Here is a 288,358-nt window from a genome sequence, read left to right on the forward strand (position 1 = left end):
GGGGAGCCCCCGCTTCCTCTTTCACAGGCACCTGCATCTGTCCCCAGGCGCCTCGCCAAGCGCAAAGCTGGTGAAGAGGTCGCAAATCCCCGCCGGGATTACAAGCTCATCAACATCTGCAAGCAAGCTGCGGCCAAACTCGCAATCGAATGGCCCAATGTCTCTCTGGACCAAGCGGGAGGCAGGGATTTGTATGATGGGAGAAGACTCCCACCACAAACGACCACGACCAAACCTAGCATTCCGGTGGTAGCGTCTTGCCCAATCGAGTAAAAATGTTCCTGGGAAAAGCCTTTTTCCCGTAGACTAACCCCCAGTGGTTTCCTTACCCTGAACATGCAAGGTATGGATGAGTCCGGTTTCCATAAGCCCCCTCCGGTGAAGCCCCCTTTGGCTAACTACCTTAACACTTTCCCGCTACCATTTGTCATAACCGCAGCCCATTCGGTCAGAGCACTTATTAACATGTCCACCTTACTTATGGCAAGCAGAGCTGCTGGAAAACATGGCAAGTCAATGCACAGCTGACCCTGCTATGTATATGGGAGGAGATCTGTGTCATCTGGAATGCCCCTATTACACACAGTGGGTTGTTTGGAAAACATGTCAGAAATGCGAAATCCTTAGGACGGAGGACAACGTCTGCATACCCCGCAGTCCCGGGCCCTGTGGCAGATCACAAATGCCCCATTGGGGTGTTTGGAAAGGGACAACGGATAAGCCTCAAGAGCCCTAAATCCTGGCCTCGCGGCAAAATATTAATACCCAGGCGAAGTCCCACACCCAGGGCCGACCCGGACAAACAGTCCTTCGCTGCAATCACTACGAAATTCTGACCTCTCAAGCAGGTTAGCGTTTTTCGTCATGAATCTTGTTCTGGGTGCAGCTCTCGTCATACAATCTGGTTTTAAATCAAACCCTAACCACACTGCTAATCCTAATGCGTAACCCTAACCTTAAATGTAGACTAAAAAGCACATTTTTACAACATAGCCCATTTTGACTTTGCAGCCGGCCTATCGAAAGGGAAATCGCTCACCCGTGTCATACTAATATGGCATGGTGGCTATAGGACCATCTGATATGTGTTTCCAAGGGTTATGCCTCTGTTACAGATCTTCAGCTCTGCTCCCTGGTACAGTGCCTTCAGAAAGTATTCACACCCTTTTACCTTTTTCCACATTTTGTTGCATTACAGCCTGAAATGTTGATTTTGTGTCATTGATCTACACACAACACACCTTAATGTCAAAGTGGAATTTTGTTTGTAGGACATTTTTTACATGAACTAATTAAAAGCTGAAATGTCAATAATTATTCAACCCCTTTGTTATCGGAAGCATAAACAATTATAAAATTGCGTAATAAGTTGCATGGACCCATTCTATGTTCATTAAGTTAATTAATTTCAGTGCAGGTATTTGTTTACACACAAGCACATATGTACACAAGCACATATATACGCACGCACGGCTGCACACACACGGACAGACACAAACATTTCTGTATGGTGCTTGTCAGAAGGTGGTAGCCTACTAGTATGAGTTCAGTAAACATACTACTTGATGGATTGTGCATGTGGTGCTCCCGGGTAAATATGGTTAGACAGCACTGTAACCGTTTCCTACAGCAACTTGTTTCCATGCCAACCACAGCCCCTGCTCTGCTGCAACTTTACAGCACGATAAACACAAAAGGCTGATAGATTTCATTTTGGTCCTCCTTCTGTTACTGATCTGGGAGGATGAGAATGTATAAGAACAAAGTGACAGGAGAGGAGGAGAAAAGGTGGCATTATTGCAATCTGTTATGAATTTTGCCTCAATGTCCTAGATTTAGTGGTTGATCTTTGATTCTAAATTCAAACCTTGTGAGTTGATTGTTGACTGCATAACATGTATGATTTCAGTCCATGATATTCGTGAAAAACTCATACCATATTTGTATATACCCCTTGTCTGTGTGGACTTTGTGTGTGTGCAAGCTTTGTGGAGACATGTCTTATCATGTTATGAGAACATGGCCAAGTCAGACCTCACGGCAGGTATTGAATTGATGTATTACGGGGCGGCACGGAAAAATAAAACCTTGGGCTTTTCCTCTGCCTGGCTGCCGTTATTGCATTTGACAGGACAGTGACCACATAACTCAATCCTGTCAACACTCAAATTGAGGCCCTTGAGAAAGTGTTCCACCATTGACCTGCAAATTCTTTCTGAGCCTTGTGGCCAAGACCATGTTTGCTCACTTCACAGTTGTGGGTTGTGTGCAGATTTGGGTTCAAATAGTATTCGTTCTCTTTTCAAATACTTTGATCGTTTGATTGAGCCTGCCTGAGAATGGCAGATTTCACTGACTTTGCACTGTTGTGACTATGTCAGTGCCTCAATCACACCAGGCAATCTCAATCAAGTGCAGCTGAAGTATTTCAAAGAACACAAATATAATTTGAAACCCCGGTCTGGTTGTGTGTGTGCCAGGAGGGTGGGATGTGGGCTCTAGCCCTTCTAGTGTGCTGCAGAATCAGGATGCTGAAAGAAAGTGACGAAGCCCTGGTGATGCTCGCTCAGTCTTCAGTTTTACTTTTTTTCCAATCATTGGAGTAGAGCAGAATTAATCACTCTTAGAGCTGTCTGTTCCCGTCAGCCAGAAGCAATCCATCTCTGAACCGGCATCTGTAATTTGGCAATAACTGTTATTTTGATTAATTCGCTGACTGAAACGGTTCCAGGACTTCCAGGAGAAGTCAATCGACAATGACAGATTGATGATGCGTACCCTTTAAAAGTCAATGCCCCCAAACTTCGCAATGATTGGGCTATATAAAAGATATTACAGATATATGTTGTAACCTCTTAAATGTGATGATGTAGGGATCACTGTGTTGGATGCTCCTTTGTAGCGTGGGGGCCTATACTTCAAATGCACTTTGTCAGCGGAAGGAAGCTTCAAGCTTGTTGCTTCTTCAACAGACACACGTTATCATTAGCCTCTAGCTGTGACTGAGGGCTGAGCTGCTGAGTGTTAGGGTGTGTCTCAAATCACACCCTATTCCCTAACCGCCCTAACCGCCCTAGGGTGCCATTTGGGACACACACTTAGTGCTACTGGAGATACTTTACAGCGTTGTGTTGCGTTTTCAGACTTTGCTTTCTTGTTGCTGCTGGAGAAGCACAATTGGTGACATTCCTCAAGCTAACCACGTCCCTCCTGTCTTCCCAAAAGTACGGAAAGGGAATATTTGAGCTATCCCACAGTGTTTATCAAAAGAAAAAGCAGATTCAGCATGTGTTGTTCACATATTTTCTCTTCACCTTGATTCTTCTTTTTTTTTATACAAAATTCATGTTCCCTTCAATCCCTCCCCCTCTCAAGAGATTGCAGGGATGGAAAACATTGCTGATGTATTTTGTCATTTCATTTGACCAGACAGAGAGAGAGAGAAAGAGCCACACCCCCCAACCTTGGGGATGTTTGTTTTAAACACCTGGCACAAATTTTTCACGGACAAGACCATTTACACTGTGAGAGGAATGTGAGATTGTCTCACTTCCACTATGAATGGGTAATAATAAGTGGTGTGGCAACATTAGGATTCATCAGCCACCAGGTGAATACAGGTGAAAAGGTATGACCCCTTATTGATGTCACTTATTAAATCTTCTTCACTCAGTGTAGATGAAGGGGAGGAGACAGGTTAAAGGAGGATTTTTAAGCATTGATACAATTGAGACATGGATTGTGTATGTGTGCCATATAGAGGGTGAATGGACAAGACAAAAGGTGATCTGCCTTTGAACGGGGTATGGTAGTAGGTCCCAGGCTCACCATTTTGTGTCAAGAACTGCAATGCTAATGGGATTTTCACACTCAACAGTTTCCCGTGTGTATCAAGGTTGGTCCACCACCCAAAGGACATGCAGCCAACTTGATACAATTGTGGGAAGCATTGGAGTCAACATGGTCCAGCATCTCTGTGGAACGCTTTTGACAACTTTTAGAGTCCATGCCCCGATGAACTGAGGCTGTTCTGAGGGCAAGCGGGGGGTTGCAACTCAATATTAGGAAGGTGTCCTTAATGTTTTGTACATCGGCTATGCATCCCCTTCATGTCTGGAATAAGCAGGAGGCATTTATGCATTCCCTTAGCCTAATTAGTCATCTTTGTTTATCTTCAAAGTATGTTAACCAAACTCATACACCTGCTAACAAGCACCTTAGACATTTTTGTGTCTGTCCGTGTGTGCGACCATGCATACATACGTGCGTGCATATGTGTATTGTATCCTGTCTTTGGCCATTTGATGGATATACATTTGATTTAATCAGGGGAGCACAATTGAGACCAGAGTCTCATTTTCAATGGTGCCCTGCATGAGGACATAAAATTAAATATAAAACTACAAGATACAATAACAAGTGCATTATATTAGATCACAGGCATCATAAGCAAATTATTAAAGTCAATCAAAGCAATTGCACACCTCTGAACTCATTTATCATCAGGGTTTTAAACTGTGGTTCCATACATGTGGAGCAGTAAAACTAAAATCAAATTTACCCAGTTCGGTGGAGACCCGAGGAATCTCAAGAGAGTTAACCAAACCTGTGGGTTGGTATATCATGTTTTTATACTTTAGAAAATAAATTAGGTAAACAAAAAGTGATCTATGGGACTTTAATGAGGGACCAGCCAACCTTTTGATACAGGATATTGTTATGCGTATCAAAACTATCACCTGTGATAAAGCGAAGGGCGGTATGGTAGACGGCATCCAAAGGTTTAAGAGTAGTAGCTGCTGCATTCCGATAAATGGTGTCACCATAGTCAAGAACTGTCAGGAAAGATGACTGTACTACTTGCCTCCTGCTGTTCAGGAAGAGACATGATCTATTTCTATAAAAGAAGCCTACTTTAAATCTCAGCTTCTTAGCTAGCTCCTCCGTATGTTTTTAAAATGTCAAATTATTAGCAATCCAAAATCCCAGATGTGTATAGGCAGGAACTTGCTTGATGAAAAAACCATCCAAGTGTGTAGGACATCTGAAATATTTCTGAGAATTAGAAAACAGCATACATTTAGTTTTCCCCATATTAAGTACCAATCAACAAGGTGTTTCTGCAAGGAAACAAAATCAGATTGCAGCTCCAACATAGCCTGATCAGCTGTAGGGGCAATAGCATACATAAGTGTCATCTGCATACAGATGAATGTAAGGTTTTTGCAGATAGACCAATATTATTTATATAAATAGTAAATAGGACAGGTCCCAAAATCAACCCCTGTAGGACACCTTTAGTATTGTCGAGGTAACTCAACACCAAACCACTTACAAGACACCTGGTTGAGGCCCCTTTCAGACATTTGAATGAGTAGGGGATGGTTGACAGTATCAAAAGTCTTGGATAGATCTACAAATATGGCAGCACAGTGATTCCTTTGATCTAAGCAATTTAATATATAATTTAAGACAAGGGTATCTGCTGAAACTGTGCCATGTCCAGGTCTAAAACCAGATTGGTACACATTAAAGGGATACATCTGTAACGGTCGTTGTATGAAGGAGAGGACCAAAGCACAGCATTGTAAGTGTTCATCTTGGCTTTTAATAAGAATAATGAACACTGAACAAAACAATAAGCGACAACGTGAAAAAACAAAACGGAAACAGTTCCGTGTGGAACAAAACACTGACACGGAAAATAAATCACCCACAACTCAAAAGTGAAACCAGGCAACCTAAGTATGGTTCTCATACCAGGTCAAACACAGAAATCCCAAAACATAGAAAAAGGAACATAGACAACCCACCCAATTCACACCCTGACCATACTAAAACAAAGACATACCAAAATAATTAAGATCAGAATGTGACAACGTCGGGATTTTGTCAATGAGGTTCTTTATCTAATTGCCCAGAGTCAGCATACTAGCAGATACCCATAGACTTCGTCATTGCACTAATTGCTAGTTAATATTGGCTCGCAAAGCTCCGTCTAACTTCCTTCATCCTTCATTCCTTCATGACATCCACAAGTTCATAAGACTCTGGGGAAGTAGATAAAGGGCCTCATTGCCAAAATCCTGAATTATCCCTTGAAGAACACAATGTGAAGTTTAAAAAAAAGTTATTAGCTGAGAGTTTGCCAGTGATTCTAATACTTTTGCATGGAAAGATAGTTTATAAATTGGGCAGTTTATAAATTGGGCAGTAGTTATCTAGGTCAGAAGGATCCCCACCTTTGTAAAGGAGGTGGACATGCACCGCCTTTCAGATCTTAGGGACAGCACCAGAAGCAATTTTTAAATAAAACATGTGGGTCAAAGGTTCTACAATGATGGGGGTAGAAATGGATCAAGCGAATCAGCTACTGTAGATTTCTTTACATCAATATTTTACAAGGCACTTATATCATTGACACAAAATGGTTCAAATGAAGAAGAAGAAAAAGACTAAGTGCATGGAAGTGCATCATTCTCTGCTACTTTTTAGAGGTGAATAAAGGACTCCCTCTAGTGGAACTTGATGTATTTCCAGAGACCAGTCTTTCAAAATAGATGGCCAGCTGAGGCAAAATGGTTATTAAAAGCACCACAAATGTATATTTTTGTCTGTTATGGGACCCGGAGCCTGTCATAACCTGCTGGGGCAATGAGGGGATTGAGGTTTTTTTTCTCCAAATATTTGTCCAGAATATAGATAGATTTACACCACTCTTAGATACAAAATTCAAGAAGTATGTTGATTTTGCTTTTCTAACCAGAGTAAGACACGTATTTCTCAAATGTCTGAAGAACTGCAAATCTAGCTTTAGCCCAAGCAAAGTTTCTTTCATGAAATCTTTCATACAATTCATGCGTAAACCATGGGTTAGACCTGTCCTTTACCCTTAATCTCTTATATGGGTCATGCTTATCTGCAACAGAGTCAAACGGAGAGGTAAAACATTTAAGGGCCTGATCCGAATCAGAGATAGATGACCTGGGAATCATGCATCCCCAGGTCATCCAAGAAATGTTGCTAAATGAAAGTTCAAAAATGTCTCTTTGAAATAATGCGCAGGTAAGATTTCGGGAGTTTAGGATCTCTAATGTAGACAATGGGACAATCGTCACAGCTCGTTAGCAAAGATTCCATTGGCTGTATACTTATGAGGGGTGTTTGTCAGAATGATATACAAAAGAGTAGATTTTTCAGGGTATTTCAAGTTGGTTTAGATATCAGTTGAGTTAAATTTAGCTCAAGACAAATATATTTCAGTCTATGATACTGGCATCAACCAATCCAGGTTAATATTAATAATTAAGATTTAACATAGTTAGATAGCAAGTCAAACAATTTGCTATGAACAACTAGGAGGGCCGGTGGATGGCGATAAATTCTCACTAACGTTAGTTGGGCATTATACAATATAAAACAAAATGTTAGTATACCCAATGAAGAACACAGCATCATGAAAAGAGAAGAGGTTCAAAAGGCTACATCAGAGCCACCGACTGACACCGCTGTGAGATACTGTGTAGGTAGAGGATGTCGGAAGGTAAAGGAGAGAAAAAGGAAATCTCTCTCCAGGGGCAAGAGATTACCACACCACTACACCAAAGGAATGGTTGGTGGTTGTTTTTATTGTTTTTTTTCACACACCTCAAAATCAAACAACTTCAAAAGAACCTGGGGGAAAAAAATTGTTCAAACAATATCTCAGAGGTTTCAATGGAACGTCGAAGTACTGTCAGATCCCTCTGAATTTTCCAGATGCACCAGAAGCCTGCTGCTCTGCCAATCTTTAATTCAAATCTGACCCGGAGGTCCCATATGGAATACACGCTCTTCAGAGGAAAGAGGTACTGTGATAGTCACCACTCCAGCTATTTGATACTTGTTATTGAATTTGCAGTGTTAGGGATCAATTTAGGTACAGCCCGAATTTCATCAGATCTTTCTATTGATTGGAATGCAACGCAAGGTCACCGACAGTCACCTTGTGATCATTTCTAATAGAGGGAGAGAGAGAACCAGGATGTCTTTCTAAACCAAACGTATCCTAGTATTTATGATGTGAAGATACAATGTCGCCCAGAAGGTGTTAGGTGCCTGCATGCCACTTTCCTTCCTACCACAGCATCAAAGGCCTTTAATTGGTGCTGTCTACATCAAGTAGTAATTCAATATGATTTCAGGAGGAACACATAGGAGATGTTGGAAGGGTAATTGCCTAACAACTGGTTTTTGGAGGGTGATTACACGTTCTGGGAAGGCAAGGGGATTTAGAAATGAAGTGACAGGGCCTGAGTCACAGAGCAAACACACACAGTGTATTCCAACTGGTACTCTGAAAGGAACCACCAGCCTGCTGCAGTGAGTTTCTCTCTCACTCTCCTCCCCCAGGAATGCACTACTCACAAAGACAGCCTGCAGTGTACAAAGGGGCCTGATTGTGCTGTATTTCGATTTGACAATATGAATTTGTTTTAAATGGGAAGAAATAACCCCTTGACAGCCTTCATATTTGTATTTATTATGGATCCCCATTATCCGCTGCCAAGGCAGCAGCTACTCTTACTGGGATCCAGCAAAATGAAAGTCAGCCATACAACTTTAAAAACATTACAATACATTCACAACACAATGTATGCCCTCAGGCCCCTACTTCACCACTACCACATATCTACAATACTATGTGTATGTGTGTGTATAGTGCGTATGTTATCAGGTGTGTATATGTTTGTGTTGCTTCACAGTCCCCGTTGTTCCATAAGGTGTATTGTTATTATTGTTGTATTGTTTTTGTATTGTTTTTAAAAATCTAATTTTACTGCTTGCATCAGTTACTTGATGTGGAATCAAGTTCCATGTAGTCATGGCTCTATGTAGTACTGTGCGCCTCCCTCAGTCTGTTCTGGACTTGAGGACTGTGAAGAGACCTCTTGTGGCCTGTCATGTGGGGTATGCATGGGCGTCCGAGCTGTGCGCCATTTGCTCAAACAGACAGCTCAGTGCATTCAACATGTCTATACCTCTCATAAATACATGTAGTGATGAATACAGTTTAGTGAATGATTTGCCCCAAATACAATGCTTTTAGTTAAAAATTATTTAGGACTCATTTATTCCTTGCCACCCACTCTGAAACTAACTGCAGCTCTTTGTTAAGTGTTTCAGTCGCTGTAGTCGCTGACATGTACAGTGGTTGCGCCACTAAAAGTTTTGCGATTATGCTGCGGGACTTGGAGGTCATTTGTGGTTTAGTACGGTACCCTGCTTCACCACTTCATTGCTCCAGATCAGCGCAAGGGGGAGTTAGAGCACTGATTATGCTTTTGGGTGTCTGACAATGACTGAGCGACATAAACCTAAATAGAAACTGATAATTGTGCACGACGTCAGTACTACCTACGAAAACTGTTGTTACACTAAGGTTTTATTATTTTATTTTGCTCTTACTGTAGGCCACTCCCAACCGTCACGTTATACAGCACCTGGGTGGCACAACGGTCTAAGACACTGCATAGCAGTGCAAGCTGTGTTGTTACAGATGCTGGTTCAATACACGTGCCGCCCTCGACTGGGAGACCCATGAGATGATTATAGGTTTTTGGTTTCTCTCCCTCTAAAAACTGAAATAAATTATTCTAAATAACAAACTGGCTTTATTTACAATTTAGTAACAATGTCTCACCTTTTTCTCACTCATTTTATATTATTTGATAACAAAATCTCAAATATTTTTTTAAACAAAGAAATTAATATTAATTTAGAATTATATAAAAGCCCGTTGGATATTCTCACAGATATATTATTAACCCTGTTATTAGCAGGACAATATATATTGGTCAAGGCTCCCGAGTGGCGCACAATGGGACTGACTTTCAGTTCTCCAGCTACAGTGCCTTGCGAAAGTATTCGCCCCCCTTCAACTTTGCAACCTTTTGCCACATTTCAGGCTTCAAACATAAAGATATAAAACTGTACTTTTTTGTGAAGAATCAACAACAAGTGGGACACAATCATGAAGTGGAACGACATTTATTGGATATTTAAAACTTTTTTAACAAATCAAAAACAGAAAAATTGGGCGTGCAAAATTATTCAGCCCCCTTAAGTTAATACTTTGTAGCGCCACCTTTTGCTGCGATTACAGCTGTAAGTCGCTTGGGGTATGTCTATCAGTTTTGCATATCGAGAGACTGCAAATTTTTCCCATTCCTCCTTGCAAAACAGCTCGAGCTCAGTGAGGTTGGATGGAGAGCATTTGTGAACAGCGGTTTTCAGTTCTTTCCACAGATTCTCGATTGGATTCAGGTCTGGACTTTGACTTGGCCATTCTAACACCTGGATATGTTTATTTTTTAACCATTCCATTGTAGATTTTGCTTTATGTTTTGGATCATTGTCTTGTTGGAAGACAAATCTCTGTCCCAGTCTCAGGTCTTTTGCAACCTGATGGAGTCTTTCTTCCAGAATGGTCCTGTATTTGACTCCATCCATCTTCCCATCAATTTTAACCATCTTCCCTGTCCCTGCTGAAGAAAAGCAGGCCCAAACTATGATGCTGCCACCACCATGTTTGACAGTGGGGATGGTGTGTTCAGGGTGATGAGCTGTGTTGCTTTTACGCCAAACATAACGTTTTGCATTGTTGCCAAAAAGTTCAATTTTGGTTTCATCTGACCAGAGCACCTTCTTCCACATGTTTGGTGTGTCTCCCAGGTGGCTTGTGGCAAACATTAAACAACACTTTTTATGGATATCTTTAAGAAATGGCTTTCTTCTTGCCACTCTTCCATAAAGGCCAGATTTGTGCAATATACGACTGATTGTTGTCCTATGGACAGAGTCTCCCACCTCAGCTGTAGATCTCTGCAGTTCATCCAGAGTGATCATGGGCCTCTTGGCTGCATCTCTGATCAGTCTTCTCCTTGTATGAACTGAAAGTTTAGAGGGACGGCCAGGTCTTGGTAGATTTGCAGTGGTCTGATACTCCTTCCATTTCAATATTATCGCTTGCACAGTGCTCCTTGGGATGTTTAAAGCTTGGGAAATCTTTTTGTATCCAAATCCAGCTTTAAACTTATTCACAACAGTATCTCGGACCTGCCTGGTGTGTTCCTTGTTCTTCATGATGCTCTCTGCGCTTTTAACGGACCTCTGAGACTATCACAGTGCAGGTGCATTTATACGGAGACTTGATTACACACAGTTGGACTGTATTTATCATCATTAGTCATTTAGGTCAACATTGGATCATTCAGAGATCCTCACTGAACTTCTGGAGAGAGTTTGCTGCACTGAAAGTAAAGGGGCTGAATAATTTTGCACGCCCAATTTTTCTGTTTTTGATTTGTTAAAAATGTTTGAAATATCCAATAAATGTCGTTCCACTTCATGATTGTGTCCCACTTGTTGTTGATTCTTCACAAAAAAATACAGTTTTATATCTTTATGTTTGAAGCCTGAAATGTGGCAAAAGGTCGCAAAGTTCAAGGGGGCCGAATACTTTCGCAAGGCACTGTATATCCACTGAAAGCATGCGAGGTTCAAGGTACGAGGGCAGGGGGCATGGGATGGGCCACAGACCCGCGCACAGAAGACCGACCTAGCCCATGGGCAACACTTTAAGGGGCATTGCACTAATAATGGTGCTGACGAGGGAAACGTTCCCGCTGTTCTGTTCTTAGTGCCAGTCTGCATGTTCAAAATATAACAACCTAACTAATAATGGCATCTTTATGCTTTCGTTAATAAAATAATGATAAAAATACTCTTTCAGAATGCAAATGCTTATTTAGTTATGGATCCATAACAAATTACTATGGGAATAAATATCACTGAATTACAGAAATATCCTCCAATCCTCTATATGTAATTATTGTCATGTCATATTTTTCGATATACTGTCGGCCTACCGTAGGCAACATGAGTCTCACTAGTGTTGAGTAATGTGCTGTTAAAAGTGGTGTAGGTCTTGTTTATTTAAAGAGCATATTGAAGTTAGAAGCAATAGGATTTGAAGCAATAGCCTACAACTATTTTAGCACCATTTCGCGCTGCTCTGAGACAAGCATGGGGACTGGTCTTGATAAGTCAATGAGATTTTTATTTTCACTGAATCTCCGTTTAGGTATTGGTTAGACTAGAATTAGAAAATGTGCAAATGTTATGCTCTTAGTGTAAACTTTATTTAAATAGGCAAGTCAATTAAGAACAAATTCTTATTTATAAGGACAGCCTACTCTTTCCTCCCCATCGGGGAATTGAACCCCGGTCTCCTGCGTGTCCGCACAACATGGGGATTCTTTAGCTAAATAACCCAGTACTTTACTCACGACTGTCATGTTGTACAGCTCCATATTTTATGTTCCATCTGAACGGAAACCCAAATTCTTATTTTCAAGGACAGCCTACTCCTTCCTCCCGGTTGAACCCTGGTCTCCCAGGTGCCTGCATTCTCTAGTACTGCCACTATTGAAGGCTATCAAATGCTTCTCAAAGATGCCCTCTGGTGGTCAAACTAGCACTAAATAGCATTAATAGTACAAGTGGTTCACACTTAAATAACGTGCCATAGAATTCTGCAGCACCATGCAAGCTGCGCTGCAGTACGCTGCAACTTTTAAAGGATGAACCACTGTATAGTGTTGAGTAATCTGCATACAGACACACTGGCTTTACACAAAGCAGTGGCATGTCGTTAGTAAAGATTGAAAAAAGTAAGGTGCCTAGACTGCTGCCCTGTGGAATTCCTGACATTACCTGGATTATGTGGGAGAAGCTTTCATTGGATGTGCAGCCAGACCTATTTGCCATTTCTTTTGCCTCATCCCTGTCAGCCATACAATGTTTTAAAAACTCATAAATCCACAGGGATTTAATCGTTTTTACAGTCATTTTCTTAATGGGTGCATGCATATTAGTAAATGGAATAAGCCATTTCATAAAAGTGCAGCGTCTGTTTGCTCCTCATTACATACCACAGACCAACAAATATTCTTTACATCAACAACATAGGAATCACTACAAACTTATTGTATGACCTCTTATACACTATATTAGGCCCAATCTTTGGAACTTTGGTTTTCCTAGATATGGCTACTATATTGTGATCACTACATCTGATGGAACTGGATACTGCTTTCAAGCTAATTTCTGCAGCATTAATAAAGATGTGATCAATACATGTTGATGATTTCATTCCTGTGCTGTTTGTAACTACCCTGGTAGGTTGACTGATAACCTGAGCCAGGTTTCAGGCACTGGTTACAGTTTTAAGCTTTTTCTTTAGTAGGCAGCTTGATGAAAGCCAGTCTATTGAAATCACCTAGAAAATATACCTCTGTTGATATCACATACATTATCAAGCATTGCACACATGCTATCCAGATACTGAATGTTAGCACTTGGTGGTCTATAATAGCTTCCCACAAGAACGGGCTTTAGGTGAGGTAGATGAACCTGTAGCCAGATTACTTCTACAGTATTTAACATGAGATCCTCTAAGCTTTATAGAAATGTGGTTCTGAATATAAACAGCAACACCTCCACTATTGGCTTTTCAGTCATTTAAAATATTGTATTACTACCACTGTATAAAAGCTATTATCTAAGTGAGTTTCAGAGATAGTCAGAATATGAATGGCATCTGTTATTAGCAAATTATTGATTAAGCTACATATGTTAACATGGGCTATTTTGAGCACTTTTCTTCTGGAATGCTTACTTGTTTTCATTGTTTTACTAGGAAGCTTATCAGAAGTAGATATCCTCATGTTATTTGTGTTAGTGCAGGGTGACCTGCACACAATGGACTTTCTTACTAGGGTACACTGCCTCAGTGCTAACAGCATAAATCTGGTTCATAGGCACATGACTACTGCATGCAATAGCTGTAGGATCAGCAGAGGGACATACAATTGGGTTACTTACATGTGTCTACCAAAGCCCCTGGTATCATGTACATTTGCTGAAGCATTAGGACAACTCAACGTCACAATGAGTTGGCTTCGGCTTCTCCGGCTCATGACATGCGACCAACATTGATTGCCTTGCTCCTCTTGCTGTGCTCCTTCGACTCCGCTATCAGATGGAGGAGCTCCGGGCAACACTGGCCAGATGGATAATGACAAGGCAGAGATGCATCCAACAAGTGCGCACGCTGTCCAGACACCGGCATTGAAAAGGTAAACATTCCACTCTGCCTTTTCCGGTTTCTTAAATAGGCTGGCAACCTGCGCGATCAAGGAAGCCACCTCAAGTCTATAATCCTCGGCAAGCAAACAATTGCCGTATTGGAACTCTGAGTGATCCAGGTTGTCCAGAAACAAAGCGTAGTAGATACAGCTTCTACAGTGCTGGAACCGTTCATTTATTTCTCCAGACAATGAGGGCTCCATTGCAAAACTCATCTGGGACTCATTTTGTCGGCTTGATGGCTATCAGTTTAGCGGCGCTGTCAAGCAGGCTTCAACCGGTCTTAAGCGGGATTCCGGGACAGGAAATACCAGTTCTAACTGTTAAAAGCTAACCGCGTCGTGGAATCCACATAAAAACAATTTTGGTATTTATAATTAACGAATATTGGTTATGTTTAGGTCAAAAATTTCAAACGGAGTGTTTCCAGTATAGTGTTCAGCTGCGCACCCTCGCAGACTTGAGATCCTCAGTCTACAAGATAATGGAACAGCAGGATAGGGGCAACGGCTGGAGTCACAACAAAATAAAATATAATGTTGCGGAAAAAGTTTGGAATGACATTTCATGTGTAGAACATCTAAATACCTGTATCACTACACTGAGAGCTTTCTAGTTTCTAACAGGACGTATTTGGGTCTTTTTGGAGCCTTGGTTCATGTTATTTCAGGACCCTCATACTAAACAACGATGAGGTGGTGATTTTTGTTTCTCAAAATCAATTGAAATCACTAAAACGGTGTCTGGACCCTTCTATAACATTTGATTTACATAAAAAATAAAGATTTGCTTGTAGAAAATAAAATTTCATTTAAGACCAAAATGCAAGTTTTTCTTTCATGACTTTTTACGATATATTTGACTTTGCAGCTGGCTCATCTAGCATAAAGATTCATTACAATAAACGTCAAGCTGTGAACCAGGTCCCCTTCACGTTGAAAACAGACCCGGACAGTGTTTTTTTATATTTTTTTTACACAACATAAAAACTGCAGCCAGATACAATAGAGAATGCAATAGAACCCCTGTGGTAATGTTTTTTTAATTATTCAATACTGTAATTGGAAAAACAACCCCACAACAAACAGTGAACACGAGTTGTATCTAAATGCGTTTGGCTCAGATTCAGATCGCCTATCATATCACTGCATGTCAATGTTTGCAAGCTTCCTATGCCTACAGGGCACCATTTTGATGGCACTGGTGGTACAAATTATGCACTGACAAACCACTTGTTAACCTTATGCAATGACCCTATCATCCCACTGCCATTAGTCACAACTTCCTATCTGTGTTTAATGTTCCACATTAGAGGGAAAGTGGCATAGAGTATAAATAGCTCAAAATATGTTCAGAATGTTGTTTGTAAACAACAACAAGGTTAGGGTCAACAGAACAGACGCACTACAGCTTGAGTGCAGTCTAGTGCTGGCAGGAGTTCACTTCTTTGGCCTAACACTGTGTTGGGGTCCAGGGCCTCATGGCTAGAGCCGGGATGGGTGGAATAACAAAGAGGACATATGTGCACTCAGTAAGAAGTAATGCCATATTCATGAGAAGAAAATAAGTGGGGGAGGCCATGTAATGCCATATTCAAGAAAATAACAACAGAAAGTGATAAGATAATAGGTTGGAGGCAACATGGAACCTTTAACAGTGGCAGATAATGTAAGGGATAAAGCCAACATTCTGTACATCACCTTAAAAACAATGGACAACGCAGTGGGATGAGGTGGAGCTGGGTCTCTTCCTTCCGATGTGGTGGAGCTGGGTCCCTTGCCCGAGTACACATTCACCTGTAGAAATGACATGTTTTTTTTTTATAAAAAATATTTTTTTAAGTAAATTCAAACTTTTCATTCCTCCCACCAAACCTGATTGATAGTCCATTGCCTAAGACGTGACCCAGTTGTTCATTCTTTCTGTTCTACATCTATGGGCGCAACCCAGTGGTTCGTTTTTTTTTATTTGGTTGCCATGCTGTCAGGCAACGTTCTAATCCATTGCTAGCTGGCTAGCCAACTACGGCTTACACAGTCAAGTCAACCTCTGCAACCTCCCCCCCTAAAAACTAAAAACATTTCTCATAAGAAACTAGCTCCCTGGTATACAGAAAATACCCGAGCTCTGAAGCAAGCTTCCAGAAAATTGGAACGGAAATGGCGCCACGCCAAACTGGAAGTCTTCCGACTAGCTTGGAAAGACAGTACCGTGCAGTATCGAAGTGCCCTTACTGCTGCTTGATCATCCTATTTTTCCAACTTAATTGAGGAAAATAAGAAAAATAAGATTTTTTTTTTGATACTGTCGCAAAGCTAACTAAAAAGCAGCATTCCCCAAGTGAGGATGGCTTTCACTTCAGCAGTAATAAATTCATGAACTTCTTTGAGGAAAAGATCATGATTATTAGAAAGCAAATTACGGACTCCTCTTTAAATCTGCGTATTCCTTCAAAGCTCAGTTGTCCTGAGCCTGCACAACTCTGCCAGGACCTAGGATCAAGAGAGACGCTCAAGTGTTTTAGTACTATATCTCTTGACACAATGATGAAAATAATCATGGCCTCTAAACCTTCAAGCAGCATACTGGACCCTATTCCAACTAAACTACTGAAAGAGCTGCTTCTTGTGCTTGGCCCTCCTATGTTGAACATAATAAACGGCTCTCTATCCACCGGATGAGTACCAGCAGCAACTTCAGTGCCTTCCTGAAGACAAACAATGTATACAAAATGCTTCAGTCTGGTTCTAGACCCCATCATAGCACTGAGACTGTACTTGTGAAGGTGGTAAATGACCTTTTAATGGCATCAGACCGAGGCTCTGCATCTGTCCTCGTGCTCCTAGACCTTAGTGCTCCTTTTGATACCATCGATCACAACATTATTTTGGAGAGATTGGAAACCCAAATTGGTCTACATGGACAAGTTCTGGTCTGGTTTAGATCTTATCTGTCGGAAAGATATCAGTTTGTCTCTGAGAATGGCTTGTCCTCTGACAAATCAACTGTACATTTCGGTGTTCCTCTAGGTTCCGCTTTAGGACCACTATTGTTTTCACTATATATTTTACCTCTTGGGGATGTCCTTCGAAAACATAATGTTAACTTTCACTGCTATGCGGATGACACACAGCTTTACATTTCAATGAAAAATGGTGAAGCCCCAAAATTGCCCTCGCTAGAAGCCTGTGTTTCAGACATAAGGAAGTGGATGGCTGCAAACTTTTTACTTTTAAACTCGGACAAAACAGAGATGCTCGTTCTAGGTCCCAAGAAACAAAGAGATCTTCTGTTGAATCTGACAATTCATCTTAATGGTTGTACAGTCGTTTCAAATAAAACTGTGAAGGACCTCGGCGTTACTCTGGACTCTGATCTCTCGTGATGAACATATCAAGACTGTTTCAAGGACAGCTTTTTTCCATCTACGTAACATTGCAAAAATCTGAAACTTTGTCCAAAAATGCAGAAAAATGTATCGATGCTTTTGTTACATCTAGGTTAGACTACTGCAATGCTCTACTTTCCGGCTACCTGGATAAAGCACTAAATAAACTTCAGTTAGAGCTAAATACGGCTGCTAGAATCCTGACTAGAAACAAAACATGTGATCATATTACTCCAGTGCTAGCCTCCCTACACCTGCTTCCTGTCAAGGCAAGGGCTGATTTCAAGGTTTTACTGCTAACCTACAAAGCATTACATGGGCTTGCTCCTACCTATCTCTCTGATTTGGTCCTGCCGTACATACCTACACATATGCTACGGTCACAAGACTCAGACCTCCTAATTGTCCCTAGAATTTCTAAGCAAACAGCTGGAGACAGGGCTTTCTCCTATAGAGCTCAATTTGTATGGCATGGTCTGCCTACCCATGTGTGAGACACAAACACGGTCTCAACCTTTAAGTCTTTGCTGAAGACTCATCTCTTCAGTGGGTCATATGATTGAGTGTAGTCTGGCACAGGTGTGAAGGTGAACGGAAAAGCTCTGGAGCAACGAACCGCCCTTGCTGTCTCTGCCTGGCCGGTTCCCCTCTTTCCACTGGAATTCTCTGCCTCTAACCCTATTACAGGGGCTGAGTCACTGGCTTACTGGTGCTCTTTCTCTTTTGTAGCTAGCAATCATGCCAATATGAAAACACACACAAAATAAAAAATAAAACACAAACATGCTGTGTAGCTAAGGTAACAGATAGCCCAGCTGTTAAATCAGAGACTGATGAAGATAGACTATTACCTGATAATAAGACTGGTGGTGTTCTGTGAGGAACCAACCACACAGTTATGAGTAAAAGGACCAAATTCATTCTCCATTGGTCCAGACCTCAATCATAGGGTTCTCTTGTACCTTCTGTACTCACCAAATATTTGTCCCCAAAAGGAGCAGCAGTGTCAGCTAGAGTTATATGAGTGAATATGATAATTTTACATTCCTTGTTCTGCCACCATTTCCAATATTAAACAGTGAGCCACACTGGCAGAATCTGTATTTTTGGGTCCAGGCTGATAATTGGCTGTTTCACCTTTGGTTTCTGTCATTTCTGTGAGAAACTTACAAGGACCATCATTTTTTTGTTATATCACTTTCAGTTATAACCCTCAGCTTGCCAGTAGCAGAACCAAGGAACCGACTAGAACCAAGGAACCGATTAGATAGACAGGCAAACAGTCCCCAAATGTTTTCCCTTTCCACTAAGTCCAGATGCCATGAAGCAGCAGGAAAACATTTGATATTTTTGCTCCATTTCCTTTCCCACTTACTGCCAATAGCTAAGCCTACCTTTCTTCAATCTAAAGCCACATGCACCTAGTTCATTCCACCATGCATTCCCATCCAAGTCAATTTTGCTTCACCCCTCCCCTCCATTTTCTTTCAAATTACATTTCAAAGAGTCCTTGGAGACAGCAGTGGCCTGAGAGTTGGTGGATCACATTTTCTCATTAATATAGTGGCACCGTAGATGCCTTCTGATTACAGCATGAATAATAAATAGGCCACTGCGGAGTCTCCCTTCAGTGGGTTAAGCCCTACTGTTTAATTCACGGTCAATCCAACAGTATTAGGGAAACTGCTTCTCCACAGTGGCAAATGGAACACGACATTGTTGTTCCAGGCTTAATAAACAACGAGTCAAGTCCTGTAACTGTAGGGAAGTATATTCTCAGAGAATCACAGTCAGGGCTCATGAGAATAGTCGTGTTGAGTTTGACATGCCGTTTCGATTTGAGAAAGTAAACTGTGTTCCTTAATAGCAGTTTCAGATTGTGTGTTGAATGTCATAACATTCACAAATTAATTGGTCGCTATATCTTTATGGTTCTGGTTCTAATAGTTGCTTGAGTGCCATTCTTAAACTAGTCCATTTTCCATTTAGTCTGACAAATCACATAACAAGATCTGTATTCACGTGGAGTTCCATAAAAGCATAAATAAACAAAAGGGAATACATTTAAGCTTGATTTTCCACACTTCAATCCACTGCAGATGAAAAAACAACAAATTCAAAACAAATGTCTGGGAGTGGTCCCTAAGCGACGGCTTCACTGGCTCAATATGCAGTTCATGAACTAACAACTACACGGCGATCTGAGGGCTCCTGAACATGCAGCTAATCTTTATTTATGTCTGAATAACATAATATACATTACCAGTCAAAAGTTTAGACACCTACTCATTCAAGGCTTTTTCTTTTTACTATTTTCTACATTGTAGAATAGTGAAGACATCAAAACTACAAAATAACATGGAACCAAAAAAAGTGTTAAACAAATCTAAATATATTTTAGATTATTCAAAGTAGCCACCCTTTGCCTTGATGACAGCTTTCTCTCAACCAGTGTCACCTGGAATGCTTTTCCAACCGTCTTGAAGGAGTTCACACATATGTTGAGCACTTGTTGGCTGCTTTTCCTTCACTCTGCGGTCCAACTCATCCCAAACCATCTCAACTGGGTTGAGGTTGGGTGATTGTGGAGGCCATGTCATCTGACGCAGCATTCCATCACTCTCCTTCTTGGTCATATAGCCCTTACACAGCCTGGAGGTGTGTTGATTCATTGTTCTGTTGTAAAACAAATGATAGCCCCACTAAGCGCAAAACCAGATGGGATGGCGTATCGCTGCAGGATTTTGTGGTAGCCATGCTGATTAAGTGTGCCTTGTCCTCCATGCTTGTGATGGGTCTGTTACTTGAACTCTGAAGCATTTATTTGGGTTGCAGTTTCTGAGGCTGGTAAATGCTAATGAATTTATCCTCTGCAGCAGAGGTAACTCTGGGGCATCCTTTCCTGTGGCGGCCCTCATGAAAGCCAGTTTCATCATAGCGCTTGTTGATTTTTGCCACTACACTTGAAGAAACATTAAAAGTTTTTTACATTTTCCGGAATGACTGACAGTTATGAGCTCCTTTGGCCCTGCAGTCTAGGGGGGGGATGTAAACGAGATCCGTAACATATCTCATGCAAATCATAACAGTGAAAAGGAACAGTGAGAACCTAAATCTCCCGTCAAACACTAAAGGTTTTATTGCTTAAACACACGGTAATGTGGGGGGGGGGGGGGCTGAGCTGGACCCAAGGAAAGAAAGATCTAGAAACCCCTAAGCTAGTCTTACCTGCTTCAAGCACAGCTAGCTAACTAACCAATAAAATACCGTGGGTGGTCCGCCCAGTTCTAACTAGGGTATTTAGACAATGTTTTCCTACGGGTAATGTATGCCCATGGGCGATTTGGCTTGGTATCCCCTTTTCCTACCAACAAACAAACAGTGATACACCACAGCAATACATACTCACAGGATAACGGACAAATGTGACATGTAGGTGCAAAAACAAAACAGAGATAGCTCAATCCAAAGAGAGAGAGAGTTTGGGAAAATAACTGACTGGGTTTTAAAACCAAGTGAAAGGGGATGTGATTGGGTAAGGGAAACGGAGCAGGTGTGTCTTCAGTGGCGACTGATGAGTGGCACCTGTGACTAGGGCAGAAGGAAATAAAACATTTACATTTACATTTACATTTAAGTCATTTAGCAGACGCTCTTATCCAGAGCGACTTACAAATTGGTGCATTCACCTTATGACATCCAGTGGAACAACCACTTTACAATAGTGCATCTAAATATTTTAAGGGGGGAGGGGGTGAGAAGGATTACTTTATCCTATCCTAGGTATTCCTTAAAGAGGTGGGGTTTCAGGTGTCTCCGGAAGGTGGTGATTGACTCCGCTGTCCTGGCGTCGTGAGGGAGTTTGTTCCACCATTGGGGAGCCAGAGCAGCGAACAGTTTTGACTGAGCTGAGCGGGAACTGTACTTCCTCAGTGGTAGGGAGGCGAGCAGGCCAGAGGTGGATGAACGCAGTGCCCTTATTTGGGTGTAGGGCCTGATCAGAGCCTGGAGGTACTGAGGTGCCATTCCCCTCACAGCTCCGTAGGCAAGCACCATGGTCTTGTAGCGGATGCGAGCTTCAACTGGAAGCCAGTGGAGAGAGCGGAGGAGCGGGGTGACGTGAGAGAACTTGGGAAGGTTGAACACTAGACGGGCTGCGGCGTTCTGGATGAGTTGTAGGGGTTTAATGGCACAGGCAGGGAGCCCAGCCAACAGCGAGTTGCAGTAATCCAGACGGGAGATGACAAGTGCCTGGATTAGGACCTGCGCCGCTTCCTGTGTGAGGCAGGGTCGTACTCTGCGGATGTTGTAGAGCATGAACCTACAGGAACGGGCCACCGCCTTGATGTTAGTTGAGAACGACAGTTTGTTGTCCAGGATCACGCCAAGGTTCTTAGCGCTCTGGGAGGAGGACACAATGGAGTTGTCAACCGTGATGGCGAGATCATGGAACAGGCAGTCCTTCCCGGGAGGAAGAGCAGCTCCGTCTTGCCGAAGTTCAGCTTGAGGTGGTGATCCGTCATCCACACTGATATGTCTGCCAGACATGCAGAGATGCGATTCGCCACCTGGTCATCAGAAGGGGGAAAGGAGAAGATTAATTGTGTGTCGTCTGCATAGCAATGATAGGAGAGACCATGTGAGGTTATGACAGAGCCAAGTGACTTGGTGTATAGCGAGAATAGGAGAGGGCCTAGAACAGAGCCCTGGGGGACACCAGTGGTGAGAGCGCGTGGTGAGGAGACAGATTCTCGCCACGCCACCTGGTAGGAGCGACCTGTCAGGTAGGACGCAATCCAAGCGTGGGCCGCGCCGGAGATGCCCAACTCGGAGAGGGTGGAGAGGAGGATCTGATGGTTCACTGTATCGAAGGCAGCCGATAGGTCTAGAAGGATGAGAGCAGAGGAGAGAGAGTTAGCTTTAGCGGTGCGGAGCGCCTCCGTGATACAGAGAAGAGCAGTCTCAGTTGAATGACTAGTCTTGAAACCTGACTGATTTGGATCAAGAAGGTCATTCTGAGAGAGATAGCGGGAGAGCTGACCAAGGACGGCACGTTCAAGAGTTTTGGAGAGAAAAGAAAGAAGGGATACTGGTCTGTAGTTGTTGACATCGGAGGGATCGAGTGTAGGTTTTTTCAGAAGGGGTGCAACTCTCGCTCTCTTGAAGACGGAAGGGACGTAGCCAGCGGTCAGGGATAAGTTGATGAGCGAGGTGAGGTAAGGGAGAAGGTCTCCGGAAATGGTCTGGAGAAGAGAGGAGGGGATAGGGTCGAGCGGGCAGGTTGTTGGGCGGCCGGCCGTCACAAGACGCGAGATTTCATCTGGAGAGAGAGGGGAGAAAGAGGTCAGAGCACAGGGTAGGGCAGTGTGAGCAGAACCAGCGGTGTTGTTTGACTTAGCAAACGAGGATCGGATGTCGTCGATCTTCTTTTCAAAATGGTTGACGAAGTCATCTGCAGAGAGGGAGGAGGGGGGGGGAGGGGGAGGAGGATTCAGGAGGGAGGAGAATGTGGCAAAGAGCTTCCTAGGGTTAGAAAACAAATAAATACAAATACACACACAGGATACTTGTATCAGTAACACTGACCTTAATGTTTAAAGTAATGATGGACTGTCATTTCCCTTTGCTAATTTGAGCTGTTCATGTCATAATATGGACTTGGTATTTTACCAAATAATCTTCTGTATACCACCCCTACCATTGCACAACACAACTGATTGACTCAAAAGCATTAATTCCACAAATTGACTTTTAACTAGGCACACCTGTTATTGAAATTATTATTGACTACCTCATGGAGCTGGTTGAGAGAATACCAAGATTGTGCAAAGCTGTCATCAAGACAAAGGGTGGCTACTTTGAGGAATCTCAAATATAAAATATATTTTATTTGTTTAACACCTTTTTGGTTACTACTTGATTCCATGTGTTATTTCATAATTTTGATGTCTTCACGATTATTCTACAATGTAGAAAATAGTCAAAATAAAGAAAACCCCTTGAATGAGAAGATGTGTCCAAACTTTTGACTGGTACTGTATATGTGGCATAAATAAATAATGCACAATCTTTCTAATTATGTGAAGGGCATCCTTTTGGTTCAGGCAGAGAAAGTTATGTGCTGCTATTCTTCCTCCAGTATTTTCAAGGAAGTATGTCTCCCGCTACAGATTACAAGGGGTATATTCTCAACCCGCATCACCCCGTGTGACTCAACAACAGGCCGTAATAACAAATGCTATACTGATAGGCAAGATAATCATATGTAAACTTTGTGACTGTGCAGTATTTAAATCACTGACAATAACATGTCTGTTTGTCACACGTCATTGCTCTTTCTCTCTCCCTCTCTGTTGTGTCCACTGAGCCGTTGGGCCCACCCTGCAACCTCATTGGATAACGCTGTGTAGGCCTCTTGCTAGCTGTCACTCAAAATGCGAGGGGCTGAAGCTCATTGGCTGAAATTCTAATTGCTAGGGGCTGGCCCACGTGGGGAGAAATGTAGGGAAAAAGGCACGGCACAGCTTTAAGAAAACAGTCGCTTCCCAAAGTGGGAGGTTTAAAAATACTTTCTTAGTCACCAAGTACCGGAGCATGTCTTTTACTACACCAGCTTAACCCTCCAATGTTGTTACGGTATTCTTTACGGACACATCTATTGCGCAGGAGATAGCTGAGTTAAAAGCTTTTCATATAATATAATATTTTTAATATACTCAATAATTGACTTTTGAATTGATCCATCACACAAAAATGATGGCAATGTGTAACCTATTAATATTTGACATTTATTAGTATACCTGAAACTTTAACAAATACTGTACATAATAAATAAATAAATACTAATTGTATTATTAGAATTATTAAAGACCTGTCAAAACAGCTTTAAAAAGACCCAAGAAGTATCCAAACAAAGTCAACAAAGTTTACATTAGCTCTAACAGTTTTTCCTTCACCTTGTCTTCAATGCTTGTCTTCAATGCTCGCAAAGTATTTCATTTGGGCGAGAAGTGCTTTGGCAGCTTGAAGCTCTCCTGTTGAAAAGAAAAAAAACTGTATGTTGTGCAAAAGCGAATAGAAAGTTGAACCATGTGACTCACAAGCACATCTGAAAGCATCTGAATTAACACCATAAGACTGAACAGTGAGTAGGAGGGAGAGAAACATAACACTTTAGTGTCTGAGGGCAACATACCTTTGTGCAGTGATGGATCTATTTGTTCAGTCAAGTCTTTCAATTTCTCTGCAAGTAAATGGGGAGAAAAAAGTTTAAATACATTTTGCATTGAAATGCAATATGGTAAAAGTTCCAAAAATCACATCCCGTAAGCTTATCAAAGCCATAACTGTAAAAAATAAACAATACACTGATTAATTTTGTTGAACTCCCTTCCTGCAGGTTCAAATCAACATATTCATGAAGAAGAATAAGTAGGCTGAGTAAAATTATTATTTTAACCCACACCTTTCATAGAGGCACCTATCTTGTCCGTTTCTTCTTTGCTCTATGCCTCATCCAGAGCTTCGTTATCTCCATCAACTCCATAAGAAACATAGGAGTGGCCCCATTATCCGTCCCCTCTTCTATGTGCATGATCTTCAGCTCCAGCTGAAATAGAAGCAGGAAGTCACTTACAATGACTGATTCAACCTTTTCGTTTTATGACATGGAATGGAAGACAACATTCCACCGGTTGTCACAGATAGCAGGCAGTCACATAAAAAGACAGGATTCAAACGGTTAATTTTCCGACATTGAAGGGAACACAACATTCCACATGTCTGGGATGCTACAAAAACAACCAATTAAAAGTCTAGATGGACTGACGGAGGCTTTGTGCTGCTGAATGCTATTTAGGGGGTCAAGGCTGGGTAAATGTAAAATACGTTGTGACAAATATTGCTGTTAAAATGATTAGGCTACATAAATACTATTTGATGAAATTGGTTTTAGAAAAGGGACTCAAGTGAAATGGTGCCATCGTTCATTCAAAATGGGTCTATTTTAGGGCTCTCCAACCCTGTTCCTGGAGAGCTACCGTTCTGCAGGTTTTCCATTCAAACCCAGTTATTAGAATCAGGTGCGCTAGATTAGGAGGGTTGGAGTGAAAATCTACAGGACAGTAACTTTCCAGGAACAGGGTTGGAGAGCCCAGGGGCCTCATTTATCAACCGTGCGTAGGCACAAATGTGTGCATAAACCATGCGTGGGATCATATCCATGCAAAGTGCACATATGAACGTTTGCTTGACAGTGTGCGTGAATTTATGCACAGCATGCGTAAGCACAGTGCCAAGTGGTAGAATAATCTACTAATTTGAAGGGGGATCCACACACTTTTGTATGTAGGTAGATAGGTAGGTAGATAAAGTTGAAGTTGGAGGTTTACATACACCTTAGCAAAATATATTTCAAATCAGTTTTTCACAATTCCTTACATTTAATCCTAGTAATCCTCTGCTTTTTTTAATCCTCTGCTTTTATTTCTTTCATCACATTCCCAGTCAGAAGTTTGCATACACTCAATTAGTATTTGGTAGCATTGCCTTTAAATTGTTTGTTTAACTTGGGTCAAACATTCCGGGTAACCTTCCACAAGCTTCCCACAATAAGTTGGATGAATTTTGTCCCATTCCTCCTGACAGAGTTGGTGTAACTGAGTCAGGTTTGTAGGCCTCCTTGCTCGCACACGCTTTTTCAGTTCTGCCTACAAAATGTTCTATAGGATTGAGGTCAGGGCTTTGTGATGGCCACTCCAATACCTTGACTTTGTTGTCCTTAAGCCATTTTGCCACAACTTTGGAAGTATGCTTGGGGTCATTGTCCACTTGGAAAACCCATTTGCGACCAAGCTTTTAACTTCCTGACTGAAGTCTTGAGATGTTGCTTCAATATATCCACATCATTTTCCATCCTCATGATGCCATCTATTTTGTGAAGTGCACCAGTCCTTCCTGCAGCAAAGCACCCCCACAACATGATGCTGCCACCCCCATGCTTCACGGTTGGGATGGTGTTCTTCAGCTTGCAAGCCTCCCCCTTTTTCCTCTAAACAAAACGATGGTCATTATAGCCTAACAGTTTCATCAGGCCAGAGGACATTTCTCCAAAAAGTACAATCTTTGTCCCCATGTGCAGTTCTAAACCGTAGTCTGGCTTTTTCTATGGCGGTTTTGGAGCAGTGGCTTCTTCCTTGCTGAGTGGTCTTTCAGGTTATGTTAATGTCATACTTGTTTTACTTTGTGCCCGTTTCCTCCAGCATCTTCACAAGGTCCTTTGCTGTTGTTCTGGGATTGATTTGCACTTTTCGCATGAAAGTACGTTTATCTCTAGGAGACAAAACGCATCTCCTTCCTGAGCAATATGACGGCTGAGTGGTACCATGGTGTTTATACTTGCGTACTACTGTTTGTACAGATGAACGTGGTACCTTCAGGCATTTGGAAATTGCTCCCAAGGATGAACCAGACTTGTGGAGGTCTATAATTTTTTTCTGAGGTCTTGGCTGATTTCTTTTGACTTTCCCATGATGTCAAGCAAAGAGTCACTGAGCTTGAAGGTAGGCCTTGAAATACATCCACAGGTACACTGCCAATTGACTCAAATTATGTCAATTAGCCTATCGGAAGCTTCTAAAGCCATGACGTCATTTTCTGGAATTTTCCAAGCTGTTTAAAGGCACAGTCAACTTAGTGTATGTAAACTTTTGTCCCACTGGAATTGTGATACAGTGAATTATAAGTGAAATAATCTGTCTGTAAACAATTGTTGAAAAAATTACTTGTGTCATGCACAAAGTAGATGTCCTATCCGACTTGCCAAAATTAGTTTGTTAACAATGCATTTTTGGAGTGGTTGAAAAACAAGTATTAATGACTCCAACCTAAGTGTATGTAAACTTCTGAAACTACTGTATGAATTGCACCCCCCACTCTTTAACATGTCTCCTCCACTTCATCTACACTGTTTTAAGTGGATTTAACAAGTGACATCAATAAGGGATAATAGCCCTCACCTGGATTCACCTGGTCAGTCTATGTCATGGAACGAGCAGGTGTTCATAATGTTTTCTACACTCAGTGTATATTCTTTCATTTTAATCGTCACACTCTTCATTACCAACAGGTGCAGAATACAGTGAAATGCTTACAACAATACAGAGAGAGAAAATAGAGATATTTGAAAAGTAATAACATGTAATAATAAATACACGAGTAATGCTAACTTGGCTAATATATTCACGGGGTACCAGTACTGAGCCATTGTGCAAGGGTATGAGGTAATTGAGGTAGATATGTACATATAACTAGAAATAAAGTGACTAGGATAGATAATAAAAACAGAAGCACAAGCTTATGTGAAGAGTCAAAACATTTTAGTGCGAAAGGTTCAATGCAGATAGTCCGAGAAGCTATTTAGTTAAATAGTTAATCAAATGGCTACCAGGACTAACTATTTAGCAGACTTAGGGCTTGGGGGTAGAAACTGTTCCGGGTTTTGTTGTTTCCAGACTTGGTGTATCGGTACTTCTTGTCGTGTGGTAGCAGAGAGAACAGTCTATGACTTGGGCAGCTGGAGTATTTTACAATTTCCTCGGACACTGCCTGGTTTATAAGTCCTGGATGGCAGGGAGCTCATTCCCAGTGATGTACTGCACCGTACGCACTACCCTCTGTCATGCCTTGCGGTCGGGTGCCAAGCAATTGCCGTACCAAGCGGTGATGCAGCCAGTCAAGATGCTCTCAATTGTGCAGCTGTAGAACTTTTTGAGGATCTGAGGGCCCATGCCAAATCTTTTCAGCCTCACTACAGCCCCGTCGGTGTGAATAGGGGCGTGCTTGGCCCTCCGTTTCCTGTCGTCCAAAATCAGCTCCTTGTTCTTTCTGACGTTGAGGGAAAAGTTGTTGTCCTGTCACCACATTGCCAGGTCTCTGACCACCTCCCTATAGGCTGTCTCATCATTATCGGTGATCAGGCCTGCCACCGTCATGTCGTCACGAAACTTAGCAATGGTTTTGGAGTCGTGCACGGCCATGCTGTTGTGGGTGAACATGGAGCACAGAAGGGGACTAAGCACACACACCTGAGGGTCCCCTGTGTTGAGGATCAGCGTGGCAGATATGTTGTTATTCAATCATTTCATCCAAACTGCTTTTTGGTGATTGAAAGATGAATGAGGGCCACACTCCAGTCCATCTGGTGGTGGTAATGCACTTTAAAGCTAGCTAAATGTTCATGAATGTTTCATGTGTGTTTCGACCTGTCCCCAAATTAATATAGCTGGTTCACTGTTGGTTTTGGTATTTTAACCTGCATGTCATGAACGCATCTGGTGTGGCTAGACAAAATCAATACGCAGAAGTACGGAGCCGGTTTGGTCAGCATGTAAAGGTGAGAACACAACAGTTCACCTGACAAGATTGAATCCAAACATTACACTGTTGAATTTATGTGCATTTTACATTGACTGTACTTTTCACAGCATTTGTTGAAAAAGAAAGCTGAAAATACTCTGGATACATTCAGTAACATAATAATAATACAAAATGTGGGGTAGGTGCAACATAAGACCAGGCAATTATAGAGGTTTGAGTAAGAGGACTAACTGTTGTCTCCAAGGCCACACACCTCTCCAAAGTGTGTATAGTTCCATAGCAATTTCAATGCACATTGATTACTCAAGAGAAGAACCTTCAGCTATTAGTTGCCTTTTTTTTAGCTCTTCGATATGTGCCATTAAGGAACTAAAGCAAGGACACGTTTTGTTTTGAAAACATTTTGGTTTGCATAGAATAACGTTTTTATGCAGCTAAATTTCTTCACAATACGACAAACAGGCCAATTCTGTTTAGGAAAACCCAAGGTTTGACGCCATGTCATCATTGAACCTGTACATCAAACATAGCTATAATAAATGTTGATAACGTACATAGCATGAGTTTTATCATATGGAAATGTTAAGTGCATATTTGGACTCACATGTGTGTGGTTTTCTTGTATGACATCAAAGCAGTATTTATTATAATCCTTTCAGAACATATCGAGTCCTCTTGATTTACACCATCTCCCTCACTCAGACAACAAAACATTTGCAAAAGTATCCCAATTAGCAGGATGGGGGCATCTTCCTTTTGAGGGTGGTCCTCACATGTGGGTCGTTCCATTTGAATTTGATTACTTTATGATTGCACCCCTTTTGATTTTAATGAAACCTATACATATTTGCCCATGGTAGAAGTGGTCAGAATGTGACTTTTTGGACCTGAATGCCTAAACATTCAGGAGATAGAGGTGCTCAATGGGCTGGGGTAGAGGGAGGACATGCCTATGAGGGACTTAAATTTGTACTAGTAAATAAATTGGTTAAATAAATAGGAACTAGTGGGTCTGGTGTCGTGTATGCCATGTTTTTCAACTGCCCTCGACAACATGTGAATGCAATGAGTGTGAGCAAACTAAAGGGATAGGAATAGGCAACCTGGTGTCAGAGCACTTCGTATTATGGACGTAAATCTGAGATGCTCCATTTAGTACGATACGTTACATTTTGTATAGTCAAATCAAATTTTATTTGTCACATACACATGGTTAGCAGATGTTAATGCGAGTGTAGCGAAATGCTTGTGCTTCTAGTTCCGACAATGCAGTAATAACCAACAAGTAATCTAGCTAACAATTCCAAAACTACTACCTTATAGAAACAAGTGTAAGGAGATAAAGAATATGTACATAAAGATATATGAATGAGTGATGGTACAGAGCGGCATAGGCAAGATACAGTAGATGGTATTGAGTACAGTATATACATATGAGATGAGTATGTAAACAAAGTGTCATAGTTAGTGGCTAGTGATACATGTATTACATAAAGATGCAGTAGATGATATAGAGTACAGTATATACGTATACATATGAGATGAATAATGTAGGGTATGTAAACATTATATTAGGAAGCATTGTTTAAAGTGGCTAGTGATATATTTTACATCAATTTCCATCAATTCCCATCCCAGTGGCTGGAGTTGAGTCAGTGTGTTGGCAGCAGCCACTCAATGTTAGTGGTGGCTGTTTAACAGTCTGATGGCCTTGAGATAGAAGCTGTTTTTCAGTCTCTCGGTCCCAGCTTTGATGCACCTGTACTGACCTCGCCTTCTGGATGATAACGGGGTGAACAGGCAGTGGCTCGGGTGGTTGATGTCCTTGATGATCTTTATGGCCTTCCTGTAACATCGGGTGGTGTAGGTGTCCTGGAGGGCAGGTAATTTGCCCCCGGTGATGCATTGTGCAGACCTCACTACCCTCTGGAGAGCCTTACGGTTGAGGGCGGAGCAGTTGCCGTACCATGCGGTGATACAGCCCGCCAGGATGCTCTCGATTGTGCATCTGTAGAAGTTTGTGAGTGCTTTTGGTGACAAGCCGAATTTCTTCAGCCTCCTGAGGTTGAAGAGGCGCTGCTGCGCCTTCTTCACGACGCTGTCAGTGTGAGTGGACCAATTCAGTTTGTCTGTGATGTGTATGCCGAGGAACTTAAAACTTGCTACCCTCTCCACTACTGTTCCATCAATGTGGATAGGGGGGTGTTCCCTCTGCTGTTTCCTGAAGTCCACAATCATCTCCTTTGTTTTGTTGACGTTGAGTGCAAGGTTATTTTCCTGACACCACACACCGAGGGCCCTCACCTCCTCCCTGTAGGCCGTCTCGTCGTTGTTGGTAATCAAGCCTACCACTGTTGTGTCGTCCGCAAACTTGATGATTGAGTTAGAGGCGTGCATGGCCACGCAGTCATGGGTGAACAGGGAGTACAGGAGAGGGCTCAGAACGCACCCTTGTGGGGCCCCCGTGTTGAGGATCAGCGGGGAGGAGATGTTATTGCCTACCCTCACCACCTGGGGGCGGCCCGTCAGGAAGTCCAGTACCCAGTTGCACAGGGCGGGGTCGAGACCCAGGGTCTCGAGCTTGATGATGAGCTTGGAGGGTACTATGGTGTTGAATGCCGAGCTGTAGTTGATGAACAGCATTCTCACATAGGTCACTCTTGTCCAGGTGGGTTAGGGCAGTGTGCAGTGTGGTTGAGATTGCATCGTCTGTGGACCTATTTGGGCGGTAAGCAAATTGGAGTGGGTCTAGGGTGTCAGGTAGGGTGGAGGTGATATGGTCCTTGACTAGTCTCTCAAAGCACTTCATGATGACGGAAGTGAGTACTACGGGGCGGTAGTCGTTTAGCTCAGTTACCTTAGCTTTCTTGGGAACAGGAACAATGGTGGCCCTCTTGAAGCATGTGGGAACAGCAGACTAGTATAGGGATTGATTGAATATGTCCGTAAACACACCGGCCAGCTGGTCTGCGCATGCTCTGAGGGCGCGGCTGGGGATGCCGTCTGGGCCTGCAGCCTTGCGAGGGTTAACATGTTTAAATGTCTTACTCACCTCGGCTGCAGTGAAGGGGAGACCGTATGTTTTCGTTGCAGGCCGTGTCAGTGGCACTGTATTGTCCTCAAAGCGGGCAAAAAAGTTATTTAGTCTGCCTGGGAGCAAGACATCCTGGTCCGTGACTGGGCTGGGTTTCTTCTTGTAGTCCGTGATTGACTGTAGACCCTGCCACATGCCTCTCGTGTCTGAGCCGTTGAATTGAGATTCTACTTTGTCTCTGTACTGACGCTTAGCTTGTTTAATAGCCTTGCGGAGGGAATAGCTGCATTTTTTTATATTCGGTCATGTTGCCAGACACCTTGCCCTGATTAGAAGCAGTGGTTCGCGCTTTCAGTTTCACCCGAATGCTGCCATCAATCCACGGTTTCTGGTTAGGGAATGTTTTTATCGTTGCTATGGGAACGACATCTTCAACGCACGTTCTAATGAACTCGCACACCGAATCAGCATATTCGTCAATATTTTTATCTGACGCAATACGAAACATGTCCCAGTCCACGTGATGGAAGCAGTCTTGGAGTGTGGAGTCCGCTTGGTCGGACCAGCATTGGACAGACCTCAGCGTGGGAGCCTCTTGTTTTAGTTTCTGCCTGTAGGCAGGGATCAACAAAATGGAGTCGTGGTCAGCTTTTCCGAAAGGGGGGCGGGGCAGGGCCTTATATGCGTCGCGGAAGTTAGAGTAACAATGATCCAAGGTTTTACCACCCCTGGTTGCGCAATCGATATGCTGATAAAATTTAGGGATTCTTGTTTTCAGATTAGCTTTGTTAAAATCCCCAGCTACAATGAATGCAGCCTCCGGATAAATGGTTTCCAGTTTGCAAAGAGTTAAATAAAGTTCGTTCAGAGCCATCGATGTGTCTGCTTGGGGGGGGGTGATATATACGGCTGTGATTATAATCGAAGAGAGTTCTCTTGGAAGATAATGCGGTCTACATTTGATTGTGAGGAATTCTAAATCAGGTGAACAGAAGGATTTGAGTTCCTGTATGTTTCTTTCATCACACCATGTCTCGTTAGTCATGAGGCATACGCCCCCGCCACTCTTCTTACCAGAAAGATGTTTGTTTCTGTCGGCGCGATGCGTGGAGAAACCCGTTGGCTGCACCGCATCGTATAGCGTCTTCCCAGTAAGCCATGTTTCCGTGAAGCAGAGAACGTTGCAGTCTCTGATGTCCTTCTGGAATGCTACCCTTGCTCGGATTTCATCAACCTTGTTGTCAAGAGACTGGACATTGGCAAGAAGAATGCTGGGGAGTGGTGCGCGATGTGCCAGACCAGAAGTCTGACCAGAAGACCGCTACGTTTCCCTCTTTTTCGGAGTCGTTTTTTTGGGTCGCTGCATGCGATCCATTCCGTTGTCCTGTTTGTAAGGCAGAACACAGGATCCGCGTCGCGGAAAACATATTCTTGGTCGTACTGATGGTGAGTTGACGCTGATCTTATATTCAGTAGTTCTTCTCGACTGTATGTAATGAAACCTCAGATGACCTGGGGTACTAATGTAAGAAATAACACGTAAAAAAAAAAAAAAACTGCATAGTTTCCTAGGAACGCGAAGCGAGGCGGCCATCTCTGTCGGCGCCGGAACCTTTGTTTGCTAGACATTGCCGTTATACACCCACCCATCGACCCTCCTTTCATTTTAGATTAAGTAACCTTTTTACGTAACTATACCAAACATAACATATCATACTGATGTGAGTGTCCCGGATTAAAATTTACTAAATTACGTCTAGTCAACGAGACCAGGCTGGGATAGGTTGTGTGTGTATGTGTGCACAAACAGTTTGTGCGTTAGAAATGCGATATGATCACTCACCAATCCATAATCTGGAAGGATACTCCCTCATCTGGAGGCTGGACAAAATTACAATATAAACAGAAGAAGGCTGGAGTTTGTTCAACAGACTGTCTACAGTTCAGCTTTACAGACGCTGTGCAGAAATTCTCTACAGTTCTAACAGTTCAGTTTTACAGACGCTGTGCAGAAAGTCCTTTCCAGTGAATTGACATGTTTCACCTTACTTTCATTCTGTGATCTGAAATCTATGCCGTTGTTGTGCCTAGTGTCCTTACTGCTTGTGATCGAGTTGTTGTATAGTTTTGCATAAAAAAAGAGGAAGCCTTAGATACGCATTGTCTGTTCGCCAATAATGTATGTGAATGCTGAAGAGCCTGTGGTGTGCACATAATCCGCAAATTGTTCAGTGACAGCATTGTTAGCAGCTAAAAACATGGATTAGCTCACTGGTTATGATCATCTAAAACCAAAACCATTGAGCATTTCCTGGAGAAGCATATGTTTCTTCTTCTATGGTCTGACAAGCGACAAAAAGCGTACTATTGCCACCTATTGGAAACTGGTATAGGTACAGGCTGCAGTGCTCTGATAAAGACAACAGATGAACAGAAGACAAGCTAGAAACACCAAAATGTATTTCTGCTAGCAGCTCGCCTGTGGGGAGCCAAACTGAGTAAGTTTTCTAATAACTAGACTCGAGTTAGCTAAAACGATATTCAACACAGGCCTTAATTCTCTGGAGTTGTTTGTACTTATGCTGGTCGATTGAACGTTCGCGTGCTGGCTATGTTAGCTAGCTAACAAACATGCTGACAAATGTCAGCTAGAAAGCTAAGTTAGCCAACTATATAGCTATCTAACCATCTTAGCTATTAGCTGCAGTAGTACACTAATGTGATGCTGCTATGATAACATCAAACACTGGCTAATTTACCAGTCGACTATAGCTAGCTAGTAGTTGAACTTCACAATCGTCTGCGTACCATAGACCCCACGGATAGAACAATGCGAGAGACCGGTTTTATCTGGCATGACTTGGCCAGCGAGCATAGTGATGTTAGCTAAGCTAGCTTTGTCACTCATTTAATGACAAGACGAAGGATGGCTATCTATTCACCGTAGAAATTGCATTTTGTCGTTAGAATTTTTATTAGACTATATGTAATATTACTTGTATCATTGTGTCTGATTTTGCTAACTTTATCTCACATCATCAGACTTCTGAATAAACTCTTGTTAGCTACGTCAACGTTATGGTGTCACCCTTCAAGTGCTTAACATGTTTTCGTAAGGAATGGGATAGATTTATGTAAGCTTAAGCTATTCGTGTTATACACAAATGTAATATTTGAAAGTCTGTTTGTCTGATAGGTATTAACGTACATACGGTAACTAACCCCAGGGCTACCAGACATCATGAAAGAGTTGCTTACTAGTCCTAATTATTCTTCACTTCTCTTTTTCTTTTGTTTTCAGATCAGCAAACCACCCAGTCTTATGAAAATAAAAGAAACCTGGGCTCATGAGGATTGCTGGGCACACACCGAGTGGGATATCCACCAAGCACTGGAGTACAGATAACACTGCACTACCACCACTGTGGTAAGAGCATCGGATGTCTTAATTCCTGCACAATTCACATAAATCAGGCTAATCTCACAGATATATTGTCTAGACATATATTTATTTACTCGGTTTTCTATTGTCTCTATAGTATTCTTATCAGAATGCTTGTGTACGTTGTATTACACAAGAATAGGAAGTTGAGTTATACATTTGGATGCAGTCCCTCGACGAGTGCTGATTTAACTGTGGTAATAATGGCCCTGTAGAAAGAATTCTTACCACTAAATGCTTTTTATCAGCACTCTAATGGGATGTCTGGTCTCATAATAGGGTGAATTGTGGTGACATTCTGTGTGGGAGTAGACTTATATGGGAGGTCTGACTGGGCTGTGGTGGGCCCAGGCAGGCGACAGACTTCTCATCTCCACGGGAAGTCTGTTCTGTCTGTCTTCCTTGCTGAACAGATGAGGGGCCGGGATGGTACCCTACATTCTCAGGAATTTGTTCTTTAGATGATGTTCCAAAACCTTTGCAAATAACAGAGTTGGCGATAAAGAAAGCACATGTGGATTCTTCAATCCTACCGCATTGTATGTACTTTATTCTTTATTGGCATAGTTGCAGCAGTGTTTTTGGAACTGGTTCTAAACAACTAAATAACATGTTCCTGAAAATATAACCTGGTCTAATGACCATCCCAAGAGGAGAAGGGCCATTTGGTGAGGGCCCGAGGCACAGCCAATGTTCCTCCCAGCAGGGAGACATCCAAGAGTAGGAGAAACTGGGTACAGTGTTAGAGGAGGAGGCAGCGCTGGCTGTCTCCAGCCCCTAAGGTAAACAGGATCTTGTCCTGAAGGTCGCTGGGCTGCTCCACAAGGCCACTGGAGACAATATCCTAGGTATTATTATCGGAAACGACTAAGAATAGAGAGAAAGGTGGTTGTCGTGCTTTTGGTTTGACGAGCCAAAACTGAAGATATTTCTATAGAAGTGTTACGTTTGTGAAGATAATGTTCTGGAAGGGAGTGGCACGTGAGGGGAGGGCACATGATATTTTGATTTGATTTTGATGGTAAAATGTCTGAGGTTTTTCAGCCTGTCTGTTATAGAACTTTTCAAGATTGAGTTGTAGGCCTAGCACCTAAATAGAGAAGACATGTTTTGTAAGCTTTTCACAAATGGAGACTTAATGTTCTACTGTATTTTATTCCAGATTTTGTTAGTGTTATTTATTTTAAAATATGTGATACTGGGCATATAGGATAGACTACCTATACTACAAAATAAATGTACTCATACGTGTTATTCGATCATTTCAACCAAACTGCTTGCACGCGGCAACAGGCGTCTCATAGCCAGCCTCTAAAATAGAACTTGGTTCTGATTTGATGCGCTGCAAGTCCCGCTTCTCCCATCTACTCATTGGTTTTCACAAGCATACTAACCCACGTGGGTGATTGGAATATGAACGAGGAGAGACTAATCAAAGAAAACGAACTAACTAGGTTTCTCAAATAGTCACCGAGAGAGGATCCACCTAAAAAAGGACCGACTGTGTTTCAGGTAAAATAACAACCCAATGTTTATCTCCCAGGACAAATTAGCTCGCTAAATGTCCATGAATATTTAATGTGTGCTTCGACCTCTCCCCAAATTAATATAGTTGGTTTTGGTGTTTTAACCTCTGTGTCATTCATGCGTCTCGTGGGGAAAGACAATCAACATACGCACAATGGCACACACGGGCCAGGTTTGATCAAGGTGTCAGTGTTTCTTTCTTTATAATTGAAGTGATTTAATAATAATAATAATATATGCCATTTAGCATACATTCTACGTATGGGTGGTCCCGGGGGATCGAACCCACTACCCTGGCGTTACAAGCGCCATGCTCTAACAACTGAGCTACAGAAGGACCACAAGGTGGACCACACTTAAATGACTAATCTAACCGCTTATAAATTAGATTACTGCTAAACTGACTTTGGTCTTCTGAGACAACGTGTGTGTTTGCCGGGGTAATAAAAATGCTGTCCAATACCTGCCCTATGGGAGTTAGATTAATTGGACCTGCTTGACAATGGTGAAATCAATAGCAAAGCAAACTCCAGTGTAATGCATCAGAGATTCAGGTGTTAGACCATGCACATGATTGTCAGTCTTTTTCATTTCATTGCTACACCTTTCAAATTAATCATTTGGTATTTTCTGATGGATGACCTATCATGATGCCATTGATTTATGTTGCTGCCAATACAGGCTATGTAGTACACCACATTCATTCAACGTAGAATGCTTGTCTTTTCTTTTTTTCTTATAATGCCAGAGGCAAGCTATGGTAGACTTCGTTGATTTTGAGTGTTAAATGGCTTAAAGAATGTAGCCTGTTATTAATTGCAGTAGCTAATCTGTGTTCTACGCCCATACCATCTTTTTAATGGCATAATGGGCTCTTTCCATATTTTTGTTATTGTATTTCAAATTGGAGGTAGAGCCCACCATTATAAATGGCAAGTATTTCAGAAAATGCTTTGCTATTCTGTAATTTGATCATAAGAACTTGAACAGATCATGAAACAGGTTGTTTCAAAATTCATACTTGTGTTCTATCTAGAACATTATGCGAGTACGGACGTCAACTGTCATTTTTCAAGTGCGACTCCAAACGTAAGTACGTGAAAAGGCAAGTATGTACTAAGTTTACCGGAAGTTCCATAAGCGTACTTGGGAGGTCTGGAAAATAAAGCACGCATGGGAGCGTACTTTTTCGGTCCTTTCGCGGGGAGGCTATCACATAACACCTTATGGCTCAGCAAATTTTTTTTTTTACTTCTTAATTAATGGCGGACTAAAGTCCCGTTGGGAGATCAATTTCCAGAGGATTAAGAAATACTTTTGTAAATTGTAAGTCTTGTGTTTTTATTCAACAAATTGTTAAAATGTTCAAATTACTTTCATATGAATTTTGAATTCAAATGTTGAGTCACTGATGTTTATCAGACTGATAGCCACTCTCGTCGGACGTCATAGGTAGCTAGCAGTGATCTTGTCCTGCTAATCATCTGTTTTAGAGATGAGCAACTAAACTAACTAATCGTGAAGAAGGCAATATGTCAATTGTGAAGATCCCGACAGTTTTATTTATTTATTTATTTTTAATCCAGAATTTGTATACTTGATAGCCAGCTAATGACAAATTCAAATTTGTTTTTTGTCCGTTTGTTTTCAGGGACAGATAGCAACTGATGCGTTAATTTTACTCCATGGCATTGGCTTGGCAGGACAAAAGTCATGCCCGATGGTTTGGAGGTAAGACATTTTAACAACAACTGATTAAAAACTTGGGAAATACAGCTAGATGTGTTCTGTTCAATCTAGGCTTGCTAGCCAATCAAGTTATTTTTGCTTTCTTCATGATTGTTCAATGTAGTGTCTTAACTTTCTTCTTGTTACTTTCCCCTCCCCTCTTGTGTTGCATCATTTGCATATTAAGAAAATGGGTTGAATAATCAACTAAAAGTAAATCGGTGACCACTTGATCAAGCCTATGAATATTCTAAACTTTTTACAAAACCATTGCACATTTGTAAAGGAAGTTGTTTCTCAGCATTTTGAACCAGGGGTGTGATCATGAGTCCAAACTAAAACGAGATTCTATTGTAAAAATTCAGGTAGGTTCCTTTCTGTTTAAGAAACGTTAACAATCAGCAGAACGAATTCACCCCAGCACAAAAATTTGAGCGGTGAGGTTAATTCCCCACCCCCCCCCCTCCTTATGTTGGGGTGGCAGGGTAGCCTAGTGGTTCGAGCATTGGACTAGTAACCGAAAGGTTGCAAGTTCAAATCCCCGAGCTGACAGGTACAAAATCTGTCGGTCTGCCCCTGAACAGGCAGTTAACCCTCTGTTCCTAGGCCATCATTGAAACTAAGAATTTGTTCTTAACTGACTTGCCTAGTAAAATAAACATTTTCAAAATGTTTCTGCTCTGTTCTCCTCAGGTTGAAGCACATCCCACCCTAACACCTAGACACATGTAAAGAACTTGGAAACCTGCCGTCCACCTGGAAAGTCACCCTATCCCAGGGGTTTAGTCAGTAGTTTATTAAGCAGTGTTCAACATCACTACAGTAGATCCATACATGTGTTTTCTATCATGCAACTTATGAAGCTCATTCTAAAATACAATGAGTTCTCTTCTAGGGGAACTTCACTGTGTGCAAGTTTTTATTCCTGCCCTGCACAAACACCTTGTTCAACTATTCGTGGTCTACAATTTACAGGAAAACAAATAAAAGTGACCATATTTATTAAAAATGACAAGTGTTGATGTCTCCCCACAGTTCTGGTTTTGAGGCTTGGCATCTGGGGGCTGCAGTTAATCTGTCAAATTCCCTACAAGGAGAGAGAAAGGCATTCATAATATTACAATGGTGTAATTATTTAATGTAATTCCTGTTTGATATGCATGCATATAATTAAAGTGGACATTGTCCTTTAATATGCCAGTGTTTGTTTTGTATCCAATGCATTTAGCTTACACTAGGATGAAGTGGCCTTCTAATCTAGTTGTAGTATTGCATCATATCGCCTATCATTTGTTTATCAGTGTATAAAGTGAATGTAAAACAAAGCTAGCTTGAACATCATATGCATGGGTGTTATAGTTCTGTGAATTTAGCACTGAAAGCCTGCTCATTTTAAATGTAATGTTAGATTCACAGTGACACAAATTGCCAGAATATTGATCATTCTTAAACCGTAAGCAAAATAGTTTATTTAGCTTTTATTTATTTTTTGCTTCAAGCGTACCTGTCATACGTCCACAACGATGTAGCAGCAGACCAAGTAATGTGTGAGAGGAGGACCCCACATAAAATATTGATTCTGGTCGGTGTCAGCTTAATTCACTAACACGTACTGAGGAGAACGATTCTCTGTAAACAAATGTAGCTAGCTGACTGCGTGGTGATGCTGTTTCCAGTTTGTCAGTCACATCAAAGTACGTTTCAAATTTAACGGATTTTAAGCACTGCGTTCTCCATTCTAGACAGTATGCTCTCTCAGGTGTTCTTGGAAGTTCAACCTTGAAAGAACTGGTGAACGCAGGTGTGCATTTTGAAACATGGCCATACTGTATGTCATACTACTCTCCTCTTCCCAGGTAAACCATGATCCCCATCACTGAGCTGCGTTACTTTGTAGACTGTCAGCCTGCCTACCGTATCCTGAAGCCATGGTGGGACGTCTTCACCGACTACATCTCTATCGTCATGCTCATGATCGCCGTGTTCGGCGGCACGCTGCAGGTCCGTGAGCGGATATTCCCTTTTTTTCCAATGCACTTGGTCTTGTTTTTGTCCAGCTCCTGTTACATTTCAAATTAAACTTAATTTGTTTTATGCACAGAAATGAAATGCTTATTTTGCTATTTTCGAGGTATCTCAAATCCTCTCGTTTCGTTCTGCAGGTCACTCAGGACAAGATGATCTGCCTGCCCTGCAAGTGGGTGGTCAACCAGACCTGCAGGAGGTATTTCAATGCCACCCTGTCGGCCCCGCTGATGTTGGAGCCCAAAGGGATCCAATACAACCTGGACCGCCACCAGTACAACTACGTAGACGCAGTCTGCTACGAGAACCGCCTGCACTGGTTCGCCAAGTACTTCCCCTACCTGGTGCTACTGCACACGCTTATCTTCCTGGCTTGCAGTAACTTCTGGTTCAAGTTCCCCCGGACTAGCTCCAAACTGGAGCACTTTGTGTCAATTCTCCTGAAGTGTTTTGACTCTCCCTGGACCACCAGGGCTCTGTCTGAGACTGTGGTGGAGGAGAGCGACCCCAAGCCGATGAAGATGAATGGCTCAATGGATAAGAAAGTGTCGTGTATCAGCGAGGATGTGGAGGCTAGCGTCCCCATGCTCCAAAGGACAAAGTCTCGCCTGGAGCAGGGTATTGTGGATCGCACAGAGACTGGCGTCCTGGATAAGAAAGAAGGTGAACAGGCAAAGGCCTTGTTCGAAAAAGTGAAGAAGTTCCGCATACATGTGGAAGAAGGAGACATTGTGTACAGGCTCTACATCCGACAGACTATTATCAAAGTCATTAAGTTCATTTTGATTATCTGCTATACAGGGTATTATGTGCACAATATTCAGTTCAGCGTGGACTGTAGTGTGGATCTAGAGGACCTCACGGGGTATAGCATGTATCGTTGTGCTCATCCTCTGGCCACACTGTTTAAGATCCTAGCTTGTGTCTACATCAGCTTAGTGGGGGTTTATGGATTCATTTGCATGTATACCCTCTGTTGGATGCTGCGGCGCTCGCTGAAGAAATACTCCTTTGAGTCGATACGAGAGGAGAGCAGCTACAGCGACATACCGGATGTAAAGAACGACTTTGCTTTCATGCTGCACATGATTGACCAGTACGATCCGCTGTACTCGAAACGCTTTGCCGTCTTCCTGTCTGAAGTGAGCGAGAACAAGCTGCGGCAGCTCAACCTGAACAATGAGTGGACTCTGGACAAACTGAGGCAGAGGATCACCAAGAACTCCCAGGAGAAGCTAGAGCTGCACCTGTTCATGCTGAGCGGCATCCCAGACACCGTGTTTGATCTTATAGAGCTGGAGGTAGTTTGTGTAGAATTACCAGTGTTCCTTGTTGGCTGTGCCTTGTTTTTGTCACACAAAAAAAATCTATGTCCACACTGTAGCAACTTTGATTTGTTGTACAGTTTAGGAAAGTACTCGCACATATGAGTCTGTATGGGAATAATTAGATGATAGAAACAGAAACTCGCACATTGCTCTTGCCTGTGTGGGTCATTTCAGTTTATTGGGCTTTCGGCCCAAATTTATTATTTGTATTATTATTGATGATATTCTAGGTGCTGAAGCTGGAGCTCATCCCAGACATCACCATCCCTCCCATCATCGCCCAGCTGGTCAACCTGAAGGAGATGTGGCTATACCACACCCCGGCTAAGATCGAGGCTCCGGCCCTGGCCTTCCTCAGGGAGAACCTCAAGTCCCTCCACATCAAATTCACAGACATCAAGGAGATCCCTCTGTGGATCTATAGTTTGAAAAACCTGAGCGAGCTGCACTTGACGGGGAACCTGAGCGCAGAGAACAATCGATATATTGTTATTGATGGGCTACGGGAGCTGAAGAGGCTCAAGGTAAAATGAACTTTTACAGACTAGCACACTCATCGATAGTCCTTATCAGTGAGGCATTTTTTAGCACCTATTGTTATTTTAACTGCCTTGTATTTTTTTCAGTCTACGTACATAGCGCTTTGAGTTTTCTCTAACACTATAAAAATGCTATATAAATTTAAATGCATTTATTATTAAGGTCCTGCGGCTAAAGAGCAACTTGACCAAGCTACCTCAGGTGGTGACGGATGTGGGGGTGCACCTCCAGAAGCTCTCAGTTAACAACGAGGGCACCAAGCTGATGGTTCTCAACAGCCTGAAGAAGATGGTGAACCTGACAGAACTGGAGCTGATACGTTGTGATCTGGAACGCATCCCACACTCCATCTTCAGCCTGCACAACCTGCAGGAGATTGACCTCAAGGTAAGTTTATCATTGCTGTTTGTTACGTTCCGTGTACTTTTGTGTGTTCTCGCAAATATTCTGTGATTTTTTTTTCTTGTTTTTAGTTCATCTTGCTGATTTAATTATGTAAAGTGACTTTGGTTTCCCGGACACATTAATTATAGTCCTGGACTTAACCATGCTCAGTGGAGATCCTCATTTGGAATCTTTTTTGTTGTTGTTCAGGGCTAAGCTTAATCTGTGTCTGGGAAACTGGCACGGGGTGTTTTGAAAAGTATGAATAAAATCTATTATTATTGTCATCTTTGAAGGACAACAATCTGAAGACTATCGAGGAGATCATCAGCTTCCAGCACCTGCACCGTCTGGTCTGCCTTAAACTCTGGTACAACCAGATTGCCTACATTCCCATCCAGATCGGCACCCTCAACAACATGGAGAGGCTCTATCTGAACAGGAACAAGATTGATAACATACCCAGTCAGCTTTTCTATTGTCGTAAGCTACGCTTCCTGGACCTGAGCCATAACAACCTCACCTACATCCCAGCAGACGTGGGGTACCTGCAGAACCTCCAGTACCTGGCAGTCACAGCCAACAGAGTTAGTGCTTTCATTTTCAGCTTTGGTTTGTTGTACTAGACATTTCTGATGGGTTTTAAATACAATTTATTCTGGAATCATTATTTATGAGGAATGTGTTGTCTGTACTGTAGTTGTGTTTACTTATCTGAGAACTGAATCAAATTGCTTTAACACAGTGATTTGTGTTTCATTTATTTGATTGGGTTTTCTTAGTCTGTTATAACTAGGTTTAACTCCAGATGTTTTGTCTGATAATTACAGTTTTACACATTGCAGTGTTTGTCACATATCCACCTGATATTATCTCTCTATCCGACTTCTCCCTTTTTTCTACTTCTACCGTGTTTAGATTGAGACCCTGCCCAATGAGCTGTTCCAGTGTAAGAAGCTCCGTACTCTGAACCTGGGGAATAACTGCCTGACGTCTCTGCCATCACGCTTCGGGGAGCTGACGGGGCTGATCCAGCTGGAGCTGAGGGGGAACAGGCTGGAATGTCTGCCCGTAGAGCTGGGGGAGTGCAAGCAGCTGAAGAGGACGGGCTTGGTGGTGGAGGAGGACCTCTTCAACACCCTGCCCACCGAGGTGAAGGAGCAACTGTGGAAGGTGGACAAGGAGACGGCCTGAACAGATGGGGGTTGGAGGTGGATGTTCACTCCGTTGAAACAGCCAGGGCCCCTGGAGGGCTGGGGAGGACTACACAGACCCAGACAGCACACTAACCGAGCAGGACCTGCTCACTTTGACTGTACTCTACTGCAGGGCTGCTTTTCAAGGGAATCTATGCTAATGTCCCACCGCCATGCTACTTTTTTCCTGCAGTAACAGTTGTGAAATGCCATTTTAAAAGGGACATTGGTAAGGAAAAGTGTTAAGTTTTACAAGATGTGTGTGGATTGAATGAGATCAGATGTGTTGCATATGAGATTGCAAAATGCAAATGCAATATTCCTGTAAGAGAAAGGACTTAAATTATTAGCCAGCAGATGCATTTTCTGGTGGGCAGTGTTATTGTCATTCAGACAGGGTATATTATCCTATCGTATCGTAACCCAATTATATAACACAGTGCAGTAGACTAACCTTGATCCAGATTCTCTAGGGTGCTATGGGATGTTTGGAGATTTACGGGAATGGGGCTATGGAGAAAAATGGGGGAAGGCCTCAGGGCCATGCTTTTCACATTTCAGGTGTGGGGAGGGTTTAGTAGTATTTATTTTTTATTGAGTCCTGTAATTGATCAAATGATGTTTTTCGGTTTTAGAATGAGTTGCTTACTATATAACGATGTGTGCCCGATGCCGCCCCAAAACCCTTATTCTCCTCTGGGCACCCAATTTCAAGTGACCTATAGTCTATTTGCTGTAATCCCAATCAAATGATCCATTGGTTATAGGCCTAGGCGATACGAAGTGCATGCTTGGAGAAGCACAAGGCAGTTATATTTGTAAGAAAATTAACTTCCTGAATGTTTTGTGCTCTAATGGTGTAAATTAAACTAGACTACACTGCAATGGATATTCCAGTCAAGAACCCTAACCTGCTCTTGCTGACCAAAACCTGTTTGTGCTATCTAACCAATGGCTGTGCAATGTGGCAGTTCAGGAGGTGACTCAGATATCTTCTGAAAATAATTTTTAATTCCGGCTAATTTGAGTAGGCCTAATTAATTTCAAGTCTTCATTTTAATTTGACTTTACTAACAAGAGGGCTTTGTGTTGGAGCCTATTTCTTCCTATTTAAGAAAAAGAGGTAGGCCTACCTGTTTGACAGATGAAATCATAGGATGTTATAAATAGATTTTTCTCGGCCAGTTCCTCCACCAACCATGCACTCTTTAAAAGCATCTTGTCAGTGAAGGGCTTGGTGTGTTAAGTGAAAACCATGGCTCGAATTGAGGGGGTATGTGAGAGTATGCCATACCTTTTGTTAAAGAAAATGGCAAAAAGCATAGACCTACCCTTTTTTATTTTTAAGAAAATAAAACGGACCCTATTATATAAAGCAATCTAATGGTGCTTTAGTCCGTGATGCTTTATCGAGCTGTAAAATACATGGGAAAGACGAGACTCCGATGCATATGGGGATGTATTTGGTTTGTCTCTGACATTGAGCCTGAGCTACAACCTTTTATAGCCGACGAGACAAAAAAAATGACTTTGCTTGGGAAGTAATCTAATATGTGTGATTCTGTCGCTATAAATTGAGCTATTAATTTTCTGTAACATGTTTAAACTCCAACAGCCTTTAGGGAGGTATGCAAGGTCAATGCATTCCTCTGACACAGCAAAACACATGAATAAGAGGAGCCTGCTTGTCATCAGAAACGTGGATTATAACACAGCTGCAATGAACATTACTATGGATGAAGACAAGATTAACAAAATATGGTCTTTTTACAAAAGTACAACAAATACATCACAGGAATGATAGCTGGCTATCGCTATGTAAACCTGGGATTGTATGTCAATCACTAACTGCTACAGTGTACTACCTTTGCTCCTTCTGCCTAAATAGGCAGTGCATGGACATTTTCACATGTCAGTTAATGGGAGGAGAGATGTGAATAAGAAGTCGAAGATTTAAAGGGATTTATTAAACATATATATATATTGCACTAGATGGATGAAATCATCTTATCTACAGTAAGAGGATAGTCTTGTATTACACCGTTGGACAAATGCACAAAAAGCACAGTGTGTAGGCTATTTATGTTATTGGAGGTTATGATGAAATGCAAATGTCCTCAGCAATGCTGGCGTAGACAATCGACTCTAATTTCATGGTGTATTTTCAGTGACATTATGCATGTTATAATGGAATTATGTACATATTAATGCTAGATTACATAGAAAGTGAGACAAGACTAACAGTAAAGACCAGATTAAGCCTAGTCCAGGACTAAAAAGCATTCTCCGTCTCAATGGAAATTCTAATTTGAAAGAGGTTTTTATTCCATGACGAGGCTGAATCTGTCTAGGAAACCGACCCTAGATGAGTCCTGCCCATCAAGCGTGGGGTGTCTTGAAGAAACTGTCCCCTTATGTCCTGTGCAATGCAGTTTTCAATATGGAAACTGCATTTGGTGCACAGGGTGTTTGTTGAAGTCTGTGAATCAATGTGTAATCCCAAGGAAACTAATTTGAATCTTTTTTGAATCTACTCTCACTCACTAGCCTAACTCACTAAATCAATCTTATTGAAGCCACTATTTTTAGGTAGGTTTATTGAGTGGTAAATGAAATGCAAGCAATACTTCATGATATTAATTTGAAGAACAGTCGCACTTAGACATTCCATTTTTCTTCAGTGTTGACAGCTATTAGTACAATACACCAAAACCTCAGGAAATTGCCATCCAATTTTATCCTCCTTTTGTTGACATTTTTGTTTATTCCACTCAGTATTTTGATGTTAATTTAACAGTTGTTATACTACACATTTTTATATTTCTATACTTTTTAAAATGTTTTCTGGTTTTTATTAGCATTTAATATAATATGAATTGCTGGTTCGAAATTGTCGAACTTTTAATAAAATAAATCTGAAATCATACATCACATGGGGCAATTCATTTCTATGTCTTCTGTTAGTTACATTCTGAAACAGATTTAACAATGTTAAAGGTTTCTTTTGGTTCTCACTTGAATTAAGAGTATGGAAGGAAAGTATGTTCTGTTTTTAATCTTATTTGTCATCCTTTCCAACATGTCATTTTGACACTATTGTTTTTAAATCTCATTACTTTGACTGACAACCCCAGTTTAACTTTTCAGACACAGTGACTAGCAGTCAGTAGTGTAGCACCAGTATTACATTTATTTAAATAAATAAAAATCAGCACTTTTGGACAATAACTTTGCTATTTTGCTTAAATGACATGTTGTGAACTGTGTCTCATGCTATTTATCCCCTTAAGCATTATCCCCATTCCCCTCCTTTACTCCTGTTATGAAATTATAGTATAATAAATGTAATTATGCACATACTGGTCTCATTTACCATTTGTTTCCTGAATCAATTTGTTTTGATAAATTAAGTGAGCAAAAATCAAGAGGCTTTCTATGGTTATGAAATTATTTTGAAAAAGATATTTCAGATTTTCTAATAGACGTTTGAACATTTTGTACTTTGTGTACAGAGAGAACCAAAGGTGTCACTCAGCACATGTAAGGAACTTGACAAAAACATGTTCGTGGTGTTTCATTACTTTAACAGAACGTTTCCTTTAATATTCCCTAAACCTTCGCCAAGTGGTTTGACATGTTTTCATATAGTTTGAGAACATTAAGAGACAAAGTTCTTCTGTGAGAATATCAGTACTTCAATGTTTTCTGCTGGTTTCGATATGGTTCTATTTGAAGTCATGTTTTAAAACTTTCGATAAAACCCACAACACAGTAACATTCAGAGAAAGTTCGAAGAATGTTATTTAAAAACATTTGCATTCGGTTCTCAGCGTCAACAACTATCCTTGATCTTGTTAAATGTGTTCAGGTGTGTTGGCTGCACCCACTAATTGGTCACACCTGACCTTAATGAGTGCTTGTTTCCTTTGAAATGGGGTCTGTTTGAATATACTGAAATGAACAGCTTTGCATGAGTAAAAAAGAACATAGCATGCTAGCTCCATACTGGTGGCACAGTGGACTAATTCCATGGCTAGAGAGCAAAATATCATAGGTTTGGAATCTCACTGACACCAATGCCACAATAAAAAAGGAATGTATTTGCATAATTAATACCTAAGCAAATTCCTTTCCATATGTCCTGTCTGTGCTTGGAGTTCAAAACAGTTAAGCTAGCAGTGTTATTAAAAGTCTAATTGTAACAGTTAGTGAAAGTTAAGGAAGTTATTTAAAAAACTCCAAATAACCTTTACATTTGGTTCCCAAAGATTCCCAGAATGTTATTTAATTACCTTCAAATAACCTATCATTTCCATTCTCAGAACATTAATAAAAACCACCCCAGAAATCATTTAGGGACCAGAGTAAAATGTTCTCAGAACCTTCCTGCAACCAAAAAAAGTGTCGTTCCCAGAACATTCAGATTTACCGGTCAGGAAAGTTATGGATTTTGTAATGAATTTCCTCCTCTTCTTCCGAAGAGGAGAGGCGAAACGGATCAGAGGACCAATACGCGGTATATGGTAAGTGTCCATGGTTCTTTTTAATATGTTAAGGTACACATGAACAACTGACTACAAAAAAAAACCAATAAATGTGAAACCTCAAAACAGTCCTATCTGGTGCAATCACAGAGATAGGAACAGTCACCCACAAACACACAGTGAAACCCAGGCTACCTAAGTATGATTCTCAATCAGAGACAACTAATGACACCTGCCTCTGATTGAGAACCATACTAGGCCGAAACATAGAAATTCCCAAAACCTAGAAAAACAAACATAGACTGCCCACCCAACTCACGCCCTGACCATACTAACTAAAAACAAAACACAGGAAATAAAGGTCAGAACGTGACAGATTTGTTACCAAAAGCAGTAGGAAACCAAAAATGTACACTCCCACAACCAAATGTGCTAGCTGCTAGAGCTTGAGATATACGTTCTAAATATGTATTTATATTCCTTTATCTGTGAATCAGTTTGAGTTGCGGCAGTAGTTGGCTTTGCATCATAGCACCATCAGTTCAGCTCTGAACTCCAAAACAGGGTGTAGTCCTGTTACTGTCACAGAGCTACTGGCAGTGCCAGGCTAAATATAACATGGTAAAACAAGGTATTGATTAAAACTGTTTACTTCAAAGATGTTTAGTAAATGCAGCAATGGTTCTCAGCAATAGAAAAACATTTGATCAACTATTAAAAGAAAAGAACACATGAGAGTTTGTGGTCTCGCGCCTATTCATTTGATTTAAAACTCAGACACTTTTGTAGGATTGTCAAACATTTGCCTGCTGACAGTACTTGGCACCTCTGAACAGTGTCAGCAGTCAATCTCATTGGTGTTCACACAGCAAAGACCCAATAATCTATATAAACCCTTGAATGCTAATGCTATGTATTGGCCATTGAGGTTTGAAGTCGCCGATCGGCCATAATGGTACACCCCAGTAGGAACAGTCATCCTGCTGCCAACACACTGCCATTGACACTGACCCAACTCCAGCCATTTTAATAATGGGAATTGATGGGAAATGATGTAAATATATCACTAGCCACTTTAAACAATGCTACCTTATATAATGTTACTTACCCTACATTATTCATCTCATATGCATATGTATATACTGTACTCTACATCATCGACTGCATCCTTATGTAACACATGTATCACTAGCCACTTTAACTATGCCACTTTGTTTACTTTGTCTACACACTCATCTCATCTCATCTCATATGTATATACTGTACTCGATACCATCTACTGTATGCTGCTCTGTACCATCACTCATTCATATATCCTTATGTACATGTTCCTTATCCCCTTACACTGTGTATAAGACAGTAGTTTTGGAATTGTTAGTTAGATTACTTGTTGGTTATCACTGCATTGTCGGAACTAGAAGCACAAGCATTTCGCTACACTCGCATTTAACATCTGCTAACAATGTGTATGTGACAAATACAATTTGATTTGATTTGATTTGATTTAGGAATCAAGGGTCGGAACCGGTTCAGGGAACAGAACCGGAAACTGGAAAATAACTAAATTATTTGAGTAACTGAAAATGAAAGTGATCTATACTGTTCTGGAACAGAACCATTATTGTAAAAGCATGGAAACTGGTTAATAACGTTCTTTTATACATTCCAGAATTGTTTTCCAGTCCCACAAAAATCACAAAAAAGCACCTATGCAAAGCCCTCACTGTCACTCAGAAACTTATTCCAGCATCTCCCTGCCAGCTAGAAATCTTTGCCTATGGGTGTGCGTGTGTGTAGGCTAACTGCCCCTCCCCTCTGAAGCATAAGTTACTGTAGCCTAAGTTACTGTAGCCTACTGATGATGTTACAAGCATAATTCAGAAATTAGGGAGAGATGTTTAATTAGAGAAGAATGGATTAACTTTTTCAATGCTAGTTAAGGATACTATAGTTATCACGTTTCACATTGGATTTATTAACTAAAAAAAGGTAAGACGTGTTTTTAATTCTAGTGCTACTCTGCACACACAAGCTTGTTAGCTGTCTTGCTAAATTTTGCTCTGGTCTAACGTTAAACCATCTCGGAAGTTCAAATATTCTGCAATCTAGTATTGGTAGGTTCCTTACTACTGGGTCAGTACCAACGATTTATTTTTACACACTAGGTCTCTGATAGGGGGTGTTGTGTTGAAGCCCTGGTGCCTCCATCTTGGCACTCCCACACCATTGTAAAAAATATACAAATGCATTTATTAAAGTCTACATTAGTTTTTACCACATTTATTATATTACAGACACCTTTATGCACACTTTGAAATGATATTATGTGACCTAAACATACCAATACAAAATTTAAAAAAGGTATTATAACATTTTCATTTTTAGATTACTACACTGTAATATTCATATGTGTAAACATACTGAATTGTAATTGGATGCATTTTACAGACATATCATACTGTGCTATGATTGGTAAAGACCACCCAAATGGTTAGGTCATGGGCAGTTTGATCCTGGTTGGCAATACGTGAACATCGCAGTTATAGCTAGCTAATAAAGAGCTACGTTAAGAAATATCCTGTAGTACTGCATTTTATTATTTTGTACAAAGTGTGCAAAACAAGACATACACCGGTACGATTTTATTTATTTTTTAAATACATGTAATTTTGTCCTTGAAACATTTAATGTAAATGCTGTAGAATTCCATTCTTTCCTATGGAGGACTGCTCCTACTGGTGAGTGCCAATATGGCCTAGTGGTGGCTTCAAAGCCTCTCAATGGCCAATACATAGCATTAGAATTCCAGGGTTTATATACATCATTGGTCGGCACCCAGCAGGTACCGCTTTTGTTTTAACAAGGGAAGGAACGGCTTGCCACTGAGATAAGTACCTGTTGGCAGTGAGATTCTCTGTGCTTTTCATGCTTTAAACTCCAAATTTGTTTGCGTGTCACGTTCGTCGTAATGATAAGACCAAAGCGCAGCGTGATAATAAATTCTTCTTTCAATGAAGAATAAACAATGAACAAACTCTACAAAACGAACGTGAAGCTATGCGACACAAGTACTGACATGCAACTACATAGACAATAACCCCCCCCCCTCCCCCGCTCCAAAGGTGCAGACTCCCAGCCGCAAACCTAAACCTATATGGGAGGGTCTGGGTGAGCATCTAACCTCGGTGGCGGCTCTGGGTCTGGACGCCGCCCCCCTTCTTTACCCTGAGTCTGCTCTTGTAGCACTGACCCGTGGCCCGTCGCCGGAGGCCACGGACTGTGGCCCGTCGCCGGTGGCCCCGGACTGTGGCCCGTCGCCGGTGGCCCCGGACTGTGGCCCGTCGCCGGTGGCCCCGGACTGGGTACTGTCGCCAGACGCTCTGTACTGCCGAGCCGCACTGTAGGCCTGGTGCTTGGTGCCGGCACTGGTGGTACCGGGCTGGGGACACACACCTCAGGGCGAGTGCGAGGAGCAGGAACAGGGCGTACTGGACTGCCGAGGCGCACTATAGGCCTAGTTCGTGGTGCCGACACTGGTGGGACCAGGCTGGGGACATGCACCTCAAGGGGAGTGCGAGGAGCAGGAACAGGGCGTACTGGATCCTGGAGGCGCACTGGGGGCCTGGTGCGTGGTGCCGGCACTGGTGGTACCGGTCTGGGGACATGCACCTCAGGGCGAGTGCGGGGAGGAGGAACAGGGCGTACTGGGCTCTGGATGCACACAGGAAGCCTGGTGCGTGGTGTTGGCACTGGTGGTACTGGGCTGGTGATACGCACCTCAGGGCGAGTGCTGGGAGGAGGCACAGGATACATTGGACCGTGGAGACGCATTGGAGATCCAGAACATAGAGCTGGCTCAATACGTCCTGGCTGGATGCCCATTCTAGCCCGGCAAATGGGATGAGCTGGAATAGAGCGCACCGGGCTAGAATAGCGCACTGGAGACACCTTGCACCAACCTAAATAGGATCCCCAATCAGAGACAACGATAAACAGCTGTCTCTGATTAGGAACCAATTCAGGCCACCATAGACCTATACCTAGTCATACCAAAACCCCATAGCTATACAAAAACACACATACCATCCTCGTCACACCCTGACCTAACCAAAATAATAAAGAAAACAAAGATAACTAAGGTCAGGGCATGATGGTTCCACTAGATACCCAGCTTGTCAGGACCCGGTTACGAACTCAGGTCTCTGGTGTGAGAAACAGTCACTTAGCAAACTGAGCCTCTAATAGTCGGCAGAACCCCAAAAGATGAGGCAGACACAGCCGTGCTTGAAAGCCTCAAAAGATAATCAAAAAGAAATAAACGAGAACAAAAACAGAGTACCACAAGAGAGTCCAATTGTAGTAACACATGTTCACACCATCGCTGGGGCTGGGTGCTAACATTCACACACAGAGCAAAGAACTGAGGAAAACTAAGGGTTTAAATACATTCAAGGGAAACGAGGCACAGGTGCAAATAATAACTGGAAACAAGGGAAAATAAAAGGGTCAAAAAAGCACAATGGGGGCATCTAGTGGCCAAAACCGGAACAATCCTGGCCAAATCCTGACACAGTTAGCACATTTGGTTCCTTGGAAGTTGTAGGAATGTACATGTTTGGTTTCCCATTGGTTCTGGGAATGAAGCCATACATTTCCTGACTAGTATAACTGCACATTTATTTTACGTTCTGAGAACATAAGTGAATTCTGGGAAGTACATTTTTAGGTTTCAGGGAGGTTCTGAGACAGTTTTACTATGGTTCCCTGAATGTTTTCCCGGGAGGTTTTATAAACGTTCTGAGAACAGAAATGATAGGTTATTTGAATTTGATAAAATGATGTTCTGAGAACGTTCTCTAAACGTTGTGAATGTTTTGAACAAAACGTAAAGGTTATAGGGAGGCTTTTTAATAACTTCCCTAAAATGTTCATTGAATGTTTCAATCATACTTTTAATAACACTGCTAGCTAAGGTTAACTGTTTTGAACTCCCAAGCACAGACAGGACACATGGAAATGAATTTGCTTAGGCATCCATCACGCAATACCTATAATATTCTGTTCTCTATCCATGGAATTAATTAGTCCACTGCCTCACAAGGATGGAGCTAGCATACCATGTTTTATTTTTACTAATACAAAGCTGTTCATTTTAGTCTATTCAAACAGATCCCATTTCAAAGGAAACAAGCACTCATTTAAGATCAGGTGTGCCAATTAGTGGGGCTGGCCAAGACACCTGATCCGACTTAACAAGATAGAAGATAAAGTTTTGTTGACACTGAGAACAGAATGTAATATGTTTTTTAAACAACATTGTCAGAACGTACTTTGAACGTCACTAGTGTTTTCTTGAGTTTTTTCTTGAAATTTTTATTAATGTTCAGAAAATATGACATTAAATAAAACCACAAGGAAACCTGTAGAAAACGTTATGCTGAAGTACTGAAATTCCCACAGGAGAATGTTGTTTCTTAACTATTTGAGAACATTCCTAATGTCAAACCAGTTGGAGAACATTCCTAGAAAATTAAATGTTATTCAATGTAGCCATGTTTGAACTTTTAGGAAACATCCTGTTGAAAGTAATGAAATACAAAGAAAATAAAGTTGTTGTTTCTTTCTTGGAAATGTTTATCATTATGAATCTGTTATTTTACAAATAAAAGCCCTCATCTCTAGCAGAAAAACTATACTATGCTTGTCTGCTTCCTCACTGGTCATCCACCGCGACGGAATACCTCACAGTGACACCAAGGTTCTTCGTAGTCCGGGAGGTGTACACAATAGAGTTATCAATGATGATGGAGAGGACTTGGTGCTGGCAGGCCTTCCCAAAGAATTAACAGCAGTGCTGTCTTGTAGAGCTGGAGGTTGAGGGGGTGGACCAACCTCCAATCGGGGATATCTGCCAGACACACAGAGAACAAAAGTCCACCACAGATGACTAGTGAAACTCACATCACAAATTGTCCACTGAGGGGTTATGGTGGAGGGAAGGAAAGGAGAGGAATTTGTTGCTCAGAAGACAAAACTGTTGACAGTCAAATTTTATGATCCCTTGCCTGTAACTTGTCTAGTATCATCATCTGCTGTAGAGGGCCTCTCACCATCACCATAAAACAGAACCAACCAGTGAGATAGATTAGATAAGCCATACATGCAGTCAGTATAAAGACTAACATACAATCAAATGTATTAATAAAGAAATGTTTACATTAGCAGGTGTCACAAGTACACTTCTACAATCTACATGCACACATACTTTATACTCCCATACTTGTGTCTCAGCAAAGATAATCATAAGAGAATAGATAAGGAGAGAAAGAGGATAGACAATCATGCCGTTACACAAACTGAGCATCCACCTACTCTAAGGTGACCCAGAAACCGATAAGTGGACTCTATTTGTTAATATGTGAGCATAGGAGTTTCATCCTCTCCTCGATTGCCTCCTTTGGCGGAGGATATTGAATTGCATCCTTTTTGTATTGTTTTGAAATCTGACACACCCACTTTGAATCAGCTGTTTACACTGAGGGAAAAAACATGCACACATTTAAAAACGGTATGCTACTTATCCTTTTATCTATAAAATGTCTAGCACAACTCGCTATATTTCTTTTGACCACTTTCAGTGGTTGAAAAAGTACCCAATTATCATACTTCAGAAAAAGTAACTTAATAGAAAAGGACTAAAATAGAAGTGAAAGTCACCCAGTAAAATACTAGTTGAGTAAATGTCTAAAAGTAATTGGTTTTAAATATGCTTAAGTATCAAAAGTAAAAACATTTTTTTAAATGTACTTAAATAAAAAGTAAATTTCAAATTCCTTATATTAAGCAAACCAGACTGCACCATTTTTGTCATGTTTGTCATTTATTATCATGTCTTGTCCCTGTGCTCCCCATTCTGTTCGTTTCCCTCTGCTGGTCTTATTGGGTTCTTTCCCTCTTTCTATCCCTCTCTCTCCCCCTCCCCCTCTCACTCTCTCGCTCTCTCTTCTCTCTATCGTTCCGTTCCTGCTCCCAGCTGTTCCTATTCCCCTAATCATCATTTAGTCTTCCCACACCTGTTCCCGATCCTTTCCCCTGATTAGAGTCCCTATTTATTCCTTTGTGTTCCGTTCCTGTCCCGTCGGTTCCTTGTTTAGTATTCACCATGCTGTGATTGCGTTTCGCCCTGTCCTGTCGTGTTTTTGCTGTGATTGTGTATCGCCCTGTCCTGTCGTGTTTTTTTGCCTTCATCAGATGCTGCGTGTGAGCAGGTGTCTCTGTCTACTACGGCCTGCGCCTACCCGAAGCGACCTGCAGTCTGTGGCCGCTTCTCCAGTTATTCCCCTCTACAGACTAGAGGATTTCTGTTATTCCCTGTTTGGACTTAAATAAACTCTGTTTCTGTTAAGTCGCTTTTGTCCTCTTTCACCCGCATGACAGAAGGAACCGACCAAGGAATGGACCCAGCGACTTCAGACGCTCGTTACACTGCCGTCGAGATCCAAGGAGCCATGCTCGGCAGACACGAGCAGGAATTGTCTGCTGCTCGCCATGCCGTGGAGAACCTGGCCGCTCAGGTTTCCGACCTCTCTGGACAGTTCCAGAGTCTACGTCTCGTGCCACCTGTTACTTCCTGGCCTGCCGAGCCTCCAGAACCTAGGGTTAATAACCCACCTTGCTACTCCGGGCAGCCCACTGAGTGCCGCTCCTTTCTCACGCAGTGTGAGATTGTGTTCTCTCTCCAACCCAACACATACTCTAGAGAGAGAGCTCGGGTTGCTTACGTCATTTCACTCCTTACTGGCCGGGCTCGAGAATGGGGCACAGCTATCTGGGAGGCAAGGGCTGATTGCTCTAACAGATTCCAGAACTTTAAAGAGGAGATGATTCGGGTTTTTGACCGTTCAGTTTTTGGTGGGGAGGCTTCTAGGGCCCTGGCTTCCTTATGCCAAGGTGAACGGTCCATAACGGATTATTCTATTGAGTTTCGCACTCTTGCTGCCTCTAGTGAGTGGAACGAGCCGGCGCTGCTCGCTCGTTTTCTGGAGGGACTCCACGCAGTGGTTAAGGATGAGATTCTCTCCCGGGAGGTTCCTTCAGATGTGGACTCTTTGATTGCTCTCGCCATCCGCATAGAACGACGGGTAGATCTTCGTCACCGGGCTCGTGGAAGAGAGCTCGCATCAACGGTGTTTCCCTGCTCCGCATCGCAACCATCTCCCTCCTCTGGCTTTGAGACTGAGCCCATGCAGCTGGGAGGGATTCGCATCTCGAATAAGGAGAGGGAACGGAGGATCACCAACCGCCTGTGCCTCTATTGCGGAGTTGCTGGACATTTTGTTAATTCATGTCCAGTAAAAGCCAGAGCTCATCTGTAAGCGGAGGGCTACAGGTGAGCGCAACTACTCAAGTCTCTCCATCAAAGTCCTGTACTACTTTGTCGGTCCACCTACGCTGGACCGGTTCGGGTGCTACATGTAGTGCCTTGATAGACTCTGGGGCTGAGGGTTGTTTCATGGACGAAGCATGGGTTCGGAAACATGACATTCCTTTCAGAGAGTTAGAGAAGCCTACGCCCATGTTCGCCTTAGATGGTAGTCATCTTCCCTGTATCAGATTTGAGACACTACCTTTAACCCTCACAGTATCTGGTAACCACAGTGAGACTATTTCTTTTTTGATTTTCCGTTCACCGTTTACACCTGTTGTTTTGGGTCATCCCTGGCTAGTATGTCATAATCCTTCTATTAATTGGTCTAGTAATTCTATCCTATCCTGGAACGTTTCTTGTCATGTGAAGTGTTTAATGTCTGCCATCCCTCCCGTTTCTTCTGTCCCTACTTCTCAGGAGGAACCTGGCGATTTGACAGGAGTGCCGGAGGAATATCATGATCTGCGCACGGTCTTCAGTCGGTCCCGAGCCAACTCCCTTCCTCCTCACCGGTCGTATGATTGTAGTATTGATCTCCTTCCGGGGACCACTCCTCCTCGAGGTAGACTATACTCTCTGTCGGCTCCCGAACGTAAGGCTCTCGAGGATTATTTGTCTGTGTCTCTTGACGCCGGTACCATAGTGCCTTCTTCTTCTCCGGCCGGGGCGGGGTTCTTTTTGTTAAGAAGAAGGACGGTACTCTGCGCCCCTGCGTGGATTATCGAGGGCTGAATGACATAACGGTTAAGAATCGTTATCCGCTTCCCCTTATGTCATCAGCCTTCGAGATTCTGCAGGGAGCCAGGTGCTTTACTAAGTTGGACCTTCGTAACGCTTACCATCTCGTGCGCATCAGAGAGGGGGACGAGTGGAAAACGGCGTTTAACACTCCGTTAGGGCATTTTGAGTACCGGGTTCTGCCGTTCGGTCTCGCCAATGCGCCAGCTGTTTTTCAGGCATTAGTTAATGATGTTCTGAGAGACATGCTGAACATTTTTGTTTTTGTCTATCTTGACGATATCCTGATTTTTTCTCCGTCACTCGAGATTCATGTTCAGCACGTTCGACGTGTTCTACAGCGCCTTTTAGAGAATTGTCTCTACGTAAAGGCTGAGAAGTGCTCTTTTCATGTCTCCTCCGTTACTTTTCTCGGTTCCGTTATTTCCGCTGAAGGCATTCAGATGGATTCCGCTAAGGTCCAAGCTGTCAGTGATTGGCCCGTTCCAAGGTCACGTGTCGAGTTGCAGCGCTTTTTAGGTTTCGCTAATTTCTATCGGCGTTTCATTCGTAATTTCGGTCAAGTTGCTGCCCCTCTCACAGCTCTTACTTCTGTCAAGACGTGTTTTAAGTGGTCCGGTTCCGCCCAGGGAGCTTTTGATCTTCTAAAAGAACGTTTTACGTCCGCTCCTATCCTCGTTACTCCTGACGTCACTAGACAATTCATTGTCGAGGTTGACGCTTCAGAGGTAGGCGTGGGAGCCATTCTATCCCAGCGCTTCCAGTCTGACGATAAGGTTCATCCTTGCGCTTATTTTTCTCATCGCCTGTCGCCATCTGAGCGCAACTATGATGTGGGTAACCGTGAACTGCTCGCCATCCGCTTAGCCCTAGGCGAATGGCGACAGTGGTTGGAGGGGGCGACCGTTCCTTTTGTCGTTTGGACAGACCATAAGAACCTTGAGTACATCCGTTCTGCCAAACGACTTAATGCCCGTCAAGCTCGTTGGGCGTTGTTTTTCGCTCGTTTCGAGTTTGTGATTTCTTACCGTCCGGGTAGCAAGAACACCAAGCCTGATGCCTTATCCCGTCTGTTTAGTTCTTCTGTGGCTTCTACTGATCCCGAGGGGATTCTTCCTTATGGGCGTGTTGTCGGGTTAACAGTCTGGGGAATTGAAAGACAGGTTAAGCAAGCACTCACGCACACTGCGTCGCCGCGCGCTTGTCCTAGTAACCTCCTTTTCGTTCCTGTTTCCACTCGTCTGGCTGTTCTTCAGTGGGCTCACTCTGCCAAGTTAGCTGGTCATCCCGGTGTTCGAGGCACTCTTGCGTCTATTCGCCAGCGCTTTTGGTGGCCGACTCAGGAGCGTGACACGCGCCGTTTCGTGGCTGCTTGTTCGGACTGCGCGCAGACTAAGTCGGGTAACTCTCCTCCTGCCGGTCGTCTCAGACCGCTCCCCATTCCTTCTCGACCATGGTCTCACATTGCCTTAGACTTCATTACCGGTCTGCCTTTGTCTGCGGGGAAGACTGTGATTCTGACGGTTGTCGATAGGTTCTCTAAGGCGGCACATTTCATTCCCCTCGCTAAACTTCCTTCCGCTAAGGAGACGGCACAAATCATTATTGAGAATGTATTCAGAATTCATGGCCTCCCGTTAGACGCCGTTTCAGACAGAGGCCCGCAATTCACGTCACAGTTTTGGAGGGAGTTCTGTCGTTTGATTGGTGCGGCCGTCAGTCTCTCTTCCGGGTTTCATCCCCAGTCTAACGGTCAAGCAGAGAGGGCCAATCAGACGATTGGTCGCATACTACGCAGCCTTTCTTTCAGAAACCCTGCGTCTTGGGCAGAACAGCTCCCCTGGGCAGAATACGCTCACAATTCGCTTCCTTCGTCTGCTACCGGGTTATCTCCGTTTCAGAGTAGTCTGGGTTACCAGCCTCCTCTGTTCTCATCCCAGCTTGCCGAGTCCAGCGTTCCCTCCGCTCAAGCGTTTGTCCAACGTTGTGAGCGCACCTGGAGGAGGGTGAGGTCTGCACTTTGCCGTTACAGGGCACAGACGGTGAGAGCCGCCAATAAACGCAGGATTAAGAGTCCAAGGTATTGTTGCGGCCAGAGAGTGTGGCTTTCCACTCGCAACCTTCCTCTTACGACAGCTTCTCGTAAGTTGACTCCGCGGTTCATTGGTCCGTTCCGTGTCTCCCAGGTCGTCAATCCTGTCGCTGTGCGACTGCTTCTTCCGCGACATCTTCGTCGCGTCCATCCTGTCTTCCATGTCTCCTGTGTTAAGCCCTTTCTTCGCACCCCCGTTCGTCTTCCCTCCCCCTCCCGTCCTTGTCGAGAGCGCACCTATTTACAAGGTACATAAGATCATGGACATGCGTTCTCGGGGACGGGGTCACCAATACTTAGTGGATTGGGAGGGTTACGGTCCTGAGGAGAGGAGTTGGGTTCCGTCTCGGGACGTGCTGGACCGTTCACTCATCGATGATTTCCTCCGTTGCCGCCAGGATTCCTCCTCGAGTGCGCCAGGAGGCGCTCGGTGAGTGGGGGGTACTGTCATGTTTGTCATTTATTATCATGTCTTGTCCCTGTGCTCCCCATTCTGTTCGTTTCCCTCTGCTGGTCTTATTGGGTTCTTTCCCTCTTTCTATCCCTCTCTCTCCCCCTCCCCTCTCACTCTCTCGCTCTCTCTTCTCTCTATCGTTCCGTTCCTGCTCCCAGCTGTTCCTATTCCCTAATCATCATTTAGTCTTCCCACACCTGTTCCCGATCCTTTCCCCTGATTAGAGTCCCTATTTATTCCTTTGTGTTCCGTTCCTGTCCCGTCGGTTCCTTGTTTAGTATTCACCATGCTGTGATTGCGTTTCGCCCTGTCCTGTCGTGTTTTTGCTGTGATTGTGTATCGCCCTGTCCTGTCGTGTTTTTTGCCTTCATCAGATGCTGCGTGTGAGCAGGTGTCTCTGTCTACTACGGCCTGCGCCTACCCGAAAAGCGACCTGCAGTCTGTGGCCGCTTCTCCAGTTATTCCCCTCTACAGACTAGAGGATTTCTGTTATTCCCTGTTTGGACTTAAATAAACTCTGTTTCTGTTAAGTCGCTTTTGGGTCCTCTTTCACCTGCATGACAATTTTCTTGTTTTATTTATTTATGGATAGCCGGGGGCACATTTCAACACTCAGACATAATTTACAAACAAAGCATGTGTTTTTGTGAGTCCGCCAGATCAGAGGCAGTAGCGGTGACCAGGGATGTTCTCTAAGTGTGTGAATTGAACAATCTTCCTGTCGTGCTAAGCATTCAAAATGTAACAAGTACTTGTGGATGTCAGGGAAAATGTATGGAGAAAACAAGACTACAAGCAAGTTGAAAGAGCGTGCTTCTACTTGGAGTAGCTGTATCAGCTAACACATTTGGTTCCTTGGAAGTTGTGGAGTTGGTTTCACACTGGTGGTGGGAACGAAGCCATATACTCCTGACTGGTAATAGAAGTGAACGTTTTGCCTGTTCTGAGAATGTTTATTTTTAAGTTGCAAGAAGGTTCTGAGAACATTTGACTCTGGTTCCTTGAAAGTTTTCCTGGGAGGCTTTATTAACGCTCTCAGAATGGAAATTACGCTGATTTGGCCTCAATCTTTTTAGCTTGCTCCTCATGAAATGCTGGCGGCTGTGACAGAAGCCAAACGTGAGTTAGCTTGGGGTGTGGTTTGATGTGGGTGTTTTTTGACACCACCAATGCACACCCATCTTCCCCTGCAGCAGTTTCCCCCCACTCAATCACAACAAACAAACCTCCTGCAGGTTAATAATTACAGGAAGATGTATGGTGAGATGCCGGGGGAAGATTTTTGTTATTTATTCATTCTTTATTTATTCAGGGGAAAAAAAACATTGAGATCAGGGTCTCATTCACAATGGTGCCCTGATCACAGCAACACAACAATCAAACACAAGATGACACAAAACAGCAATCAAATGACAGCAAATGACCTTTGAATAATTGATTTATAAAGCCCTTTTTACATGAGCAGATGTAGAAAACCCCAAACAGCAAGCAATGCAGATGTAGAAGCACAGAGTAATATGAGAATATGATAATTTATGTAGATATTCAAATGTAGTAACAGGTCCATGTAGAATTAACAAACCGTTACATAATACCATAGGCACAGTATCTGTATCGGCTGGTCCCTGGGACCAGGAAAGATGAAAGGTGCACATTGTTATATTAGCAGAACACTGCTTCTGTCTACATTTTGTCTGGTGGTAATGTGGCTACCTTGACAAACATGTCAGAGTGGCCATACCTTGCTGTGTGGTGTCCTTTATACAACAGGAGTTTCCTTATCATAGAATTACACAGGGTTTCTCCCTCCCCATATAGAATGATACCATTCAATTGAATCATAAAAAAGACAATACAAGTAAAGGTTGTGTCAAGTAAAATGTTAATGCAGAGTGCCAGGTCTCTCTCCATTCAGATACATCAGTATCGAGCCCTGTAACATCATCTTGCAAGTCTCCACGTGCTGTCTCCATATACACTACCGTTCAAAAGTTTGGGGTCACTTGGAAATGTCCTTGTTTTTGAAAGAAAAGCTATTTTTTTGGTCCATTAAAATAACATCAAATTGATGAGAAATATAGTGTAGACATTGTTAATGTTGTAAATTACTATTGTAGGTGGAAACTGCAGGTTTTTTATGGAATATCTACATAGGCGTACAGAGGCCCATTATCAACAACCATCACCCCTGTGTTCCAATGGCACGTTGTGTTAGCTAATCCAAGTTTATTGTTTTAAAATGCAAATTGATAAATAGAAAACCCTTTTGCAATTATGTTAGCACAGCTGAAAACTGTTGTCTGATTAAAGAAGCAATACAACTGGCATTCTTTAGACTAGTTGAGTGTCTGGAGCATCAGAATCTGTGGGTTCGATTACAGGCTCAAAATGGACAGAAACAAATAACTTTCCTCTGGAACTTATCAGTCTATTCTTGATCTCAGAAATTATAGCTTTTCCATGCAAGAAATTGCCAAGAAACTGAAGATATCGTACAGCGCTGTGTACTACACCCTTCACAGAACAGCACAAACTGGCGCTAACCAGAATAGAAAGAGGAGCGGGAGGCAGAGTTCCTCTGTCCAGTGTCTGTGTACTTTTGCCCATCTTAATCTTTTATTTTTATTGGCCAGTCTGAGATATAACAAGAATACCACAATGGAAAGAAGTTTAAAAATGTTTTTGTGTTATCCTCTATGATTTTTAAATGCATTGTATCCACATGAGGTTGTATTATGTTTTTTTATTTTGTCAAATAAATCAAATCGTACATATCCCGCGCCCGAAGCTACATCCATAATCAGCAGAACGTTCTGATTGGAGAATGAACAAGAAACTATGAAAATCAGTTTTTAGCTTCTATGTTTTGAGCTAGAGGTCTGCTATTGGGCCAACACACACGCTATGATTCTAAGCACATTCGTTAAATCAATGCTTGTAGCTCTGTTAGTCCAATAATATTATTTTGGTTTGAAATATTACTTGTGTTTTACATTTTGTACCAAATAAAGTATTTATAATAAAGTGTGTGTTTTAATTTTTCCATCATGATGATAAACTTGAATCGCCTTCGTTTGTGAAATCCATCAAGAAAACTACATTCTGCCATTTATTTCAGTCTCATTTTGATGACGTCAGAAAATCGCGTAAATAACTTGGGACGGAGTTGCTTAACACTGCCAGGAGTGAACTTGACCGATTTTACAGATTTAAACCTGGTTGTAGTCATTTAAAAGCCGTTATGGCTTCAGGGGAAGGATTTAAGGTGAGTCAGACTTTTTTGTGCATGCTCATGTTAAATTAGCACACTGTCAAACGCTGCCTATTGCCTTATCTGTTTGCTTAAATCTGTTGTAAACTCGCCGCAAGCAGTATATCGAAATGGAATCTTCACAGGACCTTACTGTTTTTGTTTACATTCTTTTTTTTTGTCTGTTTAGGTATCATCTTTGAAAGACAAAGTGACTTTGATCACAGGTGCCAGCTCGGGCATCGGGGCAGGGACAAGCATCATGTTCGCTAAACTTGGTGCCTTGCTCGCATTGAACGGGCGCGACGTGGAAAACCTCACCAACATAGCAAAACAGTGCACGGACCTGGGTGCTGCGGAGGTACAGTCCAGTGTGCAATTCATGTCATTGTCATGTTGATACAAAGTAACAGATCATTTACGCTGACATGGTGTAGTATTTGTTACAGAGTAGCTAACTATAACGTTCTACATTCAGTCTTTCTGCCCAGGTGGGTGAGTTGTCACTATAGTAGAATGGTCTAAATCAAAATGTGCAAAATCCGCACCAAGGTATAGACTCCGGTTGGATATTCGCCTGTAGCTTTCCTTACGTCCACGAACAGCAGTTAACATAGCCATTGCTCCTAAAACTTTAAAAACGGGTTCTAGCTAACACTTTTTTTTGGTGGATTTACATCTCGCACTATTTTAAATTATTTATTTAAATTTTTGAATTTCAATTGTCCTGACATCAAACAAGGTTCAGAATGTCCACTGACTACCCTTCTATATTGCACACCTTTTTCATCTCACACGATTTTAAATTAATTTTTCCAAATGTAACATTTCAATAGTTCCTTGGTCATGTGACCTACTGACTACAAACAAGGTTCAGAATGTACACTCAGTGGACGTACACATTGCACACCCTTTAGTTTGTCCATTTTCATCTCACATGATTTTACATGAACTTTGTAATTCAATAGCTCTTTGGTCATGTGACCTACTGGACTCAAACTACTTTCAGAATGTCAACAAACTGGTGGAAACGGGCGCCGCGAGGCATCCAGTGAGGTAACGCGACCGATCCCTGAGAAGCTGGCGGAGCCCCGGGGAGAGTTCTCTTTTGTTTGTGACGTGCAGGGTTCCCTGGAATAGGTTTGCCCCGAGAGAGGGGCCCAAGCCCTGGAAAGCGTTGTGGTTTCGGTGCCGTCCGGTGAGCTCTCCCTGGCCCTTGAAAATCCAGGGGAGAGTGTGTAAATCTTACGCCAGGCCGTACCCATATCCGTAGCAGGTCTCCAAGGTGAACAGCCTCTGGCAGGTGGGGAGTTTGACTGGGGAGGTGCACCTGTCAAACAGTAATGCAGGTGTCCTAAGGCGAGCTTAGTGAGGACATAAACTTCCCGTGGAGAAGAAGGGCTAAAGCTCGCTTCATCTTGACTTTCAGTATGAATACAGACCGTGAAATCGGGGCCTCACGATCCTTCTGAATTTTTGGCTTTTATGCAGGAGGGATCAAATGTTAACACAGTGATAACTGGCTTGTGGCGGCCTAGCTTTTATAGTGACCTGGCTTTTCGATCCTTCGATGTCGGCTCTTCCTATCATTGTGAATCAGAATTCACCAAGCGTTGATCACTCGTAGACGACCTGATTCTGGGTCATGGTTTAATACGTAGCAGAGCAGCTTACTCGCTGCGATCTATTGAAAGTCAGCCCTCGATCCAAGCATTTGTCGGGGACAGAAGGCATCTTCCTCCACCATCCTCCTCCTTTACTTAAGGTTTACCAGGTCCACGGAGAAGGGCCAGACACAGTGTGAGAGAGTGTGAGAGAGCCCAGGCAGGTGGGCAGAAGGCATAAGACATTGACATGGGGCTCTGGATAGGTTGGGGGCTAGGTGGTGGTCGTCGCCCGTCCTCTGGTGGGACTGTGAGTCAGGTTGGGACTCGCTGTGGAAGTCAAAAGGTTACCAGGTGCACGAGGAGGCCTCCCCCAAGGCGGGGGGCACTCAGTCTGAGCAGGAGCGGCCGGACTCGGACTGGGGGCAGCACTCAGGCTGTGGAGGTTGGGTTGGGGACTTTGTCTCTGAGTGGATAAAAGCGGGCAGCTCACCAGGTGCCCAGAGCTTATTTCAGGTTACCAGGTGCACAAGGAGGCCTCCATCAAGGCGGGGGGGGGCACTCAGATTCCAAGCAGGGGCGGCCGGACTCAGGCCATGGAGGTTGGAGTGGGGACTTGGGTGGGTTACCAGGAGCACAGAGCCTGTTTCAAATTACCAGGTGCCAAGAGCCTGTTTCAAATTACCAGGTGCCAAGAGCCTGTTTCGGGTTACCAGGTGCACGTGGTTCCTGACAGCGGGACAATAGACATCTTAGCAATTCCAGGGAGTAAGCTATATTCTAAGGCCAAGGGAGAGCGGTGTTGACCAGGTAGGGAGAGTAGGCCTGGAGGTCTGTAGTTCCAGGGAATAAGCTATACACTCTCAGGCCCAGGGAGAAGGTGGGCAGGGAGTGTAAGCCTAGAGGCCAGGAGTCACCAGGTCAATGGGGGTCTGCCTGGAGGTCAGGAAGGCACAAGTGAATAGGTGTGTAAGTGACACAGTCCTTCAGGGGGGCAGAGCAGGCACATTAATGTAAAATCATGTGAGATGAAAATGGACAAACAAAAGGGTGTGCAATGTTCAGGCCCACTGTTTTGACATTCTGGACCTTGTTTGAAGTCACTAGGTCACATGACCAAGGAGCTATTGAAATTCTGAAGTTTACAAAATTTATGTAAAAACATGTGAAATGACAATGGACAAACTAAAGGGTGTGCAATATAGGAGGGTAGTCAGTGGACATTCTAAACCTTGTTTGAGACATGTCCAAGGAGCTATTGAAATTCAAATGTAAAAAAAAAAAGTTTGTACTTTTTACGCTGCCTAACTAATTAAATTAGGAATACAAAATGCTGCTCACATTTCCACGTTAATGCTAATAAATGTCCAAATTGTGAAAATAAGACCTGTGCAATGTTGTGCGCAATTTTTACAACATCATGTCACTTATTTGGAGCCTGTGGCTCTAGTGGTTTGAAAGCTATTTTGCGGTTTGGAAGCGTGAATATCCGTCAAATATCCAACCTGAAACTGTCTTTACCTTGGTCAAATCCGCCCACTAGTTCTCTTGGCGAGCTATATCAACCCCCCCTAATTACAATATCTGTATTATGACAGTACCACACTAACAAAAGTGATGCATGAGTAACATGATCTATCCATTGCTGCCCACCAGCCCTTGCTTGTACCAGGGGACCTGACCAACGAGGACACCGTAAAGAAGACAGTGGAACTGACCATTGCCCACTTTGGCCGGCTGGATGTGCTGATCAATAGCGCTGGCATTTTGGCCATGGGCAGCATTGAGACAGGTGACCTGGCTCAGTATGACAAGGTCATGAACGTCAACGTCAGGTAGGATTTGCAGACCTATAATACCCTGAAGAATAGACTTCATGATAGACTGAAGATTATATGTAACATAGGGCCTTGAATGACGTATCTAGGGCACCACAAACTAAAAAAGAAGCTTTCATTAGATGAAGCCTGAAATCTATGTTCTGTGTTTTATTAATTGCAGTGCATTGTTATGCAAAATCATGTACGAGAAGACCATGTCAGTATTTTTCAGACACTACATCTCTACTTGGACTGCCCCCCCCTTTCTTTCTGAATGTTTTTGTTATTCCATAGATCAGTGTACCATCTGACTCAGCTGTGTGTGCCCCACCTCATCAGGACTAAGGGTTCTATTGTCAATGTGTCCAGTGTCAACGGGCAACGATCAGTGAGTATTACCAGACCATCGGGTGTTTGTGTGTGTTTCCTTGTCATTCTTTTGTAGCGGAGGTAAGTCAGGCTCATGCTCTCTTGATGAGGTAGCCCTGCCTCTGACAAAAAATAATAATAATCAGTGTCACCTGCCCGAAATGGAAATGTATTCCTAGCCTTATGGTTAAGATGTTGGATGCCCAAACAGGAGACTGAGCTTCAGATCCCACCTGTGACACTATTCCAGTATGATTTCTGATGCACACAATTGTACATTTGTTTCTAGTTCCCAGGTGTCCTTGCCTATTGTATGTCCAAGTCCGCTATTGACCAATTCACGCGATGCATAGCACTTGGTAAGAATGATTTTGTTTTTCTCCCATTCACTTTTCATTCTATTTTCTGTAATATTTATTATTATTAGTGGGTGAAAATAAAGGAGATACTCATACGACTCATATTTTTCCCAGAGCTAGCGCCGAAGCAGGTGCGAGTGAACTCTGTCTGGTATGTCAAGTCTGTTTTGATACTTAATTATTATTTGTTATGTAGTTATTACGACCATATTGATCTCTCTCTCTTTCTCTGTTGTCTTTCCCCTTCCAGTCCTGGTGTGATCATAACAGATGTCCACAGGAGAGCAGGCCTGGATGAGGAGCAGTATGCTCAGGTAACCTACTATGTTATACAGGGACCTAAACACATTGTTTTACAAGGTTGTGTTCACTGGATGGCGTTCTAAAATGTATGTACTGTATATTGTAAAATGTCAATGTTTAGAGAGCTCATGGCTTACTATATGACAGAGAATGTTGTCAGTCATCTAGTTATAATGCAATATCTTTCTGTCTCTCCGAACGCACTCACTTGCTCTCTCCTACCCCGTCTCTCTTTCTCTCCATTTTCCTTTCTCCTCCCCCTTCAGTTCCTTGAGAAGTGTAAGCAGACCCATGCCCTGGGGAGACCAGGTGAGGTGGAGGAGGTGGCCCATGCCATAGCCTTCCTGGCGTCAGATGCTGCCACCTTCATTACCGGGGTCAACCTACCTGTGGATGGGGGGCGCCACGCCATGTGTCCAAGATAATATCCTGTGACATGATCATTGACTGGCAGCCGATACAAACCTGAACTGTCTCCCTTGGTTTGTGTCATTTAAAAAATATATATTTTGAGTCTAGACAGAATATAATGAAATGTATGGTATGCCCTAGTATGCTATAAAAGTGAAATCATGTCAAGATCCTTTAATTCTTCTGTGTTCAATTAGATGACTGTACGCTTAGATGGGAGATTGGGTTTCAAACTGGAACATGAGTGCCCTTGTGGTGAAGATGTGAAGTGTAAGAAGTTTTACACTTTAAAAGGGAAAACTTTTCATATTTCAGTTGCAATAATACATTAGCTATTTTACAACAACAAAAATCCTCGGTGTATGCACTATGACAATAATGAATTCAATATTTTATTGACAACTTTTATTGAAAACTAACTCCGTTCAAGGTGTCTTTGTAGCTAACAATTTAAAATGTTAAAACACAATGGTCTTCTTGGGTTTCAAATATTTATTGAACACCTGAATGTTGAAGAAAAGGAAAGTGAAAACTAGAAGCTGCAATATTTTGAAGCAGACAGAGGATCTGCAAAGATGAATGAATGAGCATTATAACCACTAACATCTATCCCTTAACCTAAAACAAAAATCTGCTGTCTGACTCAGATGTGTTAAAGTAATGAAATAAATGCAAATGGAGGGCTCTGAGTTGTGTGATGAGAGGTATTCTGAGTTTATGGTTGGTGTGATGAGAGGTATTCTGAGTTCATGGTTGGTTGTCTGTAGAGTATCACAAACATGGTCAACAATAAGGTGTAAAACAGTAAGTGTAAAAGCATTAAACGGTCCAAATACAGTACAGTTTTGAAGAAGAAAAAATATAACAAGATCCATGAAGCCCCAAATGTATGCAAAATAACAAATGCTCTGATGATGGGAAGGGTAATAGATGACAAAGTCGCAAAACCCATGGACATTAAATAACATAAATTAGCATGTTGGGATCCACTGTATACAACAAAAAGCTTTGCATAATTATATACATTCAACAAGTAATAAAAACAAGACCTAAATCTTCAATAATAGCTTCAGACTCGGACAAAGGGATACAATGATGATGCAGGGGGAAAACGCTGTTTTGTTAGCTTGAAAAGTGAGTTTGATTTTTAAAAATGACTTGCATTCGTAATGTATAAAAAAATATTCCCTTCTGAAGTATAAAAGGCATGTAGATATATTCTGTGAAGATTAAACAAGACCCACCACGGGAGTCGGTTAATTATTTTAGCACCAGGTATCAGGTGTCATCTCTGTTTCTCAGTTGAAAGCACCATAGCTCGATGAGAGGTAGACAGACTGACACTCTTCTGGATCCACTCTCTCTTACAAGCTTCAATTCACTTGACTAGGGAAACGCACATCAGACATGTTTGTGTGTGTGAATGCAATAGTTTTTCATAGCCTGGTGGGCATTTCTTCTGCACCAAGTCACAAGTACAAGTAGATTCATACCTCATCTGCAGACTAGGCAGGAGAAGATGGCTGGAAAGCATACACCTGTGGATGTATGATAGGAACTATTCCTACACCTGAATGTTGTGATACTATTATATCCAATGTTTTGAGATCACTGTAAACCTGAATTGCTTTGAAAAGTTGCAGAACGAGATGTCTATTGCACTTTTATATTAAGATATACATGTAACATGTATAAATAATATGTATATGTGTGACATTTAACAAGATGTACTGCATAACATGCTAATACATGTATAATCGTTCCCTATTACTGTATACATCTTTCATTACATGTTGAGTGCAGACCATGAAAAGGAATAATTTAAAAACGTTGTCCAAGTGTGATGTCAGAAGAGAGATTGTCATATTATTTTCTCTCACTCTGGCATTCAGGGCTCATACTGTGCAACAGTAAAACGAGTCCCTGAAAGAAGCCAAAGCTTAATATCTTCTCCTCAGGCAGGCAGTAGGAACTATAGTGTGAGATGCCCCATTGTATCTCTGCAGTTTCTCCTGGTCAGTCCCTCAATGGTGCCCCCTTTCTGTTTCTGCAGTCCGAGCATATGCTGCAGGGTAAGGGACCTGACCTGCCCTGCATCTCCTGATGAGCCCCAGTATATGGGGACAGGGAGCCCCTCCTAACCTCCACCATCCCCCTTAAGTCACTCCTATGAGGAGGCTGTGTATGTAATGTATTTTGGGCTTCTATAACAACAGGCCTCTATAGGAAGCACACAGGGCCCACCTCTAGGTGGTAGTGTGAGCCAGGCTCTGTGGCTGGTAGGTTATACACGTTCAGGATGGGGAGTAAGTTGGGGTCCTGGGTCTGGAAGATGAAATGGGTCTGGTGCCAGCGGCCATCTTTGATCTGAAAGACAAGGAAGTTCTGCTGGTTAGTAAATCTTTGAGATAAGAGAACAAAACAATTTGAATATTGAAGCAATGAGTATAAAACAAAATGCAGAGGCTGAACAGTATTTGGTCATGCTTTGCACTATTTGCAGATTGATATGAAATAAAGTGCCTTCTGAGAGTATTCAGTCACATCCCTGGACTTTTTCAGAATTTTGTTACAGCCTTAATTTAAAATGGATTTAATTCAGATTTGTCACCATTTCAAAGTGGAATTATGTTTTTTTTTTAATGTTTTACCAATTAATAGAAAATGAAAAGATGAAATATCTTTAATCAATAAATATTCAACCCCTTTGTTATGGCAAGCCTAAATAAGTTCAGGAGTAAAAATGTGCTTAACAAGTCACAAGTTGCACAGACTCACTCTGTGTGAAATGGTGTTTAAAAAGATTTTTGAATGTCTACCTCATCTCTGTACCCCACACACACACGCACAATTATCTGTAAGGTCCCTCATTCAAGCAGTTAATTTCAAACACAGATTCAACCACAAAGACCATGGTTGTTTCCCCAATGCCTCAGAAAGAAGGGTACCTATTGGTAGATGGGTAAAAAAACAGTCATTGTCCATTCCTTTGAGCGTGGTGAGGTTATTATTAGTTACACTTTGGATGGTGTATCAATACATTCAGTTACAGAAATAATACAGGCGTCCTTCCTAACGCAGTTGCCGGAGAGGAGCGAAACCGCTCAAGGATTTCACTATGAGGCCAATGGTCACTTTAAAACAGTTACAGAGTTGAATGGCTGTGACAGGAGTAAACTGATGGATCAACAACATTATAGTTACTCCATTATACTAATGTAATTGACAGAGTGAAAAGAAGGAAGCTTGACAAAACAAATATTCCAAGGCATACATCTGTTTGCAACAAGGCGCTAAAGTAATACTGTAAAAAATATAGCAAATTCAACACATTACTGAGTACCACTCTCCATATTTTCAAGCATAGTGATGGCTGTATCATGTTACAGGTGTGCTTGTAATCATTAAGGACTGATGAGTTTTTCAGGATGAAAATTAAACAAAATACAGCTAAGCACAGGCAAAATCCTAGAGGAAAACCTGGTTCAGTCTGCTTTCCACCAGACACAGATTAATTCACCTTTCAGTGGGACAATAACCTAAATCACAAGGCCAAATATACACTGGAGTTGCTTACCAAGAAGACAATGTTCCTGAGTGGCTGAGTTACAGTTTTGACTAAAATCTACTTGGAAATCTGAAAGAAGACGTGAAAATTGGTGTCTAACAATGACCAACAACCAATTTGACAGAGCTTAACATTTTTTAAAATAATAATGGGCAAATGTTGCACAATCCAGGTGTGGAAAGCTTTTACAGATTTACCCAGAAACACTTAGGTCTAATCGGTGCCAAAGCTGCTTCTACAAAGTATTGACTCGGGAATGGAAATACTTCTATAAATTAGATATTTTCAAAACATTTTATAAAAATGGCAAAAAAAACATGATTTCACTTTGTCATTATGGGGTGTTGTGTGTAGATGGGTGAGACATTTTAATTTTATTTTATTCAGGCTGTAACACAACAAATTGTGAAATAAGTCAAAAGGTATGAATAATTTCTGAAGGCACTGTACAACTGGGTAATTACATTCTGGTTAGATAAGTAATAACAAAATGACACAGTAAGACCACCCTGGAACACTTACTTTCACGCCTCCTTATTACATGGTATACTGGCACATTTATGCAACGTGTTGCATAGCAATCTTTGACTGGTCAACATACCCAGCAGTCATCCCTCACAACGTGGGGCTCTAAGAGTCCTCCAGCCTGGATCATGTCTCCACTCCAAGCCTTGAAGCGCACAGCGGTGGGGGAGGGCTCCAGGGAGGAACTGTTGGCCCACACAGGGACGTTCAGGCAGTGGATGGTGACGTGTTGCACTGCCTCAGAGCTCAGGAGGTGGAGGAAGTTAATTTGGATGCGACCTACACCAATCTCCAGCTGCAGACAGAGACAAACGTCAACTACCGTTACAATTCCATCCGTAGTCTCTTGTGACAGACGAAACACCAGCAGGCATGCAAGATTTGGTTCTAGGTGCCGAGATGACTAAATCCCCCAAAATCCTATTTGAACTTAAAGGTTAGGGCTTGTCAAAAAGCCACAAAAGACAGGAAATTCAAATGAGCCAGATAGTGAGAGCAATAGAGGTTGATGCTGACCTTGGATACTGTGATGGGTTTCAGACAGGTCTGGCCGCCGCTGCTGAAGTTACACGTCACTTCGATTGTGTCAGCCGAGCAGCCGAGATTTGGGTCGACCCAGTAAGTGCCTTAAGGGAGGGAAAATAAACTGGGTGAAAAGGGATTTTGGATACAGGAGTAATGTAATTTCACCAGAGTGGACACATATTGACAGCTGAGTTCTGAGGGGCTATGGCAAGGATGTAGTGCTTTTGGAAGAGGTGTCACTAGCTTCGTCAGGTATATAGACGTATTGTTTATGCCGTAGTTATAGCACATATGAGCCCAGAGTCACGTGCAGGTTAAACTATTGGCCCTAGGACCTAGTAACTGAATAAATTAACCTTGTATTTTTCTGTGGAAATAATGTCACAGCTTTTCATGTCTTTCAGTTGACATTAGTTCCAACTTCCTTACCATCGTTCATCCTCTGTTCACAGTCCTTGAGGTCTCGGCAGATGCGTGCTGGGTTGTCGTGGGTGCCTAGCGGGTTCTTCAGGCTCTGGATCAGTGTGCTGAGGTAGTGGAGGGTCTTGAAGATCTCTGTACCCTGGTGGTCCAACATGGGCAGGTCCATGACATGGTAACTCTAGAATGGAATGAGGACAACGGTCACACAGCACCAATAGGAGATAAATTGCCTCTGTATAAGGCAGACACATGATAATGTGCTAAAATGTATGAAGACAAAGTCAACATATGGGGAGCCTACAGTAGCCCATAATCATTGTTTTGTAAGAGACTTACTTCAGTTTTGTACATCTAACTCCATATAACGGGCACCATGTTTGATGTGCACCACATTTTACACACCGACATTAACACACACAATTATCCTCTGGCCACATTGATGAATTCCCAAGGGATCATCTCACAGAGTACTCACCTCTGACCTCAGTGCAGCATGGGAATCAATAATGACTTGGAAAGCAGCTCCAATAGCCTCCTTTCTCTGGAAGAGATGACAAAATGACACAGTAAGACCACCCTGGAACACTTACTTTCACGCCTCTTCATCCTTCCTGACACAGTCAAGTTTTAACATAAGGGTAAAGCAGACTTACAAATGTCAGAGAACCAGGAAGACCCTAGAAACCAAAGGAAATAGAAAGTGGGTTTTAATGTATTGTGCAGTCATAGTACAGTATACAAAATAATTCATATTAAAATTAGGTTAACACTGCCACTGAGTAACATAAATAACACAAAGGACTTACTGGGGGCCCGGGTGGTCCACGTGGACCAGGAAGGCCCCTTGGTCCTTGCACCCCCCTGTTTATGAAAAGAAACAGAAACACAATTGGATTAATAAACCCCCAATACACTAGACAATAATACTCCAACTGGGGACTGGTCTTGACCAATCAATATCGTGGATTTCATCATTTAAACTCCTTTACCAGGAGAAGCAAAAGCAGCATCAAGCAGCAGCCCAGCAGTCATCTCTCACTGTCTGAAATTATTCCACAACAGAGGTGTCATGTTTGTCATTTATTGTCATGTCTTGTCCCTGTGCTCCCCATGCTATTCGTTTCCCTCTGCTGGTCTTGTTTGGTTCTATCCCTCTCTCTCCCCCTCCCTCTCTCACTCTCTCGCTCTCTCTTCTCTCTGTCGTTCCGTTCCTGCTCCCAGCTGTTCCTATTCCCCTAATCATCATTTAGTCTTCCCACACCTGTTCCCGATCCTTTCCCCTGATTAGACTCCCTATTTATTCCTTTGTGATCCGTTCCTGTTCCATCGGTTCCTTGTTTTGTATTCCATGCTGTGATTGCGTTTCGCCCTGTCCTGTCGTGTTTTTTTGCCGTGATTGTGTATCACCCTGTCCTGTCGTGTTTTGTGCCTTCTTCAGACGCTGCGTGTGAGCAGGTGTCTCAGTCAACTACGGCCTGCGCCTACCCGAAGCGACCTGCAGTCTGTGGCCGCTTCTCCAGTTGTTTTCCCCTCTACAAATCTAGAGGATTTCAGTTATTCCGTTTTGAACATTAATAAACTCTGTTTCTGTTAAGTCGCGTTTGGGTCCTCTTTCACCTGCATGACAGAAGGAACCGATCAAGGAATGGACCCAGCGACTTCAGACGCTCGTTACACTGCCGTCGAGATCCAAGGAGCCATGCTCGGCAGACACGAGCAGGAATTGTCCGCTGCTCGCCAGGCCGTGGAAAACCTGGCTGCTCAGGTTTCCGACCTCTCTGGACAGTTCCAGAGTCTACGTCTCGTGCCACCTGTTACTTCCTGGCCTGCCGAGCCTCCAGAACCTAGGGTTAATAACCCACCTTGCTACTCCGGGCAGCCCACTGAGTGCCGCTCCTTTCTCACGCAGTGTGAGATTGTGTTCTCTCTCCAACCCAACACATACTCTAGAGAGAGAGCTCGGGTTGCTTACGTCATTTCACTCCTCACTGGCCGGGCTCGAGAATGGGGCACAGCTATCTGGGAGGCAAGGGCTGTTTGCTCTAACGATTTCCAGAACTTTAAAGAGGAGATGATTCGGGTTTTTGACCGTTCAGTTTTTGGTGGGGAGGCTTCTAGGGCCCTGGCTTCCTTATGCCAAGGTGAACGGTCCATAACGGATTATTCCATTGAGTTTCGCACTCTTGCTGCCTCTAGTGAGTGGAACGAGCCGGCGCTGCTCGCTCGTTTTCTGGAGGGACTCCACGCTGTGGTTAAGGATGAGATTCTCTCCCGGGAGGTTCCTTCAGATGTGGACTCTTTGATTGCTCTCGCCATCCGCATAGAACGACGGGTAGATCTTCGTCACCGGGCTCGTGGAAGAGAGCTCGCATCAACGGTGTTTCCCTGCTCCGCATCGCAACCATCTCCCCCTCTGGCTTTGAGACTGAGCCCATGCAGCTGGGAGGGATTCGCATCTCGAATAAGGAGAGGGAACGGAGGATCACCAACCGCCTGTGCCTCTATTGTGGAGTTGCTGGACATTTCGTTAATTCATGTCCAGTAAAAGCCAGAGCTCATCTGTAAGCGGAGGGCTACAGGTGAGCGCAACTACTCAAGTCTCTCCATCAAAGTCCTGTACTACTTTGTCGGTCCACCTACGCTGGACCGGTTCGGGCGCTACATGTAGTGCCTTGATAGACTCTGGGGCTGAGGGTTGTTTCATGGACGAAGCATGGGTTCGGAAACATGACATTCCTTTCAGAGAGTTAGATAAGCCTACGCCCATGTTCGCCTTAGATGGTAGTCATCTTCCCAGTATCAGATTTGAGACACTACCTTTAACCCTCACAGTATCTGGTAACCACAGTGAGACTATTTCTTTTTTGATTTTCCGTTCACCGTTTACACCTGTTGTTTTGGGTCATCCCTGGCTAGTATGTCATAATCCTTCTATTAATTGGTCTAGTAATTCTATCCTATCCTGGAACGTTTCTTGTCATGTGAAGTGTTTAATGTCTGCCATCCCTCCCGTTTCTTCTGTCCCTACTTCTCAGGAGGAACCTGGCGATTTGACAGGAGTGCCGGAGGAATATCATGATCTGCGCACGGTCTTCAGTCGGTCCCGAGCCAACTCCCTTCCTCCTCACCGGTCGTATGATTGTAGTATTGATCTCCTTCCGGGGACCACTCCTCCTCGAGGTAGACTATACTCTCTGTCGGCTCCCGAACGTAAGGCTCTCGAGGATTATTTGTCTGTGTCTCTTGACGCCGGTACCATAGTGCCTTCTTCCTCTCCGGCCGGGGCGGGGTTCTTTTTGTTAAGAAGAAGGACGGTACTCTGCGCCCCTGCGTGGATTATCGAGGGCTGAATGACATAACGGTTAAGAATCGTTATCCGCTTCCCCTTATGTCATCAGCCTTCGAGATTCTGCAGGGAGCCAGGTGCTTTACTAAGTTGGACCTTCGTAACGCTTACCATCTCGTGCGCATCAGAGAGGGGGACGAGTGGAAAACGGCGTTTAATACTCCGTTAGGGCATTTTGAGTACCGGGTTCTGCCGTTCGGTCTCGCCAATGCGCCAGCTGTTTTTCAGGCATTAGTTAATGATGTTCTGAGAGACATGCTGAACATTTTTGTTTTTGTCTATCTTGACGATATCCTGATTTTTTTCTCCGTCACTCGAGATTCATGTTCAGCACGTTCGACGTGTTCTACAGCGCCTTTTAGAGAATTGTCTCTACGTAAAGGCTGAGAAGTGCTCTTTTCATGTCTCCTCCGTTACTTTTCTCGGTTCCGTTATTTCCGCTGAAGGCATTCAGATGGATTCCGCTAAGGTCCAAGCTGTCAGTGATTGGCCCGTTCCAAGGTCACGTGTCGAGTTGCAGCGCTTTTTAGGTTTCGCTAATTTCTATCGGCGTTTCATTCGTAATTTCGGTCAAGTTGCTGCCCCTCTCACAGCTCTTACTTCTGTCAAGACGTGTTTTAAGTGGTCCGGTTCCGCCCAGGGAGCTTTTGATCTTCTAAAAGAACGTTTTACGTCCGCTCCTATCCTCGTTACTCCTGACGTCACTAGACAATTCATTGTCGAGGTTGACGCTTCAGAGGTAGGCGTGGGAGCCATTCTATCCCAGCGCTTCCAGTCTGACGATAAGGTTCATCCTTGCGCTTATTTTTCTCATCGCCTGTCGCCATCTGAGCGCAACTATGATGTGGGTAACCGTGAACTGCTCGCCATCCGCTTAGCCCTAGGCGAATGGCGACAGTGGTTGGAGGGGGCGACCGTTCCTTTTGTCGTTTGGACAGACCATAAGAACCTTGAGTACATCCGTTCTGCCAAACGACTTAATGCCCGTCAAGCTCGTTGGGCGTTGTTTTTCGCTCGTTTCGAGTTTGTGATTTCTTACCGTCCGGGTAGCAAGAACACCAAGCCTGATGCCTTATCCCGTCTGTTTAGTTCTTCTGTGGCTTCTACTGATCCCGAGGGGATTCTTCCTTATGGGCGTGTTGTCGGGTTAACAGTCTGGGGAATTGAAAGACAGGTTAAGCAAGCACTCACGCACACTGCGTCGCCGCGCGCTTGTCCTAGTAACCTCCTTTTCGTTCCTGTTTCCACTCGTCTGGCTGTTCTTCAGTGGGCTCACTCTGCCAAGTTAGCGGGTCATCCCGGTGTTCGAGGCACTCTTGCGTCTATTCGCCAGCGCTTTTGGTGGCCGACTCAGGAGCGTGACACGCGCCGTTTCGTGGCTGCCTGTTCGGACTGCGCGCAGACTAAGTCGGGTAACTCTCCTCCTGCCGGTCGTCTCAGACCGCTCCCCATTCCTTCTCGACCTTGGTCTCACATTGCCTTAGACTTCATTACCGGTCTGCCTTTGTCTGCGGGGAAGACTGTGATTCTGACGGTTGTCGATAGGTTCTCTAAGGCGGCACATTTCATTCCCTCGCTAAACTTCCTTCCGCTAAGGAGACGGCACAAATCATTATTGAGAATGTATTCAGAATTCATGGCCTCCCGTTAGACGCCGTTTCAGACAGAGGTCCGCAATTCACGTCACAGTTTTGGAGGGAGTTCTGTCGTTTGATTGGTGCGTCCGTCAGTCTCTCTTCCGGGTTTCATCCCCAGTCTAACGGTCAAGCAGAGAGGGCCAATCAGACGATTGGTCGCATACTACGCAGCCTTTCTTTTAGGAACCCTGCGTCTTGGGCAGAACAGCTCCCCTGGGCAGAATACGCTCACAATTCGCTTCCTTCGTCTGCTACCGGGTTATCTCCGTTTCAGAGTAGTCTGGGTTACCAGCCTCCTCTGTTCTCATCCCAGCTTGCCGAGTCCAGCGTTCCCTCCGCTCAAGCGTTTGTCCAACGTTGTGAGCGCACCTGGAGGAGGGTGAGGTCTGCACTTTGCCGTTACAGGGCACAGACGGTGAGAGCCGCCAATAAACGCAGGATTAAGAGTCCAAGGTATTGTTGCGGCCAGAGAGTGTGGCTTTCCACTCGCAACCTTCCTCTTACGACAGCTTCTCGTAAGTTGACTCCGCGGTTCATTGGTCCGTTCCGTGTCTCCCAGGTCGTCAATCCTGTCGCTGTGCGACTGCTTCTTCCGCGACATCTTCGTCGCGTCCATCCTGTCTTCCATGTCTCCTGTGTTAAGCCCTTTCTTCGCACCCCGTTCGTCTTCCCTCCCCCTCCCGTCCTTGTCGAGAGCGCACCTATTTACAAGGTACATAAAATTATGGACATGCGTTCTCGGGGACGGGGTCACCAATACCTAGTGGATTGGGAGGGTTACGGTCCTGAGGAGAGGAGTTGGGTTCCGTCTCGGGACGTGCTGGACCGTTCGCTCATCGATGATTTCCTCCGTTGCCGCCAGGATTCCTCCTCGAGTGCGCCAGGAGGCGCTCGGTGAGTGGGGGGGGTACTGTCATGTTTGTCATTTATTGTCATGTCTTGTCCCTGTGCTCCCCATGCTATTCGTTTCCCTCTGCTGGTCTTGTTTGGTTCTATCCCTCTCTCTCCCCCTCCCTCTCTCACTCTCTCGCTCTCTCTTCTCTCTGTCGTTCCGTTCCTGCTCCCAGCTGTTCCTATTCCCCTAATCATCATTTAGTCTTCCCACACCTGTTCCCGATCCTTTCCCCTGATTAGACTCCCTATTTATTCCTTTGTGATCCGTTCCTGTTCCATCGGTTCCTTGTTTTGTATTCCATGCTGTGATTGCGTTTCGCCCTGTCCTGTCGTGTTTTTTGCCGTGATTGTGTATCACCCTGTCCTGTCGTGTTTTGTGCCTTCTTCAGACGCTGCGTGTGAGCAGGTGTCTCAGTCAACTACGGCCTGCGCCTACCCGAAGCGACCTGCAGTCTGTGGCCGCTTCTCCAGTTGTTTTCCCCTCTACAAATCTAGAGGATTTCAGTTATTCCGTTTTGAACATTAATAAACTCTGTTTCTGTTAAGTCGCGTTTGGGTCCTCTTTCACCTGCATGACAAGAGGAGGACTAAGGGAAAGGGAAAGGGCTTTAGGCGTCGAAGCTAAATGTACTTTAAGTAGTGTGCTCTCCACACTAAGCAATGGGTTGTGTCCGAAATGGTACCCACTATATAGGGAATAGAGTGCAATTTCAGACGCAACCTGGGTCTATAGGGGATCGGATTCATTAAAGATATGGACACGCACCGTCTCCCCTCGACTCCCTTTGTCACCATGGGGTCCCTGATGGGGAGAGAGAAAAGAAAGAGGGGAAATCCCTCCATTATTGCCAAATAAGAGAGAGGGTTAACATGTGTTGCATATCAGAAGGTATGAGATTTAATGATGTACATACTGGACTACCACTGGGTCCGATGATACCAACTGGGCCTATGGCACCAACATTGCCCTGGAGAGAGAGAAAAACCATGGTGATAAAGTAGAAGTATCGGTAGATATCTGACTAGGCAGAGAATCATTTTTACCTGGCCTAACCAGGGGGGGAAAAATGGCTCTGTAGTTACAGCTACAGCCCAGAGTTTTCCCTGTACAGGTAAAAACTCAGGATCATAATGTCCACATTTCTCTTTTCTCTTCTTACCATCAATCCATGTGGCCCTTTTGGTCCTTGTATCCCGGCTGGGCCGAGATCTCCTGGAGGTCCCTATGGAGATACAACAGCCAGGTCACTCGTTATACAAGTCAGTATTCAACGTCCATCCATGTCTGAGGATGTCAGGAGATGTGGAAACTGGCCACTAGAGGCAACAGTGAGCGCTTTTACCTTCAAGCATGTTTCGATTTTGCAAGGGTGTTGTGGACGGGGAAGCATCTGTCTCCCGATTCCAAAGGTTGCAAGTTCGAATCCAGCGATAAAAATATGTTTTTGATATTTTTGTTTTAAGCTTATCACAAACCTTAACTCTTACCTTAACATTCAGAGTTAATGCCTAAACTTAACCTTAAACACTTCACTTTGGAACAACTTTGAAAGTTGATGTTTGAGGAACATGGATTAACGTCTAATTCTGACATGAGACTGAGAACTTGTTGGATACAAATACATGTGTTGACAAACATCGATGTTGATAATGCACACTGAATGGGAAGTATGACGATATGGGCCAAATGAGTGGAAGGTTGCACCATATGGGTGTATCATCTGTTTAGCATCCTTTGTTGTGTGACTGTGCGTACACTGTATATCAAACTGAAACACTAGGAAAATCTCCAAGTGGAGCACTGGCAGTCATACAACACACTAAATTACTGCCTAAAAGTTCAGTAAAGCCTGCTAACGTCTCTGTTTTCTCAGCTGGCCAGCACCTGCAGAGCAACATCACTACAGAGTAGCAGTGTAACAAAAGTTATGGCATGTTAAGTGACGTTATGCGTGGGTGCGTTTAATTTATTGTGGACCGTTCTTCTGTCCAAATGCAGCAGTCTTTAATTCTGATTTATCCCTTTCAGGGCAAAAACAAAAAATGCTACCAAACCGTTTGAGGCTTTAAATTCCTCTCAAGCTCTCTAATAATCTCCAGCCAATCTCTGATTTACCACTGAAAATGGGTTATGCTTTTTGGCGTTGTTTTATCAGAACCATATTTTTGGCCAACTGAGAAGGAGAGGGTCCTTCACTAGAGACATTTAACTATTTGAAATGTTTATGCAAGTATTAATTCAAGAGCAAGATGTGTTTGCTGTGTTTCATTCATTCACCGTTGCAGGATTTTTTCTGGATCAAAAAAGGGCTTAGGTGGTGGGTGTGGCAGGGGGCGTGGTAGGAGACGTGGCAATGAGCGTGGTCGGCCGTTGCGTGGCTACATTTGAAAGAACATTTTCTTGGCGCTGCAGAGAAAACGACGAAATGTTATGCTAATTTCCTGCAATTCTACAAATTTCTCCCTGGAGCTGAGAATTTGTTTTGCAGTTTAAAAGCTAACTGCCTCCAACTCGACACATTTTGCCATGCAACTGAGAGAAAATGTTGCAGTTTTAAAGCTAATTTCTTGCGATTCAATATAATGTGCCATGGCGTTGAGATAACATTTTACAGTTTTAAAGCTAGTTTTCTGCAATTCTATGCATTTTGCCATGTTATCCAGTTTTGCTGTGTTCTTTTGCTCAAACATAAAACAATTAATACTGCTAAATTAATTGTTTTTGGAATTTTCAATTCTCCCTGACTGTCTCCTTTTATTTTGGTGATTGTTAGTTGTCACTAGATTATATTGTAAGAATATATATACGTCCATTATCTTCTCTACATACTGTATTTCTGGTTTTAGTTGTTTAAGTTTATACTTAAAACATTTTTCCATCCCGAAAATTAATATGAGAAAAAGAGAGAGAAAAAGAGAGAAAAAGAGAAAGAGAGAGAGCAGAAGAGAGAGAGAAAAATAGAGAGAAAGAGAGAGAGGGAAAGAGAACAACCACAATTAGTGAAAGAGAGAGAAGCTTCCATTAAAGAAAACCCTCTGAGTTCTATTAGATAGGTACCTCTGAATCCACAATATGGCTATGGTCAATAATATCAAAGGCTGGACTGAAATCTAAAAGTACAGTTCCCACACTCTTATTAGTATCCATTTATTTCAACCAATCACTTCTCTATAAATAAGCATGCTGAAAGTCTGTTTATAATTTGTTTACAGAGAAATAACATTGTATTTGATCAAACACATTTTTTTCCAACAATTTGCTAAGAACTGGCAGCAAGCTTATAGGTCTGCTGTTAGACCCAGTAAAGGCCGCTTTCCAACTCTTGGGTAGCGGAAATACTTTGGCTTCTCTCCAGGTCCGAAGACAAAGACTTTCCTCTAGGCTCAGATTAAAGATATGACAGATAGGAGTGGCTATAGAGTCGGCTACCATCCTAAGTAGCTTTCCATCTAAGTTGTCAATGCCAGGAGGTTTGTCAAGATTGATTGATAACAATCATTTTTCCACCTCTCCCACACTAACTTTACAAAATTCAAACTTGCAATGCTTTTCTTTCATTATTTCCTTTTGTGTGCGTGAATATGATGGCTCACTGTTCGTTGTTGGTATTTCCTGGCCAAGTTAGCCCAATTTGCCAATAAAGTAATCATTAAAATAATTGGCAACATCAAATGGTTTTGTGATGAATTAAGCCATCAGATTCGATGAAAGATGAGGTTGAATTTGTCTTTCTGCCCATAATTTCTTAGCCAAGAGAGAATGGCATGCATAGTATTTATATCAGCTCGCTTCTTGGTCACAGACACCTTCAAAAGAAAAGGTAGGGGTGTGGAGCAGAAAACCTATCAGTATCTGGTGTGACCACCATTTGACTCATGCACCACGACACATCTCCTTCGCATAGAGTTGATCAGGCTGTTGATTGTGGCCTGTGGAATGTTGTCCCTCTCCTCTTCAATGGCTGCGCAAAATTGCTGGATATTGGTGGGAACTGGAACACACTGTCGTACACGTCGATCCAGAGCGTCCTAAATGTGCTCAATGGGTGACATGTCTGGTGAGTAAGCAACCCATGGAAGAACTTGTTGTGTACAGACCCTTACAACATGGGGCTGTGCATTATCGTGCTGAAAAATGGGACGATGGGGGTGGATGAATGGCATGGCAATGGGCCTCAGGATCTCGTCACGGTATTTCTACTGTAAATACATTTGTACACAACATTTGAGAGAAATAAGCTTTATGTGCGTATGGAACATTTCTGGGATCTTTATTTTAGTTAATGAAACATGGGACCAACAGTTTACGTGTTACGTTTATATTTTTGTTGAGTATATAGAGAGAAAGAGAGAGGAAGAGAAAGAGAAAGAGAGAGAGAGAACAACCACAATTAGTGAAAGAGAGAAGCTTATATATATATATATATATTGCTTTCCACACCTGGATTGTGCAACATTTGCCCATTATTCTTTTCAAAATTCTACAAGCTACGTCAAATTGGTTGTTGATCATTGCTAGACAACCATTTTCAGGTCTTGCCATAGATTTTCAAGTAGATGTAAGTCAAAACTGTAACTCTGCCACTCAGGAACAGTGCAGTTGCGGTGACCGTATTACCGCATCAAATTCCACATGACCATTTAGTCTCAGTAATTAGGAATCCAAAGTTCTGATGCTGCTGTTGGTTCTTAGTAGCCTGCCAAACTTGCTAACTGCCTGGTACTCAGCACTCTGTTGTCCCTCTAATCCCTCTGACATCAATACAAATGTAATCGAAAATCTAATCAAAGACTTCATGAGAACCCATGAGCTCATGTATCGCAACATTTCTATAGGTTATGCAATTGTGTGAGAAAACAGAGTGATGGCCTCTATTATAAAGAGGTTCCCAACAGCTTTCTATAGGCTCGGCCTACTATATTTAGTTCTAAACTTTCCTAATATTAATCATATTGTTTATCTTTACAACAGGAGTATACCCTACCTGGCTGACATGAAAATGAACCGTGGGAAAAGTAATTTTTTTGTGACATTTTTTAATCACACCTCATGTAGTCTAGCCCATAGTCCTATACGTTTTGACAAGGTTTGTATCACAACTAAAGTGGCACAAATTAAGCACATTCATCTGCTTTACAAGGGCTGTAGAGCCTAACTGGCATACAGAAGCAGCACATGAGTTTATAGCCTACTGCTGTGTGCGCATTGCTGCGCTTATAATGTGAAGAAATACTGTAGAAATGTATTAACATTTTAAGCTAAACGTTCTGAACTGTTGCTTAAGCCTCACTGCGTAAAACCGTTTTTTTATGCCAATGTTTGTATTAACTGGGGATCTATCGCATTCCACAACTGTCCTAGACTTATGTTTGGAATATTTATTTTATCACACAGAATAAGTCAACTTTTGTACTATGAGAAGAGTAGATTGACATAGGCTAATGCTTTTGCTGTTCGTTAGGCCTACTCATCTTGTTGGCTAATTTGCCCAAAATATAATGCTTCAGGACAAAAATGGAATTCCTTTGCCACATTTTTTGCAGTATTACTTTAGTGCCTTGTTGCAAGCTGGTTGCATGTTTTGGAATATTTATATTCTGTACAGGCTTCCTTCTTTTTACTCTGTCAATTGGGTTAGTATTGTGGATCCATCCTCAATTTTCTCCTATCACAGCCATCAAAGTATGTAACTGTTTTAAAGTCACCATTGGCCTCTTAGTAAAATCCCTGAGCGGTTTCCTTCCTCTCTGGCAACTGAGTTTGTAGTGACTGGGTGTATTGATACACCATCCAAAGTGTAATTAATAACTTTACCATGCTCAAATGTATATTTATTTATTTATTTATTTTTACCCATCTAGAAGAAGGATGCCCTTTCTTTGCAAAGCATTTTGGGCTCCCGAGTGGCGCAGCCGTCTAAGGCACTGCATCTCAGTGCAAGAGGCGTCACTACAGTTCCTGGTTTGATTCCAGGTTGTATCACATCCGACCGTGATTGGGAGTCCCATAGGGCAGTGCATAATTGGCCCAGAGTAGTCCGGGTTTGGCCGGGGTAGGCCGCCATTGTAAATAAGAATTTGTTCTTAACTGACTTGCCTAGTTAAATAAAGGTTACATTTAAAAACAAATTATAATAATTGAAAACATCCCTGGTCTTTGTGGTTGACTCTGTGTTTGAAATTCACTGCTCGACTGAGGGACCTTACACATAATTGTATGTGTGGCGTACAGAGATGAAATGTTAAACACTATTTTTGCACACAAAGTGAGTCCATGAAACTTATTATGTGATTTATTAAGCACATTTTTACTCCTGAACTTATTTAGGCTTTTCATAACAAAGAGGTTGAATACTTATTGACTCAAGACATTTCAGCTTTTCATTTGTAATTAATTTGTCAATTTAATCCATTTTAAATTCAGGCTGTAACACAAAATGTGGAAAAAGTCAATGGGTGTGAATACTTTATGCTGGGACTCTAATTAGATTATTGCTCATGCCACAGCATAAAACAGGTGCTTTCAGAATGTTCTAGCGAGTCCATGTCTGAAAGGGAAGCTGTTGTTTTTAGCACCTGATAATGCCAAGCTGTTATTGTTTTATCTTGCACCCTTTGCACAATAAATCAAGTTGTATTCTCAGTGTACGTTTTAAGCTTTTAAGCGCACAAGGTGACAGCCAACCTTGTCACACCCACGTTTACGGATTAGGTCATTCTTGTGGGGGAAAATATATAGATGATTAATGAATTGTTTCATTTGATCATGTGACTCAGGTGGGAGATGAAAACGGAGGGAAGTGTAGCGTACCTTTGGTCCAAACATTCCGAGAACCCCTGGGTACCCTGATTCACCTGTGTCACCCTGAGGAGAGGAGAGAGACGGAAACATCTTCATCTTCATCACCAGCATCATCACATATTCTAGTCATTAGCATAAGTCTGTGGTCATTACTCATTACCAACCAAATAACCTTTGAGTTACAGATGCAAACGATGGCAAACCGGTTTGGTGACCAAGAATTTTCAGTCAAGTGAGACTGAACAGGGCTACATAATGAGCAACTTCTTCTCTGACTCCGCACTATTGCTATGTTACTCACAGGCTGTCCTTTGGGCCCCTGGTGACCCTGTTTCCCTGGCAACCCCATTCCACCAATGTGGCCTCTTTTCCCTAAAGGTCCAGTTTGGCCTGGGAGACCCCTCTCACCCTGTGACACACGCACACATGGACAGAAACCAGTTTTAATGGAATAACAAGCAAAGTGCATATTCCTTTTTCTTAACACCGTAAACAATGTCTAACATGATAAACATGATGGGTCTCTATAGTTCATTCTCGCATGTTCTCTTCTCTCTCACCTTCGATCCAAAGAGGCCCTGATCGCCTGGAAGCCCTGGCACGCCCGTTTTACCGTGGTTTCCAGCTTTGCCGATAATACCAAACTCTCCGTCGTCCCCTTGCTCACCCTGAGGAGTGAACACACAGAGCTGATGGTGACTGAAGCCTTACAGAAAACATAACTTGAGCATTAAGATGCATTGATATTTACGAGCACGTAGAGAGAACGTTCGCTAAGTCTTTTGTTAGACCATGCTTCGATATTGATAGGATCGAAAGAAAGGAGTGCTGGTCTCGGATCAGCTTTCTCCATTTAAATCTTACCGTAACATTATAACTATTCCACAATACTGACAACGAATCAGCTCCTAGAGAGATATTACCACCTATGGCTGCAAATAGGCTATTGAAGCAGCTTATTGTGGTTACCCAATAATAGTGCACTAAATCATTGCACACATGTTATGACACATCATGAAACACATTGAGGCAAGCCTTTTTTGTGAGTACATACCGTGCATAATAATACCAAAGAAAGGCTCTGGGAAACACCTTGGCTACTAAAGATACATTCTAAGAAGGTTCTAACGATGATCTTAATGCTAAAAAGGCTCTGGGAAATGAGGCCCTGGTCATTTCAGTCAGGGAGGAGTACACAGTTATTGTCTGTTCTTACCTTTACTCCTTTGTCTCCGTCTTTCCCAGGATGGCCGTCAATTCCAGGCTGGCCCTCAAGGCCTTCTCTGCCCACAACTCCCTTTGGGCCAGTATGACCCTCTGGACCCTAGGAAATACACAGAAATAAGCATATCTACTGTATCATAACCTGCATTCTAGTACATAAGAAATCCCGCTATGCCCTCCGGCGAACCATCAAACAGGCAAAGCGTTAATACAGGGCTAAGACTGAATCCTACTACAAAGGGAAACACAGCCATGAGCTGCCCAGTGACACAAGCCTACCAGACGAGCTAAATGACTTCTATGCGTGCTTTGAGGCAAGCAACACAGAAGCATGCTTGAGAGCACCAGTTGTTCCGGACAACTGTGTGATCACGCTCTCTGTAGCCGATGTGAGTAAGACCTTTAAACAGGTCAATATTCACAAGGCCGCAAGGTCAGATGGATTACCAGGACGTTTACTCAAAGCATGCACTGACCAACTGGCAAGTGTCTTCACTGACATTTTCAACCTGTACCAACACGTTTCAAGCAGACCACAATAGTCCCTGTGCCCAAGAACACCAAGGTAACCTGCCTAAATGACTACAGACACGTAGCACTCACATCTGTAGTCATGAAGTGCTTTGAAAGGCTGGTCATGGCTCATATCAACATCATTATCCCAGAAACCCTAGACCCACTCCAATTTTCATACCTCCCAGATCCACAGATGACGCAATCTCTATTGCACTCCACTCTGCCCTTTCACACCTGGACAAATATAACACTTATGTGAGAATGCTATTAATTGACTACAGCTCAGCATTCAACACCCTAGAGCCCTCAAAGCTCATCACTAAGTTAATGACCCTGACTAAACACCTCCCTGTGCAACTGGATCCCTTGACTTCCTAACGGCTGCCCCCAGGTGGTAAGGGTAGGTAAACAACACAACTGCCACACTGATCCTCAACACGGTGGACCCTCAGGGGTGTGTGCTCAGTCCCCTCTTGTACTCCCCGTTCACCTATGACTGCATGGCCAAGCATGACTCCAACACCATCATTAAGTTTGCCGACAACACAACAGTGTTAGGCCTGATCACCGACAACGATGAGACAGCCTATAGGGAGCCTATAGGGAGCAGTGTGGTGTCAGGATAACAACCTCTCCTTCAACGTGATCAAGACAAAGGAGATGATCGTGGACTATAGGAAAAGGAGGACCGAGAACGCCCCCTTCTCAATGACGGGACTGTAGTGGAGCAGGTTGAGAGCTTCAAGTTCCTTGAGGCAACTGCTTGGCCTCTGACCGCAAGGCACTACAGGGGGTAGTGCGTACGGCCCAGTGCATCACTGGAGCCAAGCTTCCAGCCAATCAGTACCTCTATACCAGGCGGTATCAGAGGAAGGCCCTAAAAATTGCCAAAGACTCCAGCCACCCTAGTCATAGACTGTTCTTTCTGCTACCGCACGGCAAGCGGTACCGGAGCGCCAAGTTTACTTCCAAAAGGCCTCTTAACAGCTTCTACCCCCAAGCCATAAGACTCTTGAACAGCTAACCAAATGGCTACCCAGACTATTTTTTTTATTTATTTATTGTTTACTTCAGTTTATTTAGTAAATACTTTCTTAACACTTATTTATTTTCTTAAAACTGCTTTGATGGTTAAGGACTTGTAAGTAAGCATTTTACTGCAAGGTTGTATTCGGCGCAGGTGACAATTACAATTTGATTTGATTTGATTCAATCAATGAAATTAGGTACACGTTGCATTGCTTTACAAACTAGGTGTCCCACTTACCAGTGGTCCTTTGGTCCCAGATTCACCTCGCTTCCCCCATTTGCCTTTCTGACCCTGGAGTAGATCAGAGTACACAACAGTCAACAACCAACTGTGACATGATGTCATCATACCATAGGTTAAAATCAATCACACTGTGTCTGGTTCAAACAGATGTCATGATGTGAAGTGAACAGGTGTTATGGTATTAAATGACACTGGATACTACAGATATGTTGTTACTTGTCAAGGTCTGTTGTCCTTACTTGATCACCTTTGGATCCTTTTGGCCCCTGTATTCCCCTTGATCCAGGATGTCCCTACAATAGGAATGCATACATGATGAATAGCTGGATACTGTATTTATGTGGATACTGTCAGTGTAAGTAATCACATATTAGCAGGTCATAAACATAACCATTGGCTCACAGGCAGTCCAGTTGCTCCAGCCTTGCCTCTTTCTCCATCCACTCCTTCCTGGCCCTGAGAAGTAGACGTGTGTTAACATTTCCACGCATGAAGCAAGTTTATTCAAGTAAAGTAACTTTCTTACTAGATTGGTTATTACCCCTATTTTATACAGTATATCCTGGCCAATGAAAGAATAACGTCAAACGATGTCCCACTCACTAAGTATCCGGGGTCACCTGGTTCTCCTCGGACTCCCCTGTCTCCAGTAGGACCCTTGTTTCAGATGAGAAACATACACAATGAAGCATATAGATAATTAGCTACAGCAGCACACCAACACCAAACACTGCTGTAGGCGGAGGGATACATGATGTGAGGAACTCACTCTGTCACCTTGTGGACCAGGAGGGCCTTCCAGCTTACTGTCTTCCCCCTGTTCCCCCTGGAAAAAAATCATACAGGAAAACATATGTAGTTTTTTATGCATTGTATGTTTGATCATAGCTGCAAAACCAATTTGCCTCCAGGATAATACATTTAAACTTCAAACTTGAACTTGAGACTGTGTAAAGTGAAATTATGTGAATTTTAATTGGATTCCTAAACAATGGAGTATTCAAATAAATCGAGGGCTTTTGTTGACAGTAAAACCGGCAGCTTCCAATTAAATGGAATCAAGATTGCATTAAACGTTCCAGTGGACTTTACATGGACTGAGGAATGATGTGGGACGCTTGTAGTATTATATACTGCATGTGTTGTGTATGTGCTTGGAGATATAGAAGAGGAAACAGGGGAGAAGGGATCCAAAACATAAAGATTTATGAGCAGTGGCACAATTTGGGTCTCATTAGAAAGTAAGCGAGGTTGTCAAATGTCATTATGAGTTTATCGTTATCGGAAAACAGGAAACTGCTTAATATCGAAGTCCTATTTATCACAACTGAACCATGATTGATCTCCTGAATAATGATGACAAGGAGTATTCCAAAGCAGTTTGTGGCCAATGTCCCCTGAGTTAATGAGATGTGCCTTGGTGCATGCCATCAAACAATTATATTTGATCACTTCTTTGCAGGATTATCAAACTATAACAGCAACACAGGCAGTGAGATCAACTCTCCCAGTGTATGCACTCATGCAGCTATTACCAATGGGTAGGGCTAGGAGTTTTCCTGATCACCTGGCCTGACCAGGAGAAACTCTGGAACCCTAAAGTTTTGTACCTACCTAGTCAGGATAGACTAGCCATACCAATTTGTTATAACAGGATATGTGGGACATAATGTGGATTGACCATAGAACAGACAAACAAAATAACAGTCAGTGTTGGGTCAGTCATCACTAAACCCAAACCGTCACAGGCCATGAGTCCAGGCCCACTTGGATAGTAGAATTTGAGAGAGCTATTACAAACAGACATGACTGTGGGAAGTGTACCTTTTCACCTTTTGGTCCAGGAGGTCCCAGTGTGCCCTGTCGTCCTGTGTGGCCCTAAAATAACAGATGGTGTAAGTCATCACGGAACACAACTCAATGCCTCTGACTTAGTTTGGGAAACCTATTGTGCAAAATATCACAGACGACAATGCTCTCTACTGATCAATCATCTTGAGTTTTTCTAGATTCTACAGAAATCTCAGTAATATTGAGTCAAAGACACCCAATTCAATGATATAAGGGTCATTCTTACCTCATATCCTGGCATGCCTGGTTCGCCTTGTTGGCCCATTCTACCCGGGGAACCCTGTGAACATCACATGATCCGTCTTAGTGACCTACGACACTAAGAAACCTCCACATCAGAGTCAGATATGTAGAAGAGCCTTACCACTGGTCCAATGGTTCCTCTCGATCCTTTTGGCCCGACACATCCTGCCTCTCCTTGTTCACCAATTGGCCCAGTCTCTCCCAGGTGACCCATATGACCCTTGCTGCCCTGGAGAAGGGTCGCCAAAGAGCAGGCATACAATATTAGCAAGGTCACCTTTCTGTCAATTAGGAAGTGGTGTGTGGATAGATGTACTATGTCAACTGTCCATTTTAAAACTGCCCATTGGCTGAGCACTTTAATCATAGTGTGGTGACTTGGAAGGCCATTGACCCTTATGTCTGTTGACCACAATTACAAGCAGTCATCAAACTTTCTTTACAAAACAAGACTATGGTAAAACGACTAACAGGTTTCAGGGAATTAAATGAGAGTGTCAGACGGAGGCCTATTAAAGAACTGCAGGCACTGAGCTGACATACAGTACATACCTTCTCCCCTGGTTTTCCTCTTACACCAAACTTGCCAGGTTTACCCTCCTGACCCTGGAAGACATGAGTCAATAGACCATTACTTGAATTGCAATAAACATATAATAACATATGACAAAGACGAGGCAATGGTTAGGACAGTGTCATAAGCAGTTTGCTTTCTACTCTTAAGAAAGTAAAACAATTGTTTGTTGGAGAGACCAAGAAGTGTTATGAACCCTACAGTATTTGGCACATAGTAGACTACATTGTTCATCCGACAACCAGTGGAGTTAAGTCTGACTTACGTGAACCTGAGAGTTAAGTACAGGAAATGCAAGGTTACATTTCGGAATGTAATAATCCTACGTTTGGACACTCACCCTCAAGCCCACTAAGCCAGGAGGTCCAGGAGACCCTTCCTTTCCTTTCAGTCCGATCTCACCCCTCTCTCCTTTACCCCCCTCCGGTCCCATGTCACCCTTCTCGCCCTGAGCACAGAACCATAGGGAAGATTCACTCAGACGTGACCAGATACAATACTTCACCGGTGTAGATCTTGGTGGTAGTAACAAATATTCAAATAACTTTGAAGGCCGCCGTGGAGAAGTGTTCCATGTGAACAGCAGTTGAATATGGTGCAGACGTGCATCTGTGAGTTTTAAGGCGTTAAGCCACTGCACTCCTAGTAGAGTTGTCCTGCATCGTTTGACTGACAATTGGTAATATGTCGATTGCTGGAGAGAGGATGATGATGCGCGCGTGTGCGAGCAAGCGCTTCTGTATGTGTGTGTGCGTGCGTGTGTTCACGCACAACACAACACTTACTATCCAGCAGCTTGGCTCAGATGGACATGGGAACCTCCTTGTGCTTCTCTGAATCACCACTGTATTTCTGTCAGAACTCCTGACAGACGGAAGAGCTCAAAATAGGCCAGCTGCCTATTATTTTCACTCAGTGTCAACAGCATACAGTACATATACAGTACTTGAGTCTGACTGAAAGTAACTGTCATTCCAGCTAAGTGTACAGTACAATTTATTATCTTCATATGAATATAGCTGTGATGATCAAAATAAAGGTTTGAATCGACCTTCTCTTGTGAATGGCTGATTGAAATAGTGAAAGTTATCATAAAAACACCCTCTTCTGATTTACAAATCATTGGCTATCACATGGCTGAATCCTATTTGGAGATACAAGGGTGCAACTCTAACTGGCAGGGCCTCCCGAGTAGCACAGTGGTCTAAAGCACTGCATCGCAGTGGTAGCTGTGCGCCTAGAGGTTCTGGGTTCGAGTCCAGGCTCTGTCGCAGCCGGCTGCGTCCGGAAGACCCATGGGGCGGCGACAATTGGCCCAGCGTCGTCTGGGTTAGGGGAGGGTTTTGCGGCCAGGAATGTCCTTGTCCCATTGTGCACTAGCGACTCCTGTGGTGGGCCTGGCGCAGTGCACGCTGACACGGTTGCCAGGTGCACAGTGTTTCCTCCGACGCATTGGTGCGGCTGGTTTCTGGGTTAAGTGGGCATTGTGTCAAGAAGCAGTGCGGCTTGGTTGGATTGTGTTTCGGAGGACGCACGGCTCTCGACCTTCTTCTTTCCCGGTCCGTACGGGAGTTGCAGCGATGAGACAAGACTGTAACTACCCATTGGGGAGAAAAAGGGGTGGCACCAAAATTGTCCACTGATGTCAAAGTTTATACAGGCAGCCCAATTCAGATCTTTTACCAATTATTTGTATATCTGATAACTATCTGATTTTTTCCAGAATGTGTAAACAAACAAAAAAACACATGGAATCTGGACTTTTGACTTCCGATTTATATCACCTTCTTAGGGTGGCTGTGAAAACACAGCCAAAGAGACAATGACTGTCAACTCTTGGCCGAGACTTTCAACTCAAGTTAGTCATTGTGATGGATCCGATTACCATAGTGTTATCTCTTACCTTAGGTCCATCTGGTCCACTCTGTCCAGCCTCCCCATCGATTCCCATCTCACCCTGAAGTAGAGGAGGGTTCAGTACAAGTTAATAAGGCCAATGTTACTACTAGAGGAATCACCAACATGGGTACAAGTGAACTTTGGGGTACCCACCCTCTGTCCGATGAGGCCCTGCTCTCCGAGGTTTCCCGCTGGTCCAAGGGCACCCTGTCACACAGATCAATAACACACTAAGCACATGGATTGTGTGGCCTATGGACATGCATACAGTAGATTGATATACAGACTGGTTGGGTAAGTCAGGGCATTGGAAGTGAGATGTTGAGTGACCCCTTGATAGAAGTGTTGTTGAATACATCAACTATTTGTCTGAGCAGTTGAGGGTATTATCGTACCTTCTCTCCGGGTTCTCCTGGCAATCCCCACTCCCCAACCTTTCCAGGGGGACCCTGTCATAGACAAATCCCCATTGACAATCAAATTAGACAGATAGTGTTCAGGCTCCAATGACCAATGCCTATGTGAATGGCACACTACACGGGCAATTACAATAACCTATAGAAGCCACAATACTACCGTTTGGCATGTTTATGGAGTGTGTGGTGAAACTTACCTTGAGGCCCATCTGTCCCAGGGGACCCATTGTTCCTGGTGGCCCAGTTGGTCCCTAGGATGATAAGACAGAGGCAGTGTAGTGATGATTGAACACACAAATACATAGGCCTATGCAGCCCTTATATCATAGTAACTACACTTGAATAACTAAGTACATTGCGGATAAAAAAAAAAGCTACACCGGAATAACTAAGAACATTGTAGATAATAAGCGAATGTAAGGGAACACAGCAAGGATAGAAATGTGAAACAGGCAGCAAGGATTATAACGCGAAAGAGGCATCGAGGATAGAAATGTGAAACAGACATTGAGGGTAAATCAGGGAGTGGTGGAGATAAATGAATCTAGACTTGAGATCCAGATCAGCTCCTACTGCTAGAGACTTAGAACACAGAGCCAAAGCTTTTGTAGGCTATGTGGTGGAGAAAAAAACCCCAATGTTCACATAAAGCTGCCTCTCTGCCTCTGCAGGAAGCTCTGAGTAAATCATCTTATCTTACAGTATCACTGTATCTCTCTCTCTCTCCATAATGCAGGATTAGGCTTCCCTGGGCTACTCAACCAGCAGATGCTGCACCATTTGAGGTATCGGAATGAAGACGTACTCTAGACGCACACCGAAGTTTACAACACATGGAGATGCAGATATTTTGGGACATTTCCCCTGGTCACTTCCTCTCTAAGATGTTAATTGGATCCAATAACCCCTGATTTCAAGTAGAGTAGTAGAAAGACACCCAAGGAAGGGTATTTGTATGGAGACAATACAGTAAACAAAGTTAGGGGAAGTAATGAAATCAAAGACAGCTTTCTGGCTTGAAGGTGAAATATAACGCTAACCTGATGTGGCATTAAGTGTTGAGCTCTATAGGAATTTAAACACAGGATATAACTCCCATATCCCTGGCTGGGCCAGAGACACTTAGGACTGACAAGGATTTGGCAGATAAACCCTACAAATATTTAGACATAAAAGGACTTACCAGCTCTCCTGCTATTCCTTTGGCACCTGGAGGTCCTGAGAGTCCTTGGCGACCCTGAAATAAAATAAACCCAGTTGTCATAAATGCAGATAGCATTTAACTAAGGTCACAGGAAGACAGACCATTTCCACGATACACATATCACCCCTTTTTATCCCCAATTTCATGATATCCAATTGGTAGTTACTGTCTTGTCTTGTCCCATCGCTGCAACTCCCGTATGGACTCGGGAGAGACAAAGGTCGAGAGCCATGCGTCCTCCAAAACACTACCCTGCCACGCCGCAATGCTTCTTGACACAATGCTCGCTTAACCCGGAAGCCAGCCACACCAATGTGTCAGAGGAAACACTGTTCAAATGGCAACCGTGTCCTGTGCATGCACCCGGCCCGCCACAGGAGAGCACCCATCACGCTTGAGCATGATGGGACAAGGACATCCCGGCCAGCCAAACCCTCCCCTAACCCAAGATGACGCTGGGTCAATTTTGCGCCACCTCATGGGTCTCCCGGTCGTGGCCGGCTGCGACACAGCCCAGGATTGAACCCGGATCTGTAGTGACAGATCTTAGACCGCTGCCCCACTTGGGAGGCCTATTCATACACAGCTTTAATGGACTAAGTGCTACTCACAAGCCTCTCTTTTCCCATAGCTAATGTTTGTCCACAGACCCATAGCAACTCTCAACTTCATATTCTTTCTATGTTTTTCCCCATATTCTTTATATATTTTACCCCATATTTTACCAGGTAAGTTGACTGAGAAAACATTTACAGCAACGACATGGAGAATAGTTACACAACTGCGTGCCCTCTTCACAAGCCTCTCTTTTTCCATTGCTAATGGTTGCCCCTCTAACTCGTGTCCAACCTAAAGGCATGATTAACCTAAAAGAGCACTCTGTTAGCCCCAATCACTTACTGGAAATCCTTTAGGCCCAGCTTCCCCAGGCTCCCCAATATTTCCCTGGTGCAAAATAACATGGAGAGAAATAAGGGTTGAAATTAATATCAAGCACATAATATGGTCATTAAGCGGAAACGTTATGGTTGTTGAGCAGACACATTTATTCCAAAGTGACGCACAGTTAACATTCAATTCATGTATTTAGTATGTGTGAATGTCCCATACAAGAATTAAACCCACAACCTTAGCGTTGTAACTTTAAAGCATCACACTCTAACTAAATTAGCCATTGGGCCATTGGAACCTCTAATGAATATGTGTTAACAAGTTGAACATGATATGAATGGGCACTCATAGTCCTACACTATTCATTACCAGCCAGGAAATGATGTGAACAGTAAATGAGGGGTAAAGCGTGCAAAGTCAACATGCAAAGTAAGGTAGGAAAGACTATACCCAAAAGCCCATGAGTTGGACATAGCCATGAGTAGGAGGGTATGAGAAAAAACTGTTATTAAAAACATAGGGATCTTGAAATTGCCTGTGCGTACCATCTCCCCTGGGAAGCCACATTTTCCTGGTGGACCATCAGGACCCTGTGAGAAAACACGTGTCAATCTCACTTACAGCTTCACACACTTTACACATAAGAGCTCTTGTCCTAGATTCCCCCCTTGAGTAAAAAGTGTCCTTCAGATGTTGAAAATAATCGAACTAATTAAAGACTTGTGAACAAAGCCAATTGAAAAACTCTTTGTGGACATATTTAAGTATCAATTTAACAACTAAACCAATGCCGCATTGCAGTCCATTGCCACGTGAAGTAGGGGTGCTGAGGGTACTGCAGCACTCCCTGACAAATTGAAATAATTTTGCCAATTATACTGTATAATTACTCCTGTCTGAACACTGACTGAATTTGGGCAGCATGCTGGCCAAATATCGAACAACTTGTTGCGTTACAGCCATAGAAATATAATCCATAGAAGGGTTTTGGCTCACGCTGGCAATTTGACTGGTAAACTCATGGATACATTGAAAATGGCTGCCAGTCCTGACTTGAATGGGTACTTTCGTTCTATGGATTCTCTCTATGCATTCTATTTCTCTTCGCACTTTCAGTGAATAGCAATAGGCCTTTCACAAATTTCTAAATACAATTTTGGTAGAGCAAATGCCTACTGCTGAAAAGAGAAGACTAATCTGTCAGTCGAAGCTACCATTTGTTTTCACAACTCACTGATTTTGATAGTAGCTCAGGCCCATCTTGAGACGATCACCAGTCAAAAGCCTAGGCTACACATATTCATGCTATCTTCATCATTGGGTGAGTCAGTGCCCCTGGAAAGTTGATTTAGTAGCCTATAATATACAGTATATTTTCTTATAATTTTGTACAATCTGCGTCTCCCTTTTTTTCATTAGCCTGGGCCAGGTCAAGACCAGTTCATTTGTATTGATCTGTTTGACAGTGTTAGAGTAGCCACTCATTTCAGTCATTTGTGTAGTATAAAAATATATTCTGATGTCTTTTGTCACGTAGGCCTAAACGACACAGAATTGCATGATATGCGTTTTTTAAGGCTCCCCCAACTCAAAACATCTTCCCGCGGCTGTGGCAGTATCCATGTTTTCCATTGGCTGTGGCTAGTGTGTTCCGTAAAGGTCGTAGCATTCAGTAACTGAGTCAAGTCAGATGAAGTGAAGCTATGGAGCAGAAATACTGTATTAATAGTGTAGACTTTGACATATGAGCTTTGAACTTCATCCTCACCTTTCCGCCAACTGACCCCTTCTCCCCAGCGGGACCATCAGGACCCCTCGGACCCTGTAGGAGAGAGCGAGAAACGAGAAAGAAAGAGAGACAGAAAGAGAGAGATTAATTGATGAAATATGAAGTATTCTCTTCACCATGAAGTGCACTTCAGTCAGAAAGGCAAAATGTTCACACTTAAATGTCCCCATCCTAATGACAGTGTTAATTTGGGAAATTGCTTAAAAACACAAATCCGTGGTTACGGAGAAGAAAGAGGTATTATTGGAGACAGAGGGAGATGTGACTGTGGTTAGTTCAGTAAACGCTCGTGGTTTTCCCTATACAATGCACACTGATGTCTATGTTCTTTTTCCCAAGACCAGCTATTGTATGACCATGGTATTCAACTGAACATTCGGGAACAGTGTCACACAGAGAACACATGACCTTTAGAGTCTAGAGTCTTACTGCTGACTAATCATGGCCTGTCATGACCTTTCCATCTGACTGCTGACTAATCCTGTCACGACCTTTCCATCTGACCCTACCAATTAGATGTGAATGCCTATACGGCTCCATACTAGGATCACTGTGGAGAAATGTAGTCATATAATTGAATGGTTTCACAAATTCCTATTCATTTTGATAAAGATTTTAAGAAATTCTATCCATGTGCTTCAGGCATCTAGCATGAGTACATAGGAGATTAGATACTATTCTGAAACTTGGAAAAGTTGATAGATGGATAGCCACAGGGGAAATAGGAGGTCTGGGAGCCATATCCACCAGTGAATTGGGCTCAGAGTAGATAGTACTGCTAGGACAGCCCTGATATCCCCAAAGACATTTCAGCAATCTTGGGAGTTTCAGCAGTCCAGTACATCTGCTGATGAGGTTACTGTACTGCATGGCACATGAACAGACAAGAATGTAAATACAGTCATACAGTTTGCTGAGTTCTCCCATCTGTCTCTCTCTCTCTCTCTCTCTCTCTTTCCTCTCCCAGAGGACCTGAGCACTAGGACCATGCCTCAGGACTACCTGGCCTGACAACTCCTGGCTGTCCCCGTCACCAATCCACCTTCGTGCTGCTGATCCAGTTTCTGTGGTTCTGCCTGCGGCTATGGAAACCTTTTCCCCGGTCGTGCTACCTTGTCGTGCTATCTTGTCGTGCTACCTTTTCCCGGACATGCTGTTTCGATCCCCTCAGCTCTCACTTTACCACACCTGCTGTCTTGACCTCTGAATGCTTGGCTATGAAAAGCAAACTGACGTTTACTTCTGATGTGCTGACCTGTTACACCCTCCATAACCACTGTGATTATTATTTGACCCTGCTGGTCATCCATGAATGTTTGCACATCTTGACGAACGATCTAGTCTTATTGGCCATGTACTCTTATAATCTTCAGCCAGCACAGCCGGAAGAGGACTCACCTCCCCTCAGAGCCTGGTTCCTCTTCAGGTTTCTTTCTAGGTTACATCCTTTCTAGGGAGTTTTTCCTAGCCACCGTGCTTCTACATCTGCATTGCTTTGCTCTCTGGGATTATAGGCTTGGTTTCTGTATAAGCACTTTGTGACAACTGCTAATATAAAAAGGGCTTTATAAATACATTTGATTGATGGGAAACGGCCGGTCCTGTTTCTTTTGGAGCAGAGATGATCATGACGCAGACGATTCTTCCCTCACGACACTGGTCCATTCTCTCCACTAACAGGGAATGACATGATTCGTTCTGCATCGTATCTAGTCAACCAGACCATGTGTTACTGCTGTGTCCCTCGTTCATTTTCATCTCTGTGAATGCTACGGCTCTTGGTCTTAGAGACTGGGTGTACGGTTGAGGTCAATGATTCAAGGTGGCCAACACGTGCTTGGTAATTGCACCCATAGGATTCAACGAAATGCATCCCTTGAGGATTGAAGAGTCATGAAGATAACTCACACCAGAGGGGGTTATAGAGTCCACGACAGAGCTGAATGTATAACCTCCTTGTTCCTCTCTTACCTAATTCAAAGCCTCACTGGCTTCGTCTGTCCAACCTCAACATACGCAGCAAACACACAATTAACAAAGGAGGACTTGGAATGATGCTATTGAGTAAACAGTGCTATCTGTTGTTGGAGAAGTGCTCTTACTATCCTTCTCTCAGACATAAACGGTATGTCTCATCTCTCTCCCCAGTGCCACTGTGGTATTATCTGGCAGGGTCCGAGTCAGGGCAGATCTTTGTTTGTGGTACTTCCTTTCCCTATATAAGATATGATTGTTTCACTTCGTTCTTTCTCAGACACATACGGAATCTATCATCTCTCTCCCCAGGCTGTTGTGGTACTGGCTTCTGGAGTCATTGCAGATCTTTGTTGGTGGTGCTTTGCTGATCTAAAGGATATCACTGTCTGGCAGGGTTTGGGTAAATCTGTATTGGAGGTACTTTATGAATACGGATTTGTGAATACTGATATACTGTAAGAAGATTGTTTCACCACTAAAGAATCTCTGCCCCTTTTCCATCGCTTAATGTGCCACATCTGTGTTTAGTTGCATTGGTCTTCTATGGTTCATTTTTATAGACCTTTTTTTTATCATTAACGGCTATTATAGGTTATTAAGTATTCAATCTGTGATTGCTTCGAATATTAAACAAGTTATGCAAAATGATTAAACAATATCCCCAAATAATACCACTTATGCATTTTAGAGCGATCAGTCATACAGTTGAGCAGTCCTACAGTGCAATAAAACCCTTGATCCAGGCAGTATGTTGTAGTATATTGTCCTTTGTTGTACTATATTGGTTCTCTCACACTAGCACATCTACAGTATAATGTTCAATGAATGTTGTGTCCAGCTTTCCATCTAAATCCGTGGTTGCTAACTGGCTGATCACAATTGTTGGTGGCAGGTACACTTGATTCAGAAGCCCTGCGCACCGGGTAAGCAAATTGTGACCCAATTTGAACAATCTAAATTTGTCTGAAAAGACAAACTCCGCCTACCTGGCGGACCGGGAGTTCTGTGGCTAAATCGTGGGTGCTTACTGCGCTGGTCAATTGGATAACTCACATCGCCGTGCCTACAGAGCTTCCAGGACCATGGCCACAGATACGTTTGATACTAGCCTACGTAAGATTTGATCACTTTTAAAACCATGACCACGGAGAGAGACTGTCAAACAATACAGCAAAGAGTTGCTGTTTTTATGAGTAAGTTCATGTTAAAGTTTTTAGTCAGTACTTTTAACACTGTTTTTATTCAACACTATTCCAAAACATAGACACGCATGCTGCAGCTGCAATTAATTAGTAGCCAAGTGTATCGATAAGCCTGCATTTGTATTATTATCAGCAGCTCATCGTGTCTATTTTAATATTGAGGAATATTTCACTTTCTCTGGTCATAGGAACAACATGAATTTGCGCATGAGGCAGATTCGGTGCAACTCGAGTTTCGCCATTAGGTGAAAGACGATGTCCCATCTCTCTGGTCACTATCACCAGAGGAAAGGAAGGAGAGAGCAGGGACCGTGAGAGGCAGACCCTCTGCTGCTCTCTCCCTCTGCTGAGACTAATGCCGTGTTCAAAACAACTGGGAACTCAGAACAATCCGACTTCAGTGCATTCAAGACAACTGAGTACTCAGAAATAACGAGATTAGACTGGGAAAAATCGTTTTGAACTCCAAGTCGGAATTCCAAGTCGGAAACTCTGGCATCTTTCTAGAATTCCAACTTTCCGACCTGAAGATTACGGACATCATGATTTGACCTTGTTATGTTCGGAGTTCCCAGTTGTCTTGAAAGCACCATCACCACTAGATGCAGATACCATCAGTCCAGTAAAATAAAAAAGCAAATTATTTCAATTTAAGCTCTGCAGTGCCTCGCAAGTTCTACATCAACTGATCTATTTTGTTATCAAAGCTCGAGCCTTTAACACAAACTCCTGGGATGGCCAGCTGAGTATAAGACTGTATCATCTGCATATAAATTGATGGGAGAGGTTCCTACTGCCTGAGCATTGTTATTGATGTAAATTCAGAAGAGCATAGGGCCAGGGATTGAGCCTTAAGGTACTCCCTTGGTGGCAAGCAGGGGCTGAGACAGCATAATTCTTTACTTTATACACTGCACTCTTTGAGAGAGGTAGTTAGCAAACCAAAGACCAAAGACCCCTCTGAGACACCACTACTCCTGAGCCAGCCCACAAGAACAGAATTGTCTACTGTATCAAAAGCCCTGGTCAAGTCAATAAAAATAGCAGCACAACATTGCTTAGAATCAAGGGCAATGGTGACATCATTGAGGATCTTTAAGGTTGCAGTGACACATCCATAACCTGATTGGAAACCAGATTGCATACCAGAGAGAATACTATAGACATCAAGAAAGCCAGTCAGTTGATTTACAACACATTTGATAAACAGGGAAAAATAGAAATAGGCCTATAACAGTTAGGATCAGCTTGATCTCCCCCTTTAATAAAGGATGACCTGTGGCTGCCTTCCAAGCAATGGGAACCTCCCCAGAAAGAAGAGACATGTTAAAGAGTTTGAAGATAGGCTTGGCGATGATAGGGGAAGTCACCTTGAAGAAAGGGTCTAAACCATCTGACCCAGATGTTTTTTGGGGGTCATGTTTCAGGAGCTCCTTTGGCACCTCAGACTCAGTGACTGCCTGCAGGGAGAAACTTTGTAGCGGGGCAAGGGAAGAAGAGGAAGAAGCATTGGGGATAGTCGCATTAGAAGGGGTGGGAGATGAGGAAATTATGGACAGGCAAGGAGGCATGGCTGAGTCAAATAGGAATCCTGGCTTGAGTTAAGTGGTGATTAAAGAGCTCAGCCATGTGCTTCTTGTCAGTAATGACCACATCAACTTTAAGGGACATGGGCAGCTGTGAGGAGGAGGGTTTATTCTCCAGGTCTTTAGCAGTTTTCCAGAAATTCTTGGGGTGAGACCCACAGAGAGAGAACTGCTCCTTAAAGTGACTAACTTTGGCCTTACGAATAACCTAAATGCACTTATTTCTCATTTGCCTGAACGAGAGCCAGAGTATGCGTGTGCTGAGCCTTTCGCCAAATGGAATTCTTAAAGTGGAGTAACTCGATTCACGGTCGAACCAGGGGCTGAACCTGTTTTTAATTATAATTTTCTTTATGGGGGCGTGTTTGTTAACAATACCACTGAAAATATAAAAAAGAAGGTTCAAGCGTCTTCGACAGAGGGGATCGAGCTGATTCTATACCATTTTACAGAGGCCAGTTCATGAAGGAAAGCTTGCTCATTAAAGATTTTTAGCAAGGGTCTATGACAAATCAGGACAGGTCGTTTCACTGAGCAGCCATTACGAACACAGGCTATAAAACAGTGATCACTAAGGTCATTACAGAAAACACCAATCAGGATTATTTGTAGGATAACATCAAGAAGATGAGCCTTTTCTGGGTGCTTGGAGTCATACCTTGTCGGATTGGTAATAATCTGAGAAAGATTTTGGGATTTCCATTGCTTTAGGACTAGGTCAGGTGGTTTAAGCATGTCGCAGTTTATGTCACCTAGCAGGACAAATTCAGACTTGGTGTAAGGGGCCAAGAGAAGTTAAGGCAGGTAGGGTACAGGCCGGTGCTGATGGAGGACGATGGCACCCAGCAACAGTCAACAAAGCTATTTGAAAGTTTAATACATAAAACCAGCAAATTCAATTGTTTTGGGAAAGACTTGGTGGAGACAACCGAGAACTGAAGGTGATCTTTGGAAGACCTGTCTTGCTGAAAAAGGTTATAACCAGAAACCAGTATTCAAAACACTCTTCCTTAACCATGTCTCAGTAATGACCAACACATCTAGATTGATCAATTTTAGGTAATAAGCTTCTATTGTTAAGGTGCAGAAAACCCAGGCTTTTACGGAAGCAGAAATCAGTGAAGCAGTTATCAGAGCACAAGTCAGAATTGGGGCAAGCAACTGTAGATGGGCCAGGGTGTACATGCACATTTCCAGATATCATCAACAGTAATACAATCAAGGCACGGCAAAGGACAGTGTTGATTTATGACATCTGAATGTGCATCAGACGGCAACAAGATCATATTGTACAGCAATTGTATCAGGTAACATGAATACAAAGACGGCGAGAAGTGGTTAGAATGGGATGGGAGGCCAAAAGTACGTGGAACCAATAGAGAGTCAGAGTCCCGAGTGTGGGAACAAACATAGTCTGTCACACGGTTGAGTAAAGAAAGTTCGTAGTCAAAGCATGCAGGAGTCATGAGACAAATAGCAAAATGCACAATAATAAAAAAATATATAACGACTTTGGGCTAGGCATTGTAAGTTCAGAGACACTCTGAACTTAACAATATTGACAGGCCAGGCATACTGCCAATATGCTGTGATAATGTACTTAGCCTACTGCCCAAACCTCATTCCTACAGAACTGTTTTATTCGGTTAATGTTCCAGTTTTTAAGTCATGTTAAAAACAATATCTGAGCGGTAGATTTCGGCTTGCTTTTTTGACTGCGAAAGTGATCTTGGCTCAGAAAAGGTTGGTGACCACTGATCCACGTCAATGCCACCTTGTGTTACACAGCAAGTTCATGACAACCATAGCAATTCATAGCAGAAAGTACCGATGCTTAAAGAGGAAACCTTATTCCTTACCCTCCTGCCTTTGATTCCTCTGATCCCACCGAGACCCCTTGATCCGGCTTGGCCCTGCAGGAGGAAGAACATTACAGCACAATTATATGACGGAAGGCAATAACGTTACAACACTCACTGAGACGAGTTGCAGGACTGACTAATGAGAGTTGGACTGGGTCTCCAGGATGCTAGTGAATGCCATTCATCCCTATCATGACCAAAGAGCTGAGATCATGCACTTGAAGGACATGTGTTTTAGTCATGCTTCTAATAGAGATTCTATTGATGTCCTTTTCAAAGAACACCTGGTCAGAAGTTGAAGAGTATGTTCCACCTTTTAGAGTAAAGTACTCGCCTGCTGTCTTCCGTGCAGTTTGCTAAAGCAGCTCTGAGACAGTCCGGCATGTCTTGCCACAACTTGTGTGATGTCAGTGCACGGCGTAAAGAGACTAGAGACATGTAGACATGCTATAAAGGCAAAAGGGTGGGAGCTGCATTAGCTTTAGCCAGAGGTACTAAAGAAACGTTTACAGCTGCCTGTTTGAGTGAATGACTGTCACTCTCACTCCCCATCAACAGAGGTATGTGCGAGGAGGAATTTCTCCCAACCGGCCCTTTGTGTGAAAAACTCTTGTCTTTGGTCTCCAAATGAGCGAGGAGTAAAAAGGACTTAGCGGTGTTACTATATGGGCCTCGTTACAGACCTTTATTGGCTATGTTTACGTAGCTGGATTCCAAACAAGAAAGGCAACAGACCTTTGAGGAGCCAGAATGGGTAGTAGACTTAGAGTTCTAGTCTGACCTTGAAAGACACTTTAATAAACTACACTCACTCCATGCTAAGATGATGTGCCAAATAGAACACAAGTTCTAACTTGAAGTCTCATTCAGTTTGTGATTCAGTTTCTGTTTACAGAAGTGATGTCTTGCTTCTGAGTTCATTCTGCCATGCTGTATTTTATTTTATTGAACCTTTATTTAACTAGGCAAGTCAACAAATTCTTATTTACAATGACGGCCTACTCCAGCCAAACCCGAACGACGCTGGGCCAATTGTGCACTCCCAATCACAGCCAGAGGTGATAGAGCCTGGAATCGAACCAGGTACCATAGTGACACCTCTTGCACTGAGATGCAGTGCCTTAGACCGCCAAATGCAAACGACAAAGGATGGTATTTTAGAGTAGTGTTGGTGTGATGGGGTTTGTTCTTGTAAATCTAGAGGGCACAGGACGTTTAAAAAGGTACCAAAACCTTATGGGCCGGTTTGAAAGACCCAATTTAAGACTACTCCATGGACAACAACAAAAATCTCCATTGAAAGTTGTTTTTAGTCCAGGATTAGGCTTAATCTGGGTCCGGAAATCTGGTCCCAGAAAGGTAAAGTGAGCAGGCTTTACTTACTGGTATCCCTAGAGGTCCAGAGGGGCCACACTCTCCAGGAGCTCCGGGATGACCCTGATAGACAGACAGAACACCACAACACCATGAAGACATCCATCATACTTCAAACCCATTTAACCCATTTTTTACATACTCTAAATAATACTGAAAGTGAACTGGTGACTATTGACAATATGTTGTCTGTTCAACAATTTTGATGTAATGTATCTATTCTTAGCCTGCATGATGTGGCTGACTGGACAGTTTGTTAGTTTAGGTACGGAGTTATACTGTATCTGGCCTACTCCAGTTTTCCTCAATAGCTGCATCATTATGTTTGTTTTTAATACAATAAACAGCTTGAGTAAAAACAACTGAGTTGACTGAGAACACATTCTCATTTACAGCAACGACCGCAGGAATAGTATAGGAGGGGGGGATGAATGATCCAATTGGAAGCTGGGGATCATTAGTTGGCCATGATGATATGTGGGCCAGATTGGGAATTTAACCAGGACACCGGGGTTAAAACCCCTACTCTTACAATAAGTGCCATGGAATCTTTAGTGACCACAGATAATTGCCAAATAAGGGAAACACCAACATAAAGTGTTGTAATTGGGCTTGGGCCACCACAAGCCAAAACAGCGTCAATGCGCCTTGGCATAGATTCTACTGGAGGGATGCGACACCATTCTTCCACCAGAAATTCCATTGCATTCCATTTGGTGTTTCGTTGATAGTGGTGGAAAACACTGTCTTAGGCACCACCCCAGAATTTCCCATAAGTGTTCAGTTGGTTTGAGATCTGGTGACTTATCAAACCATTCAGTGACCAACCGTGCCTTGTGCATTGTTATACTTTGGGGGCATAGCCATGGCAGTCAAAATAATGGCCAGCCCAAAATGTTTATACATGGCCCTAAGCATAATGGGATATTAATTGCTTTTAATTAACTCAGGAACCACACCTGTGTGGATGAACCTGCTTTCAATATACTTTGTATCACTCACTGTTTCCATTATTTTGGTTATTTTAGTTACCTGAAGATGCAAACAATATGGCACTTCCAGCCTTTCAGCTGTGTAAGCAAATGTTTCTGCTTTTACCATACTGGGTATTAAGTTGAAAAAATAACTTATTTGGAAACTTCTGCACACTTAGATCCAAAATAAATACTCTTCTCGCTACAGTTCATCTCAACATGAAGTCGGCCAGTATGACCTAACAAAAACGTCATTTCATACAAGATATACAAGCTCAATACATAACTATTTTTCAGTGATACCTATCTTAGTACCCCATTCCTTATCGCCAAGCCCCCACATGACACCCTGTCCTAACCTTAGACCCCCACATGGAACATTACCCGACCCATATAGAGTTGAATGCCCCTTGGAAGACAGACGGGGTCCAGACTTACTCCTTACCATCGCCCCCTTTTCCCCTGGCGGTCCAGGCAAGCCCATCTCCCCACGGTCCCCCTGGGAAAACAAACATAACTATAAGGACCCTCCCTGTATTACATATGTAAGGCCAGGATTTTTTCCTGACCACATGACCTGACTAGGAAAAACTCTGGGCCTGGAGTTAGTCCTAGTCAGGTCACAAGGTCAGGGGAAACCCAGGGTAATAGTTACATTGCCTTCAGAATGTATTCATAACCCTTGACTTATTCTACATCTTGTTGTGTTACAGTCTGAATTCAAAATGGATTAAATCTTTTTTTCCCCCTCACCCATCGACACACAATAGCCCAAAATGACAAAGTGAAAACATGCTTTCAGAATTATTTGCACATTTATTGAAAATTAAATACAGAAATATTCAATTTACATAAGTATTCACACCCCTGAGTCATGTTAGAATCACCTTTGCCAGTGATTACAGCTGTGAATCTTTCTGGGTAAGTCTAAGAGCTTTGCACACCTGAATTGTACAATATTTGCACATTGTTATTTTTAAAACCCTTCAAGCTCTGTCAAGTTGGTTGTTGATCATTGCTAGACAGCCATTTTCAAATCTTGACAGATTTTGAAGCCTATTTAAGTCAAAACTGTAACTATACCACAATGTCATCATGGTAAGCAACTCCAGTGTATATTTGGCCTTGAATTTTTGGTTATTGTCCAGCTGAAATGTTCATTTGTCTCCCAGTGTCTGTTGGAAAGCAGACTGAACCAGGTTTTCCGCTAAGACTTTGCCTGTGCTTAACTATATTCCATTTATTTTTACTCCCAAGTCCTTGCCGTGACAAGCATACCCATAACATGATGCTGCCACCACTATGCTTGAAAATATGAAGAGTGATACTCAAGGATGTGTTGTTAGATTTGCCCCAAACATAACGCTTCGTTATCAGGTTCAAGTTCTTTCTTTGCCACATTTATTGCAGTTTTACTTTAGTGCCTTATTGCAAACAGGATGCATGTTTTTGAATATTTTTTATTCTGTACAGGCTTCCTTCTTTTTACTCTGTCATTTAGGTTAGTAATTGTGCAGTCACTACAATGTTGTTGATCCATCCTCAGTGTTCTCCTTTCACTCTGTAACTGTTTTAAAGTCAACATTTGCCTAAAGGCAAAATCCCTGAGTGTTTTCCTTTGTATTGACTGGATGTATTGATACACCGAAGTGTAATTAATAACTTCACTATACTCAAAGGGATATTCAATGTCTGCTTTTTTCATTTTTTTATTTTTTTTTATTTTTAATCGCATAACACTATTATTGCACAGTGAGTTCCTGCAACGTATTACGTGACTAGTTAAGCACATTTGTACTTCTGAAGTTGTTTAATACTTTGACTCAAGACATTTCAGCTTGACATTTTTTAAAATACATTTCTAAACATTTTGAAAAACATAATTCCACTTTGACATTATGGAGTATTGTGTGTTGGACAGTAAACCCAAAAATCTCAATTTAACAAAATGTGAAAAAATTTAAGAGGCTTTCTGAAGGCACTGTAAATCTCAAGACATCAACAGGAAGCAATCCCAGCAGGCAAAACTGGTTGAAATTGCTTCATTAGAACCAGATTACAACTGTCTGTAATAGCATAATCTCAACCAGTTTAGCACACTGGGAAAGTAGAACAATAACATATATGAATCAGAATCTCTTTCAATATGGCAACATAAGATATATGACATGAGAAGTCTTCCTGTAATGTCTAACGTAAAGATGCACATCTAACCTTTTCTCCTGCTAGGCCTGTTTCCCCATTAGGCCCGATAAAACCCACAAGTCCCTACAGACAGCAACACAGGAAAAGACAGTCAAAGTCCTGTACTTACATCATTGCCTTTGGAGCAGTGGGGCAAAAGCAAAGCACAAACTCACACACACACAGTACACACACAGAGTACAGTAAACAAACAGAGAGAGAGAGAGAGAGAGAGAGAGAGAGAGAGAGAGAGAGAGAGAGAGAGAGAGAGAGAGAGAGAGAGAGAGAGAGAGAGAGAGAGAGAGAGAGAGAGAGAGAGAGAGAGAGAGAGAGAGAGAGAGAGACTCCGAGTACACAGTACACACACACAGTACACACAGAGAGTACAGTAAACAAACAGAGAGAGAGAGAGAGAGAGAGAGAGAGAGAGAGAGAGAGAGAGAGAGAGAGAGAGAGAGAGAGAGCGAGTACACAGTACACACACACAGATTAAAGTAAACAAACAGAGAGAGAGAGAGAGAGAGAGAGAGAAAGAGACTCCGAGTACACAGTACACACATACAGAGTAAAGTAAAGAAACAGTGAGAGACAGAGAGAGAGAAGCCTTTACCCTCTCTCCAAGCTTTCCGACCTCTCCAGTTATTCCCGTCTCACCCTATAGCAGAGGACATAATTAGCATTTCATCAACAGATTCAGACCTTTTTAAAGCTCAGATCAGCCAGAGAGAATGTGGTGAGAGGGCAGTTCACCTGGTAGTAGAAAATGTATGTCAAATTTACACAGTTAAGTAAGACTTTACAGGTTGGGATAAAGAGAGACAGAAAGAGAGAAACAGGCCAAGAGAGACAAAGAGAAACAGGCAGAGAGAGCATGGGAGACCATGTTTAACAACAGATGACAGTGATAGTGATAGAATCAGGTGGAGGGCGAGAGAGAGACACTCAGCCAGTTGAATGGTGCATCATTTCAATAGGATCTGACCTTCAATCCTTCGGTTCCTGTTTCCCCCGGGAATCCATGCCTTCCAGGTCTGCCCTGAACAGAAGACAAACATGAACCATAGTACAGTACTTCATCAGATTCAGAGTGATTAATAGTCACATGTACAGGGTTGCAGGTGTGATTGCAGGGTACAGTGAAAATCTTAGACTCCGAGTTCATGAAGCACTAATTTTAATAAAATAATGAAAATGGCAATAAGAAAAACAATCTAAATAGAAATAGCAGTATATACACATCTAACAACAGTTTCAGTGATGAATAAATACATGTCCATTGGGGGGAGGCAGAGTAGTGACTGTTAAGGGGGTGGGGGAGAAAATCCATATGGGGAGTAGTAGGGGGAGGGGCAAGCAGGTAGCTGACTAGTGGTGGCTATTCAGCAGCCTGATGGTCTAAGGGTATAAACTATTGGCCAGTCTTCCAGTTTTTTGCGATGATGCTCCTGTACTACCCGTGTCAGATTGATTGAAGTGGGGAGAACAGGGCATGGCTTGGGTAGCTGGGGTCCCTGATGATCTTCTTGGCCTTCCTGCAACACCTGGTGTTGTAGGTGTCCTGTAGGGCAGGCAGTGTGCACCCAATGGTGCGTTCGGCTGCAAGCATCACACTCTGAAGCGCATTGCGGTTCACAGTGGTGGAGTTGCCACCCTAGGCTGTGATGCAGCCTAACAGTATGCTCTCGATGGTGCTCCTGTGGAACACTGAGGGCCCTCAGGGACAGGCTGAATTTCTTCAGAATCCTGAGTTTGAGGAGTTGCTGTCGTGACTTCTTCACCACGGTGTCCATGTGGTTACATAATTAATTGTAACGATGTGCGCTGAGAGTCGGGAAGCAAGTTCAAGGAGTGAGTTTTAATAAAATAAAAAGAACATAATACAAACAAGAATCACTAACAGCACATGGACATGAATCTTAAACAAAAACAATGACACCTGGGGAAGGAACCAAAGAGAGTGACATATATAATGCAGGTAATCAAGGAGGTGATGCTGTCCAGGTGAGTCTGATGATTCGCAGGTGCGCATAACGATGTTGACAGGTGTGCGGCCGGTCACCTCTGCTTCTGCGACCGGTCGCCTCCACTTAGACAGACACCTAACAAACCAGCTGAGGCGTGAGGGCCTGATGAGCCAGCTGAGATCTCCCGGGTTGCTTCAGTCAAGGCACGGGAACCTGTTCACCAACTGAGGCATGGGAGCCTATCGAGCCAGCTGAGGCATGGGAGCCTATCGTGCCAGCTGAGGTATGGAAACCCGTCGAGCCAGTTGAGGCAGGGGAACCCAACAAACCAGCCGAGGCCTCCCAGGTAGCTCCGGTTCGGACACCCGGTTCGGACACCCAGAATGATGTGTCATTCTGTAACGATGTGCACGGAGAGTCGGGAAGCAAGTTCAGGGAGTGAGCGTTTTAATAAAATAAACAGTACCAAAGGGAGTGACATACAGTTGAAGTCGAAAGTTTACATACACTTAGGTTGGAGTCATTAAAACTGGTTTTTCAACCACTTCAAACATGTATTGTTAACTAACTATCGTTTTGGCAAGTCAGTTAGGACATCTACTTAGTGCATTAACACAAGTAATTTTTCCAACAATTGTTTAGACCTTCACAAGTCTGGTTCATCCTTCGGAGCAATTTCCAAACACCTGAAGGTACCATGTTCATCTGTACAAACAATAGTACGAAAGTATAAACGCCATGGGACCATGCAGCCATCAAACCGCTCAGGAAGGAGACGCGTCTCTTTGATTTGAATTTACTTTGGTGCGAAAAGTGCAAACCAATCCCAGAACAACAGCAAAGGACATTGTGAAGATGCTGGAGGAAACAAGTACAAAATTAGCTATATTCACAGTCAAACGAGTCCTATATTGACAGAACCTGAAAGGCCGCTCAGCAAGGAAGAAGCCACTGCTCCAAAACCACCATTAAAAAAAGCCAGACTACGGTTTGCAACTACACACGGGGACAAAGATTATACTTTTTGGAGAAATGTCCTCTGGTCTGATGAAACAAAAATTGAACTGTCTTGCCATAATGACCATCATTATGTTTGCAGGAAAAAGGGGGAGGCTTCCAAGCCGAAGAACACCATCCCAACCGTGAAGCAAGGGGGTGGCAGCATCATGTTGTGGGGGTGTTTTGCTGCAGGAGGGACTGGTGCACTTCACAAAATAGATGGCATCATGAGGCAGGACAATTATGTGGATATATTGAAGCAACATCTCAAGACATCAGTCAGGAAGATAAAGCTTGGTCGCAAATGGGTCTTCCAAATGGACTATTGACCCCAAGTATACTTGTAAGCAAAGTTGTGGCAAAATGGCTTTAGGAAAACAAAGTCAAGGTATTGGAGTGGCCATCACAAAGCCCTGACCTCAATCCCATAGAAAATCTGTGGGCAGAACTGTGTGTGCGAGCAAGGAGTCCTAGAAACCTGACTCAGTTACACCAGCTCTGTCAGGAGGAATGGGACAAAATTCACACAACTTATTGTGGGAAGGTTATTGAAGGCTACCCTAAACATTTGACACAAGTTAAACAATTTAAAGGCAATGCTACCAAATACTAATTGAGTGTATGTAAAGCTCTGACCCACTGGGAATGAAAGAAATAAAAGCTGAAATAAATCATTCTCTCTACTATTATTCTGACATTTCACATTCTTAAAATAAAGTGGTGATCCTAACTGACCTAAAACAGGGAATTTTTACTAGGATTAAATGTCAGGAATTGTGAAAAACTGAGTTTAAATGTATTTGGCTAAGGTGTATGTAAACTTCCGACTTCAACTGTATATGGGGCAGGTAATAAAGGAGGTGATGCATTCCAGGTGAGTCTGATGACGCGCAGTTGCGCATAATGATGGTGACTGGTGTGCGCCATAACGAGGAGCCTGGTGACCTAGAGGCCGGAGAGGGAGCACACGTGACATTAATCTTCTCTGAGATATGTACGCCATGGCGGCCCCGTTGTTGAGGATGCGGGCGTGTCCAGCCTGGTTCCTCCTGAAATCCACAATTAGCTCCTTTGTTTTGCTAACATTGAGGGAGAGTTTACTTGGCACCACACCATCAGAGTGCCTGGCTCCTCCTTGTAGGCTGCCTCGTCGTTGTTGGTAATCAGGCCTACTACCGTTGTGTTGTAAGTAGAACCACAGTATTGTACCTTACAGTCACTACTACCAAATCTACATTACTACACATAATACGGTAAGTAGAACCTAGATTCAATACTTGATGTGTGTCTGTATTGACATTTGCAAATGAGGAAGTTTGCAATGATACTTTCATACACCTCCATTGTGTGTCCAAGACGTGTCCCCTTATGGACTAATTCGTATTCTGTCTTATCTTCCTGAAACCAGTGAGTGACATGATTAATGTCTTTATTATTTAGAATGAGTGATAAGAAAACATTCCAAAAAGTTATTAAGAGCGCCAACAAAGCACTCAGCTTTTACACAAATTTGGTGGAATATCTTCCGCTATTGTCGAAGTTTAACGTGCAAATAAATCTGTGATACTTTTGTATGGTTTTTGCTAAAGGCTTTTTCCTGGCCGAGAATAGAAACGTCCCTATCCCACTCTATATTTTTCAATGACTCATAAACAATTCAGCATCAAAGTTCCCTAATGCGTTACAGTATTAAAGGCCCAATGCAGACATTTTTATATTAATATGAAATCATTTCTGGGTAACAAATAAGTACTTTACTAACTAGGTTTCTTTCCATCCACAGTTTTTATGAGAGTAAAGTCATACCGCATAAAAAATATAAAAAATCTCGTGATGGAAACAGGAACTTTGGATACTTTTTCAGAAATGCCAACAGATAATTTATTCGTTTGACACGGTGGGATCTGTTTGTGTCTGTAAAATGTATCATGCGATAAATGGCGATGGAAAAACCTTTATGATGATTATTATATCAATATTTGCATGTCGCTGTAAACTTGGAGTCACACAATGGTATGGTGTGTCATCCTGCCACCATGACTTGGGAAACAATGCAATTTACTGTATTGGGCTAGAGATGTAAGTTATGATGAACTTCACAGGGTGGTGAAACTGCACGGTGATGAGCTTGATGCTCCGGGGGTCTTATTCTGGTGACATGATGGTCAATGCTTAACTACTGTATGCCAAATAAAAACATTCTTGCACTTGTCCATTCTAATCTCATCATGTATACTAGCCGCCTGCACTGTATCTGCAAACTGCTGGCTGGAGCGCAGGTGCCAAGACCAGAGTCGGCACATCTGCTATTTAATGCACCAGTTTTTCTGACAAAACTATTGGTAGTGTTGAAAATGCGATGGAAACACATTTGAATTTCAAATTTTTTTTTTTTTAAACAAAAGCGAAAAATAAAATGTTATGTTCACTACCTCATTGCACACAGTTTGGTGGAAACACAGCACTGGTGGGAAAATGCAAATGTTTTCTTAATGCAGATTTTAGAATATTCTGAAAATCTGTCGACAATTGTATGGAAACCTAGCTACTTCCATTAAAATGGGCAAAACATTTTTTACCAAAAAAAAAACTACTTCTACTTCTCAAGCAAGAACTTTGCTAGGACTGTCTGGGAGTGGTCTGAGTGGGGAGGAGAAATTGGCAGAGAGGTTTGGAATTGGCCTATTAACCAATTTCCTGCATGTTGATGTCACCATGAAAAGCCAAACTTTCTGTGCATGCAAACCTGCTGATTAGAAGGTCTTGTATTGCATTTTCAACCAGCAATTATCAGGAAATAACACGGATCACATTTCTTCACAGTGTTACAGTCTTAGTTTCATCAGCTGTTATGATATTTAAACACAGGAAAACGTCATTTTGACTGCACTGGGCCTTTAAACTATAATTGGATCAAATGTGTTATGTGTTATATTGAATCAGTATATTCAGTTCGTTGTGGTTTCCATCTTTTGGAGATGGCAGTTTAGAACAGAATCCTCTGTTATTTAATGTGCTTAGTCAGATGTATGAACTTCGGGTGACTCCAGATTAACTCTCTATTCAGGCTATGATGGATGCAAATTGGATGTCTCTGCAGGAAGATGCAGTACGGTGGAATCCTAGGCTACTGTCTACATCCCAAATGGAACCCTATTCCCTATATAGTGCACTATTTTTGACCAGGGCCACTAGACCCCTGGTCAAAAGTAGTGCACTTTATAGGGAATAGGGTGCCATTTGGGATACATACACTAACTGACACAATCAGAGGTTTGGCTTTCAGACCTAGCTTAATGGATCTAGGAGAAGAGAAAGAGAGAGTCTATCCTCATAGATATCCAGATGTTTATGGTTATTTAGAGTAAGGAATGGGAAATCTATCTGTCTACGTTGGAGGAGTTTGACTTAACAAGCTCACAAAATATTAGGCAAGAGAGATCGAAGACTTATCATTTCACAACAGCCATTCCAACTGACGTTTTTTTAAATAAAATGTTCAGTATTTTAATGAGGCTTGACATTTACTATCAGTGTTTAGCAAAATGGCAGCGTTCCAAAAGCAACAACTTTAAAAATGAATGCAGGAAGCAGACATTTGGACAGTTTCTTATTTCAAAGAAATCATAATTCTCTAACTGGGATAGCTGACTAGGTGCATAAATGAGTGACTTTATTTTCATTGGTTTAAAACCATAAAGCGTTGTTTTTTATAATCCCATCTCTTCCAATGGTGTTGTTTTTGTATCAGAGATGAGCACCATGTGGTGGTAGCACAGCAATTTTACTGACCAAACCGTTGCCACAAATGCACAATAATCGTTGAGCCATCTATCAAAATAGATTTTCTGCACAATAGACTGACAGCTAGCCAAGTGCTGCTGGTATGTAGCTAACCAGATCATAGTGATTCAGCTGGATTTAAACACGGACTGCAGCAAATTGCCTCCCACTCTGAAGTGCCATTGTTATGAAACAGGCTTTTTGATGGTGGAGATGAACATTTGGGTGTTTTCATGTGCTGAGTGACCCATATTGTGTTTTCTGACTTCCTTGTTTTGGTTCTGAGCTGTCCAATTAGCACTCACCTCTGGTCCTGTTGACCCAGGTGGTCCCAGTGGCCCCTCATCACCCTGGAAAACAATATGGAGACAGAGGGTCAAGGCAGGGACAAAAGCACTATGCATAAAAAAACACTTTGTATTTTCTCTGGCCTATGTGGCAATGCCAGATTTCTGTCTTATCTCTTACATACATTCTACATACATAGCCAAAGTAAGACTAAATCTTGACATGTTTAGTAAATACAGAACACTAAAGACAATCCCACCTCTAGTCCAGCTGTTCCTCTAGGCCCTGGTAATCCTCTGTTCCCAGGCTTCCCCTGAGGAGAATGATACAGAATGTTAGATTCCATAAGGAACCCATGTTGCTATCCATGATGCACCACTGGCAGTAAAACAGGACTGGTCCCCAGCAGTCACCACAGTCCCCAGAAAAGGCCTCAAAGGTCCATGCGCCTGCTCTTTGCCACCCACCGTTCTTTGTATTCACTAAAAACCAACTGAACCTCCCAGACCACTTCTCAACACCTGCTCATAGAAGTGCTTGATCCAGCCGACTACGCCAAATGAGGATGTTAACCTCTTAAAGCTAGTAGAATTGTCACTTTTGGATAAATAGCGTGACCAATTTCAACTTCCTGCTACTCATGCCAAGAATATAAGATATGCATATTATTCATATATTTGGATAGAAAACACTCTGAAGTTTCTAAAACTGTTTGAATCATGTCTGTGAATATAACAGAACCTATGTAGCAGGCAAAACCCAGAGGACTAACTGTTTAGATGTTTTATTTTTCTCCCCTCTCTGTTCCCTATATTGTCTTTGCCATTGGATATTTAATAGGAACCTATTTACAGTTCCTACTGCTTCCACTGGATGTCGCCCGTCGTTGGAATATGATTGAGGTTATTCCTTTGTGTTATGAAGAAGTAGGCCAACTCGGAACTGGGGACACTTTGTGAGTTGCGCAAGACGTGAAAAGCAGTGCTGGTTTCTTTTCTTTCCTGTATTGAATACAGATTGCCCCGTCTATAATTTGATCGATTATTAACATTTAAAATACCTAATGTTGAATTACAAAAGTAATTTGGTAAATATTACAAAGTTAAGTTTATAGGCAACTTTTGAAATATTTTGTAGTGACGTTAAGTTTTTGTAAGCTGTTTTTTTAAATCAAACGCGCTTTATAAATGGACATTTTCGATATATATGGATGGAATTAATCGAACAAAAGGACCAATTGTGATGTTTATGGGACATATTGGAGTGCCAAGAAAAGAAGCTCGTCAAAGGTAATGCATATTTTATATTTTATTTCAGAGTTTTGTGTAGTGCCTGCTATGCTAGCTCCTTTGTTTACTGCTGGTGCAGATGGTGCAGGCTATCAGATAATAGCTTCTTATGCTTTAGCCGAAAAGCATTTTAAAAATCTGACATGTTGGCTGGATTCACAACGAGTGTAGCTTTAATTGAGTATCTTACATGTGTGATTTAATGAAAGTTTGAATTTTATAGCATTGGGGCGGCAGCGTAGCCTAGTGGTTAGAGCGTTGGACTAGTAACCAGAAGGTTGCGAGTTGAAACCCCCGAGCTGACAAGGTACAAATCTGTCGTTCTGCCCCTGAACAGGCAGTTAACCCACTGTTCCCAGGCCGTCATTGAAAATAAGAATGTGTTCTTAACTGACTTGCCTGGTTAAATAAAGGTAAAAATGAAAAATTAAAAAAGATACGCAGAAAGATAGTGCCAGTATACATACCTTAGGGCCTTCAGGGCCGTTATGACCTGGTGGGCCGATGTCTCCTGGGAAACCCTGTGGACAACCAGAGAACAGGTTGAATATTGTTGTAGTAGACAAAGATTTTTTAATTAATGAGTTGGACACAAAGGATTTACTTCAGACACCAGACAAGGCCCAAATCCCCATCATTCTCATGAAGAAGAGACTGAGATATAGGAGTTATAGGTCGGGGTGCCTTGTAAGAATCCAAAGGCGAGTGGGTAACCCGCTTCTACCATCAGTCATATTAGCCAACATGCAATCATTGAATAATAAACTGCCTGAACTCTGATCAAGACTTTCCTTCCAACGGAACATTAAAAACTGTAATATCTTATGTTTTACCGAATCGTGGCTGAACGACAACATGGATAACATACAGCTGGCTGGGTTTTGAGTGCATCGGCAATATAGAACAGCTGCCTCCAGTAAGACAAGGGGTGGTGGTTTGTGTCTATTTGTCAATAACAGCTGGTGTACAAAATCAAATATGAATGAAGTCTCGAGGTTTTGCTCGCCTGAGGTAGAGTATCTCATGATAAGCTGTAGGCCACACTATTTACCAAGAGAGTTTTCATGTATATTTTTTGTTACCACCACAAACCGATGCTGGCACTAAGACCGTACTCAACGAGCTGTATAAGGTCATAAGCAAAAAATAAAATGCTAATCCAGAGGCGGCGCTACTAGTGGCCGGAGACTTTAATGCAGGGAAACTTAAATCAGTTTACCCTAATTTGTACCAGCATGTTACATGTGCAACCAGAGGAAAAATAATCTCTAGATCACCTTTACTCCACACACAGAGATGCGTACAAAGCTCTCCTTCGCCTTCCATTTGGCAAATCTGACCATAACTATATCCTCCTGATTCATGCTTACTATCTAAAACTAAAGCAGGAAGTACCAGTGACTCGCTCAATACGGAATTGGTCAGATGACACAGATGCTAAGCTACAGGACTGTTTTGCTAGCACAGACTGGAATATGTAGTGGGATTGTTCCGATGGCATTGAGGAGAACACCACATCACTCACTGGCTTCATCAATAAGTGCATCGATGACATCATCCCCACAGTGAGCGTACGTACATACCCCAACCAGAAGCCATGGTTTACAGGCAATATCCGCACGGAGCTGAAGGGCAGAGCTTCCGCTTTCAAGGAGCAGGACTCTAACCCAGAAGCTTATAAGAAATCCTGCTATGCCCTCCGACAAACAATTTACAGTGATTGATGAACGCTAGTCGGATGTGGCAGGGCTTGCAAACTATTACAGACTACAAACCCTGAGCTGCCCAGTGACACAAGCCTACCAGATGAGCTACAGTGGCAAGTAAAAGTATGTGAACTCTTGGAATTACCTGGATTTCTGCATGAATGTTACATAAAATTTGATCTGATCCTCATCTAAGTCACAACAACAGACAAACACAGTGTGCTTAAACTAATAACACACAAATTATTGTATTTTTGTTGTCTATATTGAATACATCATTTAAACAATCACAGTATGGGTTGGAAGAATTATGTGATCCCCTAGTCTAATGACTTCTCCAAAAGCTAACTGGAGTCAGGAGTCAACTACCCTGGAGTCAAACCAATAACACGAGATTGGAGATTTTGGTTAGAGCTGCCCTGCCCCATAAAAACCCTCACAAAATATGAGTTTGCAATTCACACGAAGCATTGCCTGATGTGAACCATGCCTCGAACAAAATAGATCTCAGAAGACCTAAGATTAAGAATTGTTGCCTTGCATAAAGCAGGAAAGGGTTTCAAAAGTATCTCTAAATGTCAGTCCACGGTAAATCAAATTATCTATAAATGGAGAAATTTCAGCACTGTTGCTACTCTCCCTAGGAGTGGCCGTCCTGCAAAGATGACAGCAGAATGCTCAATGAGGTTAAGAAGAATCCTAGAGTGTCAGCTAAAGACTTACAGAAATCTCTGGAAGATGCTAACATCTCTGTTAACGAGACTACAAAACATAAAACACTAAACAAGAATGGTGTTCATGGGAGGACACCATGGAAGAAGCCACTGCTGTCCAAAAAACCCCATTGTTGCACATCTGAAGTTCGCAAAAGAGCACATGGATGTTCCAGCGCTACTAGCAAAATATTCTGTGGACAGATTAAACTAAAGTGGTGGTGTTTGGAAGAAACATACAGCACTATGTGTGGAGAGAACAAAAGGCAAACCACACCAACATCACAACCTAATCCCAACTGTAAAGTATGGTGGAGGGAGCATCATGGTTTGGGGCTGCCTTGCTGCCTCAGGGCCTGGACAGCTTGCTATCATCGATGGAAAAGGAATTCCCAAGTTTATCAAGACATTTTGCAGAAGAATGTAAGACTGTCTGTCTGCCAATTGAAGCTCAACAGAAGTTAGGTGATGCAACAGGACAACAGCCCAATATACAGAAGTAAATTAACAACAGAATGGCTTGAGTAGAATAAAATACGCCGTCTGGAGTGGCCCAGTCAGTCCTGACCTCAACCCGACTGAGATGCTGTGGCATGACCTCGAGAGTGGTTCACACCAGACATCCCAAGAATATTGTGGAACTGAAACAGTTTTGTGAAGAAGAATGGTCCAAAATCCCTACTGACCGTTGTGCAGGTCTGATCCGCAAATACAGAAAACGTTTGGCTGAGGTTTTTGCTGCCAAAGGAGGGTCAAAATTTTATTAAATACAAGGGTTCACATACTTTTTCCAACCTGCACTGTGAATGTTTACACAGTGTGTTGAATTAAAGACATGAAAAATTATTGTTTGTGTGTTATTAGTTTAAGCAGACTGTGTTTGTCTACTGTTGTCACTTAGATGAAGATCAGATAAAATGTTATGACCAATTTATGCAGAAATCCAGGTAATTCTCAAGGGTTCACATAATTTTCTTCCCAATATAAATTCCTTCTATGGTTGCTTCGAGGCAAGCAACATTGAAGCATGCTTGAGAGCATCAGCTGTTCCAGACGACTGTGTGATCATGCTCTGCGTAGTCGATGTGATTAAGACATTTAAACAGGTCAAAATTCACAACGCGGCAGGGCCAAACGGATTACCAGGACATGTACTCCAGGACATGACCAACTGGCAAGTGTCTTCACTGACATTTTAAACCAGTCCCTGTGTCTGTAATGCCAACATGTTTCAAGCAGTCACTGTGCCCAAGAACACCAAGGTAACCTGCCGAATTGACTTCCGACACATAGAACTAACGTCTGTAGTCATGAAGCGCTTTGAAAGGCTGGTCATGGCTCATATCAACACCATTAACCCAAAAACCTTAGACCCACTCCAATTTGCATAGCGGCCCAACATATCCACAGATGACGCAATCTCTATTGCACTCCACTCTGCCCTTTCCCACATGGACAAAAAGAACACCTACGTGAGAATGCTATTCATTGACTACAGCTCAGCGTTCAACACCATAGTGCCCTCAAAGCTCATCACTAACCTAAAGACTCTGGGACTAAATGCCTCCCTCTGCAACTAGATCTTGGTCTTCCTGACGGGCCACCTCCAGGTGGTAAGGGTAGGTAACAACACAGCTGCCACATTGATCCTCAACACGGGGGCCCCTCAGGGGTGCGTGCTCAGTCCCCTCCTGCACTCCCTGTTCACCCATGACTGCATGGCCAAGCACAACTTCAACACCATCATAAAGTTTGCCGTCAACACAACAATGGGAGGCCTGATCACCGACAATGATGAGAAAGACTGTAATGAGGAGACCTGGCAGTGTGGTGCCAGGATAACAACCTCTCCCTCAATGTGATCAAGACAAAGGAGATGATTGTGGACTACAGAAAACAGAGGACCGAGCACGCCCCCATTCTCATCCACAGGGCTGTAGTGGATGAGCAGGTTGAGGTCCATCCAGGACCTCTATACAGGCGGTGCCAGAGGAAGGCCCTAAAAATTGCCAAAGATTCTAGCCACACTAATTATAGACTGTTCTATCTGCTACCACACAGGAAGCGGTACCGGTGTGCCAAGTCTAGGTCCAAAAGGCTTCTTAACAGCTTCTACCCGAAATCCATAAGACTCCTGAACAGCTAAGCAAATACCACCACCCCATTTTTACACTGGTGCTCCTCTTTGTTTATTACCTACTTATGGTCACTTTACCTCTACATATGTACATATTAACTTGACTAACCTGTTTCTCTGTACCGGTACTCCCTGTATATAGCCTCAATATGTTTTTAAAAAATTGTTGCTCTTTAATTATTTGCTCTTTAATTATTTGTCATTTTTTTATCGTTTACTTCAGTTTATTTAGTAAATACTTTCTTAACACCTATTTTTTTCTTAACTGCCTCGTTGTTTAAGGGCTTGTGGGTAAGCATTTCACTGTAAGGTCTATCTATACCTGCTGTATTTGGAGCATGTGACAAATCACTTTTGATTTGATATAGGTCATGTGTAATCTTTCCACCCACACACAAATCCTTACCTCTTGGCCAGGAGGGCCAGGTATACCATCAGGTCCTTGGTCACCGGTCACCCCCTAGGGGAGAGATTTCAAAAGTGATAACCTAGTAGTATACTTTACATAGTACCAGGTACACAGATAGGTCTCTATTTAATGTTATTAAAAGTTAAATGACGACGTTATAATGAAAACATTGTAACTTGAAAAGTTTTCACAATGTATCTGATGTTTGCATAATGTACGTTGTGTGGAAAATGTCCAGATCAAAGATAATGTTTTTTGTAAAGATTAAATGTGAAGTTAGTTGTCTAAATTGGATCTGAGTAAAATATAGACCTTGCCTCATAACTAGTTACGCCCAGAGAACTTGCACTAAAGGCGGATACGCCCATTTCTGACCCTAGGGTATAAAACATGTGAGTTAAGAATAAACATTATGACTAGGTGACCACGAGCTGCAGCCAAGGTTCGATTAGTTGTAACCCCAAAACGCAACACGAGGTTGAAGGCGACAAAGGAACCTTTTAACAATCTATGCTATGGATGAGTAGTTGTGTCTAAAATGGTGAATTCAAGCAGGACCACCCGGTTATTCTCTCCAAGGAATCATGTGTCTACACTGCTTTCATTCCCACACAGGAACCACCTATATGGCTGATTAGCCATCATCAGAAGACCCCTCTTTCAGAACAAGGGAGAGGAACCAGACCACTAAGAGAAAGGACACTACCATTGTGTGGACAATCAGAGTTACACCCGGTAACATAGAAGTGTCACCATCAGTGGAGTATCTCCTCGGTCCACGAGGAGATACCCCATCGGAGACCTTTGACACATAATTACATCATTATATTCTGACCCATAAGAGCGGCAGTTCGGGGCAAGGTTAGGGTTAAACTAAGCATAGTTTACAAATGTACCTAAGTGTGCTTTTTTCTCATGCACTCTCTTGTTTGAAATCCCCATTTTGTCTAACAAGTGTCATATTGTGTTGGCCTTCTAGGGACCTGTTTCTTTGTAGTATGTTTTAATCAATAGCCTAGACTGTGTGTATGTGTATCTTATTTATCATTTTAGCTTGTTAGTAAATAAATAATCTTCTCAATTGTTGTGGTACGGTTTTATTTAGTTGGACTCGGGTTTGTGCAGATTCCCAGATTATGCGACATTCAGAATGAGACTGTAGAGGAAATTAATTCATTAGTAACTGTTGTAAAATCGATATTCTGATATTCGTTGAGTTAATTTGGGAAATAGAATCTCAATAAAGCCAAACTTTTCCATGGTGCCCCATGTTACTGAGTTAATAATTACCTGATTCATTTAATCACGTAATTATGAACAGTTAATCATTCGATCAACAGCAGTCATCACATTAATCAATCCAACGCCATGACAGGTTAATGGACTCACTGTCACGCCTTGGTCATTGTATTTTGTGTTTTTGTTATATGTTTGGGTTGGCCAGGGTGTGACATGGGTTTATATGTTGTTTTCGTATTGGGGTTTGTAGTATTTGTGAGGAGCAGCAATATAAGGACTTCTGGTCTTGGGAGCTCCAGTGCGCCTGCACGGTCCGGTCTATCCATAGCCACCTCTACACACCAGTCCTCCGGTAGCAACTCCCCGCACCAGGCTTCCTGTGCGTGTCCTCGATCCAGTACCACCAGTTCCAGCACCACGCACCAGGCCTCTAGTGCACCTTGCCTGTTCAGCGCAGCCAGCGCTTTTCTCCTCTCCTGCGCTGTCGGAGTCTCCCGCCTGTTTAGCGCAGCCAGAGCCTTTCTCCCCTCCTGCGCTGCCGGAGTCTCCCGTCTGCCCAGCGCCGCCAGTGCCGCCAGTCTGCCCAGCTCCGCCAGTGCTCCCAGTCTGCCCAGCGCCGCCAGTGCTCCCAGTCGGCCCAGCGCCGCCAGTGCTCCCAGTCTGCCCAGCGCCGCCAGTCTGCCCAGCGCCGCCAGTCTGCCCAGCGCCGCCAGTCTACCCAGCGCCGCCAGACAACCAGTCTCTTCCAGATCTGCCAGACAACCAGTCTCTTCCAGATCTGCCAGACAACCTGACTCTTCCAGTTCCGCCAGCCAGCCAGGATTTACCGGAGCCTACTACCTGCCTGAGCTTCCTCTCAGTACTGGGCTTCCTCTCAGTACTGGGCTTCCTCTCAGTACTGGGCTTCCCCTCAGTACCGGGCTTCCCCTCAGTACCGGGCTTCCCCTCAGTCCCGGGATGCTTCGGTCCCGAGCTGCCCCTCTGTCCCGAGCTGCACCTCTGTCCCGAGCTGCCCCTCTGTCCCGGGCTGCCCCTCTGTCCCGGGCTGCCCCTCTGTCCCGGTCTGCCCCTCTGTCCTGAGATGCCCCTCTGTCCTGAGATGCCCCTCTGTCCTGAGATGCCCCTCTGTCCTGAGATGCCCCTCTGTCCTGAGATGCCCCTCTGTCCCGAGCTGCCCCTCTGTCCCAAGCTGCCCCTCTGTCACGAGCTGCTCCTCAGTTATGTTGGGATCTGGGTGAGGACTATTAGGCCATGGTCGGCGGAGAAGGTGGATTATCCCAGGACGCGAATGGGAGGAAAAAGGACATTAATGGAGTGGGGTCCACGTCCTGAGCCAGAACCGCCACCATGGACAGACGCCCACCCGGACCCTTCCTATGCTCTTGAGGTGCGTCCGGGAGTCCGCACCTTAGGGGGGGGGGGGTTCTGTCACGCCTTGGTCATTGTATTTTGTGTTTTAGTTATATGTTTGGGTTGGCCAGGGTGTGACATGGGTTTATATGTTGTTTTCGTATTGGGGTTTGTAGTATTTGCGATCGCGGCTGATTAGGGGTGTGGTATAGGTTTGTCTGCCTGAGGCGATTCTCAATTAGAGTCAGGTGCTTATCGTTGTCTCTGATTGGGAACCGTATTTAGGTAGCCTGAGTTCGCTTTGTATTTTCCGTTCTGTTGTTTTTGTATTTAGTATTTCAATTATTTCATGTACCGCATTTCTGTTCATTAAAGTCATGAGTAACCTACACTCTGCATTTCGGTCCGACTCTCTTCATTCAACAGACGAACGCCGTTACACTCACCTGTTGCCCTGGTTTCCCTTGAACACCTAGCAACCCAGGTGAACCCTGGATACCCTGTAAAACAATGAGAGCACTTCTGTGAAAAGAAGTTATCCACAGTTAAAACCCAGACACAAAGACTCAGACGACAAACATCAGCACCATCTGTCAGGTGGTAGCGGAGTGAAATACCTTGTCACCTTGGAATCCATTCTCTCCTTGCTCCCCTGGAAGACCAACTTCACCCTGAAGAATGAGAGGTTAGAAGGTTAAGAATACACTAACAAATGTACACTATAAATCCTCATCTCTATTGATGAGTACTATAGCCAGCTGTGGGCATGAGGCAGATCCAGTATGCCCAGTAGGCAGCTCTAGGGATGTCATCTGGTGACCTGTCGAGTGCAGATCTGCCATTGTTATACACGTGCTGTGCTCAGCAAATATGTGCATTTTTACTAAGAAAATCACACATTTCTCAGTAGCTTATATATGTGATACATGGAGCACATAGTAAGCCCAAGCTCTAAATTTGCAATGATTGATGATGAGTATCATCTTGTAGGCTTCGGAAAGTCTTTAAACTGTTCCTGAATCAGATTTCTAGAGATGTCTGTAGTTTTACCACATGTAACTGTTATGCAGGTGAATGAGGACCCAAAAGCGACTTGGCGAAAACAGAGTCTTTAATCCAGTAAAGTAAATATTCAATACTCCTAGACAAATCGGAGCGGTAAATAAAGCATAAAGAACAATTCCACTCGTAATGACGAGAACAGACTGGAGACTCGATCATAAACTGCAGGTTGCCTCGGGAAGGCACTTGACCGTAGCAGACTCAGACACCTGCTCACCACGCAGCATCTGAGGGAAACACGACACGACAGGGCGATACAAAGACACAGCACGGTGAACAATATACAAGGATCCGACAGGACAGAAACGGAAAACAAGGGGAGAAATAGGGACTCTAATCAGGGGAAAAGATAGGGAACAGGTGTGGGAAGACTAAATGATTGATTAGGGGAATAGGAACAGCTGGGAGCAGGAACGGAACGATAGAGAGAAGAGAGAGAGAGGGAGAGAGAAAAAGGGGAACGAACCTAAAAGACCAGCAGGGGAAAACGAACAGAAGGAAAAGCAAAATGACAAGACAATATAAGACAAAACATGACAGTACCCCCCACTCACCGAGCGCCTCCTGGCGCACTCGAGGAGGAATCCTGGCGGCAACGGAGGAAATCATCAATCAGTGAACGGTCCAGCACGTCCCCGAGACGGAACCCAACTCCTCTCCTCAGGACCGTAACCCTCCCAATCCACTAAGTATTGGTGACCCCGTCCCCGAGAACGCATGTCCATGATCCTACGTACCTTGTAAATAGGTGCGCTCTCGACAAGGACGGGAGGGGGGAGGGAAGACGAACGGGGTGCGAAGAAAGGGCTTGACACAGGAGACATGGAAGACAGGATGGACGCGACGAAGATGTCGCGGAAGAAGCAGTCGCACAGCGACAGGATTGACGACCTGGGAGACACGGAACGGACCAATGAACCGCGGAGTCAACTTACGAGAAGCTGTCGTAAGAGGAAGGTTGCGAGTGGAAAGCCACACTCTCTGGCCGCAACAATACCTTGGACTCTTAATCCTACGTTTATTGGCGGCTCTCACAGTCTGTGCCCTGTAACGGCAAAGTGCAGACCTCACCCTCCTCCAGGTGCGCTCACAACGTTGGACAAACGCTTGAGCGGAGGGAACGCTGGACTCGGCAAGCTGGGATGAGAACAGAGGAGGCTGGTAACCCAGACTACTCTGAAACGGAGATAACCCGGTAGCAGACGAAGGAAGCGAGTTGTGAGCGTATTCTGCCCAGGGAAGCTGTTCTGCCCAAGACGCAGGGTTTCTGAAAGAAAGGCTGCGTAGTATGCGACCAATCGTCTGATTGGCCCTCTCTGCTTGACCGTTAGACTGGGGATGAAACCCGGAAGAGAGACTGACGGACGCACCAATCAAACGACAGAACTCCCTCCAAAACTGTGACGTGAATTGCGGGCCTCTGTCTGAAACGGCGTCTAACGGGAGGCCATGAATTCTGAACACATTCTCGATGATGATTTGTGCCGTCTCCTTAGCGGAAGGAAGTTTAGCGAGGGGAATGAAATGTGCCGCCTTAGAGAACCTATCGACAACCGTAAGAATCACAGTCTTCCCCGCAGACAAAGGCAGACCGGTAATGAAGTCTAGGGCGATGTGAGACCATGGTCGAGAAGGAATGGGGAGCGGTCTGAGACGACCGGCAGGAGGAGAGTTACCTGACTTAGTCTGCGCGCAGTCCGAACAAGCAGCCACGAAACGGCGCGTGTCACGCTCCTGAGTCGGCCACCAAAAGCGCTGGCGAATAGAAGCAAGAGTGCCTCGAACACCGGGATGACCAGCTAACTTGGCAGAGTGAGCCCACTGAAGAACTGCCAGACGAGTGGAAACAGGAACGAAAAGAAGGTTACTAGGACAAGCGCGCGGCGACGCAGTGTGCGTGAGTGCTTGCTTAACCTGTCTTTCAATTCCCCAGACTGTCAACCCGACAACACGCGCATAAGGAAGAATCCCCTCGGGATCAGTAGAAGCCACAGAAGAACTAAAAAGACGGGATAAGGCATCAGGCTTGGTGTTCTTGCTACCCGGACGGTAAGAAATCACAAACTCGAAACGAGCAAAAAACAACGCCCAACGAGCTTGACGAGCATTAAGTCGTTTGGCAGAACGGATGTACTCAAGGTTCTTATGGTCTGTCCAAACGACAAAAGGAACGGTCGCCCCCTCCAACCACTGTCGCCATTCGCCTAGGGCTAAGCGGATGGCGAGCAGTTCGCGGTTACCCACATCATAGTTGCGTTCAGATGGCGACAGGCGATGAGAAAAATAAGCGCAAGGATGAACCTTATCGTCAGACTGGAAGCGCTGGGATAGAATGGCTCCCACGCCTACCTCTGAAGCGTCAACCTCGACAATGAATTGTATAGTGACGTCAGGAGTAACGAGGATAGGAGCGGACGTAAAACGTTCTTTTAGAAGATCAAAAGCTCCCTGGGCGGAACCGGACCACTTAAAACACGTCTTGACAGAAGTAAGAGCTGTGAGAGGGGCAGCAACTTGACCGAAATTACAAATGAAACGCCGATAGAAATTAGCGAAACCTAGAAAGCGCTGCAACTCGACACGTGACCTTGGAACGGGCCACTCACTGACAGCTTGGACCTTAGCGGAATCCATCTGAATGCCTTCAGCGGAAATAACGGAACCGAGAAAAGTAACGGAGGAGACATGAAAAGAGCACTTCTCAGCCTTCACGTAGAGACAATTCTCTAAAAGGCGCTGGAGAACACGTCGAACGTGCTGAACATGAATCTCGAGTGACGGTGAAAAAATCAGGATATCGTCAAGGTAGACAAAAACAAAGATGTTCAGCATGTCTCTCAGAACATCATTAACTAATGCCTGAAAAACAGCTGGCGCATTGGCGAGACCAAACGGCAGAACCCGGTACTCAAAATGCCCTAACGGAGTGTTAAACGCCGTTTTCCACTCGTCCCCCTCTCTGATGCGCACGAGATGGTAAGCGTTACGAAGGTCCAACTTAGTAAAGCACCTGGCTCCCTGCAGAATCTCGAAGGCTGATGACATAAGGGGAAGCGGATAACGATTCTTAACCGTTATGTCATTCAGCCCTCGATAGTCCACGCAGGGGCGCAGAGTACCGTCCTTTTTCTTAACAAAAAAAACCCCCGCCCCGGCCGGAGAGGAAGAAGGCACTATGGTACCGGCGTCAAGAGACACAGACAAATAATCCTCGAGAGCCTTACGTTCGGGAGCCGACAGAGAGTATAGTCTACCCCGAGGAGGAGTGGTACCCGGAAGGAGATCAATACTACAATCATACGACCGGTGAGGAGGAAGGGAATTGGCTCGGGACCGACTGAAGACCGTGCGCAGATCATGATATTCCTCCGGCACTCCTGTCAAATCGCCAGGTTCCTCCTGAGAAGTGGGGACAGAAGAAACGGGAGGGATGGCAGACATTAAACACTTCACATGACAAGAAACGTTCCAGGATAGGATAGAATTACTAGACCAATTAATAGAAGGATTATGACATACTAGCCAGGGATGACCCAAAACAACAGGTGTAAAAGGTGAACGAAAAATCAAAAAAGAAATAGTCTCACTGTGGTTACCAGATACTGTGAGGGTTAAAGGTAGTGTCTCAAATCTGATACTGGGAAGATGACTACCATCTAAGGCGAACATGGGCGTAGGCTTGTCTAACTGTCTGAAAGGAATGTCATGTTTCCGAGCCCATGCTTCGTCCATGAAACAACCCTCAGCCCCAGAGTCTATCAAGGCACTGCATGTAGCAGCGTAGATGGACCGACATAGTAGTACAGGATCTAGATGGAGAGACCTGAGTAGCAGCGGTCACCAGTAGCCCTCCGCTTACTGATGAGCTCTGGCTTTTACTGGACATGAATTGACAAAATGTCCAGCAAGTCTGCAATAGAGGCACAGGCGGTTGGTGATCCTCCGTTCCCTCTCCTTAGTCGAGATGCGAATACCTCCCAGCTGCATGGGCTCAGTCTCTGAGCCAGAGGAGGGAGATGGTTGCGATGCGGAGCAGGGAAACACCGTTGACGCGAGCTCTCTTCCACGAGCTTGGTGACGAAGATCTACCCGTCGTTCTATGCGGATGGCGAGAGCAATCAAAGAGTCCACACTGGAAGGAACCTCCCGGGAGAGAATCTCATCTTTAACCACTGCGTGGAGTCCCTCCAGAAAACGAGCGAGCAGCGCCGGCTCGTTCCAGTCACTAGAGGCAGCAAGAGTGCGAAACTCTATAGAGTAATCCGTTATGGATCGATCACCTTGGCATAGGGAAGCCAGGGCCCTAGAAGCCTCCCTACCAAAAACTGAACGGTCAAAAACCCGAATCATCTCCTCTTTAAAGTTCTGGTAATTGTTAGAACAATCAGCCCTTGCCTCCCAGATAGCTGTGCCCCACTCTCGAGCCCGGCCAGTAAGGAGTGAAATGACGTAAGCAACCCGAGCTCTCTCTCTAGAGTATGTGTTGGGTTGGAGAGAGAACACAATATCACACTGGGTGAGAAAGGAGCGGCACTCCGTGGGCTGCCCGGAGTAGCAAGGTGGGTTATTAACCCTAGGTTCCGGAGGCTCGGCAGACCAGGAAGTAACAGGTGGCACGAGACGAAGACTCTGGAACTGTCCAGAGAGGTCGGAAACCTGAGCGGCCAGGTTCTCCACGGCATGACGAGCAGCAGACAATTCCTGCTCGTGTCTGCCGAGCATGGCTCCTTGAATCTCGACGGCAGTGTTACGAGCGTCTGTAGTCGCTGGGTCCATTCTTTGGTCGGATCCTTCTGTTATGCAGGTGAATGAGGACCCAAAAGCGACTTGGCGAAAACAGAGTCTTTAATCCAGTAAAGTAAATATTCAATACTCCTAGACAAATCGGAGCGGTAAATAAAGCATAAAGAACAATTCCACTTGTAATGACGAGAACAGACTGGAGACTCGATCATAAACTGCAGGTTGCCTCGGGAAGGCACTTGACCGTAGCAGACTCAGACACCTGCTCACCACGCAGCATCTGAGGGAAACACGACACGACAGGGCGATACAAAGACACAGCACGGTGAACAATATACAAGGATCCGACAGGACAGAAACGGAAAACAAGGGGAGAAATAGGGACTCTAATCAGGGGAAAAGATAGGGAACAGGTGTGGGAAGACTAAATGATTGATTAGGGGAATAGGAACAGCTGGGAGCAGGAACGGAACGATAGAGAGAAGAGAGAGAGAGAGGGAGAGAGAAAAAGGGGAACGAACCTAAAAAGACCAGCAGGGGGAAAACGAACAGAAGGAAAAGCAAAATGACAAGACAATATAAGACAAAACATGACAGTAACCTCCTCCCCAGAGAGCCAGCTAGTGGACGAGACTATTTGGCATGCATAACTTGATCTGATGGTTTATTTACGTACAGTAGGCTAATAATGAGGTATTCAGATCACCTTATCACCTTTCAGTCCTGGTTCTCCTGGATTTCCTGGTACCCCCTGAAATTGAACCAATCACTGATGAGCAAACAGGCCTGGTGTTGCGCCGAAAGAAACCCCTCTTGAGATTATGACACCTCCTGCATTGTATTACATTTACAACATTTTGTAACAGCATGTACAGTAGACGTGAGTAAAGCAGTAGGTCAGTTACCTTGAGTCCACATGGTCCTGGCAAACCCATCATCCCTAAAGGACCCATGTCTCCCTGCCACCAACAACACACAGAACACACACTTAGAACACTGTAGACGGAAATGCAGACCTACAGCTGTAGGACAATTATGTCATGCACATTCCTAACATATGCATACAGTAGTTAAGTTGAATGATAGAGCAAGAGTATATGGCAAGATTTGGGACTTATATTTATCTGTTTATCATCAACAAGACAAATTATAAACTGGGTGGTTCGAGCCTTGCAATGCTGACAGTCGTGGTATATCAGACCGTATACCACGGGTATGACACAACAGTCATTTTTACTGGTCTAATTACATTGGTAACCAGTTTATAATAGCAATAAGGCATCCCTGGGGTTTGTGTTATATGGCCAATATAACATGGCTAACGTCTGTATCCAAGCGGTCCGCGTTGCATCGTGCAAATGAACAGCCCTTAGCTGTGGTATATTGGCCATATATCACACCCCCTCAAACCTTATTGCTTAATTATAAACAGGCATCCCCAAACCAATCAGTGTCCTAGAGAGTGCAGTGGAGCAGAGAGTGACAGTGCACAATTAGAAAAAAAAGTGCTATCTAGAAGCACAGAGGGTTTTACATGGAACCACGAAATGTTCTACCTGGAACCAAAAAAAGGGTTCTACCTGGAACTAAAAAGGTTCTACCTGTAAAGAAAAAAGGGTTCTCCTATGGGGACAGCCGAAGAACCCTTTTTAGCACCTTTTTTTCTAAGAGTGTGCACCTTCACTCTCTGCTCCACTGCACTCTCTAGGACACTCTGCATGTAGAACAGAAGGTTCTACATGGAACCCAAAAGGTTCTGCCTGTAAAGAAAAAAGGGTTATCCTATGGGGACAGTTTTGGAACACTTTAATTCTAAGAGTGCACATGTCACATGGCTTTTTATACTCACAATGAGCCCGGGCACTCCATTAGGACCAGGGGCTCCCAGCTCGCCCTGAGAGAGAGAGAGAGAGAGAGAGAGAGAGAGAGAGAGAGAGAGAGAGAGAGAGAGAGAGAGAGAGAGAGAGAGAGAGAGAGAGAGAGAGAGAGAGAGAGAGAGAGAGAGAGAGAGAGAGAGAGAGAATTTCTCTCTAAGGTTATAGGCTCTATTCTAAACAAACACAGGCAGAAGAGAGGCACAGTGTTCCTTACGCTTCTGGTAGAAGGAAGGGGATAGACCCTAGCTCTCAGAATGTGTGTTTTGGTGTGTGTTGTCCCCCCCCCCTGTTTGTGTAATCTCCAGCTCCCATCTCGCTGGTCAGGGCAGGCTGATGAAAGGGGGGCTGGCGCGACACACAGAGAAGGGCTTGTTGTCCCCGGTAACTACCCCACTGCTACGTGTCATGCCCACATCCTCTCCAGGTAGAGAGAGAGAGAGGGAGATACTTGATCTGTGAACTGAAATAAAAAGAAAGCTGAGCAAGCTTGGAAAGAGCTAGTAAAGAAATCAGCAATAGAAAATCTAAATGGAGATTATATACAATACAGATGTCTGCTCTCTTAAAGGCAAATGAAACATGTTAAAAGTAAAGTAAGGAGAGAATCACCCGAAGCCTTGGTGGCTGACTTCTCAATACTATAGGGGAAGAAAAGCACAATAAATCTCTTATTTCAAACTGAGAGCCCCTCAGCCTGGCACCCTGTTGTGCATGAAATACCCAAAACATTGAAAAGATAACAATTAATGAGGACAAATTAATGAGGACAAACTGCCCCTGCCTCACCGTTAACGTTAATCATATTGGCACCATCATGGTCCAGGGAAAACAGCCTGAGGAAATTCCAGGAAGACTTATAGTCCCTAAGAGAAGAAGCAAAGGAGCAAGCAGCCTCTCCACAGATCACAATCCAGGAGAAGACAAACCCTCCAAGCCCTGACAGCAGACTCGTCTCTCTAAGACTCTCCTCCGACATCAAATCTTTCAGAAAGTCTATCTGTTCTAGAAAGAGACTTTTCTGAGTTCAGGGAGAAATCATTAACCTGCCAGAGCAGAAGCAGCCAAGAGCCCAACAGAGGAAGACACCAGCCTGGTGACTCAGGGGAAACAGCAGCCCAGTGACATCAGGGAGCAACAGTTAGCCACTAGAGAACTGGAGGAGGACAACCAGGCCCTCGGGATGTAAGTGCGTCGCCTGAGAGAGATGCTGGCCACCACTGTCGATCACAGCCACCTGCAAGGCCTGCAGAGAGAGCTAGAGGAGCTGGAGGAAGAGGTCATCAGGCAGCAGCCCGGCCACACTGCCAGGAAAGAGTCATCAGGCTCTGGTGCCCCACCACATACACTGCCATGGAGTTGCTCTCAGAGGAGAGTCTGAAAGAGGCAGAACACATCCATATTTACTCCAGGACAAACAACGTGACAGCATGCAAGGACAACCTGGACAGAGCTCTGAGCCAAGTGGCTACCAAAGATTTTGCTTCAGTCAGAATCATCCGTGAGTCATCGACACCATCAACGCAGAGGTATCACAGGCCTGTTCCCCTCTGACAAAGGTGCATCTGGTGCATCACTAGGACATTCAACCTCATCACTTCTATGACCATGTGCACCTCAGCAAGAACAGAGTCAGGCTCTGAGCAAAAGCCCTGAAAGACACTGCTGGGAACAGGTCCCCCTCCAATACCCACACTAAGCCCAGAGACTCTAATCAGCACTACAAGAGCCCCAGGGCCCCAAACTACAGGGAGCCCAAATTCCCACTGGCCCCAGTCACCATGCTGCTCCTGGTCCTCATGCCCCCCTCCCTGACAGAGCACCCACCCAGCCAGCTAAAACAGGCAGTACAGAAGAGTTACGCAGTAGTGACTCCAACAGGGTCCTCAGTGCAGGACAACCAGAGCCAGATAAGAGACCTGTTGGCTGTAATCTGCTTTAAAGATACGAAATACTGAACTAAAAACATACATCCACTACAGATGACATCCAGAGTAAAGTACTAATGTATGCATATGATATGTAGCCGAGATAATAATGAGAAAATAAAGTTTTTTTTATTGTTTAGTGTTTTCATGTTTTCACCTAAATATTTCACCTAAATACATGTTTTCACCTAAATATTATTTTATCCCCATAACATGTTATAACACATGATAACACCCACAATGATAACACATTGGTTCACTTATTAAGCATTTCACTGTTAAACACATAAAGGAGCATTTGAAATATAGCATCCTTCAGGATAAGCAGCTATAACAGTCAGGGTTTATGCTCTTCAAACTTTGGTGCGAAAAGCACAGACCCAGACTTTGTAGGTACTGTAAAGTTTCCTGTTTCAGCCTGACAATGCCCCCATGCACAAGGCGAGGTCCATACAGAAATTGTTTGTCGAGATCGGCGTGGAAGAACTTGACTGGCATGCACAGAGCCCTGACCTCAACCCCATCTAACACCTTTGAATTGGAACACTGACAGCGAGCCAGGCCTAATCCCGCAACATCAGTGCCTGACCTCACTAATGCTCTTGTGACTGACTGGAAGTCCCCACAGCAATGTTCCAACATTTAATGGAAAACCAGCAAAGGGGGGACCAACTCCATATTAATGCCCATGATTTTTGTATGAGATTATTAGCGAGCTGTACACATATTTATGGTCATGTAGTGTATATACCCTCCACACCTTTGTCCCAAAAAATGCCCACCGAACTCACAAAGGAAAAACATTTGCCTGTTTTATAGACTTTCAAACAGCCTTTGATTCCATATGGCATGAAGGTATGTTCTCATAACTAATTCAAAGTGGTTTAGGAGGCAAGGTATATGATATTATTGATGTGATCTATAAGGAAAAACAATGTTGTATAAAGTTGTCAAAAAAATACAACTATTCTTTGGTCAGGACAGAGGAGTTAGACAAGGTTGCAATATTAGTCAAACTGTATTCAATATGTATATAAATGAACTGACTACGATATTAGAACAATCTACATCTCTGGGACACCCTCAAATTAAAGTTGATTTTATATGCTGATTTATATGCTGACAAAATTATTACAAAATATATTTTCCCACAATTATATTACTCCTGTCTGAACAGACATAAATAAAACCATTAAAAATACCAGCGAACATTATTTACTGTAGCCACAGAGGATCAATAGCTTCTACAATATTGATGTGGTTTAAGAACTTATAATAATAATAATATATGCCATTTAGCAGACGCTTTTATCGAAAGCGACTTACAGTCATGTGTGCATACATTCTACTTATGGGTGGTCCCGGGAATCGAACCCACTACCCTGGCGTTACAAGCGCCATGCTCTACCAACTGAGCTACAGAACTTACAGTCGTGAAGGCAGCAATTTGGGCAGTAAGCGTGACAAATATCTACTGAACAAAAAATATAAACGTAACATGCAACAATTTCAAAGATTTTACTGAGTGACAGTTCATATAAGGAAATCAGTCAATTGAAATACAGCAAATTCATGAGGCCCTAATCTATGGATTTCACATGACTGGGAATACAGATATGCATCTGTTGGCCACAGATACCTTAAAAAAAGATGTAGGCCGTGGATAAAAAAAACAGTCAGTATCTGGTGTGACCACCATTTGCCTCATGCAATGCGACACATTTCCTTCGAACAACGTTGATTGTGGCCTGTGGAATGTTGTCCCATTCCTCTTCAATGGCTGTGCAAAGTTGCTGGATATTGGTGGGAACTGAAACACGCCATCGTACACATCAATCATTTGAGCAAATTGACATGTCTGGTGAGTAATGCAGGCCATGGAAGAACTGGGACATTTTCAACTTCCAGGAACTCTGTACAGACCCTTGCGATGTGGGGCTGTGCATTATCATGCTGAAACATGAGGTGATGGCGGCGGACGAATGGCACAACAATGGGCCTCAGGATCTTGTCATGGTATCTCTGTGCATTCAAATTGCCATTGATAAAATGCAATTGTGTTTGTCTGTAGTTTATGCCTGCCCATACCATAACCCCACCACCACCTTTGGGCACTCTGTTCACAAAGTTGACATCAGCAAACCTCTTGCTCACATGATGCCATTCTCGTGGTCTGCAGTTGTGAGGCCGGTTGGACATACTGCCAAATTCTCTAAAACGACATTGTAGTCAGTTTATGGTAGAGAAATGAATATTCAATTCTCTGGCAACAGCTCTGGTGGACATTCCTACAGTCAGCATGTCAATTGCACACTCCCTCGAAACTTGAGACATCTTTGGCATTGTGTTGTGTGACAAGGTGCACCTGTGTAATGATCATGCTGTTTAATCAGCTTCTTGATATGCCACACCTGTCAGGTGGCTGGATTATCTTGGCAAAGGAGAAATGCTTACTAACAGGGAAGTAAACAAATTTGTACCAAATATTTGAGAGAAATAAGCTTTTTGTGTGAATGGAACATTTCTGGGGTCTTCTATTACAGCTCATGAAACATGGGACCAACACTTTACATTTTTGTTCAGTGTAAAATAGCTTGTAAAACACTGTGCTTCTACACCTGCATTGCTTGCTGTTTGGGGTTTTAGGCTGGGTTTCTGTACAGCAATTTGAGATATCAGCTGATGTACGAAGGGCTATATAAATACATTTGATTTGATTTGTTGCAATGTGGCCATAGACATATAATCCATAGAATGATTTTGGAACCTCTAACCTTTGCACTCTGACTGGTAAACTCAGTGGTACACTAGCGATGGCTGCCAGTCCTGACGTGAATGGGAACTGCCATCTATGGATTATATTTATTTGTTTTGTTGCGGCTGTCAATCTGTCAAATGCCTACTGCTGAAAAGAAAAGACCAATCTGTCCGTAAAAGCCAACAACTTTTTTCAAAATTTTTGAGTGATTCTGAGCGAACAGCACTGTTTTTCAAAGTAGCTTATCTTGAGATGGCTATTGGCACAAGTGCATCAGCCATCACCGGTGATTAGCCTAGGATGCATCATTGGGTGAGTCAGTGTCACTGGAAAGTTTATTTTGTAGCCTACCGTGGCCTGTGTGTGTGTGTGTGTGTGTGTGTGTGTGTGTGTGTGTGTGTGTGTGTGTGTGTGTGTGTGTGTGTGTGTGTGTGTGTGTGTGTGTGTGTGTGTGTGTGTGTGTGTGTGTGTGTGTGTGTGTGTGTGTGTGTGTGTGTGTGTGTTATGTATGTGTATATATATAAATATACATATGTATATGTATTTGTGTGTGACCCGTTCCAGGAAGCTAGAAATGTGTCACGCGTCACTACTTCACAGGAGAGGCATTTGAATGTAAATATATATTTATTTTATCAAAATGTGTGTTTTTTGGCCTTGTGTTATTTATTATTAAAAGTCACTCCCTGAACTTGCTTCCCAACTCCCAGCGTATACTTTACAACAAAGAAGTTTTTAACAAGCTATATTTCAGAAATTACCAAGAAAGGTGTCACGCCCTGACCATAGAGAGACCTTGTTTCTCTATGGTGTAGTAGGTCAGGGCATGACTAGGGGCCATTCTATCTTGTAATTTCTATGTTGTGTTCTAGTTTATATTTTCTATGTTAGTGTTTTGTATGATTCCCAATTAGAGGCTGTTGGTAATCGTTGTCTCTAATTGGGGATCATATTTAAGTAGATATTTTTCCCACCTGTGTTTGTGGGATATTGTTTTGTGTTTGTGCATGTGCACCACGTAGTCACGTTTCGTTGTTCGTTTGTTGATATATTTTGTTTTGCTTAAGTTTCACTTTGGAATAAAGTTGTGGAATTCCAATCACGCTGCATCTCTCCACACAAATGTGACAAAAGGCTAGTGCCTACCATACCCAACAAATGACAGCAATAGGCTAATTATATTTATTTTACAACAGGCCTACTTAACTATCTTAAACTAAATACGGAAAACACAATTCAAAAGACAGATCAAACTTAATTTAGCAAACGGAATGAAACAAAACAGGTTCTGCATAGGCTATTTTAAAGAACTGGTTTAGATTTGTTTTTAAATAGGCTTACAATGATATCAATGATATACAATTTAATCATGATAAAACAAATTATTATAAATATGAAAACATTTATAAATTAAGTTCCAAAATTGCATCCTACATGAAGAGTTGCGTATGTGGCCATCATGTAAACTGCATGAAATGTGTTTATGAAAAGCCCATTTTTTTCTACATCTTGCAAAATAAATTCTGGTGACCCGAAGCAACTGGCCCAAAAGCACCAGCTAAATTAAACTATTCGACCACAAATAACAAATTTAAAAGAAATACAAATTTCTAATCAAAATACATACACTAATCATTGGCAAAACAAAAGAAGGAGAAAGACTGTGTAAGCACTGTGGGTTGGGTGAAGTACAGAATGAGCCGCACTTCCTACATTTAATTAAAGAGTTGCAGGATTTAGGAGAAAATCTGCATTTTGTTCAAAGAAAATGTAGAGACAGATCTTGCTGCAGATTATGTCCAGTTCTGACATAATATAAGAGAGACAATAGTTTCAGTCATGTCATACACATGAACCCTTGTATATTAAATGTGTCAATTGTTGCTGTTTTGTTTACTTTTTCCCCACAAATGTTTCCACAAATTGTTGTTGATATATATTATTATTTTTGCTCAAACATATTGTTCATTTATGTGATACTTCATATACAATCCTCTGGCAACAATGGCAACCACCCATTCATGCCAATAAGGAAGGAAGGAAGGAAGGAAGGAAGGAAGGACAAAGAGTTTTTCAAAAAGGTGAAATAGATTTTACAGAGAGGTGTTACAGACCAATTTTAAAGTGTGGCCTTCCGGACCCCTCCACAACTTCACTGTGAAGGAGAGGTTACTCAGCCAACTGGAACTTGCCCTCTCCTCGGTTGGAAAGACACGTGGTGTTGGAGAGGTCCGCAGAGGTCAGCCAATCACAGTATCACGATACAGCTGCCACTCAAGGAGATGCCAGGGTCAAACTAAGAGAGCAAATGTATCTGTATGAAGGACCGCATGCCATCTATGTCAAACTAGGATATTGAGTGGATAGAGTGGGATTGGATCTAAGGAATTGCTTTGGTGAAGACATTATTCCCCTTTTGACCCTTCTGAAGTATAGTATCCGCTTCATTGCTTGGAGGGGAAAGTTCCCTCTACTGGCCTACAGACAGCATGTCCATCAGTGAGCTGATTTTCCCAGTCATCCCCAATTCAGCATGGGAGTGCATACTGCTTTAGAAAGAGTCTACAATATCTATAAACATACTTGGCATGTGAGTACTCAATAACACTTCAGTTTATAACCAATGTTCCCTCAACATTTTGAGCGCAAACTTGATCGTTGCAAATGAAAGATCTGTGCAACTTCCAGTGCATTTACTGTGAACACAGGCTGTACCCACATTAAGCTAGTTTTAGCAATGGTCAATTAGGCTACTGTGGCTATTTGATCATAATGTAGGCCTACCACAGTGGCCTACCATCAAAAACAATGGAGAAAATGCATCCCATAACACTTTAACATGGAAATAGCTGTTTTGTCGTTCAGCGTACAGTAGCAGCCAATGTGTGGTTTTCAATGTAGGCCTACATTCCATGAGACTTTTGAAAAGAAACATGCAGGGCTTGACATTAACCTGTTTATACACTTATACACTTCAGATGGAGGTGACTGACAATGTTGTGTTGTTTGATGCAAGAAACCACTTTACAAAATAAAATGCATCATTATTCCCATAGCACTATTACAGAGAATCAGACAAATTATGCTACCCTTAGCTTATTCAACAAAAAAAAGCTCTTTATCTGACTTGCTTTTCAAAGATGTCTAGAAATGCACACTTGTTTTAATCTTGTAGGAAACAATCCCTCCCCCATTGTCGTCTACAAATGATCTATAACTGGGCTAATAACTCACTAACTAGCAAAGGATATGAACACATGTAGAAATGTGCACACATCGCTACATGTAGCTCTCACTTTGATCTCAAAACAAGCGCATCTACTCACGACTGCTCATGCTGTAAAAACAGTCCAGTTCAAAGTGAATGACACAGATCCATATATGGCAATGGTCTATTTGCATACAGGCCTACTGCAGTTAAGGTGCACCGGTCTGTGTAGAGAACGTGCCTGAGTCGTGCCTGGCAATGCAATATATATGCCTGTGTTATATGTTATATTCTGCCTGTTTGGCCGTGTCCGGGGGTATCGTCGGACAGGGCCATAGTGTCTCCCGACCCCTCCAGTCTCAGTCTACAGCATTTCTGCTGCAGTAGTTTGTGTCGGGGGGCTAGGGTCGGTCTGTTATCTGGAGTATTTCTCCTGTCTTATCTGGTGTCCTGTGTGAATTTAAGTAATTCTCTCTCTCTTTCTCTCTTTTTCTTTCTCTCTTTCTTTCTCTCTCTCGGAGGACCTGAGCCCTAGGACCACGCCTCAGGACTACCTGGCCTGGTGACTTCTTGCTGTCCCCAGTCCACCTGGCCATGCTGCTGCTACAGTTCAACTGTTCTGCCTGCATCTATGGAACCCTGACCTGTTCACCGGACATGCTACCTGTCCCAAACCTGCTGTTTTCAACTCTCTAGAGACAGCAGGAGCGGTAGAGATACTCTGAATGATCGGCTATTAAAAGCCAACTGACATTTACTCCTGAGGTGCTGACATGTTGCACCTTCGACAACCACTGTGATTATTATTATTTGACCCTGCCGGTCATCTATGAACATTTGAACATCTTGGCCATGTTCTGTTATAATCTCCACCCGGCACAGCCAGAAGAGGACTGGCCACCCCTCATTGCCTGGTTCCTCTCTAGGTTTATTCCTAGGTTCTGGCCTTTTCTAGGGAATTTTTCCTAACCGCCGTGCTTCTACACCTGCATTGCTTGCTGTTTGGGGTTTTAGGCTGTGTTTCTGTACAGCACTTTGTGACATCAGCTGATGTAAGAAGAGCTTTATGAATACATTTGATTGTAAAATAAAATCTCTTGTATAGATAGTTTTGCATACTAAACTAGCACAGTTCGTTTTGTTTTGGTATGTTGCATTGAAAGTGGATTATACTGCATTGATTCGATCACAATTCCCACAGTAAAGGGAAACGTTGATAGTGTTACGAACGGGGAAAACTCTATAAAGTTGACTGAAGTTCAAACTCATGCTTCTCTGCCCGCACTGATATTTCTTCTAAGTGGTAGTTCCTGAGAGCTAGGCAGAACATTAGATATAACATATGTAATTACGCTGTAACAAGTATTGTAATTCATTTTAATAATTCATAGTTACACTAAACTAACAACAAGCAACTGGTGGTGTTTGAAATGCATGGAAGCTTATGAGCGCTATTGCAAAAACGAGGGGTTTACATATATATATATTTTTTAAATAATTCAATGCTACATTTGACCTTGAAAGCAACTGTAGCTAAGGATGGCAGGGCTTGACAACGGGTGAATTACTTTATTAAGCATCAATCAAACATTTTTAACACATTAATAAAAAGTTATGGCTCTTAATGAACAGTTATTCATAAAATTGTGAGATAGTCATTCAGCGCTGGCAAAATTGTGAGCCCATTAAGCTTGGTTGAATAATGGTTAATAAATGCACAAAATGGTCGTAAGACAACCTCTTATTTCATCATGTAACCTTGCAAGGGTTTCACGATTGAAGAACATTCTCACTTTTGGATGGGATTGTCACGAATATTACCGAAGGTGACCCCCCTTCTTGTTCGGGTGGCGCTCGGCGGTCGTCGTCGCCGGTCTACTAGCTATCGCCGATCCGTTGTTCTGTGTTCGTTTAGTTTTGTCTAATTGGTAGCACCTGTTTCTAGTTTGGTTGTTAGGATAGGGTTATATATAGTCTGTTCAGCCCGCTTCTGTTTTGTGCGGGCTTGTTCGTCTGTTTTGTTGTTTGATTGTATTTTTGTTGGCATTTGGATTTCACGCTGTCCGTTTATATTTCTGTTCATTTGTGTTTCCACTTTTGTACATGTTATGTTTCCGGGACATTAAAGTGTGTTGTTTTTCCCACATCTTTTGCTCTCTGCGCCTGACTCCACACTTCTTCACTCATTTACCGTAACAGGGATGCATTATTTGTATATTAAACTATCCAGTGTTTACCGATTTCTATTAAATATTATTTATAATTACTTAACATATGAGTGAAATAGTTTTCCTTACATTTTTTTCATTAAGTATGTCGTTCTGCCCATGAACATGCAGTTAACCCACTGTTCCCAGGCCGTCATTGAAAATAAGAATATGTTCTTAACTGACTTGCCTGGTTAAATAAAGGTAAAATAAATAAATGTTACCCCAACAAGAGAATGGTGTGGGCATATGTAGGTCATAAAAAATATTCATGCAAGTAGACCACTGATTGACCACTGATTTGTTTGAGGTGGGGTTTTTGATGTATTTTTTTCTCCACTGTATACTTTGGCCACAAATACCAGTACAGATGTCGGATTTTAATATGACCCATTTAGTCACAGATTGATTGATGAGGTTTTGATGTTTGTGTGCTGTGCCTTTTTTTCTCCAAACAACAACTTTAGTTTCATCTGTCCACAGAATATTTTGCCAGTAGTGCTGTGGAACATCCAGGTGCTCTTTTGTGAACTTTTTTGGACAGCAATGGCTTCTTCCATGGTGTCCTCCCATGAACACCGTTCTTGTTTAGGGTTTTATGTATCGTAGACTTGTCATCAGAGATGTTAGCATCTTCCAGAGATTTCTGTAAGTCTTTAGCTGACACTCTAGGATTCTTCTTAACCTCATTGAGCATTCTGCGCTGTGCTCCTTCAGTCATCTTTGCAGGACGGCTACTCCTAGGGAGAGTAGCAACCGTGATGAAATTTCTCCATTTATAGATAATTTGATTTTCCGTGGACTGAATTTTAGAGGTACTTTTGTAACCCTTTCCTGCTTTATGCAAGGCAACAATTCTTAATCTTAAGTCTTCTGAGATCTCTTTTGTTCGAGGCATGGTTCACATCAGGCAATGCTTCTTGTGAATTGAAAACTCATATTTTGTGAGTGTTTTTATGGGGCAGGGCAGCTCTAACCAAAATCTCCAATCTTGTCTCATTGATTCGACTCCAGGTTAGTTGATTCCTTACTCCAATGAGCTTTTGGAGAAGTCATTAGACTAGGGGTTCACATACTTTTCCCAACCTGCACTGTGAATGTTTAAATGATGTATTCAATATAGATTTTAAAAAATACAATAATTTGTGTGTTATTAGTTTAAGAAGACTGTGTTTGTCTGTTGTTGTGACTTAGATCAAATCAAATTTTATGTCAAATTTATGCAGAAATCCAGGTAATTTCAAAGGGTTCACATACATTTTCTTGCCACTGTATCTGACACGAATAACAAGTAACAGAATCAATCTCCTCAGTACCTATTAATGAATGAAGTTGATACCGGCCAGAATAATTATCCTATGGTATAAGGTCTGCTGCTCCATCATTTTGAACATGACAGGTAAGCTTGCATGCATGATATCATACAGGCTACGATTTTTTGAGATTTTACTGACTGTTTAATAGCCAGAATAGTGATGTTTCAATGTAAAGCTAATATTGCATTAGAGCTATTAATCTTTTTTTATTTTCAAACGAGTAGGCTTGCTTTGTGATTAATTCATACAACGATAACAACCGAGCATATTACTAAATGACACCAATGTTCAAGATAACATGGTTGTATATTCATTGAGAACTAATATTGAAATGTGATATGATGTAATCTAAATAGATTAGGCCTAGGCTACTTCATCCTAAAGTAAGCTAAATGCATTGGCTATCAAACAAACACAGGCATGTGATAAAGGATAACATAATTATAACATAATTATATCAAACAGGAATATACGTTCAATGAAATTAATACAGTATTGTCATATTATTGATACCTTTCTCTCTCCTTGCCGGGGATTAGACAGATGAACTGTAGTCACCAGATGCCCAAGCCCCAAAAAGAAACGTGGAGACATCAACACTTGTCATTTTGAATAACAGTTCAAATGTGTATTGGTTTTCCCGTGTCTGTGTATGAGTCCTTAAAACACCGTCCATTGTACAAAATAAGTCATTTCCAAGTGAGAGATATAAAGGAAATTAACCTCCAACATTCAGAAATTGTTCAGTACATGAGGGCAAATTTAGTCTTGACACCAATAGGTTTTTTTCATAGACAGGACAGGAGTTTACAGGTTTTTGTTCCAGCCCTTGACTAAAACCATAATTCAACACATTTTTGTCAATACTGAAGACTTGCACAGAGTGCAATCCGCTGGGACAGAAATCCTGTCTGCATTTTAGAATGAACTTTACAATGTCCTGACAAATCTGCATTATAAAAAATAACACGGGTGAATCTATTTCTAATTTCAGTGCCGGTTCAAGTCGCTGATGTCACGCCTTGGTCATTGTATCTTGTGTTTTTGTTATATGTTTGGGTAGGCCAGGGTGTGACATGGGTTTATATGTTGTATTTCGTATTGTGGTTTGTGTTAATTGGGAGTGTGTATTAGTAGGGGTGTGTCTAGTTAGGCTTGGCTGCCTGAGGCGATTCCTAATTGGAGTCAGCTGATTCTAGTTGTCTCGGATTGGGAACCGTATTTAGGTAGCTTGAGTGCGCGTTGTATTTCGTGGGTGATTGTACCTGTCTTTGTGTTAGTCACCAGATAGGCTGTAATTTAGTTTCACTCGTTTGTTGTTTTGTATTTTCAGTTATTTCATGTACCGCATTTTCTTCATTAAAAGTCATGAGTAACCTACACGTTGCATTTCGGTCTGACTCTCTTCTAACAGCAGACGAACAACATTACAGAATCACCCACCACGATTCACAGACCGAGCAGCGTGTGAACTGGCAGGATCTGAAGGAGGACGATATGGACGGCAGAAGCAGGGATTATACGACGTGGGAAGAAATCGACAGGTGGGCGGCCGACCCAGAGCGAGTGCAGGAGCCCGCCTGGGATTCCCTAGAGCAATGCGAAGAGGGCTATACACGGATGGAATCGAAAAGGAAAGCACGGCTATACAGAGCGAAAACCGTAGGTAACGGGGGAAAGCGCAGAGAGAGAGTGGCAGAGTCAGGAGTCAGGAGTCAGACCTGAGCCTACTCTCCCTGTTAATTGTGAGGAGCAGCAATATGAGGACTTCTGGTCTTGGGAGATGATATTAGACGGAAAAGGACCCTGGGCGCAGCCGGGAGAATATCGCCGTCCCAAGGAGGAAATAGAAGTAGCTAAAGCGGAGAGGCGTGAGTATGAGGAGGCAGCACTGCGACGCGATTGGAAACCGGAAAGTCACCCCAAAAAATTTATTGGGGGGGGCTAAAAGGGAGAATAGTTATGCCAGGTAGGAAACCTGCGCATACTCCCTGTGCTCACCGTTGGGCTAGAGAGACCGGGCAGGCACCGTGTTATGCTATGGAGTGCACAGTGTTTCCAGTGCAGGTGCAGAGCCAGCTGCGACTCATACCAGCCCTTCCTATTGGCCGGGCTAGAGTGGGCATCGAGCCAGGTAAGCTTGGGCAGGCTCGGTGCTCAAGAGCTCCAGTGCGCCTGCACGGTCCGGTCTATCCAGAGCCACCTATACACACCAGTCCTCCGGTAGCAGCTCCCCGCACCAGGCTTCCTGTGCGTGTCCTCGCGCCAGTACCACCAGTTCCAGCACCACGCACCAGGCCTCCAGTGCGCCTCGCCTGTTCAGCGCAGCCAGTGCTTTTCTCCCCTCCTGCGCTGCCGGAGTCTCCCGCTTGTTTAGCGCAACCAGAGCTGTTCTCTTCTCCTGCGTTATCGGAGTCTCCCGCCTGTTTAGGGCAGCCAGAGCCTTTCTCCTCTCCTGCGCTGCCGGAGTCTCCTGTCTGCCCAGCGCCGCCAGTCGGCCCAGCGTCACCAGTCTGTCAGGATCCGCCAGAAGTGCCAGTCTGCCAGGATCCGCCAGAAGTGCCAGTCTGCCAAGATCTTCTAGATCGGCCAGACAACCTGAATCATCCAGGTCCACCAGCCAGCCAGGATTTACCGGAGCCTACTACCTGCCTGAGCTTCCTCTCAGTACTGAGCTTCCTTTCAGTACTAGGCTTCCTCTCTGTACTGGGCTCCCTCTCAGTACCGGGCTTCCCCTCAGTACTGGGCTGCTTCGGTCCCGGGCTGCCCCTCTGTCCCGGGCTGCCCCTCTGTCCTGAGATGCCCCTCTATCCTGAGTTGCCCCTCTATCCTGAGTTGCCCCTCTATCCTGAGTTGCCCCTCTATCCCGAGTTGCCCCTCTGTCCCGAGCTGCCCCTCTGTCCCGAGCTGCCCCTCTGTCCCGTGCTGCCCCTCTGTCCCGAGCTGCCCCTCTGTCCCGAGCTGCCCCTCTGTCCCGAGCTGCCCCTCTGTCCCGAGCTGCCCCTCAGTTATGTGGGGATCAGGGTGAGGACTATTAGGCCATGGTCGGCGGAGAAGGTGGATTATCCTAGGACGCGAAGGGGAGGAACTAGGACATTGATGGAGTGGGGTCCACGTCCCGAGCCAGAACCGCCACCATGGACAGACGCCCACCCGGACCCTCCCTATGCTCTTGAGGTGCGTCCCGGAGTCCGCACCTTAGGGGGGGGGGTTCTGTCACGCCTTGGTCATTGTATCTTGTGTATTTGTTATATGTTTGGGTAGGCCAGGGTGTGACATGGGTTTATATGTTGTATTTCGTATTGTGGTTTGTATTAATTGGGAGTGTGTATTAGTAAGGGTGTGTCTAGTTAGGCTTGGCTGCCTGAGGCGATTCCTAATTGGAGTCAGCTGATTCTAGTTGTCTCGGATTGGGAACCGTATTTAGGTAGCTTGAGTGCGCGTTGTATTTCGTGGGTGATTGTACCTGTCTTTGTGTTAGTCACCAGATAGGCTGTAATTTAGTTTCACTAGTTTGTTGTTTTGTATTTTCAGTTATTTCATGTACCGCATTTTCTTCATTAAAAGTCATGAGTAACCTACACGTTGCATTTCGGTCTGACTCTATTCTAACAGCAGACGAACAACATTACAGCTGAAGCCACAATTACCTTCATTAAATGTGCAATCGTTTGGTTCACAGTTATGTATATTTTTAGGCTTGGTATAGTTGTTTACAGTAAGAGTAGAATAACTTTGTGTCACGCCTTGGTCATTGTATTTTGTGTTTTTGGTATATGTTTGGGTAGGCCAGGGTGTGACATGGGTTTATATGTTGTGTTTCGTATTGGAGTTTGTATTAATTGGGATTGTGTATGATTAGGGGTGTGTCTAGTTAGGGTTGGCTGCCTGAGGCGATTCTCAATTAGAGTCAGGTGCTTATCGTTGTCTCTGATTGGGAACCGTATTTAGGTAGCCTGAGTTCGCTTTGTATTTTGTGGGTGTTTGTTCCTGTCTCTGTGTTGTAGTCACCAGATAGGCTGTAATTAGTTTCACGTTCCGTTCTGTTGTTTTTGTATTTAGTTCAGTTATTTCATGTACCGCGATACTTTCATTAAAGTCATGAGTAACCTACACGCTGCATTTCGGTCTGACTCTCTTCATTCAACAGACAAACGCCGTTACACTTAGCCTCTAATTTTAACTAGTAACACCAACCCCAATGGTGCAACACAATAGGGGATGAGGAAGTGGCAAGAGAAAGTTAGCTAACGTTAACTAGGTAAACAGACACTGCATGCAGGTAGCTAGCACAATAGACACCAGAATTCACAAATAACTTGGCTGGCTAAACAGAACACAGTTGGTTGTATTTTCTACGTTTTTTAAATCAAATGTTGTTAAAATGTCTTACTTCCAAACGAGTCGAGTTACTTAACCTTTATTTAACTAGGCAAGCCAGGCAAGAACAAATTCTTATTTGACAATGATGGCCTACTCTGGCAAAACCCTGATGACGCTGGGCCAATTGTGTGCCACCTTACGGAACACCCAATCACGTCCGGATGTGATGCAGCCTGGATTTGAACCAGGGACTGCAGTGACATCTCTTGCACTGAGATGCAGTGCAAGAGGTGCCACTCGATGCAGTGCCTTAGACCGCTGCACCACTCGCCAATGCAATGGAGTAAAATGTGATTACAGTTACTCAACAGTTGAATGAAAAATTCATATGACAATAATTTGTTGAACATTTTAACATAATTTGATGAATAAATAAACATTAAACCTACATTTCGCAAAGTTATTACTTATTCTTCAGGAATATGTTATCCCAAGGGGGACTTCTGTCCGATGTTAATTATGATTATTATAATATATTTTTCAATGCACCGCTAAGTGTTATGGGATAGCTTTCCCGACTGAGGATACATGGGATTGGGACATGCCAATTTTGACGTCCTACCTAGAAATCCTGCCTCAAAAGGAAGCATCCTTATTATTGCCAGCTAATGTCTCGTTAAACCATCAATACGCGCTAAATTCACCCGCACAGCTGATCTCAAGTGCAACCGTTATTGGTCCCTTCATTATCGCTCCCTAAAAGATGATGACGGTGTCCTGCTTGCAAGTCTTTCAAGATATGTTCGCCCTCATGTTGGTATTGTCATCTCAACTTATGTCATAGCCTAATGGAGACCAATATCTATCTTGTGTTATTAAGATATATAAAAGGATGGTTGATATGTATGGCTGCATTTCAGATAAATGTTTGTACATTTGAATGTTGCAGTAATAGGACCAAGACCTAGTATTTGAGCGAGCGAGAGAGAACATTATTTTGATAGCAAGACTGGATCTCAATGACTTGACTGCCCTCACATGGAGAGAAAGAGAACGGCTCAGTTTCAGCCACTCACAAATCTGAATTTCCTGATGGATCACGCAAATTCTCAGCGAATAAAAGTGATCAAGTTAAGATCCGACATCTGTATAGGACTAGTCAACAACATTATTTGGATATGAGTTAACAGAATAAGAATAGAATAAAAGTGAGATTTTCACTGGGAAGTTAGTTTAAGGCATCACGTCAAGCTCTGCCCATCTGCGCAATGCGCTCGAAATAACAACAACCTCGATCATGCCCACAATTTGTGTTTACACTGACTCCTAGTGACAGTGTGCAAAGAACTGGGATCAATAAGAAGGTGATGTTCAAAATGCAGACATAAGAGATTGCTGCGAAATAAACAAAGTGTGGTAGAGACAAAAACGTACACACAGGAGAGAGTAGGTAGGTTTTCCATGCAATTTGTTTTGATTTTTGTATACTTGTGGTAACTCACCTATGAGTAGTTCCTTTTCGATGAAAACACTAGCTAGTTTATTGATGTGAGCAAGCACCATTATTAGTATTATGCTAGCTTTGTACCATAACAACTATGTACTGTAGCTAGGCCTAGCAATAGGCCTAACCCTAAATGATAGAAATCATGATAATAATGATAGCAGACAGATCGGAGGACGGATTCTATACCGTCTCTGATTATAGCTAGCTAGTAGGCTAATTGTTGTGTATTTGCTAAATTGTCATACATTATTTTTCTCCACCACAGATTTCCATAAGGTCTCAGAGTCCAGAAAGAAACAGACGAAGACAGATCGTTGTCGATTTCCTAGCCTAGACATGTGCTAGCCTAGACATGTGCACTATCATCTAGGATCAATGGTTCTTCACAGGTCACAAAAGGGTTCTTTATTCTTTTAATGATAATTGAAATGTAGGGGAGGCGGCTTATTCAAATATTTGAGGGTGTGGTTTGGACTCAGCTCGTTTTGTTCTTTATAGAAGCATTCTGCATAAAGGTTATGTAAAACAACCATAAAAAAGGGTTCTATATAGCCCCAAAAAGGGTTGTAACCAAAGCGGAACCGTTTTTGAATATGTAACCTGTTATATAAAAGAGATAATGCCCTCAAAGCCGGTGTATGGAGGATATTTTGACACCCATATGGTAGCCCCCAGTCAGAGAGGTTGACGTATATCTGATCTGTTTTTGTAAACTCAACCAAGTTAACCCAGAATATACACTTTTGGGGTTAACTTCCTAGCAACAATGTGGAGATTTTAAATACTGTACATTTACGGGTTGGTAATTATAGCCTAGGGAGCCTTCAACCTTTCTAATCTTGGACACCCAGTGCAACTGTCCACAAGAGATTACAACCTTGTGAAAGTTGTTACTAAATCGGATGCTGTCGAGAAGAAACAAAACACTAAATTGGTGAATTTAGTGGAAACTTGCCCACATGTAAAAAGCATGGTAACACGCATTTGTTGTACACCTCTGTAATTACAGACTGTAACAATCACAAGTTACATGCTGTTTTTATAGTGTAACTATGAATTATTACGATTAACTACAATACTTGTTACAGTGTAATTACACATGTTATTACATTGTAATATAATGACCCCTCAAAATGTAGTGTTACCAGGTACTCTATGTCTCTAAGCATGTCAATGAATGAGCAAACGTATGAATGTGCAATGAACACGCCAGGATATAGTTCACACTTTCTCCAGATATCACTGAGTCCACAGAAAGCCAAGTTAACAAACACAGACCATTTCGAGTCCCACCGTACCTTCTCTACCATGCAATCTGTTTTCCGAGCTGGTCATGGGTGCACCTCAGCCACGCTCAAGGTCCTAACTGATATCATAACCACCATAGATAAAAAACAGTAATGTGCAGCCGTTTTCATCGACCTGGCCAAGGCTTTCGACTCTGTCAATTACAGCATTCTTATCGGCAGACTCAATAGCCTTGGTTTCTCAAATGATTGCCTCGTTCACCAACTAATTCTCAGATAGAGTTCAGTGTGTCAAGTCAGAGGGCCTGTTGTCCGGACCTCTGGCAGTCTCTATTGGGATGCCACAGGGTTCAATTCTCGGGCCAACTCTTTTCTCTGTATATATCAATGATGTCACTTTTGCTGCTGGTGATTCTCTGATCCACCTCTACGCAGACGACACCATTTTGTATATATCTGGCCCTTCCTTAGACACTGTGTTAACAAACCTCCAAACGAGCTTCAATGCCATTCAACACTCCTCCCGTGACCTCCAACTGCTCTTAAATGCTAGTAAAACTAAATGCATGCTCTTCAACTGATTGCTGCCCGGATCTGCCCATCCGCCTAGCATCACTACTCTGGACAACAGAGTAGCATCACTACTATGTGGACAACTACAAATACCTAGGTGTCTGGTTAGACTTTAAACTATCCTTCCAGACACACATTAAGCATCTCAGAATCCAAAATGAAATCTAGAATCGGCTTCCAATTCGCAACAAAGACTCCTTCACTCATGCTGCCAAACATACCCTCGTAAAACTGACTATGCTACCGATCCCCGACTTTGACGATGTCATTTACAAAATAGCCTCCAACACTCTACTCAGCAAATTGGATGTAGTCTATCACAGTGCCATCCACAGTGTCACCCAAGCCCCATATACTACCCACCGCTGTGACCTGTATGCTCTCGTGGGCTGGCCCTCGCTACATATTCGTTGCCAAACCCACTGGCTCCACGTTATCTATAAGTCTTTGCTAGGTAAAGCCCCGCCTTATCTCAGCTTACTGGTCTCCATAGCAACACCCACCCGTAGCAAACGCTCCAGCAGGTATATTTCACTGGTCATCCCCAAAGCCAATACCTCGTTTGGCCGCCTTTCCTTCCAGTTCTCTGCTGCCAATGACTGGAATAAATTGCAAAAATCACTTAAGCTGGAGACTTATAGCTCCCTCACTAACTTTAACATCAGCTGTCAGAGCAGCTTACTGATCACTGTACCTGTACACAGCCAATCTGTAAATAGCACACCCACCTATGGCATCCCCATATTATTACTTACCCTCTTGCACCCCAGTATCTCTACTTGCACATTCATCATCTACACATCTATCACTCCAGTGTTAATGCTAAATTGTAATTATTTCACCACTATGGCCTATTTATTGCCTTACCTCCCTAACCTCACAACATTTGCACACACTGTTTTTCTATTGTGTTTTTGACTGTACGTTTGTTTATCCCATGTGTAACTCTGTTTTGTTGTTTTTGTCGCACTGCTTTGCTTCATCTTGGCCAGGTTGCAGTTGTAAATGAGAACTTCTCAACTGGCCTACCTGGTTAAATAAAGGTGAAATAAAAATTTAAAAAAAATTCAAGTCCAGAGCTCCTTCATGGTGTGGAGGGCTGTGGTATAAATGATCAAAGACCAAACAGTGAATTGGCTTGTGGCATATAACTATGTAGCTAACGGTAACACTTAATAACTAACTATGTAACAAAGTCTCAGACTGGAATCATTATCCGTTCAGGACTCAGGAGTAGAAAATCTTCAGGTCTTACTTCCAGAAAGAAACAAGTAAGATCAAATGCAGTGCGAGGTCTACATATTTAAAATTCATCAACTGTGTGTGTGTGTGTGTGTGTGTGTGTGTGTGTGTGTGTGTGTGTGTGTGTGTGTGTGTGTGTGTGTGTGTGTGTGTGTGTGTGTGTGTGTGTGTGTGTGTGTGTGTGTGTGTGTGTGTGTGTGTGTGTGTGTGTGTGTGTGTGTGTGTGTGTGTGTTGAGTTAAGGACTGCCTGGAAGCAAACAGGCATGGTGTGCAGTTTCACTACTTCAGTGCACCCATGAAGTGATCAAGCACTCTTAACTGCTGTACTGAAATTATGCAAATCAGTCGTTCAAATTCTGTAAATAGATAGTTTCTGTTGTTTTTGCTAATCAGTGAATCCAAACAAAGGTATTAAATCAAGTAGACCTATGACTGTATAAAAACAACAAGAGAAACCTTCAAAAAGACATGCTGAATTTAAAATAGCATTTGTTTTCTCTTTGATTGAGCCTGCCTGAAGTGCCAGATGGGCAGTCATTTCACTTTTGGGACTATTCCAGTTGGTCCATTGTGCCAGGCAGACTCTACCAAGTGCAGCTTAAGTATTTGAAAGAAACAATATAGGCTGTTTTTTGAACCCAGGTCTGGAGTGATAGACAAGGGTGTTCAAGGGGACAGGGGGAGACCTGCTGTTTCACTTACTGGGTTTCCGTCTGGTCCTGGTGGTCCCCGCTCGCCAAAGTCCCCGGGAAACCCCTGAGTAGACAAACACAGAGAGAGGAGAGAACAGACATGTTATCACTCTGTACAGCACAGAGCTGTTACACACCATGGAAGAAACATAGAAACACAACAGTCTGCAACGCAGCAGGCAATCAAATAGCAGTAATGGAAATAGAATGTACTAGACCATAATTGACATGGCCAACCATTACATACCATTATTTTCCCAAACCCAGAGTTGACCGTGAGAAAATGTTCTTGGAATATTAGGCTTCCAAGGATTAATCACATTGGTGTGGCTATTATCCACAAAGCTACAGTATTCCATAAAGTGCACTATAGTGTTTTATGTTGCTTAACATTCAGTTCAACACGGAAGCAGATAAGAACACCGTGATGATGATCATAAATATACTCATAGTGGGTGTTTGTTAATGTATGATTAACACATTTCCCACTGTTTTGTTACTGTACATATTGACAAAATACACTGAACAATAATATGAACACAGCATGTAAAGTGTTGGTCCCATGTTTCATGAGCTGAAATAAAAGACCCCGAAATTTCCATATGCACAAAAAGATTATTTCTCTCAAATTTTGTGCACAAATTTGTCTCCATTTCTGTGAGTGAGCATTTCTTCTTTCCCAAAAAAATCCATCCACCTGACAGGTGTGGCATATCAAGAAGCTGATTAAACAGCATGATAATTACACAGGTGCATCTTGTGCTGGGGACAATAAAAGGCCTCTCTAAAAATGCAGTTTTGTCACACAACACAATGCCAGAGATGTCTCAAGTTTTGAGGGAGCATGCAATTGTCCACCATTATCTGCTGTTGGCAGATAATTAAATGTTCATTTCTCTACCATAAGCCGCCCCAATGTCATTTTAGAGAATTTGACAGTACGTCCAACTGGCCTCACAACCTCAGACCACGTGTATGGCATTGTGTGGGCAAGTGGTTTGCTGATGTTGACTTTGTGAACAGAGTGCCCCGTGGTTGCAGTGAAGTTACTGGCAGGCATAAGCTATGGACACTAACACAATTGCATTTTATCAATGGCAATTTGAATGCACAGAGATATTGTGATGAGATCCTGAGGCCCATTGTCTTGTCTTTCATCCGCCGCAATCACCTCATGTTTCAGCATGATAATGCACAGCCCCATGTCTCAATGATCTGTACATAATTCCTGAAAGCTGAAAATGTCCCAGCACTTCCATGGCCTGCATACTCACCAGACATGTCACCCATTGAGTATGTTTGGGATGCTCTGGATCAACGTGTACGACAGCGTGTTCCAGTTCCCGCCAATATCTAGCAACTTTGCACAGCCATTGAAGAGGAGTGGGACAACATTCCACAGGCCACAATCAACAGCCTGATCAACTCTATGTGAAGGAGATGTGTTGCGATGCATGAGGCAAATGATGATCACATCAGACACTGACTGGTTTTCTGATCCACACCACTATCTTATTTTGAAGGTATTTGTGACCAACAGATGCATATCTGTATTCCCAGTCATGTGAAATCCATAGATTAGGGCCTAATTCACTTATTTCAATTGACTGATTTCCTTATACGGACTGTAGCTCAGTAAATTCTTTAAAATTGTTGCATGTTTCATTTATAATTTTGTTCAGTGTACATTTACATTCTCAAAACACAAAGTCAGCACTCAGTTAACAAACTCCATCCCCTTCATAGGGGTTTGCAGAATAAAACCCCAAGCAAGCAACAATTCAAACTGCACCCTGCAAACAAGCTCCTTGGTCTCTTCATTCCTAGTAGACTGCGTGCGGTGGCATGAAATTCCATGGCTGAGTGTTTGGGAGGGCTCCATGCTGCGCTGAGCCTCGCTGGCAGGAGCCCTAACCAGCCTGGGGGCTGACTGGTCTGGCTCTGGATCTGCTGACTGGGCTCTTCCCTTTCCTCCTCCTGGCTCCAACTGTTCCATTATAGAATCAGAGAACAAGAGCTGTGATGCTCCGATAGGCTAGACTAAGGCTCTGGGAGGCTGAGGGTTCTGCTAGGCCACACGCTCAACGTGTGCCGCTTGTCCCGTTGCCAAGGTCAACAACAACCTGCTACTGCTTCAGCTTCAGTGTTCACCTTTCTCCACCACAGGAGACAAGCGCTGTAGTTAGAGTATATACTGTCTGCATGATGAATGGCACTATTAGTAGAGGTCTTCTAGCCCCACAGAGTGGGATGGAAAATGTAACATTAGATGAAGCTATGGAGATCTTACAGGCAGTTCTATTACATGAGATATTATTCAGATCATTGGTCTAAATATTTCTGTGGCAGGCAATCTTGAGTAAAGCATTAGTCAAAGATCTGGGGGAAAGTAATAAGCTGGTAATTGCTGCAATGTGATGCCATTGAAAATGTGGAAAACAGCACTTCTCTCCAAAACTCCAATAGTACACTCTTAAAAGAAAGTTGCTATCAAGAGCTTAAAATGATAACCCTTTGAAGAACCCTTTTTTTGGTACCAGGTAGAACCATTTTGGGTTCTATGTAAAATCATTTCCACAGAAGGTTCTCCCTGTAACCAAAAATGGACTAAAAAGCGTTTTCTTATGGAGACAGCCAAAGAATCGTTTGGAACTCTTTTTTTCTACGAGCGTACTAGTTTAAACAAAAACATATGACTCCTTCTCAGCTCTTGCATTGCTTTTTAACTCAAAGATGTTACTTGAAAGATTGTAGGTAGTATGACCTCTGCTGCAAGGTAATGCATCTGATTCCACATTTGATTAACTGTCATATGCAAGTGCCACTGAACTTCCGATAGTTACTGTGAAAAGATGTTCAGAGGACTGAATGTAAAGAGGCAAAACTAGCTACTGAAGATGAGAAGCAGAAAGAGAAAGGCCGGTATGGCACCACAGAGACAAACACACAAGAGATGCCATCATTAAATGCTGAAGCAGCACTCTCCTCAACATCTATTGCTGTTCTGTGCCAGCTTTAATTCTTGTTCAATGACCATCATCAGTTTAATAAACCACTTCATCATGTACCATTGTAAAGCTATGCTTGGAAAAATATCTCTATTTATATAAGTCATTTGGGAACATCAGGATTTTCCATGTAAGCACAACTCAATATGTTTATGTGAGAATTGAAAATTCCCATGCAGGCGCCAATGAATATACTTCCCTGGTCTGTGGCTAGCTGCTCTGGAATTCCAAAACCAAAAGTTCCTTCACCACATTGCTCCAATGTAATGGACTTTGTAATAGTCTTTAGATGAACAAAATACAAAACACAGATATGCTCTGTGAACTACCCTTTGAATGAATGCCATTCAGATCTCAATGTTATCAATGTTCAACATTAATTGATTAAATAAATAAATAGAACTTGGTGTTAATTATATGTAATTACATACACTGAACAAAAATATAAACGCAGCATGCAACCATTTTGAAGATTTTACTGAGTTACAGTTCATATAAGGAATTCCGTCAATTTAAATAAATTCATTAGGCCCTAAATGATACATTTCACATGACTGGGAACACACCTTTAAAACAAGTAGGGGCATGAATCAGATAACCAGTCATTATCTAATGTGACCACCATTTGCCTCATGAAGTGTGACACATTTCCTTCGCATAGAGTTGATCAGGCTGCCGATTGTGGCCTGTGGAATGTTGTCCCACTCCTCTTCAAAGGCTGTGCGAAGTTGCTGGATCTTGGCAGGAACTGGAACACGCTGTCGTACACGTCAATCCAGAGCATCCCAAACATGCTCAATGGTAACATGTCAGGTGAGTAGCAGGCCATGGAAGAACTGGGAAATTTTCAGCTTCCAGGAATTGTGTACAGACCCTTGAGACCTGGGGCAGTGTATTATCATGCTGAAACATGAGGTGATGGTGACGGTTGAATGACAATGTGACAATGAGCCTCAGGATATCATCAAGGTATCTCTGTGCATTCACATTTTCAGCAAAAAAATGCAATTCTGTTTGTTGTCTGTAGCTTATGCCTGCCCATACCATAACCCCATCATGGGTCACTCTGTCCACAATGTTGACATCAGCAAACCGCTTGCCCACTTGACACCATGCACGATGTCTGCCTTCTGCACGGTACAGTTGAAACCGGGATTTATCCGGGAAGTGTACACTTCTCCAGCCTGCCAGTGGCTTTTGAAGGTTTGCATTTGCCCACTGAAGTCAGTTACGATGTCAAACTGAAGTCAGGTCAAGACTGGTGAGGTCAACGAGCAAGCAGATGCCGTTTATGAGACAGTTTCTGCAGAAATTCTTTGGTTGTGCAAACCCACAGTTTCATCAGCTGTCCGGATGGCTGGTCTCAGATGATCCCACAGGTGAAGAAGCCAGATGTGGAGGTGCTGGGCTGATGTGATTACACATGGTCTGCGGTTGTGAGGCCGGTTGGACATACTGCCAAATTCTCTAAAATGATGTTCGGAGGTGGCTTAGTGTAGAGAAATTAACATTAAACATTCAACATTCATCTCTAGTGGATATTCCTGCAGTCAGCATGCCAATTGTACACTCCCTCAAAACATCTGAGGCATTGTGTTGCGTGACAAAACTGCACATTTTAGAGTGACCTTTTATTGTCCCCAGCACAAGGTACACATGTGTAATGATCATGCTGTTTAATCAGCTTCTTGATATGCCACACCTGTCAGGTGGATGGATTATCTTGGCAAAGGAGAAATGTTCACTAACAGGGATGTAAACAAATTTGTGCGTAGAGAAAATTTGTGGGATCTTTTATTTCAGCTCATTAAATAAGGGTCCAACACTTTCTTTACATGTTTATATTTTTGTTCGGTGTAAAACTGGGATATTTGGCAATAGTGTCAATTGGTGCCATAGCTGCACTCCTTCCAACTCTCATCCCATATTTTCTAATTATATACTGAATAGACTATGGAAATATACAGACTTATGACTCAAGGGGTAGCCAGCCATCTCCAGAGTGAAAAGACAAATCTTCCCCTCTGGTTGTGTGGAGGTTACCACAACATAAATCACAGATGTATGCCTAAAGTCAAGGGGGCTCCATACACACTCAAGACTTCCTGTGAATGATAGACATGCCATGCCCACTAAACTACCCTAGACCTACAACCTCTAGGTATCAGAGAATGGAAAAAATAACAGTTGATTTCAAAGTATTGGAATTGTTATAAAAAGGTATTTTGAGAGAAAACTTTACCGGCCTACCCATCTTGCCCTTCTTGCCACGATCACCAGGAATACCCTAAGGAGGTAGAGAAAAATAGGGATGAAAGAAGGAAGGAAGGAATATGAGGAAAGGTATAAGAGAAGAAAGACCAAGAAGAGGAGACAAAATGTAAATAATATTTCATATTTATTTTACAAGTAGATTAGGAATGGTTCTTAAACATAGCCTACTAAAACCAATACAAATATCAAACACGTCCAAAGAGACTCTCTCTACTATACAATGTTGCACCACTGGACTGAGTCCTTCTGGGAATATGAGTCTATGAGTTCTGGTCAGGCTAATCCGAAGCAGCTCTTGCTCCAGCTCCTTAGTATTAGCTCCTGACTATTATCACAAACAGTAGGGATGGCTGGAATTCCACCAGAGCTTGATCCTGTGCAAATATTTTGACAAGGGCCTAGGGCTACTCCAGTCATCTCTTGGTGGTTTGGTGGAGCGTGCTTACTGGTAGCATTTCATCCAGTGTAAGCACCTTTACTTCACAAACGTTTAAACTCACTAAGAGTCACACCTGACAATCGTGACTGACAACTAATGCCCATAGGAGGGTTTTCAGCTATTGTGCATTTCCCCCCATAGGACTAAGACAGGTACAGTAGGGTGTTGTTTGCATTGCTAATGCATGAAGTAGTAGTAGTAGTAGTAGTAGTAGTTCCAAGAGGTAGAAATCATACCTTTCTTGGAATGTAATGCTTTTAGTGTCTTTGTCATATTCCTATTTTGAGTACTGTATTAAGAGTTATTCTGGACTACTTACTCTCTCACCATCAGGTCCAGGAAGGCCAAAAAGCCCTGCGATTCCTATGAAACCCTGCAAAGAGAGTTGTGGAATTGGGGCGAGAGGGGGGGGGGTGAAGGGAAAGGGGGAGGGGTGAAAAGAGGGTAGAGTTAGAGCATAGGAAAGAAGTGAAGAAAAGGATAGGTTGAATGGATTGAACGGGATTAGGGATGAGGAACAAAGAAAATACACATTAGAATGAAGTGCTATACATCTCTTCTTTGGTATCATCCCATCAGTGTTACTTTAGTCATTTTTGGGAGTTTCTGTTGTCTCCAGGCAGGTGGCTCTTCATGAAGAACCAAGCCTTGAGGCAAGTGTATATGCCCATGGACTGCATGGTGCTGCCTTCCACGATGTAGTCCAAGGGCACATACCCTCACGTCAGGGATCTCTGATGAGTCCGGGCCAAGGGGGCTGCTCAGGGATGGAGGGTGAGAGAGATGGAGGGAGGAGAGGGAGGAGAGAGAGGGGGAGAGCAGGGGGAGTCACAGGGGAACTGAAGAACAACGAGTGATACAAATGTTAAAGGGAAAAAATACATGAACTGGACCATGTTGAGATTCAGATGAGCTATACAAGCAACAACAACAACATAATCAACAACACTTTACATTCAGGCAACAAGTGATTCAAGAAAGTATTAAACAGAAAGTATTTCCTTGCTAATTGCTTGTACAGTACTTTAAATGTCTTGTTGTACCAACATCAACACAACATCATCACAGAAAACTCAATTGTAATCATACCCAGCTAGCACATTTGGTTCCTTGGAAGTGGGAACATATGTTTTTGGTTTCATATTGGTTGTGGGAATGAAGCCATTTTCTGACCGGTAAACTGAACGTTTTTTAAACAGAAGTGAAAGAAGGCGAGAACAGAATTGAACATTTTGCCTGTTCTGGAAGAAATGAAAAAGTTAAGTTACATGGAGGTTCTGAGAACATTTTACTCTGGGATGTTTTATTAACACTCTGAGAAGGGAAGTTCTAGGTTATTTTTAGGTTTTTAAATAACTTCCTCAATGTTTCATTAAGACTTTTAATAACCCTACTAGTTTATATTGGGTTAATTTGAGTACATTTTTGGTATTTTGTCCCCTTTTTCGTGATATCCAATTACAATCTCATCTCATCACTGAAAATCCCCAACGGAGAGAGGCGAAGGTCGAATCATGCAATCTCCGAAACATGACCCGCAAAACTGCGCTTCTTAACACCCGCCCGCTTAACCCGGAAGCCAGCTGCACCAATGTGACGAAGGAAACACCATTCGCTAGTTCTGTCATTGTACTAAAATTCCCAGAAAAGAATGTTGTTTCTTAAAATTCTCTGAACAATTTAGAACATTACTTTAATCAGAATCATGAGGAAACCTGTAGGAAACGTTATGCTGAAGTACTGAAATGCCCACAGAAGAACGTTGTTTCTTAACACTGAAATATTAGTGAGAATTCCAAATGACAAACTAGTTGGAAAACATTCCTAGAACATTACCAACATTGAAATGAAATGTAACCATGTTTGAACTTTTAGGAAACGTTTTGTTAAAGTAATGAAATAACAAGAAAATAACATTTTTTTGTCAAGTACCTTAAATGTGTTAATAATGTTCCAAAGACAAGCAACTATCCTTCACCATGTTCAGAAAGTTCTGGGAATATTGTATGCAAAATAACCATAGGACAACTGTGCTCTCACCATGCTCTAAGAACGTTATGTGCTAACTGGGTGGTGAGTTAACAGGGCTGTCTTGGACAAATGACATTTATATAATGTCTATTTTTATGTGACCACTCTGGTTCTATTGATTCATATAACATGTTTTTCACAGTTCATTTAACACAGCAATTGGCAAGAGACATTTGGAACAAAGTCATCTTCAGAGTGGGGTGTACTTTACTGTAAAAACAGAGGAATTGACTGTACGGTGTTTATCTTTGTCTGTATACACCTTACTGTGAATCTGACCTGGGTTCAAATAGTATTTGTTTTCGTTCAAATACTTTGAGCATTTGCTAATATATGTCATTTAGCACAGACACTTTTATCCAAAGCCACTTACAGTCATGTGTGCAAACATTTTACATATGGGTGACACCAGCGGGAATCAAACCCATGACCCAGCCTGTCTAGGGTATCAGATGGATGGGTTTTTGCACTTTTGGGACTCAATGAAGTGTAGCTAAATTATTTATAAGAAAACAATGAATACTTAAACCCAGGTCTGCTGTCAATCTGTTACATGTATATGTTGAGCATGCAGGCACTTTGGCTGACAGTGATGCTCTTTGGCCATTGAGAGAAGTCAACATCTTCTCGTGATGACTGTATAGGCAGTGTATTTATACTGTAAGTAAACAGAACATGATAAAAAATTGAAACAAACAGGGCTCTTTTAAGTAAGTACGTTCATCCTGTATATATCATTCCATGATTACAAAGATATAACATGTCAGATGGATTGTACTAAAACACTTAAACAGAACCAACAGCGCACAAGACATATCTTGAAAAAAGGACGAACCATTTACAGTACAGTACAGAGATGTTACTTTGTTCATGAACATTTGTCGACCACTCACCCGGACTCCTTTAGGCCCCATAATTCCAACAGGTCCAGGTAAACCCTACAGAAAAAAAGGCATACAAAATGACATTAGAAATGCATTTAGATAATGCATTCCCTAATGCATACAACACTTTAAATGTACAGATGAAAGTGTAAGTGGATTGGACTCTAATTGTGATGAGTGCTTTCAACATAATAACTGATTGACAACAATTGGTGTTGGCTGAATAATTCCAAGATGTATTTACCAGCATGCAGATCAGTGGAGTGATAGTCTCCATTATGTAATCTCGAAGATGAGCCGACCTTAATGAACATGGACTCTATTTATACTGTCTCAAGTGATTCACAGTCTACAGATGGAAAGGGGTGCTTAAAACCTAATCCATCAGTCTGGCGTGTGTATCTAGCTAGGGAGTTACAACAGTGTGTGCGAGTGTGTGAGTGCCCGCCCATGTGTGTGAAGTGTGTGTCTATCTGGGGAGTTACAACAGTGACAGAGTTAGAGCACCAAAGGAACAAAGACCCAGGCCTGAACTCTAAGCTATTATAAACATTGTGAACAAGCCAAGCTGAGAGCTATTTCCCAGCTGCGCGTTTATGTCGGCGGCTTTACAAATGTGCGTTCTGGAGAGTAGGGAGGAAGCATGTTTTACAGTGCAGAGAAACCCACATACTACTCAGCAATGAGGGACTTTATCAAATGTATTCAAATGACTTTCTCAAAAGAGGCAGCGCTGAATGAAACTCACAGTGTCAGCTCCTAAAGACTGATGAAAACGTATTTGCATTGAGGGAGCAGCTTACATTAATCACAGTTTAATTGCAGTTACATTACTTTTTCAGTAAAGGCATGGCTTCCTAAGTAAAAGCCTTTGGCACTTTATTTTAGTCCGGGGGCACCAATAAGCAACCAAAAATGTGCAACCCTAATCCTGACACAGGTGCTCTTGACAGTCTTACACTTGTGTGTCACTCTTCCAAAGACTCTCTTTATTTCAATCACCTATAAAAGTCTCAACAGGTTGTACTGTTTCCATTCCCAATCCCAATACCAGTGCCACTCTCTACCCACTCACTGAAATGGGCTGAGTATGTTTGGTGTGTGTAGCCATGCTTAGCCTTTCTGTAAAAGTACTGTATGGTGTGTGTGGACCCTTAGCTAGCACTGCAACACTAGATTTACTGCACCTGCCTGCCAGGATAACCTTTGGCCCCTGGGCTTCCGTGTGCTCCTTGCTCACCCTGCAGAAAGAGAGAAATGAAGGAGTGAGTGAGACAGAAGACAAGGAGTGAGACGAATAGCTGTTTCATGCCACAATAACTGTCATTCAAAATTCCAGCTTCCCTGGCTTTGAATTGAATCTGTGTAGTATAGGAAGAGAATAATGGAGAAAGAGGAATTAGGCACTTGATAAAGAACCTTTGTGTGGTCAGCAGTGCGTTTGGAAGGTAGCAGAACCATTGCTGATATTGGCTCTATCTACAGTATAGGCAAAAAATTCCCAAAAATATCATCAATAGAAATAGAATGGGCGTCCCCACTCAAGTCAATGATACCATAATAGGTGGAATGGCGGCCAGTGTAAGTGTACACATAGGAGCAAAGCAGGAATTAAAATCAGGAAGTAAAAGCAGGAAGTGTTTCCATCAATATGTGCTCTGATTTCTTAATTCAACTCAATTCGACATAACAACTTATGTAATAACAATCTTCTGTAGCCTGTCAACTATGTGTCTGTCTATCCCTGTTCTCTCCTCTCTGCACAGACCATACAAACGCTCCACACCGCGTGGCTGCTGCCACCCTAATCTGGTGGTCCCAGCGCGCACGACCCACGTGGAGTTCCAGGTCTCCGGTAGCCTCTGGAACTGCCGATCTGCAGCCAACAAGGCAGAGTTCATCTCAGCCTATGCCTCCCTCCAGTCCCTCGACTTCTTGGCACTGACAGAAACATGGATCACCACAGATAACACTGCTACTCCTACTGCTCTCTCTTCGTCCGCCCACGTGTTCTCGCACACCCCGAGAGCTTCTGGTCAGCGGGGTGGTGGCATAGGGATCCTTATCTCTCCCATGTGGTCATTCTCTCTTTCTCCCCTTACCCATCTGTCTATCGCCTCCTTTGAATTTCATGCTGTCACAGTTACCAGCCCTTTCAAGCTTAACATCCTTATCATTTATCGCCCTCCAGGTCCCCTCGGAGAGTTCATCAATGAGCTTGATGCCTTGATAAGCTCCTTTCCCGAGGACGGCTCACCTCTCACAGTTCTGGGCGACTTTAACCTCCCCACGTCTACCTTTGACTCATTCCTCTCTGCCTCCTTCTTTCCACTCCTCTCCTCTTTTGACCTCACCCTCTCACCTTCCCCCTACTCACAAGGCAGGCAATACGCTCGACCTCATCTTTACTAGATGCTGTTCTTCCACTAACCTCATTGCAACTCCCCTCCAAGTCTCCGACCACTACCTTGTATCCTTTTCCCTCTCGCTCTCATCCAACACTTCCCACACTGCCCCTACTCGGATGGTATCGCGCCGTCCCAACCTTCGCTCTCTCTCCCCCGCTACTCTCTCCTCTTCCATCCTATCATCTCTTCCCTCTGCTCAAACCTTCTCCAACCTATCTCCTGATTCTGCCTCCTCAACCCTCCTCTCCTCCCTTTCTGCATCCTTTGACTCTCTATGTCCCCTATCTTCGAGGCCGGCTCGGTCCTCCCTCCCGCTCCGTGGCTTGACGACTCAATGCGAGCTCACAGAACAGGGCTCCGGAAGGCCGAGCGGAAATGGAGGAAAACTCGCCTCCCTGCGGACCTGGCATCCTTTCACTCCCTCCTCTCTACATTTTCCTCCTCTGTCTCTGCTGCTAAAGCCACTTTCTACCACTCTAAATTCCAAGCATCTGCCTCTAACCCTAGGAAGCTCTTTGCCACATTCTCCTCCCTCCTGAATCCTCCTCCCCCTCCCCCCCCCTCCTCCCTCTCTGCAGATGACTTCGTCAACCATTTTGAAAAGAAGATCGACGACATCCGATCCTCGTTTGCTAAGTCAAACAACACCACTGGTTCTGCTCACACTGCCCTACCCTGTGCTCTGACCTCTTTCTCCCCTCTCTCTCCAGATGAAATCTCGCGTCTTGTGACGGCCGGCCGCCCAACAACCTGCCCGCTCGACCCTATCCCCTCCTCTCTTCTCCAGACCATTTCCGGAGACCTTCTCCCTTACCTCACCTCGCTCATCAACTTATCCCTGACCGCTGGCTACGTCCCTTCCGTCTTCAAGAGAGCGAGAGTTGCACCCCTTCTGAAAAAACCTACACTCGATCCCTCCGATGTCAACAACTACAGACCAGTATCCCTTCTTTCTTTTCTCTCCAAAACTCTTGAACGTGCCGTCCTTGGTCAGCTCTCCCGCTATCTCTCTCAGAATGACCTTCTTGATCCAAATCAGTCAGGTTTCAAGACTAGTCATTCAACTGAGACTGCTCTTCTCTGTATCACGGAGGCGCTCCGCACCGCTAAAGCTAACTCTCTCTCCTCTGCTCTCATCCTTCTAGACCTATCGGCTGCCTTCGATACTGTGAACCATCAGATCCTCCTCTCCACCCTCTCCGAGTTGGGCATCTCCGGCGCGGCCCACGCTTGGTTGCGTCCTACCTGACAGGTCGCTCCTACCAGGTGGCGTGGCGAGAATCTGTCTCCTCACCACGCGCTCTCACCACTGGTGTCCCCCAGGGCTCTGTTCTAGGCCCTCTCCTATTCTCGCTATACACCAAGTCACTTGGCTCTGTCATAACCTCACATGGTCTCTCCTATCATTGCTATGCAGACGACACACAATTAATCTTCTCCTTTCCCCCTTCTGATGACCAGGTGGCGAATCGCATCTCTGCATGTCTGGCAGACATATCAGTGTGGATGACGGATCACCACCTCAAGCTGAACTTCGGCAAGACGGAGCTGCTCTTCCTCCCGGGGAAGGACTGCCCGTTCCATGATCTCGCCATCACGGTTGACAACTCCATTGTGTCCTCCTCCCAGAGCGCTAAGAACCTTGGCGTGATCCTGGACAACAAACTGTCGTTCTCAACTAACATCAAGGCGGTGGCCCGTTCCTGTAGGTTCATGCTCTACAACATCCGCAGAGTACGACCCTGCCTCACACAGGAAGCGGCGCAGGTCCTAATCCAGGCACTTGTCATCTCCCGTCTGGATTACTGCAACTCGCTGTTGGCTGGGCTCCCTGCCTGTGCCATTAAACCTCTACAACTCATCCAGAACGCCGCAGCCCGTCTAGTGTTCAACCTTCCCAAGTTCTCTCACGTCACCCCGCTCCTCCGCTCTCTCCACTGGCTTCCAGTTGAAGCTCGCATCCGCTACAAGACCATGGTGCTTGCCTACGGAGCTGTGAGGGGAACGGCACCTCAGTACCTCCAGGCTCTGATCAGGCCCTACACCCAAATAAGGGCACTGCGTTCATCCACCTCTGACCTGCTCGCCTCCCTACCACTGAGGAAGTACAGTTCCCGCTCAGCTCAGTCAAAACTGTTCGCTGCTCTGGCTCCCCAATGGTGGAACAAACTCCCTCACGACGCCAGGACAGCGGAGTCAATCACCACCTTCCGGAGACACCTGAAACCCCACCTCTTTAAGGAATACCTAGGATAGGATAAAGTAATCCTTCTCACCCTCCCTCCCCCCCCTTAAAATATTTAGATGCACTATTGTAAAGTGGTTGTTCCACTGGATGTCATAAGGTGAATGCACCAATTTGTAAGTCGCTCTGGATAAGAGCGTCTGCTAAATGACTTAAATGTTAAATGTAAATGTAAAACAAAAAATACATTCCATTGCATGAACCACATCAGTTAACATCATTTGAATGAACATTCTACATTACCATGGGCATTATTGCATCACAATACCAGGCAGCCATTGCAGTAGTTTACCAGTCAACTTGCCAGGGTTAGAGGTTCCATACCTGTTCTATTGATTCTATTTCTATGCATGTGTTCGTAATTTCACTCGGAGTGTGCTCTGGGAGTTTGTAAATTCAGAGCGTTTCGATCTGGCCGAGGAGTAGGTTTGATCTGAGCATTCTGACCTCACAATGGCAGTCAAGCACCCAAGCTAACTGGCTAAAGTTGGCTAGCTTGCTAGCTACCTCCAGTTCTAGTAGAGCTGGTTAGGCTGCTTTTATGTTATCTAGAGCAGTTGGTGACTGTAGCTGTGCTATTGGCCCAAATATACAGTGCCTTGCGAAAGTATTCGGCCCCTTTGAACTTTGCGACCTTTTGCCACATTTCAGGCTTCAAACATAAAGATATAAAACTGTATTTTTTTGTGAAGAATCAACAACAAGTGGGACACAATCATGAAGTGGAACGACATTTATTGGATATTTCAAACTTTTTTAACAAATCAAAAACTGAAAAATTGGGCATACAAAATTATTCAGCCCCTTTACTTTCCGTGCAGCAAACTCTCTCCAGAAGTTCAGTGAGGATCTCTGAATGACCTAATGTTGACCTAAATGAATAATGATGATAAATACAATCCACCTGTGTGTAATCAAGTCTCCGTATAAATGCACCTGCACTGTAATAGTCTCAGAGGTCCGTTAAAAGCGCAGAGAGCATCATGAAGAACAAGGAACACACCAGGCAGGTCCAAGATACTGTTGTGAAGAAATTTAAAGCCGGATTTGAATACAAAAATATTTCCCACGCTTTAAACATCCCAAGGAGCACTGTGCAAGCGATAATATTGAAATGGAAGGAGTATCAGACCACTGCAAATCTACCAAGACCTGGCCGTCCCTCTAAACTTTCAGCTCATACAAGGAGAAGACTGATCAGAGATGCAGCCAAGAGGCCCATGATCACTCTGGATGAACTGCAGAGATACCCAGCTGAGGTGGGAGACTCTGTCCATAGGACAACAATCAGTCGTATATTGCACAAATCTGGCCTTTATGGAAGAGTGGCAAGAAGAAAGCCATTTCTTAAAGATATCCATTAAAAAAAGTGTCGTTTAAAGTATGCCACAAGCCACCTGGGAGACACACCAAACATGTGGAAGAAGGTGCTCTGGTCAGATGAAACCAAAATTGAACTTTTTGGCAACAATGCAAAACGTTATGTTTGGCGTAAAAGCAACACAGCTCATCACCCTGAATACACTATCCCCACTGTCAAACATGGTGGTGGCAGCATCATGGTTTGGGCCTGCTTTTCTTCAGCAGGGACAGGGAAGATGGTTAAAATTGATGGGAAGATGGATGGAGCCAAATACAGGACCATTCTGGAAGAAAACCTGGTGGAGTCTGCAAAAGACCTGAGACTGGGACGGAGATTTGTCTTCAAACAAGACAATGATCCAAAACATAAAGCAAAATCTACAATGGAATGGTTCAAAAATAAACATATCCAGGTGTTAGAATGGCCAAGTCAAAGTCCAGACCTGAATCCAATCGAGAATCTGTGGAAAGAACTGAAAACTGCTGTTCACAAATGCTCTCCATCCAACCTCACTGAGCTCGAGCTGTTTTGCAAGGAGGAATGGGAAAAAGAATTCAGTCTCTCGATGTGCAAAACTGAGAGACATACCCCAAGCGACTTACAGCTGTAATCGCAGCAAAAGGTGGCGCTACAAAGTATTCACTTAAGGGGGCTGAATAATTTTGCACGCCCAATTTTTCAGTTTTTGATTTGTTAAAAAAGTTTGAAATATCCAATAAATGTCGTTCCACTTCATTATTGTGTCCCACTTGTTGTTGATTCTTCACAAAAAAATACAGTTTTATATATTTATGTTTGAAGCCTGAAATGTGGCAAAAGGTCGCAAAGTTCAAGGGGGCCGAATACTTTCGCAAGGCACTGTATATTTTATATATATATATATATATATAATATATTTACCCCATTTTCTCCCCAATTGGTAGTTACAGTCTTGTCCCATCGCTGCAACCCCCATACGGACTCGGGAGAGGCGAAGGTCGAGAGCCGTTTGTCCTCCGAAACACAACCCAGCCAAGCCACACTGCTTCTTGACACAATGCCCGCGTAACCCGGTAGCCAGCCGCACCAATGTGTCAGAGAAAACTCTTACACCTGGAAACCGTGTCAGCGTGCATTGCGCCCAGCCCGCCACAGGAGTCAATAGTGCGCGATGGGACAACAACATCCCTGCCAGCTAAACCCTCTCCTAACCCGGACGACGAAGGGCTAATTGTGCACCACCCCATGGGGGGGAATTGCCTAGGCAACTGAAGACAAAGTTTCATCACGTTGTTAAAAGTCCATGTTAAAGTATATCCTGTATTTTAACGGTTATGAAGGTCTTCATCCATAACTGTCGGTTACACTGCAATTCGGTAATTGTGCCAGCCCTAAGAACTCTGGGCCAAAGTGAAAACCTTTAAAGGGATACTTCAGGATTTTGGTAATTTGGCAAATAACTTTTAACTATATCCTCAAAGTCAGATTAATTTTTGGATATCAGTTTTATCACAGATAAAACAATGAGAGATATATCACCAGATGTATAAATGTGAAGCATCCTCTTGGCATTTCCATTCACTACCAAATATGGTAGTGAGAGGAAGCTCGCTGGCCGGCAGTGAGAGAAAACGTAACAATATGGATTTTGGTCGCACATTCTGCACATTTTGCACATTTCCTCATTGATGAAACATTCGATCTCATTACAGTTTTCTGTTCCGAAAACTAGAATATGTAATGAACAGAGTGGACAAAGTTTTGTAGAGTACCCTTTGAAAAAGTTTTAAAAAGTCACATTATTTGGAAGGAGTGCAAAAGTGAATTGAGTTATTGCACACGTGCACTTCACAGACTAGGCGTGACCTAAAGAAAATATGCAGATGCATGCCAGAATGCACCAATAGGATCTTGCAAGCTCGTGCTTGGCTCTGCCCACCTCCTTGCTTGTTCTGCCCACTATGACTCATTTGTTCCCATTGGAAACATCAGGCTGTGATCTATTTGGCTTAGTTATAAAAATATTTGGTTTTCTGTCTCTATGTCCAGTATGAAGGAAATTAAAGGTAGTTGCAAGCAGATACCCATATATAGTTGAAGTCGGAAGTTTACATACACCTTAGCCAAATACATTTAAACTCAGTTTCCACAATTCCTGACATTTAATCCTAGTAAACATTCCCTGTCTTAGGTCAGTTAGGATCACCACTTTATTTTAAGAATGTGAAATGTCAGAATAATAGTAGAGAGAGATTTATTTCAGCTTTTATTTCTTTCATCACATTCCCAGTGGGTCAGAAGTCAACATACACTCAATTAGTATTTGGTAGCATTGCCTTTAAATTGTTTAACTTGGGTCAAATGTTTCAGGTAGCCTTCCACAAGCTTCCCACAATAAGTTGGGTGAATTTTGGCCCATTCCTCCTGACAGAGCTGGTGTAACTGAATCAGGTTTGTAGGCCTCCTTGCTCGTACACGCTTTTTCAGTTCTGCCCGCACATTTTCTATAGGATTGAGGTCAGGGCTTTGTGATGGCCACTCCAATACCTTGACTTTGTTGTCCTTAAGCCATTTTGCCACAACTTTGCTTGCAAGCATGCTTGGGGTCATTGTCCATTTGGAAGACCCATTTGTGACCAAGCTTTAACTTCCTGACTGATGTCTTGAGATGTTGCTTCAATATATCCACATAATTTTCCTCTTTCATGATGCCATCTATTTTGTGAAGTGCACCAGTCCCTCCTGCAGCAAAGCACCGCCACAACATGATGGTGCCACCCCCTGTGCTTCACGGTTGGGATGGTGTTCTTAGGCTTGCAGGCCTCCACCTTTTTCCTCCAAACATAACAATGGTCATTATGTGTGTGTGTAACCTTCTGACTTCAACTGTACCTGTTCTGACCAAAACAAATGTGAAAAAGTATTTCTCCACTAGTTGCAAAATACATGACTGTCAAATACTATTAGTGTAAAATGTTGAAATATTGATAAGTACATTTAGGCAATTCTTGAAGGTCTGTAACAGTTGCCATGATAGATAGCCATTGATATATTGCCCCATGTTGCTTTTGGAGAGACAGAAGATATATGTAGTTGCCAACCTAAGTGTATGTAAACTTCCGACTTCAACTGTACTTCCCAGCCATTGCGTTAAGGCTGGTTAGCATTGGGTCGCCAAACTACCTGCAACTTCCTTCATACTGGACACAGAGACATAAAAATGGTATCCACGAGTTCATCTGACTATGGTGAAGTGGATAAAGGGCCTCATTGCCAAAATCCTGAAGTATCCCTTTAACTAGGCCAATGTTCTTCCCTGGTTAGGCCATGTGGTCAGTGAAAACTCCACGCTCTTTGTTCTGATAGTACACTACAAATTGCACATTCTTCAGTACACTTAACACTATTTGTAGTTTTTTAAGGAATCTCGGGGAGTAGTGACCTTAGGGTGTCCAGACTAATTGGCCCACTTTAAGCTCTGCCAGAAACTAAATTTCTCTGGCCAAGATTCCTTAGGTACTAATGTGTTCATGTGTAACATCCTCCCTTCAGAAGAATTAGTTTCCTCTCTCTCTCTCTCTCTCTCTCTCTCTCTCTCTCTCTCTCTCTCTCTCTCTCTCTCTCTCTCTCTCTCTCTCTCTCTCTCTCTCTCTCTCTCTCTCTCTCTCTCTCTCTACTCTCTCTCTCTCTCTCTCTCTCTCTCTTCTCTCTCCCTCCCTTTCTCTTTTCTTCTCTCTCTTCAGGAATTTATGTTTTGGTCTTCATGGAGCAATGTGTTCTGACAGCCGAGCCATAGCTTTAGCTTTGTTGGGTAAACAGATGGAGAGTCTTTTGTCTGATGTATTCCACTCTAACAGCAGTGGTTCAAACTTCAGACCCAGTCAGGTAGACAGACACATTAACACCAGCAGAGACGTAAAGACGGCAGCTGTTAGAATAACCACTGAAAAATGTACAACCGCATGAGGATGTCATTCATCATGCTAAGTTTTATGTAACTGCATTGTTGAAGCTGCCCTATATGTTTATGTATTGTTAAGTAGAAATTATTGATAAGATATGATCACTGAGGAAAGATGAATGTCATTCTCATATCAATACTCACAGAATCTCCTGGTTGACCGGGGGGACCAGGGTGTCCTTTCTGTCCCTGCAGAGGAAAAACATTAGACAATTTGAATGGATATTATTTTGATCACCTAACTCCCCATAATATGTACTGATAGGCTATGCTTCGTTTCAATTGCTGTATACTACCAAGATACAGACTCACATGTACTCAATCAGAGCCCTCTGGAAAAAGAGAATGGTAATATTAACCTCCCGGGTAGAGGATATGGAGTTTCTGATGATCACAATTCTTATGTAAGTCTACAACACACACACACACATAACTGCAGGGTACTGAAATCATGCCCCTCATCAGCATTACATTGTGGAAATTCCTCACCTCGTTAGCTTGTAAAGGAACTCATAAACTGTTTATTTAAGAAGCTATGGATTAAATAAACCCCAAAAATCAACAACAACAAACAGCAGGCCATTAATCAGCCATAAGATTGTGAAATTGTCTCAGTATACGCTACACAGGTACAATGCTTCTATGTGCAGCACTCTACTAATTTCAAATATCCTTGAATTATGCATATTACATATTCTAATATATTATTAACATTGTTGATTACATTTAGTATTAAAGTGGTGGCTATTCCAACATCAGGATTTGCATAGGCTCTTGAGGAACTCAGACACTTCTGTAAGCTACAAAACTGTCAGTGTTCAACCTTAACATGTGATGACAATACAACATAACAAATGAACAGGACATTTACTCTCACGGGTGGCCAAAAATAAAAGCCATGCCCCTACCAAGACACGCCTCCAGCCTTCTGATCTGTCCCGCTGGGTCATATCTTAATAACTCAGCATCAACAACCCAACCTGGTTCTTTTTAAATAAAACAACCCAACTAAGTGACCCAATGCCTGCAACCCAGCAGTTGGTTCATCCAAACAACCAAGCAATTGTAAGAGTGTATGCTAGGTTGAAGATACTGTAGCTACAGTGCATTCGGAAAGTATTCATACCCCTTGACATTTTCCACATTTTGTTACATTACAGCCTTTATAAAAAAATAAAATCATTACAAATTAAAATAATTAATCTACACACAATACCCCATAATGACAAAGAAAAACTGGTAATTGTTTTTTAGCAAATGTATTAAAAATAAAAAACTGAAAAAAGTTGTTTACAATATTATTCAGACCCTTCGCTATGAGACTCGAAATTGAGCTCAGGTGCATCCTGTTTCCATTGATCATCATTGAGATGTTTCTACAACTTAATTGGAGTCCACCTGTGGTAAATTCAATTGATTGGGCATGATTTGGAAAGGCACACCCCTGTCTATATAAAGTCCCACAGTTGACACTGCATGTCAGAGCAAAAACCAAGCCATGAGGTCAAAGGAATTGTCCGTAGACCTCAGAGACATGATTGTGTCCAGGCACAGATCAGGGGAAGGGTACCAAAACATTTCTGCAGCATTGAAGGTCCCCAAGAACCCACTGGTCTCCCTCATTTTTAAATGGAAGAAGTTCGTAACCATCAAGACTCTACCTAGAGCTGGCCGCACGGCCAAGCTGAGAAGGGCCTTGGTCAAGGAAGTGACCAAGAACCCAATGGTCACTCTGACTGAGCTTCAGAGTTCATTTGTGGAGATGGGAGAAACCTCCAAAAGGACATCCATCTCTGCAGCACTCCACCCATCAGGCTTTATGGCAGAGTGACCAGTCGGAAGCCACTCCTCAGTAAAAGGCACATGACAGCCCGCTTGGAGTTTGCCAAAAGGCACCTAAAGACTCTCAGACCATGAGAAACAAGATTCTCTGGTCTGATGAAACCAAGATTGAACTTTCTGGCTTGAACCCAAGCGTCACCTCTGGAAGAAACCTGGAACCATCCCTATGGTGAAGCATAGTGGTGGCAGCATCAAGCATCAGTATAGAGGGAAGGATGAATGGAGCAAAGTACAGAGAGATCCTTAATGAAAACCTGCTCCAGAGCACTCAGGACCTCAGACTGGGGTGAAGGTTCACCTTCCAACAGGACATCGGCCCTAAGCACACAGCCAAGACAACACAGGAGCGGCTTCGGGACAAGTCTTTGAATGTCCTTGAGTGGCCCAGCCAGAGCCCAGACTTGAACCAGGTCGAACATCTCTGGAGAGACCTGAAAATAGCTGTGCAGCGACGCTCCCCACCCAACCTGACAGAGGTTGAGAGGATCTGCAGAGAAGAATGGAAGAAACACCTCAAAAACAAGAAGACCTGATGCTGTAATCAAAAAAGTAGAGAGTAAAGGGTCTGAATACTTATGTAAATGTGATATGTTTTTTTCTTTATAAATTTGCAAAAATAAATAAAAACCTGTCTTTCTTTGTCATTATGGGGTATTGATGAGGCAAAAAAACTGTTTAATACATTTTAGAATAAGGCTGTAACGTAACAAAAATGTGGAAAAAGTCAAGTGGTCTGAATACTTTTCGAATGCATTGTAGCTTGCAACCTAAGCCAACACCTAATAATTATCCTCATAAACAAATTCCATTACCATCACATTAATCTTTTCGGAATTAAAACAGGCTAAAGTCATATAGTATAATTGGAAAAGGGGGATACTTAGTCAGTTGTACAAGTTGTCTTCCACATTCAACCTAACCTCTCTAAATCAGAGAGGTGCGGAGGGCTGCCTTAATCGACATCCACATCTTCTGCGCCTGTGGAACAGTGGGTTAACTGCCTTGCTCAGGGGCAGAACGACAGATTATTAACTTGTCAGCTCGGGGACTCTATCTAAGCCCCTACCCGCCAGGCTACCTGCCGCTTGGCTTGACAGACAATGTTGTATTATTCAACATTGCTATTAAAATAGTACTCATATAGGAATGGGTAATTATTTTACAAGTTGCTAGCTATCGCATAAAGCCATCGTCATATTTGCATATTTTTCTGAGTCTGGCAGTGCAAAAAATCCAACGGCGAAATAAATTCAAAGTGCTCCGCATGCGTCACCAAAAAGGTTCCTCCAGGAACCCCTGTCTACATTGGAATATTAAAATATTCCTCCAAGAACCCCTCAACTAACCAAAGATACAAATATGAACCCAGTGACTGCAATAGTACTGCGAACATACTATAAACCGTAGTATGAAAATTCCCTGAGGCCTACTGTCAATCAGTGTATCAGGGGACAGTTTGGAAACAACGAGCTGCAGTAGCAAGACTGAGGGCACTTCTGTTATTTCAGAACCTGCATATCTGACTCCTGAGGTACTTACAGTAGCTGACAAACTCCTGGGGAGACAGAGAGACAGGAGTGTACCCCCTGTGTGTGTGTGTGTGTGTGTGTGTGTGTGTGTGTGTGTGTGTGTGTGTGTGTGTGTGTGTGTGTGTGTGTGTGTGTGTGTGTGTGTGTGTGTGTGTGTGTGTGTGTGTGTGTGTGTGTGTGTGTGTGTGTGTGTGTGTGTGTGTGTGTGTGTGTGTGTGTGTGTGTGTGTGTGTGTGTGTGTGTGTGTAAGCATGTGAGTGTGTGGGTGCGTGTGTGTTATGTGTTTATGTATCCCCTTCAGTTGTGCCTGCGGCTGTCACTGCAGGCTCCTGCTAATTAGCATGCCTTTCAGCAGCAGCAGCCACACTGAGTGAACCACTGCATGCCAACACCACCATAGAGACAAATACACCAAACACCAAAGCACATATTGCCAAGTCCCACAGTGTTACGCGGAGTGGAACAGGGGAACCTAAGAGCAGACTCAGACGAGGAGACTGGGATAACGTAACCAAGGTATTTATTGAAACACAGGGGGAAGATGGAGTGCAGGTCAGGGGAAGCTCGGGTGGGTTGCTGGAAACCAGGTGCGGAGGCTGAGGCTGGAGCAAGAGGGGTTGAGACAGAGTAAGCAGGTCCGGAGGAGAATCCAGGACAGAGTAGCAGGATGACAAGACGTGGGACTGGAGACAGGGACCAGAGTCAGAGCGGGCAGTACTGTAGCGGAGTGGAAAACAGCAGTACTGTAGCATCAGGCAAGGAAAACAGGCACAACAGGATAACTGCATAGTAACAAACGGTTAGAAACGTAGACTGATTGAGCAGAGATTACGGTCTGGCAGCCGGGAAGTGGCAGGGCTGAGTATTAGTTCAGTAGAGGCCTTGATTATGGAACAGATTGCAGCTGGTGGGGATCTGCTCTGACTCCAGCACACCTGTCTCCACCCACACAATCACACACACACACACAGAGAGAGAGGGAAAGAGCACTGGGGAAGGCGGCAGGTCAAGTAGACACAGGAATAGCAGTAGAGGGCGTTGCAGGAGCAGGTGTGACACACAGTTTACATACAGAGATGTTGAGATACGTCTATGAAGCCCAGTCGCTGTCTTCAACGGGTGATTCTAAACAGAAGGCCCAACAGATTATTATTCTTTAAAAAAAAAATTGTACAAATAATCCCTGCAACCAATCAGCCAGCACTTGAAGACAGAGATGACAATTTCCCAGCCTCAGCAGACCTCGTCTCTGTCCCAAATGGCACCCTACTATATTCCCTTTATAGTGCACTACTTTTGACTAGAGCCCTACAGGCCCAGCACAAAAGTAGTGCACTACAAAGGGAATAGGCTGCCATTTGGGACTCTGGAAATCTGTTCTATAAAAGCGTCACTACCCAGCCCCCTGGAGCAGAGTAAAAAGTCATGGCTGAGCCACTGCACAACCATGGACAAGGGAAGGGGGGAAGAATGCGTCTGAGCTCCAGAGCCAGCGACATACAGCTGAGTATAGTAAAAGGAGGGAAATGCTGCAGTCTCTGATCTGAGAGTCCATGCCAGAGAGACAGAGGAGCAGTGTGTGAGCATGTGTCTGAATGTGCAGTCCCGTGCACATAGCCATGGCTCACAGCTCCAGAGAGGAATATTGGTACTCTCTCATTCAAGATGAGTTATTTATTAGACTAGCGGATGTGTAATCCATGGTCCATGATTACAAACATTTGCCCAGTTTTGCATCTGTTGGTATACATTGGAATTTTTATAATTTCAAGGCAGAATGCAAATGATTTTTTGCAAAAATCATACTTATGACACAGTAAGGTATTGTATAACCCGTCTTGTATGAAGTAGTAAAATAACTTTAGCAGACAGAAAATATTCTTTCCATTGGATTTATGTATTTTAAATGAGAAACTGGTTTCATATTCTCAACTCTTTCATCCCCACTATTCAATATTGACTGTGAGAGGGATAATTAGAAAATGTCATTTTGCACAAATCAACATCTCCTGAAGAAATAGGAAACCTAACCAAGGCCCAGCCACCCAATGTGTCAGATCATCACCTACGTATAGTCTGGAATACGAGAGGAAAGTCTAGTAGAAAAAATACCTAGTATCTAATAAAAATAATTCCACCGTGCCAATGCCATCACGGCTGGCCTGGCTGTGGAAAGGGCAGGGTCGGCCAGGACCAGACCCATGTGAGCGAGCACACACACACACACACACACACACACACACACACACACACACACACACACACACACACACACACACACACACACACACACACACACACACACACACACACACACACACACACACACACACACACACGCAGCTCCAACACCGTCCAGATGCTCTACATAGTGTGTCAGTTTCCCCACCGCCTGACTGCCTCTTCTGATTTGTCAGACAACCCTGACTGCAGGGTAACTTCGCCCATTACATCTTTTACACGTTTCCCACCGAGGGAGAGGCTCTGCCAGGGACAAGGGCATGGGGTACAACTTCAAGGGGGGCGGTGGGGGGGGGACTAGATGTTTAGGTAACAAATGCACCATTTAACTGCAACAAATGTAAAGTGTGAGATTGTCATTGCTTTACAAACTATCGTTTTATGTTCCAGCAATGATGCAATTTAAAACATACATAGTAACTGTCAGTCACCTCTTTAATGGAAAAAAAGGAACGGCTATTTTCCCATAAACTCCTCTTTCCATTACTCACATCATACAGGCTGCATTCCAAATGGCACTCTATTCCCTATGTAGGCTCTGGTCAAAAGTAGTGCAACAGGGAATAGGGTGACATTCAGAAAGTAGTGCAATAGGGAATAGGGAGCCATTTAGGATGCAACAACAAAGAGAGCTGAAAGACACCCCCTTCTTCCCTATTCAGATCGGAGTCTATTTTAGAGTGAATGAAACAACCTTGACTGTAGCCTAGACCAGCAGCTTGTCCTACTACGTAACAGATTGTTGTTATGCCAGGTTTAGACTTTTACTGCTCTCGTACAAATGTGTCCAAAACAGACTACATGAGTATTGTGTGTGTTGCTAAACAGATCATTACGGCGCCGGTGATAACTTCTAAATTAGCACCCGGATCAGCCCTCAAGTTAAATAGTACAGTCTTCTGTCACTTCAGGTAGACTCAACCATAGGCTCAAAGTATCTGAACGAAAACAAATACTATTTGAACCCAGGTCAGCACCAGTTGGTTCGAGGCCTAAAGTTCCCCTGGCTGTACTGTACTCAGAGTTACTGTTTTTTCCTGCATTCACAGATTTCTTCTCCCTCTGGCAGTGGACCATGTGTGGAATAACCATGAATCACTGCCTGCCAGCAGTAATTTAGGAGAGGTAGTGTCTCCAAGTCTTTTTCCACCAGCTTTTATTGTATTTTCTGTTAATGAATAACATGTGTTTGCTGTACGGCAATCAGGTAACTTGAATGTAATATTTTTTGCAATGATGTTTAAAGTAAAGTTTTGTGTTGAGTCTTGTGAAAATCCATACAGCTAATTATGTTTTCCATTAGTCAACAAATATCTGTATCCCTAACATGGAATAAACTGTGTGTGTGTGTGTGTGTGCGTGTGTGTGTCTGCGTGTTTCCCAGTGCATGTGTGTGTGTGTGTGCGCATGCACGTGCCTGCGTGCATGCCTGTCAGTGCATGATGAGTATGTGTATGTGGGCACGGAGCAGATTTCCTTCTTCCCACCTGAGTATGTGTAATAGTCTCCCATGGTAAGTGATTAAGCTGTATTACAGGCCCAGGGCAAGGGCAGGACTGGAGTGAAGTCCGCAGAAGTGCATCTTAAGACAATGACTTATGGATGAGCACATATGTCTCTGTACACTAGCAATAGGATGTGTGTAAATTAAGTTGAGACAGTACATGAAAAAGAACTCAAGCTCTATAACAAAATGCCATTAAGATTTCAGCAGAACACTACTGAGTATTGAGGACAATTGTCAAAGAGAGGGAATTACATCATTTATTTTACACTGCGTGTGATTCCCACTGATTCCCGCCCAAAAAAAGACTCTCCTCAATCACCCTCATCGTGTTGGAAGCATTGACGATGAGGTCACAACCCAGCTAGTATATTCCAGCTATTCCAGAGTGTGAGCCTGAAGAAGAGTCGGTCTGAACACAGGTGCACTAATGTACAGTACTACTACGCCTGCACAATGTTAGGCTCCTCTCCAAACAAGAGAAGAAACATCCCGTGAGAAAAATGCTCTTGGCTTCGGGTCCTCCTAAACAGTCCTTTCTGAGAAATTCCTGTTGAACACTGCTCATAGGGATTTAGGAATGGGCAGGCAGGGTTGGGGTGTAGCGTAGGACTTAGTGCACTTCAATGTGGTCCTCTGTACTCATTCGAAGAATCTGATTCATACTGTATCATGTGTGGCAGGGTTACGGGTAAAGTGGTTTCCTACCTTTCTGCTAACTTGACCAGTCAGTCCAGGGGGTCCTGAAGCACCACGGTCTCCCTATAAAGATAATAATGATTTATACAGTATATACTCTTCATTCTCAGGCTAATTGTAAAGTAGTGAATACATGTAAAACCAGTGATGTCATGGTACATGTCTCTGCTACTTTAGTTGCTGAAAGCCAGCTAAGACAGAACACAGTAAGTCATATCGGACAATTGAAAGAATTGGGTTATCGCAAAGCGAGTTTCCATTTTCTCGAGTAACTCTCTATGACCGAAGAAAACATTCTCTGTAACAGATAATTTATTACATTATTGAATTATGACATTATCCGGTATTATTACTTTATCCGGTGTTACACTCTCCTTTTCAGAGAACGACACAGTGAAACACGAAACACAAGATGCTCACTCTTTCTCCTTTTGGTGCTCTGCCAGGTGAAAGGCCAGGGTCTCCTTTTCGTCCCTTGAACACACACACACACACACACACACACAGAGACAGAGAGAGCAAAAAACAAACGGTTTAGTTTAGACAGATTCCGCTGATTCCCATGACGTCTTCGTCTCCAAATAACGAACAGATGTAGATTTCTGAAATATTTAAAGAAGGTTCAGGACGGAAACTTCCCCTCAATAATATTAATTGCTGATACGTTTTGGTGCAAGCTGCTTCGGCAAAGCACGGATGTTGATTTCTCCCCCATACTTAGACTTAAAGAGCCTACTCAATGTTATGAGTCAGTGTTAGGTCTAAATATAATGGCTTTATTTACATGTTCTCTACCATGACATGCAGAACTCAGGCGCTAAAGTTGACATGAAGGCCTACGGTACTCCCTGCCAACGTTAGTGATCCGGTGTACGCACGCAATAGCTTGACGTAATGGTGCATTTACACATTCTCTGCAGAGCTATGCTGTTTAATCACACAAAGGTGGAAACATTACAGTACATGCTTGCATGCAGTGTAAAGGAGGGAATGGGTTCGCACACAATAGTAGCAGTTGTGTTTACACAAGACAGAGTCCATTAATATTTCAGTTTACAGCAAAGCCTCTGAAAAGCCATTGGGAGTGACCAGGCACATTCCTTGTCTTTTTCAGGCAGCAGTGGGATGTGGTCTGACTGCTGCTGTACTCCAGGGAACTGGGAAGGGCTTACTTTTAAATCTTACTAGTGTACCATCAAGACGTCGGACACTATTCATCTATGGCCTCAATCACATATAAAGTCAGGACCCTTGTAGGGGCCCTCGTGATGACCTTTAATTTATAAGTCGGGCCCAGAGTTTTTACTGGTCAAGTCAGGTGGAAAGGAAAACAACCGTCAACACATGTTAATGGAGCCATTCAAGGATTAACACAGAAACATTTGCAACCAGCTGTAAAATCTGTGTTTGTTCAAAGGAATTGGATCAAAAGTACAATTATTTTACAAACACTGGGCTTCTGAACAAACACTGTATGTGAGTAACTTTTACGAATGCTCTCCTGCAGTTAACGACTTTCGCCTGTGTGCCTACAGTAAAAAAAAAGATTGGGGAGCGATTTTACATCTCCACCTCTGAATGCACCAGGCCTATTTCAGCAGGTACTCCAGGTAACAGTCACGCTCCTGTTGGTTCTAAAACTGTGAAAAGGCTTAAACGGACATAATATAATACAATTATTCCACAGGTCATTGATGGTGGAAATATAAGCGTCTCCATTATCACCTTCATTGCACCATTAAATTATACATTTTCATATGAGCCCCAACTTGGCATGAAAAGGGTACGTGTCCCAAACAGCACTCTATTATCCTTGTAGTGCACTACTTTTGACCAGAGCCCTGTGAGCCCTGGTCAAAAGTCGTGCACTATGTATAGGCAATAGGGTGCCATTTGGGACACTGCCAAGGTCTTTCTTTAAATGTCCCTCAGACCAGCCTCACCTGGACACGAATGGGGAAAGGAGGTTGTAACTGGTGCCAACATCTACACTCGGGAACATTGTAGGATTTCACTGTCTTTTATCGGAGAGGAAATTTAAAACAAGTGAAGCAGTTTATTTACACTTGAGGGCACATTGTAAATAAAAAAATAAGTTATTTAATTGTTTGCCTTAAACTCCACAAAAGTCAGCTTTCTCCCGCTCACTGTCTATATCAGAAGTGTCACGGGCACAGTTCTAAGAGGACAAGACCACATACTGGGTAATTGCACTGGGGTTGTGTCAAAAGGCACAGGGGTTGCACACAAATTAGCTTTTTCCATCTTTCAAAAGTTGCGTGTATATACAGTAGGTGGACTACCTTTGGTAACGCGCCGGCTCAACTACTACTCGCTATATCCTCTCTCTCTCTCTCTCTCTCTCTCTCTCTCTCTCTCTCTCTCTCTCTCTCTCTCTCTCTCTCTCTCTCTCTCTCTCTCTCTATCCCTCTCTTTCTCTCTCCCTCTCTCACTCTCTTTCTCTCGCAAATCAATTTTAATTAAATTCAATATTGACATGATGTAACAATGTACATCTCCCTCTCTCTCTCTCTCTCTCTCTCTCTCTCTCTCTCTCTCTCTCTCTCTCTCTCTCTCTCTCTCTCTCTCTCTCTCTCTCTCTCTCTCTCTCTCTCTCTCTCTCTCTGTCTCTCTCTCTCGGCCTCTCTCTTTCTCTATGTTCTTCTCGCTCTCACACTGTCTCTAACTGTCTTTCTGTCTCTCTGTGTCGCTCTCTCTCTTTCTCCCTCGCTTTCTCTTCTTCCATTCTAACACATAAATAAGCGTTATGGTGGTATGAACATGGGCTCCAGTCAAAGGCTGGTATCGATTACTTTTTACTATTGTGAACATGGAGTGGAAAAAATACCAGTTGAAATTGAATGTGCCCATAAGGAATAAGTATGGAACAATAACATGAAAATGTTTCCATTCTAGTTTAGTAACTTATTACTTGTGAATTCATAAAAGACGCAGTCAACAGTCTCGCAGTTATCCATCCATCAATGACTCAGAGAGTGTGGAACAGTAGGCTATGTTTTATAACTGATCTGGGTGCACATGTAGTGAATTTGAACAATATATACACTATCTATACATTAACTATACATTAGCTATACATGCCAGGGACATTCAAAGATGTCATTCAAGTACAGTAACCTCCGAATGTATTTGCACCCTTGATAAAAATGAGCAAACAATATTATAAAACTGGTTGTTTGGATCCTGGATGCTGCTTGGACGAGCAGCGTTCCAAGCCATGCAGTATTGGCCATCACAGACACACCTACAGTTTGTCTGCTAGCAGTTCCAGCTGAAAATGATCACTGTGCCTCCACAAGAATATCATGTTCATGCTGCTGTCCAAAGAGTCTCTTGTATTTATCTCAACTTGCACATTATTTACCCTTGCTTCCAGCCTAGCATTTAGTTTGGTACAGCCAGGGTTAATATCGAAATCACACATCAACGTCATTATCTTGGAAATATCCAAGTAAATGCCAATAGAAAGAAAATCTCAAACAAACAGAAATGCAGCTAGTGTACGGTCATTCCAGGTTCAATGTATGACATGACTGAGTTAGCTGAAGTTGGCTAGCGCAAGTGATAAGAACTTTATCCAGTCTGCATCGCAACTGTTTTGTATAGAACGGACGACCAGTCCAAAGATTTTTATTACTAAACCTAATTGTTCTATCTGTGACCAGTCCTTTTGCATAGCACCTACAGTTGAAGTCGGAAGTTTACATACACTAAGGTTGGAGTCATTAAAACTCGTTTTTCAACCACTCCACAAATTTCTTGTCAACAAACTATAGTTTTGGCAAGTCGGTTAGGACATCTACTTTGTGCAAGACACAAGTCATTTTTCCAAACAATTGTTTACAGACAGGTTATTTCACTTATAATTCACTGTATCACAATTCCAGTGAGTCAGCAGTTTACACACACTAATTTGACTGTCCCTTTAAACAGCTTGGAAAATTCCATAAAATGATGTCATGGCTTTAGAAGCTTCTGATAGGCTAATTGATATCATTTGAGTCAATTGGAGGTGTACCTGTGGATGTATTTCAAGGCCTACCTTCAAACTCAGTTCCTCTTTGCTTGACATCATGGAAAAACCAAAGAAATCAGCCAAGACCCCAGAAAACAAATTGTAGCCCTCCAAAAGTCTGGTTCATCCTTGGGAGCAATTTCCAAACGCCTGAAGGTAACACGTTCATCTGTACAAACAATAGTACGTAAGCATAAACACCGTGGGACCATGCAGCTGTCATACCGCTCAGGAAGGAGACGCGTTATGTCTCCTAGAGATGAACGTACTTTGGTGCAAATCAATCCCAGAACAACAGCAAAGGACCTTGTGAAGATGCTGGAGGAAACAGGTACTAATGTATCTATATCCACAGTAAAACGAGTCCTAAATCGACATAACCTGAAAAGCCACTCAGCAAGGAAGAAGCCACAGCTCCAAAACCGCCATAAAAAAAGCCAGACTACGGTTTGCAACTGGACATGGGGACCAAAATCGTACTTTTTGTAGAAATGTCCTCTGGTCTGATGAAACAAAAATAGAACTGTTTGGCCATAATGAACATCGTTATGTTTGGAGGAAAAAGGTGGGGGGCTGCAAGCCAATGAACACCTTCCCAAGCATGAAGCACAGGAGTGGCAGCATCATGTTGTGTGGGTGCTTTGCTGCAGGAGGGACTGGTGCACTTCACAAAATAGATGGCATCATGAAAGAGGACAATGATGTGGATATATTGAAGCAACATCTCAAGACTTCAGTGTAAGCTTGGTGGCAAATCGGTCTTCCAAATGGACAATGACCCCAAGCATACTTCCAAAGTTGTGGCAAAATGGCTTAAGGACAACAAAGTCAAGGTATTGGAGTGGCCATCACAAAGCCCTGACCTCAATCATATAGAAAATGTGTGGGCAGAACTGAAAAAGTGTGTGCGAGCAAGGCCTACTACAAACCTGACTCAGTTACATCAGCTCTGTCAGGAGGAATGGGCCAAAATTTGCCCAACTTATTCTGGGAAGCTTGTGGAATGCTACCCGAAATGTTTGACCCAAGTTAAACAATTTAAAGGCAATGCTACCAAATACTAATTGAGTGTATGTAAACCTCTGACCCACTGGGAATGTGATGAAAAGACAGGGTATTTTTACTAGGATTAAATGTCAGGAATTGTGAAAAACCGAGTTTAAATGTATTCGGCTAAGGTGTATGTAAACTTCCGACTTCAACTATATGTAAAATATAATTAATGACTGGTTTGCGTCTGTAGCAACATGACCAACCAGATTTTTGTCCGCACTATATCTTCTAGTGGAAGATTAAAATTGTGTGAAATATGTAATAGAGCACTGCCTCACGTGCCTTATTGCTTAAATACAAATGCTGAGCTATATTGTATGCTCCCCAAAAATTGTAATATCTTCTTTTATACTATACAATTGCTAAGAGAAACACATTTTGTTTAACAAGTCGCAATGGGAGGGTGCCGGATAATCATTTTGACCATCTTAATAAAACATTTTTTTATATATATATATATTACCTGTTAAACAAAATATTTTATGTATTTGTATAAAATAATATAATTTCCCCCTTTTATTTTAGCATACAATATATATATATTGTATTATTTATTTTATACCGTTGTTTTTGCTCATCTTTATCAAGGGTGCCAATTATTTTGGAGGCTGTACATTACCAAGCACTCCAGACAATTTTAGAGCATGGTGAGAACCCGAGAGAGAAGCTATTCATTCTCACCCATACACTATCACTTATATCAGTCTCTATATTGTCCCTCTAATATTGGCCCAATCTAATAAATACATACCTTGAGTCCAGGGGGTCCCGGGCGACCAGGGTTTCCATGGGGACCAGGTGGACCCTGCAAAACAGGAAGACGCAATGTTGAGGAAGATTAAGATTAAGGAGAAAACGGGTTCATCAACCACACATTTGTTTCAAAGGAGTCACTGGAATCCCTATCTGAGTAATGTTACCGCGTGTGGAGTTTCCACTCTCTGGTCAGAGCTGAGCTCTTTCTCTCTCTCTGTGTGTGTTTCTGTAGGTGCTCTGTAGGCCATATGCCAATGCCTGTCTGTCTTTTTGTATTTCTGTCTGTCTGTCTGACTGTTTCTCTGCCTGCCTGCCTGTCTGAGTTATGACATATGGATGTGATTTTCCTCATCACTTTTCCAACAGCATCCTAGAGGCTCACAGAGAAGAGTGAAGGCAAGGCCAGTCACCCATTCCTATAGTCACAGTGGATACTCTGTCTCTTACAGAAGTTGTACCACAAACTGTGGGTACATGTATACTCCTTTTGGACCAGGCCTGCCAAATGTTTTAGCAGGGTACAAACTAAATATAACAACCAGATATAAATCCACCGGTGATTAATGGTAGGATAAGTCCTTTTGGGGAAACAGAACAGAAATTCCAAACTAACCAAGTCAGCCCCATTCAACAGGGACAGGGACCGATAAGACTAGGGCTGTGCGGTGATCGTATTACCACCACACAGGCAGTCACGAGTCATGAAGGAAATAAAATTCATGGTAATTAGGCTTCTCCAAGCTCTTATGCTGGTGATGGTCATTAGTAGCCTACCAAACGTGCTAACTGCCTGGCACTCAGCACTCTATTGTCCTTCTAATCACTCTGACATCAATGCAAATGTATTTTGAAAATCTAATCAAACACTTCATGAGAGCCCATGAGCTCATGTTGCGCAACATTTCAATAGGCTATGCAATTGCACGGGAAAACAGAGTAATGGCCTCTACTAAAAATAGGAGGATCAGCTTTCTATAGGCTAGGCCTACTATATTTATTACTCAACTTTCCTAATATTAAGAACATTGTTTATTTACAACAGGAGTATAGCCTACCTGGCTGGCATGAAGATAAACCATGGTGAAAAGCGTCCTCCATTCGCTATTTAAGTGCATAGATGACATATATTTGTATATTATTATGATAATAATAATAATAATGGTAATAATAATAATGGTCCATATCAAATCAAAACAAATTATAAGACATATATTATTTAGTGTATGTAAAGACAAGATGAAATGAAGAATAGTCTGATGGGTGACAATATTAGCCTATCACTTGTGAATTATATATTATCACTTGAGAATGATGCCCAGCATAAGAAACAATGCCTTTTTGGGGGGACTTTTTCAAATCATAGTTGCACCCATAATGTAGCCTAGCCCATAGGCCTATAAGTTTCATTAGGTTTGTATCACAACTAAAGTGGCCAAATAACTTATTTATTTATCTTAAAATGAATCAAAATTAGTACGCTTTACAAGGGGTGTGTAGCCTAACTGGCATACATAAGCAGCATGTGTGTTTCAATTTTGGGGAAGATCATCTTCAATATAAAAAGGCACCTTTATAATAAAAACATTACATGTCGATTTAGAGCATTAAAAAATTGAATAATTTATCAGAAACCTTTCAATATATACATTCAAACAATACTTTAGAGCCATTTAAATATAATACATTGGAAGGTTGTGCGGGACTATGGTAGATGAAGGAATCAATCTATCTTTTTAGACTGTTAAGAGTATTTATCTGGTCATTATGTTAGTGCATTTTGTATGTTTGTAACAGTGTGTTATATGTGAAAATGTGATCGTATTATAAATTGTGTTTTAATGTTTAAGGACTCTTGGAAGATTGGTCCAAATGAGGACTATGCATAATTGCATTTGCGGTCCCTTTTGATAACGGTGTTTTCTGCTAATGGAACATTCGCGCTCATAGCCTACTGCCATGTGCGCTTTGCTCTGCTTATAACGTGAATAAATAGCCTAATAGTTTATCAATATTTTACGCTAAACGTTCTGATCTGTTGAGTCAGCCACATTGTGTAAAAAAGTTTTTGGGATGCTAGTGATTATATTAATTTGGGATCTATCGCATCGCACAACTGTCTCAAACTATGTTCGGAATATTTTTTCTCTCACACAGAATAGAATAGGTTGACCTTTGCACTATGTGGGATTGCAGATTCACATAGATTAGTGCTTTTCATGTTCGTCCGGCCTACTCATATTGTTTTTCCAATATTTTCAACATGAACCTCGAATTGGATAAGGACGCGCGCAGTTGCATCCCGATTGTGTGTGTCTTCACTTTTAGCCCGTGAGAAAGACCCGATCACGTGATGGAGCGTACAGCACTCAGGGAGAAGAAAAGGGTATTCCGCCGTGATATTCTTGGCATTATGAAGGGGTTGTCAATTTACTGACGTTGTGTGTACAGCCTGCGCAAAAAAAAACAAAGCAGAGCTCAAGCAACTTTTTCAAATCATCATTAGAGTCACATCATGCAGCCTTACAATGTCTTAACATATAGCCCAATGTTTGTAGAACAACTAAAGGTACATTAATAACTCTAAATTAAGCCTTTACGAAGACCTGTTTCTTTGTTAACTGCTCAACACAGAATAGCCACATGTGTGCACTCCCTCAAATCATTTGTAGAAAAGATCCTTTCTATTTTATTCAGCTTTGTTCAATTTTATTCTTCATACTATAAAATAATGTCACGGAATTCGAAGCAAATCTTGTCTGCTAAATGAACTAGTGTAGCCCACTGCCATTTGGCATAGCCACATCAGGACCTAACATAAGGACAACTCAGAGTATGCTATTCTGTTCTTCTGAAGTAGACTACATTTTCTTCATGTCATGCTTTTTTAGACCTGTCTAAAATAAATCATGAATTTATTGGGAAGGTCTAGGCTATATTGCATGGATTTATTAGACTTTTTAAAATGTTCCAAAGGTATGCATCAGTTGATTGTGTGGAAGCCAGGAGATGCTAAATGTGTTTATGTTAATTACTGTTAATTACCGTGAGACTGACAGTTATCTGCTTGACAATCACCCGCTGACAACATTTTGACCGCCACAGCCATAGATAGGACCCTTTGGAAAATATCATAGTGAAGGTGTCTTGTGAGTAGCCTGATATTAAATTATGTTGGAGAGAGATTAACTGCTGAGTTTAGACAGCGTTGGACGTACTGGGGTTATGTCCATCACAAACACCTCTGGTGACAGGGATCATGACAGTTGAAGTTAAGGCTTAAATGTGTTGATTTAGTTGTACATGAAAAAGAAATGAGCTGAAAGCATTCTTGAACACAAAACCCTCTGACTCCCCAGGTTTCCTTTGTGGAGGAGAGAAGAGACAGGGGGAATTCATTTCAACCACATCCAGAGGAAGAGGAGAGACAGAGGAGAGAATGACGAGGGACTGACAAAAGACAACAACAAAAAAGACAGTGGAGAGACAGGGGATGGCCAAGTGCAAGTGTCTGGTTTAGTAATCCCGCCTGTCTCTGTTATTATCTATGCTTTATTATCAGCCTGCGGAAAAGGCAGCAGCTCACTCTCACCTCCACATGCTGCCCTGTCCCCTTAGCCCCAGGCCCAGCAAAAATAGCTGCACACAGCACACTGGCTGGACATATGGAGACACTTACCAGAAGCTCATCTACAGATTTTCTCTATTCAACCATTCAGTGCATCTCACTGGATTTGCATTAGCTTGATATTATTAAAACATATGGAAATCATTATCTCCAAATACAAAGAGGGGAAATAAAAGAGAGAGAGAGAGATACAGAGAGATACAGAGCGAGCGAGAAGAAAGAGAGAGACAGAATGGTGGAGAGAGAATATCGTTAGAAGTAGACACACGTGCAGAAAGTAACAGGTTAGTTTACACATGGTGCAAGTAATCGGAAGGTAGAGATATGTGGAGACACCTGACTCGCTCACCCTGGCCTGGGCCTGACCAGGTTTACAATGTGGACCAACGATTCTTACAGGGGTGACGCGTAGAGTGTTATATTCTTCAATCATAATAATACTAATAATCATTTTATTTTAAGTGCTTTTCAAGACACCCAAAGTCACTTTAAATACACAAGAAAATCAGCAGGATAAAAAGCAATAAAATCACACATTAAAATAAGGAAGTACAGTGCATTCGGAAAGTATTCAGACTCCTTGACTTTTCCCACATTTTGTTACATTCCAGCCTTATTCTAAGATGTATTAAATTGTTTGTTTTTCTGTGCCTGGACACAATACTGTCTCGGAGCTCTACGGACAATTCCTTCGATCTCATGGCTTGGTTCTTGCTCTGACATGCACCTTATATAGACAGGTGTGTGCCTTTCCAAATCAAAGTGATTGAATATACCACAGATGGACTCCAATCAAGTTGTAAAAACATCTCAAGGATGATCAATGGAAACAGGATGCACCTGAGCTCAATTTCGAGTCTCATAGCAAAGGGTCTGAATACTGAATACATGTGTAAATAAGGTATTTCTGTTGTTGTTTCGTTTTAAAAAAAAACCTGTTTTCACTTTGTCATTATGGGGTATTGTGTGTAGATTGATGAAAAAAATGTATTATTTAATCAATTTTAGAATAAGGCTGTAACGTAACAAAATGTGAAAAAAGTGAATACATTCTGAATGCACTGTATATTCAAAGTACACTAACCATTAGACATTAGGACAGAATAAAAAATGGAGAGCACGAAACAAGGCTAACCATGGAAGTGAATTAGACAGAGAGTTAAAGCTAAGACAACAGATAATCGGCTAAGCCTGTATGGAGAGGTGTGTCTTTAGTGTGGAAAATGCGTATCGATTGTGAGGTTCTGACATGGAGAGAGGGGGAGTTCCAGAGTTGGGAGACTGCACTGCTGAAAGCTGTTTTACAGCCCATTAATACAGAACAGACATTCTAACACGCTCTGAGGCCAAACGGATCGGAGAGAAACATGACGCCTGGAGCCAGATGACTTGAAGTCAGATAACAGACTTCTCAACGCTCGATTGTGCTCTACAACATGAGGGTTTAGAAATAAAAAGGGAGAGTATGTAGATCACATGAAATGACATCAAGGAAGTAACATAATGAAACTGTTAAATACAGTTAACTTAATATTGCAGTGGTTGGTTTTTCCTGGAAGAAAATGTGTGTGTACTGTATGAACAATACCCCAAATGTTATAAACAGTAAATGGAATGCCAGTACAATGCCGAACGGCACTACGATCGACCTACATCATCATTCTGTCAGAACCCACTGATAGGCAGCTCCCCTTGGAAAGAATAGCAATGTCCTGATTTGGACCCAGGAACAATAATTTTGACATCCTTTTCAGTGGCACTACCAGGCTTCACTACACTCAGTTTCACTTTCCTTTCTACAGACTTTTCTTCATGACACAGTGAGCGTAATAATTAAATTAGCAATCATGCTAATGCCCTTCTCTCACTCCATTCAAGGCCTACTTCAGCTACTGCACTGCTAGCTACTGAACTACACAATATACCACCTTCACACTGCCCCTGCTGTCTGCACTGCACTGAGGGTCAGTTCCCTACCACAAAGCCTCCTTTGACTGCGACCAAGGCACCAGGCCTTTCCCTATCCTGGGTGATATCGTCCTCAGGCAGGGCTTTCTTTGAGTGCTAGCCGGCTAGCCGCCCGCAGGCTTGACGACTGGGCTGAGGAACGCAGGTGTGATGCTATCACGTGTCTGAAGAGGAAGAGGTGGAGGAGGTAGTGGTGGAGGTGGTGAGACTGTCTACCCACAGTCAGACATGACACCTCTCTGTCAAGAAGAGATAGCGCTTAGCGAGCTAGCAAGCTAGTGGGTTTGCTCACGTTTACACAGCACCGACCGCCACCAACGCTACTACAGAAGCTGAGCTGTGAAGATAAATGGGGGATAGTTATACGTCTAGACGGCTCACGTGAGCTCTCTCCCTGTGTGTTGAGCGACGGTTGCTAGATTACATATCACGTCTCTGTGTCAAAGGTGAAAGGTCAAATGAGGTCAAGGGCTTCTAAACGCTTAGGTTTCACTACTTGCTTCAGTCCTGTGAAAATCGTTTTCATAATTAGTATCCACCTTCCAGAGCAATCAAGGACAGTTTCAGAAAGTTTACGAGGGTCATGGAAAAGAAGCAGCGTCTTACTGCAATGCCATTGCACTATTTAAACAATGTATCATGTCTTTGTCCAGATTAGAAGCATCAAAGTGGTTCCTTTGTGTTTCTGTTTGCTGATCCAAAGAGAAGAGATATCCAGATCCACTTGACAGGCAGGCAGGAACTCAACCACTTACTTTAGCCATCATACAGTCTTGGGGGCGAATCTTAACTTTCACTTAAGTCACATTTTCACTAAGTCTCCCATTGACATCAATGCATGACTAAGTGAACATTTGAGGATTCGACCGCCCCATATAGTATAAGATATTGCACCGCCAAATCACTCAAGAATCATTCATTCCATAGTGAATTGAAGTGAGTGGTTTCAGGCTCTTGATCATGAATGAACTGTATGGAGGTAGTGTACTGGAAGGAGGTGGTAGTGAGCACTAGGTTAGCTCTTAAATGAATTTAATGAGATGGGGACAAAGCCCTCTTTCTTCAGTTAAAGTGATTGGGTTCCCACAGCCTACCCCTCTGAGGCCTCGTCCCAGCCCCCAGCCCAGAGATACAGGGCAGGCATAGTAGCAGTCTCACAGAGTAGGCAGGTACTGTAGCTCCTGCACACGCACATACAGTACAACCTAGCCAGAGGACATCTGTCTCTTTCTTAACTCACTTCCTGTACTCCATCCTTGACATCTATTTATCCCAAACACAGAAGATACAGTATCTTGTTTTTGTAAAAATAGAAAATCACTGACAAGCCAAATAAGAGAAGAGCTGATGCTCTAACTTACATATCAACTCTTGATCCCCTGATCCACTAGTTTCATGTGATACTGATATAACTCTGCTGGGGGTGGATTTAATCCTGCTTAAAGTCTATACTGAGCATCTATTTTAATATGACATGGCTTTGATGGGTTAACATGGGTTAGATTGAAAGTTCAACAGCTACAGAGAAAATAATTACCCTATTAGGTCACAGAGAGTCTAAACCCAACAACAACAACTGTCAGAAAGACAAAACATCAACACGTTTTGTTCATAAGCAAACTCCTATACTGTTTTCAAACGCAGTCAACGATTGAAAATAGGTCCCCAAGTGGAGAAGACTGGCAATAGTGAAGGATTCGATGTACAGCACCAACACACTGAAGATACAGTGCCTTGCGAAAGTATTCGGCCCCCTTGAACTTTGCGACCTTTTGCCACATTTCAGGCTTCAAACATAAAGATATAAAACTGTATTTTTTTGTGAAGAATCAACAACAAGTGGGACACAATCATGAAGTGGAACGACATTTATTGGATATTTCAAACTTTTTTAACAAATCAAAAACTGAAAAAATGGGTATGCAAAATTATTCAGCCCCTTTACTTTCAGTGCAGCAAACTCTCTCCAGAAGTTCAGTGAGGATCTCTGAATGATCCAATGTTGACCTAAATGACTAATGATGATAAATACAATCCACCTGTGTGTAATCAAGTCTCCGTATAAATGCACCTGCACTGTGATAGTCTCAGAGGTCCGTTAAAAGCGCAGAGAGCATCATGAAGAACAAGGAACACACCAGGCAGGTCCAAGATACTGTTGTGAAGAAGTTTAAAGCCAGATTTGAATACAAAAAGATTTCCCAAGCTTTAAACATCCCAAGGAGCACTGTGCAAAGGATAATATTGAACTGGAAAGAGTATCAGACCACTGCAAATCTACCAAGACCTGGCCGTCCCTCTAAACTTTCAGCTCATACAAGGAGAAGACTGATCAGAGATGCAGCCAAGAGACCCATGATCACTCTGGATGAACTGCAGAGATCTACAGCTGAGGTGGGAGACTCTGTCCATAAGACAACAATCAGTCCTATATTGCACAAATCTGGCCTTTATGGAAGAGTGGCAAGAAGAAAGCCATTTCTTAAAGATATCCATAAAAAGTGTCGTTTAAAGTTTGCCACAAGCCACCTGGGAGACACACCAAACATGTGGAAGAAGGTGCTCTGGTCAGATGAAACCAAAATTTAACTTTTTGGCAACAATGCAAAACGTTATGTTTGGCGTAAAAGCAACACAGCTCATCACCCTGAATACACTATCCCCACTGTCAAACATGGTGGTGGCAGCATCATGGTTTGGGCCTGCTTTTCTTCAGCAGGGACAGGGAAGATGGTTAAAATTGATGGGAAGATGGATGGAGCCAAATACAGGACCATTCTGGAAGAAAACCTGATGGAGTCTGCAAAAGACCCTGAGACTGGGAAAGAGATTTGTCTTCCAACAAGACAATGATCCAAAACATAAAGCAAAATCTACAATGGAATGGTTCAAAAATAAACATATCCAGGTGTTAGAATGGCCAAGTCAAAGTCCAGACCTGAATCCAATCGAGAATCTGTGGAAAGAACTGAAAACTGCTGTTCACAAATGCTCTTCATCCAACCTCACTGAGCTCGAGCTGTTTTGCAAGGAGGAATGGGAAAAAAATTCAGTCTCTCGATGTGCAAAACTGATAGAGACATACCCCAAGCGACTTACAGTTGTAATCGCAGCAAAAGGTGGCGCTACAAAGTATTCACTTAAGGGGGCTGAATAATTTTGCATGCCCAATTTTTCAGTTTTTGATTTGTTAAAAAAGTTTGAAATATCCAATAAATGTCGTTCCGCTTCATGATTGTGTCCCACTTGTTGTTGATTCTTCACAAAAAAATACAGTTTTAACGTAAACCCTTCACAACTGTCTTGGTGTGCATGGACTATGTTAGTTTGTTGGTGATGTGGACACCAAGGAACTTGAAGCTCTCAACCTTCTCCAGTACAGCCCCGTAGATGAGAATGGGGGCGTGCTCGGTCCTCCTTTTCCTGAAGTCCACAATCATCTCATTTGTCTTGATCACATTGAGGGAGAGGTTGTTGTCCTGGCACCACACGGCCAGGTCTCTGACCTGCTCCCTATAGGCTGTCTCATCGTTGTCAGTGATCAGGCCTACCACTGTTGTGTCATCAGCAAATTTAATGATGGTGTTGGAGCTGTGCCTGGCCATGCACTCAAGAGTGACCAGGGAGTACAGGAGGGGACTGAGCACGCACCCCTGAGGGGCTCTGGTGTTGAGGATCAGCATAGCGTATGTGTTGTTACTTACCCTTACCACCTGGAGGAGGCCCGCCAGGAAGTCCAGGATCCAGTTGCAGAGGGAGGTGTTTAGTCTCAGGGTCCTTAGCTTAGCTTTGAGGGCGCTATGGTTTTGAACGCTGAGCTGTAGTCAATTAATAGCATTCTCACATAGGTGTTCCTTTTGTCCATGTGGGAAATGGCAGTGTGGAGTGCAATAGAGATTGCATCATCTGTGGATCTGTTAGGGTGGTATGCAAATTGGAGTGGGTCTTGGGTTTCTGTATTAATGGTGTTGATGTGATCCATGACCAACCTCAAAGCACTTCATGGCTACAGACGTGAGTGCTATGGGTCGGTAGTCATTTTGGCAGGTTACCTTAGTGTTCTTGGGTACAGGGACTATGGTGGTCTGCTTCAAACATGTTGTTATTACAGACTCAGACAGGGAGAAGTTGAAAATGTCAGTGAAGGTGGGAAGATGGATGGAGCAGCACATGTTCTGAGTACAAGTCCTGGTAATCCGTCTGGCCCTGCGGCCTTGTGAATGTTGACCTGTTTAATAGTCTTACTCACCTCGGCTGCGGAGAGCGTGATCACACAGTTCTACGGAACAGCTGTTGCTCTCATGCATGTGTCAGTGTTACTTGCCTCGAAGCAAGCATAGAAGTATTTTACTTCACCTGGTAGGCTCGTGTCACTGGGCAGCTCTCGGCTGTGCTGTAGTCTGTAATAGTTTACAAGCCTTGACACATCCGACGAGCGGCAGCTCTACTCTTTAGCTCAGTGCGGATGTTGCCTGTAATCCATGGCTTCTGGTTGGGGTATGTACGTACAGTCAATGTGTGGGGGGATGTCATCGATGCACTTATTTATGTAGCCAGTAACTGAACATATCCCAGCATCTGCTTCACCTTACCACTTTGTTATTGACCGAGTCACTGGCTCTTCCTGCTTTATGTTTTGCTTGTAAGCAGGAATCAGGAGGATACAATTATGGTCAGATTTGCCAAACGGAGGGCTTTGTATGTGTCTCTGTGTGTGGAGTAAAGGTGGTCTAGAGTTCTTTTCCCTCTGGTTGCACATTTACAATGCTGGTGGAAATTTGGCAAAACGGATTTAAGTTTCCCTTTATTAAAGTCCCATGCCACTCCCATGCCTTAGATATCATGCACCATCTGTTGTTTACAAATATACATAGACCACCACCCCTTATCTTACCAGAGGCTGCTGTTCTATCCTTCCGATACAGTGTAAAACCTGCCAGCTGTATGGTGTTCATTTCGTCTTTCAGCCACAACTCGGTGAAACATTAAATATTACAGTTTTTAATGTCCCGTTAGTGGAATGATCTCGTACAGGTCATCGATTTTATTTTCCAAACATTGCATGTTTGCCAATAGAACGGATGGCAGTGGGGTTTTACTCGCTCGCCTAAGAATTCTCAGAAGGCAGCCCGACCTCCCCTCCCATTTTGTACGTATTATCTTTGCGCAAATGGCGGGGATTTGGGCCTGTTCCCGGGAAAGCAGTATATCCTTCACGTCGGACTGGTCGGACTCGTTAAAGTATAAAGCTTCTACCAGTTTGTGGTGAGTAATCGCTGTTCTGATGTCCAGAAGTTATTTTTGGTCATAAGAGATGGTAGCAGCAACATTATGTACAGAATAAGTAAAAAGATAAGTTACAAACAATGTAAAAAAATGTTTTTAAATAACACAGTTGGTTAGGTAGGAGCAAGTAAAATGTCAGCCATCCTCTCCAGCGCCATTCTAATGGTGTTATTTGTATGTATTGATGTTGGAATATAGACAGTACAATGGATCAGACGAGGGAACAGGATCCACAGTGCTTAGCATAAAGAATGCAGCTAGCTACAGTATGTGATTCTGAATGGAAAGAAAGAGTGAAGGATGGGAGTTTTTTTTTATTAAGCTTGTCTGTCGTTGGTTATAGTGCATAGGTTCTCAATCTTTTTCATTTCGAGGTCCACTGAAACTCCCACAGGGGTCATAGGCATCCTGGTTGAAAATGACTGTTTTAGTGTACACCAAGAGAATCAGGAATACAACAAAGAGAAACTTACCCGTGACCCACTCTTCCCTGGCATCCCTGGTTTCCCAGGAGGTCCTTGAAGTCCCTGGAAAGGGAAAATAAAAGATGTCAATGAATCAAAGCAGGAAGTAAGAACACTAGCCAACTGTTTACAAAAAAGGACTTGAATTGATTGATTGAATCCAAATGGGAGAACAGTACTTGAATAAAAAGAGTTGTGAAAGAACTTGAGAGTTGGAAATGTAACATGCAATCCACATAATGACATGTCATTGCTAGGTAAGATAATTGCCTTCATTAGCCTTAATTAAGTTGGCAGTAAAACACATATCCATCCACTCAGTACTGCTATACTTGGCAGCCTCAAAACCCATTTTCAGAAATTGCATATGGAAACAAGGCTTCGTTCTTTTCCTTGCCATTCTGTGTAGGCTATTACATTCAGTACAGCTTAGGTCTTTAAGTTTTAAATGTTGGCAGAGTTGCTGAAAGTGTATTGTTAAACATGCTACGGCTCACTCCCACTGAAACCAATATCATACCAGTTCCAGAACCACTACAGTGCTTTGATATGGAAGTGTGAGTCATTGTGCTGGGAGCAAGCAGGGGGTCCTGGCCTGGACGGTGGACCAGGGCCTGCGTTGCTTGAGTCCAACCACAGCCACTCTTGTTAATTATGGGCATCAGCTAGCTTTAAACCAATTACACACATGGATTAGCCCAGCTCTCAAAGGTCATTGCTAATGAGGGGTCAGCCTCTGCAAATCCAAGCAGAACAGACTATTAAGTTTGAAATGTTAGGTTTGGTTCCCATTTCCACATTTCCTCTAGCACCAGGCTCATAAAAACACAGAGGAAAGAGGAAATGAAAAAAAACAGCTTAATATGACATTCGGTTTTGTTAACATACAGTAGGAACTTAATGGTGTACATATAACAGACTTGCCCCGGAGAAGGCTTGATATTTCATAGAATTGTTGATATTTGGACACTTTAACTACCCTACTAAGACTTTAACTTCTACTAACTTTCGGGGGAAGGGGGGGGTGGGGGGGTCGGAGTTGGAGCTGAGTCTGAAAGTGCACCACAAGACTTACAACTAAGACTTCTTTAAACAGATATAGAAACAAGTCTCTATCGAACAAGCCCGTAAGTACCCATTGAAGAGACCTGTTCTTGAAGATTGCTGCTGGACTAGAGTGCTGAAAGAAGACTGTTTATGCTCTGGTGTGGGCCACAGTTGAAATGACACTGACAGCTTGAATATATCAAAGACCATTGTGGGCTATGCCAGGACCCATGTGTAGCCTCACAGATGCCAAGCTTGCACCGCAGTGGGGTTCAACACTGTTTGAAGACTACAATAGTCAGACTGTCGGTCACAAACTCACACGTGAGCAAGGCCCTCAAACAAAGATTGGCGACAGTTCTATCAAAATCTGTAGAATTGCACTGCTCTATGAAGAATGTCTACTCTATAATTCTACTGACGTGAATAGAAACAAATTGTAGTTGTGGGATTTGTCCGTTCTAAATCACAGCGTTATTCTAGCTGGTGTAAACCTAGGAAACAGACCTGTGTTTCATAGCAGTGGAGCTTGAAAGGGATTCTTACACATTATCATGCCAGAAGAGGAGACACACACTAGGCCTAGATCCTGGTAATGTCAACCTTGACCAAGCATGAGGAGGATGGATCCAGCTCTGCATCAGCTAGCTCTCCAATAAGCATGTTAGGTGGCTATGACGTACATAGCAGTGTGGATGCCCTCACTGCAGAAGCACGAGCGAGGCTCTTTGGGCCACAGTTAACAATGGAAAATGTGGGTAAACGTAATCAGTACCCCAGGCTAGTGAATTTCTTCACAGCGGGGCCTGCATAATGTGCGTACATGTATTCAATATAACGGGTAACAGCCATCATATATATATATATATATATATATATATATATATATATATATATATATATATATATATATATACAAAAATGAGCTATGCCATACTTTAAGTACAATGAATGGTCTGAAAAGGTCTGACAAAAATATCTGAGATCAATATTTGATTTAGCTTTGGACAGAGCTAAGGGTAGACATTGACATAGTAGCACAAACAAGTGTTATCATCTACTACATCAACATAAAACATTGTGAGAATATTTTTGGTCGCTTCGGATCTTGACGCCACAATATTAACACATGAAAACATCTGAAATAGTCCATGACATAGGGACACATGGTGAAGGCCAAGAAGTGTCTGACATGACTGATAACTCACATTTCATGAGGTCTTTCAAAACAAGCAAAGCCTCAAGCCTGCAATCACATCTGGGCACCATAACATTGCCACGGTTCCAACAAGAACAAATGACCTACACGCTATGAGCTATCAATGGTCTGTTACGAGCTGGACAGTCATGCTTGTTATAGTTTTGAAAGCTGTTCAAACATCTGACATGAGTCATAAAAAGGTAATTTCTTAATACAATGTGAGTTTGCTTTCTTGGAAATCCATTTATAATTTTCATTGACTCCCCAAGATGAGAAAGACACTTCCCAAGACACTTCACCTTAAAAACCTCCACCATAACCTCCACTACAGGCTTCTAATCCCAACACAGGTTTAACTCAACAAAATGGACCAGAATCGTCATTTTAACACACTCAACAAATCCCATTCCAATCCCAACCATCAAGCCAAGCATTCCTTGCCCTTCATATTAGCACTTCATGCAACGCATGGTGGGTTCAGAAGCTGTCAAATGCCCCGAGGTGCTTCATCCACCACGACCTTTGAACCTGCTCTAAAGGTCTCCATTCTTCCTACAGTCACACACCCTTCTGGGAGGAATCTCTCACCCCGGCGTCAAGCCCTCAGTTCAGACACACAGACCACTGGCTGGCGGGGCACTTCTATGGGCCCGACTATTTCTACCCATCCCGCTAAAAAGGAAATCTCACATTAGCAAGCAACACTCTGAAGAATAGCTAGCACCGGCCCACAAGCCGTTTATACTTGATAAGGGGGGCGCTAGCGAGCAGGCTATAGGGTAGGACACATTTTGGTGAGCTCCTGCTGAATTACTAGATAGAAGAATTTTTTAAAATTGAAAAAGAGATACTGTAGATGAAGCCTATGCAATGTGTTCCAATAAACTGAACAGGTGCAAAACTGAAATCCGGTTAACTATTAAAAATGACACCATACAGACAGGGCTCGGGGAGGCACTTCGATGTCTGTAACCCATGGAAGGACTTCGTGTCAGGGGCTTTTTAAGAGGGCCGAACCTACTCCACCCACCCAACCCCCTACCGCCTCGCCATCCACAGAGCGACTTAGCATCAAGCTCCCTGCTTGTTTAACATAATGGGTGGAGAAGGGATTAGGGGCAGAACAGTACAGAACAGCTCCCATCAACATCAGCCTGCTGCCACACATGCCAGGCAGGTTAGGAGTCCCTCCTGTGCATTGAATATATACATACTGTACATACACACACCAGTGGAGGCTGCTGAGGGGACAACGGCTCATAATAACATCCAGAACGGAGCAAATGGAATGGCATCAAACACCTGGAAACCATGTGTTTGATGTATTTGATACCATTCCAATGATTCCGCTCCAGTCATTACCACAAGCATGTTCTCCCCAATTAAGTTTCCGCCAACCTCCTGTGACACACATCTCTATTTAAAAACGTGTTCTTACCGCTGGTCCTGGTTCTCCCTTTAGTCCAGGTGGTCCCGGCCCAGCCAGCAGTGAGAACTGGGTCGGTTCCAGGTCCCAGGTTTGGAAGCCATCTGTGGCAGGCGGAGTGACAGAGATAAACAAGGTGGGTCTGACAGCCTCCACACGGGTCACTCTGGGCTCAGGTTTCTTTGCAGCCAGCACGGTCAGCTGCTTTCTCTGGATGTAGAGGATGGAGGTGTTTGAGTTTGAAGAAGAGCCTTGTTTGGATGCTGCCGTGGTTTGGAGGTCTGGCTTCCTCCTTAGTGGCCGGGTGGTGGCGGAAAGGGTTGGTGCAGCAGCCAATCTGCTCCCTATGGACTTTGGGGTTTTAACACCAGGTTCCACCGCCATGCTCTTTTTAGTACTGCTGTCGCCACGGGATGTTGGCTTTGGGGATGTTTGTGTTCCGCTGGTCCTGAGGGGTACAGTAACAGTGTGAGTCTTGGCCATTAAGGGGTGCTCTAATCCTGGCCTGGCCATTGTCGGGGCGACAGTCGCAGGAAGGGACAGGGACATAGTTCCAGACTTTGTTGTGACAAAACTGTCACGCACAGAGAGGGTTGGCGCCACTGTGGGGCGGCTGGTCGAGACAACAAGCTTAGTCCGGGTTCTGTCCCCAGTCAAGACCAGACTAGGACTCTGGACTTTCCTGGTTACCTCAGTCGACAGCAGAGGAGTGTTGAGGGTGACAGTAAAGTTTGGGTTTGAGGGGATCAGAGGTAGCAGGGGTGGGAGATATACAGGCCTGTAGGTGTCGGCCTCCCTGCAGTGTTTCTTTATGTACTTACAATAGTTATGAGCTGCCTTGGCAGAGGGGTAAATATCAAACTGGCAAATGGCACCCTCAAACTGCACTGAGTTCTGGGCCATCTTACCCAAGAGGAAAGAGCCCTCGGGATCCAGGGCCTCTTCTTTTTTAGAATGCAGATCTGCATGTACACTAGTCTTCCCACAAGAAGTATATAACGAGACCCTCTGGCCTCGGATGTCCAGGGCCAGGCTGTGCCACAGGCCGTTGTGAACGTCATAGTCAAAATGGACAAAGTCCTTCTGGCCCACGTAGACCAGGACCTTCCCCGGGATGAACTGGACCCCCAGCTGCAGTCTCTTCCTCTTAGACAGGACGGTGAAGAGGAAGGCGCTGTTGATGCGGTGGGAGCTCAGGCTGAGGATCAGAGAGAGGTTGGTGGTGGGATAGGAGGCAGTGGGGAGGATGGAAGACAGGGGGGCCTGGACCCGGGCCCGCTGGGTGAGGATGACTCCAGACTTAAAGGGGATGACCCCCTGGGGAGCAGCACGGGCCCCTGAGGACGATGAACCCCCTCCGCTCCTTGTCCCTGTGAGCCCCAGCTGCTGTAAGACATCCACATCTACAGAGAACCAGAGGAAACACACCATCAGACACATCACACAATGGCCATATCTACAGAGAAAGAGGACAGAGACACACAGATCACAGAAATCACACCATGTCTACATCTATAGACAAGCAGAAGAAACACACCATCCGACAAATCACACAATGTCATATATCTACAGAGAACCAGAAGAAACACACCACAGATCACACAATGACCCTATCTCATACAGTAGGAGTGCAAAACATATTCAGACAGTCTAGACAGAGAATGGAAGTTCAATAGGGTTAAAAAGTGTTCCAAAACAGGCGTGTTATAGACACAAAGACTCAACATCAGGGTGCTAATAGACAGTTTACAGATGATGCCAGATTACTGGTTGCAAAGGTGTGATGAGACAGCAAGGTGGCATGGTATTTATCATGATGTTTGTCTTTTCTGTCTGCCCTCACTAAAGAAGAAGTGCTTAATAGTGATGTGGACTTGACGTTCAGCCATCTTTACAGGATTTCTGAGAGCCTCTTTCTGAGTTGCAAAATGTAAACAACGTGTTTGGTTTAATTCAGTAGTGGCATTCAAATGTTGTCAAAGTCATAGACTGGCAATATGGTCCATCAATCATGGCACACTTTAAGCAAAACAACAGTGAAGATGCAGTGAAAATCTGAGAAGCATAATTTTATTGTGAACAATGCATTAATTTTCTGATACCAGACATCACTCATGCACTAAAATAGATGGAGAATGCCTTTCTGATGCCTCGTGGACAGTGTTCATTGTATTCAAGTACAGCTGCAGGATGAATTCATTTTATAGTCTTGGTCCAAAGTTATTTTGTGGAATTTCTTTCCTTCTTAATGCATTTGGGCCAATCAGTTCTATTGTGACAAGGTAGGACATTAGACCAGTGAAAATTTGTCCTCTGGTCTGATGAGTCCAAATTTGAGATGTTTGGTTCCAACCGCCGTGTCTTTGTGAGACACAGAGTAGGTGAACAGATGATCTCTGCATGTGTGGTTCCCTACGTGAAGCATGATGGAGGAGGTGTGATTGGTGGTGCTTTGCTGATGACATGGTCTGTGATTTATTTAGAATTCAAGACACTCTTAACCAGCATGGCTACCACAGAATTCTGCATCGGTACGCAATCCCATCTGGTTTGCACTAAGTGGGGCTATCATTTGTTTTTCAAAAGGACAATGACCCAACACACCTCCGGGCTGTGTAAAGGCTATTTCACCAAGAAAGAGAGTGATGGAATGCTGCATCAGATGACATGGCCTCTACAATCACCCAACATCAACCCAATTGAGATGGTTTGGGATGAATTGGACTGCAGAGTGAAGGAAAAGCAGCCAACAAGTGCTCAACGTATGTGGGAACTCCTTCAAGACTGTTGGAAAAGAATTCCAGGTGAAGCTGGTTGAGGGAATGCCAACAGTGTGCAAAGCTGTCATCAAGGCAAAGCGTGGCTACTTTGAAGAATCTCAAATATAAAACATATTTTGATTTGTTTAACACTTTTTTGGTTACTACATTATTCAATGTGTTATTTCATAGTTTTGATGTCTTCACTATTATTCTACAATGCAGAAAATAATTTCAAAAATTAAAAAAACTCCTGAATGTGTAGGTGTGTCAACTTTTGACTGGTACTGTATATATTTCCATACTATGAGATAGGAATAATACTGTGAAATTGTGAAAATTATGTTAATGCCCTTTAAGAGTAAGAGCTGTTTGAAAACACCACCTGAAATGTCTGCCTGTTTTTGTGGGATGGAGTTTTGGCCTACCTGGTGACATCACCAGGCGTTAAATTAGTTTATAGACTAATAAGAAAGAGAGCTCGAAACCTTTCTGACAATAACAGCTTGTTTTTAGTTTCCCCCTCCCCAATCAGAACATTCCCATAGTCCTGGCAAAATTGTTTGTCGAGAAATTGCTCTTTGCTAAGAAGCAATTTATTGTTTTGTTTTACCATTTTCATTGAAAACAATAACAATACGGTACCAAATTGTTACTCAGAAATGATTTAATGTTGATCATTCGAAAATTGGACCTTTAACAACAACGAATATCCACAGATCTACAGCGCAGACAACAACAAAAAATATTTTATTTGTCTGGAAATAATATGTTCTGCTGAGTAGAGTGTAAAGATGAGGACTGGAGCTGACATAAAAGGAGGCCAGATTTAAGGGTTATTAAGTTGCATTGTGGAAACATTACAGAAGCTTGGATGTACCATTATTTAAATGACATCTGATGGGAATGAATGGAGGTTAAATATAATTGTTGTAACCATATGCCAGTTACAGTGCTTTGTTTAAAGTGTTAGTTATTCCATAAATATTTTATATGTGCAGATTTCAAATCAGTGCATATTTCAGGTGAATTGAACTCAAATATAATTTCTAGCGACAACCATGACTCCTTAACCAAGACTAGAAATACTGCATAGTGAAAGTTTGAAGTTTCATCTGCCATCATCTTTTTTATTTAACCTTTATATAACTAGGCAAGTCAGTTAAGAACAAATTCTTATTTACAATGACAGCCTATCTATGGGGTCAGCCCCTGGAGCAAATTGGGGTTAAGTGCCTTGCATAAGGCCACATCAACAGGTTCTTCACCTTGTCGGCTTGGCTATTTGAATCAGCGACCTTTCGGCCCAACGCTTTAACCGCTAGGCTATGTGCCGCCTCTGCTAGTAAGAAATACATTTTTTAAAAGCAGCTTTACTTACAGGAGATCAAATGGTCCAGAAAGTTTAGAATAAATCAGATGAGTTGTTGTAGAAAAACTTTCAACACTTGTTACAACATTGTCACACCTCACTTGGGTTTAAATAGCTGATAGGAGATAAACCAGATACAGTCCAGTCCAGTCTCTACACCAGGGGTATTCAGCTCTTACCCTACGAGGTCCGTAGCCTGCTGGTTTTCTGTTCTACCTGATAACTAATGCACTCACCTGGTGTCCCAGGTCTAAATCAGTCCCTGATCAGAGGGGTACAATGAAAAAAACGCAGTGGAACTAGCTTGTTAAAATAGCATGACTCAAAACACCCTCGTTGTGAAATAAAACCATGGGAAGTAAATGCACCTAAGCTGAGATCTGGTGTTTTGGAGGTTGTTTGATACACATAATGTGTTTGAAAACAGAATGGATGTGCTCTGAAACATCCCCTTGTTCTTCAATCGGAATATTGGTGTTTGTAAGAGAGTGTTGTGGAAAACATTTGCGGTTTCAGTGCGCCTAAAAAGCAGCATCAAAACACATACAATCAAATTGTTTATAAATGCAAATGGTTTTATAGCCTAAAGATTGAATGATGATCATTTTCAATCAATATTCTACAACTTATTACAGTTTGCACATGAGTTTCCAGTGATCAAGAGACAGAGCTGTCATCCAGTATTTTTCCACAAATGTTAACAACATAAAGAAGATGGATATATTGGATCTAGTGGGTATATGAAGGGTTAAATATCTGGATCTTAGTGAGATATACATGGTGGAGGCTCAATCAAGCTAGTCGTCTTGACAACGTTCTTATTCCATTCTCGCTGGCACCAAAAGTTTAAAAAGTGATGATATGGGACATAATGCGGTCGGACCATCAAATAACTGGCAAATACATTACTCTTACAGAATTTCCACATGGGAGAGGATATTGTCAATTTAATCCAAGCCTATTGGATGATAACATGTTTTTAACGGGGACAGAATAATTTATAACGTGCTTTTTCCAACATAACATAGGTACAGCAGATCCCTTTATTGTATGGGACACTTTTAAATGTGCCTTTAGAGGCTATGAAATTCAATGCTCATCTTTGAAACAAAAGCAATTTAGGTCAAAAGTGCTCATATTAACAAAGGAAATGGAAGGACTAATAGTACAGATAGATGGCAATAAAAACTGTGCCGTAGAGGCACAGAATAAGTTAGAGGAAAAACAAATAAAATGGAGGAACTTTATTCAAGAAAGATCAAGTGTAATACATTTAAAACATTAAGCCAACTGGATGGAATACGGGGGAAAATGCACCAAATTATTTTTTTTATCTTCAACATAGAAATGCTACCGAAAATAATTTACAAATGACGGAGTAACCCCTGATTCACCAAACAAATCCTAAAGAAGGGAACTGAATACTTTTCCTAGGGTAGACAAAAGGCAGTACCTGCTCAATTTGGTCGAAAATGAGTTAATGTCATTTATCCTACATTAAATGCATGCTTAATCATGTGGACAAGTATCCTGCCTCTTTTGTATTGTGTTTTGGGGAAAATGGGGGTCATGTTAGCAGTAACTGCATAAAGTTACTGTGAAACCAATGGAAATAAAAAGCCATTTTTCTCAGTTCCACGTCATGAGCAGTTACTGTCTTTTTGCTTGGTAGAGCAGTATAGGGCTACTACAGTTGTCAGGCCCATTGTGAGGTTAAAATGACGTTACAATCCAAATGTTTAGGGCTATGTAAGTTATAGCAGAAGTAGCATGAGGTAACATACATAATGTGGGCATCTGATATTTGTGTGACAAGGTGGATTTGTATCTGCTTGTCACGACACTGACCTAGTCCACTCAGACAGTCTTCAGGAATCAACGGTTGAACTGATCGACCATTGTTACACGACCATGGACTTAAGTCAATATTTTTTTTGCTGAATACTTGAACTTCACTCAAGTCTAAATAGATGGGTTGGTTGTTTAGCAACAAAACCAATGTGCGTGCAACTATGGGGCGAAACAGACGGGATTGACTTAGATTGTTGACAACATGTAAACTATATTTTGTCTCCAATGTTTATTGAAAACATAAAGACATTTGCACAATGAGGACTTGTGGTCTATTAAATACACTATATCGTTACAGTTGTTGGTTAGCTAGCTAGCGAAATCAGTCAAAATAACTCTAAACAAAATATGGTATCAAGAACAAGATGAAACTAGCAGAAACGAGTCCCGACTTCCCAAGTGGTAGTTTCTTGTCATTGATGTTTAGCTATCTGGCCATCCACAATCACAACAATTAACAAACTTCTGCCCCTGAATCGTGCGTATCGTTTCCGTGACGTTGTCAGCTAACCCATCTACAGGGCCTATGGAGAATATTTTTGTGGTATTCCACCTTTACTTTTCCTATTCATTATTTACACAGATTAGAAACAGGAGAAGACAGAGAAGAAGTGGGACAGTTTATTGAATCTGTGACTTCTGGGGCAGTAAGATGACACATTTTGTAATGTTACCAATTCAAGCACACGTTCCATGTGAGGAACTTGTTAATCCCATTGAGCTAAAGCCTGGGCCCCCATATCAGAAAAAAACTGTTTTGATTAAAATATGAACTTCAAACATTGTTCTGTTGTACTGTTCAGAATTCCCCCAGTCTCGGGCATGAAGGCGGATGAACCCTCTACTAGAAAACTCTATTGTCAAGTATAAAAACAGGCAAGTTTGCAGGCACTTCCTCTTGGGCCACGAGGTGGGTGTAAGATGGCGGACAGGAAAAAAAACTGAAAAGTGGAAAATGTTGAGTGAATATGGAGTGGTGGATCACAAAGAGGTTTTGGAAGAGATACAAAAGGAAATTGAAAGTGACGAGAGTGAGGATGAATTAACTGGCAGGTGCGGTGAAGACCGCCGAGCTTAAGCCTCATCCTGATGATGAAAAAGATGATTCTGGCCCAGTGGGAGTGAGATTTTTTGGAGAGAATGGATACTTGCCTTCTGGCAGATCCATACAGTATGTGTTGTTGGGTTGGGTGGACAAGAGGTTGAGGAATGTTATGTCGGTGAAAGAGAAGTGGAATTGTTTCTATTTTTTATTATTTTTTATTATTAATGCCGGCCAGAGGGAGCATGCTCTCCGCACCATGCGAATGGGGACAATAACTGTGACTTGCTTTCCTCTCTGGAGCAGGGCGCTGTTGAAAGGAGTGATAACTGGAATGCGCGCGCGCGTGTGTGTGTGTGTGTGTGTGTGTGTGTGTGTGTGTGTGTGTGTGTGTGTGTGTGTGTGTGTGTGTGTGTGTGTGTGTGTGTGTGTGTGTGTGTGTGTGTGTGTGTGTGTGTGTGTGTGTGTGTGTGTGTGTGTGTGTGTGTGTAAACGTTATAGGTAATCAAAGGGGGACCATCGATCTCTACCAGAAGCTTGGCTGGTGCGTAAAACCTGCAAATTCAGACAAACAAAAGGTTTAATGGGTCCACGCTAAACTGTATGGGTACCCATTGTGCTGGAGATCAGGGGTGTCCATGAGAGAAAGGCAGCTTGAGGTTGCCAAGATCAGAGTAGTGCAGAAGGTGTCGTATGCTGAGGCAGTGAAGAGAGTAGCAGAGGAAGATAGGGTCCCTCACCCTGGACCTAAGAGGTTCACTGTGAGTAGGCTGAGGCCAAAAAAAGAGTGATAGGAATAACATGTGCTTCAATATGTTTTTTTTTTTTTGGCATTCATGGCCATGGTTGCCAATTGTACCGCAGGAATGGAACATAAAGCAGTGGATAGATGTTGTGGCGGCAGAGAAGTACTTGGGTGTACAAGATTTTACTGCAGAGGAGTTACAAGATGTTTTGAACGATAGTGTCCCATCCTCCCAGGCTGCTAGGCTGCCGTAGGATTAGAATGTACCAAAGTAGTAGAATAGGTGAGGTTTTAATTGCTGCAGGGTTAGTTGGTAAGGCAATTTCTTCACAAAGTGTAATGAATTCATACTGCAGAATAGTAGGCTGATACACAGCCAATAGAGTAGGTAGCGTCATGCACCTATATAATTATTATTTTGGGGAACCACCATAATACTCAAGAAGGCACCTCCCCTCAATATGGGTCCTTCACAAATACAGAGAGGTGCGGGCACACCCAATACTCAGGTGAAACTCTCCAAAACAATCCAAGGAGGTATGTGTCAAGGGAAACGTGAGTATCACATTGAAGAAGTCAACAGAAAAGGAATTCACAAGGAATTCAACAAGAACATTTGTTTTGCGTAGCATGCTAATGGTCCAAGTCAAGCCGCCATTTTGATTTATTGATCAGTTTTGTTGATGCTACATGTAGGCTGGTAAATTCATACAGTACGTCATTGTTTGAACCTTTCTTGAATTCATTTTTTAAATAAAAATTAACCCTGATTTGTAGTTAATACTGCTATTGTTTGATGTTTGTCCCACATGTTACATGCTACACTAAATAGCCACTGCAATTAAGCTTGTTCTAAGCTTTGGCTTACTATGCTACATGTTATTGCATCCCACTTTTGACATTCATATTGTTATCTTGTTGCTATATTTGCATAGCTTTATTCATTATGTATTTGCATATTGCTATTGATATGTTTAAGTATTGTATATTAATTTAGCAGTTTATATTATAACAGTTAGTTACTAATTCTGCATTTGTGTACTGTCATTATTGCTCTCCCTGCAGAAAACCATATTAGCCACCGGCTGGTTCATCCTATCCAAAGCCAATCAAGGATCAAAGACTAATGCCAACCGAACTGCAGTGGTGTAAAGTACTTAAGCAAAAATACTTTAAAGTACTACTTAAGTCATTTTTTGAGCTATCTGTACTTTACTATTTCTATTTTTGAAAACTTTTACTTCACTATATTGCTAAAGAAAACATTGTACTTTTTACTCCATATATTTTCCCTGACAACCCAAAGTACTCACTTTTACTTGAGTAACTTTCTATTAAGTATGACAATTGGGTACTTTTTCCACCACTGCTGAACTGTTAATCGTCAATCATATCATGTAACTCAACTGTACTGTGATTCAATACATCTGAATATAATGTATATATTAATATATCTGAATATTATAGAGCCCCACAGTGGAGGTGTCATAATACCCATAAAACCTAGTGTTCAAATAGGGAAATGGTTCCAATAGTTTTTCCATCTTTCATTTTTCCCATAGGGAATTTTAGAAACACTTCAAATAAGGGCTGATGTTTCATGTAGGCATTCCCTGGCTTCGCGTTTTGATAACCTTTGATAAATCTCTCAAGGACAAGGTGACTTTTGTCAATATATTCGACTCTATTTACTCTCAGATAAAAAAAGAAGAAGCTAATTAGCATCAAAGTAGACATCATGCAAGACTGCAAATCCCTGCAAGCTCCTGCACGTCATCTCTAGCTGACACCTTTGCTCACAGGTATTGTGTCCATTTAAAACTTGCACAAGACAGTTCACAAAATTGTGAATTTAACCCTCCTGTTGTGTTCGTTTCATGTTAATGAATTCTGTGTTCCCGGTCCAAAATGACCACCCCATTATAGCTGATTATGAATCCATAATAATACATATACAGTATTATCACCTAATGTTGTGTTAGATATTTTTATCAACTTAATTTATTTTTAACATTACAAGATTTTTTTCTTCTATTTGCTATTTATGGCCTGGCCTGTAGGCCTCATTGACCTGAGATCATACAACTCGTTTTTGAGTTTAAAAAAAAAGCATAATGTATGGATTATTTTGGCTATAACATATGCTCAGATTAAATATTTTGTGCTATTTATCACAGGCTACTTTGTGTCAAAGTGTAACAAGGACTGTCTCCTCCTCACCAGTGTCATTGTCATGTTTGTCATTTATTATCATGTCTTGTCCCTGTGCTCCCCATGCTATTCGTTTCCCTCTGCTGGGCTTATTTGGTTCTTTCCCTCCTTCTATCCCTCTCTCTCCCCCTCCCTCTCTCACTCTCTCGCTCTCTCTTCTCTCTATCGTTCCGTTCCTGCTCCCAGCTGTTCCTATTCCCCTAATCATCATTTAGTCTTCCCACACCTGTTCCCGATCCTTTCCCCTGATTAGAGTCCCTATTTATTCCTTTGTGATCCGTTCCTGTCCCGTCGGTTCCTTGTATTGTATTCACCATGCTGTGATTGCGTTTCGCCCTGTCCTGTCGTGTTTTTGCTGTGATTGTGTATCGCCCTGTCCTGTCGTGTTTTTTTGCCTTCATCAGAAGCTGCGTGTGAGCAGGTGTCTCTGTCGACTACGGCCTGCGCCTACCCGAAGCGACCTGCAGTCTGTGGCCGCTTCTCCAGTTATTTCCCCTCTACAAGTCTAGAGGATTTCTGTTATTCCCTGTTTGGACTTAAATAAACTCTGTTTCTGTTAAGTCGCTTTTGGGTCCTCTTTCACCTGCATGACAGAAGGAACCGACCAAGGAATGGACCCAGCGACTTCAGACGCTCGTTACACTGCCGTCGAGATCCAAGGAGCCATGCTCGGCAGACACGAGCAGGAATTGTCCGCTGCTCGCCATGCCGTGGAGAACCTGGCCGCTCAGGTTTCCGACCTCTCTGGACAGTTCCAGAGTCTACGTCTCGTGCCACCTGTTACTTCCTGGCCTGCCGAGCCTCCAGAACCTAGGGTTAATAACCCACCTTGCTACTCCGGGCAGCCCACTGAGTGCCGCTCCTTTCTCACGCAGTGTGAGATTGTGTTCTCTCTCCAACCCAACACATACTCTAGAGAGAGAGCTCGGGTTGCTTACGTCATTTCACTCCTTGCTGGCCGGGCTCGAGAATGGGGCACAGCTATCTGGGAGGCAAGGGCTGATTGCTCTAACAAATTCCAGAACTTTAAAGAGGAGATGATTCGGGTTTTTGACCGTTCAGTTTTTGGTGGGGAGGCTTCTAGGGCCCTGGCTTCCTTATGCCAAGGTGAACGGTCCATAACGGATTATTCCATTGAGTTTCGCACTCTTGCTGCCTCTAGTGAGTGGAACGAGCCGGCGCTGCTCGCTCGTTTTCTGGAGGGACTCCACGCAGTGGTTAAGGATGAGATTCTCTCCCGGGAGGTTCCTTCAGATGTGGACTCTTTGATTGCTCTCGCCATCCGCATAGAACGACGGGTAGATCTTCGTCACCGGGCTCGTGGAAGAGAGCTCGCATCAACGGTGTTTCCCTGCTCCGCATCGCAACCATCTCCTCCTCTGGCTTTGAGACTGAGCCCATGCAGCTGGGAGGGATTCGCATCTCGAATAAGGAGAGGGAACGGAGGATCACCAACCGCCTGTGCCTCTATTGCGGAGTTGCTGGACATTTTGTTAATTCATGTCCAGTAAAAGCCAGAGCTCATCTGTAAGCGGAGGGCTACAGGTGAGCGCAACTACTCAAGTCTCTCCATCAAAGTCCTGTACTACTTTGTCGGTCCACCTACGCTGGACCGGTTCGGTGCTACATGTAGTGCCTTGATAGACTCTGGGGCTGAGGGTTGTTTCATGGACGAAGCATGGGTTCGGAAACATGACATTCCTTTCAGAGAGTTAGAGAAGCCTACGCCCATGTTCGCCTTAGATGGTAGTCATCTTCCCAGTATCAGATTTGAGACACTACCTTTAACCCTCACAGTATCTGGTAACCACAGTGAGACTATTTCTTTTTTGATTTTCCGTTCACCGTTTACACCTGTTGTTTTGGGTCATCCCTGGCTAGTATGTCATAATCCTTCTATTAATTGGTCTAGTAATTCTATCCTATCCTGGAACGTTTCTTGTCATGTGAAGTGTTTAATGTCTGCCATCCCTCCCGTTTCTTCTGTCCCTACTTCTCAGGAGGAACCTGGCGATTTGACAGGAGTGCCGGAGGAATATCATGATCTGCGCACGGTCTTCAGTCGGTCCCGAGCCAACTCCCTTCCTCCTCACCGGTCGTATGATTGTAGTATTGATCTCCTTCCGGGGACCACTCCTCCTCGAGGTAGACTATACTCTCTGTCGGCTCCCGAACGTAAGGCTCTCGAGGATTATTTGTCTGTGTCTCTTGACGCCGGTACCATAGTGCCTTCTTCTTCTCCGGCCGGGGCGGGGTTCTTTTTGTTAAGAAGAAGGACGGTACTCTGCGCCCCTGCGTGGATTATCGAGGCTGAATGACATAACGGTTAAGAATCGTTATCCGCTTCCCCCTTATGTCATCAGCCTTCGAGATTCTGCAGGGAGCCAGGTGCTTTACTAAGTTGGACCTTCGTAACGCTTACCATCTCGTGCGCATCAGAGAGGGGGACGAGTGGAAAACGGCGTTTAACACTCCGTTAGGGCATTTTGAGTACCGGGTTCTGCCGTTCGGTCTCGCCAATGCGCCAGCTGTTTTTCAGGCATTAGTTAATGATGTTCTGAGAGACATGCTGAACATTTTTGTTTTTGTCTATCTTGACGATATCCTGATTTTTTCTCCGTCACTCGAGATTCATGTTCAGCACGTTCGACGTGTTCTACAGCGCCTTTTAGAGAATTGTCTCTACGTAAAGGCTGAGAAGTGCTCTTTCATGTCTCCTCCGTTACTTTTCTCGGTTCCGTTATTTCCGCTGAAGGCATTCAGATGGATTCCGCTAAGGTCCAAGCTGTCAGTGATTGGCCCGTTCCAAGGTCACGTGTCGAGTTGCAGCGCTTTTAGGTTTCGCTAATTTCTATCGGCGTTTCATTCGTAATTTCGGTCAAGTTGCTGCCCCTCTCACAGCTCTTACTTCTGTCAAGACGTGTTTTAAGTGGTCCGGTTCCGCCCAGGGAGCTTTTGATCTTCTAAAAGAACGTTTTACGTCCGCTCCTATCCTCGTTACTCCTGACGTCACTAGACAATTCATTGTCGAGGTTGACGCTTCAGAGGTAGGCGTGGGAGCCATTCTATCCCAGCGCTTCCAGTCTGACGATAAGGTTCATCCTTGCGCTTATTTTTCTCATCGCCTGTCGCCATCTGAGCGCAACTATGATGTGGGTAACCGTGAACTGCTCGCCATCCGCTTAGCCCTAGGCGAATGGCGACAGTGGTTGGAGGGGGCGACCGTTCCTTTGTCGTTTGGACAGACCATAAGAACCTTGAGTACATCCGTTCTGCCAAACGACTTAATGCCCGTCAAGCTCGTTGGGCGTTGTTTTTCGCTCGTTTCGAGTTTGTGATTTCTTACCGTCCGGGTAGCAAGAACACCAAGCCTGATGCCTTATCCCGTCTGTTTAGTTCTTCTGTGGCTTCTACTGATCCCGAGGGGATTCTTCCTTATGGGCGTGTTGTCGGGTTAACAGTCTGGGGAATTGAAAGACAGGTTAAGCAAGCACTCACGCACACTGCGTCGCCGCGCTTGTCCTAGTAACCTCCTTTTCGTTCCTGTTTCCACTCGTCTGGCTGTTCTTCAGTGGGCTCACTCTGCCAAGTTAGCTGGTCATCCCGGTGTTCGAGGCACTCTTGCGTCTATTCGCCAGCGCTTTTGGTGGCCGACTCAGGAGCGTGACACGCGCCGTTTCGTGGCTGCTTGTTCGGACTGCGCGCAGACTAAGTCGGGTAACTCTCCTCCTGCCGGTCGTCTCAGACCGCTCCCATTCCTTCTCGACCATGGTCTCACATTGCCTTAGACTTCATTACCGGTCTGCCTTTGTCTGCGGGGAAGACTGTGATTCTGACGGTTGTCGATAGGTTCTCTAAGGCGGCACATTTCATTCCCCTCGCTAAACTTCCTTCCGCTAAGGAGACGGCACAAATCATTATTGAGAATGTATTCAGAATTCATGGCCTCCCGTTAGACGCCGTTTCAGACAGAGGCCCGCAATTCACGTCACAGTTTTGGAGGGAGTTCTGTCGTTTGATTGGTGCGTCCGTCAGTCTCTCTTCCGGGTTTCATCCCCAGTCTAACGGTCAAGCAGAGAGGGCCAATCAGACGATTGGTCGCATACTACGCAGCCTTTCTTTCAGAAACCCTGCGTCTTGGGCAGAACAGCTCCCCTGGGCAGAATACGCTCACAATTCGCTTCCTTCGTCTGCTACCGGGTTATCTCCGTTTCAGAGTAGTCTGGGTTACCAGCCTCCTCTGTTCTCATCCCAGCTTGCCGAGTCCAGCGTTCCCTCCGCTCAAGCGTTTGTCCAACGTTGTGAGCGCACCTGGAGGAGGGTGAGGTCTGCACTTTGCCGTTACAGGGCACAGACGGTGAGAGCCGCCAATAAACGCAGGATTAAGAGTCCAAGGTATTGTTGCGGCCAGAGAGTGTGGCTTTCCACTCGCAACCTTCCTCTTACGACAGCTTCTCGTAAGTTGACTCCGCGGTTCATTGGTCCGTTCCGTGTCTCCCAGGTCGTCAATCCTGTCGCTGTGCGACTGCTTCTTCCGCGACATCTTCGTCGCGTCCATCCTGTCTTCCATGTCTCCTGTGTTAAGCCCTTTCTTCGCACCCCCGTTCGTCTTCCTCCCCCCTCCCGTCCTTGTCGAGAGCGCACCTATTTACAAGGTACATAAGATCATGGACATGCGTTCTCGGGACGGGGTCACCAATACCTAGTGGATTGGGAGGGTTACGGTCCTGAGGAGAGGAGTTGGGTTCCGTCTCGGGACGTGCTGGACCGTTCACTCATCGATGATTTCCTCCGTTGCCGCCAGGATTCCTCCTCGAGTGCGCCAGGAGGCGCTCGGTGAGTGGGGGGTACTGTCATGTTTGTCATTTATTATCATGTCTTGTCCCTGTGCTCCCCATGCTATTCGTTTCCCTCTGCTGGGCTTATTTGGTTCTTTCCCTCCTTCTATCCCTCTCTCTCCCCTCCCCTCTCTCACTCTCTCGCTCTCTCTTCTCTCTATCGTTCCGTTCCTGCTCCCAGCTGTTCCTATTCCCCTAATCATCATTTAGTCTTCCCACACCTGTTCCCGATCCTTTCCCTGATTAGAGTCCCTATTTATTCCTTTGTGATCCGTTCCTGTCCCGTCGGTTCCTTGTATTGTATTCACCATGCTGTGATTGCGTTTCGCCCTGTCCTGTCGTGTTTTTGCTGTGATTGTGTATCGCCCTGTCCTGTCGTGTTTTTTGCCTTCATCAGAAGCTGCGTGTGAGCAGGTGTCTCTGTCGACTACGGCCTGCGCCTACCCGAAGCGACCTGCAGTCTGTGGCCGCTTCTCCAGTTATTTCCCCTCTACAAGTCTAGAGGATTTCTGTTATTCCCTGTTTGGACTTAAATAAACTCTGTTTCTGTTAAGTCGCTTTTGGGTCCTCTTTCACCTGCATGACAGTCATGATCAAAGATATGATCAAGAGCCTCACATACAGTATATTGTTTGGTCATTGTGCTGCCACAGAATGAATTGTGAGCAAGGCCTCAAAAAAGCTTAATATACCAGAGCTGCAAGAAAAGTTCTATATATTATTGAAACAATGTTGCGATTGTTTGTGAGAATGCCAACAGATGTCTCTCCAGTGGGGGAAAGATTCTATTGGGGAAAGGTTCCTGTGGGGGATTGCCATGGAAGCCAAAAAGTGGAGTGAGGTGTGTGTGTGTGTGTGTGTGTGTGTGTGTGTGTGTGTGTGTGTGTGTGTGTGTGTGTGTGTGTGTGTGTGTGTGTGTGTGTGTGTGTGTGTGTGTGTGTGTGTGTGTGTGTGTGTGTGTGTGTGTGTGTGTGTGTGTGTGTGTGTGTGTATTCAAACACACATGCGTGTGGGGGTCTAGGAGAGGAAGTGTGTCCATCTGATAAATGGGCATGTGGCTGAACTCAATTCTATACACTAATTGCAGTCTCACCCATTCATTTCTAATGACCGGTCATTTTTGACCGGGAACACCACATGTGTACAAAAGTTAAATAAAACACCCAAAATTTAATGAAAATCATCCAAATGTATTTTGTGTGTTCAGCTGCCCTGTGTGGACAAAGTCATGGAACCTTATGACAATCAGATAATCAGATAAAATTAACTACATTTTTTAGAGAGAAAACTTCAGTACAATTCGACCGGAACACAGCAGGAGGGTTAAAGAAATGTAGCCAATGTATTCAGTACTAAATTTAGCTGACATTAGATAGATAATCCAGAGATTCTAACCTTTGCCTCGATTTGGCAGTCTCGTCCAGATCATCATGGCATTTGTAGTTCATTATGATAGCCACATTAGCAGCTAATTAGCATTTCATTTCTGGGGGGGAAATAAAGCTGAATATATTGATAAAAGTCACCTTGTCTGAGAGATTTACACGGTTATCAAAATGTCATGACAGGGTAAGCTTACACAAAACGCAGCCCTTATTTTAAGTGTTATTTAAATCCCCTGTTGGGAAAATGAATGGTGGAAAAACAATTGGATCCATTTTGTCTTGTTTGACCGCCAGGTGTTATGGCTATTATGACTCATACTGTGGTACTCTGTCATCACAGGAGGTTGGTGGCACCATAATTGGGGAAGACGGGCTCGTGGTAATGGCTGGAGCGGAATCAGTGGAATGGTATCAAACACATCAAACACATGGTTTGATGCCATTCCATTTACTCCGCTCCAGCCATTATTATGAGCCGTCCTCCCCTCAGCAGTCTCCACTGTCATATTCTCTTGATTTTGAAGAATATGATAAATACCTTACAGATCTTAGAACTGTCTTACGTTATCAATATACCATGTGAAAGACCTGTTAATGTTTTGTTGTCATTGGATAATTTGCCACAGAAGAAATAAAGCATTTGATGCTTTAAAATCAGGTCTTATTATCCTGGACAATCTTATTCATTTGCATTTTCATACAGCGATCTTTTCTGGTGTCTTTTATTTGAGAATAATACTTAACCGTTGACCTTTTGGTGTTACCAATGAGGAGTCTAACAACACACACGGTGTGACACACCATATAAGAGCGGGGAATACGAAATAAGAGAAGGGACTCCCATTTACAGTATTTGAAAACTCCAGAAGAAGGGAAGTAATTCTGCACTGGACAGGATTTGAAACACAAATAATAGTGTTTTCAACATTTTCCAGTAGCTTTCCCAATCTCTGGTAAGGTATTGTACAACTCTTGATTAAGTGGTGTTACAACACCATGTCATGTTGCAGAACATTTCAGGATTATGAGTTTTAACAACTAGCAAAGTTAAGGTTTTGTCTCCTTAACATTGGTGGCAGCTCAGTTGCCACTAGTTGTAGTGTTACAAAACACCTTTAACGGTGTATGGCTCACCTACAGTAAATCAAATTTTCAAATCAAATCCAATTTTATTTATATTGTCCTTCGTACATCAGCTGATATCTCAAAGTGCTGTACAGAAACCCAGCCTAAAACCCCAAACAGCAAGCAATGCAGGTGTAGAAGCACGGTGGCTAGGAAAAACTCCCTAGAAAGGCCAAAACCTAGGAAGAAACCTAGAGAGGAACCAGGCTATGTGGGGTGGCCAGTCCTCTAAATGGTGTATTGCTTTATACAAATCATCTCTCCTTCATCTCTGTCTAACATGGAGTAATGTAGCTGAAATATGGTACCGTAATAAGCCATCTGGTTACCACCAGGTACAGTCGTTGTACCATGCTGTTTGAGGCCACTAACCTCATTGCAACTCCCCTCCAAGTCTCCGACCACTGCCTTGTATCCTTTTCCCTCTCGCTCTCATCCAACACCTCCCACACTGCCCCTACTCGGATGGTATCGCGCCGTCCCAACCTTCGCTCTCTCTCCCCCGCTACTCTCTCCTCTTCCATCCTATCATCTCTTCCCTCCGCTCAAACCTTCTCCCACCTATCTCCTGATTCTGCCTCCTCAACCCTCCTCTCCTCCCTCTCTGCATCCCTTGACTCTCTATGTCCCCTATCCTCCAGGCCGGCTCGGTCCTCCCCTCCCGCTCCGTGGCTCGATGACTCATTGCGAGCTCACAGAACAGGGCTCCGGGCAGCCGAGCGGAAATGGAGGAAACTCGCCTCCCTGCGGACCTGGCATCCTTTCACTCCCTCCTCTCTACATTTTCCTCCTCTGTCTCTGCTGCTAAAGCCACTTTCTACCACGCTAAATTCCAAGCTTCTGCCTCCAACCCTAGGAAGCTCTTTGCCACCTTCTCCTCCCTCCTGAATCCTCCGCCCCCTCCCCCCTCCTCCCTCTCTGCAGATGACTTCGTCAACCATTTTGAAAAGAAGGTCGACGACATCCGATCCTCGTTTGCTAAGTCAAACGACACCGCTGGTTCTGCTCACACTGCCCTACCCTGTGCTCTGACCTCTTTCTCCCCTCTCTCTCCAGATGAAATCTCGCGTCTTGTGACGGCCGGCCGCCCAACAACCTGCCCGCTCGACCCTATCCCCTCCTCTCTTCTCCAGACCATTTCCGGAGACCTTCTCCCTTACCTCACCTCGCTCATCAACTCATCCCTGACCGTTGGCTACGTCCCTTCCGTCTTCAAGAGAGCGAGAGTTGCACCCCTTCTGAAAAAACCTACACTCGATCCCTCCGATGTCAACAATTACAGACCAGTATCCCTTCTTTCTTTTCTCTCCAAAACTCTTGAACGTGCCGTCCTTGGCCAGCTCTCCCGCTATCTCTCTCTGAATGACCTTCTTGATCCAAATCAGTCAGGTTTCAAGACTAGTCACTCAACTGAGACTGCTCTCCTCTGTATCACGGAGGCGCTCCGCACTGCTAAAGCTAACTCTCTCTCCTCTGCTCTCATCCTTCTAGATCTATCGGCTGCCTTCGATACTGTGAACCATCAGATCCTCCTCTCCACCCTCTCCGAGTTGGGCATCTCCGGCGCGGCCCACGCTTGGATTGCGTCCTACCTGACAGGTCGCTCCTATCAGGTGGCGTGGCGAGAATCTGTCTCCTCACCACGCGCTCTCACCACTGGTGTCCCCCAGGGCTCTGTTCTTGGCCCTCTCCTATTCTCGCTATACACCAAGTCACTTGGCTCTGTCATAACCTCACATGGTCTCTCTTATCATTGCTATGCAGACGACACACAATTAATCTTCTCCTTTCCTCCTTCTGATGACCAGGTGGCGAATCGCATCTCTGCATGTCTGGCAGACATATCAGTGTGGATGACGGATCACCACCTCAAGCTGAACCTCGGCAAGACGGAGCTGCTCTTCCTCCCGGGGAAGGACTGCCCGTTCCATGATCTCGCCATCACGGTTGACAACTCCATTGTGTCCTCCTCCCAGAGCGCCAAGAACCTTGGCGTGATCCTGGACAACACCCTGTCGTTCTCAACTAACATCAAGGCGGTGGCCCGTTCCTGTAGGTTCATGCTCTACAACATCCGCAGAGTACGACCCTGCCTCACACAGGAAGCGGCGCAGGACCTAATCCAGGCACTTGTCATCTCCCGTCTGGATTACTGCAACTCGCTGTTGGCTGGGCTCCCTGCCTGTGCCATTAAACCCCTTCAACTCATCCAGAACGCCGCAGCCCGTCTGGTGTTCAACCTTCCCAAGTTCTCTCACGTCACCCCGCTCCTCCGTTCTCTCCACTGGCTTCCAGTTGAAGCTCGCATCCGCTACAAGACCATGGTGCTTGCCTACGGAGCTGTGAGGGGAACGGCACCTCAGTACCTCCAGGCTCTGATCAGGCCCTACACCCAAACAAGGGCACTGCGTTCATCCACCTCTGGCCTGCTCGCCTCCCTACCACTGAGGAAGTACAGCTCCCGCTCAGCCCAGTCAAAACTGTTCGCTGCCCTGGCCCCCCAATGGTGGAACAAACTCCCTCACGACGCCAGGACAGCGGAGTCAATCACCACCTTCCGGAGACACCTGAAACCCCACCTCTTTAAGGAATACCTAGGATAGGTTAAGTAATCCCTCTCACCCCACCCCCCCTAAGTTTTAGATGCACTATTGTTAAGTGACTGTCCCACTGGATGTCATAAGGTGATTGCACCAATTTGTAAGTCGCTCTGGATAAGAGCGTCTGCTAAATGACTTAAATGTAATGTAATGTAATGTAATGCAATAAAGTCTGAATCTGGTGTTTAAAACTTCTTAGATCAGCATTAAAATACCCCCCTGTTTCTCCAGCTTGGTCTAGAGGTAGCGCTGCCGCCCCTACACCACACATTGTCCCTGGAGGGAGTAGTTTGACTGCTGTTTATGCCAATCACTTTCTGTGATATATCTTTCTCATCAATCTCCCCATCTCTGTATCTGTCTCCCAAACAAAATGTTTAACTCTCTGCACCAGGTTGAAGTAAGGTGGTTGAAACGATTAATCCTCTTCGTGACCCACATAGGGCTACAGTACATGGCTTCAGATGTGAAAGTACAACTTCCCCTTGGCTAATGCAAAACAAATGTGGGCAACAGTCAACTAAACACTGAGTTGAATTATAGTGCTACAATAGAGAGGAAATACAGAACAGTACAGACACTGCAGCTATGATTCTTAAGGGCTGTTGAGCCATAAGTCATGTTAGGGGGGAAGGAAGGGGGTGGGCTGTACATTATGCAGCGTCCCAAATGACAACCTATTCCCTATTTGAAGCACTACTTTTGACCAGGACCCGTAGTGGTGCACTATATAGGGAGTAGGGTGGCATTTGTGACATTTCTATGTGCAGGCAAGTGGGAGGCAGGGAGGGCATGATCACTGGACAGACCTCCCTACACATGGAAAGGACATCAAACTGAAGCTGAACTTGAAGACAAGAACAAAAACTTACTTCATCAGCAGAATATCCCATGATACTGTAGCTTACAATTATCTGTATAATGGTTCCGAGAGATTATTTTACAGTCTGCTAGATACAAGATGAAATGTAATAACATAATAGGAGTAAGTAGTCTGTTATAGGAAGGGGGACAGTGAATGCCAAAACTCTAGGTTTGACCCTATTACATCCAGATCTTCACAAACATCCTTTATTAGAACATCTTGGCAGAGTTCCACAGTAAACGCAGCCGTTGCATCAGAGACAGAAGAGGGAAGGATATCAGAAGATTCAGAAGATGCAATCCCCGTAGAATCTTCAGTACACATCTCCCACAATAGAAATAGAACAGAGAGCATTTTGTCTCCACAATCTCTTCACTTCCACACCGGAAAGAAGTAAAGGAGATAGCAACTACTGTTGGAGAAAGGATTGTTGCCTCTCTCAGAATAAACATGCTTCAGCTGAGCCTCTAGACAGACAGACAGACAGACAGACAGACAGACAGACAGACAGACAGACAGACAGACAGACAGACAGACAGACAGACAGACAGACAGACAGACAGACAGACAGACAGACAGACAGACAGACAGACAGACAGACAGACAGACAGACAGACAGACAGACAGACAGACAGACAGATAGATAGATAGATAGATAGATAGATAGATAGATAGATAGATAGATAGATAGATAGATAGATAGATAGATAGATAGATAGATAGATAGATAGATAGATAGATAGATAGATAGATAGATAGATAGATAGATAGATAGATAGATAGATCATCCTCAACTTCACGAAACACGTTAAATGATAAAGGACTTATGTTTGGAAGGATTGAATGAAGTAAAGCTGTTTCAGCTGGGTTATGATACATTTTACAGTCCACATTTCACCCCTTTACATTATTGTATATCATACACGTTTTGCCCCAGCACTTTCCAAGTGTGTTTTTGCTAGGCTGTACCAATTTGACACTGACAATATGCAATACAATGTTCTGCTGAACAGCTATAATAAAACTCAATAAAAATACATGATTGGATTTTTGAATCCTTACTTCAGAATGAAATAATGAAACCTCACCTTCAGGGTGTGCTTGAGCTAGCCCCAGGAAACAGGTAGAATAGAGAATAGTCCAGAGTATCAGAGTTCTCCTGTGGGGTAGAGAGAGAATATGGTTACACACACTCATCCATAGGGAAGTGCTGGAAAAAGTACTTAATTTTCATACTTGAGAAAAAGTAAAAATACCTTAAAATGAAATAAACTCAAGTAAAAGTGAAAGTCACAAAGTAAAATGCTACTTGAGTAAAAGTCTAAAAGTATTTGGTTTTAAATATACTTAAGTATTAAAAGTAAAAGTATGAATAATTTAAAATGTCAAACCAGACGACACAATTTTCTTGTTTTTTAAATATACGGACAGCCAGGGACACAGTTCAACACTCAGACACAATTTACAAATGAAGCATTTGTGTTTAGTGAGTTTGCCAGATCAGAGGCAGTAGGGATAACCGGGGATGTTCTCTTGATAAGTGCGTGAATTAGACAATTGTCCTGTCCTGCTAAGCATTTAAAATGTAGCGAGTACTTTTGGGTATCAGGGAAAATCTATGGAGTAAAAAGTACATTATTTTCTTTAGGAATGTAGTGAAGTAAAAGTAAAAGTTGTCAAAAATATAAATAGCAATGTAAAGTACAGATACCACAAAAAACGAATTGTTTTTACTAAAATACTTTACACCACTACCATAGAGTATAGGTTATAACAGGGTTTGTAGAAGGTTTAAAAATTCATTTCTGCACTCATTTCATCCTTAGTTTCTAAGTAGTAAATATGTGGTTTATGACATTATTGCTCCTAGTCAGATCTCATGTATAGTAACCCATGGAGGCAGCAGGATAAGCAGCACCAGCATCAGAAGTACTGCTTCTACCCAAAGCCCATCCAGCTGGTTCAAGTCACTGGGGAACTTTCCTATCCACATGGCAGATAATCTGACCTACAGGGGGGGCTAGGTGAGTACTGCTCCCCCTTAGTCTCCCTCTGACTGCTTTGCATCTGAGCCCCTATTCACTATATAGTGCAATACTTTTGATCAGAACACATAGGGCTCTGGTCAGAAGTAGTGCACTACAGTGCATTCGGAAACCCCTTGACTTTTTCCACATTTTGTTACGTTATAACCTTACTCTAAAATGGATTAAATTAACTTTTTTCCTCATCAATCTACACACAATACCCCATAATGTCAAAGCAAAAACAGATTTTTAGTCATTTTGCACATTTATAAAAAAAACAACAACAGAAAAACCTTATTTACATAGGTATTCAGACACTTTACTATCAAACTAAAAATTGAGCTCAGGTGTATCCTGTTTCCATTGATCATCCTTGAAAACTTCTACAACTTGATTGGAGTCCACCTGTGGGAAATTCAGTTGATTGGACATTACCTGTCGGCCCAACAGCTGACAATTGAATGTTACAGCAAAAACCAAGCCAAGAGGTCGTAGGAATTGTACGTAGAGCTCCGAGACAGGATTGTGTTGAGGCACAGATCTGGTGAAGGATACCAAAAAATGTCTGCAGTATTGAAGATCCTCAAGACCACAGTGGCCTCCATCATTTTTAAATGGAAGAAGTTTGAAACCACCAAGACCCACCCGGGAAAACCGAGGAATTGCGGAAGAAGGGCCTTAGTCAGGGAGGTGACCAAGAACCCGATGGTCACTCTAACAGAGCTCCAGAGTTCCTCTGTCGAGATGGGAGAACCTTCCAGAAGGACAACCATCTCTGCAGCACTCCACCAATCAGTTCTTTATGGTAGAGTGGTTAGATGGAGGCCATTCCTCAGAAAAAGGCACATGACAGCCCACAAGATTGAACTTTTTGGACTGAATGCCAAGCGCCACGTCTGGAGGAAACCTGGCAACATGCCTAAGGTGAAGCATGGTGGTGGCAGCATAATCTTGTGGGGGTGTTTTTCAGAGGCAGGGACTGGGAGACTAGTCAGGTTCAAGGTAAAGATGAACAAAGCAAAGTACAGAGAGATCCTTGATGAAAATCTGCTGCAGAGCACTCAGGACCTCAGACTGGAGTGAAGGTTCACCTACCAACTGGACAACGACCCTAAGAACACAGGGAAGACAATGCAGGAGTGGCTTCGGGACAAGTCTCTGAATGTCCTTGACTGGCCCAGCCAGAGGCCAGACTTGAACCTGATCGATCATCCTTTAAAAAAAAAAATGTTTTACCTTTATTTAACCAGGCAAGTCAGTTAAGAACACATTCTTATTTTCAATGATGGCCTGGGAACAGTGGGTTAACTGCCTGTTCAGGGGCAGAACGACAGATTTGTACCTTGTCAGCTCAGGGGTTTGAACTCGCAACCTTCCGGTTACTAGTCCAACGCTCTAACCACTAGGCTACGCTGCCGCCCATCTCTGGAGAGACCTGAAACTTGCTGTGCAGTGATGGTCCCCATCCAACCTGACAGAGCTTGAGAGGATTTGCAAATAAGAATGGGAGAAACTACCCAAATACAGGTGTGCCAAACTTGTAGCGTCATACCCAAGAAGACTTGAGGCTGTAATCACTGCCAAAGGTGCTTCAATAAAGTACTAAGTAAATGCTCTGAATACTTACGCAAATTTGATATTTTCTTTTCTTTAATACATTTGCAAAAATACTAAAAAAACTGTTTTTGCTTTCTCTTTTTAGGGTATTGAGTGTAGATGGATGAGGGCAAAAAAACTATTTACTTAATTTTAGATTAAGGCTGTAATGTAACAACATTTTGAAAAAGTATTTTTGTGACACAGCCTCTGACTAAGGCCTCCAATGGCTTGTATTGCATTACCCCCATTATGGTTCTTAGAAATCAGGGAAGCAAAGATAAGGGGAAAATTAAGAAAAGGGCAGGGGGAGACAAACATCTGGAAACATCAACACTAAGAAACTCAACTCACTAAATCATCAGTCAGCACTTCCAGTTCAGAGTCCGACAGTGACGTCACATACATAACGAGGTTGTATTATCCTGTGAGTTTGTTTTTCAGTACCATGACGACGTACTTCAAACTTAAGATAAGGAAAGTGGATGTGGCCAAAGGATGAGATTCAATGATGGACTGGGAATATCACTGAGTAGTTTTCAGCCTGGATGTTAGCCTGGATAAGTGTTGGAATCCATCAAGACCAAAGTGTAAAAGTGCATGTTACTTATCCCTGACCGCTGGCTACGTCCCTTCCGTCTTCAAGAGAGCGAGAGTTGCACCCCTTCTGAAAAAACCTACACTCGATCCCTCCGATGTCAACAACTACAGACCAGTATCCCTTCTTTCTTTTCTCTCCAAAACTCTTGAACGTGCCGTCCTTGGTCAGCTCTCCCGCTATCTCTCTCAGAATGACCTTCTTGATCCAAATCAGTCAGGTTTCAAGACTAGTCATTCAACTGAGACTGCTCTTCTCTGTATCACGGAGGCGCTCCGCACCGCTAAAGCTAACTCTCTCTCCTCTGCTCTCATCCTTCTAGACCTATCGGCTGCCTTCGATACTGTGAACCATCAGATCCTCCTCTCCACCCTCTCCGAGTTGGGCATCTCCGGCGCGGCCCACGCTTGGATTGCGTCCTACCTGACAGGTCGCTCCTACCAGGTGGCGTGGCGAGAATCTGTCTCCTCACCACGCGCTCTCACCACTGGTGTCCCCCAGGGCTCTGTTCTAGGCCCTCTCCTATTCTCGCTATACACCAAGTCACTTGGCTCTGTCATAACCTCACATGGTCTCTCCTATCATTGCTATGCAGACGACACACAATTAATCTTCTCCTTTCCCCCTTCTGATGACCAGGTGGCGAATCGCATCTCTGCATGTCTGGCAGACATATCAGTGTGGATGACGGATCACCACCTCAAGCTGAACTTCGGCAAGACGGAGCTGCTCTTCCTCCCGGGGAAGGACTGCCCGTTCCATGATCTCGCCATCACGGTTGACAACTCCATTGTGTCCTCCTCCCAGAGCGCTAAGAACCTTGGCGTGATCCTGGACAACAAACTGTCGTTCTCAACTAACATCAAGGCGGTGGCCCGTTCCTGTAGGTTCATGCTCTACAACATCCGCAGAGTACGACCCTGCCTCACACAGGAAGCGGCGCAGGTCCTAATCCAGGCACTTGTCATCTCCCGTCTGGATTACTGCAACTCGCTGTTGGCTGGGCTCCCTGCCTGTGCCATTAAACCCCTACAATTCATCCAGAACGCCGCAGCCCGTCAACCTTCCCAAGTTCTCTCACGTCACCCCGCTCCTCCGCTCTCTCCACTGGCTTCCAGTTGAAGCTCGCATCCGCTACAAGACCATGGTGCTTGCCTACGGAGCTGTGAGGGGAACGGCACCTCAGTACCTCCAGGCTCTGATCAGGCCCTACACCCAAATAAGGGCACTGCGTTCATCCACCTCTGGCCTGCTCGCCTCCCTACCACTGAGGAAGTACAGTTCCCGCTCAGCTCAGTCAAAACTGTTCGCTGCTCTGGCTCCCCAATGGTGGAACAAACTCCCTCACGACGCCAGGACAGCGGAGTCAATCACCACCTTCCGGAGACACCTGAAACCCCACCTCTTTAAGGAATACCTAGGATAGCATAAAGTAATCCTTCTCACCCCCCCCTTAAAATATTTAGATGCACTATTGTAAAGTGGTTGTTCCACTGGATGTCATAAGGTGAATGCACCAATTTGTAAGTCGCTCTGGATAAGAGCGTCTGCTAAATGACTTAAATGTAAATGTAATGTAAATGTTATGCCTGTATTTGGTTTCGCCAGCAATGCAGTATTCACCAGCAATGAGTACTTGAGCTGGATGAGAATGCTTTACAGTATGTGGTTACGGCACATCTACTTGTCCACAATCTGAAAAACTCATTGACTTCTGCGGTTTCCTCTTACAGAGTGAGGCCTCTCAATGACCTGCAGGCCTGGAGATTCCAGCCAGGCAGCCAGGGAGGCAGGGAGACACTGAGTGCTACTCCAGCAGAAAGTCACCAAGTGACCACAGGCTTATTACACGTACTACCTCTGTAGTCACTTCTACATCCTCAGCTTTCTGCACCTTTGCCTCATTCAATATTTTAACACTACATTCAACATTTATATTTGCAGAAAAGCATATAAGGCATCGAGGTTTTCTGAGTTGTGACGACAACTAGTTTGAATGTAATAAACTCAGCAAAAAAATAAACGTCCTCTCGCTGTCAACTGTGTTTGTTTTAATGAACATAACAAGATTCAACAACTGAGACATAAACTGATCAAGTTCCACAGACAAGTGACTAACAGAAATGGATTAATGTGTCCCTGAATAAAGCGGGGGTCAAAATCAAAAGTAACAGTCAGTATCTGGTGTGGCCACCAGCTGCATTAGGTACTGCAGTGCATCTCCTCCTCATGGACTGCACCAGATTTGCCAGTTATTGCTGTGAGATGTTACCCCACTCTTCCACCAAGGCACCTGCAAGTTCCTGGACATTTCTGGGGGGAATGGCCCTAGCCTTCACCCTCTGATCCAACAGGTCCCAGATGTGCTCAGTGGGATTGAGATCTGGGCTCTTCGCTGGCCATGGCAGAACACTGACATTCCTGTCTTGCAGGAAATCACGCCTGGACCACACAGCATTGAGATTGCCTGCAATGACAACAAGCTCAGTCCGATGATGCTGTGACACCATGACGGACCCTCCACCTCCACATCGATCCCGCTCCAGAGTACAGCCCTCGGTGTAACGCTCAGTCCTCCTCCGATAAACGCAAATTCGACCATCACTCCTGGTGAGACAAAACTCGTCCGTGAAGAGCACCTTTTGCCAGTCCTGTCTGGTCCAGCAACGGTGGGTTTGTGCCCATAGGCGACGTTGTTTACAACAGGCCTACAAGCCCTCAGTCCAGCCTCTCTCAGCCTATTGTGGACAGTCTGAGCACTGATGGAGGGATTGTGCGTTCCCGGTGTAACTCGGGCAGTTGCTGTTGCCATCCTGTACCTGCCCGCAGGTGTGATGTTCGGATGTACCGATCCTATGCAGGTATTGTTACACGTGATCTGCCACTGCGAGGACAATCAGCTGTCCGTCCTATCTCCCTGTAGTGCTGTCTTAGGCATCTCACAGTACGGACATGTCCACATCTGCAGTCCTTATGCCTCCTTGCAACATGCCTAAGGCGTGTTCAGGGGACCCTGGGAATCTTTATTTTTGTGTTTTTCAGAGTCAGTAGAAAGGCCTCTTTAGTGTCCTAAGTTTTCATAACGGTGAACTTAATTGCCTACCATCTGTAAGTGCACAGGTGCATGTTCATTAATTGTTTATGGTTCATTAAACAAGCATGGGAAACAGTATTTAAACCCTTTACAATGAAGATCTGTGAAGTTATTTGGATTTTTACGAATTATCTTTGAAAGACAGGGTCCTGAAAAGGGGAGTTTCTATTTTTTGCTGAGCTTATAATGCATTGATGAATTGTGTATTCACCCACCCACCCACTGAACTAGCCAATCAGCAGAGTGAGATTTAAGAATACATTGTTTTGTGATTTTTTTACTAACTCCGTCAGGGTCTCAACTAGGGATGTGGCAGTCACGAAATTTCGTCAGCCTTCAAGCAAATAACTGTCGGTCCTTCAGTAATTGACCGTTAACTAACATAAACACATTTAGCATCTCCTGGATTCACGCTATTATGTTCTTCTGAAATAGACTACATTTTAATAATAATAATAATAATAATAATATATGCCATTTAGCAGACGCTTTTATCCAAAGCGACTTACAGTCATGTGTGCATACATTCTACGTATGGGTGGTCCCGGGGATCGAACCCACTACCCTGGCGTTACAAGCGCCATGCTCTACCAACTGAGCTTCTTTAGACCGGTCTAAAATAAATAATGAATTTATTGTGAAGGTGTAGGCTATATTACATGGATGTATTATACTTTTTAAAATGGTTTGTATGCTATGCATATTCTGAGTTGTCCTTATGTTAGGTCCCGATGTGGCAATGCCAAATGGCAGTGGGCTACACTCGTTAATTTAGCAGATAAGATTTGCTTATAAATCCGTGGCATGATGTTATATTATTTTATAGTATGAAGAATATAATTGAAAAAAAGCTTAATAAAATATAGATATTTTCTCCAAACGATTTGAGGGAGTGCACAAATGCGGCTATTCTGTGTTGAGCGGTTAACAAATAAATAGGTACTCCTATATCCTTAATTTAGAGTTATTCGTGAAACTTTAGTCGTTCTACAAGCGTTGGGCTAAATGATTCGATTTTTATACATGTCAAGGCTGCATGATGAGACTCTAATGATGACTTGAAATAAGTCGTTTGAAAGGCATGAGCTCTGCTTAGTTTCTTTTGCACAGCCTGTACACACTCAAAAAGTCTCTCATTCACAATTTGACAAGCACTTGATAATGCCTCGAATTTCACGGTGGAATCCCCTTTGTGGCTGTAATGCACTCTAAAAAAAATACATGCCTTTGCGACCCGGAGTGCTGCGTTGTGCGCTTCTCCCTGAGTGTTCTGCGCAATCCAAATTGTCTCTCACTCACGCCGCTCTCCGTCACGTGATTGGGTCCAGACTACAAGTTAAAACAGACACATCCAGGACGCAATTGCGCGTGTCCTTATCCAATTCCGAGGTGCATATTGAAGATATTGGAAGAACTGTCCACATTTACTTTTCGTCAGCCAACAAGATGCGTAGGCCTAGCGAACAGCAAAAGCACTAGCCTATGTCAATCTACTATCCCCCATAGTACAAAAGCCGATCTATTATATTCTGTAAAATCAATAAATATTCCAAACATAGTCTGAGACAGTTGTGGAATGCGATCACAAATTAATACAACCACTAGCATCCCAAAAACGTTTTTATGCAATGTGGCTGAAGCAACAGATCAGAACGTTTATCTTAAAATGTTGATAAACTATTAGGCTATTTCTTCAAATTATAAGCGCAGCAATGCGCACATGGTAGTAGGCTACAAGCGCGAATGTTCCATTAGCGGAAAACAGCATTATCAAAAGTGACCGCGAATGCAATTATGTATGTAATGTTTGTATTATAACGGTGCATTTTATAGTCAAATTATCTTCCCCAAACTTGGAACCCACACTCTGCTTATATATAACAGTACAGTTACTACACCCCTTGTAAAGCGGACTAATGTGCTTCATTTTAATAAGTTATTTGGCAACTTTAGTTGCATACAAACCTCATTGAAACATATAGGCCTATGGGCTAGTCTGCATGAGGTGTGCAACTATGATTGAACAAGTCGTAAAAAAATTGCATTGTTTCTAATGCTGGGCATCATTCACAAGTGATAATATATAATTCTCAAATGATAGGCTAATATTGTCACCAATCAAACTAATCTTGATTTAATCTTGTCTATACATAATAATATATGTGTGACATTTGTTTTGATTTAGAATGGACCATTATCATCCACCTGTATCGAACCAGGGGCAACGAGAAAAAATACGTCACTTAAAAGCGAATGGAGGACGAATCTCCCCGTGGTTTATTTTCATGCCAGCCAGGTAGTCTATACTTCTGTTGTAAATATAAGCAATGTGCTTAATATTAGGAAAGATTAGAAATAAATAGAGTAGGCCTAGCCTATGGAAAGATGATGGGCTCCTCCTATTTTTATTAGTGGCCATCACTCTGTTTTCTCCCGCAATTGCATAGCCTGTAGAAATGTTGCACAACCTGAGCTCATGGGCTTTCATAAAGTGTTTGATTAGGTTTTTGAAAACATTTGCATTGATGTCGGAGTGATTATAGGGACAATAGAATGCTGAGTATGAGGCAGTTAGCAGGTTTGGTAGGCTACTAATGACCAGCAGCACCATCAGAGCTTGGAGAAGCCTAATTACCATGACTAAATGGTCATGTGGACTTTGACTGCCTTCATGACTCGTGACCGCCGGTGTGGCGGTAAGACGGTCACCGCACAGCCCTAGTCTCAATTTACTGTTGCGAGTTACAATAGTATAATGCACAAGGTGCAATTTAGAAATGTGATTGTGCATCAGCAGATTTTCTCTTGTTTTGTCAGTCACTTAGCCAATGTCAGCAAAATAAAATGTAATTGCTAAATTAGTTTAACGGCCAGCTATCTAAACTTCTTATCATGGTCGAATTACCGGTCGGGGTGCCCACATCGATTTTGATAGTCAGTTTCACTCAGATATCATATTAAAAACTGCAAAACTTTCTCTCCATCTCATGGCAAAATGTGTAGAATTGCAGGAAATTAGTTGGAAAACAGCTGATCTTCCTCTCTGCCCCATGGCAAAATGTGAAGAATTGCAGCAAACTTAAAAAATAACTCTAAAACGGGGCTTCCCAGGTGGCGCAGTGGTTAAGGGCGCTGTAGTGCAGTGCCAGCTGTGCCATCAGCTGTGCCTCTGTCGTCCGTGGGGCGATGCACAATTGGCCTAGCGTCGTCCGGGTTAGGGAGGGCTTGGCCGGTAGGGATGTCCTTGTCTCATCGCGCACCAGTGACTCCTGTGGCGGGCTGGGTGCAGTGCGTGCTAACCAAGGTTGCCAGGTGTTTCCTCTGACACATTGGTGCGGCTGGCTTCCGGGTTGGATGCGTGCTGTGTTTTAAGAAGCAGTGCATCTCTCCCGAGCCCGTACGGGAGTTGTAACGATGAGTCAAGATAGTAGATACTTAAACAATTGGATCCCACGAAATTTGGGAGAAAAAGGGGTAAAATTCAAAACAACAACAAAAACATACAAAAACCCCCTATAAAACCGAAAAAAATGTCTCTCTGCTTGAGGGGTGCCACTTTTACTCACAATGTGTGTGTTTATGGGTACGCAGACCTCACGAGCAACTTCGGCCCATTATGATGAGTTCAGATTTTTTGTGGCCCCCATCGCCATCAAAGTTTCCCATCCCTGCTCTAAACCATCCCAGCAACTCACTCCCACAGCGTTCATTTGGCAGCAGTGCACAACTGCATAAACAGCAGAGTGCAACTTCAAGTCCATTGGCAGAGTTTATAAAAGGGGAATGCTTATACTTTCAAAAGTAAATGTTTTAATTGGAAGTTGTATCTTACTTAGACATTGCAATGCACCGTCTGAAATCCAAAATGTGTTATCGCTATCATTAATAACTGTAATAATTATTGATAGTATATAGCCACCAGCTCTACTGGAATCCAGAACACTTTTCTCTAACAATGTTTCTGCAAGCAGGGCCGGTTTAATGCAGGGCCTTCCAGGGCCTGAAGCCCCTGGGCCCAAGAGGTAGAAAAAACCCACAAGATGTTTCAGGAGCCCGCTCTCAATGATTGTACAGCCTGCTGCTGCTCTGCTAATCATCAGATGCGGGAGGAGAGGAGGTAGGGGCACATGTGGGTAACTGTGGATAAAAGGTTTTAAATAAACTGCATAATAAATCAATGTGACTGGGCAATTGTCTGAGTCAGGGGCAGGCACAAGTACACAGGGGGCCCATGAGGCAAAACATAAAATCAAATAAATCACATTATTATTATTATTTTTTTTTATATACAACCACAGGAGCCCGTTCTCAATGTTCAAATTATACCAAAGAGCATAATTTAGCCACAGAGGATCAATAGTTTCAGAAAAATTACTGTGGATTACATTTTATCACCAGCACAGAAATGTAACTGCCAAAATGAAGGAAACACCAACATAGTGTCTGAAAGGCGCTGCACGGTCAATCTGACGTCAGCAGTGGCCGTGCAGCGTTTACGCTGATACGGCCTCTGCAGAAGTCAGGCCATTCATACTTCTTGCGCTTCCCGGAGCAGCGCAGAGCTGCTGTGAAGGAAGTGAGTTTGTGTTTATACAGGACCTCCCTCCCCCACCTACCATCAACCAATCATGTCAATGCAGAGCTATTCGAAGCCCTCCGCATTGTTACAACATTTGGGAGGCACACGGCGATGCTGTATGGAGCTCAATTTGGCCTCTGCATGCCTCAGGAGGCTCCGCAATTGCGTCACACCCTCCATATGGACCCTCCAACCACATTTTCGGATCAAGCATAAATGAGATTTTAAAGTGTGTTTGGCCACCACCAGCTGCCAGAACAGCTTCAATGCGAGTTGGCATAGATTCTACAAGTGGACCTAAACCATGCCAGGAAAATGCACCACTTTCCTTTCATTCTGGCAGGTACTGGTTGCCTACAGTCGGGAAGGCCGCAAATTGGCCAGCATGCTTGCCAAATATACAACTTGTTCGGTTGTGGCCATAGACATATAATCATTCCATAGGAGGGTTTTGGATCCTCTTATCCTGGCAATTTGACGATTAAACTCATGGGTATACTAGCAACAGCTGCCTGACTTGAATAGGAACTGCCATCTATGGATTATATTTCTATGGTTGGTTGTGGCTGTCTGTTGGCCTTTTGCAAATGTCAAAACACACCTAACACGCCACCTAACACACCTAAATCTTAACCTCTGGGGAAAAAAACATACCGTTTGGAAATGCCTACTGCTGAAAATAGAAGACGTGTGAACCAATAGAAATATATTTTTTAAATCAGCAACACAATTTTTTGCAAACAGCAGCACTGTTTTTCAAAGTAGCTCATCTTGAGATAGGCTATTGCCAAGACGTGTGCATCGGTCATCACAGTGAGTAGAAGCCTACTGTACATTAACTCCTAATATTGTACAATCTCTTTGTCGCTTCATTGGCCTGGGCTATTGTTTGTTGAATTCAAGATTGATCTCAGTTTGTCAGCGTCAGAGTAGCCACTCATTTCGGTTATTTGTGTGGTATTAAATAAGATTCAGCTAATGTAGAATTGCATGAAATTAGTTTTTAAAAATCCTATTTTTTTCGGACCCTGCTTTTTCGGACCCTCCCAAAAATGCCTCTCCTCAACAGTAGCCTAGGACACATGACAAATGTTAATTATGGCTTTATTAAAAGGGCTTTTTCTTCAACAGTATTTTTTTTAAGGAACTCCGGCTTTCAACGGACTCTTGAAAGTTGTAATAGTAGGATGCATTTTCAAAATTGGGTAGTGCATCACCAGTTTTCCTCTTGTCATGTCCGTCAGTGCATACCTTAGAGCAGGGTTTCCCAAACTCGGTTCTGGGCCCCCAAAATCAAGTTGGATGGTAAGTTGGTTATTTGAATCAGCCCCGGGATCGAGTTTGATGGTGAGTTGGTTATTTGAATCAGCCCCAGGATCGAGTTTGATGGTGAGTTGGTTATTTGAATCAGCCCCAGGATCGAGTTGGGGAAACCCTGCCTTATAGAGCTATTTATAACCTGTCAGAAATGTCCAGATCAACTAGCCCATGTCAGCTAGATTTTGTTGTAATATTTGAGTCACTCAAATATCACATGAATACACATTAGACATGACAAAATGTATAGAACTGCTACATAAAATTGCTTTAAAAAGGCTAAATGTTCTCGGCACCCCATGACGAAATATGTAGAATTAAAGGAAATACTTTTTAAACCTGCAAAATGTTCTCTCTGCCAACAAGAGGGGTGTGAACAGTTCGTGTCATGAACAGTGCTTGTGCCCACAAAAATATAGATCCCCAATGCTGGAAGGGGGCTTCAGTAAACATGTTTGGGAACCCCTACTCTAAAATATAGGTTTTTAGTTCAGACAAATAACGTGTTTATGTCATAGCTGAGAAATCCAAAATGAAAATAGTAAGGAAAAAGACTAGCCCACACATTGGGATCACAAAATAGGGATCATTCATTCATTGACACAGCCATGATTCCCACTTTGTATTATTGTGTGCTCTCAAGAAAGTGCACGTGCATTTCTTCTGGAATGTATGGAAACGCATTGGAGTTAAAACAGCTGCACAGATGTTCAGAAGTTAGTTCAATCTTGATCAATCTGATAGATATGAGATGAAGGGGAGAGCTGTTTTGTTTGGATAATTTGTACTCACCCCCCAACTCCAGCTGTTTTGAGTTTGGAGTACAGGGCATTGTCCGGCTCCATAGCGGTTACTTCATTCTTTCTTGAGAGTTTTTACAACGGTCCAGAGTGGCAGGAGACATACGCAAATCATTTCCATTGCAGCTGGTCCTTAAAACTTCGAAAGGGAACCAAAAAAGCACCGGTAATAAGAGATCAATAACGTGTCTTCCTCCTTTCTCAATGTCGTTCCGTTATCTTCCTTCAGGAGTTCTTTACATATAAGAAACTTCGACCCACAGAGCTCCATCGGAGTGTTACTTTTCCGCGCGAAAGAACCGACTCCAGGTAAATGTCTGTGGGGAGAAGTACAATCTCTTACACACTCATACGAGCACGGTGAAATGAATGTATGGTGACCGCCTTGTACGCCGACGTTTCTAATATACAAGATATCATGGAGTGAGTGAGGGAATTCTTTGCTCGGGACTCAGAGAAACACACCTCCTTCTTTCGCCTCAGCTGATATTGAAGGAGGAAACCAATGTAACACACATGAATGGTGTAAAGAAGAAGATACATTTCTTTGGAACGTGTGTCTTGCTTGGAAAGCAAAACCTTCTACATTTGCACTTTTCCTTAGTAAGTAGACCATGTATGCAGATTTAATTTAGTGCCATACATGACCTAGACCTCTGACTTCATCAGAAACAGTCTTGTCAGCCTGGTCTCATAGACTAGACTTAACATAGTAAACGTAAATCCATTACACTCACATTAGTATATGTTATGTTTGGGATGGTTACACAAGACAGAAGGGTACTTAATAAGGCAAAAACGAAAGTAGGGTGCTTGGTTGGGCATATAACTTGCAACCCAAAAGTTGTATGTTTGAATCTCATCACGGACAACGTTAGCATTTTAGCTAATTAGTAAACTAGCAACTACTTACTACTTTTGAGCTACTTTGCATAGCTTAGTATGTTAGCTAACCCTTCCCCTAAACCTTAAACCCTGAATCTAATTCTTAACCCTAACCTTAACTCCTAACCCCTAGCATAGCTAATGTTAGCATTAGCCACCTAGCTAACATTAGCGACAACAATTTAGAATTCGTAACATATCATACGTTTTGCAAATTGTAACAATTTGTATGAATTTCAATTCATAACATCATACAAATTGTAATACATATCATGTGAAATGGATGATGGACATGCACAAATTAATACATACCATACCTATCATACTGTGAGTGTTGGTGAGTGTTGGATTTACTATGTTATGTCTACCCCTGAGTCGAGGTTGGCCTTGTCTCTGGATAGGTAAGAGTAGTCTTCAGCTGTCCAGTTATTTATGGGCCAGGTGACAGGTCTAGACTGTAGACAGCTGGATGGCTGATTGTTTGTTTACCCAGCACACTTGTTTTGTCTGGGGCAAGGTGCCTGGTGCCACCTTGGTGTTTCACTCCTCCTCAACACAGCACATTTACATTTACATTAGGGGAAATGTAAAAGAGGAACAGATATAGCAACAAAAAAAAATGCAATACCTGCTACAAAAAAAGTATATCCTTATTCCTTCTTAGTCCTTGCAGTACCAGGCTAGTTACATAATTAATTTTGATTTCAGTACACCAGACAATTTTTGGTTGTTTCTACGGTCTCCCGACCCAATGAAGAGGACTACCATGCATGCCTGACAAGCTGACAGTGACGATTTCATTGCTCAGGAGATTTCCTCTGAAGTTACGAGTTGCCTGTCATCCTTATCCTGTTCTACAAAACCAGAGAGTCAATTGCTACGGAGAAGTCACAGTCAAATGGCCGGGTGGCGAGGTGCCTGTGAGATGCCTTCAATGAAGAGTGAACTGTGCTGCCTGCCTGCAGAGGACATGCTCATCTCCCCTGTTGAACTCCTACCTCTGGTTCCAACTTAACTGTCGCTCCATCTGTTGCAGGCTTGAAACACCCAAAACATTAAACTCGGGCTCAAAATCGTACTCCAGACCTACTCTATCATATATCTGTATTATTTGATTCGTGTTTGTTTTGCTTTTTCGAGTGCTTTGAGATAATATTTGTAATGAACAGCGCTAGAGAAGTTGAATAAATGATTATTATTTGTTTGATTTATTTTCTATTGTATCCTGTGCTGTTCACTGACTTTTTAGTGTTCTTGGCCATATAGCTGCCTATCCTCCTGCCCACCTTACCTACAGTCAGTACTGTATGTACGCTCATGCCTGTGAGCCGGAGCCAGAGTAGAGCTCTGCTGCCTATCTAGCCCAAAGGCCGGCAGATGGTGATATTGAGTCGTTTCAGTCTTACCATCCAAACGCATTGTATGCAGCTGGCAATACACTCCTATACCCCGTGGAACGGTTTGAACCTAAACATTCTCCATTCAAGCTGCAAAGGCATCGATTTCTTCCTTGACTAGATTTATTGGAGAGAAGGTGAAAAAAAAGGAGGAAATATGCAGACATTATAAAACACAATTTTCCATCACAATGCTAAAGTGGCTAATACCTAGGAATGCGAGTCGGGGCGCAACATCAGGAGTACTATTAGCCACTAGCATGGTGGTGGAAAATGGTGTTTCATAAAGAAAGTATGCAGGTTTTCCCAGTTTTTTATCTGCCTTGACATTATCTAAGGAGGAAATCGATGCCTTTGCAGCCTGAATGGAGAATGTTTTGGGTACTAACCAGTCCACACGGATACGAGTGTATTGCCGGCTGCATACAATGCGTTTGGACGGTAAAATGAAACCATCAATCCAGATGAAATGTCGCCATCTGCTGGCCTTTCGGATACTGCCTACCCTGCTGCTGCTGCAGTCGTGTGCTGTGAAATTCCTCTGTCCTCATTGACCCGCCCTCAACAAACACGCAGTGACAGTGTCCAGCCGAGCCCCAACAGAGCGCCGATTCAGCTCCCTGCAACTGGATCCCCCGTTCCTGAGCCTGGGCTCCCAGCACACAGAGCCCCTCACAGTTCTCCACTCACAGCCAGCTAGCACTAGGGTTGCGTCCCAAATGCCATCCCATTCCTTATATAGTGCACTATTTTTGACCAGCTCTGGGCACTATAAAGGGAATAGGGTGCCATTTGGGATGCATCCCAGGAAGAGTGCACACCACCTTGAAAGAGCACATCCCATGTACCTGTCTGAGCTTACATGTCTGATGGTAGATTTTGTTACTTCAAACTTTTAGTTCGCAGACAATGGAGGCAATGTCCGAGAAGTCGAAGCAGAGCAGGCACAGCAGAGCAGTTAGGTTTTGAGTGTTGAGGGGTTTTTGTTTCAGCACTGTAAGTTTGCGATGAGTGATAGCTTAGGTTACTGTACGTAAGTCGTGAGAGCAAGCAAACTGAGAATGGATCAACATTGTAGTTACTCCACAATACTAACCTAATTGACAGAGGGAACAGAAGGAAGCCTTTACAGAAAAAAATATCCAAAACATGTATCCTGTTTGCAACAAGGCAATAAAGTAATACTGCAAATAATTTTGCAAATTTTTTTTGTCCTGAATACAAAGTGTTATGTTTGGGGCCAATCCAATACAACACATTAGTGAGTACCACTTCATATTTTCAAGCATAGTGGCGGCTGCATCATGTTATGGGTATGTTTGTAATCATTCCAGGATAAAAAAGAAACAGAACAGAACAGGCAAAGTCCTAGAGGAAAACCTGGATCAGTCTGCTTTCCACCACTTCACCTTTCAGCAGAACAATTTGACAGAGCCTGAGGAATTTTTAAAATAATAATAATAATGTGCAAATGTTGCACAATCCAGGTGTGGAAAGCTCATAGAGATTTAGAAAGACTAACAGCTGCAATCTCTGCCAAAGGTGCTTCTACAAAGTATTGACTCAGGGGTGAGAATACTTATGTAAATTACATATTTCTGTATTTCATTTTCAATCATTTTGCTAACATTTCTAGAAACATATCTTCACTTTGTTATTATGGATATTGCATGTAGATCGGTAATAAAAAATAAAAAATAATAATTTAATACGTTTTGAATTCAGGCTGTAACACAACAAATGTGCAATAAGTCAAGGGGTATGAATAATTTCTGAAGGCACTGTAGTAAACAGCTCCAACAAATATCATACATTAAAACCAGGTTTCAAAAGAGTGAAAGGCCAAGACCTGGAGGCCAGTTTATATATGTGTTTTATGAGTTGATTTTCTACCACTAATCACTTGTGACTGCCATGTTGGAACCCCTGTCTTTAACTATTGGCAGGTGTGGACGACTCTCTGATCATTCTTTATTCCAGACTAGGGAAGTAATGCAAGTCATCTGGCCGTTTATACCCTGGTATTACAATGGAAGGTAGAAGTTCTGTGTCTGCAGGAAATTGGAGGATTTTCCTGCAGACAGAGTCAATGTGTATGGCCAGTAACCCTATACCCTATCTGTCCAGTGTCCATATGGATCACATGCACATACTAGACCAGTCATGTATAGAATTGATGAGTTAAATTTGATTGATATACAGTGGAATCCAAAATTATTGACACCCCTGATAAAGATGAGCAATAATGACGGTATAAAATAAATAGTTCAAATACTAAGCTATTTGTATGCTCAAAAAATGGGAAATGAATGAATACAATTGAATACAATTGCTCAGAGAAAGAGATTTTGTTTTTTTCTCAAAAGGTTAGGGGTCAAGGTTTTGATACCCTTAAAGATTCTTATAAATAAAGTAGTCAAAAATGTAGTATTTGGTCCCATATTCCTGCATCAAGCTTGTGACATTTTCAGTCCGTTTTGGTTGTATTTCAGATTATTTTGTGCCCAAAATATTTTTATTTATTTAACCTTTATTTCACTAGACAAGTCAGTTAAGAACAAATTCGCTCTAACCACTAGGCTACCTGCCGCCCTGAAATTAATGATAAATAATGTATTGTGTCATTTGGAGTCACTTTTATTATAAATAAGAATATAATATGTTTCTAAACACTTCTACGTCAATGTGGATTCTACCATTACTTATAATCCTGAATGAATCGTAAATAATGATGATTGAGAGTTACAAAGGTCAAATTTCATACCCTCAAGACATGCTAACCTCTCACCATTACCAATAACAGGGGAGATTAGCATGTCTTGGGGGTATGATCTTTAACCCCCTGTTACTTTCTCACTCATAATCTGAAACACACCCAAAAACACTGCAAATGCATCCAACAAGTTTGCAGAGTCACAAGCCTGATGATGATTTTTGCTAAGATCCTCATTATCTGACGCCAATGGCAACACCTAGTCTTCCTGGGGTCCGACACATAACAAACTTTAAAATGTACATACATTTAAAACATTGACATAGACATTACAGATTACACTACTGTTCAAAAGTTTGGGGTCACTAAGAAATGTCTAGTTTTTGTGAGAAAAGCACATTTTGTATCCATTAAAATAACATCAAATTGATCAGAAATACAGTGTAGACATGGTTAATGTTGTAAATGACTATTGTAGCTGGAAACGGCTTATTTTTGGAATATCTACATAGGCGTTCAGAGGCCCATTACCAGCAACCATCACGCCTGTGGTCCAATGGCACGTTGTGTTAGCTAATCCAAGTTTATCATCTTAAAAGGATAATTGATCACTAGAAAACCCTTTTGCAATTATGTTAGCACAGCTGAAAACCGTTGTCTGATTAAAGAAGCAATAAAACTTGCCTTCTTTAGACTAGTTGAGTATCTTGAGCATCAGCATTGGTTGTTTCGATTACAGGCTGAAAATGTCCAGAAGCAAAGACGTTTCTTCTGAAACTCATCAGTCTACTCTTGTTCTGAGAAATGAAGGCTATTCCATGCGAAAAATTGCCAAGAAACTGAAGATCTCGTACAACGCTGTGTACTACTCCCTTCTCATAACAGCGCAAACTGGCTCTAACCAGACTAGAAAGAGGAGTGGGAGGCCCGGGTGCACAACTGAGCAAGAGTATATTATAGTGTCTAGTTTGAGAAACATACACCTCACAAGTCCTCAACTGGCAGCTTCATAATAATAAATAGTACCCACAAACACCAGTCTCAACGTCAACAGTGAAGAGGCGACTCAGGGATGCTGGCCTTCTATGCAGAGTTCCAAAGAAAAAGCCATATCTCAGACTAGCCAATAAAAATAAAAGATTAAGATGGGCAAAAGAACACAGACAGTAGACAGAGGAAGATTGGAAAAAAGTGTTATGGACAGATGAATCTAAGTTTGAGGTGTTTGGATATGTCTGTTGACAAAAATAAATGCAATTCAATTCAGTAACAAAGAAGAACATTTGTGAGACGCAGAAAAAATGGCCCGTACAGTCACCGGATCTCAAACCTATTGAACTGTTGTGGGAGCAGCTTGACCGTATGGTACGTAAGAAGTGCCCATCAAGTCAATCCAATTTGTGGGAGGAGCTTCAGGAAGCATGGGGTGAAATCTCTTCAGATTACAAATTGACAACTAGAATGCCAAAGGTTTGCAAGGCTGTAATTGCTGTGAATTGAGGATTCCTTGACGGGAGCAGTTTGAAGGACACAATTATTATTTCAATTAAAAATAATTATTTATAACCTTGTCAACGTTTTGACTATATTTCCTATCATTTTGCAACTCACTGGTAGTGTATATATACAACATATAAAACATCTACTACAAGTAAATAAAAAAATAAACAATACAACTAAAAAATAATCATGAGTGTAAAGTGTCGAGTGCTTGTTTGTGCATCATCAGTTACACATACATGTCAGTTCATACCAGGGTTGGGGTCAATTCCATTTCAATTGCAGTCAATTCAGAAAGTACACTGAAATTCCCATTCCAATTCTCTTCAATGCTTTTCAATGAGGAAAATGTGGAATTGGAATTTTGTTTACTTTCTGAATTAGGCCACATGGGGGAGAGGCGTTGTGCCGACGAAGTCTTACTTTATTTGTTTAAAAAAAAATCAGGTTTGCTGTTCACTTGCGCTATATAAGATGAAAGGGAGTTCCATGCAATCATGGCTCTATATAATACTATACGTTTTCTTGAATTTGTTCTGGACCTGTGGACTCTCCAAGCTATATGTAAGTTGATTAAACAGACAATTTTGAGTTTTCAACACATTCATATTTATCACAAAAACAAGTTGAAGCAGTCAATTTCTCCTCTACTTTGAGCCAAGAGAGACAGAAATGTATACTTTTGACATTAGCCCTCTGTGTACATTGAAGGGCAAGAACTGCTGCTCTGTTCTGGAGCAGCTGCAGCTTTTCTAGGACCTTCTTTGCGCCACTTGACCATATCACTGGGCAATAGTCAAGATTAGATCAAACTAGAGTGTGCTGGATTTGTTTGGTCGACTGTGGTGTTAAAAATGCTGAGCATCTCTTTATCACAGACAGACCATCTATACAACAATCAAATCAATGTGCCTTGACACTATCAATTTACAGTCTAAGGTGACACCAAGAAGTTTAGTTTCCTCAACTTGCTCAACGTCCACATAAATCATTACCAGCTTCTGCTGAGGTTTAGAGCTTAAGGAACGTATCAAATGCAATGTTTTTAGTTTTAGATATATATATTGTTATCTCTAAACATCCTATTTTACCCCCCCCCCCCAGGCATCTTCTATCAGATGCAGCAGTCATTTCATGTCAGGTTAGTGTGATAACAATGGGAAGTCTTGCATGATTATCGGAGATACTTTTGTTTTTACTCCCATGTCTTTAGGAATTAGGCCCAGCTGAAAGCCTCTATCTGGACACAACTAGATCCGGTATGGCATCTCCCGATGCAACACTTTGTTTATCCATTCCATACATTTAAACGGCACATTTGGAGAAAATATCTATTAATTCAGAGTGAAAAAGTTTAGCTTCTTACCTTACCATGTAAATATTGATGTGTAAGCCTATACTGACTTTTGTGTTATGGTGAATGTGTGAGGTACAGTTCATATTAGCACACCTCCGAGAGTGACTTAGTACCTTGACTTTTGAAACACTGATGAAGAACAAAAGAACAATACCATGTTGTCATTTGTCATTTTTTTCTTATGACGTCATCTGGTCTGCAGAGGAGCCATACAGACGCCATTTGGGTGGTATTCCAGGCATGCCAGGTGTTGAGGATGTCTGTGGTTTTTGAATAGATCCTACTTGTGAACGTGTGAAAGGGAAGAACGGTGTGCAGACCGGCACTTGAGTGGTTGGTTAATGTGTGTGTGTGGTCATTCCTGTGAGGGGGCTACATACCAGAAAATGTGTTGAAATTGACAGCAATAAATATGGCCATGACTGTACTAAAACTATTTTAATTGTATTATGTACGACTATCAGTGACAGAGACCAATCTTAACGTGTTAGTGTTTTTTAGTGTATTATAATATCATATATATTTTTGTATTAAAGTACATTTTTAGATTTGTTTATGTGAAGTATATGTCTTGGACTTGATTAGGCCTACTCTAACTTGTTCTTGAGGGTCATGTAGAAAAGGTCTGTTGCATGTGAATTGTGTATAATACTGCTCTTAACAATGTAGTTAAGAATAATGTTGCTGATATCATTCCACATAGACTTGTTCAGGAGAAGAGTGCCCACTGTGTGAGGTGGAAGGGGGAATGATGTCACAACTGAGAGGTTCGACCTGGGTGTTCTGTGGTTTTCCATCCCCCTGAGTCAGTCAGATTCAAGGCCAGTCTATCTACTGTATAAGACATAATCTTCACCAGAGCTCACTGAATACTGACAACACACATGGTGTTGATCTCAAGGAAAATTAGGGGTTGGGTGGGACCATACCCTTATTCAGCCCTTTATTTATTTATTCTGAATTTAAGGCTCTAGGTGGGACCTTCAAGGAGAGAGTCTTCACTGAACAGTAGTTTAACTCAATTTAGAAAAACTTTGAGGCCAGGAAGGTACACAGAGTATTTATGTTTGCTTAAATGTGGCATGTTGTGCTGTAAATGTGGTGTGAACGCTTTCATCCCCAAATCATTTAATTTACAAGCATTCCTAGTCTATTGTCACAACACCTGGAGTGGTGGGTGCAGAGTGAAATGCAGAGAGCAGAGGAACGGGGAAAACCAGACTTTATTTCGGTTTCCAATGTGAACGCCCAAAACAACAGGCAAAAATAATCACAAAATGTCCAACCCAACACAGGGCACAATGGACAGGAACACTACACGCACAACCTGACTAACAGAAAACAAGCCCGCACAAAAACAGGCGGGCCTAACAGGCTTAAATAGTACTGAATCAAAAAACAAAAGAAGAGACAGGTGCAACCAATAAGACAAAACAAACAGAAAAGGAAAGGGGGATGGGTGGCAGCTAGTAGACCAGCGACGAAACGACCGCCCGAGCGCCGCCCGAACAGGAAGAGGAGCCACCTTCGGTGGGAGTCGTGACATCTATCGGTACTGGCAAGTACAGTTGAAGTTGGAAGTTTACATACACCTTAGCCAATTACATTTAAACTCAGTTTTTACCATTTCTGACATTTAATCCTAGTATAAATTCCCTGTCTGTCACGTTCTGACCTTTATTTCCTTTGTTTTGTCATTATTTAGTATGGTCAGGGCGTGAGTTGGGATGGGCAGTCTATGTTTGTTTTTCTATGATTTGGGTATTTCTATGTTTCGGCCTAGTATGGTTCTCAATCAGAGGCAGGTGTCATTAGTTGTCTCTGATTGAGAATCATACTTAGGTAGCCTGGGTTTCACTGTGTGTTTGTGGGTGATTGTTCCTGTCTCTGTGTTTGCACCAGATAGGGCTGTTTTGGGTTTTCATGTTTCTTGTTTTGTTAGTTTGTTCATGTGTAGAGTCTTCATTAAAGAGCCATGAATAGAAACCACGCTGCATTTTGGTCCGCCTCTCCTTCAACTCAAGAAAACCGTTACATTGTCTTAGGTCAGTTAGGATTACCACTTTATTTTAAGAATGTGAAATGTCAGAATAATAGTAGAGAGAATGATTTATTTCAGCTTTTATTTCTTTCATCACATTCCCAGTGGATCAGAAGTTTACATACACTCAATTAGTATTTCGTAGAATTAAATGGTTTAACTTGGGTCAAACATTTCGGGTAGCCTTCCACAAGCTTCCCACAATAAGTTGGGTGATTTGTGTCCCATTCTTCCTGACAGAGCTGGTGTAACTGAGTAGGGTTTGTAGGCCTCCTTGCTCACACACACGTTCTGCCCATACATTTTTTTTATAGGATTTAGGTCAGGGCTTTGTGATGGCCACTCCAATACCTTGACTTTGTTGTCCTTAAGCCATTTTGCCACAACTTTGGAAGTATGCTGATGTTCATTGTCCATTTGGAAGACCCATTTGCGACCAAGCATTAACTTCCTGACTGATGTCCGGAGATGTTGCTTCAATATATCCACATAACTTTCCTTTCTAATGAAGCCATCTATTTTGTGAAGTGCAACAGTCCCTCCTGCAGCAAAGCACCCCCACAACATGATGCTGCCACCCCTGTGCGTCATGGTTGGGATGGTGTTCTTCGGTTTGCAAGCATCCCCATTTTTCCTCCAAACACAACGATGGTCATTATGGCCAAACATTTCTATTTTTGTTTCATCAGACCAGAGGACATTTCTCCAAAAGGATACGATATTTGTCCCCATGTGCAGTTGCAAACCGTAGTCTGGCTTTTTTGGGCGGTTTTGGAGAAGTGACTTCTTCTTTGCTGAGCGGCCTTTCAGGTTATGTCAATATCGGAGTCGTTTTTACTGTGGATGTAGATACTTTGGTACCTGTTTTCTCCAGCATCTTCACAAGGTCCTTTGCTGTTGTTCTGGGACTGATTTGTACCAAAGTACGTTCATCTCTAGGAGACAGAATGCATCTCCTTCCTGAGCGGTATGACGGCTGCGTGGTCCCATGGTGTTTATACTTATAAATAGCTCCCAATGATGATTTTTTGATTTTCCCATGTTGTCAAGCAAAGAGGCACTGAGTTTGAAGGTAGGCCTTGAAATACATGCACAGGTACACCACCGATTGACTCAAATGATATCAATTAGCCTATCAGAAGCTTCTAAAGTCATGACATCATCTTATGGAATTTTCCAAGCTATTTAAAGGCACAGTTAATTTAGTGTATGTAAACTTCTGACCCACTGTTGTGATACAGTGAATTATACATGAAATAATCTGTCTGTAAACAATTGTTGGAAAAATGACTTATAATTATAAGTAACCGACTTGCCAAACTATAGTTTGTTAACAAGAAATTTGTGGAGTGGTTGAAAAACGAGCTTTAATGACTCCAACCTAAATCTATGTAACCTTCGGACTTGGTCCAGTTCTGATCAAAACAAATGTGAAAAAGTATTTCTCCACTAGTTGCACAATACATGACTGTCAAATACTATTAGTGTAAAATGTTGAAATATTGATATGTACATTTAGGCAATTCTTGAAGGTCTGTAAAAGTTGCCATGATAGATCGCCATTGATATATTGCCCCATCTAGCTTATGGAGAGACAGAAGATCTATGTAGTTGCCAAGTCATAGAGATAGCTGTGGTGACATTTTTTGGGTGGATCAAAGACAAATAAACTACTATACATTGAAAGCATGTTCTTTTTGCCAAATATGAAACAGTAGCATGAGCCATTGTTTGTAAAACAGGCCTCTGGCATTTTCCAGTGAAATTACTAGGATATGGTCGTGAATAGAAAATTAATGGCAAAGTGGCTTACAAACTTCCAATAACCCATATCTGGGAGTGGGACATGCCTCAATTTCAGATGTTCACGTTTCACTGGGTAGTAATAAAATAAAATAATTGGATTGATACATTCTCTTGATATGAAGAAAACAATCTGACGATTGAATTCCAAAACCTCAACTTAGTTATTTTTTGTTTCAAACAAATATCCCCCAAATGCCATCTATTAATATCTCTGAAGTCAAGTATAGAATAGCTCCATTTTCATGATGTGCAATGGGATTTTCTATTTGTTTTGGTTTTACAGTACCCCAGTGCGTCATCTTCTGACCGGTCTACACAGAGCCGGAGCCCTTATATAAATCACTGTACAGTGAGATCTTTCCAAAATCTTTCCAAAACCCGTCCCAGCCGGAGCCTTCATCACTCCCCAGCCGAAGCCTTGGTGGTGGGGTGCCCAGCAGATAAACAGCCCTACCGATGGGAGAAATCTCACTGTAGCGCTACATCTCACAAATATATAGATCCCTTTCTCTCATCCTGTCCACTGGCATCCTCTAGCTATTCTATGATGGCTGGGCCAGTTATGGGACAGCTATTTTTCACATACTGGATGGAGATCTTTCTTCTTGGTGATTATGATGAGGAGGAGGATGATTAGGATGATCACGATGAATAGAGAACTTCATCATTTGTTGGGAGATGGAAGAGTTCTGTAATATCATCGTAACGGTTACCCGATTTTGTGTCATCCTATTAATATCAGAGCAATATCAGGCATACAGTGTCAAATGGAAAACTTTTACTGCATGTTTTATTCCTGCATCCACTGAATGGTAAACAGGAATGCCTTACTGTTACACAACTAACTGATAGGCCACCTTAAGCACTGGCTCTGCTGGCTCTTCACGACACTTGTTAAATAATTATTTAGAGTTGAAAGTAAACAACGTGTTGGTCAAACGATGCCAGTAACATCTTATTGGCTCCGACCAGACAAAAACAAATGAGGCTGGTGTACGTGTAGAGCCAGTACAGCGTGAACCCAAACGGACCCAACAGAGGCTCTGCTGTTCAGCCACAGGTACTAGTCTATACACCGCCTCCAGGCCTCTGTACACACAAACACACTGACTGGCTCTTTAAATGGAGGGACTGGGAGAGACCAGGTCTACAGTACAGTACAGCACACACACACACACACACAAACACACACACACATACACACTCACTCACTCACTCCATCCGAACCCTTTCCTGTTCCGAGACAGAGACAGAGGGCTGACTGACCCTCAGTGGCCACACTGACCAAAGAATGGGCACAAACCATCCTCTTATGGTCCCTACTATTTGTTTATGGTGGTGCTGTGAATGGGATGGTTGTCTGAAGGTATTGGTATATTCTATTAACCACACTGGACAGTCACATTATTATGTCTGTCTTTTATTGAGTGTTTGATAGCATCCTAGTGTTTACAGTTGGCTGAGAAAGGTTAAGAGAATATTTTAATTACTGGAAGAAACAAACCTTATTTCCTCATCTAAACCTCATTAAACCTGTCTCAGTCAGTTTGTTGACATGTCTGTGTTTTGCTACTGTAAACCTACTGTAGAGTAATTCTGATTTCACTCACTATGGGCATAAACTCTCACCCGCTGCCCAGACAGACATCCACACATTGACAAGAGGGGTGTAACCAGCTCAGACATAACCATGAAAGGTAAGACGGATCCATGCACAGAGAGGTACAGAGAGAGACCTGTGTGTGTGTGTGTGTGTGTGCGCCCTGACTGACTGACTGATGAAACTGAAGCTAAATGTTAACTCAGTCACTCACTCAATCTGCCATTTGAAACATAGAAAAATTGTTAATCGATTGAGGCTATGTTGAGGCCTATATTGAATGGAGGCTGTTAATGTCTATAAAAAAGGAAGATTTTGTTTGTTACAAAGATGCAACATTTTTTTCAGGGTCATTTTTCACTTCATACTGTTTAATGTCTGTAATCATGATGAAGTCAATTACAAATACTGTACCCTGTAGATACAATACCAAGCATTAAATAGAAAGCATACCTGTAAATGCCTTGAAGATGGAGGATCTATTATCGGGCCCTGTATTTGGCAGAGAGAGCAGTTGAAAGAGTCTTGAGAGCCTTGTAACATTACAGTGGTCTGCAGGCAGCGAGAGAGAGCAGTTGAATGAGCCTTGTACCACTACAGTATTCGTTTGAGGGCTGATTTAGATAACATTGGTGGGGAGACAATGGGGTCACTCATATGGGTCCAGCTGTAACAGAAAAGTCTGAAAGTCTTATCTTTTGTCAGCGGAAGAAACAATGTTAATGCATTGGAGTGAGACAGTCATTTAAGTTGTGGGACATACAGACAAAATGAAACATGGCAAAATAGATAAAAATGAGTGTTCATATTTATTTAGCTGGGTTCCATTGTTTTCCCACCACAGAAATGATGATACTTCCTGAATGTGGTTTCATTGTAGGAAGGGGTTGTTTTCTTAAATGGAGAATTACAACAAACTAACAGGGTGGAAAGGTATCAGGGACACACAGAAAACCTGAAATAAAATAAGAGAATTTAACCAGGACTATAAAATAATTAAGATAGAAGTATTTTATTAATTTATTACTTATATTTTCTCATGGAAGTTGATGAATAAAACCCAGGGACATGGCAAAAATGCCTACATCCATTGAAAAAGACGTGTTCATGTCACGCCTTGGTCATTGTGTTTTGTGTTTTTGTTATATGTTTGGGTAGGCCAGGGTGTGACATGGGTTTATATGTTGTTTTCGTATTGGGGTTTGTATTATTTGGGATCGCGGCTGGTTAGGGGTGTGGTATTAGGCTTGGCTGCCTGAGGCGATTCTCAATCAGAGTCAGGTGATCCTCGTTGTCTCTGATTGGGAACCGTATTTAGGCAGCCTGAGTTTCGCTTTGTAGTTCGTGGGTGATTGTTCTTGTCTTTGTGTAGTTTCACCAGATAGGCTGTAATTAGGTTTTCGTTCCGTTTGTTGTTTTCGTCTTTCAGTTATTTCATGTACCGCATTTTCATTCATTAAAGTCATGAGTAACCAACACGCTGCATTTCGGTCAGACATCTCTTCTTTCAACAGACGAACGCTGTTACAGTTCATAATGCATACAATTTCCTTTTGAGATCCATTTTTTGTGTTTCTGAAGTAAAGGTCAACTGATACATTTGACACTAAATAATTAGTGAGATTTCCTGGGGACAGAAAAGGCACTGCAGAGTAGGAATGACCCCTTTGACGAATAAGGTATAAAAAAAGCTCTGCTGGTTAGAGCACAGATGCATTTTAGTAGGCCCTTAAAGTGCCACCATGAAAATGGTTCAGATATAGAACATAACAATCTTTTGACTTTCCTATCAAAGCGATACAATATCCATCCAGGATCTATATACTAGGGTGGTATCAGAAAAAGGCTCTAAAAATAGTTAAGGATTCCATCCACCCATGTCATGAACTGTTCTCTCTGCTACGAAAAGGCAAGTGGTTCCGATGCACCATGTCTGGAACCCACAGGACCCTGAACAGGTTCTACCTCCAAGCCATAAAACTGCTAAATAGTTAGTCAAATAGTTAACCAATAGCTACCCGGAGTATCTGTATTGACCATTTTTGAACTTGTTTGTCTCATCACATGCTGCTGTTACTGTTTGTTATCTATCCTGTTGCCCAGTCACTTTATCCCCACCTATATGTACATATCTAACTCAATTACCGCGTATCCTTGAGCATCGACTCGTAACTGTTACCCTGTGTATATAGCCAAGTAAGTTACTGTTAGCTATTTCTTCCTCGTGTTATTATTTATTTATTTATTTATTGATTTTTCTATCATTTCTCTCTGCATTATTGGAAAGGGCCCGTAAGTAAGCATCGACACATGTTGTTTACGAAGCATGTAATAATTAACATTTGATTTGATTTATGAGGAGTTTCACAGAACTGAAATAACATCCCAGTGAAGATACAACAAACTTTGTACAAAATGTTGTACAAAATGTATATCATGACTGAAAGAGCATGACAAAATCAAGACAATATACACTACCGGTCAAAGGTTTTAGAACACGTAGTCATTGAAGGGTTTTTCTTTCTTTTTTAAAATGATTTTCTACACTGTAGAATAATAGTGAAGACATCAAAACTATGAAATAACAGATACGGAATCATGTAGTAACCAAAAAAAAGTATTTGAGATTTGAGATTCTTCAAATAGCCACCCTTTGCCTTGATGACAGCTTTGCACACTCTTGGCATTCTCTCAAACAGCTTCATGCGGTAGTCACCTGGAATTCATCTCAATTAACAGATGTACCTTCTTAAAAGTTCATTTGTGGAATTTATTTTCTTCTTAAATGCGTTTGAGCCAGTCAGTTGTGTTGTGACAAGGTAGGGGTGGTATACAGAAGATAGCCCTATTTGGTACAAATAAAGAAAAACCCTTGAATGTGTAGATGTTATTAAACATTTGATCAGTAGTGTACATTCCAAAATTATTCCCACACCATCCTGTCAGTGTGAGCTATTGTACAAACATATTTCGCTAACCAATTGAGCTAACTGAAATCCTCAACTAAGCTCTGTAATCTTCAGGTGCACCAGTCAGTCAGTCAGTCAGTCAGTCAGTCAGTCAGTCAGTCAGTCAGTCAGTCTCATCCATCCTTCTGTCAGCCCACATAGAGGCTCATAAAGGATTCTTATCGGGGGCTGCAGAGAGGAAACCAAGCCAGGGGAGGATGACTACAGAGGAAGGATGGAGGGATTGGTTTCAGAAGCATGGAGGAATGGAGGGATAGAGGGATTGGTTTCAACACAGCAACTATTGGCAGCAGCCCTGACCCTGAGCCTGGGGGTAATCACTATGACGACAAGCTTTGATCAGACGAATACAGTCATTCTACAGTTATTCTCAGTATGTCAGTTGGTCCAAAGAACAATACCATGGTCCATACCGGAGCCAAGACTCTCTCTCTCTGATAGCCTACATTTTGTGCTTGTTTTCGTCTGATTCTGAAAGGAAGTATTGTATAACTTATGAAGGACTGAGAACACTGAAATTACAGTAGGCTATACATGACCTGGTTTGGCTTAGTTCTTAGTAAATCCCTTTTTGATTTGTAAAAAGTTTGTTTTCTTAGACCGGAGACAATGATCTATTGACTGACAGCTATTTAAACCCTATATCCCTATTCTCAACCAGTTGGTAGAGCATGTTTTGACAATGTATTTAGAAGTGGATATTATCAATTTTTTTCACTTGAACTTGATTGGTCAACTCCCCGAGCCCTCCTTCACCAAAAAACATAACTTGTATCCTTTTGGGTTGCTGCAGTTCAATGTTGTGGCACTCTAGCGTTGCCCAGGGGGCTGTAAAGAGACTCAACATCAGTCACCAAAGACAGCAGGAATTCAGTTGGTGAGAGATAAATATTGCACCATTCCTGTTAGTAGAGATCTTGGAGAGCAGGAATATGATAATAAATCGTGTAGAATGGTAGAAAGTGTAGAAAGTGTCAAACGCAATACTTTTTGTAAGATATGCTCAACCATGGGGTTCATATGTGAGTAGAAAGTACAGCGGACTAAGAATAGGCTACATTTATTTTTTATATTATTTTTTTTATTTTTGTGAAAAATATGATTTGAATTGTTGACAACACTATATTAGGCAACATAAATAGGTTAAACTACATTTCATGACCCACGGGGTCAATTAATCATTATTCAGACTGAAGGTGGGCTATAAAATAATGGCGATAGAATAGTAATACAAGACTGCACTTTATCTAAAAATGTAGTCTGGATCATTAGAAATTTAAGAAAACCATTTTGAGGGACATTGTACTATACACCACTTGGAAATGCATTAATTTCAATGTAATCTAATATGTTTGGACATACAAAATTGCCCTCAATTATTCAACTTTGACATCAGTCCTTATTTAACAATGCTTACCTCCCTATAAGCCATTGACGCAGACCTAAAGTAATTTTTGTAATATTGTTGAGATTAGTAAAAAGGCTATGCAAATTGACTTTCTATTATGGCATTGCTGGTATGACCCTCTTTTGACTTCTCAACCGTCTCGTAGAGCTCTGTTATTTCCAAAATAAACATCAAGTAGACATTTTTTTTAAATTGGAAGTTCTTATTTGAGTTGTTAGTTACAGGAATTTAAGATGAAATATTTTTCTGAACATGTTTTTCACCGTTCAAATACGGTGTATAGTGTACATTTCAGATTTAGATAGAGAGGATAGAAGATACAGTTTTACAAAATTCTACCACACTGTAAACAGTAAACAGTTAGTGCCTTGCAAAAACAGTTTTGCAAGTCTTTATTTACCTAATGTCCATTAAGCTCAAATATCACTTAAAAGTAGTTATTTGGTAATTATTGAGTAATTACCATTTTAAAGTGTAATTTCGAGGTAAATACCATGTAAATAGCACCCTATAATGTAAAGCATATCCAAATGCTCTACTTAACATTTCTAAATGTGTGCCCCTCTGAACACTCCCACATGTATGTGACTTTTTCCCCTCAAATCTTGATCCTCATATAATAAAAGCATTGTGTCTTTTTTTTAGGAAAGAAAAAGGTATATTTGAACCAGCAGCTTATTTTGGGCAAAAATTTTGTATTACAGGGTCTTCATGTTCCCACTATCCACCATCTCATTTCACTCGAAGAGACAAGTGACTTTGTGTGTTTCTTATGACTCCACCTTCAGTCCACCTAAGGCTGCTCTGTCAAGTGCATTTCCTACTGAAACCAAACATCCTGCATCTTGGAAGAACTCCCTGCCCTCTCCCGTCTTTCCCTCTCTTTCTCCCTCCCTCTCTTCCTCCCTCTCTCTCTTTCCCCCTCTCTCTTCCTCTCGCTCTCCATTGACACACACAAACACACGCAAAACACGTTTGGTCATTATGTCAACACAATTATGGATATATTATGTGATGGATATATTTATTTTTTTATTCGATTTTCTTCTTTCCTGCCTTTAAAAAAAATACAGTAGATACTGTATAAATACATGTTTACATTAGTATCTAATAGGAAGTACTGTTTAATTGTGCCACTTCATGTTTGCATCACCATGGTTACGAGATATGGATATTTCTCCAAATTTTCCAGGGGAATACTAAACTTTAGGGAATAACAAGCGTCAACAAGGAGGGGAGTGTGGTCCTGAGGGCAGCATTTGTGAATAAATCAGGGTGGGAAGAAAATAGCACAAGGTAAACATCCTGGCCTGGCCTCACCACAGGTTCTGGGAAGAAAGACTTACTTTACAGGGCTTTTCTCTGACGTCTCATCCATACCACAGAGCAGCCTAGCTAAATCCCAACACACTCCTACCTGCTGAGCTGATGGCCATGTCTGTGAGCTTTACAAAGATATTTAAATCAGGGCCACCAGGAGCAGAGGGAAAGGCCCTCCATGTGAGTTGGCAAAGAGAGTCAAATGTTTTTCCAGTTTTATTCCACTGACCTGCAATTTACACTGACTGAGCTCCAATTGAGATGATTCAACATAGATGTGAGAAGTAATTTATTAACAGTGAGGAATAGTCTAGTCCCGTGTACAGTAGCTAAATGCTGATCTTGTGTAGAAATAGTCAGACAATCCATATTATTTAGTCTTTTCCGCAACATCTATTTTGACTGTTCCTCTTTTATGCTATGCGCTGTGCCCTACCTTGTTCATCATTTTGGATAAATTCCAGTTCAGTAATATGTAAAAAAAACATCTTTCTGTCAGTTAAATCTCACTTCCTGTTGAATTCTACCCATTAGTCCGGTGCTGATACCATTCCCCTCCAGACTCAGGTGTCTCAGCGGAAACTGTGTCCTACAAAGCAGCGCCTCTATGATTTCACTTCCTCCCACCTCACCAATCCCATTACTGTCCAGATCCACCTGCCTCAGGCTCTGATTGGCTCTCAGCGTGTCAGCGAATAGCCTGGCTCCCTGGTCTCCTAGGTTACTCTCATCCAGGATAATATGGCTGAGGGTCACGTTTCCCTTCAGAGAGTCAAACAGCTCCCGCCATGCCTCTAGGTCCGCACCAGTGGTCCGGGCCAGCCCCAGGTACTGCAGTCTTGAGTGGAGTCTCATGTAGGATGTCAACATCCTCAGGCCATTGCTGCTCAGCCCGTTTCCTCCTATGTCCAGCTCCAACAGTGAAAAGGGGTAGAGAGTGCCCCTTGTGGTTGGAGGGAGGGGGACAACTGAGTGTGTTAACGGGTTCTGGCCCTGGACCTGGGGATCTTCAATCCATGGTAGTGATGTTGGGTGTCTCGTTGTTATCTCCTGGAGTTGAGCCAGTCCACTAAGTAGTGTCAGAACTCCAGGGTCTCCCAGTTGGTTTCCAAACAAGCTGTAGAGAAGAAGAAGAATCAGCCGTCAATCACAACTTCCAACAAACATTTTCATTTTTCTTTGAAGTGGCTCACCTAACATGCGCTGAATACAACATTTCACCTTACCGTGAAATGTTTACTTACAGGCCCTTAACCAACAATGCAGTTCAAGAAATAGAGTTTCCGGGATGATGGTGTTGATGTGTTAGTCATTTAGGCAGGTTACCTTCACTTTCTTGGGCACAGGAACTATGGTGGTCTGCTTGAAAGATGTAGGTACTACAGACTCGGTCAGGGAGAGGTTGAAAATGTCAGTGAAGACACTTGTCAGTTGGCCCGCTCATGCTCGTAGTACACGTACTAGTAATCCATCTGGCCCTGCGGCCTTGTGAATGTTGACCTGTTTAAACGTCTTGCTCACATCTTCTACGGAGAGCGTGATTACACAGTCGTCCGGAACAGCTGGTGCTTTCATGCATGCTTCAGTGTTGCCTCGAAGCAAGCATAAAAGGTATTTAACACGTCTGGTAGGCTCGCACCACTGGGCAACTCACAGTTGGGTTTACCTTTGTGGTCCGTAATAGTTTGCAAGCCCCGCCACATCCAATGAGCGTCATAGCCGGTTTTGCCTGTTTGTTCATCTGAGGGCATAGCAGGATTTATTATATGCATCTGGATTACTGTCCCGGTCCTTGAAAGTGGCAGCCTTGAAAGTGGCAGCAGTCTAGCCTTTAGCACGGTGTGGGTGTTGCCCGTAATTCATGGCTTCTGATTGTGATATGTAAGTACGGTCATGTAGCATTCGTGTCATCTGACCACTTCCGTATTGAACGAGTCACTGGTACTTAATGCTTTAGTTTTCGCTTGTAAGCAGGAATCAGAAGGATGGAATTTCCAAATGGAAGGCGAGGAAGAGGTTGAGCATTTTCTTGTTTGCTTAAGGCCTTATACAGCTCGTTGAGTGCGGGCTTCGTGCCAGCATCAGTTTGTAGTGGTAAAATGAGACCTATGAAAAATATAGATGAAAACTCTCTTGGTAGATAGTGTGGTCTAGAGCTTATCATGAGGTACTCTACCTCAGGCGAGCAATACCTTGAGACTTCCTTAATATTAGACATTGTGCAACAGTTGTTATTGACAAATAGATACATACCACCACCCCTCGTCTTACCGGATTTAGTAGTTCTGTCCTGTCGATGAACAGAAAACCCAGCCAACTGTAAATTATCCGTATCGTAGTTCAGCCACGACTAAGTGAAATATAAGATATTACATACAGTTTTTAATGTTCCGTTGGTAGCATAGTCTCGAACAGAGCTCATCCAGTTTATTCTCCAGTGATTGCACGTTGGCCAATAAAACGGATGGTAGGGGCTGGTTACCCACCCGCCAATTCAATTTTCACAAGGCACTTCGATCTCCGCCCTCTGTACCTCCGTATTTTCTTCACATGAATGACAGGGATTTGGGCCTGGTCTCGGGGAAACAATCTATCCTTCACGTCGGAATCATTAAAGAAAAAATCTTCTCCAGTGTGAGGTGAGTAATCGCTGTTCTGATATCCAGAAGCTCTTTTCAGTCATCAGAGATGGTAGCAGCAACATTATGTACAACATAAGTTACAAACAATGCGAAAACACACACAAAACAGCACAGTTAGTTAGGAACCCATGAAATGGCAACGATCCCCTCCGCCGCCGTTATCCACCTGTCGTTACTAGGTTTTCCCATTGCGGTTAAAACATCTATATTTCAAGGGAGCGCTGAGGGCATTCTCACCTGACATATCTTCTTGAGAGATATAACGTGTATGCTTGTGCGTCCATGGGTCAAGCAATAGTTGCTAAAGGTATGACATATTAGCTGGAACTAAACATCAAAGGTTTTGTGACAGTCAGAGCAGCCCTCTGACCTAGGGTTTGGCTCACAGCAGGGTCTTCTTGGGAGATATGGAGCCTACACTTGTCCTGATCACTTGTGTGTAAATGGGTTTACAGTATGACATTGGCATCCTGGAAAAACCTTGTATCTTCAAAAAGTCAACTTCATTCACAATGTCCTAGGCTCATGAAACTTTCACAGAACAATTTATGTAAAAAAACGATTTATGAATATGACATACAAGCTGGAGCTAAACAAAGAATTTGAATGTCACCTACAGCAGTCCTTTGACCTGGGGCTAGACACTCACTCACTCACTCACTCACTCACTCACTCACTCACTCACTCACTCACTCACTCACTCACTCACTCACTCACACACAGTGACTCACAGCAGTCCTTTGACCTGGGGCTTGGCCCCCAGTAGGTCCAGGAGGATGTGGGCCCCTTGGGGTCCGAGGTGGTTGAGGTTGAGATTGAGGAATGTGACCTCGGAGGCGCTCCTCTTCAGGGCTGCGGCCAGGCTCAGTAGGTGTGCGTCTGTCAAGCCAGTGTTCCTCAGCACCAGCTGCTCCACCTCGTCAGACGTGTTCAACACCTGCATCATCACATCCAGCTAGAGACAGAGATAAAGACAGTGAAAAGTATTGTGAGATAAAAACAGAGAGACAGATGTCAATGAAAGCAGAGAAGAAAAAAATGTATTCTATTGAATTAAAAAGTAGCCCCCTCATGATGAGTCCAGCTAGGGAGATGACAAGGAGAATTGGCAGTGATAACTCTTCTATTTAGATTTGTCATTAGATCTGTCAGAGGTTGTTTGTGTTATATGATTTAGAGAATAAGCAGAACTCATCATCAACTTATGACATGCAGCTATGTGTTTTGGAAGGTTCTACAGTGCGCACATTCTGAAATACATCTGTCACATCCTATTGAGGAATTACAATCCATATCTACTGGCTAAAATGATGTAATACTGAGACTTTTCCAAATTCAGACAGGAATCCCTCATATTGGCACAGAGTTCAATAAATCCAGCGATTCCTGTCGGCACCCCAGTCACATTTGATCGATATTAAACAGATTTTGGACCCTTAATCTGTGAGCAGAGGATCGAGACATTTTCTGTTTGTCTGTGAGGATAACTGAGGAATGTCGTAGACAGGTATCTGACTGGGAATGTGGTGGTAAGGACCAAGGTGGTATGTAGGTATGGAGTGAGCAGACCTGTGTTCAAATACTATTTGAAATGTATTTAAAATACTTACTCAAACTGTGCTTGATTAAGATCTGCCTGTTGCAATGGAACCAATAGAAAAGTCCCAAAAGTGCAAACCCTGCCGATCTGGCACTCCAGACAGGGGGGAGACACTACCTAACTTGAGAAACTAACGTTATGGTCTGGCAGCGGCCTAGACTGTGTGGAATGTTTCAGCATGCTATATCAGGTGATCATATGATGGATGCGATTGAACTGAACGCTCCTTCATCATCTGAGGGTGATGATGAGGCCAGCGCCTGTTGACCCCACATTAACAAACACAGACAGATGCCCTACGACAAACTGCACTGTGTAAATGTACTTTATTTAGCTTCATGTCATTATGAGGTGTATTTTGGAGTACCTTCCAAAGGGCAGCTTCTAATGGTTTTTCTACACCTGTTCTCAACAAATTAGCACCATTTCTATTTCTGGTGCTTGTTTCTGTTGATTTTCACTTCCTAGAAGTATGTGTACAGAGTTACTATAATCACAGCATGTTTATTTCACATCATGTAGCCTACCTGGGCCTGTAGATCTTGTTCTATCGTTGAGATGTGTGTTTGACTCGAGTTGAGTACAGCTCGGTCCTGGTCCCCTGACTGCCTGTCAGGGTGCAGAGCACTGTCACTCTCCTCACTTAGCTCCACATCTGAGCCCGAGGGGTTGGGACAAGATGACAACTTCTTCTCCAGACGCCGCCTTTCCAGTACTGGACACACAGACATGGAAAACAAATAATGCACCACCTGTTCACTGATTGGATGAAATGGAAAAGTGGTGGATGTAAGCATGAAACACTTCATCATTCTCAATTCAGAAAACCATGGATATTAGGTTTATATTCTAGATAACGCATTGATATGTGTATTGCAGTGTATATACATCAGTTACAGTAAGTACTCTGAGGGTATACCAGCCCGTATTGAGCCGGGGTTTATTTACTCACTGTTTGCCTTGAACCAGTGCTGTTTGTTTGGGCTCAGGTCCAGCCCAGTGCTCATTTCCATACATTCTTCATAGAAGTCCTTCAGTCTTTCCCCATTTCTGCTTTTCCCATTTGATCCCAAATCCTTATTTTTCTTCCCGTTCTGCTTACTCAGAGCTTCCTCATCCTGCAATGAATCTTTAAAAAGCAACACTCTGATTCGTTCCAATTTCATTCCAACTCACAAAGTACATAAATGGAAATACCTTCATGAAGATTAATGGCGGGTCATCTGTATCTTAACTTCAAAGTACGGTAGCATGATGCCAGACTCTTCTGCCATTAACCATTCACTCATCTCCAGGAATGACACACACACACACACACACACACACACACACACACACACACACACACACACACACACACACACACACACACACACACACACACACACACACACACACACACACACACACACACACACACACACACACACACACACACACACACACACACACACACAGAGGAGGTGAAAAGAGTAAAATAATACTCACCAGGGATGTTGACTCTGTTATTGGACTCTTTTTGTGGGGTCTTGGCATTGTCTTTGTCTTTCTCTGGGGTCTTCTTAACTTGTCTGGTCTTTTTCTGGTGTGTTCTGGTCTCTGGGCCAGACAGAGATAGGTCCTCGCACTCACCTGTGAACCCTGACCCCTTGCTGTCTTCTCTCTCATTAACCAGGGCCATGCTGTCATCTCTGTGATTTGCTGGAGCCTTGCTGTCCTCTCTCTCATTGGCAGTGTCCTTGATGTCTTTTGTCTGATGGGATTGGCTCTTGCGTCTTTTGGGCTTCCTTGCCTTCACGTTCTTCTTCACGTTGGTACAAGCAGGATCTTCAGTGTCTGTAGACCAGCTGCCAGTGCTCCCGTCATTCAGGTTCTTCCCAGTTCTCCTCCTCACAGCCTTCTTTGGCTTGGTTTCTGGTTCGGCTGGGAGAAACATAGGAGACGAGGGACAAGATTCAACTACTGTGCCTGTACAGAAGACATATTATTATGGTACAGTTATCATCACTTTGGTGCAAAGTACAGTATATGGTACATTTTCACAACTCTTAGTACAAAACTCAAAACAGATCATCAAAGAGGCAGTTGCTTCAAACACAACCCAAAATCATACAGTCACTTTTCACCCAAATAAATCAGTGTTTCATCAAGAAATACATAAAGATTTTTTAAATAAAGTAATTGCCTTTCACAGTACAATTATCACAACATTTTTTATATGATTGTCTTGTCTTTTTGCTGAAAGACATTTTACTCAAACTTAATAACCTGACTGCTCTTAATTGATGATCACGTAAACATTTGGTAAACCTATAGATTTTCCATCTGGTTTGTCTACTACAAATTTTGAGAACAATATACAGTTGAAGTCGGAAGTTTACATACACTTAGGTTGGAGTCATTAAAACTAGTTTTTCAACCACTCAGAACATTTCTTGTTAACAAACTATAGTTTCGGGCAAGTCGGTAAGGAAATCTACTTTGTGCATGACACAAGTCATTTTTCCAACACTTTCTTACAGACATTATTTCACGTATAACTCAATGTATCATAATTCCAGTGGGTCAGAAGTTTACATACACTAAGTTGACTGTGCCTTTAAAAAGCTTGAAAAATTCCAGAAAGGTATGTCATGTCAGGGACAGGGACTTTATATTAGGATTAAATGTCAGGAATTGCGAAAAAATGTGTTTAAATGTATTTGGCTAAAGCGTATGTAAACTTCCGACTTCAACTGAAATGAAAATGTATGTCTGTAAAGTAGAAACATAAAAAGTATGATAAATGCTTGAATATACTACTATGATGATGACTATTATAATTTTACTTCAAAGTAAGTTAAACCATATATCTAAAGTGCATTTGTAAAATATTCAGACCCCTTGACTTTTTCAACATTTTATTACGTTACAGCCTTATTCTAGAATGGATGAAAAATGATTTTTTCCTCATCAATCTACACACAAAACCCTATAATCACAATGTGAAAACAGGTTTATCAACATTTTTGCAAATGTATTAAAAATAAAAACCATAAATACCTTATTTACATAAGTATTCAGACCCTTTAAGAAGAGACTCGAAATTAAGTTCAGGTGCATCCTGTTTCCATTGATACTCCTTGAGATGTTTCTACAACTTGATTGATTTACCTGTGGTAAATTCAATTGGTTGGACATAATTTGGAAAGGCACACACCTGTCTATATAAGATCCCACAGTTGACAGTGAATATCAGAGCAAAACCAAACCCGATGGTCACTTTGACAGAGCTCCAGAGTTCCCCTGTGGATATGGGAGAACCTTCCAGAAGGACAACCTTCTCTGCAGCACTCCACAAATTAGGCCTTTATGGTAGAGTGGCAAGACGGAAGCCACTCCTCACTAAAAAGCAAATGACAGCCCGCTTGGAGTTTGCCAAAAGACACCTAAAGGACTCTTAGACCATGAGAAACAAGATTATGTGGTCTGATGAAACCAAGATTGAACTCTTTGGCCTGATTGCTAAAAGTCATGTCTGGAGGAAACCTGGCACCATCCCTACGGTGAAGCATGGTGGTGGCAGCATCATGCTGTGGGTATGTTTTTAAGCGGCAGGGACAGAGAATCTAGTCAGGATCGAGGCAAAGATGAGGGAGCAAAGTACATCTCTGGAGAAACCTGAAAATAGCTGTGCAGTGACACTCCCCATCCAACTTGACAGAACTTGAGAGGATCTGCAGAGAAGAATGGAAGAAACTCCCCATATACAGGTGTGCCAAGCTTGTAGCGTCATACCCAAGAAGACACGAGACTGTAATCTCTGCCAAAGGCACTTCAACAAAGTACTGAGTAAACGGTCTGAATACTTATGTAAATGTGATATAGTTCAGTGAATTTTTTGGGGGGGGGGCAAAATTTAAAAAAAAACTGTTTTTGCATCGTCATTATGGGGTGTTGTGTGTAGATTGGTGAGGAAAGAAAATTATTTCATCAATTTTAGAATAAGGCTGTAACGTAACAAAATGTGGAACCAGTCAAGGGGTCTGAATACTTTTGAATGCACTGTATGTACAAGATCAGAGATCAAATCAAATAAAATTGTATTAGTCACGTGCGGCGCAAATACAACAGGTGTTGACCTTCCAGTGAAATGCTTACTTACAAGCCCCTAACCAACAACGCAGTTTAAAAAATATGAATAAGAATTAGAAATAAAATTAATAAGTCATTAAAAGAGCAGCAGTAAAGTAACAATAGCGAGACAATATACAGGGGGGTACTGGTACAGAGTCAATGTGCGGGGCACCGGTTAGTTAAGGTATTTGAGGTAATATGTACATGTAGATAGTGTTATTAGTGACTATGCATAGATAATAACAGAGAGTAGGAGTGGCGTAAAATAGGTGGTGGGGGGGGGGGGGGGTGGGCAATGCAAATATTTGATTAGATGTTCAGGAGTCTTATGGCTTGGGGATAGAAGCGGTTTAGAATCCTACAGTCGACCTGGCGCTCCGGTACCGCTTGCCGTGTGGGAGCACAGAGAATAGTCCATAGTGGCTGGAGTCTTAGACTATTTTTAGGGCCTTCCACTGACGCCGCCTGATATAGAGGTCCTGGATGGCAAAGAAGGTTGGCCTCAGTGATGTACTGGGCCATACGCACTACCCTCTGTAGTGCCTTGCGGTCGGAGGCCGAGCAGTTTCCATACCAGTCAGGGTGCTCTCGATGGTGCAGCTGTAGAACCTTTTGAGGAACTGAGGACGCAGTTGCAGAGGGAGGTGTTTAGTCAAAGGGTCCTTAGCTTATTGACGAGCTTTGAGGGCACTATGGTGTTGAATGCTGAGTTGTAGTCAATGAATAGCATTCTCACATAGGCGTTCCTTTCTGGGATAATGGTGTTGATGTGAGCCATGACCAGCCTTTCAAAGCACTTCATGGCTACAGACGTGAGTGCTAAGGGTCAGTAGTCATTTAGGCAGGTTGCCTTAGTGTTCTTGGGTACAGGGTCTATGTGGGTCTGCTTAAAACATGTTGATATTACAGACTCAGACAGGGAGAGGTTGAAAATGTCAGTGAAGACACTTGCCAGTTGGTCAGCGCATGCTTACAGTACACGTCCTGGTAATCCATCTGACCCTGCAACCTTGTGAATGTTGACCTGTTTAAAGGTCTTGCTCACATCGGCTGCGGACAGAGTGATCACACAGTTGTCCGGAACAGCTGGTGCTCTCATGCTTCATGAGATGTTTCAATGATATTTGCCTTGAAGCGAGCATATATGCAGTTTAGCTCGTCTGATAGGCTCGTGTCACTGGGTAGCTCTCGGCTGTGCATCCCTTTGTAGTCTGTAAAGGTTTGAAAGCCCTGGCCACATCCAACGAGTGTCAGAGCAGATGTAGTACGATTTGATCTTAGTCCTGTATTGACGCTTTGCCTGTTTTATGGTTCGTCAGAGGGCAGAGCGGGATTTCTTCTAAGCTTCCGGGTTAGAGTCCCACTCCTTGAAAGCAGCAGCTCTACCCTTTGCGGATGTTGCCTGTAATCCATGGCTTCTGGTTGGGGTATGTACGTACAATCACTGTGTGGACGATGTGGTGTACTCCTCAATGCCATCGGAATAATATATATATTTTTTTTATTGATTTGACCTTTATTTAACTAGGCAAGTCAGTTAAGAACTCATTCTAATTTTCAATGACGGCCCAGGAACAGTGGGTTAAGTGCCTTGAATCCCGGAACATATTCCAGTCTGTGCTAGCAAAACAGTCCTTTAGCTTAGCATCTCCTTCATCTGACCACTTTTTTATTGACCGAGTCACTGGTGCTTCAAGCTTTAATTGTCCCTTGTAAGCAGGAATCAGGAGGATAGAATTATGGTTAGATTTGCCAAATGGAAGGTGAGGGAGAGCTTTGTACTCATCTGGAGTAAAGGTGGTCTAGAGTTTTTTCCCTCTGGTTGCACATTTAACATGCTGATAGAAATTTGGTAAAACGGATTTAAGTTTCCCTGCATTAAAGTCCCCGGCCTCTAGAAGTGCCGCCTCTGGGTGAGCGTTTTCCTGTTTGCTTATGGTGGAATACAGCTCACTGAGTGTGGTCTTTGTGGCAGCATCGGTCTGTGGTGGTATGTAGACAGCTACGAAAAATACAGATTAATATTCTCTAGGTAGATAGTGTGGTCTTCAGCTTTTAATGAGATACCACAACTTTGGCTAGCAAAACCTCAAGACTTCCTTAGATATTGTGTACCAGCTGTTGTTTACAAATATACATAGTCCGCCACTCCTTGTCTTACCAGACACCGCTGTTCTATCCTGCCAATACAACGCATAAAGGGCTAGCTGTATGTTGATAATGTCATTGTTCAGCCACGACTCCGTGAACCATAAGATATTACAGTTTTTTATGTAGTTAAATTTTCCTCGTAGGTTGTAGATTTTATTTTCCAATGATTGCATGTTAGCTAGTAGAACGGAAGGAAGTGGGCGTTTATTTGATCGCCTAAGAATTCTCAGAAGGCAGCCCGACCTCAGTCCTCTTTTTTCCTTCTTCTCTTCATGCAAATGACAGGGATTTGAGCCTGTTCCCAGGAAAGCAGTATGTCCTTCACTTCGGGCTCGTCGGACTCATTTAATGGGGAAAAAAAGCTTCTGCCAGTCCGTGGTGAGTATTCGCTGTTATGATGTCCAGAAGTTATTTTCGGTCATAAGAGATGGTAGCAGCAACATTATGTACAGAATAAGTAAAAAAATAAGTTACAAACAATGAAAAAAATGAACAAAAAACAAATTCGGTTAGGAGCATGTAAAACGTCAGCCATCTTCTCCGGCGCCATCATACAATGTACTGTACTGGAAATGTAAACATACCGTATGTAACAAATACAGTTTTCTTTTATCGCTTTGGTACTATTTTCACAAGTACAATACACAATTGCAATAGAGGTGGAAGATGCATGATTGCTCTCATGAGCGTACCACCCTCCTTCAGGCCATGGATGGAGGCATGCAATGATTTCAATCCAGACCTACTGTATGTCAGGCTTGGATTCGCCATGCCAAAATGTTTTCCCCAAGTGCATGATGAGAACCTGTGGCCAAATGATCAAGACAAGCATTATGCCAACTCGTGCCTGCTAAACATTGTTTCTTTAGTTTTTTTTCTCATTGGATTACATTCAATGATCTAACCTTCGATCACACATGGAACAGTGATGTTCAGTCAATTGTAATGGGTAGTGCAAGTGTATTTCCTAATGTAAAAATAGTGTAATGTACTGTAATTTACAGTACTGTAGCATACGACATTCAAAGGGCAATTTTGAAACATGTACAGTATCTTACATTTTGTGCTATTGCATTAACTTGTTGTTAAAAAATAACTCAATTGCGAAGATATCATTATGCTGTGTTTTGGTGAATAGTTTAATGTTCTTGTTATATTTCACAGTGAAATTGTGTTTTGGATAAATGGCTGTGTGGTGAAAGATATCTACAAACAAAATGAATACACAATGAAAGGTTTTGGATCTAAGACTACAGTGTTACCAGTTTGGAGTTTTGTACGAGTTTTCAAGATTCAGCACGTTCCTTTGAAGTAGTATCAAAGCAGATTAAAAGAAATCTAACTTAGTGGGGGACTAGATATCTAATCCATTCATACACATAGCATGCCATTAGAACAATTTATTGAATAAATAACTTTCAAAATGTTTGCTGTGCTTTGCTTCTTAAATAGCCGACAGCATGCTCAAACAGAGACTTCTGAGAGGCAGCGGGTTTGTTTCTGAAATGAGGACCACGCAGAACATTAAAAACAGGAATTGTTGATGAATGAGTAGGAAAGTTGATGACTTTGAGACAGCCCTTCATTTCTGTGCTTTATACCATTGCCAGGATTTTGGTCTGGAGGCAGACTGAGGTTCTCTTGTGTGCCATTGTTCAGCTGCTGGTAGGAGCTGTATTTGTTTCGGAAACTTGTACATCTGAAAATAATGAAAAATACATTTTGAACGTGACTTGTAACATTCCTGTTGTAGGCCGGTCAATAGGAACACAGTGGGTAAAAGTCATTGCTCACTGCCATAAGACATGGGCAGGGATCTTCTCACTTTCTGTCAGTCTGTGTTCAGGTTTTTATAGTAAACATCAAACGTTGTTATATAGCCAGGGCTTTGGTTAACGGTGACATTGATGTGAAGGCTAGAGGATAAAGGGATACTTCGGGATTTTGGCAATGAGGCCCTTTATCTACTTCCCCAGAGTCAGATGAACTAGTGGATACCATTTTTATGTCTCTGTATGAAGGAAGTTAGGGGTAGGTTTGCGAGCCAATGCTAAATAGTGTTAGCGCAATGACTGTAAGTATGGGTATCTGTTAGCATGGCAAAATCCCGAAGTATCCCTTTAAGCAGAAATAGCTCATCATATATAAGCAATTTCTACTGACTATTTATTGCTTGTTTGGCTTTGTGTGTGTTTATTGTTTGAGAAATCGAACAGAAAAATCCAACAAATGGCTATAAATAAGCTTAAACTAGGTTGCATGCTTACCTAAACTGACAATAATTTGTAAGCGAAGAAGTTGAGCTGACATGATATTAATTTTTAGTCTTACTCCATCATCTGAGAGAGGTTGAATCATATATAAAATATCAATATATTGTCTATCTATGGGTTGAATGCTCACCTATAGCAGGGCATCCCTCCAGCCAGCCAGGTGAGTCTGAAGCAGCTCTTCTTGCCCTGCTGGAAGCCCAGGGCATAGCGGTACTCACAGCAGGAGCTGATCCTAGCAGCGATGAGGCTGTTCACATACATGGTGCCGCTAAAGGGGTAACCCCGGTGCCTCTGGGAGACCCACTGGAACTGCTCTGCAGGAGGGGACACGGGAGACAGAACAGGAGAGTTAGAGGTGAGGATATAAAGGGATATAAGAGGATCAGTTCAACAAAGTCTACATGCTACAAAACTTAACCTTGGTTCACCCGTAAGACATTGTTCTCTCCCCTCACACCCTTTATTCCCACTTCCCTGAGACACACACATAAAAACCAAGGTGCACCTCGATTTAGGATGAAGGGCTGTGTCATCTACAGGATGCACTTTTTGCAGCGCTATAGGGAGAACTCCACATACAGAGAAGTGGTGTGTAAAATTCAGTTTTTTGTTTTGTTGTTGAAACTAAGTTGAATAGCCCAAAAATAAAGTCAGCACCATTTTGGTTGCATATGCTCCTAACTATTCTTGCTGTGATTAGAAATGTTGATTAGAAATGTTGATTTGGTAGTGGTGTAGAATACTACTGGCCACCCTTCAGAGCCTGGTTCCCCTCTAGGTTTCCTCCAAGGTTCATCCCTTTCTAGGTAGTTTTTCCGTGCTTCTACATCGACATTGCTTGCTGTTTGGGGCTTTAGGCTGGGTTTCTGTAAAGGCACTCTGCTGATGTAAAAAGGGCTTCATAAATACATTTGATTGATTTGGTAGCACTGTGCGCCTAACAAAATTCTACGTATTCTAAGATTTGTTACATTTGTATAATTTGAGCAGTGCACATTGAAGCCGCCATCATCAACTCAAGGTGTTACAGACCAAGAACTGAAGGAGGGTTTATGTATTTCAAACTGGCCTAGATTCAGGGACCAATCACAATGGGAATAGAAAACAAAACATGATGTGAATGGTAAACGGAAAAAAATCGGACCAACAGGATGCCATTTTGAAGTATATAAAAGCCTCCACTTTCCGAACTGCAACACCGTTCTTTGGGGTGATAGGTGGCACGGGGAGATGGCGGAAGCAGAAGTGTCTTTTTTAGCTGAAAGCAAGTCGAGTACAGTTAGCCAGAAAAAGTAGTGGACAACAGTGAAGTCCAAGAATGGAACAAAAAGATCTCAAATCATGTGTATATATAGAGCAAAAGGAGAGGGAGTCATCCAACAGACCCCCATCCAGAGCGACACACAGAAGCAACCAGGGCCAACGCCCCGCTCAAGGGCACGTCGACAGATCCTCCACAAGGTCAAAAGCGGGGACCCGAACCAGTGATCCATCAGCCACTGGCCCAGACTCCCCCCCCCCCCAACACACACACACACAGTTCCCCAAGAGCTGCCCCTCAACCATCCGAGACGCCTCCCACAGTCCCCCCCACCCCCTGAGAAAGTAAGATAAAAAATACATATAAATACATTCCTCACCCCCAAGACCCTCCCCAATAGCCAATAAAATGAACAAAAGAGAAAAGAGAGAAAGACAAAGCAAAAAAGAAAACAACAATGCAAAAAAACTAAATACGTCAAGGACAACAAGAATCATAAGAGCAAGGACAACAAGAATCATAACAGCAAGGACAACAAGAATCATAACAGCAAGGACAACAAGAATCATAACAGCAAGGACAACAAGAATCATAACAGCAAGGACAACAAGAATCATAAGAGCAAGGACAACAAGAATCATAACAGCAAGGACAACAAAAATCATAACAGCAAGGACAACAAGAATCATAACAGCAAGGACAACAAGAATCATAACAGCAAGGACAACAAGAATCATAACAGCAAGGACAACAAGAATCATAACAGCAAGGACAACAAGAATCATAACAGCAAGGACAACAAGAATCATAACAGCAAGGACAACAAGAATCATAACAGCAAGGACAACAAGAATCATAAGAGCAAGGACAACAAGAATCATAACAGCAAGGACAACAAGAATCATAACAGCAAGGACAACAAGAATCATAACAGCAAGGACAACAAAAATCATAACAGCAAGGACAACAAGAATCATAACAGCAAGGACAACAAGAATCATAACAGCAAGGACAACAAGAATCATAACAGTAAGGACAACAAGAATCATAACAGCAAGGACAACAAGAATCATAACAGCAAGGACAACAAGAATCATAACAGCAAGGACAACTGAATATGTTTGAGTGCATGTATGGCACTATTTACATGTGTGTGTGTCCGTGTAAGTGCACATTTGTGCATTTGAATGAGTGTGTGTATATGCATGAGTACAAACACCTGCACAGCATCAGCCTCAGGCAAACCAGCATTAGCTGTAAAAACACTTCCCCCTCAGTGTCAATCAAACTTACTTTTTGTTATGTTTTATTGTGACTTTATTTTTTATACTTTTATCTTTGACCGTCATTCTATCCCACACCCAGAAACTCCACTCTCCAATTACACATCACAACCCTCAGCTTCCCTCAGCCCATCCCATCTATCTCTGCTGGCAAACCCTCTTCAGATTTCTATGCACCAAATATCTTTAAACTATGTATTTTTCAACATACATTTTCAATCTATCTAATCGAATAGAATCCACAGACTGCGAGTTGAAGATAAATACTTTTACTAAGGGTATTAGTATATTAGGAATGGACTGACACAGTCCCTCCAGATCTCCCAACAGTACTATTTCTAGGGTAAATTTTAGATTTTCAGCCATTCCTGAAACTGAGACTATTGATTCTGTATCCTCGCAACAAAATCTGCAGAGCTTCGATGATTGTATGCTCCAAATATTCAACATTTTGTTGGTGGCAAGAATTCTACTTAGCCACAGAATTCCAAGAAGTTGGACATCATATCTGCACCCGAGAAGTTTTTGGGCCTCCAAGATTTAACGGCAGAAGCACTACAAGGACTACTGTCACCAGGTAATGTCCCGCCATCACAGGATCCTTCTTAGTCTGTGTAGGGACCTGATTAGAACATAAAAGAAGGCTGATTTAGTTTCATTCAAATGTTGATATTGATAGTTTGTATGGATTTTTTAGATTTTTAAAAATGTAATATGAATCAAATAAAATAAATAACATTATCACACTTTTTTCCACCTGTCTTCCCTGGAACACACAGCGTTGAGATTGCCTGCAATGACAACAAGCTCAGTCCGATGATGCTGTGACACACCATGACAGACCCTCTACCTCCAAATCGATACCGCTCCAGAGTACAAGCCTCGGTGTAACGCTCATTCCTTCGACGATAAACGCGAATCCGACCATCACCCTTGGTGAGACAAAATCACGACCTGTCACTGAAGAGCACTTTTTACTTTTTAAGAGCACGTTTGTGCCCCTAGGTAACGTTGTTGCCAGTGTTGTCTGATGAGGACCTGCCTTACAATAAGCCTACAAGCCCTCAGTCCAGCCTGTCTCGGCCTATTGCGGACAGTCTGAGCACTGATGGAGGGATTGCGCGTTCCTGGTGTAACTCAGGCAGTTGTTGTTGCCATCCTGTACCTGTCCCACAGGTGTGATGTTCGGATGTACCAATCCTGTGCAGGTGTTGTTACACGTGGTCTGCCACTGTGAGGATGATCAGCTATCCGTCCTGTCTCCCTGTAGCGCTGTCTTAGGCGTCTTACATTATGGACATTGCAATTTATTGCCCTGGCAGTCCTCATGCCTCCTTGCAGCATGCCTAAGGCACATTCACGCAGATGAGCAGGGCACTTGGGCAGTAGAAAGGCCTTTTTAGTGTCCTAAGTTTTCCGAACTTTGACCTTAATTGTCTAACTTCTGTAAGCTGTTTGTGTCTTAACGACCGTTCCACACATGCATGTTCATTAATTGTTTATGGTTCATTGAACAAGCACTGAAAACAGTGTTTAAATCCTTTACAACGAAGATCTGTGAAGTTATTTGGATTCTTACAAATCATCTTTGAAAGACAAGGTCTTGAAAAAGGGAAGTTTCTTCTTGAGTTTATATACACTACTATTCAAAAGTTTGGGGTCACTTAGAAATGTCCTTGTTTTTGAAAGAAAAGCACGTATTTTGTCCATTAAAAAATAACATCAAATTGATCAGAAATACAGTGTAGACATTGTTAATGTTGTAAATGACTATTGAAGCTGGAAATGGAGGATTTTTTATGGAATATCTACAGAGGCGTACAGAAGCCCATTATCAGCAACCATCACTCCTGTGTTCCAATGGCACGTTGTGTTAGCTAATCCAAGTTTATAATTTTAAAAGGATAATTGATCATTAGAAAACAGTTTTGCGATTATGTTAGTACAGCTGAAAACTGTTGTCTGATTAAAGAAGCAAAAAACAGGCATTTGACTAGTTGAGTATCTGGAGCATCAGCATTTGTGGGTTTGATTACAGACTCAAAATGTCCAGAAACAAAGTGCCTCCTGAAACTCGTCAGTCTATTCTTGTTCTGAGAAATGAAAGCTATTCCATGTGAGAAATTGCCAAGAAACTGAAGATCTCGCTGTGTACTACTCCCTTCACAGAACAGCACAAACTGGCCCTAACCAGAATAGAAAGAGGAGTGGGAGGCCCCGGTGCACATCTGAGCAAGAGGACGAGTACATTAGAGTATCTAGTTTGAGAAACAGAGATCTCACAAGTCCTCAACTGGCAGCTTCATTAAATAGAACCCGCAAAACACCAGTCTCAACGTCAACAGTGAAGTGGCAACTCCGGGATGCTGGCCTTCGAGGCAGAGTTGCAAAGAAAAAGCCATATCTCAGACTGGGCAATAAAAATAAAAGATTAAGATGGGCAAAAGAACACAAACACTGGACAGAGGAACCCTGCCTACAAGGCCAGCATCCCAGAGTCGCCTCTTGACTGTTGACGCTGAGACTGGTGTTTTGCAGGTAATATTTATTGAAGCTGCCAGTTGAGGACTTGTGAGGCATCTGTTTTGAACCGAGTTCAATCTTGGTTTCATCAGACCAGAGAATCGTGTTTCTCATGTTCTGAGAGTCCTTTAGGTGCCTTTTGGCAAACTCCAAGCGGACTGCCATGCCTTTTACTGAGGAGTGGCTTCTGTCTGGCCACTCCACCATAAAGGCCTGATTGGTGGAGTGCTGCAGAGATGGTTGTCCTTCTGGAAGGTTCTCCCATCTCCACAGAGGAACTCTGGAGCTCTGTCAGAGAGACCATCGGGTTCTTGGTCACCTCCCTGACCAAGGCCCTTCTCCCCTCATTGCTCAGTTTGGTCGCTCGGCCATAATAATAATAATAATATATGCCATTTAGCAGACGCTTTTATCCATCTCAAGGAAGATTCTTGGTGGTTCCAAACTTCTTCCATTTAAGAATGATGGAGGCCGCTGTGTTATGGGGGACCTTCAGTGCTGCAGATGTTGTTGTTTGTTTAACCTTCCCGGATCTGTGCCTCGATACAGTCCTGTCTCGAAGCTCTACGGACAATTTGTTCGACCTCATGGCTTTTTGCTCTGACATGCACTGTCAGCTGTGGGACGTTTTATAGACAGGTGTGTGCATTTCCAAATCATGTTCAATCAGTTGAATTTACTACAGATGGACTCCAATCAAGTTGTATAAACATCTCAAGCATGATCAGTGGAAACAGGATGCACCTGAGCTCAATTTTGAGTTTCATAGCAAAGGGTCTGAATACCTATGTAAATAAGGTATTTCTGATTTTATTTCTAATCCTACATTTCTAAAAAAAAACTTTTTTCACATTGTCATTATAGAGTATTGTGTATAGATTGAGGAGGGAAAAAAATAATTGAATCAATTTTAGAATAAGGCTGTAACGTAACAAAATGTGGAATAAGCCAAAGGATCTGAATAGTTTCCGACTTCAACTGTGTATATATATATATCCAGTATATGCCGTGTTATATTTTTTAATTCTATTATTTTACTTAGTATTATTACTATTATTGTTTCACTCACATCTCTTTGACCTGCACTGTTGAAGCTTGGAACATAAGAATTTGTACCCTGCAATTACATCTGCGACCCTGTGCATGTGACTAATAAACTCAGAGTTGTATTTGTATTTATTATGGATCCCCATAAGCTGCTGCCAAGGCAGGGGTCTGTCAAAATTAAGACAGTTCTACAATTTTAAAAACATTACATTCATAACAGATTTCACAACACACTATGTGCTCTCTCAGGCCCCTATTCCACTACCACATATGTAGAATACAAAATCCATGTGAGTATAGTGCGTATGTTATCGTGTGATGTGCTCTCTCAGGCCCTTACTCCACTACCGCATATGTAGAATACAAAATCCATGTGAGTATAGTGCGTATGTTATCGTGTGTGTATGCATGTCTGCCCCTATGTTTTTGTGTTTGCTTCACAGTCCCTGCTATTCCATAAGGTGTACTTTTATCTGTTTTTTAAAATCTGATTCTACTGCTTGCATCAGTTACCCAATGTGGAATAGAGTTCCAAGTAATCATGGCTCTATGTAGTACTGTGTGCTCGTTGTTTAAACAGACAGCTCAGTGCTTTCAACATGTCAATAACTCTCACAAATACAAGTAGTGATGAAGTCAAGCTCTGCTCCACTTTGAGCCAGGAAAGATTAACATGCAGATTATTAATGTTTGCTCTCTGTGTTCATCCAATGGCCAGACGTTTTGCCCTGTTCTGAGCCAATTGCAATTTACTGAGAGTTGGTAAAAGGCTGATTGGTCGGCTATTTGAGCTAGTAAAGGGGGCTTTACTATTCTTAGGTGGCGGAATGACTTTTGCTTCCCTCCAAGCCTGAGGGCACACACTTTCAAGTAAATTGAAGATATGGCAAATAGGAGTGGCTATTTCGTCCGCTATTATCACCTAATTGTCCATCCAGGTTGTCAGACCCCGGTGGCTTGTCATTGTTGATAGACACCAATCATGTTTTCACTTCTTCCACACTCACGTTATGGAATTCAAAATTACAAATCTTGTCTTTCATAATTTGGTCAGCTATACTTGGATGTGTAGTGTCAGCGTTTGTTGCTGGCATGTCAAAGTTAGCTAATCTTGCCAAAGAATAAATCATTAAAGCAGTTGGCTATAACAGTCGGTTTTGTGATGAATGAGCCATCTGATTCAATGAATGAGTTGATTTGTTGGCAGAGAGAAAAAAAAACATTGGGGCTCATTTTCTGCAATTCTACACATTAGGCCATGGAGTGAAGGGAAAATGTAGCAGTTAAAGCTAATGTCATGCAATTCAAGACATTTTCCATGGCTTATGTGTGTTCATATGATACTAGGAGTCAAAACCCGACTGAATGCCCCCCACCCAACTTTTTTTATTGTGAACCGCAGTCCTTGTTTTACCCATTCTGGGTCGAGATTACGACCTGCGGTCCACCAGTTGAGAATGTGCTGTGACCTTGGCATAGAGCAGCCATAGAGGAAAATATATTCTTTATCATATTTAAAGAGTTGTAGCATACACCTGCAATTGACACAAACTTCCATAAAATGATGGAGAGGCACTACAAGGACAGGGAGCAGTTTGTTTTCAGAAAGCATTGAATGGTAAACACACAGAATTAGCACTCCAGCGCATCAGGAAAGTTAAAAACATTTATTGAAATTAACAAACTTGAGACGTAATGTTGCAAGGCTTTTCACATTTTCCACAGTTGAGGAATGAACAAATTCACGTTAAAATGACCCAGCGTGACAGCGGAATTGTGCAAAACTAGATCAGATAGTTAGTGAGGAGTTGGTCGCAATGTGCTCCATATCCCCCCTCCTTTGGCCCAAACTCATTGATGTCTGCGGATATGAAGGCTTTGGAAAGGTATAAGCAGTGTAGTGGTGGAGGGTCCACCTTACAGATCTGCAGACATCCAAGGGTCAGGTTCACATACTGGTTAGGACCAAGAGCGTAGTGATAGGGAGCAAATTGGGACCAGCTGCAAGACAAGAGAGTTGGGCAAATAGAGGAGTAAGTACAATAGCAGATAATCACCAGACAAATACCAAGTCACTGTATTGATACTTAAATCAACAGAAGAGTCTTGTGCGTGTCAGTGCTGCACACAACATGCATCTTGAGATCACACAGCAGCATAGGCTAATATGTGCTTAACCTGTCAGTGCTAGGGCTGTTTGCTGCCCCTACTGGAGGAATTTGGTGCCCTTATTAAACAGGATGAATTTTTGTCAAAAGTTGCTAATATATGCATATAAAAAATATTATCGAATGGAAAACACTCTAAAGCTTCTAAAACCGTTTAAATTTTGTCTCTATGTAAAGCAGAACCGTCAGGGCATGCATTCTCCCAAACTATCTCTTGTCATGATAAAAGTTGGCCCAACTTTGACGTCATAGCAAACACCCTTCCCAAACAGTTACAGCTCTGGGAACAGGTCCTACATGTTCAACGCGATCTCTGCTTTCAATGGGGCTTCTCATTGTGAGAGAGTTTGAGCGTGCCGAAAGCTCTCGGTCACGCGAAAAAACAGGTCACTTTTATGCGCGCTCTGGTCAAGTCCTGTCTTTTTTCCAAGATTGATTGAACGGTGCCTGTGTTTCTGTTCGTCCTCACGATTGCTGTACACCTTTATAACATGTTAAAGCTTGATTATGAAGTTAGTTTGACAAGTTTACTCGACATATAATATGTAAGTTCGACGTTTTGGTGCACATCCACTTGACTTTTGGCTACATTTTGACCGAAATGTGTAGTTTTTGAGAACCGAAAGACGCAGACTTGAAAACTAAACGCTGTTTTGGTAAGTATAATCCCTTCCAGGTCTTTTGATGGAAGAACAGCAAAGGTAAGGGAATATTTATGTGGTAAATTTGGGTTTCTGTGGACTCCAAGATAGAGGAGCCAGAATGCTACTTTTGGAGCGCCGACTCCTAGTATAGCCTAGTGAACACAACCTGTAACGTTAAAAATAAATGTAACACAGCGATTGCATTTAGAAGAAGTGTATCTTCCTATACATATGTAGAACATGCATATTTAGTCAAAGTTTATGATGTGTATTCCTTGTTAGCTGACGTTATCTGCCGGAGCTATCGTCATTTCTCCTGACATTTTAGTAGCATTTTTTGAACGATGCGTCATTGTAAACAGAGATTTATGGATATATATTGCAGATTATTGAAAAAAATGAATGTACTGTGTAACATGCTATATTACTGTCATCTGATGAAGATTTCAAAAGTTTAGTGAAATGATTTTTCTTTTAATCCTGCGTTTGTTGATTGCATATTTTTTCCTACTTGGCTATGCAAATGAGCTATGTCTGCGGTGGTGGTTTGACATAAATATGTGCTATGTTTTCGCCGTAAAACATTTTAGAAATCTGACTTGCTGGGTAGATAAACAACTTGTTTATCTTTTATTTGAGCTATTGGACTTGTTAATGTGTGGAGGTTAAATATTTTTAGGAATATTCTTGCGTTCCATGCACCACATTCCAGCTGAGGGTGTGGGGGGGGGAGGTCCCAGCTGGGAACGGGTGTCCCCAACAGGTTTTAAAGTTGATTAACAGCAAAAATGGCAGTCTGTTTAAGCATTAGATATCCTGCAGCATAGTCTGGGCTGGCTAATGCTAGAACAGAATGCCATCCCGGTCAGTAGTTTGTTTCACATCTAAAACAACACAAAAGCTTGTCGGTATGAAATGCATTGAGCAGCTATGATTTTCTCTCAGCTCAATACTATCTCCAGGGAGTTGAAACAAAATCTACTCCCCATTTCACGTAAACAAAGCACAGGATTTAAAAATAATTCTGCAACAGAAATGCTCTTACAACTTCTTGATGCACCCATCCCGTTAGCGGGATCATTTACATCAACATCAGCTGGATTGCTGCGAGCCAAATTCAAATTAAATTACAAAAAATATTTAATTTTCATGAAATCACAAGTGCAATATAGCAAAACACAGCTTAGCCTGTTGTTGTTAATCCACCTGGCGTGTCAGATTTCTAAAAAGCTTTTCGGCGAAAGCGATCCAAGCGTTTATGTAAGAACATCTCTCTCAGTCGACAAAATATTACAAACAGCTAGCCACCAAGTAGATTGGTCACGAAAGTCAGAAAAGCAATAAATTCAATCGCTTAGCTTTGTGGATCTTTGGATGTTTACACTCACGAGACTACTAGTTACACAATAAATGTTCCTTTTGTTCCATAAAGATTTTTTTATATCCATAATACCTCCATTTGTTTGGCTCGTTATGTTCAGTAATCCACAGGCTCGAGCGGTCACGACATCGCAGACGAAAATTCCAAATAGTATCCGTAATGTTCAAAGAAACATGTCAAACGTTTGTATAATCAATCCTAAGGTTGTTTTTTCAATATATAATCGATAATATATATATCAACCAGGACATTAGCTTTGTCAATAGGAGAGAGAGACTGTTGCACAAGCAAAACTCTGGGGACACCCAGTCATACACTGACGCGATGTGATCTTTCTCGCTCATTTTTCTGAAACTATGTCTAAAGACTGTTCACAACATGGGGAAGCCATAGGAAAAGGAATCTGGTTGATATCCCCTTAAATGGAGGGAATGCATTCAATGGAACATGGAGCTTTCAAAATAGAGACCACTTCCTGGTTGAATTTTCCTCAGGTTTTCGCCTGCAATATCAGTTCTGTTATACTCACAGACAATATTTTGACAGTTTTGAAAACATTAGAGTGTTTTCTATCTTAATTAACCAGTTGAAGCTATGGGGCGCTATTTCATTATTGGATAAAAAAACTTTCCCGTTTTAAGCGCAATATTTTGTCACGAAAAGATGCTCGACTAGGCAGCTTTGGAAAGAAAACACTGACGTTTTCAAAACTGCAAAGATATTATATGTGAGTGCCACAGAACTCATGCTACAGGCGAAACAAGATGAAACCTCAAACAGAAAATGAGCAGAATTTGAGGCTCGCTTTTTCCATCGTCTCCTTATATGGCTGTGAATGTGCCATGAGGGAGCCTATGCTCTCTGCCGTTTGTCCAAGGTGTCTGCAGCATTGTGACATATTTTTAGGCATATCATTGGAAGATTGGCCATAAGAGACTACATTTGCCAGGGGTCCGCCCAGTGTCCTTTGTCTAAATTGGTGCGTAATTTTCAGCTGCAAGCATTTTCCCATGGGATACAGAGGGGAAAGCACACTTCCACGAACGATATATCTTTGAAGAGATATGTAGAAAAACACCTTGAGGATTGATTCTAAACAACGTTTGCCATGTTTCAGTCGATATTATGGAGTTCTTTTGGAAAAAGTTTGGCGTTTTTATAACTGAATTGTCGGGTTTTTTTGGTAGCCAAACATGACGCAGAAAACGAACCGATTTCTCCTGCACAAATAATCTTTCAGGAAAAACTGAACATTTGCTATCTAACTGAGTCTCCTCATTGAAAACATCCGAAGTTCTTCAAAGGTAAATTATTTATTTGAATGTTTTTCTGGTTTTTGTGAAAATGTTGCCTGCTGATGCTAACGCTAAATGCTAATGCTAAATGCTAACGCTAAATGCTAAATGCTAGTTTTGCTATGGTTGAGAAGCATATTTTTGAAAATCTGAGATGACAGTGTTGTTAACAAAAGGCTAAGCTTGAGAGCTAGCATATTGATTTCATTTCATTTGCGATTTTCATGAATAGTTAACATTGCGTTATGGTAATGAGCTTGAGGCTGTATTCACGATCCCGGATCCGGGATGGCTCGCCGCAAGAAGTTAATCTGACAATGATATGCATATTCTAGATTCTGGGCCTGAGAAATAGACAGTTAAATTTGGGTACGTTTTTCCATCCAAAAATCAAAATACTGCCCCCTACACTCAACAGGTTATTAATATAATAATGATTTGAATGACTGTAGCCCCAAGGGCGAGGCTAGTCATTTTAACAGAATGAGAGATTATATTGCATTGGTTGTTGGTACCGGACAGAGCTGTATGAACACACAGTGACCTTCTTTTTTTATATCTTCAGTGATATTGTTAACAAACACGCCCCATAAAGAAAATGAGAATTAAAAACAGGTTCAACCCCTGGTTCGACCGTGATCTTGCAGAGATACTCCACCTCAAGAATTGCATTTGGTGAAAGGCTCGGCAACACGCATACTCAGACTGACTGGCACTCATTCAGGAAAATGAGAAATAAGTGCACTCAGGCTATCCGGAAGGCCAAAGTTAGTTTCTTTAAGGAGCAGTTCTCTCTCTGTGGGTCTCACCCCAAGAAGTTCTGGAAAACAGTTAAAGACATGGAGAATAAAGCCTCCTCACAGCTGCCCATGTCCTTTAAAGTTGATGATGTGGTTGTTACTGAGAAGAAGCACATGGCTGAGCTCTTTAATCATAACTTCATTAAGTCAGGATTCCTACCTGATTCAGCCATGCCTCCTTGCCCGTCCAACAATTCCTCATCTCCCACAGTTGCTAATGCAACTAGCCCCGATGTTCCTCCCTCCTTTTCACCTGCCCCACTACGAAGTTTCTCCCTGCAGACGGTCACAGAGTCCGAGGTGCTAAATGAGCTCCTAAAACTTGACCACAAAATAATATCTAGATCAGATGGTTTAGACCCTTTCTTCTTTAAGTTTGCAGCCCCTATAATCGTCAAGCCTATCTCTGACCTTTTCTCTCCTCTCTGGGGAGGTTCCCATTGCTTGGAAGGCAGCCAAGGTTAGTCCTTTATTTAAAGGGAGAGATCAAGCTGATCCTAACTGTTATAGGCCTATTTCGTATTGCCCTGTTTATCAAAAGGGTTGGAAAAACATGTCAATAATCAATTTACTGGCTTTCTTGATGTCTATAGTATTTTCTCTGGTATGCAATCTGGTTTCCACTCAGGTTATGGATGTGTCACTGCAACCTAAAAGTTCCAATGATGTCACTATTGCCCTTGATTCTAAGCAATGTTGTGCTGCTATTTTTGTTGACTTGGCCAAAGCTTTTGATATGGTAGACCATTCCATTCTTGTGGACCGGCTAAGGGGTATTGGTGTCTCTGATGGGTCTTTGGTCTTGTTTGCTAACTACCTCTCTCAAAGAGTGCAGTGTATAAAGTCAGAACATCTGCTGTCTCAGCCACTGCCTGTCACCAAGGGTGTACCCCAAGGCTCGATCATAGGCCTCACACTCTTCTCAATTTACATCAACAACATACAGTGGAGAGAACAAGTATTTGATACACTGCCGATTTTGCAGGTTTTCCAACTTACAAAGCATGTAGAGGTCTGTAATTTTTATCATAGGTACACTTCAACTGTGAGGGACGGAATCTAAAACAAAAATTCAGAAATCACATTGTATGATTTTTAAGTAATTAATTATCATTTTATTACATGACATAAGTATTTGATACATCAGAAAAGCAGAACTTATTTGGTACAGAAACCTTTGTTTGCAATTACAGAGATCATACATTTCCTGTAGTTCTTGACCAGGTTTGCACATACTGCAGCAGGAATTTTGGCCCAGATCCTTCAGGTTTCGGGGCTGTCGCTGGGCAATACGGACTTTCAGCTCCCTCCAAAGATTATCTATTGGATTCAGGTCTGGAGACTGGCTAGGCCACTCCAGGACCTTGAGATGCTTCTTACGGAGCAACTCCTTAGTTGCCCTGGCTGTGTGTTTTGGGTCGTTGTCATGCTGGAAGAACCAGCCACGACCCATCTTCAATGCTCTTACTGAGGGAAGGAGGTTGTTGGCCAAAATCTCGCGATACATGGCCCCATCCATCCTCCCCTCAATACAGTGCAGTCGTCCTGTCCCCTTTGCAGAAAAGCATCCCCAAAGGATGATGTTTCCACCTCCATGCTTCACAGTTAGGATGGTGTTCTTGGGGTTATACTCATCCTTCTTCTTCCTCCAAACAATGCGAGTGGAGTTTAGACCAAAAAAAGCTATATTTTTGTCTCATCAGACCACATGACCTTCTCCCATTTCTCCTCTGGATCATCCAGATGGTCATTGCAAACTTCAGACGGCAAACTTCAGACGGACCTGGATATGCGCTGGCTTGAGCAGGGGGACCTTGCGTGTGCTGCAGGAGTTTAATCCATGACGGCGTAGTGTGTTACTAATGGTTTTCTTTGAGACTGTGGTCCCAGCTCTCTTCAGGTCATTGACCAGGTCCTGCCGTGTAGTTCTGGGCTGATCCCTCACCCTCCTCATGATCATTGATGCCCCACGAGGTGAGATCTTGCATGGAGCCCCAGACCGAGGGTGATTGACCGTCATCTTGAACTTCTTTCATTTTCTAATAATTGCGCCAACAGTTGTTGCCTTCTCACCAAGCTTCTTGCCTATTGTCCTGTAGCCCATCCCAGCCTTGTGCAGGTCTACAATTTTATCCCTGATGTCCTTACACAGCTCTGTGGTCTTGGCCATTGTGGAGAGGTTGGAGTCTGTTTGACTGAGTGTGTGGACAGGTGTCTTTTATACAGGTAACAAGTTCAAACAGGTGCAGTTAATACAGGTATGAGTGGAGAACAGGAGGTATTCTTAAAGAAAAACTAACAGGTCTGTGAGAGCCGGAATTCTTACTGGTTGGTAGGTGATCAAATACTTATGTCATGCAATAAAATGCTAATTAATTACTTTAAAATCAATACAATGTGATTTTCTGGATTTTTGTTTTAGATTCCGTCTCTCACAGTTGAAGTGTACCTATGATAAAAATTACCGACCTCTACATGTTTTGTAAGTAGGAAAACCTGCAAAATCGGCAGTGTATCAAATACTTGTTCTCCCTACTGTAGCTCAGGCAGTAGGAAGCTCTCTCGTCCATTTATATGCACATGATAGTCTTATACTCAACTGTCCCCCAGATTTGGTGTTAAACGCTCTACAACAAAGCTTTCTTAGTGTCTCTGCCCTTAACCTTGTTCTGAATACCTCCAAAACAAAGGTCATGTTGTTTGGTAAGAAGCATGCCCATCTCCCCACTGGTGTGATTACTACTTCTGAGGGTTTAGAGCTTGAGGTAGTCACCTCATACAGGTACTTGGCAGTATGGCTAGATGGTATACTGTCCTTCTCTCAGCACATATCAAAGCTTCAGGCTAAAGTTACATCTAGACATGGTTTCCTCTATCGTAATTGCTCCTCTTTCACCCCAGCTGCCAAACTGACCCTGATTCAGATGACCATCCTACCCACGCTAGATTGTTTAGATCGGCAGGTATGAGTGCTCTTGAGTGGCTAGATATTCTTTACCAATCGGCCATCAGATTTGCCACCAATGCTCCTTATAGGAAACATCACTGCACTCTATACTCTTCTGTAAACTGGTCATCTCTGTATACACTTCGCAAGACCCACTGGTTGTTGCTTATTTATAACACCCTCTTAGGTCTCACTCCCCCCTACCTGAGACATCTCCTGCAGCCCTCATCCTCCACCTACAACACCCACATTCTGTTAAAGGTCCCCAAAGCACACATATCCCTGGGTTGCTTGTCTTTTCAGTTCGCTACAGCTAGTGACTGGAAAGCGCTGCAACAAATACTCAAACTGGACAGTTTTATCTGAATCTCTTCATTCAAAGACTCAATCATGGATACTCTTACTGACAGTTGTGGCTGCTTTGTGTGATGTATTGTTGTCTCTACCTTCTTGCCCTTTGCGCTGTTGTCTGTGCCCAACTATGTTTGTACCCTGTTTTGTGCTGCAACCATGTTGTATTGCTACCATGTTGTTGTCATGTTGTGTTGCTACCATGCTGTGTTGTCATGTGTTGCTGCCATTCTATTTTGTATTCTTAGGTCTCTCTTTATGTAGTGTTGTGTTGTCTCTCTTGTTGTGATGTGTGTTTTGTCCTATATTCTAATTTCATTTATTTCAAATGTTTAATCCCAGCCCCTATCCCCACAGGAGGCCTATTGGTAGGCCGTCATTGTAAATAAGAATGTGTTCTTGCCTAGTTAAATAAAGGTTAAATTCAATTCAAATTAAAAAAAGATTTCCAAAACAGTACCGCAAGCAATGTGTGTTAACTTTCAGACTGAGAGTCGGGGCTCCTAACAAAACTCCCCCGGTAAAGAAGATACTATAGTCAACAGGCGCTAAATTAGTTAGCGTCTATGAATGGGGTAGATACCTGGTAACTTGACGGCACTGGAAGAAGGGGGGCTCCTGTATAGTTACTAATGTAATCTTGGGCCTAAGCTATATAATCAATTTAAATAAAAAAATGTTTTGTGCTAAATACTATTTTGTGCTTCTAACTTTTTAAAGTGAATTTTAGAGCCCTGTATGGATTTAAGGGGACCTACCTCCTGGTTGTACCAAGCCCTTGAAGACACAGATGTTCTCTCCTCCACAGATCTGCTGGAGCACTTTCAGCTCGTCCTGCTGTGACCCTGCAGACCCCAGGTGACCAAGTGACCCCAGATAGGTCATCGTCACGGTGACATTGGATCGCTTGGCCTCCTTCAATGCCTTTAGGTTACTCTGGTACAGCGGACGAAGGTGAGATGTGATCGAAAAGAGATAACATTTTCTCATATTTGTTTGAATGCATCTCAGTATCTCAGTTATGAGTCAGTCAGATTAGTTATCAAATCATTGTCACATGGGCCGAATACAACAGGTGAAATGCTTACGTACAAGACCTTAACCAACAATGCAGTTCAGGAAATAGAGTTAAGAGAATATTTACTAAATAAACTAAAGTTACCTGTTTGTTCTTGTTATAGTCTGCAGTTCTCTGTGAGCCTATGGAAGAGAAGGATCCTCTGCGTTCGCTGTACAGATAAGGGCAGGAAGCGCTCAGAGAGCCTCTGACTGAAGCCAGACTGGAGGCCTTGGCTGTGATGGCAGGGAGGTAGACATGTCCCGTCCCTCCTACCCCTGGGTGCGTCACTGGTTTATTAAGCTGTGAAAAATTATGTCACAACCTGTTATGGTGAAAGCTGAAACAAACAAAGAGACCAGAGTGAGTATTTTGACTATAATTAGTGTGGAAAGGATGTTTGATTTTTTTTTTTGACACGATTTGGTTGTATGTCCTTACTCCTTATGGTAGACTGGATTTGAATCTTTCAGACATGCACCTTCAAAACTGGGAGAACTGTCTGACCTATGACTAGGTCCATCATAATAAGACAGTAAATACAGAATAATACATTTTTAAAAATGATCTGTTTTATTGTCACATACACTGTAGATTTCCACACTGTCAGGGCTTTCCAGCAGAAGAAGCTTGCTCTTCCCACTGATGATGCTGGCAGCTACAGTCTTATTAGCAGTTCCAGATTGTGCTGGTATCTGTAGGAAGATGTAGAAATCACATACAGTACATGTCAGGTCAAGATTTGTCCATCTTATTCAACCTTTATTTAACTAGGCAAGTCAGTTAAGAACAAATTCTTATTTAAAATTATGGCCTACCCCGGCCAAACCCTAACCCAGATGATGCTGGGCCAAATTGTGCGCCACCCTATGGGACTCCCAATCCCGGCCGATTGTGATACAGTCTGGAATTGAACCAGGGTCTGTAGTGACACCTCTAGCACTTATTAAGCACTTATTAAGATAAAACCCAAGACACATTTTTCCACCCTCTTGACATATGCACTTACAGGTGTGTCTCTGTCCCCAGCTTGAACACCCGGGTAGAAGAGATCCCGAAGGAGACTCTGGCTGTGTCTTCTCATCCACCGCACAGACTCCTTCTGATATAACTCCATCATTGCTGGTTGCTGTTTCCCTTGTCTGCAGGAAACCATACTGTATCCAGACACAGAAATATCATAGTTTTGCCTAACTCTCTTATTATTAACTTTCAATTTTGAAGCTGGTCAAATTCACTACACAAGAGGAGAAGGCGATGAGATGCCATTCAAATTAGCATTGTCACTGACATGGCTAGTGAATTAACAAAAGGTGCTGTGTTTGCAATCTAATCTCAGGCCGTCATCTGCAAGACAGATAGGAGGAGTATTTTGACAAATAAAATTTGATTTGATTTGATTTGAGTAGAGTTGGAACAGGAGGCAGCAGGCTGCCAGCATCCACACACACAGACATTCATCTCATTTGGCCCAGCGCTTAGGTTGCAGTATGCATGAATGACCACAGAATCAGATGTATGGTAACAGGTATTGACTGTAGGCTGCTCTTATTATGAGACACGACTAATAGCCCTGGACTTCCTGACGGGCCACCCCCAGATGGTAAGGGTTGGTAACAACACATCCACCACGCTGGTCCTCAACACAGTGGCCCCTCAGTGGTTCGTGCTCAGTCCCCCCCTCCCTCCCTGTTCATTTACATTACATTTAAGTCATTTAGCAGACGCTCTTATCCAGAGCGACTTACATGACTGCATGGCCAGGCACGACTCCAACACCATCATTAAGTTAGCCAATGGTTTTCCTGATCACAGTTGTAGGCCTGATCATCGACAACAACGAGACAGCCTATAGGGAGGAGGTCAGAGACCTGGCCGTGTGGTTCCAGGACAACAACATCTTCCTCAACGTGATAAAGACAAACGAGGTGATTGTGGACTACAGGGAAAAAGAGGACAGAGCGCACCCCCATTCTCATCGACAGGGCTGCAGTGGAGCAGGTTGAGAGCTTCATGTTCATTGGTGTCCACGTCACCAACAAACTAACATGGTCCAAGAACACGAAGACAGTCATGAAGAGGGCAGGACAAAACCGATTCCCCCTCGATTCCCCCTATCATGGGTCCTCAGATCCTCAAAAGGTTCTACAGCTGCACCATCGACAGCACCCTGACTGGTTGCATCACTGCCTGGTAGGGAAACTGCTCGGTCTCTGACCACAAGGCACTACAGAGGGTATTGTGAACAACCCAGTACATCACTGGGGCCACGCTTCCTGCCATCCAGGACCTCTATACCAGGCGGTGTAAGAGGAAGGCCCTAAAAATTGTCACAGACTCCAGCCACCCTAGTCATAGACTGTTCTCTCTGCTACGGCAAGTGGTACCCGAGTGCCAAGTCTAGGTCCAAGATGCTTCTAAACAGCTTCTACCCCGAAGCCATAAGACTCCTGAACACTTAACCAAATGGCTAACCAGACTATTTGCATTGCCCCCCCCCTACCCTTTCACACCGCTGCTACTCTCTGTTGTTATCATCTATGCATAGTCACTTTAACTTGTTGCGTGTAGGGGGCAGTATTTTGATGTTTGGATGAAAAACGTACCCAAAGGAAACTGCCTATTTCTCAGGCCCAGAATCTAGAATATGCATATAATTGTCAGATTTGGATAGAAAACACTCTAAAGTTTCCAAAACTGTCAAAATATTGTCTGTGAGTATAACAGAACTGATATTGCATACGAAAACCTGAGGAAAATCCAACCAGGAAGTGCTGTTTTACCTGAAAGCTCTCAGTTCCATTGAACGCCTTCCCTCCATTTAAAGGCATATCAACCAGATACATTTTCCTATGGATTCAACATGGTGTGAACAGTCTTTAGACATAGTTTCAGGCTTTTATCCTGAAAAATGTGCAAGAAAGTTCTCATCGCGTCAGTGGATGGCTGGGTGCCAGCAGCATTTTGCATGCGCCAGCAGAGTGGAGCAGACATTTTCTCTCTCTCTCCTATTGAAGAAGCTACAGTCCGGTTGAAATATTATCGATTATAAATTGTAGAAACAACCTGAGGTTTGATTATAAAAAACATTTGACATGTTTCTACGAACTATACGGATACTATTTGGAATTTTCGACTGCTCGAGCCTGTGGATTTCTGAACATAACGCGTCAACCAAATGCAGGTATTTTGGATATAAAAATATTTTTTTATGGAACAAAAGGAACATTTATTGTGTAACTGGCAGTCTCGTGAGTGCAAACACCCGAAGATCATCAAAGGTAAGCGATTCATTTTATTGATTTTCTGACTTCCGTGACCAATCTACTTTGCTGCTAGCTGTTTGTAATGTTTTGTCTGCTGAGAGAGATGTCCTTACATAAACGCTTGGTATGCTTTCGCCGAAAAGCTTTTTGAAATCTGTCATGCCAGGTGGATTAACAACAAGCTAAGCTGTGTTTTGCTATATTGCACTTGTGATTTCATGAAAATTAAATATTTGTAGTAATTTAATTTGAATTTGGCAATCTGCAATTCAGCGGATGTTGACAAAAATGTTCCTGCTGACGAGATGTGTGCGTCAAGAAGTAATATTAAAAAATGTGAACTTTTTTTTTCACCCACAATCTGCATTCAGAATAACTGCCAGGTTTAAAAAGATAAGTGCATGAAACTGGAACAACCATTCCCTAATGGGTGCAATAAGTCTAATACATTGGATAAATACAAAAAAATGCTATTTGTCTTTGTGTAGTTTAAGTTGAAATAATCAATGTACAGTAGTGGCCAACAGTTTTGAGAATGACACAAATATTAATTTTCACAAAGTGTGCTGCCTCAGTGTCTTTAGATATTTTTTGTCAGATGTTACTATGGAATACTGCGGTATAATTACAAGCATTTCATAAGTGTCAAAGGCTTTTATTGACAATTACATGAAGTTGATGCAAAGAGTCAATATTT

The 288,358-nt window shown here is 42.8% G+C and overlaps 5 protein-coding genes and 1 long non-coding RNA gene across 11 annotated transcripts; 2 read left to right on the forward strand and 4 right to left on the reverse strand.

Moving 5' to 3' along the window:
- Positions 1-14,803: 14,803 nt before the first annotated feature.
- Positions 14,804-34,311, reverse strand: LOC124034057. Of its 2 annotated transcripts, XR_006838502.1 has the most exons (6): positions 33,832-34,311; positions 25,044-25,187; positions 24,774-24,821; positions 24,535-24,612; positions 15,891-15,986; positions 14,804-15,674 (listed from the first exon to the last, which is right to left on the reverse strand). It is a non-coding gene; the product is annotated as an uncharacterized LOC124034057 (long non-coding RNA). The 2 variants fall into 2 exon arrangements; XR_006838501.1 differs by having other exon boundaries at positions 14,804-15,986.
- Positions 34,312-34,347: 36 nt separating this feature from the next.
- On the forward strand, positions 34,348-47,084 carry LOC124034056 (volume-regulated anion channel subunit LRRC8A). 5 transcript variants are annotated; one of them, XM_046346763.1, is made up of 9 exons: positions 34,348-34,486; positions 35,290-35,415; positions 38,609-38,688; positions 39,379-40,686; positions 40,848-42,011; positions 42,269-42,562; positions 42,741-42,965; positions 43,259-43,549; positions 43,881-47,084. In XM_046346763.1, exons 4-9 carry the CDS (start codon positions 40,549-40,551, stop codon positions 44,154-44,156), a joined length of 2,388 nt encoding a protein of 795 aa, XP_046202719.1. In that variant the 5' UTR covers positions 34,348-34,486; positions 35,290-35,415; positions 38,609-38,688; positions 39,379-40,548; the 3' UTR covers positions 44,157-47,084. The 5 variants fall into 5 exon arrangements, with proteins under 5 accessions (XP_046202719.1, XP_046202723.1, XP_046202721.1 ...); XM_046346767.1 differs by having other exon boundaries at positions 40,542-40,686; XM_046346765.1 differs by having other exon boundaries at positions 35,290-38,688; positions 40,542-40,686.
- Positions 47,085-63,487: 16,403 nt separating this feature from the next.
- On the forward strand, positions 63,488-68,642 carry zgc:101858 (uncharacterized protein LOC449555 homolog). The gene is made up of 8 exons (XM_046346770.1): positions 63,488-63,619; positions 63,795-63,965; positions 66,865-67,043; positions 67,323-67,416; positions 67,687-67,756; positions 67,871-67,907; positions 68,007-68,070; positions 68,326-68,642. Exons 1-8 carry the CDS (start codon positions 63,596-63,598, stop codon positions 68,482-68,484), a joined length of 798 nt encoding a protein of 265 aa, XP_046202726.1. The 5' UTR covers positions 63,488-63,595; the 3' UTR covers positions 68,485-68,642.
- Positions 68,643-68,860: 218 nt separating this feature from the next.
- On the reverse strand, positions 68,861-236,312 carry col27a1b (collagen, type XXVII, alpha 1b). Its single transcript, XM_046346768.1, has 60 exons — positions 235,853-236,312; positions 222,938-223,008; positions 201,069-202,459; positions 197,392-197,445; positions 186,035-186,088; positions 180,615-180,668; positions 180,204-180,257; positions 172,524-172,568; positions 163,611-163,664; positions 162,433-162,477; positions 159,828-159,881; positions 159,038-159,082; positions 153,798-153,851; positions 132,761-132,805; positions 131,817-131,870; positions 131,618-131,662; positions 125,724-125,777; positions 125,553-125,606; positions 122,515-122,568; positions 118,020-118,073; positions 116,523-116,576; positions 116,281-116,325; positions 110,212-110,265; positions 109,840-109,884; positions 109,260-109,313; positions 107,491-107,544; positions 106,081-106,134; positions 104,695-104,748; positions 98,050-98,103; positions 96,827-96,871; positions 96,291-96,335; positions 95,370-95,423; positions 94,384-94,437; positions 94,166-94,219; positions 93,924-93,977; positions 93,775-93,828; positions 92,212-92,319; positions 91,850-91,903; positions 91,419-91,526; positions 91,281-91,334; positions 91,028-91,081; positions 89,973-90,029; positions 89,807-89,860; positions 89,606-89,659; positions 89,443-89,496; positions 89,198-89,251; positions 87,407-87,514; positions 86,751-86,858; positions 86,492-86,599; positions 86,200-86,253; positions 80,549-80,611; positions 80,303-80,356; positions 80,155-80,190; positions 74,318-74,371; positions 74,165-74,188; positions 73,987-74,052; positions 73,518-73,689; positions 73,080-73,189; positions 72,640-72,858; positions 68,861-70,837 (listed from the first exon to the last, which is right to left on the reverse strand). The coding sequence occupies exons 1-60, from the start codon at positions 235,903-235,905 to the stop codon at positions 70,691-70,693; spliced, it is 5,190 nt and encodes a 1,729-aa protein (XP_046202724.1). The 5' UTR covers positions 235,906-236,312; the 3' UTR covers positions 68,861-70,690.
- A 19,039-nt stretch (positions 236,313-255,351) lies between these two features.
- On the reverse strand, positions 255,352-263,632 carry LOC124032983. Its single transcript, XM_046344925.1, has 6 exons — positions 263,599-263,632; positions 260,587-261,021; positions 260,051-260,227; positions 259,626-259,813; positions 258,230-258,453; positions 255,352-255,973 (listed from the first exon to the last, which is right to left on the reverse strand). The coding sequence occupies exons 1-6, from the start codon at positions 263,630-263,632 to the stop codon at positions 255,352-255,354; spliced, it is 1,680 nt and encodes a 559-aa protein (XP_046200881.1).
- Positions 263,633-283,212: 19,580 nt separating this feature from the next.
- LOC124032984 lies at positions 283,213-285,529 on the reverse strand. Its single transcript, XM_046344926.1, has 5 exons — positions 285,405-285,529; positions 284,983-285,090; positions 284,501-284,698; positions 284,097-284,274; positions 283,213-283,223 (listed from the first exon to the last, which is right to left on the reverse strand). The coding sequence occupies exons 1-5, from the start codon at positions 285,513-285,515 to the stop codon at positions 283,213-283,215; spliced, it is 606 nt and encodes a 201-aa protein (XP_046200882.1). The 5' UTR covers positions 285,516-285,529.
- Between the last annotated feature and the right edge of the window lie 2,829 nt (positions 285,530-288,358).

The sequence above is a fragment of the Oncorhynchus gorbuscha genome, linkage group LG04, assembly GCF_021184085.1.
Source record: "Oncorhynchus gorbuscha isolate QuinsamMale2020 ecotype Even-year linkage group LG04, OgorEven_v1.0, whole genome shotgun sequence".
NCBI lineage: Eukaryota > Metazoa > Chordata > Actinopteri > Salmoniformes > Salmonidae > Oncorhynchus > Oncorhynchus gorbuscha.

Excerpts from the sequence above, each read along its gene's own strand:
- LOC124032984 (XM_046344926.1), bottom strand. The coding sequence starts at position 285,515 with ATGATGGAGTTATATCAGAAGGAGTCTGTGCGGTGGATGAGAAGACAC. Across the intron at positions 284,699-284,982 it reads ACAGTGTGGAAATCTACAGT|CTTAATAAACCAGTGACGCA; the intron begins GTATGTGACAAT and ends AATTTTTCACAG. Across the intron at positions 284,275-284,500 it reads ACTATAACAAGAACAAACAG|AGTAACCTAAAGGCATTGAA; the intron begins GTAACTTTAGTT and ends CCGCTGTACCAG.
- col27a1b (XM_046346768.1), bottom strand. The coding sequence starts at position 235,905 with ATGGAGCCGGACAATGCCCTGTACTCCAAACTCAAAACAGCTGGAGTT. Across the intron at positions 162,478-163,610 it reads AAGGTTATCCTGGCAGGCAG|GGTTTACCTGGACCTGTTGG; the intron begins GTGCAGTAAATC and ends TTTTTTCTGTAG. Across the intron at positions 73,190-73,517 it reads TGAACAGAGGATGAACGATG|GCACTTACTGGGTCGACCCA; the intron begins GTAAGGAAGTTG and ends CCCTCCCTTAAG.
- zgc:101858 (XM_046346770.1), top strand. The coding sequence starts at position 63,596 with ATGGCTTCAGGGGAAGGATTTAAG. Across the intron at positions 67,044-67,322 it reads GTCATGAACGTCAACGTCAG|ATCAGTGTACCATCTGACTC; the intron begins GTAGGATTTGCA and ends GTTATTCCATAG. Across the intron at positions 67,908-68,006 it reads GTGCGAGTGAACTCTGTCTG|TCCTGGTGTGATCATAACAG; the intron begins GTATGTCAAGTC and ends TTCCCCTTCCAG.
- LOC124032983 (XM_046344925.1), bottom strand. The coding sequence starts at position 263,632 with ATGGACTATTCTCTGTGCTCCCACACGGCAAGCG. Across the intron at positions 259,814-260,050 it reads GCACTGGTTCAAGGCAAACA|TACTGGAAAGGCGGCGTCTG; the intron begins GTGAGTAAATAA and ends CTGTGTGTCCAG. Across the intron at positions 258,454-259,625 it reads AACAAGATCTACAGGCCCAG|CTGGATGTGATGATGCAGGT; the intron begins GTAGGCTACATG and ends CTCTGTCTCTAG.
- LOC124034056 (XM_046346765.1), top strand. The coding sequence starts at position 40,549 with ATGATCCCCATCACTGAGCTGCGTTACTTTGTAGACTGTCAGCCTGCC. Across the intron at positions 40,687-40,847 it reads TGTTCGGCGGCACGCTGCAG|GTCACTCAGGACAAGATGAT; the intron begins GTCCGTGAGCGG and ends TTCGTTCTGCAG. Across the intron at positions 42,012-42,268 it reads TTGATCTTATAGAGCTGGAG|GTGCTGAAGCTGGAGCTCAT; the intron begins GTAGTTTGTGTA and ends ATGATATTCTAG.